The 236,728-nt window shown below is 38.8% G+C and overlaps 6 protein-coding genes across 15 annotated transcripts in view; 4 read left to right on the top strand and 2 right to left on the bottom strand.

Moving 5' to 3' along the window:
* Positions 1-9,710: 9,710 nt before the first annotated feature.
* Positions 9,711-28,281, top strand: slc5a2 (solute carrier family 5 member 2). 3 transcript variants are annotated; one of them, XM_028464214.1, is made up of 15 exons: positions 9,711-9,900; positions 10,006-10,077; positions 12,724-12,828; positions 12,895-12,954; positions 13,025-13,129; positions 13,203-13,308; positions 13,920-14,000; positions 19,834-20,063; positions 20,585-20,720; positions 23,123-23,230; positions 23,328-23,478; positions 25,000-25,168; positions 25,247-25,462; positions 27,695-27,815; positions 27,888-28,281. In XM_028464214.1, the coding sequence occupies exons 1-15, from the start codon at positions 9,802-9,804 to the stop codon at positions 28,097-28,099; spliced, it is 1,971 nt and encodes a 656-aa protein (XP_028320015.1). In that variant the 5' UTR covers positions 9,711-9,801; the 3' UTR covers positions 28,100-28,281. The 3 variants fall into 3 exon arrangements, with proteins under 3 accessions (XP_028320015.1, XP_028320014.1, XP_028320013.1); XM_028464213.1 differs by having other exon boundaries at positions 27,695-28,281; XM_028464212.1 differs by having other exon boundaries at positions 12,724-12,954; positions 27,686-27,815.
* A 2,017-nt stretch (positions 28,282-30,298) lies between these two features.
* Positions 30,299-46,991, bottom strand: fbxo46 (F-box protein 46). The gene is given in 4 exon segments (XM_028464805.1): positions 30,299-32,842; positions 32,844-33,911; positions 33,995-34,605; positions 46,578-46,991. Coding segments are annotated over 3 exon segments (2,301 nt in total). The 5' UTR covers positions 34,472-34,605; positions 46,578-46,991; the 3' UTR covers positions 30,299-32,086.
* Positions 46,992-49,976: 2,985 nt separating this feature from the next.
* coq8b (coenzyme Q8B) lies at positions 49,977-74,307 on the top strand. Its single transcript, XM_028464190.1, has 16 exons — positions 49,977-50,106; positions 50,722-50,903; positions 52,754-52,880; positions 55,020-55,207; positions 55,544-55,610; positions 57,090-57,164; positions 57,438-57,557; positions 57,644-57,729; positions 61,713-61,853; positions 61,941-62,022; positions 63,536-63,629; positions 64,289-64,430; positions 71,527-71,634; positions 71,716-71,781; positions 71,966-72,052; positions 72,971-74,307. Coding segments are annotated over exons 1-16 (1,872 nt in total). The 5' UTR covers positions 49,977-50,105; the 3' UTR covers positions 73,277-74,307.
* Positions 74,308-77,279: 2,972 nt separating this feature from the next.
* numbl (NUMB like endocytic adaptor protein) lies at positions 77,280-183,005 on the top strand. 4 transcript variants are annotated; one of them, XM_028464187.1, is made up of 10 exons: positions 77,280-77,700; positions 119,144-119,193; positions 151,165-151,315; positions 159,284-159,358; positions 162,334-162,408; positions 167,458-167,598; positions 171,181-171,388; positions 172,908-173,177; positions 179,093-179,272; positions 179,868-183,005. In XM_028464187.1, exons 3-10 carry the CDS (start codon positions 151,190-151,192, stop codon positions 180,980-180,982), a joined length of 2,190 nt encoding a protein of 729 aa, XP_028319988.1. In that variant the 5' UTR covers positions 77,280-77,700; positions 119,144-119,193; positions 151,165-151,189; the 3' UTR covers positions 180,983-183,005. The 4 variants fall into 4 exon arrangements, with proteins under 4 accessions (XP_028319988.1, XP_028319989.1, XP_028319987.1 ...); XM_028464188.1 differs by lacking the exons at positions 77,280-77,700; positions 119,144-119,193 and adding an exon at positions 126,083-126,195; XM_028464186.1 differs by lacking the exons at positions 77,280-77,700; positions 119,144-119,193 and adding an exon at positions 128,712-128,856.
* Positions 183,006-190,190: 7,185 nt separating this feature from the next.
* LOC114474623 (zinc finger FYVE domain-containing protein 1) lies at positions 190,191-205,734 on the bottom strand. 3 transcript variants are annotated; one of them, XM_028465041.1, is made up of 12 exons: positions 205,503-205,734; positions 202,999-203,280; positions 202,067-202,289; positions 201,047-201,264; positions 200,819-200,925; positions 199,282-199,390; positions 198,576-198,673; positions 198,364-198,481; positions 193,925-194,095; positions 193,656-193,848; positions 191,396-191,500; positions 190,191-191,239 (listed from the first exon to the last, which is right to left on the bottom strand). In XM_028465041.1, exons 1-12 carry the CDS (start codon positions 205,617-205,619, stop codon positions 191,007-191,009), a joined length of 1,974 nt encoding a protein of 657 aa, XP_028320842.1. In that variant the 5' UTR covers positions 205,620-205,734; the 3' UTR covers positions 190,191-191,006. The 3 variants fall into 3 exon arrangements, with proteins under 3 accessions (XP_028320842.1, XP_028320844.1, XP_028320843.1); XM_028465042.1 differs by lacking the exons at positions 190,191-191,239; positions 191,396-191,500; positions 193,656-193,848; positions 193,925-194,095 and adding exons at positions 194,374-195,232; positions 195,517-195,964; XM_028465043.1 differs by lacking the exons at positions 190,191-191,239; positions 191,396-191,500; positions 193,656-193,848; positions 193,925-194,095 and adding an exon at positions 194,367-195,964.
* Positions 205,735-212,622: 6,888 nt separating this feature from the next.
* Positions 212,623-236,728, top strand: part of dpf1 (double PHD fingers 1) — an 82,475-nt gene continuing 58,369 nt past the window's right edge. For 2 of the 3 annotated variants that reach the window (XR_003675382.1, XR_003675381.1), the window contains exons 1-3: positions 212,623-212,804; positions 232,805-232,834; positions 233,713-233,873. Coding sequence is in view for 1 of the 3 variants with exons in the window: in XM_028465064.1 (XP_028320865.1) it covers positions 212,692-212,804; positions 232,805-232,834; positions 233,713-233,873 (304 nt within the window). In the remaining 2 variants the exon portion in view is untranslated. The remainder of the gene's footprint in view (positions 212,805-232,804; positions 232,835-233,712; positions 233,874-236,728) is intronic. The other variant, XM_028465064.1, reaches the window with a different exon arrangement.

The raw sequence follows: 236,728 nt of genomic DNA, 5'->3' as shown, positions 1-236,728 counted from the left end.
CTGTTGTTTTTGTTCCTTTTCTCCTTTCTGGCTTTAAATGTAAACTGTACAAACATTAATTTGTAACAAGCATGATGGTTAATCTGGCTATTCCTGACATTTGTGTATTTGCTCAGGTCTTTACACCACTTTCCATTCACAGCCAGGACGTGACGGGCAACGTTTACTATTTTAACTTCTCCTCGGGCCAGTATACCTATGGTCACCCATGTGACAAGTTCTACCACTGCCTGGTGGAACAGGAGCGTGAGCATAACCATCTCAAGAAGAAGAAGAAGAAGAAGAAGAAGAAGAAGAAGAAGAAGAAGAAGAAGAAGAAGAAGAAGAAGAAGAAGAAGAAGAAGAAGAAGAAGAAAAAGAAGAAAAAGAAGAAAAAGAAGAAGAAGACACTTTAAACCCTGGAAGTGAGTGAAATTGGTGGTAACTTTTCTGTTATGGTCCAATAAAGCACTGGAGATTACATTCCTAAGACATTTATTACATTATATCTAGTTATATTTGAACTGATAATACATTTAAATTTGCCTTAAATCTTGCTGTCGTAGGCACTGACATCTCCACTGGGGGGCTTGCTGCCCCTGAGAGGACTGGATAGTCAGTCCCCTGCACTCCGGGGATCTCTTGGAAACTCTGGGGGACGAGAACCTTTCAAAGCTTCCCTTCGGGTAAGATCCTGTCCATGTGCAAGGACTACACCATGCATAAACTCTGGATTTTACAATCTTTTCAGCACACTACAAAGTTGATGAATGGTGTATTTCAGGATGTTCCAGGCAGTGGGTCAACATGTGTACTTAGTAGCAGACAGGAGGAACTGGTATGTCTGACATTACCGAGGTTAGATGATGACCAAGACAATGAAGATGAAATGAGCTCAGCATCTTTGTGCTTTTGAAATATGCCTTGTTTCATTCTGTACCAATAGCTCAGCTTTGTTTATCTTTTCAGCCAAATCCTCAGAGGTCAGAGAAACTTCTGCAGAATATTCACTTTGATCTGGGTAGCCTCGGAGAAGGTCTTCAATATGAGGTTGAACCCTAATATTCATTATTTTTTATGCATTTTTGGTTAATTCTAGTACATTTAGTTTAGAAATATTGTCTAATTGTTCATTGAAACCTCAAAAAAAAGTCCTCATTGTGTAAATGTGACCACCCAAATGTTACCACCATGCTCAGAGGAAAGAACACACACTGCTCTTCAAAGCAGGGGTTCTCAACCTTGGGGTCAGGACCCCATTCGGTGTCGTGAGACACTGGAAAGGGGTCACCAGATGCCTTCAAGAAACTAAAAATATGTTTGTTTGTTTTTTTTTACAATTTTAGCCCATTTTTGCATGACATTTTCATTACTTATAAACCCTTTTCACCACTTTTTCCAACCTCATTTCACATATGTTGACCAACTATTGTCACTTTTAAACTTTTTTCACTATATTTCATGCTTATTTTTGCCAATTGAACCACGTTTAAGATTTGTCATGCCCATTATTTGCCAGTGTCAACTAATTGTTCCTACTTAATATTTTGCTGACTTTATGGATGGGCCCCAAAAACGCTCTCCCCTTTCTTTCTCCTGATAGATGGCCCTGTCTCCACATGGCTGTTCTTGAATGTTCATGTGTGTTCAAGGTAACTTCCTTTTCTTATGTACCAACACATTAGTGATGAAATTATTGCTGATTTACCTCAATTTCTTGAATGAATGACTTTGCACTTTACATCAGTAGTTTTCAACCTTTTCAACCCGCAGATGTAAATTAGCGTTAATATCTGTTGAACAATACACCATAGAATTACTTTGGATGGTTTGAGGCACTCAACAACATGCCTGCGATGAAGGCCACTCCACATCGTGCTGTGTCTAGACCCAGCCGAGGTCCGGCGGACCCTAAGGAGGATGAATCCAGGAAAAGCTGCTGGTTCCGACCAGATACCAGGCTGTGTGCTCAAGGAGTGTGTAGAACAACTGACAGATGTCCTTACAGACATTTTCAACATCAAGCTGTTGTGCCATCCTGATACAAAGTCTCAGCAATCATCCCGGGTTCTAAAAAACCCACAAAAACAACTTTGAATGACTATTGCCCTGTAGCACTCACACCCATAATCATGAAGTGCCTTGAAAGGCTGTTCACAGGTCACTGTGCTCACTGTGAGGACTAAATCCCTTCTTTCTGCTGAGGTAGAGGTAGCACCCCTCCCTGCTTTTCATTCATTAATCACCCCAAACCTGGTCCTGCTTTGTAGCTCATATTATCAAACTCCACTGCCTTAGGGGCTGTCCTGTGAATGTATCCTTCTATGCTATGAATAACAGCAAAATAGGCCCAGGAAACTTTATTCAAGCTCCTGAGGATTGGACTGGAAATCTCTGAACCTTCTGTGTTTGAAAAACAAAAAAGAAACGGGCTCTGCCATAACATCTCCCATTAACACTGAACACCTGATTTCCCTATTGTCTGCATGCACACTGGTTTTGGTGGTATTTGCATGCATTGAATTGTATTTTTCAATTCAAGAATTAAACAGGAGAAAGTGATAGATTATGGCTGTTACCCTGTGAAACGATAAGGAACTCTAAGGCTTCATCACATCCTAATACAAGGTTTCTATAGTTAAATCATGGACAGATTGAGACCAGGACGTCCAGGTTTATATTTGAATCCATTGGTGTTGGATCTAAATATGACCACCATAGCTACATTGGTTTGTTAATGTACCTGTGTCAGTCATTTTGTTCATTCACCTTTCTTTTTTTTTTTTAACAGATTAAAGCTGGGGTATGTAGAATCGTGAGACGCTCCATGCCTCAACCCGCCACCAAACTCGCATGTTTGCCACACTTTTAGCCTCTGAAAAGTGACTTTCTGAGCAATCTACAAACAGGCTAATTTGCAGCCTACTTATACATATTCATGAGTAGGCGTGTCTATAGACGGGACACTGACTTCCCAGCATGTCTCGCTCTGTTACGAGGGGGATCAGGAATCACCAAAGCAAATTCATTTTTGCTATCCACTCACAGTTGTGATTGTTTTCTGCCAAAAAACTGCACATTACAGTAAAACACTTTGCTATTTAAGCTGCTATTGAGTATGAGTCCATCTCCCTCCCCTCCCCGCACGATGACGTAGGGCCAGAGAACGACCCGCCCTCCTCCCACCCACTACGTTGGATTAGTAAGTTGACATGATAGCAACAACACGTATCAACAGCGGCAGTAGTAGAAACAACAAGAGCCTTCGATGTGCAGCGGTGATAGACTGTGGAAGCACTGCCCGAAGGACACTGAAATGCTCACCTTCATGGGCGTGTCTGTTTATATGTCAATCACTTCCTGGAGGCGCGGTTTCTCCAGCTCAGTGACACATCAAATTTGTCATTAAGGTGGGAATGCGTCATCAAATTGGAGCAAGGTGTTTGGGTTCGCCCTGCAGTAAGAAAATAGCAGATTACCTTCTAACTAACGATTTAAGGAATCAATGGGAAAAAAAACACTTTTATGATGTTTAAAGCACAGAAAAGTCGATTTAGCGTAACATGGGCCTTTTAAAACAGCTCATGGGATTGCTCTGTTGGTATAAAGATCTCTGATTGGCTGAAGTTCAGCGTCACGCTCCTGTATTTATAAAGGCTGGGATACACTGTGCGATTTCTTCAATTGTTGCATTCAGCTCCAGCTCAAACTGTGCGACTCAGACGCAGAGCCCGAATGTGCGCAGCTCACGATTCATGTTCTCACACTGTACGGACCGACACTCTGACACGATCGGACTGCTCACACTGTACGTTCATACACGATACGTCGGGGTATTGTTTCCGGAAATGCAACGTAAAAATTAGAAGAAGAAGAAGAAGAAGAAGAAGAAGAAGAAGAAGAAGAAGAAGAAGAAGAAAAAGAAGAAGAACACTGAAGCGTCGCCATTAAAACAGACGAAGAAGAAAAACCCGGAAGTGGAGAGACACTCACAAATCTCTGCAAAAACAGCTTTAAAAAAGAAAAGACGATGTGATGGACCAGGAGCTGGCTGGACAGACGTGGGCACGACAGTCCGTCAATTTTACAGCAGTCCTACGGTGTTTGTGCATGCCCTGTGTGAGCGTTTACGATCCATGGCACTGCTTCAATTGTGCGATACCCTCACGAGGAGCGACTGGATTTCAAACATGTTTGAAATCCTTACGACCCTACGATTGCTGATTGGGGGCTGGTCGTGAGGTGTTAATCGCTTCTCATGACCCCATGTATACTACACGATGCACGACACACGATCTAGCAGAGACTCACACGCTTCCAAAAAATAGTCACACGAGTCGAAAATCGGCTCAAAATGGACCAAAAATCGCACAGTGTATGTCTGCCTTCAAGCTCATATACAGAAGGAGAAGAGATTCATTGTCCTCTCAGAACACTTTGGATTAGAATATGCAATACATTATAAGAAGAGATTTTTGACCAAATAAAACCAAAAAAAAACAACATACATACCCCAGCTTTAATTATGACTTCAAAAAAGGCCTCATTCGTCACTGCAGCTGCTTTCCTTCCTGTTTCTTTGGACCTTTTGTTGTTGTTTACCTTCTTATCTATATTCAAAAGTGACGAGTTGCCCCTTCTATCTCTCTTGTTATTACAGGCAACTTCCATCGTGTTGTCATTGTCCCTGTCTCAGCAGCTTCCTTGTTTGGCTGGATTCACCACCGCTGTTAACTCTTTATGGTCTGGTTTAGCCTTGACAGACTTTTATTTTTATTCTCATGTTCTCCCTGGAAGTGAACATTTTTCCTATTTATGATTGTATTTTGGAACAAACTTACAGAGCTACATTATGAAAACGATTGCTCTTCACCTGAAACAATGTTCCAAAATGTTATTTTCTATAATAATCAAACAGCCTTAAATGTATTCACTTCAGTGTCACAGTGTGTGAAAAACTGACTGAAATCCTAATGCTGATGCTCACATTCCCTCAGTTTAAATACACATTTAACACATTTAAATTGGTCGGGAAGTTTGTTTTAAAGTCAGACAACACACAAAGAAAAAACAGTCAGGTACTTCCATTATTTAAAATCAGTGAGTAACACTATGTTTAGTGTTATCCACTCATTTGAATTCCTTTGCCCTGCTTCAAGCTTGAGACGACATTCATGTTTCCAAATGTGCTCGACTCTGTTGAATGAATAAAGGACCATTTGTTTACAGACACTTTTAATATATAAAAAAAAAATCAGCAGGTCAAAGGTCAACACAAGAACACAGGGCAGTGAGGAGAATTCATATAATTACTACATTTCACAAGTGCTCAGATACTCAAATCCAGTGAAAATAACACTAATAACAAATGTAATATATAAGAGATGTTCTAGTCAAAATGAGTTGCTGAAATCCTTTCAAATCCATGACATTCTGACTCAAGTTTGGTATTTTATAGTTGCACAGCATTGTATTGCAATGGTAGTTTGTGACTGGTCACATCTGTATTTAGCTAACACACACAGATGACCTGTTCCGTACAGCAACATTTCTCAAATGAGCCCCCATATGAGAGAGAGAAAAATTGGAAAAATTAAAAATATGGGTTTGTAATGTTTATTTTTTAGTTAAAAAGGATATTAATAATAATGAAAATGATCTTAATTAGAACATGAGCTGGTCAGTCTTGGTCCCACACCAGGCGGGAGATGACCCAGAAGTTATAAAAACTATAGAAATAATTCTATTCAAGGGGCACTAAATACTGTTTCATTCCACATATTCACACAATAAGATTATTTAAAATGTGTGTTACCACTCATTCATTCCATCATTATGTTCTACAGATGTTTTCTTTATAGAATTCTGAGCAAAATGTTGTAGTCGGAGTCGGACAAAGGCGGTACTACTTGGATTCAGAAATAAGAGAAAGGGGTACTTGAGCCCAAAAAGTTTGAGAACCACTGCCTTAAAGAAATAATCCACACACCATTGATTAAATGTGAAACAACCTTCAGTTGAAAAAGAACCTTTCATCAGCTCGTATTTAGTAACATTTATAATGCAGATGTACAAGTCTGTTGTGGTTGATCTTGCAGTGCACATTGGTGTATTTCTGGCCACTAGAGAACAGTTTTTCAGTACAGCTTCCAGTAACTCGATCACCTCCATTAAATCTACCACCATGGTCCCAGACATCCACTCTCATGTATTTACTGTTGACATTGTTGAAAACAAGCCTTTGCCTCCACAGTGACCGACGGTTTGATCGAGGAGCCCTTGTTTTTAGAGTTTGATCACCAATATGGACCTGTTGGAAGAACAAAAGCAAAATGATTCAGAATATCAGTTTTCCAAACACACAAACGTAATTTACTCTAGGTTCAGCATACTTATCAATTAATAAAGCATCAGTGATTCATTTTTTTTTGATAAAGTATTGAAAGATAATGGCAAAACATACCTTCACAGATGGATTTGAACGCAAATGTTCTTTTCCTGGCATGCCATAGCCGTTCACTACATGGACCTCAACAGTTTTGCGGATGCAGGACGCGGCTTCAGAGCCCTGGAGTAGCACAAGTGCCAGAAAACTGGAAAACACAGCAAGTTTCATCTTTGTTCTTTTTCCCCAGCAAAGTGAGAGATAGAGCAAGACAGACTCATTTATACCAGCCACAGAGGTCAGGGGAGGAGTTTGGTAATGCTTCATACCCAACACGAGGGTTTGTTTTTGTTTGTGGGGCTTCATATGTAAGACTGAAGTCATTTTAGTTTAAAATAACCAAACATCAGACGCGTCTGGCCTTTTTTTTTTAGTATTTGTGGCCCTTTAAGGGGTCAAATCGTTCAAGTAGCTGCTAATGTCGATAGAAGGCCTGGTTGTTAAATGATTACAGATTACACCGGTCTGCATAGTTACGTACTGTATTTGCTCCTTAAAACAACTTCTTCATCAATTTGGAAAGAAATTGTTAACGTTAAACATATACCTACAGAAAGAGCGACAGATGCATGAACTGGGATTGTAAACCTTTCAGGTAAATATGACACATATATAGGTTTATGTGTTGAATGATACACACTATATTTTCCCAAATTCCTGCATTGTTTTCTTACTTTATTTACTAGGTTTTTTTTTTATTTTGAAGAAAATTAATTAACTGTGGTTAATTAAAAAAAAAAAAAAAACTACTGCATGTAATGTTTCAGGATGAAACAGTGGATCTTGAAATAAAGTGAGAAAAGCTTCAAGATGTTTGATGCTATTTTTGGTTCCTGTTAATAGTTTGTTAACAATTCCTGTTCTCCAGGTTCCTCTCAGGGATTCTTGAACAGTGACGTGCCGTGAGCACGAGGGATGGGTAGGCAGGGCGTTCCAAATCGAGACCACCAATGTCAACACCATTGACAATTTCATATGTTTTAATAGTGTTAATTCAATTCAATTCAACTTTATTCGTATAGCACAATTTACAACAAAGTAATCTCAATGCGCTTATCAAAATATAAAAATCATAATAAAGAAAAACCCAACAAGATCCACATGAACAAGTAGTTAGCCATCTAACAAAATAAAAATTCTGAAACACCATTAAAGAAACATAAACAATTATTTAATATAGCCTCCATACTCTCCCAACAAGATATATCTCATGACACAGCAGCGCATCCGTTGTTTGTGTTGGAAACACAGAAACATGGAGAAAATGACAACAACAACAACTCAAAACAGCCTCAGTGAGGAGCATTCACAAAGCCAATCCTTCCTTTTGTATCATTCACTGTAGAAAATAGAAACAATTTTCTGACCTTACCTTTGCTGAAGGTCTGGTAGCTCAGGTGTTGGTCTCCCATCTTTTAAAAGCTGTCATTTTTCCTCAAAAAAAGTTTCTTTATCGTCTCTAGTGCTGTCATCCTGCCTGTAGTGTTATCCCGCCCACGAGCTAGAGAATGTAGCAGCAGCGGTCACGTGATATCAATTCACTAATGCACTGTGAACTTAGGCATCGCATTTAGCACAGCGCGGTTACCTGCCTTTTTTACATAAAAATGGTTGTCAACTTGGGGAACTGACTGCGCATGCGCAAACACATAAAACACTATGGGAACAGTGGCAGAACAGCAATGTGCTTTTGGGAGAGGGTGTGGCCTCCTCCTGGCTTACAGCGGTTAGGAAATAGCGATGTTTAGCGATTTGTGTTATGAAAAGCACAAAATGCTGACAGTTTCAAACTTATAGGTACTGTAGGCTATCGGAAATTGAAAAATAAATAATTTATAATGATATTATAATTAAAACAAATAATCGAAATATCAATTCACCCTTTGGTAGGCACTGCCTACCTTGCCTACCCTGACTGAATGTCACTGCTCTTGAACTATTTCAGCTCCAGGTTTTAATACAGAAAGATACATTTTGTGCATTCTATTTGTCACATATTTTAACAAGTTATTTTAACTTGCAGGGCACAGGCCCAATCTTCAAGGCCAAGTGACTCACAGAAACACTAGAATTGTTTCGTTGTAGTTCTACAAAAGTAAACCAGTCGCATCTGTCAGCAGGACACACCCTTGGTTTGGTCACCAGTCCATCAAGGCTAATGTAGAGTGATCACAGGCACAAACGGATACATTCATCATTACTGTTAATTTATAGATAATTGACTTTCGGTGATTTGCTACTCAATGCATTACGGGTACCTGTAGTGAATTTTAACTGCAAGCTCTATCAAAAGATGTATGTATGTAATAAGTATGTATTACTAGAGATTTGACGTTGACGTTGCTTTGGATAAAAAGTGTCTGCTAAATGAAATTGTAGAATTATAGGTTTTGACCTAAATACGCCTATGCTCACATGATCAAAAGTCCAAACACCTGATAGACAAGGACAAAAAACAAGTGTGTTCTAGTAACCTATAGAAAAAAAGCCCAGAAAAAGATTCTCTATTTTTGTTAATTTATTTAATATGAATATTTTTTTAAACTTATCTCAAAAAACTAGAATGAACAAGAGCACAAAGAGAACACCAAATGTCATTGTTGCCAGTAAGTGACCACCATGATCATAGTACAATGATCAATCACCCCATTAATAACAATACAGTAGGATCTGGGAGAAACATGGTGGGGTTATTGAGGAACCAACAGGCAAACTGATCAAGAATCAGTATATTCATCTGAATTTTCTCCAAAATTAACTGTAATCTTCCATTACATAATGTTTTTCAAATTTTGTCAAAATATATGAAGTAGTTTTGACGTAATCCTGCAGCAGACAAACAAACAAAGATATGAACCCACGCTCTTTTACTGCAGACTTTTGAAAATGGCCGATCGGATCCGTACGTCTCCATGGAGACACTGTTCCAAAAGGAAAACGGTTTTCGGAAGTATCAATAGTATCAAGTGTTTTTTCATAAGAGAATCCAGGTGCTAATGAGGCCTGTTTGAATGTAATTTAATTACTATTATAGTATTATATACTAATGAGATGGTGTAATATAGATAAATACCACCTCTGAGCTGAAAACAAATGAAATGATTTGGATCTAATAATTTGAGGGCTTACATGACTCAAAGATTGTTGTTGTTGTTTTTTGTTGCATGATGTTAATAATTAGTAACAAACTGCTGAATGTGTCCATTGTTGAGGTTGAGCAAAGTTCACAGCAAAAAAAAAAAAGACCTGCCCCGCTCAGCGATTTAATCACATGTGCACAAATTGAGGTGTTTGGCTGATGAAACCTTCACCATTAGAGCAACAGGTAAACTTAGTGCAGGTCAGACCGCGGTGCTGTGGAAAAACATTTTAGAGCAATGGGGAGTCTCCCATCAGACAAGGTGACCATCAAAAACCCAGCAGACATCATCGTCATCATTGGATACTTCATCATTGTGATGAGTGTGGGCGTTTGGGTAAGTTCACTGTACATTAAAACTGTAAATCCAGTCAGGACAACACGTTTGTGCAGTGTCTGTTTGAAAAATCATGGGGTGACCAAACACCCGACTGTGTTTCAGTCCATGTTTCGAAGCAATCGTGGGACAGTTGGGGGGTATTTTCTGGCAGGACGGACAATGACGTGGTGGCCGGTAAGTTGGACCAACACCTACAGCCAAAATGTCAACAAACATTCAAATAACTAGAAAGTACTACATAGTAAATATTCTAAACCTTTTCTGCCACCATAAAGGTAGAAAAATGATTTGTGCACTGATTTAAAAACATATGTTTGAAAACTCTAATCATAATCCAAAAGGTTTGGGATTGTTGAGGCCTGAGCTTCATTAGATAAATAAAGTTCTTGATATTTTTGATACTGATACTTAAAAGCTTTGATGAATGTCTTATGACTCATAGTTGCACACACTAAAACAGTATTTTTCAAATGGTGGGTACATGTACCCCAAAGGGCATCTCTGCCTAACGTGGAACTGATTGCGGTGGCGGTTTTTGCGTCTTGATGTAGGATGAATGGCAGAAATGACCACCTAAAAGTAAAGAGGACGATTTTTCCAAAGTTTAGAAAAGAAACGCCCTCTGCACATGTGCAACACTCTAACTGTTCAAGAGGGAACGTCTACGTGTGCGAGAGTGTGCACAAGCCCATTTTTCCTCATGCACAGCTCTTTCTACAAGTTGGAGTCGGCATCGCTCATACAGGCTTACCTTCCAAAAGAAGATTTGCACTTTTCCCACTATGTCATTTTCAAAGGACCCGATGCGCACCAGGCACGAGCACGTACGACAGCCTAACGTAAACATATCATCAGAATGATTGACAATTAGGAGGACCAATAGTTAAGATGATCCACCTGGAATTTGAAGCCAATAAAACATCATCCACAATACCTTTAAAGGTAAATATACACATGTTGAGAGGTAACAATGACAGAACCAAAGGCAACAGAAAGAACGGATAATGGAGTTATTGTCTTCCTGGTAAATAAATGTCCTTCCATATTAATAGGACAGAAGCTTGTAGCTCCTAGTTAGCGTTAGCCTATTTAGTTATTAGTTTGGGAACTTAGTTATTAGTTTGTCTGGACATTAGCCCATCGCTCGTGAACATCAGTAGAGACCTCTGTTGGAGCTCCCCAGTCTGTCCGCCAACAGTGGGTTCATTGCGTTCAGGTGATGCAGTAATAAGAGACCATTTCTCTTAACAAACAAATCTGGAAAAGAAGGCAAAAATTAGGGCTGCCAACTATTGTCGTTTGGTAGAGTAATTGGTCGATGCCGTCGTGGTCAATACCAGCAATGGTATGAGTTTCAATACCGTTAAAAACAAAAAAGCAATGCACTTATATAGGTGATAAGGATATCAGTATAATGTATTTAATGCCTAAACATGATTCTATATCCAGCAACATCTGTGTGAGAGTGTGTTGCACTTCAGCAGTCAGTGCGCTGTCCTCAGAGCAGATCAGAGAGGGAACAAATGAAGACAGACTTAAAACAAGCAGCCACTGTTAAATCAATCCTTTTTCTGCACAGCTTACAGATAATTCCTATAAAAAGCAGATTGTACATAGTGCAGTGCCTTTATTAGGTTTTGAACAGCCTAAAAACAAGAAGGAAAAAAGTTAATTGTGGAATATTTTTGTCCATATCTACTGTAAATGCTAACATGTTAACAGATGATTCACAATAGTTTTCTGTACATATAATCCTCTCAGTTTCAGTCTTTTGGTCCTCTGTGTTGACCTTTGTTTTCTGTGTTGACCTGTTTCCTGTGTTGACCTTTGTTTTCTGTGATGACCTTTGTTTTCTGTGTTGACCTTTGTTTCCTGTGTTGACCTTTGTTTTCTGTGATGACCTTTGTTTCCTGTGTTGACCTTTGTTTTCTGTGTTGACCTTTGTTTTCTGTGTTGACCTTTGTTTTCTGTGATGACCTTTGTTTTCTGTGTTGACCTTTGTTTTCTGTGTTGACCTTTGTTTTCTGTGATGACCTTTGTTTCCTGTGTTGACCTTTGTTTTCTGTGTTGACCTTTGTTTTCTGTGTTGACCTTTGTTTCCTGTGTTGACCTTTGTTTTCTGTGTTGACCTTTGTTTTCTGTGTTGACCTTTGTTTTCTGTGTTGACCTTTGTTTTCTGTGTTGACCTTTGTTTTCTGTGTTGACCTTTGTTTTCTGTGTTGACCTTTGTTTCCTGTGTTGACCTTTGTTTTCTGTGTTGACCTTTGTTTCCTGTGTTGACCTTTGTTTTCTGTGTTGACCTTTGTTTTCTGTGTTGACCTTTGTTTCCTGTGTTGACCTTTGTTTTCTGTGTTGACCTTTGTTTCCTGTGATGACCTTTGTTTCCTGTGTTGACATTTGTTTCCTGTGTTGACCTTTGTTTCCTGTGTTGACCTTTGTTTCCTGTGATGACCTTTGTTTCCTGTGTTGACCTTTGTTTTCTGTGATGACCTTTGTTTTCTGTGTTGACCTTTGTTTTCTGTGTTGACCTTTGTTTCCTGTGATGACCTTTGTTTTCTGTGATGACCTTTGTTTTCTGTGATGACCTTTGTTTCCTGTGTTGACCTTTGTTTTCTGTGTTGACCTTTGTTTCCTGTGTTGACCTTTGTTTTCTGTGTTGACCTTTGTTTTCTGTGTTGACCTTTGTTTTCTGTGATGACCTTTGTTTTCTGTGTTGACCTTTGTTTTCTGTGTTGACCTTTGTTTTCTGTGTTGACCTTTGTTTTCTGTGTTGACCTTTGTTTTCTGTGTTGACCTTTGTTTTCTGTGTTGACCTTGCAGGTGGGTGCTTCTCTGTTTGCCAGCAACATTGGCAGCGGACACTTTGTAGGTTTGGCTGGTACAGGAGCAGCTAGTGGTATTGCTGTTGGAGGCTTTGAGTGGAATGTATGTCATTTGTATATTGTTCAAATGTTTTGGTTCGTCCTACTAATGTTGTTTATATTCTGTCAGGCTTTGTTTGTGGTGCTGCTGCTGGGATGGCTGTTTGTTCCCGTCTACCTCACAGCTGGGGTAAGAATCTGTGCTCAGCTTGTGCAAAGTATAAATGACCACATGACAATGTGATCCATGTGTTGTTCAGGTGATCACGATGCCACAGTATTTAAAGAAGAGGTTTGGAGGGACCAGGATCAGCCTGTACCTCACTGTTATCTCACTGCTTCTGTACATTTTCACCAAGATCTCAGTGAGTCTCTGTTTCCTGCACATCTGCTTGTTTAGGAACATGAATGTGAGTCTCTGTACACTCTGTGTATCAGGTGGACATGTTTTCAGGAGCAGTGTTTATCCAGCAGGCCTTGGGGTTGAACATCTATGTGGCTGTCATCAGTCTGCTAATGATTACAGCTCTGTACACCGTTACAGGTTTGTATATGCAGAGAGTGTGTTTGCGTCTGTGGTGTCGTATGGAAATAGTTGGAGTTACTGTATATGTCAGCTGATCTATAATACAGTACATTATACTGATACTTTGTAACCTATAGCAGAGAAACAACATCCTCAAACAATGAAAATAACATTTGCTGCAGGGTTAAAGAAAGAGCACTAATAAAAATAAATGAATAAGAGTACTGGTAATTTTAATAAAGAAACCCCAGAGCCTCACAAAATAGCAAGTTTAATCATAATTTTTAGCATTTAATGTTTACATTCAAACTGCCTTTGCCTCCAGTTCTCAGAAGTCAATAGAAGGATTTTTATTATTGAAAAAAAAACACATTAACAGTCAAAGGATTCTCATTTTAAATCCTAAGTTGTTTTTAAATCAAAATATGTCAGTTTTAAATAAAACGTTTGCTATCTGCTCTCTCGCCCTTTATATCTATCTATCTACAGTATGTATCTATTTCTGTTTCAAGTGTCGGTAAAACTATTTGATAATTGAAAGATGGACCTCTGCAGTGCATTCTGGTTAATGTATACACGTGACATTCTGTATGAGCTTATACTGTATATTTGAACATGTTTATTTCTAGGTGGCCTGGCTGCTTTGATGTACACTGATACAGTTCAGACCTTTGTTATCATTGTGGGAGCCTTTGCCCTCACAGGCTTCTGTAAGTACCAGTCTTACTATGCTATATTGATATTCTTATACAACATTGTCTTTCCCAGTCATCCCGGTCGGTGCTTGTCTCACCACAAAGAGGGAAACTGGGATTAATAATCCTGTAACTATAGTGTTGCTGACACTGCAGAAATGCATGAAGCTTTCCACTTTCTGCTGACATAACAAAGTCGTTTGTTTTCGGCAACATTGATTAACCATAGAAATGTATAGCTTATTATAATGTAACCCTACAGCACAAGATCAGCATAGTCCTACAGTATAGAGAACAAGCACATGCAGGACCTAGTTTTGATGCTTCATGTGTACAGTACATAGGAGTGTAGCTCACAACAGTGTTGGGGTCAAATACATTTTTCAATTATAAATGACCTTTCGCAAAACCCCGCCCACAAACAGTCATTGTGAAATCATACGTCCGAGCATCTGTTACTATGCAAGCAAGGTACGCCATGCTCAGAGCAGACACAATGGTGAAACGCTGTGATCATGGCTTGTGCAAGTCGGATACCAGGTATCATTAGAGTTTGGCTGGGGGAGTTGTGTTCTTTCTGTTCCCAAAGCCGAAAGCACAACTAGAGCAATGTCTACAATGAACTAAGAAAACATCTCTGGGATGTGTGTTTCAGTACGCGTGCACGTGTAGTAAGGGAGATGTGTGGGTTTTTAACATTATCTCATCTTGTCTGATTTGAATTTGATAAACTAAGGTGTTCAAAGATATAACAGTGCCTTGACATAACTGTATATTCACGTACCAAGTGGAAAGGGGGCGTGACGACAACAACGGTGACGACTGGAGTATACAGTTATTAGCAACATCATGTTACCATGACTGGTCCGGTATGTTTTCGCTTTTATAGTTGTAAAGTCCGCTTTGTTGTTTATTTTAATATGTTGAATATATCCAACATACTTAAACCCCCTTTGCCTGGATCTGGAGGATATCGTGCAGGTACTGGTCCAAAAAGAGTCACTAACACACACTGGTAGACTTCTCCCAGCCATTATACACGAGACCAACTCAGGTACATGACGGACATCCCAAAATTAAATAAGGGAAGCGGGGCTTTTGCGAAAGGTCATCTACGTTTTCAATTATCCATGTTTAATTACAATTCAATTATGATTACGATAACCGGCATTATTATTTTTCCCCAGAAAGTCCATAACAATTACATTCTCAATTACTAAAGTTAAATTACAAATTTTAGTTTTATCCATATAGCATTGTGGTGATTGTATGTGGGTTTTTTCATGAGTACAATGCAGTGAGGTGCCGTGACCACTAGGGTTGGGTAGGCAGGGCGTTGCAAATCGAGACCAGCAATGTCGACACCAATGACAATTCCATATGTTTCTGCTGGCAAGTGTTAATATAACAAAATCAACGTCGCAAAACACCATTAAAGAAACATGAACAATTATTTAATATAGCCTCCATATTCTCCCAACAAGATGCATCTCATGACACGGCAGCGCATCCGTTGTTTGTGTTGGAAACACTGAAACATGGAGAAAATGACAACAACAACAATTCAGAACAGCCTCAGCGAGGAGCATCCACAAACTCAATACTTCCTTTTGTACCATTCACTGTGAAAGTATGAAACATTTTCTGACTTTACCTTTGCTGAAGGTCTGGTAGCTCAGGTGTTGGTCTCCATCTTTTAAAAGCTGTTGTTTTTCCTCAAAAGATAGTTTTTTTATCGTCTCTAGCGCTGTCATCCTGACTGTAGTGTTATCCCGCCCACTAGCTAGAGAACGTAGCAGCAGCGGTCACATGATATCAATTTACTAATGCACTCTGAACATACGTATAGCATTTAGCATAGCGTCCAAAGGCAGCGTAGAGAGCTGCCTTTTATATAAATGTTTTTCATCTTGGGGAACTGACTGCACATGCACAAACACATAAAAACACGCTATGGAAACAGAGGCAGAGCAGCAACGTGCGTTTGGGAGGGGGTGTGGCCTCCTCCTGCCGTACAGTGGAGTGAGACTGTGCAGCGTCTCTGCCGTACCAGGATATAGTGCTGTTTAGTTATTTGGGCTATGAGAAGCTCAAAATAGTACTGACACTTTCAAATATACAGGTACTGTAGGCTATCTGAAATTGAAAAATGAATAATAATTATATTATAATTAAAACAAATAATCAAAATATAAATTCACCCTTGGGTAGGCACTGCATACCTTGCCTACCCTGACTGCACATCACTGGTACAATGTCATTTCAGCATCTTTACATTTATATTTTAGTGCATTTATTATAGTAACTGTAAATGTAAAAGCCCAACCAGGGAGAAAAGGCAGAATTTAGCAATAACTATAAACTCTTTGCACAAAACATCAGTTACATTCACAGTATTGTTACAATGTCAAATTGTGTCGGCCCTATTCAAAAAAATAACCTATTATATCCTAACCCTAACCCACTAAACCCTAACTCTTCTAACCCTTCCCACATGTATGAGTGTGAAAATTCACTGACAGGCAATGATAAAACTTGAAACACATTTTAATATTTGTTAACTACTTATGTGTAAGCCATAGACCTGTTTTGCATGTAATTAAATTGTAGGTGACAGTTTTTAGTGAATTTCCATGGTAACTACAATTACAAAGTCAATGATCTTAACTCAATTACAACTCAATAATGACTACAGATTTTTTTAAATCACAATTATGATTATAATTATGCCATAATTGTAATTAATTATCAATTACATGAGTACAATTATAATTGACCTCAACCCTGGCCCACAGTCATACTTCTGCTAAACGTTATGAAGGTGACTGCACTTGTTTGCCATTTTCCTTGAAGGCTTTTTACCTCTTATCAGTCTGAGTGGAAGTAACAGATAGATAGAGGGAGTGTTTGTTCAGACCGTGAGGAGGTGGAACCCTGTGTGTTTCTGAGCTGTGGGAGCTCACTCTCTCACTGCGAAGGATAAGTCGGTACATAGGATGTACAATGACTGATATTTCAGTTCCCCTTCTTCCTCAAGGTGCAAAGTTAAAGACAATATTTATGCTGCTCAGTGCTGAAGCTGCAAGATTCAAGGTCATACAAAGACACACATACAGTAAGCTCAACAAGAGCTGCTGAGTACATCTCAAATCTGCAAGCTGATGGTTTCATAAACATGTGAATGTGGTGCAGCGTTCCATAAAATCATCTGTTTTTATAGTCATTGAGTCAGTGATACTCTTGGAGGAGATAGATAGATAGATAGATAGATAGATAGATAGATAGATAGATAGATAGATAGATAGATAGATAGACAGATAGATAGATAGATAGATAGATAGATAGATAGATAGATAGATAGATAGATAGATAGATAGATAGATAGATAGATAGATACATAGTATAGGGCTGGGTTGGGCGGTATGACCAAAAATGTATATCACTGTATTTTTCAAAATTCTCATTTTAAATATATTTATTGAAGGTATTAACACAGGCTATGATCCATTCAAGACATATTTCTGTTTTTTGTTTTTGTTTTACACATAGAAAAAACAAAAACAAAAAAAATGCAAATAAAAAACAAACAACAGAAATACTTTTGTCCTTGTTGCAAAATAATAAACTAAACAGTAAAAATAAATGCCCACCCCTCCCGTACCCCACCCACACCCTCTCATAGACTGCACATAACAGCTATCTCTAAAAGATATCAAGGGTTGGCAGATTTGTTCAAATTCAATCATATTGCCATTTATGGCATGCCTTATTTTCTCTGAATGAAGTGTGTCAATGAGTTATGTGACCCACATTTTTAAAGAAGGGGTGTCTTTTCCTTTCCACAGTTGAAGAATACATTTCTTTGCAGTAATTAGTGCACATGATATGAGGCTGCGTGCTGCATGACCAAGAGTTTCTTTCTTTTTAAATATTCCAAAAACTATGAGCAGTGGGTTTGGAGTTATTTTCACCTTCGGTATGTTGGATAAATAATCAAAAACGTTAATCTAAAAACCTTGAAGATTAGGACAAAGTGCGTAACTATGCAGCATTGTACCTCGTTCTACCGTACATTTCTCACACATAGGTGAACTATCAGAATACATTTGAATGATTTTCTCTTTTTCCCATTCTTCTTTAATTTGAGCAGTAGATGTAGTGGTCGACTCCAGCATTGAAGTTTTAAACAAGTGAAATCCTCTGTTGTGGTTCTAGGCATTCACTCAAACACTGATCCAATAGATTTGTCAAAATTCTAACGGTTTCATGGTATATGACAGTATTTTTTATTTTTTTTCATGCATAATCAGGTGTTCACAGCATTTTCTACTGGTTGAGAGATGAATTAATGCAGTAGATTGACTTAGGATGGTCTATTTTACTGTCATGATTAGTGAATATTGTAGAATAAATCCACACGAGTAGTAATACAAGTTTGCAACAGCAGCCCAATGGCTCTTTGCTGCACTAGCTTAGCTTTAGCATTAGCTTGATTTCTATCTTTAAATGCTGCATATTCAGTGGTGTGGTGGTTTCTTATGGTGAATAACGTAGCCTTTTGTTTGCAGCTCCACCAGGACTTATTTCCGCATTATAGGAATTACAAATTTTGATCCTTTGCTCTCTTTTTTTGTGTATTACTGCCAAACTGCCGACATGCTAAGCTAACCGCGCCTCCGTGTCTGAGTGTTGTTCTGCTGTAGCAGAGGCATGTGCACACAGGCACATGCACACATGCAGCTTCAGAGCTTTTAATTGTGTCTTTTTTATCCATTTACACATATGATTTACACCATAGCTAACACCAGAGCGCTACTGTTTACCTTCCTATTTAGAAGTGCAACGTTGAAAAGGGTCTGGTGTCATGTACTGAGTTCACATCGTACTGAGATTGTATATGCGCATGCGTGCACATGCACATTTTTGTTTTCAAAGTAAACGGACACGTGTTTTATTTGTTTATTGGATTATGTTAGGGTTATAATCTCAGTACGGAGGTAAACTCAGACCATGACACCGGTCTGGAAATCAAATACACCGGCACGGTGGTGTATTAAAAATGCATATCATAACAAAAATATATACCGATATTTGGTATGAACGGGTATACCGCCCAGCTCTAATACCGTAGCTAGATAGATAGATGGCTGTCCACAGCCACCAACCTTATAGCGAAGCTTCACGCTTGTCACTATACTGGCTTGATTACACAACATAATAAGCACAATATGTTCTACAACTTCACATCTGACCCTCACTGTAAAATAATCTAGTCTTCCCCACCCTTTCTATTTCCTACCTTGAGTCTCTCCTCCCCCTCCCCCTCTCCACCTACGTGTAACACTGCTCTCCCTTTTTATATCCTCCCTATAATAAAAGATTTCTTACCCTTCCTTAGGGAGGGCTGGTGATGGTCACAATTAAGCAATAAAATAAATCAATTTATTTTATTGCAATAACAAAACATGCATTGCTGTCTCATAATGATTGCACTTCTTGTAGTGTTGACCTTTGACAGCATGTGCAGACAAGAAAAAAAAAAAGACAGATAGATAGATAGATAGATAGATAGATAGATAGATAGATAGATAGATAGATAGATAGATAGATAGATAGATAGATAGATAGATAGATAGATAGATATTTGTCATAAGCAGCTCCTGAAAAGATAACAGTCTGATTTTCAGAAAACAACATTTCTTTAAAACCTTGGTGACTCAGAATGAAATATCTAATTTACAAAGCCTTTGGAGCCAAACTGATGCCAAACTATTGTACGCCATAATAACATAATGTCTTTTTTTGTTCATTCATCAAACTATGAACACATTCTTCTCCTTGTTTCTAGCATTTGCTGAAGTTGGAGGTTACAACGCTCTGCTGCATAAATATTTCTCAGCCATACCGAGTAATTTCACCTCCCTGGATCCTTGGCGTTACAACATCTCCACAGCCTGTTACGTGCCCAGACAGGATGCATTCAACCTGCTGAGGGACGCCAGCAGCGGGGACCTGCCCTGGCCTGGGATACTGTTTGGGACTTCAATAGCTGGAATCTGGTACTGGTGCACAGACCAGGTAAATAACCCTCACCATAAAGCCCTAATTCAAATAATCCTTGGGTTTACAACAGCAAGCAGAAAGGAGTCACACAGCTATCTATTCTCTAGAAAAATGTGAAAAAACAGGTGTTAGCACCACCTACTTTTGCTCCTAGACACAGCCACACTTTTGTCAGTATGCCAAAGGGCAGCTGTAGCTACACTGTGGTTTACCACCACCTGTTTGACTGTTGTGAATGAATTATGGTTTGTAACATGCTTTGAGTCTCATTGAAAAAAAACCCCACAATAAATTCAAGCCACTATTATTATTACTCCTGCAGTAAATACAACTGGCCTTGATCCAGTTCTTGGTTCCTGCTTACGCAAACAAAGAAGAAGTGAGCTGCGAGACATCCAAGCAATACTTATGATTTTATAGCCAAAACAACCAGTAAATCATCCAAAACGTTCAATGAAATATGCTATTTTTAAAATACTGTAATATTATTTAACAATCCAGTGTGTGTGTGTGTGTGTGTGTGTGTGTATGTCCAGGTGATTGTCCAGCGGTGCCTTGCAGCTCGCAGCATTAACCATGTGAAAGGCGGCTGCATCCTCTGTGGCTATTTGAAGCTACTGCCAATGTTCCTCATGGTGTTCCCAGGAATGATCAGCAGGGTGTTATACCCAGGTCTGAGGCTGCTATCATTAGTAACCATAACCACAAATATTATCAAACATTAAAAGAAAAAACATTATTAGAGCAAAGTGCAAAGCTCAGGATTATCATTCCATTGAGCAGCCTTTAGCATGAATGACTGTGTTAACCCTAGAACACTATCGCTAAAATTAGTAACACCATCACTATCGCCGGGTGATTTTTACCCAATACATTATACCCCCAAAAAAGTTTATTAATAATAATAATAATAATAATAATAATTTAAAAATATTAACCAAACTTACAGAAAAATTAGGAATGTATGAAAGCTTATTGCATTCACAGAAGAAAAAACTTCTGAATTGATGAGATAAAAATAAGTAAAAAACAAATTTAAAAAAATTGGCCTTGTTTTTCTGTTTTATAGGAAAATATTTCAGTTTTTCTGAATTGATTAGATAAGTTTTTATAGCAATGTAAGAACAAAAAATAGATAGAAAAAAATAATAAACCTGAAGACTTGGTCTTTGGTTTACTGGGGCATTTGAGGCTTTCCTGGTGAAGGCATCGTCTCCTGGACACACAAACCGCTGCAGGAGACTCAAACAAAAAATTGATCACCTCACTAAAATATTTTCATCACCATGTTAATTTCCTTGGAAATCACCGCTTTGTGATAGTTATTGACAACTACTGGACTAAATATAGACAGCATGGACATTTCAGGACAACTTTTACTTACTTTATTTTTCAGATGCAGTCAGTACCGACAGGGGCGGATTCACTAAGATCTGAAATAAAGGGGGATAATGTAGTTGCTTCACTAAATCCTTTAGTGACACAGTTTCTTCACCTGTTGTGTGGAATTCACTAAGATTGCAGCAATGATTAGTGCACGAGCAGAACTGGTGCAGACCGCCCCTATTTAAATGAGCGTTTTGCTCGTTTAATGTGGAGATGTCAATGCGCACAAGCACACTGACATTTGAGGAAGTTCAATTCGAGGCAGATGGACTTCTCTATCTACTGCACAAACCTTTAATAATGTAGAAAACTAAATAAACAAACAATAAGCAAAATAGGCAGATTTGGACCGAAACCGTCGTATTGATCGACCATTGATCTGAGTTAATGCAGCAAGTCTGTCAATTATGGAATCAGAACAGTATCATAATGAATGAACTCCTGCAGGGTTTTTCACAAATGCACATGCTTTGTTTCACAGTTGTATTTCAAATTCACAAATGCACACGATCTGTTTCGCAAATATATATTTTATGCAAACTTGTAATATGAACTCTGAAATGCACACGCTCTACTTCACAAATATTATTTTGAGGCACACTTGTAATATAAATCCACGGATAATGCAAATTGCTGAATGTGCATTTACAAAATGCTTCTGTGCTGTGAAACATCTGTGTATTTGTGAGAGAAATGTGTGCGGTGAATTTTGAGACTGCCTTGAAGTCACGGGTCAATGAACGCCACCATTGGCTGATAAAAGTGATTGAAAAATTCATCAGCCAATCAGGTGTGTTTGCTTTCAGCCACTCATATGACCATACATTTTCTCCACACTCTTGTTTGAACACATGCGCACACATATCAGTAGCTCTGATACTTTGACTTTGATGGTCAAAATGTGGAGAGAAAGACACAGACTCACACACACTCACACACACAACTGGAGCCCTTTTTTTTTCATCTCTACTGTGTATTCTGTCAACCCGCATGTATGTTTGCACCTGCTTTTCAGTCGTAGTATTTTCTGGTACTAAAACAAACACAGCAAACAGTTCCAGATTTGATGAATTGCATTGCTTCCCCTGCATTCATTTATTTGCATTTCCTCCTCACATAACTGCTCCCCCTGGGAAATCCACCTACTATGCATATTCATCAAAGGGACACGCACTAAATGGATTGAGGGCGCATTGTGACTTGCATTATCAGCGTACTCCTGATTCCCTAAAATTTGTACGGCTTATTAGCGCGTGGTGTGATGTTTGCATGCGTTTTAATACCCCTAAACCTTTAGTGAATCTGCCCCAGTGTGGTAATAATAGGCCACTATCACTATTGCTGGGTGAAAATCACACAAACGTGTGCCTGTAGGAAAAAGTGGGCTTTGGAGTCGGGGAACATCCACACCTTCTAAAACATCAGAGAAGATGCTGAAGCAATCCTGGGACCCAAGACACTCTGACAAACACAACTTAATGAAAATAATGTAAATACATTTGCTCAGGTAAAAATCACCTGCCGATAGTGGTAGAGGGTTAAATCAAAGCAAAGCCTGCCTTTCCGTGCAGTGTGTTGGGGCATTGTTGGGATTGACAATTCAAAATCTATTTTTTTTATTTTAAACTACTTTCTTTAAAGTATTGACTTTGGTGTGTTTGAGTGTCTGTGTGTACATCTATCTGTAGATGAGGTTGGCTGTGTGGTTCCTGAAGAGTGTAAGAGAGTGTGTGGGACTGAGGTGGGATGTTCCAACATTGCTTATCCTAAACTGGTGGTGTCTGTCATGCCAACAGGTGAGAACACATGACAGTATTAGAGAATGGATGAGACAGGCTTTGGCTGTCTGTCTGTCTGACGTTCTCTCTCCTGTCTGTGTCTGTGTCTGTGAAGGTTTGCGAGGTCTGATGCTGGCAGTGATGCTGGCTGCACTCATGTCCTCTTTGGCCTCCGTCTTCAACAGCAGCAGCACTCTGTTCACCATGGACATCTGGACAAGGATCAGACCACAGGCCGGAGAACGAGAACTCATCATTGTAGGACGGTAAACCTGAGCACACGTTAGAAAAGTGAACTCTATTCTATTTATTGTGCAATATATTGCCATTTTACAAAACATTTTTTTCTAATGTGTTTATAATAATGAGATCCGTTTAACTGATCCCATTATTAAAACTATTTTCAAAAGTGATATCATTTTTTTTTAATTTATTTCATAGTATGTTCCAATTTTACATGATTTTTAAATGTCCCTTTATTAATCAGAACCTTATAACTGTCTTATCTGATAGCTATAAATTATTTCTAATTTCATTATTCACCCTGTAACTGGCCATCTTTGTTGGAGACCATGCCTGTGACCAATCACAGATACCACAGCTCACGTTTTAACCACAGTGAAATAATAAAGTCACTTTACAGAATTAAGGCATTATTTTTTCACTCCACACTTAGTGGTGGTAAGCTACTATTGTAGCCACAGCTGCCCTAGGGCAGACTGATGGAAGTAAGGCTGCCATGGTGTGCCACCACCAACACTCACTCACACTAGGCAATGTGGGTGAACTGCCTTCCCCAAGGACACAATGACAGATACCACTGGGGTGACTGTCCCCCACTGTGGCACCTGGAATTCTCAGTGGTCTCCCATCCAACTACTATCCAGGTCCAGACCTGCTTAGCTTCTGAGATTTAACGAGATCGGACAATGACAGGCTGGTATGGCCACAAATGAACCATCTGCCTTCCCTCGTCCTCTCCCTCACAAGCATGAAAACAGAAGGGCCTGCAGGAATTTACAACTTAACTGTGTGCCTTCCCCCTGTTTGTGTCAAGAACCAGTACCATTTCATGTAATGCTCTTTGTTGTTAGTATTTTGTAGTTCAGTGTGCTCAGAGTGACACTGTGTGTTTTTGTTGTGAGTTCATTTGCTAGTGTTGTGGTTGAATGAGCTTCTTTTGAGACGTGCATGAAGTGTTTTGTTGGTGAGAAACACTTTTGGGGATGAGAGTAACTGTTGAGCTGTGATGCCTGATGGATATGCAGGCTGTGTTTAGAGTTTGGAACATATGACTTCAGTTTGGACCAATGCTTGAACTGTAATAACTAGTGATCCAAGACACTATAAACTCAATCTTGGATGGCAGCTCAAGACAAATTAATGTAATATTAATAATAATTAATATTATAATTCTTATCACTCCTTGTGCCCCTACACCTTGATGAGGGTGTTTAGTGTTAAAAATGTTGAAACACCCCCTGATTCTAAGGAACGCTACTGGTGATGCGTCCCAAAATTACATCCTTCCATATCTGAGACACAGCTCCCACGCCACTCTTAAATGTAAACTTCATGTGACTAGTGACTACTATCTTTTGGCACAAAGAACGATTTGACATCATGTCCCGTGTTTAGTAATTCTCAATTTTATTATTATTTGCAGTTTTTAATTATTTTTAAATGTACATTTGTGTTCAAAGAAGAAATAATCAGCCATTGAATAATATTTGCACCTATCTATCTACCTACCTATCTATCTATCTATCTATCTATCTCCTCCTTAGAGTCTGGGTTTTGTTCATCGTAGTGGTCAGTATCTGCTGGATCCCCATAGTCCAGGCAGCTCAGAGCGGTCAGCTGTTTGATTACATCCAGTCAGTGTCTAGTTATCTGGCTCCTCCTATAGCTGCAGTCTTCCTGTTGGCTGTCTTTGTGAAGAGAGTCAATGAAAAGGTGAGTAAAGGCCTGCTTTTATGTCCTCTGAGATTAGATAGCATCACATCCATACACACTGTCCTCTGATCCGCTCAGGGTGCTTTCTGGGGTCTGATAGGAGGTCTGATGATGGGCCTCTGCAGGATGTTACCCGAGTTCTGGTTTGGCACCGGCAGCTGTGTTTTCCCCTCCAGCTGCCCATTCTTAGTTTGTGGTGTCCATTACCTCCACTTTGCTATCCTACTCTTCTTCTGCACATCTGTGCTGGTTCTGCTGGTCAGTTACTGCACTGAACCCATCCGGGATCAGCATGTAAGTCTTTAACCGTAACTCAAGAAAACCTCAGGGGCCTGTACTACAAAACTAGATATGTTTATCCTAGATTTATCTCTGTTAGTGGGCTTCACCTAACCAAACATTCTCTGTCAGATGGCCCCTGTCCTAAGAAGCGGGATATCGATATGTTCACTGAAGCTAGTTGATTTCAGATGCACACGCCTGTTACAGGGGTGTAGACTGCAGCGTCAGACCAATCACAATTATGGGGACTGTAAAGAAATTCACGTCACAAATGAGGAATAATTCTTTAAAAATATGAAGAATTAAAATCTATAATTCAGACCAAAAACTCTGTTGCTGCAGAAAAAGCAGGAAGAAAGGAACACAGGCAGGAAGCTGCCGACTCTGTTAGGGCTGGGATACACTGTGCGATTTTTTTCAATAGTTGTACTCAGCTCTAGCTCAAACTGTGTGCAGCTCACGATGCATGTTCTCATACTGTACGGACCGACAATCTGACTGCACTCACTGTACGTTCATACACCACACGTCGGGGTCTTGTTTCAGGAAATGCAACGTACAAATTAGAAGAAGAAGAAGAAGAACTCTGAAGCGTCGCCATTAAAACAGACGAAGAAGAAGAACCCGGAAGTGGAGAGACACTCACAAATCTCTGCAAAAAGAGCTTTAAAAAAAAAAGACGGCGATGCGATGGACCAGGAGCTGGCTGGACAGACGTGGGCAGTGCAGTACGTTTTACAGCGGTCCTACGGTGTTCGCGCATGTGCAGTGTGAGCGTTTACGGTAGGCCGGTCCGTGGCACTGCTTCAACTGTGAGATACCCTCACGAGGAGCTCATGAAGAGAGACTGGATTTCAAACATGTTTGATTTCCTTACGACCATACGATTGCTGATCGGGAGCTGGTCGTCAGGTGTTCATCGCTTCTCGTGACCCCACGTATACTACATGATGCACGACAGACGATCTAGCAGAGACTCACACGATCCCAAAAAATAGACGCACGAGTCGAAAATCGGCTCTAAATGGGCCAAAAATCGCAAAGTGTATGTAAGCCTTTTCACACTCTGGAACTGAGCATGTGTGACCTGGGGGGGTCATAGGTCGAGAGGGATATAAACGTAAACAAGCTTGATAAACCTGTTGATATTCCCAAACTAACAGCGTTTATAATGTTTAGTGTTTCAATAGTGTTCATATTATTAATATTACACATATTCGGACTCTGGGAGGTGTCCAAAGTTTTTCGCTGATGCCGATTTTGGCCTGTCTGATCACTTTTAAAAACCGATGACAGCAGCAGTATTAAAGCGACAGACGACCTCTGCTTTCACACTCCTCTTCCATTGATGGGACTCTGAACAACAAGCCCCGACTTCCATGGTCCCCAGCGGACTCTACCCGGGAACGGAGAACATATTCGGACTCAGGAAGATGATGGCTTTCTGCTGATCTCAGCACTTTTGTTAAACCGATGTGAGAAACAGTATCAAAGCGACAGACCTCCTCTGCTTCCACACTCCTTCTACAAGCTTTTAACTTTTCTATTGTTGTGTATTTTCTGTATTTACTTTATTGTTGTTGGTTTCTTTTTTCGATTTGTGTAGTTGTTTTTAACAACTGTAAAGTGTTTTAGAGTTTCTTTGAAAAGCGCTTATCAATAAAAGTTATCATCATTTTAATGATGGACAAGCGAGATTTCCGAGTTCTCACTTTGAAAAGGTACATTTACGAGGTACACCATTCACTAACCAGGTCCATGATTATTTTTATTAAGCTATTATTTTAATTCAATTTACAAATTTGAAGGAAGTGCACAAGATGGGCAGGTTGATAAGTGAACTGGAGTAACGCTTTCAGCTGAAACAGTTTAAAAAGTCAGGAAAAACCAGAATTTCCAGCTCGTGTGCAACATTAGCTTTAGCAGCTAACTCTGTCTTTCTGCCTCGGAGACCGATACTACGTTTATTCAAAAAATGGGCAGCTCGTTTTCCAAGAGAACTGATTGGTCAGGAGGCGGGTCTGTTGTACTCAACCAGATCTTTTCTACTTCAGAACCTGGTCCGGACCAGGTTAGGTGTTCAGTTTAAGTTACCATGGTGATTTAGCCCGGTAAGAAGTTAGCCAGCGTCGTAGAACAGGACACACCAAATTAATCCTGGAAGTTAGCGCGATAAAAGGAAGTTCAGCTTTGTAGTACAGGCCCCCCAGATGATGATTTAATCATCTAATGAAGTCTTTTCAGCTCCATCGTCTGGTATTCAGTCTGCGTCACTCTAAGGAGGAGAGGATAGATTTGGACTTAGAACTAGAAGAGGATGAGAGAGCAAGGAGAACCGCTCAGGAGAGTAACACCAGTGATGGAAGTAAGAGAACACAACTTATGATCTACTGGCATGGCAAACACAACAGACAAACACACAATCTGTGCTTTACAGCTGCAGAGGAGGAAGACAAGTCTGCCATTTGTCTTCTGATTGGTCGTCTCTGTGGAGACAGAGGTGAATCAAAGCCTAGTCAACAGGAAGCACCTGAAGCTTCAGAGAAGATGCCTCACATCTGTGAGGAGCCTGTGTGGAAGCACACGGTGAATGCTAACGCTCTCGTCATGATGGCTGTTGCAGTCTTCATGTGGGGATACTTTGCCTGATCAAAGTGTCAGACTAGGACATGAGTCTGCAACCTTTACTTGAGAGGAGCCATTTTGCCTAATCTCACCTGGAGCGGGAAAAAAAACCTTCTCAATGAAGACAATATTGTATACAATTTTATACAGCTAAAATTATATAGAATAATGTTTTGTAAACAGATATTTTTGAGTTAATGTATTTGAAGGGGTACAACAATAACTTTCTTGCAACCTATCAAGCATGCATATTAAGCGAGCATGTTGGCAGTTGAATAAATCTTTCCCTACACAAATAAAATCTCTATTTTCTTCTAAAATAGTCTTCTTGTTAGTTTAGTTACGTACTTACCAGAGGTTTAAAATGGTGCAAGCAAAGTTTATGGTCTGTAGAGATCGCAGTAGGTGAAGTAGGAAACACAATGTGATTTATTTATAGGTTAACAGATTTTTTTTTGATTTTTTTTTTTATCATATTATTTTAAGTTCATGTGATTGCAGGTTGCAATCCCCTTGGCAACGATCACACAGCTCAGTTTTTAGTTGTTTTGCCCCATTAGTTTTCCAGGCACACATAAAAACACTGCTACCATCCACTGGCAATTCTTTGCTACTGCACTGCAAATGTGATGATTTACTTTATCGACTTTATAAGAATGAAGTGGAAAAATGTCAGCTAATAATCTTGCCAAAGGTTAAAGTTTTTACAGTGTTCAATAAAATCAGGTGTTGTGCCAAGTCCAAAAAAACTTTATTACATCACAATGCCATTACTGTATAGAGTTACACACTGATCCAATTACACCAGTCTTAGAAGGTGTGGAGAGATAAAATCATTTGATGTTGACTCAGGAAGTAGATTTCAGATTTACTGTAAAGGTTTGCAGAGATCAATGGGAGGTTGAAACCTTTCATTTCTTCACAATAATTATGGTTTTCTGTTGCACCTTCAGCTAAAGTGCAGCAGCTGGGACTTTTTTGTTTGACATGGCAATTATCACCATTGCAACTTCCTTAAAATGTGTAGTTTCTTAGGCATGATGAACGTGCGGTACAACTGGGAATTTGTTTCAATGAGTTTGATATGGTCCTCTCATAAGTAAAATTAAATAAAACCAAAATAATGTGTTCTATTTTTTACAGACTAAGCAAAGGTCAAATAATCCACTTTTCTAAAGGCCGGATTAAAAATTAGGATGTAGACCCCAGAATTAATTAAACTCTGGGAAGACACTTTACACTTCTTAGCCAAAACACTGAAAAAAACTGAAACGTAAGGAAGGCATGGATGAAGTAGTCCTTGCTAATGTAGCTCTAGACCAGAGGTTTCAAATGTATGGTGGTCATGGTAATAATTGCTGCAGTGCAGGCATATTGTGCCACCACAGGGAGAATCTCCTTTCTTCGTCATGAATAGTTTGTGCTTAAAGCAATAATCATTTGCATAACATATTGGAAAACCAGAGAATAAAGCTTTTACACAACAGTGATGTGCATATGTATTTGTTCTAATTTATACAGTATATCCCAGCAGATGGTCTATGATAAGGTGCTGTAGTTGTTGACATCAAGACAGAAACGGCTTGAAATCAAGTGGAGCCTTCTTCAATAATTCTTGTTTGGCCAGTACATCCACTATACAATCAGACAAATTAGAATACAATGCAGACAAACTAGATGTTTTAAACCAACCGTCAACTAGTTTAGCTTTGTTGAAACACATTCAATTATAAAGTAAAGGAGATAAGCAACAATGCCTCAATACTGTAAAATAGTTAACAGTCGTAGAGGAGAACATCACACACCCTGGGCCATCTGTGGACAAACTGTATATTCTGACAGTTTTCTATCAGACTCAGCATTAACTTTAGTGGTTTGAGATGCAGCCAACAATCCATTGGATTGGATGGTATAGGCTACCTACCCATAGCTCTTCAAATGCTGACAGCTTTGGTCATGCAGCAGAGGAGACATGACTGCTTCATCCATGAAGAAAAAAGCCTAGAATTCAACCTTGATTACATTTGAGATGTACTAATTGCTTCCTTAGGATTCATTTGTTGATTAAATTGATTAACGCACGGATCACTAACAATCTTCATTACATTTGTCTCAGGAGGTAATATAATAGTACATTTAGGAACTATTCTAAGTCGTCTCCTTTGCTGGTAATCATCCACACTATTTGTAAGACACCAAAAAGACCAGACAGAGATTCAGATGTCCAGTTTTTAATTATCATTTCTGTTTTATTTAAGCAGATATTTCCCATTAGCATTATACAGATCAAAAACCTACAGAGATCTCCCATAACTACCCAACCATCTTTTTGTCTCCATGCAGAATTTCAGCCTCATTCATCACATCAGTTCTTCAGTGTGCAGTCTGTCAGCTTGCAGAGGGAATTTAATTTTTTTTTTTTGTAAAAAGAACGCGGTGTCAGAACCATCACCAGGCACAGCTCATCTTATCCTCCCATGCCCAAGTGTTTTGGGATCATCTAGTTAAGCAGGATGAAATCTGTAGAACATCTGATATCTTACCGCTTACAGGGTTCAGTGCAACTCCCAATACTCTTGATCATCTGTGTGGTATCTGACACCTCAGTCTCCGCGGGGGGGGGGTGGGGGGGGGGGGGGGGGGGGGGGGGGGGGGGGGGGGGGGGGGGGGGGGGGGGGGGGGGGGGGTGGGGGGGGCGGGGGGATTAAGGCTAGAAGCTGGTGTATAGTTTTCTGCAGAACTATGGCAGTACCTTTCTTTCACCTGCTTTGAAGCATGAACTGATGGCTTTGGTTGGATTAAAAATCAGCTGAACTGAAAGATGGTGAATGTAAAGGAAAATAACGAAGCCTCAGGGTTTAAAAAGCAAATGGAGGATTTTAAAAAGAATACATAATAATGTGAAGAGTTTGCCAGACTAATACAAGGAGAACACAGTCCTCAAATAAAAGTAAATACATCATTAAACATTCGTGGACACACTCACCCCAATAAAACAAACAGCAAAAAATGTGAATGGCAAACAAGCAGGTCAATCAAACCATACAAAGTGACATCAGGCTTTTCCAAAGTGACATCAAGTTTCTCTTTTGAATCCATTCAATCCCCCTAATCTCCCATCTGTTTCTGTAAACCAGAAAGTATTCAGCTGCTCCGTTTGTTTTATGGCTGTAAGCAAGGTTAGGGTCCACTCTGAAACATTATCAAGACTTCTGCCTCTGTTCCGAGACAAACTAGTATACAGAGACTGTGTGAAGTGAACCAAAGCTATGGCCATGAGGAATTTACATGAGTGACACAGGCAATGACTTCAGCAGCATTATCAGGGGACTGGAGGACATAGAACAATACAGCACATTCAGAGAAAATAGACGTATGGTGCAGGACAGGAGAAATCAAGTTTGCTTTATACAATCACATTTCTAGAGTAATGCAGCAACATTCCACCACTGACAGGATTTTACATCAGCTCATTCCTTGAAGCACCATTGTACAGCTAACATGGAGGTGTGTGTGACACAAACAGAGCAAGTATCTGGAAGAGTAAGCAGGCTCTAGGGTATTACATTTCTATGTGTCACTTAATGAATGCTAATCTCAATCAAACACACTGCAAACGTTTCACATGGATTACTGAACAACTGAATACAGAGTTACAGAGACACCAGAATGATTATGAGGCAGAAGAAGGGGCATAATGACAGCAGCAGGAGAGGACCCCAACCCTGGTGTGCAAACCTTTACAAGCAGCCACTCTGGAGCGAAGACATGGAGAGAGGATATTCTGACGGGCTTGAAAAAACAAGGCAAGGAGAGAGACACACCTCTCTTCCTATTTACCTCCCACCCTCCCTCTGCTCAGAGCGAGGATGAGGAAGGAGTGCTTGAACAAATGGAAAACAAAAGTGTCCTGGAGTGCTTATACCTCCCGTACCTCCTCTCTGCCCAGAGGTGACAGGGTCAAAGGAGGAGGAGCATAGAATGAGATGATAGTGTGGGATTCATTCCTTTCTACCTGGCCTCCGCCCTCCTATCCTCTCTCTTGGTGCGGATTGGCTGGGAACCATCAGCAGGCTGTTGCACCCAGTTGTTGTCATGGAGTCCAACACGGCAGCCTGGCGTGTCCTTGTCTGTACGCCGGCAACACATCCAGTAAGAGCGTCCGTAAGGCAGGTCATGGTGGTAAGGTTTGGGGTGCCAGCGGCACAGAGACACGTCCCCACGCTCGTACTGTCGCTTGCACTGCTTACAGGGGTCGTCCCTGTAGAGAGGATCCTGGTTCCAGCGTGAATCTACTGCCCGCACACTGTACGTTTCAATTAGGGACTTGAAGTTGTGACAGGTGCACTTGAGAGCTGCAAGGGATCGCGTAGGCAAGTAGCTAAATATGTTGACCATGATATGGTCTGGGAGCAGGAGCATGTACTGTCGGGGTTCAAGGAGCCGCTGGATTTGAAAACGAATTTCCAAGAAGTCATGAGACACGTGGCGGTAGAGACGACAAAATGAAGGATCAGAGCAATCATCCCCAACGTTTGGAGAGTCGGGCCGAGTCGCGCGCTCCCCTGAAGATACTGCCACCCCGGTCGTAGGACTGTTGTTGTTGGCACAGTCCAGAGAGCATATTCCTGACCCACTAGCAGTGCCAGTTACCTTTGGATCTTCCTCTGGGCCGCGGGGGGGCTGAAGGAAAAAAAGCTGTCCAGGAGGGGGATCATCAGATAAGGGGTCGGTGGAGCTTCCTACATTCCCACCATTCCCCCCCCCCACTGGGCAACGCAAAACACACAGTCTCTTCCTGCACATTCTCTGTACTGTCCTTTCCATAAAACACACATTGATCCACAGCCCCAGTAACCACCACCTCCACATGGAAACCAGTCACTCGCTCCCTCCCAACACCTACAGGTTTTGTCTCCACAGGAGAGAAATCCTGCGATGGGTCCGGGCTGCCGCATGTCTGCCTATCTGTGTGGTGCAAGTCTCCATCTGCTTTGGGGGTAGCTGTGGTGGCAGCAAGCAACAAACTACTGGGGTCTCTGGATGAGGGACTAACGAGCTGATAGAGGTCACAGGTGATTTTCTCTTTGGCCCGGGCAGCTGCCTGACTGCCCCCACCTCCACAACTCATAAACATACACCGGGATCTACCAGCTGGCTCCAGTGGGGACCGTGGGTCCAGATTTGACACTCTGAAAGCTATTCTAACCTCACCATGACTGTGGCTGGGAGTTGAAGGAGGGTTAATGGTGTCAGACTCGCCTGCTCTTGTTCGCTCCTTTTCTCTGTCTTGGCTTGAGGAGTCAATTCCAGAACGAGAACTCAGATGGAGCCGATTCTCTAAGTTCTGGGACTCAAAGTGTGCAATTGCCTGAGCTACCTTACAGGACTCATGCTGCTCCTCCAACTCCTGGTCCATATGTATGGGGGATACCTCTGGGGCCTCCTTTGGAGGCTGATTATTTGAACTTTCTGGCATAAACACAATTGAAGTAGGATCTGACACTGTACTTCGCAATACAGTGTGCTGGTGAGGGGTAAGGCTTTGACTCTGAGTGGTCGTGGGGGGCTGGTGGTGGTGGGTTCCCTGAACAGCCACAATCCCTTGAAGGGCCATTGCAGTCCTTTGCTCGACCAAGGCAACCATCTCTGCTACAGAGAGCAGGTCTGTTTCATTCACCTCTCCTAAGTGCGTCTCCTCAACGCTTGCAGGTGCATGAAGGGAGTCATGGCTTAGGTGGGACTCTGAGGCTTGAGAACGTGTAGGTGGTTCATAAGAGGAGCATCGTCTTCGTCTTTTGGCTTTACTGCAATCAGTTGCCCAATTACCTTTTACCTAGAGAAGGAAAATGTTCATGTTTAATTCATCATTCCAATGGAAATATCGTTAAAACCATGATGACTATTTATGTTGCTTACCTTCATGGCGCTTGGTCTTGGCTGACCTGCTCCGCTGAACTGATGAGCAACAAAAAAGGCAATTTTCTCCTTGGTGTTACCTGGCTTGATGACATACCAGGTGTCCAACAGCACACGACCATCTTCAACCTGGGACCCAGACGATGGCGGTGAGAGCGGAGCTGATGGTGGTTGAGGGGCCTGGCTCGGTGTAGGGGAACTTGAGTTGAGATCAGGTTCAGGTGGAGTGTTCTCCAATTCCACATCAGCCACCTCTCCATTCTCTTCTTGAACACCAACTATCATCCCATTTTTACTTCCCTCTGCTGCTCTTCTAGCACATGGAGATGGTTGGGCCTTACAAAGAGAAGGCGCCACTGCCCCGCCGCTGCCTCCACTATTGGAACTTAAGCCTGGGGTCCTGGCTTTGTTCTGGGAGTAGGTGCCAAAAGGCCGTGGGCACCACAGCCGGATGTGAGAGAATGTGTCTCGGTCCATCAGGATGTGGACCACTGAGATGTATCAGCATTTATGCTGGCCAGCAAACAGCAAGGGCCCTCATTGTTGGCTCCCTGTCCTGGTGCCAACCTGAGAGACACTATGCGCAAACTCAGTGGCAATGTTGATACAACCTGTCAAGAGACAGGAAAGAAGAAAATGATAAATATGAAAGGAGAAACAAATCAGAGATCAATTGATTATCAGTAACACTGTTCATTAGTGGCTTATTTATACAAATAATCAATGCTCAGTTAAAACTAGGAATGGACCGATATGGGTTTTTTAGGGCAGATGCCGATACCGTTTTTTTCCCCATCAGCCTAAGCCGATGACCGATACTGACTGCCGATTGTCTTGAGCCGATATTTGGAGCCGATACTAATTTTGCTCCCTCAATTTACATCACAAAAATTACACAAGGACAATAACAAATGGTACAAGTCTCAATTAAAAAAAGGAACATTTACTGAAATTAACGAAGGTGAGGTATAAATAACAAAAACAGGGGATGTAGAAGAAGAACAAGTAAAAAAAATAGTGAGACATCTCATGAAAATAGCTTTGACAAATAAGTTGGCCTGACTGAAGATATATTTTATTAACAGGATTATTGAGTATAAATATATCATTATAGTATTAAACACAAAAAAAAACCATGAATAATAGTCCACTCCAACACAACCCCAGAAGCAAAATTAACAGAGGAAAATAACGTGTTGTCGGATGCAATTGCTTAATGCGCATCCGACATCAGGTTAACAAACTGTTCAAGTTTCTGTTGCATCAACATGAACTGGAATAAATATTCAAACAAGTAATAAACTGCTTCTCATAGTCAGCAACGCTGAGTGAGAAGCAGAGAGAGAAGAAAAGAAGCACACACGCCAAACCTCTGGCCAGCAGCGCATTACCTACAGCTGCCACACAACACGTGGACCCACGAAACAACAAATGCTGAGTTAAACAGTTAAAAAATGCTTTGAGAGTTTAAAATCTGTTTGGGATTGAAGAGCTTGCTCCACACTCTGCTAGTGGGGGGAGGGGCTCTGCACTTTGTCTACAGCACACGGAGCAGCCTGTAGCAGCCGCTCTGTTTATAAAGTGGATCGGCGAACGCATCAGCGTGCATCGGCCGATGCCGATACACGTAAAACACGCAAAAATCGGGTGATTACATTGGCCGGCCGATGAATCGGTTGATCACTAGTTAAAACCGTGTTAAACGTGTTGCTTTGCGATATTCAGACAGTTATGGAATTGTGCACCAGCCGAACAGTACAGTACCACCTTTAGACTACTACTGAAATGCATCAACAGGCTGGCCTCATACTTTGGTCTAATTTAATCAGCACTTACATTTTCTGTACTGTACCAAGATCATGTCTCCCACTTTGAAGGCTCTAAATCAAATTAGTAGGATTCATTTCAGGTTTAGGGTCTGCAGCTAGCCTGAATATGGGATGAATGATGAAACACAAATATGCCAAATGGACTCTCCTTCCTCTGAACATTATGCATTTTTAAGAGGGTTTACTTCATCTGGAGGCACCACAGCACCAGCCTCGAGGTAAAGACAGACAGAAAGAGAATCAGAAGGGTGTCATATTGAGAATGCTTGCTTGTCCCCCCCCATACTCACTACTTGCCAAAGCTTCTCAGAATGGCTTCAGCAGCCAGGCAAGCTCTCAAGACTAAACACCAACATACTTATACAGTGAGTAGCAAGTAGTGAGAAAGCATTGTGTTCCACTAATTGAACCCTAAAGAGAAGTTTAAATGACCAATTGACTGATTTTATATATTTGGAAAGTCTGAGAAAAACCAACTTTTTTTAAGGGAAGAAAAATAAATCAGGAAATGATGAGGTAGTTAATCTCATCATGTCACAGACACTTTAGTTGAGGAGCCATCAATATGTTCCACATCATATATTCAGGGTCACAGGGCTTACTCTGGGTGGAGGACAGAACACTGATCCTATGATGATGGTAATACACAGACAACTACACCTACACTCTCATTTACAGTCAAGCGACTGTGGCCAATAAAGTGACAGCCCAACATAAGTTTAATGACAATGGCAAATTTTCCATATTCGGTGGAAATTGGTACATCTAAAACTGTTCACAATTTTAATTCTATTCTAGACGAAAACCTTAAGAAAACTGTTCATGTCAGATTGACAAAACTGCATTAAGACTATAATATGCATCCATGTGAGGAGAGATTTATTTCTCTCGTGCTGTCATTGCAAGGGCTCAAATATTAATTATCCAACAAGATACCAGATTCCCAATATTACGTTGATTTTCCAATAGTCTATTAAATTTGTATCTATTACAATCAATGCAAATTGTAAAATATAATTGAGTATTTTTAGATACACAGTTTATGAACAAAAACTGAGTTGACACAGGTGCAATTTGTAGACTAGGAATTTAGTAAACATTTGTTCATTTTTGTAAACAGAGTGGGCACTTTTTTGACATGATGACTCCTGTTTAGCACCCATGTTAAAATCATTCGCCTATTGTTTATCCGACAAACTGCATGAGAAATCCATATATTCAGACAATAGGAGCAGCAGGGAAATGTGTTTAAGTAAAACTGTCCACACTGTAGTAAACCAACGAAACTGCTTCTATAATCACAATCACAGTGATACAGCTTGGACGAGAGTAAAAATAATTACACTAACGTCGGTAAATGGAGGAGGAAAATCTAATGTTTAAGGTAGTGAGCTTGTAGGTCACCATGGTGAGCTGAGGGTCATCAGTTCAAATTCAATCTGGGCCATCACTGTGGGATGACTTGAGCAAGTCACTCAACCCTAACCTTGGATAAAAGAGTAGCAAATGAAAATGTAATACTGACACACCGCACCTTGCAGTCTATCTTTGACACTAAATTATGTTATTACACAAACTGTTAAACAAATAGTTGGCCAATACAAAGCCATCATCTCAAAAAACAATATAAGAAAGTAATACGTTATGTGTCTAAAAAACATTTAATTTAAATGAAATTAGAATTTAAATGACAATAAAAAATTTAAAAATGTATGTCAAAAATAAAAATGTAATTTAAAACAATGCGTAAGACAATTAAGTTGTAGTGACATGGACTATTTTTTAATTAATCAGAATCATATGTCATAAGTATATCAAATGTAGGAGAACAGCATTAATTCCCCTCAGGGATCAATGGTTTACTCAATCTAAGCAGGTTTATTGATTAAGTTTTGATCAACTTAACTTAAATTAACCTAATTTAAATGATCCTGATGACATAATTCCAGACTGTAATGATTAGACAAAAACAAATGGACACAAGGATGCATCTGTTATTTCACCACTAAGGGCCATAATAGTTTACAGTATCAGAAATTATCAAGTTATGATTAACCTATGATATTTCAGCCTTCCAATCCCTGGCATCAATGATCTTGTCTACAACAAATGACAACTTTTCCCAAGGATCTTCTATAGCACTGATGAGATGTGGTTCAAACACTCTGAGCAGGTGAAGGTGCTCACATTATCAGGGAGTGACCAAGCACTTCACGAGAAAAGGGCAGAGCCTCACAGACACAGTAAAGTTAAGCAGGAACTGGTCTGCTTTGTATTTTGGAGGGAGTGATGAGTTGCGTAGTTCTTTGGCAGTTTAGATTGTGTTCAGGGTAGACGCTTCAACATGTTGAAACGGCCAGAACAGGAGGGGGGTGGGCAGTGTGTCGAATGAGCGGTCCCCAGAAAAATTTCCTCATAACAAACGTCCTTTGCCTCACAATGACGCAATTTCATCCCCATTCTTTCAATTTCCACGTTCAAACAGTGGATTCCATTTTCATTGGTCGATTCCGTCCGCCATTCCTTTAATGTGGAAATATAGGGCCCCATGTATCTACCAGCACATGTGAAGGAGTTCACTAATATTGCTGCATATAGTCCTATACAATGACCCATCCATTGTTAGGGCAATGCTTCATTGGGGTTGTAGTTCTTAGTGTATTTTCACCTAGAGTTGTCACAATACCAAAATGAGTAACAACGATACTATACCAGACAAAGAATCAAGGATCCGGGTAATATCGCGATACTGAAGCCTTTTTTTTTTTTTTTTTTTTTTTTTTTTTTTTAAATCATTATTATTTTTATGATCTGCAATGTATTTGTCCAAGTTAGAAATACTTATTAATTACTTAGTGGTGTTTGGTGCATGATAAGAGTACATGAACAAAAGCATATAAGCAATAAAAAATTAATAAATGAAGTTAGGAAATCACATGGTAGAAATGACAAAAATAACCAGTTTCCTTTGCACATCAATTTGTTTAACTAATATAAATAATCACCTTACGATAACAAATTTACTGTCTTAAAAAAAACAAAAACTATTTGACGATAATGCTTCTTCTCCAACATAATAAACCACAGAGGATAAAATACAATAAACAGGAACTGATTTATTGAGGAATCTATATTAGTATGCATTTTCTGGGTGACGTCACTGGTGTTTTATGAGATTGGATATAATCCCTCCTTTGTATGTATATAATTTGTAAATATTGTTTGTACATTGTAAATATCTCTGTAAATAAAAAAAATTAAAAAAAAAAAGAACGCTCTGAGTCCGTGCGGGAAAAAAACAAAAAAGTGTTTCCTCCTTTGGCTCCTATAGCTGGTGACAGCGCCTGCACAGTGGATCGCCTATTGTTTTACCGTCTCTGCCTCGTTTAAAGCCAAAATACTTCCAAATTGGACTTTTGAAGTTTGGTTTTTAAGCAAAATTAGTGATGCCACTGACGACGACGCCGCAGCAGACTCGCCATGTGTTGTCTCGTATTTGTGACTGTAAGCCGTGCACGCATCCAGGCGCTTGTTTGTTTAGAAGCGAGTTTCTATCAAAGCAGAGCTGTCTTCAGTTCCTTCATGCCGGTGTAGAAACACACAAACAGCCAATCAGCTACAGACAGGCGGACCCAGCATGCGGTCACAGCCTATCATATCTCCGGACATCACCAGTAACAGGCAAACAGCCAATCATTCAGCAGCTGTGGAGTTCGGTTGCCATGTTGGTATGGTATGTTTTCAAGTGAATAGAGTGCAGTGAACTTAGACTGTGCAGTGAGAAGCCGGGAGGAGAGTAGAGGCAGCTGCTATGTAGCGGAAACTGGCACTGGTAGTATCTTAATCCACGGCAGTACCGTCGTGTAAAATTTATAGTATAGTAGGACCTGTTACAATTTGGCACCGTGTGGTATCGTGCAACTATACTTTCACCCTCAATTCAACAACTAAAGAACTAAATTTCCTGGTAAATCAGGACTCGAGACTGCGACAAAAATGGTCGCATATGCAAGTATTTTTCAGTGTGTGCGAGTGAAAATTAACCAACAAAAACCCTATTCTGGAAGAAAATAGAGATTTTAATTGTGTGGTAACAGATTAATTTAATCACCAATGTGACGGTTAAATATGCATGTTGTATGTGTGGCAAGAAATTAGCAAGTAGCATGTGTTGACCACATAATCATGCCTTGTCTAATTCGAGTTACTTTTTGTAGCCTTTCAAATACATTAACTAAAAAAATCTTTATATAACATTGCGTTCATGTAAACTGAGATGTGTAAGAATTTGAAGATGCAAGATACTGTTTTATTTCTTGATGTCAGTTTATTCTATTTTAAACTATTTTTAAGTTTCCATTTACATGATCAATATAAATCACATCAAATTAAATCAAACATTATTCTATATAATTTTAACTGTATAGAATTTAATGCACTGTATTGTCTTCATTGAAAAGGTATTTTTTTGGCTCCAGGAGGACTTTAATCCAGGTGAGGTGAGGTTAAATGGCTCCTTGTAGAGTAAAGATTGCAGACTCTTAACCAGGGGAAGAGGGTTAGGAGACCCCACTATAAGAGCTGGGCCCTCTGAATTTAATTCCATGGGGTGAAGAAATGCAGATACTAAGTTGGTTATGCTACTGTTAAGTTAATTCAAGTACAGCCTTTCTGCAAAATAAAAAAACAGAATACTTGTAATTATTATTATATAAAATAAATGACCTGTTATTTCAGCCACTGCTTGTTGCAGAAAAAGTTAGTGTTGACACTAAAACATTTAGCAAATATATCTCGAGTCATTGTCAATCTTTACTTCATACACAACTAAGATACGCCAGTTATGTCAATTATTCATTAGCATGCGTGGATATGCTGTACACTCTCCCCACCCCCGCTCAAAAAAAAGGAAAAAAGGTGCGACCAGATTCTGTGCTGATGCGACCAACTGAGAAAGTTTGTCGCAAGAGTGCCACCACTGGAAAAGTTAGTGTAGAGCCCTGTAAATGATCCCGTCTTCACTAAATTTTACCTGAGAATGGCATCAGCTAACAACAATATTGACTGAGATTCATTACAAAAAGCGACACATTGCCTGCAGAGATGCACACCTCGCTTCAAGTCAGCCTGTCCGCAAAAGAACGATCACCTCAGTAAAGTGAATGAGGATAAACATTGTACACACCGTTTCCCTTCATCAAAATTTACCAATTACTTCTTTACAAGAATAGTAAAAAAAAAAAAAGTCTGTGCATTATATCACAATCATGCATACTGTGCTAAAATGAAAGGCATCTCTAAAAAAGAGTGGGTTTGGCTCATTGAAGATGGGAAACCAGTGAAAAATACACTAATGCTCATGCTGTCAGCGTGGTTAGAAATATCTCACTGTAAATACCATTTGCACTGATGTCAACTGAAACAAGAAGTTTGAAAGAGGGGCTTCATCCTTTATCTAAGGCTCACATTTATGTTCTGTAAATGTTTAATAATTAGTGCATATTTCAGTCGATAATGCTTTGCTTCATTTACATTATCAAAAAATTCAGAAAAAATGTAAATCTTTGTCTTAAACTCTGCAAGTTTCGTGGTGATAAATTAGTTCAAATGTTTACTCAGTTCACTGGAGTTGTCTCACCAACACCAGTTCATTTACAGTGTTTCTGTTGGATCACACTGGATTACTGTTAAATACTGTATACAGTATAACTTAATCAAATTAATTTCACAAATAAACTTGTTAATTAACCACCTGGGAGTGCTCCTTGTTTTTTTTTTTTTTTTTTTTTTTTTTTAAAACTTGCTAGCAGCTAAAAAGTAAGCGTACAGCCCGGCACAGTCACATACTCTGCTCTGTATTTGCATACAACGCTTTGCCATTCCAATGAGATTCAAGTCAAAATCTGCAGATACGACATAGCTGCTTGTCTCAGGCGGTGGAACCAGTGCACAATAATAAAAGGCAAACAACACAGAGAAAGAACTTATTAAAGCTTTTTTAAAGGGAGTGGATACATTCCTCAAACAACCCCTGATTTACAAGTGTGATCTATTTAATTAAATGAGCTGCCATCTATATACTATATCTACACCACAATACATGCAAGGAATTTCTACAGCATAGAATGCCTTAACAGAACAAAAACTCTGGCTAAATCATCCTGTTAAGCTAAAGTTACAATCATATTCACACAGGCATAAAAGCAAACCAAAACAAAGCTTTTTACCATTAAACCCAGATTATAACATGTAATTAAATCACAGTTTGTAAAACACTTGCTTCAAATAAGTCATCAGCTACACAAACAACTTTTTGAATTTCTACAACTAAATGCATGCGTTTGGCTTTAAGCTCCCAGCAACCACTTAATCCTTCCAATCCTGTTCACACACTGCGCCAGTGACACCCTGAAAGAAGAGAAGCTAGAAATGCAACATTTATGGAAGCCTTCTGACCAACATTAAATGGTGAATGTCGTGTGTATGCTGATAACTTCCAGTGACTGACACTTTTCACAACTGTGGTTAAGTCTTATCACTCTACAGGAGTAGATGCATCAATGTTACACAGAGGCACTGTTACTGTGGGCACCACAATAAATTAGTCTTTATTAAACTGATAAAAAAAATAGCCAGAAATGACTTATCTATACAGAATGTAGACCTTTGATAAACACTTCATTTAAAACACATTTTTTTAATCCCGTGTGTGCTTAATACACTCCACATGATCAAAGTTCAGCTCAATACTACTGGCTAAGCATAAAGACCATTAAAAACCTATGATAAGATGAGGGTGGGGCTGGTTGGGGAACTTAGGGTTTGACTGAGGGTCTCATGGGGCGTATGCACATGACACCCACGTAGTAAATAAATAGCACGGCCTTGCTTGAGTGCCAAGTCTAATCAAATGCAGTCAAAAGACACATTTTCTAAATATAATTATCGCAATATACAGTAAGGATGTCCCAATCCGATATTGATATCGGTCCGATATCAGCCAGAAAACAAATATCGGATTTTATCGGTCTGCATCTAAAATCACCGATATTGGTGCTCTGATAATATACACACATATATATATATATATATTTGGATAGAACTTATATCCATAGATGACTGTGGTTCACACTCCAACAAAATAGGTGGCGGCAATGCCTTCACACTCTTGCTCAGAGCCCACATGATAACAACAACGGGTGTGCGGTGCTACTGGGAGAAGGAGAAGGGATGTCGGCCGTGTGGGAATATTTTACCATTAACTCAAACAAAGACGTTGCAGCTGAGTGCAACACTTGTCATGCACAAGTTTCCCGTGGTGGCACAGAACCCACAAAGTTTAATACGACCATGAGATTTTCGCAAGACCACCAGGCAAAAAAACAACAAACCTCTGGCTCCTTCACTCAACCATCACTGGCGGAAGCATTTGCAATGTGAGACAAACTCCCACGGTATGGCAATAAGGCACTGGCTATAACAGAAAAGATAGCCCAGTTTATTATTGTGCTCGATAACCAGCCTCTGTCGGTGGTGAGTAATGTTGGGTTTAAACGCTTAATTGAGCACCTCGACCCTCGCTACATTATTCCTAGCCGCCACTACCTTGTCGACAAAACGATACGCCAGATGCTTAAATAAGTTAAAAAGTGTATTGCTGCACATGTGGAGAAAGCTAAAGTTGTTAGCTTTACCACCGACATCGGGAGCTCAGACCATCGACCACTGTCCTTATTGAGCCTGACTATGCACTGGGTAGACGCTGACTTTACATCGTAGAGAGCGGTGTTACATGCATGTGAGATCAGAGGTTCACACACTGCTGATGCAATCACGAACGCCATGGAGGAGATGCTGCGTGACTGGAAGATTGACAAAAAATAAGGTAGTTTTAAGAGACAATGCTGCTAATGGAGAAAAGCGAAAAGATCAGCAGGTGTGCCAAGCTGAGGATGTTTGTCTTCAGCTTGTAGTGCATACTGGGGTCTGTCACAGCGAGCTGTAAGGTGACACACTAGCCAACGGGAGAAATATAGTGGGCCACTTTAAGCATTCCCCCAAGGCTTATTGGATGTATTTAGGTTATTTTTTTCAGGGTCTTATAATTATTTTTTATTTATTTATTAAATTGTAGAATACTGCAGATATTTTTTGTTTAAGGTTAACATTGATGAATAATAAATGTGTCAGTTTTTCTCATACCTACTGTTGCTGACTAATATTCTCTGTTTGAGTAACATCACTTGATTAAGCCTTTGCTAACATTTCATACTGCAAAATAAGTAATAATTGTTTATTTTATACAGAATTAAAAATAAATAAAATAAAATTATGTATGATTCATGCTAATATCGGATCAATATCGGTATCGGCCGATGCAGGCTGCAATATGGAAATGAAAAAGTTGTATCGGGACATCCCTATATACACAAAAATAAATGTATATATCCATTGATTTCTTTTTTTTTAAAAAAAAAACTGAAAAACAACAACTTCATTTGTCTTTGCAGCCTAGCACCTAATCGTCTTAGACCGGTACCGGTTCGGTGGCCGCTGATTTAGACCACAGAGCAGTCTTGTTGTGCTACACAGTGACACAGAGCAGGTATAGCAAGGACTTAACAAAATCATACGTCTGTTCAAAGCATCGAGAGGAATGTATTATCTAACTCGGGGATTGGTAGCTTGTAAAAGTCTGGCTAAAGATACAGTCAAGTAAAGTTGTTTACCAGATGCATTTTTATGTTGTTTAATCATGCGTTTGTCATAGGGTACCTGTAAGTCACTAGCTAATAGAAAAAAAAGGATTCCTTTGATCTGGTTAAACTTGTTTTTTAAGGTTAATACACGCACAGTTCAAAAGCACTTTTTTGAATTAACTGTATTATTTTAATGTATTATTTGGTAGCAACACTTGTATATACTGAGATTAATAAAACCACTTCCTCTATTTTTATTTTTTAAACTTCTTTTCAAACCTCTTCAATCAATCAATAAATGTCCAAGGTACAAAAAGACATCAACAGATGCTCATCCTTTCTGTGATACCTATCATTATTGATCCACTCATCATTTGGAGAAAAATTTTTAATCAATGTGTCCTAAAAATGTAATGTGGATAAACTACACAGACATGGAAAACTGGCGGCCTGGGGAACACATGCAGCCATGAATCTAATTGCATGGCCCCTAAAATGAACACACAAAATTACTCCAAAAACACAATACTAAAGAAAATTTTGCATCAAGGAAAACAAAAATATACAAAATGCAAACCAAAAAACACACAAGAGATTACTACAATGCCTCACCACAAAACCATATCAAAAACACTCAAAATGAGAGTAGACAGTGACAAAAGATATACACAAAACAGAAACATGCAGAACATTAACAAACATACACATATGAAATAAATATATATATACATGACAATAAAAACACAAAAAGCTTTGATCTTTTCTCTTATCTATAATGTTAACATAACATGGCCCTCGGATCAGATGCTCACAATTTTGTGGCAGATGGTGTGATAAAGGTGTCCAATCTCTGAACTAGAGAGTCGTTGTTTTCTTTACGCTGTAAACCTAAAAACGATTCACTTTTCCTTTGGTCTCTAAAACTACCCTCTACCTTTATCTCTACTTTATACTGGACTGTGAGGGCCAGATGTTGAAATAAAATGGAAATTATGGTATTTTCAGAAAACATCTCAACAAGGTCTCCCTCAGCAAGTGTCTGTAAAGCCATAAAGCGAGCTTTGCTTCAAACTGTCAACATCCTAACAGAGCTGCATGCATAACTACCAGATAAACAGGGACATGAGAGCTATATGTCTGACTAAACACCACAGAAAAAGTGTCAGACTGTCCTGCAGGGCTGTGTGTGTGTGTTCTATGTCAAACAGCAAGCAACTGTTTGTTTAAACATAATCACAAGCTGCGGACTCTGATACTAGCATTGATTTAAAAATCATTATATAACCGCAATATTACCTTAAGGAAGGTGTGCAAAAATCTATATTGAGCAACACCACTAATCAAACTATGTTGAATTGTTCCAAAGTTACAACACATACAGGTGTTAAAATATCCCAAAACAATGGGACTTTGGTATGTCTCAGAAACAAAAGCAGTATCATGTTTACATATCCAAGATCCGTCAATCACTTTGTGGTTGTTTGTTCTTACATTAGATGCATTAAAGACACAATGGTTTCGGACATTAGGTGAGAATACTGCGATACTTTGGCCTGCAGGTCACGTCGTTTACTAGTTTAGTTACCCTTTCCCGATGACAACTCCTCACATCTAGCTTTAGTGCTTAATGACAACCAACGTGCTTCGATGGCAACCAACAAGTGGGGTCCCATAATAAACTAAATCAACAACAACAAAACACAGCGTTTATTTTGATCAAAACGACTCTTCTCAAACCCAGCTTGCCTGCCTGCTATCCGAGTAGCATTTAGCATTTACTACATCGCAGAAACAGAAAAAGTGCACTACGGTTTAAGTACATCTGACCTATTGTGTTTAGTGTTAAAATACATTGACTCGGTAGTTAAGTCCTCTGGCGAAATGTGTTTAATGTGATTTAAACGCATTGGTAAGTTAAATTGCGGAGTAATATCATGGATTAAAGCGAAACATCACGAGCTAACGAGCATGCTAACAGGCTAGCACAACTTACCTGCGAAATAACATTATAACAGTGGCTAAAAAAAACAGCTTGAATTTCCACAGCTTTCTTACCTTGGTGCCCACAGACAGTCGTCTCCACCGACAGTCAGCCGACTTTAACACTGTGTGTGACGAGAACAGACCGAGTCAGAGTGCTCCAGTGCAGGTGACACCAGTTAACTATGTGTGTCCACGTAGCTACAGTTAGCCTCGCTGGCTAACGTCGACATTAAGCCAGCGGCGACGCAGCTATGAGCCTTGGCTGCAGCTGACTGCTTATCGAGCCTTTGTGTGCCTGTCAGTTTGTCTCCACACAGTCTGCGCGACTAAACGCCTTGTTAGGACTCTTTGCACTCCCTCTCCCACTATCTTTTTAGACGTGACACAAGCTTTTACGGTATGTTCTCGGGGATACCAAAATAATCAGTGTCAAAACGTGAGCAAGAGGAGGAAGGCCATCTTGTTGACAAGCAGCTGCATAAGGCCCGCAGCCAATAGCGACGCAGAGTCGGTGCTGTGCCCATATAAGGCGTCTGCGCTGACCACGCCCTCTGTTGCTGTGGACCCACACGCGCAAACTCAAATTTAAAAGCGCTGTAAAAAACCCAACATCCAAAGGTCAATGTGTCAGAAACAGGTGGGGCGATCCATAAAACAATAACTTATCAGTCTAAATCACATTTACAGCCAGGAAATAGCGTTAACTTTAATGTGCGAAAAAGACACAATTATTATATAACATAAATAAAACAACACAGAAACACGGTGAAGATGGCAATTAAATATGCATGGCAATAACAGCTGGTAATGTAACAGAAAAAACATCAGGAATTAGTGCATCACAATGGGTCCAACAAACAGGAAAACACACTGCATACAACTAGATAACATTGAAATACATCAGAATCAGAATCAGAATGTTTTTAATGGCCATGTACAGTTTTAAGGACAGTACATGGAATTTGTCTTGGTAGTTGGTGCACAAAAAACAAACAACAAATATTAAAAAATAAAAAAACAAAGAACAACCCAGCAACAATAATAATAATAATAATAATAATGATAAATATAAAGGATGAGGGATAAATAAAGATAGATAGAGAATAAAGGATAAATAGGATAAATATATATATATATATATATATATATATATATATATATATATATAATTTATATATATCTATATATATCTATATATATATATATATATACACAGTGCAGCAGATAATGTCATCATGGAGGTGGTGATCGGGTGGGGGGTTCAGTGGGTGACTGGGGGTGTGTTCATGTGGATGGTGGCAGAGGGAAAGAAGCTGTTTTTGAGTCTGGAGGTTCTGGTCCTGATGGACCGAAACCTTCTTCCAGAAGGGAGAGATTGAAACAGTTTATTGACCGGGTGGGAGGGGTCGGCCACAATTTTCCTGCACGCCTCAGAATCCTGGAGGCGTACAGGTCCTGGAGGGAGGGGCAGATTGCAGCCGATGACCTTCTCTGCAGAGTGGATGATACGATGCAGTCTGGCCTTGTCCTTGGTAGTAGCTGCAGCGTACCAGATGGTGATGGAGTAACAGAGGATGGACTGGATGATGGAGCTGTAGAAGTTCACCATCATCTTTGTTGGCAGACTGAACTTCTTCAGCTGCCGCAGGAAGTACATCCTCTGCTGAGCTTTTTTGATAAGGGAGCTGATGTTCAGCTCCCACTTGAGGTCCTGAGTGATGATGGTCCCAGGTAGCAGAAGTACTCCACAGAGCTCACTGTCTCCCAGGGTGAGGGGGGTGAGGGGGGCTGGGTTCTTCCTGAAGTCTGCTATCATCTCCACTGTCTTTAAAGCGTTGAGCTCCAGGTTGTTCTGGCTGCACCAAGACGCCATCGGTCTGTCTCCCACCTGTAGTCAGACTCGTCTCCATCAGAGATGAGACCGATGATGGTCGTGTCGTCTGCAAACTTCAGGAGTTTGACCGACTGGTGGGAGGAGGTGCAGCTGTTGGTGTACAGAGAGAAGAGCAGAGGAGAAAGAACACAGCCTGAGGAGATCCAGTGCTGATAGTCCGGGGAGCAGAGATGGTTTTTCCCAGCTTCACGTGCCTGCTTCCTGTCAGACAGGAAGTCTGTGATCCACTTGCAGGTGGAGTCTGGCACGTTCAGCTGGGAAAGCTTGTCCTGAGGAGAGCTGGGATTATAGTGTTGAAAGCAGAGCTGAAGTCCACAAACAGGATCCTGGCGTAGGAGCCTGGGGAGTCCAGGTGCTGGAGGATGAAGTGGAGAGCCAGGTTTACAGCATCGTCTACAGACCCTTGGATCTATAGGCAAACTGCAGGGGGTCCAGGTGGGGGGTCGGTGATGTCCTTGATGTGGGAGAGCATGAGGCGTTCAAAGGACTTCATGACCACAGATGTCAGAGCGCCGGGTCTGTAGTCATTACACACAACCGAATTTGGTTTTCTAAGGGAATGAGAACGACACACAGGAGGGCTTCCAAAAATGTTGGTTATGCTATCTACAAATACAATTAATTTGTTGTTATTTAATCTGTAATTACAGCATGATGCATCGCAAGGACCCACTAACTTAAGTTGGGCTGTTTATGGCCCTGAACTAATATGTTCAAGATTGACCTACAGAATCATAACAAAATTCGCATTTTGGACAAAATCTGAGTTAAAGCCAGTAAGTGCGTGAGGAATTCACCGTATTATATAAAATATAATACGGTGAATTCTCACGACAGCAGCTTATCTCACTGATCTCGAACCACATTGGCAAACAGCCAGTGCACGAACGGAAGTAGCCGACCGCCATCTTTGTATACCAAACAACTCACCAGCTGACTATGGGTTTTCTTTTTCGTTTAATTTGGCTCTATTTTTTTCTTATTTATTTATTTATTTATAATTTTAATTTTAATTTTTTAATTTAATTTTAATTTTAATTTTAATTTAATTTAATTTAATTTTATTTTTATTATTTTATTTTAATTATTTTATTTTTGTACTATTTTAAGGTTAAAATTTGGCATATTTACCTGATTCAATAAAAAATACAGTGATTTAAGACTATATATATCTAACACTAATAAAAGACAACACCAAATTTTTATGTAATGTACATTTCCCCTGTTTATTACTATTCAAAATGAAATATTCAGTCCTTATTCCTTTTACATAATATACTCTTCATCAATTGTTTACTAACAAATTTTCTTCCCTGATTTTATGCGACATATATCGGCATGATGCAGTCCTATCTACTCGTTATACGGGATGTTTTGGTATATCAATATGGCGGCTGATGGCTTCACTTTTTTAACCAGTGCGCTCTCCAGTGGTCAAATAGAGATCAGCGTTGCTGTTCTATAACTACACGTGCCTTGCATATCGCTCCTGCTGATTGGACAGCGCCTCCTTTGAGCTGCGCGTTTACAACGCTACTACAGGTCAATTCCTCAAGCCCTGCCTACTGCTTACTGTGATTGGTTCGTTTGCAGGTCAATCAAATGAGTGCTTCCGGTAGTTGGATCGTTGTAAAACAAATCCAGGTGTGTGTGCTGTGGTGGAGGAAAGTCACGGACCAAACCCCTTGTAACGAGTCTGTAGAGGGAGTAAGTAACCTATTATTATCATAGACAAGAACTGATATGTATCAGTATCTATATACGGGTTGTTCTAACTATTCCTTCTTCAACAGTTACAACACAGTACATGGCAAACTGCCTCTGCGTTAGCGTCCACATCTGTGTAGAGTAAAATTCACAGTGACAATAGTTTATTTCAGTAGCGTCAGTATTATAATAAATATATGCATCGTTGGATAATGTACCATACGTGAATATCGCAAACTGCATGTGTTTAAACGTGGGACTGGAGGTAGATTCAAGGTTAAACCATTGATGAGTGGGCGGAACCTTCCAACAGTGGAAAGACCACCATGTTTTTGTTGTTTTTACAGTTATCTGTAACTGTGTAACTGAGTATTTAGAAATGTCTAAAGCTAAAACTTTTTTTTATTTTGGATTGCAAATGCATTTATTGTTGTATTATAAATACATTAGTTTAAAGAAGTGTTTTGTGTGCGTGTGTGTGTGCGTGCGTGCGTGCGTGCGTGAGTGTGTGTGTGTGTGTGTGTTTTGTTATTGTTAGTTTCAATGATATTTTTATCTATATGCTGCTTATCCTCCTATTGACTGTATAACTTCATCCTTCCTCTCTTTGTGAAGTGATGCTGGCAGAGGTGCTGCAGGTGTTACGTGGGGCAGGTAAGGTGGGCTCTGCTCTGGTCTCTACCCAGGGAGAGCAGCTCCGTCTGATGGTCTGTAACTCCTCCCTGGGAGCGGGGGTCAAAGTCACTCAGGATGTGGTGGAAGGAGTGCTGAGTACCTTTGCTGTCCGCAGCAATGAGGTGAGTAACCTGGTGTCACGGTCTTAGTTTGCCTCCGTACTGAGATTATTAGCCTAACTCTAACATAATCCAATAAACAAATAAAACACTTGTCCGTTCACTTTGTAAACAAAAATGAATTAATGTTTTTTGTTTAGCAAAAATTCATTTTCCGATTGTGCGCATATACAATCTCAGTACATGACACCGGGGTTTCCACTAGATACGTCTCCGCTGCGCCACGGCTCCAATCTGATATTGTTCCGCTCTCTGCCGTCCTGTGTAATGTAGAATAAACCGACCGGGAAAGTTTCCTACGGTAGACCATGGGCACGCGCACCTGGCGAACTGTGCTTGCTCATCCGTCATTTTGAAAAAAGTAAGAATCTTTCCTTTAATGTTTAGGGTTAGGATTAGAATTAGGGCTTATCATAGTAGGAAAAATTAAGGCAGCAAAATATTGTACGTATACATGTGAATAATTACTAGGCTATTAGTGCGCATGCGCCTGTAGGAGGCTTTCACGCGTAGGATTTTTTTTCACTACGCCGGCAATCCCCACCGGTTGCGTTTTGAGTGTCCAAAGGTGAAGTCCGGTTGATGTCACGAAACCGATGAGTTCTCGTGATATTTACATAATCGCGCAAGAACGCCGTTTTAGCTACAGCCAACAGAGAAGAGATAATATGATGAAATGTGATCTGAAGTATTTTATTTTGAAAAGTAAATGGATGTTTTAATGTTTAGTATGTGCTTAATTTCCTGTTTCACTGTATTTGCTCTGTGTTGAGACACATAAAATATCCTGTTTATTTTTAAAATAAAATACTCTGTGTTTTCATTTGGATCGTATTTCCATCCATTTACCAACTCACTTAATCCTTCTCAGGGTTATGGGGGTCTGCTGGTGCCTATCTCCAGCTTTCTTCAGGCGCTAGGCGAGGGTACACCCTGGACAGAGCGGCAGTCGATCGTATTTTACATATAAATATTGACCTTATCCATGGATGAATCACAAAAATCTCTACAAAAGTGGAAGATCTACAGGGCAGGACCACGTCAATTTCTTTCTACTCCTCTCCGAGGACACAATGAACTGTTACTATGGCTTTGTGGTTCTTTTTGTTTTGACTACAACTTGCTATATCGTGCGATTACGTGTGAATTAGCTGCTGCTGCAAAAGTCCGGTGTAACTTTGGTTTCTGTGCACACTGGTGAATTGTAGAAGGAATTCAGGAGATTTATTCTCGTGCACATTTTAGGATTAATTTCACCCCTCCACAAAAAGTAGGAAAATAGCGATGTCGACTGAAAAAGGCAATAACCGGGGATGAGGTTTGGAGCAGACCAATCGCAGCCTTTGTGGTCCACATTGCCACGACTCGTAGTCAGCATTGGAGGCACGTATTAGGTTACGGCGTAGGGGTCTGCGTCGATGCAGCAGCATGATTAAAGCTTAGGGAATGTTAAAGTTGAAGGTGCATCGGTTGAATATGGTTTATTTTCTCTTTGGTAAAAGGCCGACACGTCATTGTCTAATTTTTATCATCCACTGTCGGCTGGTCCATACGGTTCAGAGGACTTGGTTTACTAAATTTACATTTAACGCTGAGCCCTACAACTTGTCCAATAATGTAACTTGACCAAATGAAAATGTAGATGAGAACGATTAACAATGTAATAGAAATGGACATGTCCATTAGGATTGGTTTTGATTTTAGTGTTAGATTTGAACAAAAGAAAAATAGCAGCTGTTATTGTTGATGAAACATGGACAGCAGCAAAAAGACTAAAAAGCAAAAATTTAAAGCAAATTCTTTATTCAGAGTAGTAATCACTGTAATAACTCTATGTGCTCTTGTGTGTGTAGAACTCTTCAAAGGAAGACGTGTTTCCGGATGCAGAGGGATGGGAGACTGTGGACCCAAACGAAGCAGCCAAGTGGGCCGTTGGGTCTGAAGTCTCCTCTGAGGGCTCTTCAGGAAACGAACCTATAGGTATGCACTTAATGCGCCTGTGTACTGTAGAGCCTTTTTTGGCTGACTTAACTCGCATTGTCCTGAAAGTTGTTGAGACTAAGGATTAAATGTAGACTGACAAGACTCTAACAGAGCAGGACTGGTAAATAAAAATGAAAAGAGAAAAAAAAAACTTGGGTAAGGGTTCCCGCGGGTCCTTGAAATAAAAATGAGCATAATTAAGGTCTTAAATTGTCTTAAATATAGTGTAAATGCTGTAGGTATTACATTTTCAGACGGTGTGCTTATTGCTGTGAGAAAGTACAGTGGCCCACCGTAAAACAGCTAATAGTGTGTATTTGTTTATTTTAGTACAGTATCTTGAATGAAACATTCCACCATTAATAGTTGCTTTACGGTACGTCGGCTACAGACGCTACAGCCTGTGTGTCACCATTGTCACAGTGAGCGGTAAAACATGAAGAAGTGCAAATTCAATGCTTAGTGTATGGAGGAGGATATGTTCAGAATGTGGTTGGCGCCGGCTGAAAACAGCAGTGAGGCAACTTGCAAAAACACTTCTTATTTTTTTTAGGAACAATGGGGTTCAAAGCCGCCGAGTCGCACATGAGAGGGGATAAGCATCAGCGGTATGTGGCGTTCTCTCGACGCAGAAGTACAGTTGGCCAACCTTTGCGTCACGTTGACGGCGTAGGTCCTGACTCCGAAGCATATACCAGGCTTTATGTGTCGGTGGGTTAGCTTAGCTTAGTTAGCTTTCGTTGAGTTTCCAGTTTATAGTCGTTGCTGCGGGTACATCTCTGTCAACGTGTTTGTGGGAACTTTGGGTGGATCTGACTGAAGAACTTGGACTGGTTCACTTTGTTGGATGGTTTTCTGGTCTTAACCAAGTAGCGGCCCATGATGTTTCGCTGTGCAGCCGCTTCAGGTAATAAGCCGTGACGAGCACTGCCGTCTGTGCGTGTGTGTGTGGCGGTGGCAGTGGCGCTCCTGTGAACAGCGCTCCGCTTCAGAGAATAATAAGTTATTAACGTGGGGGTAATTTTATCTCAGTGGAACAAGGTTTTTAGGGGCATTCTTGAATAAATTGAGGAATAAATGGCCCGTGGCCCTCGCTAATTTCCGACATGGGCATTTATCGTTTCTATAATGGGATGACATATTCTTACCGGTGAGAATGTTTTTGGCGATATATCGTAAACGATAACATATGGCACATTCTTTTTGTACAGTATTAGTAATAAATGGAAAGCATTAAGTTTAGGTTTTGAATGTCGGAGGCAATGAATTAAAAAACCCAAAGGAATTTTTACTTTTTGGTCTTAAGTGATATTTGTCAAGTTCTTAAAAAACCTTAAATTTTACTTTCAAAATGGTGCAAGAACCCTGAGTAGACACTTTTTACTCAGGTTTATTTGGGCGTAGTGGGTAATTGAATTGTTTTTCACTTCGAATTACATTGAGAAGCTTAAAAATGTCACTGCCCTTCACTTTATGTATTATTATTACCTCTGCCAAGTACGGTTTGTTTGTTTGTCAGCAAGATAACTTGAAAAGTCATGAACGGATTTGAATAAAATTTCCAGGAAATGACAAAGAACAGGTGATTACATTTTGGTGGTGTTCTGGATTAACAAAAATGAGAAAATACCACTCGAGAAAATCACAATATGGGTGGATGTGCCTGCTCCTTTAAGCGCGGTGGCTTATGGGTAATGTAGTAGTGGTAGGAAAGTGCGTGCTGTGTTCTTTAAATCACAATATGGGTGGAAATTAGGTACTTGGCGGAGGTCTGCACTCTCCGAGTGCTCTGGTTATTATGATATTATTATTATTATTTGGGGTACATTGACAGAAAGAATTGTTTAGGAGACTTAAAAAACTTTGTCATTTGGATGGTAATTCAATTTTAAAAATAGGAAATTCATGTAAAGAAGATAATTGTGTGAAGTATTCTTTAAGAATTCAATGAAACAACCGCATCTCAAATTCCTTTTCAATTTCAAAGTGTTGGCTATGTGTTTAAGTTTGTCAGTAGTCATGTTGTTGGAGCTCAGTCTCAAGTAGGATGAAGCTTTAGAAGAACAAGGCTTTGTAAAGTTCTAGCCCTGACGTTGTGTGTAATTGAACCTCAACCGACATCTTTATCTGTTTCAGGAACATCAGCAGGAGCGGCGAGCTGGCCTGGACAGGGCGCTCGCTTCCTACACACCGGGCCTGCCTGGAACAGGACGTACCTCCAGAACAGGTGTGTCCACAACACGGTGGTAGCCAGACTCACACCAGAGGACATGAAGAAAGCCAGGGAGGCGAAGCAGGGAGGGGTCAAGCCAGTCAAACAGAAGGTTAGTCAGGAGGAGCTCTATTTGACATTTTCTTTGATCGTATGGATTGTTTTTCCTATTCCTTCTTGTTTTTTTTATAGAAGGTTAATGTTAGTGTGAACCTGCGGTGAAGCAATAAGTACTGGGCCTCCTTTTGAACATTTAAGTGTGTTTTTGTCCTTGCTAATCCAGTAGTTCTCCTCTGGAAGCTGTCACACTGTCTGTGTGAACATAACATTCTCACAAATAATGTAAACATGTCAATCAGACACTAAAAGTACTGGAATTGGACCTTTTAATGAAAACAAAGTAGTTAAAACATCCTTATCTCGTAACTTTGTTGTTGGCTTCCCTCAGCTGAGTGACCGTGCCCAAGAAAGGAAAGTTCCTGCAACAAGAATCAGCAGGCTGGTTAATTTTGGAGGTGAGAGCAATGGTTTGAAACACTTCTTCTTTATTTAAATGTCTTTATTGGCAAACGCCATTGAGCATGCATGCAAGGATCCTTCCTGTGCACAGAGGCTGTAGTAGAACGCAAGACATGGTAACTCAATGTCAGTTAAAACTTGAATTGAATTGAAATGTAAAGAGAAAAATGAAGTTATAATATTAAATTAGATTATACAGTGGTATTGTATAGACATAATGTGCTGTCATTTTGATTCCTACCCATGTGTGTTTTACACTACTTATGAATAAAAATATAAATTAATCTACTGTCAAGATACTATTTTAAATTTAATGTACTAATCGTTATACATAGTAGTAATACTACTAATACTACATTTATATATCTGATTGTGTGTGTCACAATCTCCTCTGATCAATTATTCTGTTGTCCAACTTGTCATACAATGACAATTAAACAACCTTTACCTGTTAATGTGGATTAATAGATGTGTTATATGGGGGTGTGCATTGCCATGAATCTGACGACACAATATGATTCACGATTTGCATGACACAATACGATATGTCCCGATATAACCAGATACTAAACAATACGACATTGTGATATATCGCAATATCAATAATTATACATTTCATCTTATGAGTACAAGATGGTATGAAATACAATTTATTTGAATTTTTTTTAACTTTTGAGAACAAGTAAATAGTAACTAACTTTAATTCAAATACAAATACCAAAAAACAAGTGGTTTGTTTATCAAAGTGTCAAATTACAATAAAAAAAAACAAGCAAAAGCTTTTGCTTGTACGACAGATACGTTTCTTAAATTCTTAAAAAAAAACCAAAGTAACTACATACATCTATCAAAGTGCCCAGATTTTTTATGAATATAAAGTGCAACCAACTAAACTGCAATGAGGAGTGAGGTAGTTTAACAAGGTCTGATGTGGTTCATTGACACCTAGCTATCTGGTGTTTACATGCTATGCTTATGTTGGCACAGTTAAGTTTTTTTAAATTTTAAACACAATTTTAAAAATTAATTAGGATATATTTTGGATCGATACAATTATTTACCGGTGCAAATATTGCGATATATCGACAAATGGTTTTATTTTCTTACACCCATAGTGTTATACTAATATCACTGTGTTCTGCAGAGCTCACTTGGGCTGCCCCGATTATAAAGGACACACGCACACACACAGGTTGTTATAATAACGGAGGAAGCAAAATTCCAGGAAAAAAGACTTCAAACATGACATGCAGCTCTAAATGAAATGTTCAGTGTTGACTGAAGCCTTGGTTGAATAGAACAGAATGAGTCTAAATATAATACTGAACTGAAAACACTGAGGAATCCTTTTTTTTTTTTTTTAGTTACCAGGCCCTCAAACATGGTTTAACTCCCCAACTGCATTTGTACCAGTTACTATCCCTGTGCCTCATAGGTAAACTTGTTTATGTTTATCTTCTTTATGTTTATGTCAGGATTGGCAGTGGGACTGGGCGTGGGGGCCATAGCAGAAGCAGCAAAACAGTCACTGGGAGGCAAACAAAAAGGAGGTAAGGATCCTCCCTTCAGCTCTTCCTATGCACACATGTGTAGAAAGTTTTTGCTTCAGTGCTTGTTTAGTTCCAGCTTTGACTTGTAAGTTTCTGGTGTGTGAACACCTGCTAAGCCTGTGACAAGCCTTTAATCTAAGAATGTTATCAGAGGCTTTAAAGTGAGTCCCAGAGCAGTGACACTGGCCTATTGTGTTCTGTATTCTGTATGTTTGACTTTTGCTGTAGTAATAAATAACCTCAACTCACTGCCTTGTTTGCTGTGTATTGTAGAAATGAGTGCTTTCCTGGACTCTCCGTTCCTGTCTGAAGCCAACGCAGAGAGAATTGTCAGTACACTTTGTAAAGTTCGAGGAGCTGCACTGAAAATAGGCCAAATGCTCAGCATTCAAGGTACAACAGAATGCATGTAAAGATGATATTAATATCAGAGCACATGCTTCACGTTTCTCACAATGCTGACTTGTTTTTTACCTCAGACAATGCCTTCATCAATCCACAGCTGCAGAAGATCTTTGAGAGGGTTCGTCAGAGTGCAGACTTCATGCCTGCCTGGCAGATGACAGTGAGCACAGACTTTCCTGTAAAAACCAATTAGAACAAAAGTATCTTAGAAGAACTACGCAATGATGCCAGCGTGCAACAAAGGCTCTTAAGAGTTATACAAATACATTATTCACTGTCTTCTTTTGATAATAAGCATTCTAAGTGAACAACACCTCCACTCATCCACAACACTGGCTATTGTAGTAATTCTTTCTTAGATAAAAATCACAAAGTGCAGTACAGAACAGAGGAGAAATTAAAACAACAGGAGCAACAACATAAAAGGAAAGTAAAACAAAGGTGAATTTACAACAACAGCATCATAAAAGGATAATAAAAGTAAAAAAGAGTTCACACATTCAAGCTCCAGGAGAGACTGGTGAAGGTCATTCCAGAGTTTGGGGGCCACAACCTGGAACGCCAGGTCTCCCGGGTTTTAAAAATGAGTTTTAAGGATCTTTAGAAGATCCTGGCCTGAAGACCGAGGATGCGCCCTGAAGTGTAGGGACACAGTAAGTCCGTGATATATTGAGGAGCCTGACCATGCACGCCGGAAGGTCAGGACAAGAATTTTAAAACTCAGTACAAAATTTAACCGGGAGCCATTGAATGAAATGGGGGTAAATTGGGCTGTTCTGAGTGCACCTCTCAAATGTTTAGCAGCAGCATTTTGAACAATTTGTGTCTGTTCAGAGTCAACTTGTTGAAACAGGTGAAAACAGAGTTACAATAATCAGTGTGGGTTTGTGGTGATGTAAAGAGGATTTATTTTTGATGGGTAGATTTGTGGTTGCATCTTATCAAAGAGCTTCCATTCACTGGATGATGGGGACTCTTTCATAGCTTTTAGTGAGTACTAGTAAGGATTGCGGTTAATTTAACTTACTTTAGGTTTTTCTCCCTTAAAGCTTTAATTCGCTAAACGCATTAATTTGCAGCACTGGTTGTGTACTGATTGCTTGTAAGCTTTACATAGTCGGGATATTTTGGCTGATCACTGATCAGTAGAGCTGGTATCACGGCCAGTTTCCTGAATTGATTCGATTTCGATTATTAGGGTTTTGAATAGATTAATCACGGTTCGATTCAGTATTGATTTATTTTTTAAATTTGACTTGGATATCATACATATTGTCAGAGAAAAAGCTGTTACTATGAATCATCTACAATGTGAAATATTAGAAACATCAATATTTAATTAGACAAATCACTACAATGCTATCCCAAATATAATTTATTTTCTGTTTGGTCCATAAACAATAAAAAATAAAAAGATGTATCCAGTTTTACACAAACATTACTGGTTATAGCTAATTATTAAAGTAATAACTATTACTTCAATTTATGTAAACAAACATCTAAGAGAACACTGTTTCCAGAACACTGAGGTCATTAAGTGCAAAGTTGTACAGTTTGGGACATAATGTAGGGTTCTCACCAGGAATGTTTCACAGCGTAGGGTGATCGCGGGAATTTTATAACTGAGGGTCAAATTTAGTGAAGTAAAGCTAAAGTTGTTTTTTTTTTTAATCTTTTATCTTTGTTCCAGCCTTACTTTAAAGCTAAAAGTTATTTGTTGAATTGGTGAAGGGTCATGATTAGGGATGGGCGATATTGACAAAAAAATTATCTGGTATTTATCACGATAACGATAAAAATCAAGATTAATAAAAACTATAAATAAAAAATAATAATTACAAAATTCACAACTTAGGGTAAACAGGTTCTTTACAAACAAATAAATGTGAATACATCAACATTGGACACATTTAAAAAGGCTACAATAGATGCTGAGTCAGAGTTCATGAGATGATATTTTATGGTATATATTTGTGCATGTGGGTCACTCTATTAGTGTTATTGTATGTAATTTGTTTATTTCCTTACTTAAAATGAAATTATTTCTAAACAAAAAAAAGCACCATGAAAAATACTCCATTAGTGTTTTTACTGTGCTGAATCTTGTTTCATTTATCTGATAATGAGTTACACTAAAGTTATGGTTAATAAATAACTGATTTCCTACTAATTAAGCCAGATCAAGCTGATGATTTAATCATTCAGTATATTTTGGTGTAATAATCTCAATAGTTACATTAGTTTAATGGGACCAGCTTTGTCTGTGAACGCGTAAAATATAATTGAAAATATTGCGTTCACAATTGAGACGGATTAATAGTGACATTAATATTTATACTAACATTTATTTCACACAAAGTGTGACATGTTAGTTTTTATCCTTCCATACAAGTGTTCTTTTTACTTGGTCTGTTCCTTATATGGAGTGGTTAGCGTTAGCTCTGTGTGTCGGTGGGTTAGCTTTGCATTGTTAGCTTTAGTTGAGTTTCCAGTTCATAATCGTTGCTACAGGTTCATCTCTGTCCCCGTGTTTGTGGAACTTTGAGTAAATCTGAGGGAGGAATTTGAATCAGTTCACTTTGTTGGATGGTTGTCTGGTTTTAACCAAGTAGTGGTCCATGATGTATCGCAGCACAGCAGCTTCAGGTAGCTGAGACGAGCACCTCACACACAGACGGCGGTGTGTGAAGGGGGCGGTGGCGGTGAACGTCAGAGCTTCCGTAAACAACGTTCCGCTCTAGAGAATATTAAATTGACAACAAACAGGGGCAGTTTTAGCCCGTGGAACATGTTTTTTAGGGGCATTCTTGGCTAAATTGAGGGACAAATGGCCCGTGGCCCTAATTTCCGACATGGGAATTTATCGTTTATATCGTAGGATGAAAAATTCTTACCGGTGAGAATGTTTTTGACGATAAATCATAAATGATAAAATATGGTACATTCCTAGTCATGATGAACGTAATTGGAGTTTATTTTATTTATTTTATTAAGTCATGCTTGGTATAGGTCCTGCACTAATAAATACTCACAGACACTGTATAGACAAGAAATAACATTTTATTCAAAAGACTGATTCCAAGAAGCAATTTTCAAATTTAAATGAGGTATTAGTTATGTGGGACCTGCAGTAATATTGGAACAACACACACGCAGAGGACGCGCACACATCCACACACATCAGGAGCCGCTCAAAGTCTTCGTTTTCTACCACTGAGTACGGACATACATTTTTGCAAATAAAAGCTGCGATAGCCTTTGTTATTTTATGGCACGCGCAGCCTCGGGATGTAGTTGTAGTGATTCCGTCAGTTTCTTCTGTTTAAACCCAGGCACCGTGTTGGAGATGGACTTTAGCATGTCAGAGTGGTACCTCATTAAGTGCTTTTTGAGATTTGTGGTATTTCTACAGTTCCTTACTTCCAAATAGGTTGACTTTTATCAAGTTTTGACTTCAGCTGGGGCGACTTACCCAGTGGAGCACCTTCTGTGTCCGCCATTGTTTGCACTGAAAGCATTCAGCGTTGCGTTGCTATCGTGAGAATACTAGGGTTTATGTAAAAAATTTAAATAGAATTAAATATCGATTTCAGCACCTTTGGAACGATATTAATGAAATGAATGTTAATGAAATCGATCCAAAATCAATATTTTTACGTGGAATTAAGACATTACAACCGATCACGTCAATCCGATCGGTGTAAAGTCTAATTGTTTCCCATTTTTGCTGTAGGATTTTATAACTCCAGTTTTCGTTAGGGTCTTCGTGGTCCTGCGCACTAGTCTCCCATTTTAGTTAGTGTAAATGGACTGCCATATTCTAATGAGTAAAAAAAAACCTATAGGATTGTTTACTTGTGTAAATCCCAAACCTTTATGCTGCATATCCAGGGCTGCTCCTCTGAAAGGGTACAAGTTACAGTAGGTGCTGTTGTTGGGACAGCAAGAAAAACATCTGCATCATCTGTTTACCATAAGGCGTTCTGTTTGTTTAGAGAGGTGTTTAGAATTTTATTTCATAAAATCATTCAAAAGAGGAAATTGATCATTCAGTAATTGGGAAAAAGAAGGGTAAAACGTTTTAAACTGCAAATATTGTCTTCAATAAGTACTGTACTTTTTTGTGTGTTCCCCACTTTGTAGAAAGTCCTTGAGGAGGATCTTGGCCCAGGCTGGCGAGATAAACTCTCTGTCTTTGAGGACAAACCGTTTGCTGCAGCCTCCATTGGCCAAGTGCATCACGCTGTGCGAAAAGATGGCAGAGAAGTCGCCATGAAAATCCAGGTGGGAAGACAACACACACACTCACCCACACTGTTCAGCATCACTTTGTCTGTGTTTGACCGGCATGTATGTCTTTGTTCACCTCAGTACCCTGGAGTGGCCGAGAGCATCCGCAGTGACATCAACAACCTGATGTTGGTCCTTAAGATGAGTGTTGCTCTGCCTGATGGTAACAGCTTTAATATTTGGTTTAGTTTTTCCCCTAGCCATACACAAACACATACTTAAGGGTGGAATTTTCTGTATTTACTCTTTCCAAAATAAACAACTGATTCAACATTTCAAAAAAATGTTCAATCTCGTTCCTCCAAGATTATAACATTTGCAAACTAATATGAAATAAAACAGAACTAGTCACTGAAAATTGTAGGTTACATCATCACCGTCTTCTTTAAGTTGTGGATGGAGATAAACATTGTTTTTTCATAAGCAGTGGCTCATCCCACCATCTATAAATCTGTGCTCAGAGCTATATGCATGTTACGGATGTGATTAGAGGGAGATATATCGTCAAAAACATAATAAAGTTAAAGTTAGGGATAGGGCTAAAATGAAAGGGTTAGCGGGGTAGCTAAAAACAAATATGAGCTAAAATACAAATGAACTTTAAGTCACGTGGTGCACCTATCACATGACCTAAATTGGCCAATGAGGGCCGCTGCGTATCCATAGAGTAGCAGTCTACGGATACGTTTAACGTATCTATAGCCACGGCCTAAAAGCTAACATGTCACATGTCGTGTGAAATACATTTTGGCATAAAACTATCATCACTATTCATCCGGCCTGACTTGTGAAACGCAATATTTTTTATTATATTTCACATGTTCACAGACAAAGCTGGTCCCATTAGACAGTAATGTAACTATTGTGATTATTACACCAGAAGATCCCATTAGTAATACTCTCAGTATATTAATGATTAAATCATTAAGCTTGATCTGGTTTAATTAAAGGAAATCGGTGAGATATTTACCAAACATAACTTGATGTAACTCATCAGATACAAAATAAACTAGATTCAGCAGCAGTGGTTTATATTAAACATTAAAAACACTATTGGAGTTATTTTTCCTTTTCATGTGCTTTTTATTTATTTTTTTAGAAAATAATTTCATTATAAAAGAGGAAATAGATAAATTATATATAATAAAATAACTAATGGAGTAACCCATATGCACAAACATGTTCCATAAAATATCAGCTATTGTAGCTTTGTTTTCAATGTGTAAATGCTATTATTGAAGCAGATTCTAGTGTTGATGTATTCAATTTCTTTTGTGTTTGTAAGGAACCTGTTTACACTTTAAGTTGGGAATTGTTTTATTTATTTATTGTATTTATTTGTCGTAATCTGACCCAAGCCAAATTTAAAAGATTGTAGTATTATAGAGCAAATAATCGTACAATTTGTCATCCGATAGTCAATTAATTGTTTCAGTGATCGATGACTAGTCGACTATTAAAATAGTCGTTAGTTGCAGCCCTAGACACTAATGTCCCAGTTACACTAGGGGAGGAATAGTTTTGTAAAACCATACCTGACAAGATTGTTGGATCCACACCCAAACCTAACCAGCAGCCTTCTTATCAGTTATGGATGATTATGATGAGTATGTTTCGATTCTCTTGCTATTTCCTCGCTCAGCAGTTTTTTAGGTTTTAAATGTGTTTGTCCACAGGTCTGTTTGCAGACAGCAGCTTAGAAGTTCTTCAGCGGGAGCTGGCATGGGAGTGCGACTACAAAAGGGAAGCTGAGTGTGCCAAGAAGTTCAGGTGGGTTTATTAAAGGATGATTGCAAATGACTTCTTCAGAGTGATCAAATAAATAGGTAGTAATAATAAGTAATAGGTACTTCTATTTCACACTTAATATTTTCCAATACAGAACTAGTTGGTTGTGGGTGCAGTTTGTTGGCTTCTCGTGCTAATATTAACTTTGAGGACATTTTTATTCTGAATAGCTTTGCGTCCTGTATAATCAGAAATCTGAATTGTTTTCTGACATCATAGATTACATTTGATGTATTTAATTTAGTGTTGTAAAAGAAACAAAATACATATTACACTGAAGCGTGTGTCACTTTATACAGTAGTTTCTTTTATGTAGCTTTTTTCCCCTTTTGATTTTTGTCAATTATCAGCATGAGGGTTTTAGCCAGAATATACATTTAAAACTATGTTTTTGTAATGCAAAGTAAGGGCATTACTTTTCTTATTTTATGTCTTTGCGATGCCTTTAAAAGACACTTAGCAGATAATTGACTACTCAAAAACCAATATAACATATATAAGGTTAATAATTGATGATACAGGGAATATAGTTCATTCTTCCTGCAGCTGCACAAAGGAGTGAAATTAGCTTTTTGTAAAAAAAAAAAAAGAAGAATGTGCCTAACTTTATATTTTTGTCTGGATCATTCTTGTTTGATTAGGTCATTGTTGGAAGAAGATGATTATTTTCACGTCCCAGAGGTTATTGACGAGCTGTCAGGGCGTAGAGTGTTGGCCATGGAAATGATACAGGGCGTCCCTCTGGACCGCTGTGTGGATCTGGATCAGGAGACCAGGAATCAGGTACTCTGTGTTCACACCTTTAATTGGTTTGGAACAAATGATCAATGTCTGAGCCTTGTGTAGTTTGATAATACCCCCCGGCATCGCATCGCGCCCCCCACTATATGAGTACGGCTGTACTAACCCCATGGAATCAAGATTTCATCTGTCAATCACACAACATAATGCGCACAATCAATCTAGCGTGTTTGATGATGTGGGCCGATCAACTGTTGCCTGCTAAATATTGGGATGATAAAATAAAAACACATTAATATAGCATAGCATGCTATTTATCAAACCTGGAACTGATGGCCTGCCCTAATTGTTTGTGTTTATTGAGCACGTTTGAGAGGCGGGTCTGAACTTTAACTTCACAGCATTACACAAAGATGGCTGAAGGGGAAACAAAAGGCAACGCAAACGACGGATGTTTAATGCTATAGTTGAACGTTTTAAGCTTACAAACCAGGCATCTGGCTATTTAAGGAATGCAAAAGAAAAACAAGAGTCTGTGTTTTAAGACATTTTTCTGTGTATCACTTCTTTCTGAAAACAAAAAGTATCGTGTAATGCAGTAAATTGTAACGCACACTGCACGTGTGTTGCCAAAAAAAAAAAATCTTTAGCCAAATATTCATACAGTAGTCTATGCTGTATTTGGTACCATGGCATTTTAAGTCCATTCAAATAACAGCACTTTCATTCATAATAACTTCAAAGCCTACATAAATGAGTACTTTTGAACAGTTAACGTGTTCAAAATTCTCATTTAAGTAATGCAGTTCACCGATTTGTGCAGCAATCTTAGTAAATCCCATGCAGTTGGTAAGAAAATTAGGAAAGATAATAAGTATAATAAGTAAGGAAAAACCAGACATGGCCACAGCTTGATGATGTTAAACTGCTGCAGTAGAATCCTGTAGGATTTGTTCTAGAACCGAGGTGTCTAAAGTCCTTTGGATCTGTTGGCTTCATTCAGCCTGGTTTGATCTCAGGATCAGAAAAAAACATTAGAATTGTTTTAAAGGAAATAAAATAATAAAATAAATAAAACAACAGTATTTCGCCCTAATAAGTCACTAATGACTCCTAAATTGTATAGAATTTTCTATAGTATAATGTCACAGAAACTGATTTAATGATTGGGTGTTAGACTTCTTGATCAGTTTCATTTTTAAAATCAGATGTCTTCTCATTTTAAATGTAAAATCTCTGTTCTAAAATTGTGTTAAACTTAAATAGGGATGTCCCGATACAATTTTTTCACTTCCGATCTGATACCGATATTGCAGCCTTGCGTATCGGCTGATACCGATATTGATTCGATACGATATCAGCACGAATTATAAATACTTTAATTACTTATTTTGTAGTGTGGAATGTTAGAAAAGGCTTGATCAAGTGATGTTCCTCAAACAGAGAACAATAGTCAGTAACAATAAGTTACTTTATTGAAGTGTGAACCACAGTCACCTATGGATAGAAGTGCTGGAGTGGAACATTTTATCGGAGTGCTTATATCGGTGATTTTAGATGCAGTCCGATAAAATCTGATATTTGTTTTCTGGCTGATATCGGACCGATATCAATGTCGGATCAGGACACCTCTAATCTTAAATGAAGGTTAATATACCAGGAAAAAAAAAAGGTAGGTTTCAAAAAGGATTTAAAAAAAAAAGAGAGGGCCTGGATCCAGGCCTTATACCACAGGCCAACGGCAAGAATAAAAATAAATGGTGACTTAACAGATAGATTTGAACTTTCCAGAGGTACAAGGCAGGGTTGCGGCCTTAGCCCCGCTCTCTTTGCACTGTTTATTGAACCATTGGCCCAGCATATATGGCAAAGTACTGACATTAAAGGAGTCACAATTTCCAAGGAGGAGCATCGAATAGGACTTTTTGCCGATGATATAATATTATACCTCCAGAACCCTAATTCTACTTTCCCCCAATTAATGAAAATCCTAAAACACTTTGGAGGAAAATCTGGGTATAAACTAAATATATCAAAGACTCAAGTTCTCTGTCTTAACTATCACCCCTTAGACTCAATCAGACAGAAATACAAATTGAAATGGGACTCAGACAAGGTAAAATATCTGGGTGTTTACTTGACAAGAGAAATAAGTTCACTGTATGAAGTAAATTATTCAAAGATTAATGACATAATCCAAAAAGATTTGGCAAAATGGTCTGCCCTAGTTATGGAGCTCAGTTCTAGAATAGAGGTCATAAAAATGAAGGTATTACCTCGATTACTTTATCTGTTCATGTCTCTACCAATACAAATACCAGACTCACAATTCGTCAAATGGAACAAATTAGTTAGTAGATTCATTTGGAAAGGCGCCAAACCCAGAGTAAGATTAAAAACATGACAGCTGGACAAAAAAAGAGGGGGGCTTACTCTTCCTAATTTTAAAGAATATTTTCGAGCTGCCCAGTTGAGAAACATTGTTCAATGGTGTTCACCAGAATATGATTCCAAATGGAAACGTATTGAGCTGAACTATTCAATATGTCACCCGCAAACCAGATTGGGGGATAAAACTAGTAAACCGTGTGATCAAGGTAATCTAATTATTGAAACAATTCCACAAGTCTGGTGGAAAATAGTGAGTGAACGTAAAATTAAAGGTGACTGTAAATTATTGGTGTGGCCAGCATTTAGTCCAAAATTTAGAAGTGGCCAATTGAATAGTACATTTATATAGTGGACTAACAGAGGAATTACAGCCATGTGTACACTAACAGATGGAAAAGTATTTAAACCCTTCGAAAAACTACAGAGGGAATTTGATCTTGATAAAACAGACTTGTTTAGATATTTCCAATTGAGACATTTTTTTAATACAGAAATTATAAATCAGATCTCACAGGAGGAAAGTGATATAATAGATATCATGGTTGGAGCATATAGATGTTTACCCTCTAAAATTGTTTCTAAACTGTATAAATGCCTGCAAAATGCCCCCCAGAATAATTTGTGGTATGTTAGACAAAAATGGGAAAAGGAATTAAAAATTGAATTGTCAGAGGAGGATTGGCATTCTGCATGTCTATTACAGCACACTTCAACCAGTTCGAGACAATGGAGAGAATTTGGATGGAAAAACTTGATGAGATTCTTCCTCACTCCACACATTAAAAGTAAACAATTGAAAATTCCTCAACAGTGCTGGAGACTTTGTGGCAGTTGGAGTGCCAATCATTCCCATGTATTTTGGAATTGTGTAAAAATTCAACCTTTTTGGCAAAAAATTGTACTCGAAATGGAAAAGGTTTTTGCATATAAAATACCGGCGGAATCACATATCATGTATCTCGGCATGTTGTCGGAGAGTGCTGTCCAAAAGGAGGACTTATATTTGTTTAAAATAATGCTGATGGCTAGCAAGAAAGCTATAACAAGAACCTGGTTAAAAAGTGACCCTCCGACACTTAATCCATGGAGAGACATTGTGGAGGAAATTTATGTGATGGAAAAAATTACCTTTCATCTGAGATTGAAAGTTAGTCAATTTAAAAAATGTTGGCTCAAGTGGACTCAGTTTTATTTTGTAGTACCCCACAGACTGTATTTATTTATTTACTTATTTATTTATTTATTTTTTGTCTTTGTTTTGATCTATGTTGAACTTCGAAAAATCATAAAATAAAAAAAAAATAAATAAAAAAAAAAGAGAGTGTAACATCAAAGCTGAACTCTTAATTTAACTGGGTTAAACAGGCTGAGTTTTTCTTTAGGAGTTTGTTCAGGTCTACTAACTCCTGTCTTCACTGATTTCAGGCATTAGGCGTGGTACACCCTTGAAAGGTTACCAGTCTATCACAGAGTTTCATCGTTGCACAGCGACTATTTAAACTTTGTATTTGACCTGTTGAACGAAAGTGGAACACTGGGATCAAACCCAGTCTTGCTCATGCAGTGACACTTACTATTGTGCCTTCAAGTGACCCCCAATGGAGGTCGGCTTCTAGTTGAGAGCATGATTTAAATATTTAAAACCGCTGCTGCTGGGTTCACTTTTGACAAATGACGTGCCATCGGCTTACACTAGCATCCTGTTCCCTGGTTATCAATTATTCAGTCGGGAGCTCCCCCATAATCCCAGGTGTAGTGGAAATAGAAATAGAGTAAGTGGTGAACTGACTTGTTGAATAAGTGCAAAAGTAAAGCTGTAGTGAGGCCTCAGCTGCTCATGAAATCAGGGTTCTCACCAGGAATATTTCACAGCATAGGGGGATCGTGTGGCGCGGGAGTGACTGCCATCGGCGCAGAAAATTTTGATTTGTATAACTCTGAGGGCCAAATTTAGTGAAGTAAAGCTAAAGTTGTTTTTTTTTATCCCCCACCACAAATGTGGAAGGAATATAGGTTTGAGCTCCATTTGTGCGTCTGTCCATCTGAGTTAAAGGGGAAAGCTTTTCTCAGAAACTGTTTAAGATACAATAACCAAATTCGGTGTGTGGCTTCAGGGTATCATTATCTTAATTGAGTTTGGAAAAAGTAATTGCGCACTTTTCATTTTCAGAGTTATTGCCCTTGTGCCGTTTTATTTACTCTGTTTGTGGTATCTTCAAAGGGGACAGCTTTTCTTAGAAACTCTTTTAAGACAGTAGTTTTATATACTGATGTGATGATATTTTCTTATGTATACATCTAACTTCTTAGATTTAGGACATTTAGGAAAAGGTTGTGAGTTATAATGAGAACCAATCTGGCGGGGGATGTTGATGACTATTGTTATTGTTTTTTATCTTTGTTCCAGCCTTACTTTAAAGGGATCATATGCTAAATCCACTTTTTTAGCCCTTAAATGCATTTTGTTATATATTTAGAGTGCTTAGAAGTACAGAAAAAATCAAATTAGTCTCTTCAGGTGCTCCGTAGATATCTTTATATTCTGTTTTGCTCATATTTTTCAATCTGTTTCGATTTTTCTATTCTCTATTACGTTTTTTGAACAATTACATCACAGTATTTGCAGCGGAACTGCCAAATTAGTACATCAACTCCAGGTCCAACACTTCGTGCAATCCGCCATTTTTATTTCTCGCTTTTATTTTGTAGTCCAAGCTCAAGGATGCCGACGTTACGAGAGGAGAAATCAAAATGTTCGGTTGTTGGATGTAGTAACCCACACGCTTCATTACACCGTCTCCCAGCATCAGAACCTTTTCAAAGTGCCTGGTTGAGTTTTATTTTTTATAGAAATGTACCCACATCTGTGGGTAAGGTCATTTTTGTGTGTGTGAAGCACTTCAAGGATGACTGCTTCAGCAACCTCCACCAGTATAAAGAAGGATTTGCCGAAAGACTTTGTCTGATTGAGGGTTGAATTCCTTCTATCTTTAAAGACGATGAACAGAGCACTTCGGTAAGCTGTAAATAACGCTAAAAAGTGTGATGATAAGACGTCCCTGTCATTGTTTTGTTAGCATTAGCAGTTGCACCGTCTTCAGATTTCATATGTTAGCGCTGTGTGCTCGTTTTAGATCCTTGATGATATGGCCTACGTGATTTAATTTAAGTCTTAACGATTTCATTTTGCCGTTTTTGTCTTTGAAAAGACTGTATTAAATGCATTTCGTGACGTTAGCTTGGCGCTAGCGTTAGCTCGGTGCTTGTGTTAGCTCACTTGTTAGGGTTCTGCAGGTCCGACTCTGGCTGGAACATGTAAAGCTGGATGGACAAGTCTTCTGTTGTTGACATTTTGTAAATAACCTCTGAATAAAAAGTTTATGCGCCACTACATAGCCGTATCTCTTCTATCAAACTACAAAAATGGCCGAGCAGGGTGGAGTTGAACCGAGTGTCACCTGAAGAGGGGGCGGGGTATGAAGTGTCTAATTTGCATTTAACGAGACCGCACCAAAACAAGTTGCTCTCAGAAGCACATCAGAAAAGGGGCCTGTGGAGCTATAATAATGAGGAATTCAGACCCAAGCATTGCAGTTCCGCTTTATATAGACCACAACTGTATGATTTATATGTAAAAAGGAAGGATTTAAAACCATGATATGTCCCCTTTAAAGCCAAAAGTTATTTGTTGAATTGGTGAATGTGACGAATGTAATTAGTTACTCATGCTTGGTATAGGTCCTCCATAACAAATACTGACAGACACTGTACAGGCAAGAAATAACATTTTATTCAAAAGACACTCCCCCAAGTCCCCCCCCCCCCCACACGCACATTATGAAGCACTCTGTTTATATATCATGATTATATTAGTGATTATGGGTTACAAAGTGGAGGATGCACTCAGTAGAGCTTTAATTGGGCAGTAAAAAGACTTTACCCTGTCCCAGAACGCAGAGCGAACCTGTGAGACCCAAATGAAGCCGATGTTTCTTTAAGCCTGAACAACCTGTATTCACATCCGTACGTGCGCATGTAGAATGATCCGTTGCGAGTTATAAACGTGATTGGCAGCTTCATGTGTCGCTACACGCTACGTCTGGTTGAAGCACACCATTTATATTGGACGGTTATTACGGTTACCAAGTGGAGGATGCACACAGGCAGCATCGGGGGCAGCTAAGTGGAGGCAGGGGTCCTCAGGGAAAGACGGGAGAATCTGAGCAAATTGCCTGTTTTAAATAGAAGGTTTAACAACGATTTAAACAACCCATGCATACCTGGAAGTCCCTTTTATGTCGAGGTGTGCAACAATGATTATGACGGTACCGATTTAAAAAAAAAAAAAAGGAAAAAACAACAGAAAATCCCCCCCTACGCTGCTGAAAATGCACCGTAGGGGGCGTCATCACTCCATAGGGGATCAAAATGACAACGTTGGGGGCCCCTACGCTTAACAACACTGGTGAGAACCCTGGAAAACGTTATAATTTTTACATTTTTGACAGTAGAAGGCTGACATTTAAAATAAAGTTAAAGATAATTTAGTAGAAGATTAGGGTCTGTGAGCATATGAGTTAAATTAAATTCCACTCTGACACTCGAGCCATTCATACGTTTTTAAAAGAGATTCTGACTCTGTGGCTAAACTATAGAATTCCTAATGGTAGCCAATGCTAGTATCATGTCTAATAAGTGACCAAATGATAATAAACCACCTCTCTCCCTCCCTCCCTCCCTCCACCAGATCTGTTTCAACATCCTCCAGCTGTGTCTCAGGGAGCTGTTTGAGTTCCGCTTCATGCAAACCGACCCAAACTGGGCAAACTTCTTTTACAACTCTGAGACCAAGAAGGTGATTTAAGCTTTTTAAAGTCACGTCAGTTGAATCCAATGTGTGCACTATGATTTTAATACTTTGTTTTTGTCTCCTGAGGTTGTTCTTTTGGACTTTGGAGCATGCCGAGGTTACCCAGAATCCTTTACAGATGATTACATTCAGGTAAACGCCCACCAGCAGAGCTGACATCATGATTTATGCAACAGTATTTCTTTGAATAATTAAATGTGGAAGTCTGGCTAAATTTTGCAACAGTTACGCTCTCACACAAACAAGTGATGGCTGACGTAGGAGTGCTTTATAAATGTAATCCTTCTTGTGTGTGTATGTGTTTGTTTTTTTTCAGGTGGTTTACGCTGCTTCGGTCGGGGATCGAGCCACTGTTTTGTCCAAATCCAAGGAGCTAAAATTTCTGACAGGCTTTGAGACCAAGGTGAGATATTGTAGCCACAGCTGATGTTCTCATTCATTTTTAATACCATATATTTCTGTCCACGTCTTTTGAGTCACGTCCATGATGCTGCTTCCCAGCATCTGATGATACCTCTGTGTGAGGGCATATCACTTTACATGCTTTAGGTTCACTTTTCACTCATTAATTAAACAAAGGGGAATATTTTCCATTTGGTGGTTTATTATTTTATGCCTTACTTGGCCTAATGACCTAATGTTTTAGCAGAATGCAGTATCCCACCTTACACCCAATATGAGCTGGAGATAGGTAGGACCGTAGGCCTATACTAGATGACCCCAGGTACCTGGAGTGCAGCAATAAGCATGTATAGAAAACTCATGAGTTAATCAACACGCTTTTTTTTTTGCAAAAGAACAACATCCCTTTAAAAACTAAAATAATATAAAAACAGAAAAACTCTAAAATGTGCAGTTGATTTGGATGATACATTATATTGATTTTGATTAGAAATGAGTGTGATATCTTTTTTTTTCTATAATAAATAATAAAATCTCTGAATGAATTATGTTGTTGAGTACTTAAACTTATTGTATTGTTATCACCATTCCCTAATATAGACTTGGTCCTCACTCAGTTGATTTAGACCTAATGTGATGTGGCTCCTGTACATTAAACCACAATCAGTCACTGTGTGAAACACTCAGGTTTTTTTCTTGCTCATTATCTTTGCAAATGAAAATACTGTATCATAGGCTTTAGCTTGAAAAGCTAAGCAGTTATAGGGAGGGTTGCTATTCATTTGAAGTCTGCTTAGCAAAGTATATGTTCAGAAAAATACTCAGAAGAAACCTAGTTTCTAATCTTAATCTTAATAGAAAGGTTGAACCGTTGCTGTTAGCGTTCATGTTTATCAAAGACTCTTTAACCCTCCAACAGGCCTTTCAGGAGGCTCATGTGGAAGCGGTCATGATCCTTGGAGAAGCTTTTGCATCGAGCGAGCCTTTTAATTTCGGCACTCAGAGCACCACCCAGCGTATTCAGAGCCTCATCCCCGTCATGCTGCGCCACCGCCTCACCCCTCCACCAGAGGAGACCTACTCCCTCCACCGCAAGATGGCCGGCTCCTTCCTTATTTGTTCCAAACTGAACGCCAGCATAACCTGCAAAGACATGTTTTTAGATGTGTACAATGCCTACAACCACAGGAAGGAAGCAGCACAGGCAGCACAGGCTAGTGTGTGAACCAAGCTCTGAATAGGCCTTGGAGCTGACCTCTGATTACAGACAGGAAGTGTTAGGGCGTGTGTCCACACATGACGACATGACATCAGACTGCATCATGTCAGTTGTTGTGGCACTGCTAATTGAGGACCATGTGGTTTTTACTCTACTTCTCTCCGTGCAGTTCTACAATCTTTTGTCACCAATACTTTGGAAGGGGTTTGTGATGTTCTACCTCACAGTGTGGCTTATTGTGGCATAACTGACAGAATCTATAGTGGTCGGTAAACTACTATTAGAGTGGTTGTGGTGGGATGACTCTGTCACACATGCTAAAGATGCTAACAAGGTGCTACAAATGGTTACCTACAGTTGAACAGGTTTTAGGTCATGTACAGGATAAACACGACTGTGCAGATGATGATTATTTTTCTTGCCATTGTGTTTTCAAGCATATACGATTGTGTATTTGTTTATCTTAACCGGATCATTCTGATAGAATTACTGTTCAGAATAAAAAATTACCAATGTAAATGTCTTTAATCTTATTTTATTTTCTGACCCAAAATATGATAATTCGCAGCAAACACAGACCAATGCTAACAGCCTTTTAGCACATTTTACCTCAGCTGTTAAACTACTCGCTGCTTGTTAAAATGTTTCTTTTCAATTTAAAAAAAAAAAATTCTTAAAAGCCTTCATAATTGAGTGTTAGCCTGTGGCTAATGCTAAGCAACCTCCACAAGACTGGAGAATAACTAGCTTGCAGGAAAAGGAAGAAAGAACATGTATAACAGTACATTTCTGGAGCTAACCTCATGTTTATACAGTTTATAACATGTATTCATGTGTTTGATGCCAAATTCAAAAGTTTGATGCATATTCCATACACACTGCAATAATTTTAAGCCATTTACCATTTTTTTCTTGAAATGAATGTTCTGCCCAATGTGGCGGTGAAAGCTAAAAGTGCAAAGCTTTTGAATGAAATCTCCTTGGGCCACTTTTTATTGTAAACGCATGTTATGTAATAAAAGGCCATTCCTCTTCAAGGCTTTACTTGTTTTCACTGGAACAATGTTTAGGTCTACTGTATCTTATAAGGCAGTATGCTGAGATGATTTTTTTTTCCAATAAATAAAATTATCAAGATTTATGAATATATCGTAATGATTTTTAATGATGGGTATCATTAGACACTTTTATCCATATTATAGTATAATCTTTATATTGGGATTGAGCATGGTCTGGACCTTTAATAGACTGTCTCACTCTTTTTCCTCAATACTTTGTATTGACTGTGATGTCTAATAATAATAGGATTTTACTCAAATAATGTAGAGACGTTGCTAATGGTAGCATTGATCAGTGCTATTACAGGAACAGTCTCAAGGCAGAGCTATCTTTAACCCAGGCTGTTTTTGTTTTCAGGCCACCCACTCCATACTGGCTTCTAAAGTGACATAACTGGATCCTGGAAGGATTTCCAGTTGTAGCTACTCATGTTTCTTTATTTAGATCGGCATGTTTCTTTACACTGCTTTTATTTTATTTTTGTTTTCCTTTACATAATGGCTGAAATAAACCACAAGAAACATTGTTAGTTTGGTGCCATGTGGAGTTATTTTCCAGGAAAAAGCAGCTATTTCTATCTTTTATGTTCTTTTTCCTGGATTGGAGTCAGTGGAGTCATCCCAGTCTATGTTGGACAGTTTGGGAGGAAAAGAGAGAGAGAGAGAGACATGGCTGAGATGGTTTGCTGATTTTTGTCAGACAGATGATAACTATAATAATAATAATAATAATACATTTTATTTGTAATGCACTTTACGTCTGATACCAAATCTCAAAGTGCTATGTAGGGAAAAGGATGTAAGGGGTGTAGTAGAACCTGCAGGCCATGATGAAGTTAATGCAGTGAGGAAGGACAAAGGAGATTAGAGGAAAACACATGAAGAAGAGAAGCAATGGTAAAAGCCTGGAGATTACTGTGTGGCTTACTCATATTGGGCTAATAATTGTCTGTAAACTTTAGGTCTTTTAGCAGAATGAGAGAATGCATTATTCCACCCATAATGAGCTGGAGATAAGTGGGACCCTTTTTGCAAATGAACAATACCAATGTAAAAACTACAGAAAAATAACATCAAAAAGCAAAACTGAAGTGTGCTGTAGAATTGTTGCTTGTTAAGCCAGTTAGGAAACCATTCTGAAAGCTGATTTTAGATGATACACTATTTTTAAACACAGTCCTGGTCCTACTTAAAGACCAGTTGTCCATTCTAAGTTTCCCAGTAATAAAATTGAATGACTGGGAACCTTGACAAAAGTGTCTATTTGTACGGTTGCCATACGGAAACCCCCGGTGCTATTGATGCGGTTACCGAAGTACAAGTACGTAGCGTCTTAGGGTCAGGTTTAGGATACGGTTTAGTCTTAGTTCTTATTGATTTTAAACAGTTGAATGTTTTATCATGTAAAGCACATTGAGTTGCCTTGTGTATGAAATGCGCTATACAAATAAATTTGCCTTGCCTTAGTCACGCGACCTAAACTGGCCAATGACTGACCTATCACGTGACCTAAAATGGCCACTGCCTATCTTCATCAGTGTGGTGTTTGTTCTCCTACTACAGGGGTGTCAAACTCATTTTAGTTCAGGGGCCAAACACAGACCAGTTTGATCCACAGATTATAAATGGGGGGAGAATAGATCAATTTCAACATGAATGTGCCTTAGTTTGTACTATAAATGGTATAAATTACATATAAAGTATATGAGGCGGGCAATATCCAAGCATTAAGTGACCTTAAACTTAAATCACGTGCATTTCCTTTATATTATGAACAATTGTTATTTAATTTAGTCAAATTATTTGAGGAAATTTGCAGGATTTTGAAAAATTGAAATTTAAAAATGATGACTGCCATCATGTGATATACAGTAAGCATGGGCTGATATATCTACAACTGAATTATCTCATGCAGGCTGAATTAGATGCTCTAAAGCACATGTGTCAAACTTAAAGCCCAGGGGCCAAATCTGGCCCTTTAGAGCAGTGGTTCCCAACTGGAGGTATGTGTACCCTTAAGGGTATTTGATTCTCAGGGTGTACACAGAAACATTTGTCAATTTAATTTCATATTATAGGACACATTTTTACATACACAGACATTTTTCTCATCCAACAAGTGAAAGTGAAGTGAAATTCCTAAAATGGCCAAAACTTGCAAAAATCTATCAATAAAAGGCTTAAATCCAAGTTTAATGTTGGACCAGACACAGGGAAGGGCTTAGACGAGCTTGGTAACACAAATAAACAATACATAACATGAACTACAGGGTCCTTGCAATATAATACAAAGGATAAGGGGTACTTGGGACAAAAAAGGTTGGGAAACACTGCTTTAGAGCATCCAGTTTGGCCCACATGAGTAAGTAAAAAAATCAGTTATTGTGTAATTTACCAAATAATCCAGTTGTATAAATCTCAAATTCACCAATTTAATAAAATTATACAATATTTTGAGGAGCTTACAGTTTTCCTTTGTATATATCACATGAATGCAGTCATTTTTAGTTGCAAATTGTGGAAAGAAGTCCTAATTGGTCCACAAATGTTACCATTTCTCACAAACAATTCTACAAAATTCCTCTAAATTACACCTAAATTGGTTACAAAATCAATACATTTTAAAGTGAAAATCCTGCAGGGACTAATATTAAAAATGAGGGCACAATTGATATTAAAATTGCTCTTTTTCCCGCCTTGAAAACCTGCGGCCCACTTGAGCTCAAACTGGTCCATATTTGGCCCCTGAACTACATCACTGCTCTAAAGGGCCAGATTTGGCCCCCGGGCCTTAAGTTTGACACACTTGTCCTACAATAGACTGTTGTGTAAACTATAGTAAGTGCAGGTGTATGGCCACATGGCGGCGTCATAGAGCACACTCTTCAGTTCCCCCGTTTTTCCTCCTTTCTCTGAAAGCATCAATGGGAAGAGTGGATTTGCATGTCGGCTGCCTGTGCCAATGGGCGCACTGGGAAGGCTGGGCGAGCGGGTGGAGTCGGGTTATGAGCCCAGTAAGTGCACAGACAACAACCAAAGCATCTGAGGTTGTTACCAACACACCCATTAGCTCCATTATCCTCCCACCGTGGACCCGGACCCGGACCCGCTGCTCTACCCTCCACTGTCCGGGTTTGATCATCGCATGTGCGCTAAAGACGAGAGTCGCGTTCATGTGTGCGCGCGCGTGTGTATGTGTGTGTGTGCGTGCGTGCGCCGATCAGAGTGACTCGGAGGGTGTGCACGTCGCATTAATCGGGTTGGATTGAGGGGATTTTCTTTGGATAGATTAGCCGTTAGTGGTTGATTTCTTCCTGGATTTACACCGAGCAGAGCAGAGCAGAGGGAGCCGACCGTCCGACACCGCTTTGGGTGAGTTTCCTGGATGTATGTGTCCACCTACCGGGCATCCCTACACTGGGGCTTTTATCATGGCTGAATCCATCATCCTCTATCTGGATGTGTAAGGGCTGTGATCAGACTCAAGGTCTAGTTTGTGGGCCTCCCTCCATGAATGAAATGTATATTAAAGGAGAAGCTCCTTGACACATGACTGTATCCTCACAGCATCACTGATGCTGCACAGAAAGTCATGCAATAGGCAGTAGATCCACATTCAAACTTTGGGTTTCTTTTCAGAAACATCTGATCTATTTGGGCACAATTGTCCACAAACCTTCATTTACAGACTCATTTTGATGTTGATTGCACTTTTTTAATGTGTCAAACTCATGGCCCGGGGGCCAAATCCTGCCCTTTACAGCATCAAATTTGATCCAATCAAGAAAGTAAAAATGCCAGAAAAAAATATTAAACATTTTGTTAATTGCCAACTAGCTCAACCCCATCCAAATACAAAAAATTAATTCATATCCACAATATTTGCAAAGCTCAGATTTCCATTTCTTATATCACATGGCAGTCATTTTATTCTGAAATTGTTGAAAGAACTCTAATTTGTCCAAAATCTGCACCAGCTCAGATCATTTTATACTGCATTTTATTTGAACTAGATTTGTAATTGAAAAGGTTTAAGTGTAGAGTACAGTTGTTTGATATTGTGTGTGATGTGGTCATTTTAAAAAAGATTTATGTTTTTTCTTTTTTTTCTTTTTTTTTTTTTAATTAAAAATCCAATTCTAATCAGTAATTTTTTCCTTTTTATTTAGGTAAATGACTGCCATCATGTGATATAAGCATGGGAAATTTGTATCCATATGTATTTGGATGGGCTGAGATATCTACAACTGAATTATTTTGGAATTTCTTCTTCTTATATCACATGGCGGCAGTCATTTTAATCTGAAATTGTTGAAAGAACTCTAATTTTTTCCAAAATCCGGCAAATTTTTCCATGAAATTTCCCCGAAAACCGAAAGAGAAGTTCCTACAGGGACTGATATACTCACACGTGGAAGTGCAAACTAGGGCACATTAATGTTATTGCCACCTTTGCCTCACACATGCTGTATGTGTTTATGGTACAGTGGCATCACTTTTATATCTCTTTAAATTACGGCTTCTCCTCTGATTGGGCAGACAGCATTAAGGAGAATGAGTCTGCTAAAGTTAATGGCAATAAAAGTGCTGGAAGATTGGAGACAAAATGGATTGTAGCGCGCACACACACAAACACACGCACACACACGCACACACACACACTGACTTGGCACATGCCTTTGTATACCGGGCCCTGTAAATGTATGCAGCTCCATTGTCTGTGGAGCTCCATCTGTTCTGTGACATGGCATTCCTCAGACCGCCAGTCATCCTGTTAGGGGGTGGTCTGCTCTGACCCACAATCTCAGAGCGAGCTTTCATCCACATGGGCTGTAACAAGAGTTGATGAGAAGGGCTGAGGGTTCTCAGATTGACTGCATGAGAGAACTAAGTGTTGGCCTTTATGATGGGATGGATAGAGAATGCTCAGTTTTAGAGATTCAGCAAGGTCAGTTAAAATTATGCTGAATGGGTGCAATTTCTCTGTGGGAAATGGAATTCTACCTTAATTACATGGAAGAATATTCCATTTTACAATGGCCTAGCAGCAACCTACAAATGGACCCTACCTGGCACTATTATGTTGCGTTCACACCAAACAGCATCAGGTTTATATAGACAATATATGGTGGACGCGCTTCTAGGGAGCGTCAGAGGTCCCGCTGCGTGCCTCGCACCTCCTGTGTGGCGCATTTTGAAGCTGTAGGATTTCAAGCTTTTGACGTGCATTCGGCGCCTCCAACGCTGCTGATGCTGGAGTTGGGATTGTTGAAATTTTGGGGCATATTGCGACGTGTCCCCAACCGTGACGTATTCAGAATGATAAAGGAGAAAAGAAACACTAACCGGAGGCAGAGACAGATGGACTGGCACTCTTCTGCTGGCATAGAGCGCCTGTAGTTGGTGTCCTGGTAGGAGATGTGAGCACCAATGCAGGTTGTTAAACTGGGCACGGGAGAGATGGAAGTAGCGCTGAAAGCGACTCTCGTCCGAGCGCAGCTCTGGTGAATCCAGACATGGCGCCGAGGTGCAAATAAAGCCAAGCCACTCTCTGGATAATGTAGAGCTGATGAATGAGAGTCGGAGGCGGAGTGTTCAGCAAGAAGCTCCAAACTTTACTCTCCATTCACCCACACCTCTCTATAGCCCTCTGACATCACTGTGCACACACTGAATCACACCAAAATACATCCTACCAGAAACACCGCCTTCTTAACACAATGTCCCCACCACTTCACAATCACTGGGTGAATTATGATTGTAACTGATCGCCACAATATCAGCCATTGTATGAACACCACCGGCAACAGAGAAGCCCCTCCCCTCAAAGCGCTCCTTTCCCAACTTGTTTGGACGCGCATCTCGAGCATCTTCGACGCTGGTGACAAACGTACTGATTCATCGAGCACAAGCGTCCAACTACGGGCGTGAGGCACGATTTTGACGCCCGTAACGCGTTTGGTGTGAACGCAGCATTAGGGTGCTTGGGCGGAAAGCAGCTGATAATGTTTTCACCTTGATTTGGCTCAGTTTGTGTTCACATCACACTTTTTAAACCATTCCCAACAGCCTATGATGCAGTCACTGCCTTCTCCATCTATTCTTTCACAACATACGACAATGGAGCAGCAACAAATTACAATACTTTTTGTGGGTTTAATGTTTTATTTCACCCACAATCCAGCCCACCCACGTTGCTGTGCGCTCTGTCATCTGAGATACTTCCTGTGTTTGGTTCCGCTGAAGACAATGGCAGAGTTCAAAAGGTCGCACTAATGTACTATACACTACAAACTCAATGACTATATATGCTGTCTACTATGTACTATATGTATGATGATTAGGATGATAACCATTCCCATTGAAGTATACTGCCAAGTTTCCCAAGATGCATTTCAAACCTACAATGTTCTGAAAGCATTTTAAGCGAGAAAGTGACCAAGTAGAATATCAACATGTGGTCATTTGTTCCATAAAACTTGCGTACACACATTTAATTCCGTCATTTTGGAGATTCTGATATTGTCCGCCATTTACTACTGACAAAATATCTAGTTAGCCCTTTTTACAAAAACTTTAAAAATTAATCAAAAACAAGAAGATATGCTTTTGTTTTGAAAAGGGGATGTTTGATTTTTAGCTTGAAGCCAGTCCGAGGACTATTTCATTATTCCCTGAAGGTATGCTCATTGCTAGTGTGTCCACTGTGCATACTTTAAAACGTCCTAATATAGTTTAGATCTGGGTATTTCTTGTGTACTCAGTGTTTTACTATCTAGTGAATGCACTACATACTCAATTTGACGTCAACCTTAGCATTAGTTGTACGTTAGTATGACATTTCGAACACAGCCGTCGTTTGTGTGGTCACAGCGACCCAGATGAGGCAGCCTATCCTTGCAAACCAATCTTACAGCGTCTCGACCGCTCTAGGATTATTCGGTGTGAACGCAGCTTTAGTAAGCTGGGATAGGCAGTGTGTGACCCTGATCTGATAGGTGCATGTTAGACTTAGAGTTGGATTAAAACATTCATGAGGTGCACGGGACAAATAATCTGAACGCTTTTTAAAATAAAGGTTGTAGAAAAAATGTGCTAGAGTTGTTTTACAATGTTGCCTCAAATTACGGAAAACCTGTCGTGTTTTTAGACTCCTGCATTCACATGTTCTCAAATATGTCAATGTGTTCTAACGTGGTTTTCCATTTGTGTTGTAACCTTTAGCCTTTAGATGAACTGTGACCCTATTAATACCTTGTATGACAGAGCAAAGAGATAAATTCCAGAAAATAGTTTTTACTTGGCCACTTTTGGCTTATGCACCCTGTTATTAGTGTTTTATGGCTGAATGTCACAGACCAGGACTTATGCCACTGTAATAACTATGTAGATATTGAAGGCAGCAACAAGGTTGTTTCACCTCTGGCTGAGGGCACATAGCACAATTAATAACTCCAATAAAAGATGATGCGTTTGTACACCTCTTTATTGCTAACAGATAGATAAAGAACAGGCTTTGTTTTCTGAGGATCTTTAACACATTGTTCGTTAAGTCTATCCCAATAGTCCTTTATAACGTGTTTTGACAAAAGCATCATAATGTTCTGCTCACATTACAGCGTGACTATTCATGGGCCAGGTTTTTAATCCTACAACATGAGATGGGCTGAATGTTTCCCCAAGACTATTTATGCAACTAAAAATTGACCAAAAATGTGTTTGATGGAAACAAAACCCAATGATTTTCCTTTAGCTGTGATTAAAAACATCACTATATTTTTTTTTTACCATCTTTTTATGTTTATGTCAACATTTCTTTTGAATAAATCGTTGATGTTCAAGACGTTTTGCTTTCAGCTGAGGACTGCCATTGGAATAGGATGGTACTCCAGCAACAGCAACACTCAACTGTAACTACATTTTAGTCATTGAAATAGATGGAAACATAAAGAGAGATTTCACACAGTTAATTATGGATCACTGTTAATTTTGTCGACTAAGAGTTTTCTCCATAGTTTTCATCAACTAATTAATTTTTTAAGTGACAATAACTAGATTAAAAAAATCACATGTTGACCAAAACTATATCAAAATATATTTATGTTTTTGTGTCGACCAATAACAACTGTGTATCAGTGTTTTTAACCCTGGGGTCTTACCCCATGTGGGGTCACCTGGAATGTCGACTACCGTAATAAATAAAAACGAAAAAATCACCGATTAAAATTAGATTTTTAATAATATTTTTAAAAAGCAATCTTTTTTTAAATTACCACATCATACACCATATCAAACAACTGTACTATACACTTAAACCTTTTCAATGATAAATCTAGTTCAAATAAAATGCAGTATAAAAATATCTGAGCTGGTGCATCTTGTCCCTTTGTGGATTGTAACACAAAATTAGCAAAACTAATTCTAGAAAAAAAAATCTCTGGGGTCGCCAGAAATTTGTGATATCACAATAAGATCACGACTCAAAAAAGTTGGGGAACCCCTGCCATAACCCCTCAGGGTCAGTATTTAACCCCTCGGAATCAGTATAACGTAAGTATGGGTTTTTTTTGCCATTTAATCATTAACTGTTAAACCTATGAAAACCCAATAGATGCATGTATTCTGAACATTTTGATACTTTAACTGTTTAAATCTGACTAAATTTGTGGGAAGAGTTAGCGAACAAGTGCACAGCCTCACAGCAAGAAGGTCCTGGGTTCAATCCCTGGGGTGTGTGGAGTTTGCATGTTCTCCCAGTGCTTTTCTCCAAGTCCTCTGGCTTTCTTCCACAATCCAAAGACATGACTATTGGGTTGATTGGAGTCTCTAAATTGGGCGTAGGAGTAGGTGTGAGTGGTTGACTGGGGCCCTGTTCAGGGTGTAGCCCCGCCTAGCGCCCATTGAGAGCTTAAGATAGGCCCCAGCAGACCCCTGTGACTTTGAAAAAAAAAGCAAGCAAATAAAGTTGTATTCCTTAATGATAATAACTAGATTAATTGCATTTTCTGTAGAAAAGGCAAGCGAGGATGCGTGTGCTGAAATTTACTGCTGAACGCTGCATGAAGGAATGCAAAAGAAATGTAGAAAAATGTTCAAACAAGTTTTAAAAAGCATTGAAATGGGCTAAAACGTGTTGTGATGCAATAGGTCTCATCTTTAATGACATCTTTAATGAGACCTACTGTTTCCTTGTTTAGGTGATGTCATTCTTCACACCGGCCCTCATTTATTACGTGATCGTACGCTACAATCAGATCTCACGTCTGGTGTGACTTTAATGTGTGGATTTGTGGTTCAGAACAACCTAATCTGACTGGGATGTAAATAATTGTCTTGATCAAATAGCAGGGATTTACGCTTTTAGGCTGTTGGTGAGTAACAATTCTTTTAATCCATTGTTTGCAGTTATTGATCATTTAATTCAAACCTCAGCCTGAGTTCAATCCAATATGGACACACTCTTCACTGCCTTCGTTATTCTCTTCCGCAGAGCGTTTAAAATGAGCTCCTTAAATTCCAGTTTTCACACTACTGAAAAGTACATCTTTGTTTTTCTTCACCTCAGCTGTGAGGATGATGATTTTCATCTCAGAAACGTTTATTTCCTTGCAAATGTTTGTTTAACATCAGTGGGCGGGGCCTCTGAATATTTGAGAGCGTAACATGGTAATGACGATCAAATTCAGCCGCTGCATTTATCAACACCTGCCCATTGGTACGCTGGGATTGGTCAGATATGAATGTTTCATGAGTCCCATGTTGGTTCTGTCATACGACACAATGTGCACTTAGATTTGCACCCGTTTTCATGCAAGGTTGATAAATGAGGGCCACTGGACTGTACCCTTATCCACTGGCCCCGCCCCTTAACCACACATACTCAAACCCCACTGTTCATATTTTAATCAACTATACCACGGTAAAAGATTTACTCAACTGAAGTCTTAATGTCATTTAGTTGACTAAATGTAGACTATAACTAATATAGTCCTGATGACTAAATTGTAACTAAAACTAAGTCACATTTTAGTCACAAGACAATAGCTAAAAATAGATCTAAATATACTGTAAAAATGAACAGTTATGGATGTAATTAAATACACTGATATAAGACTCGGGAACCTTCGAGTGCAGAGAACTAAGCATAAATTGGAAGTGATGTTGCTAATCACAGCAGCAACTCAGTCATCACAACCTGAACATAATTACTTCCACCTCGACACACACACACACACACACGCACACACACACACACACACACACACACACACACACACACACATTTCCCCCTTAGACCATTTTCCCTCTTCCACCGGACTGATTGCTGCATTAGGGGTTGGCTCTCTTTGTTATCCCCCCTTCAACACACACACACACACACACACACACACACACACACACACACACACACACACACACACACACACACACACACACACACACACACACACACACACACACAAACGCATGCACGCACACACACGCACACATGTGCAAAGGGGGAGGGTTATCCCAGCTGAGGCCACAATACAGTGGAGATCAAAGGTCATCCAGCTGGCCAATCAGGGATCTGTCTGGGTTTACTGGTGGTGGAGGGGGGTCGTTGAACCCCTTTGTGCTGGTCAGGGTGGGTCTGCTAAACAAGCAGCTCAGCTTCCAGCCCTAGCCCACTGTACCAGGCTTCCTCAGGGCCAGAGCAGCCTGCAGGTCTGTAGTTTGAGTCCTGTGGTGCTTTAAGATGAAAATGTTAATTCTTAAACCCTCATTGAGACAATTTTGGGTGACCTGCCCAAATGTTCTCTTTTCATATTGTGTCTTACTCCTACGCAGTCGAGAGCGTACGTTTTTACCTAACAAAAGACAAATGGTTGTTCAGGAAGAACCATAGACTGTAAAAAGAATGGACTGGACAAGCTCCACGGTCGAGTGAAGCTTTTATTTTTAGAGCTCCCCCTGCTGACTGACTGCAGTATAGGTCATAAGCCCCGCCTCCTCAATGATAACAGATGGGATGTGGGTCAAACTGTAAAGTCAATATTCGTCACATAATTTTTTCCAAACCTAAACTCTGCTGTGATCATTAGTTATTATCACCCTACATTGTGTTAAAATGCAAATTATTCTGTGAAGTTTGTTTTAAATAAGTTATTTGAGGTTGAAAAACGGGATTTTACGTCATATATGACGATGATTGACAGCCGCGGATCTTGTGTAGCTCTCTTTGTGAATAGCAGTTACGCTGTGAAGGAAAGCTGAGATGCCATTTAATTAGATATTTGAGTTGAAATATATTGAGGTTTTGTTCTAACCTCTCTGATATGAACAAGACATTTGTAGAATTCCCAGCATGAAAGATACTTATGTTCTTGGGGTAGCTGGGCAGCGTACGTCATCAGGGCAGTATGCTAAATGGGCGGGGCATGTTACCAGGGCTCCTCCCGCTGGACCCTACTGCTCAGACTCTGGCTCCAAATGATGTCAAATTTGCAAGATGGAAGCTCCCCTAAGCGCCGTATTTTGGCTTCTAAAACGTTGAGTGGGAACAGCTACAGTGCACGCCCACTGGGAAGAACATGCTAATTCCATACAGATAGCCTATGTCAGCAGCCATGCATGGTGCCTTCAATGACCCATTTTTAGAAAATGAAAATATTTTGGTTTTGTATTAAGTACAGAATACTCATGGTGCTTGGTACCCAAACTGAAGGGCGAAGGTAAATGGCCAATGGCGCAAAATGAAGCCCACAGGAAAAGGTAAAAAAAAAAAACAACCTTAAAGGGGAAGTGAAACGCTTTGACAAATGGATATATTTTTTATTTAATGGTAATAAATCATTATTGTTTTATTGTTAGTTTTTAGTGTGTGCATGCAATGCGAGCCTTGCCTTTTGAAACTTTCAATTTTTAGCCTGCAATTTGCCATTTTGTGGGTAACAACGAAGGTTTGCATTGCTCCAAAATCGAGTCTTTCAAAAGGCCCACATCGCTGTAATTAACAAAAAACACAAAACATGAAGGATTATTACCAGTTAATCACCCTAAAAACATGATTACACACTATTTTGGATAAAATGTGTTTTTTTAATATTCAGTTATCAATTTTTTTTTACATCCGCTCATAGAATATCCATGTCAAATTACAGCCCTATTCAACGAGCATTAACGGAGGAGTGGTCATTTGAAAAACGGGGCCCCCGAACTCCATTTAAAAAAAGGGCTCCGAGCATCTCATCATAATCATTTATAGAGTATTCATACCAAACTGCATTCCGATCTAATGAGAACTAACGGAGGATATACAACCCGGGGGCCCCATTTGAAAAATGGGGCCCCCGGGTGCCCCCTGGCACCCCCGTGACACGTACGTATACAGTATATTGGTATGTACCAATGATTCGGTATCACCGTCATAATATTTGATTCGCTAATAAATGAGAAATCGACTTTTGATTTTTTTTTTTTGGGGGGGGCCAATCGAAAATCGGACTACAGAGGAGTAGCGATTTTAACTAGTGTACACAACAAGAACAAGAAGAACAGAGTGAGTGGTGTTTTGAGTCCGGTAGCCCGGCCTAATAATAAAGTATTTGTGTACTAGGAGTTAAATAGAGATCCATTTTGTCTCCATAGGTTGATTTTCCAGCAAAGGATAATATTCAATTTAATTATTTCTTTACCTATATTTGATTTAATATTGTGGTATCTTGTCACACATATCGTCCCACCCCTAGTGCTTATAATTAAATGTTTCAAATGCTCTCTTGAGACTTTACAGAAGAACAGTTTTTTTTTTTTTTTTTTATCTCTGGCAGCATTTGAAATTAACCGAGCACTACAACAAATTTGTAAGGTGACATTTGTGTAAATGTTTTAGTATGTTGAGGTATGACTCAATGTCCCATTTTGTAGAAAATCACCAGTTACATCTCCAACTCAAATGAGGTACCAGTATATTTAACCAACTAATAGCAACAGGAATGTTTGTGTTTAAATGATTTATGTAGAGCTGTTGATACAGTGCTCTTGTGAACATTACTTTAGTCAAATATAATTGTATGAGTGAGGGATATTTAGGGACATTGTTTACACACTAGCAAGTCATGTAACTAACTCTGCGACACACCCGTCCCAGACACATTGCTCAATAATACAGGTTACGTGGATGGGGGGCCCGACAGAAGAGGAGGGGTGAAGGAGATAAAGCCAGATAGAATAGTCAAAGCTCACTCACTCGTAAATCGTATCTGTAATAAATGGTGTTAAATCCTTGACTTCATCTTCATTATAAGTGTATGATTATAAATGTGTGTCTTCTTCTAGCATTAAAGAACCGGGCAGGTTATCAGCTCCGGACGGCTGTGTAGCTCCTCCAGTGATCAGATCGGAGTGCATGTCGGTTCTGGTCGGCAGTGTAGATCCTCTAGGGACCGGACCAGAGCACATGTAAAGAATATAACCCAACAATGAGTGTTTGCTATAATGAGTTAAACCAAGGATTCATCTCAATATATCAAAATATAAAATTCATAATAAGAAAGAGAAAACCCAACAAGATCCACATGACCAAGCATTTAGCAACAGTGGGAAGAAAGAACTTCCTTTTAACAGGAAGAAATCTCCGTTAGAACCAGGTTCAGAGGTGGCAGTTATCTGCTTCGACTGGTTGGGGTTTGTGGACAGGGGGAGCAGAACAGGATAGAGAGATAGAACATCAGAGTGTCCTAGACTAGTTGAGCTGTGAACCACAGATCAGGAACTGCCATCATCAGCTTCACGACACCTGAAATAGAGAAGACAGAGAAGGGCGAGGAGAAGTCACTGACTGCAGAAAAACAAGATACACTATTATTATATGCCAAATGAAAGCCCCAAATTGTTTACAGATGCTGGTCTCTGATGGTTGGATTTTAAAAATAAAATTACATCAATGAGAGTGAAATACAAGTGGGGGGGAAATGACGTATAGGCAAAGTAAAGAAATAGGATTAAATTGATCATGTCAGTCTGCACAGAACATTCTAAGATTTATGTCCACCTCATCCTCTCCCTCACATTTTCTGCCTTAGACTTGCACACACACACTTCTACACACTCCACTGTCTGATGCCTAAGTGCCTTCACTATGTGCTGAGTGGAGTTATCTGATTTCTGCAGTCTAGTTAAATGCAACCACTCCTTCCCTCATCATGGTCCATTACAGGGAGCAGTAATGGCACAAACTCTCTCTGAGACTAAAGCCTACATGTCTGTGCATATGTAGTATGTTTTTATTATTACCTTTAATGTGTTTCAAGAGTGAGTTATGACAAGACGAATGGATTGTAATTGTGTGAACGCAGCAAATTGTGCTTTTGGTGTGTGTTTGGCCATGCATGTGTGCAGAGCGATGGTGCGTGTGTGTGTGCATTTTTCTGGTGATCAGCAGTTTATTCCTTTAGATGTGTTTCATCTACTATGGATTGCAAGAAAGTGGAAATAAGGCTTTTTCTAACATTGTGAACTTTTATTGAAGCATCCATAACAATCATTTTCACACTGGAACACTTTGTCCTTTGAATTATGTTTCTGATGACTAATCTGCCGACTTTTGTCTGCTCAGCTACTTATGCTCGGATAGAATAATAATAATTTCTACAGGAAGGGCGAGGCTACACATCACCCACTCAGGATCAGAAAAGTGTTTTCACAATGTTTTCTTAAACTACTGACTGAATTAAAACAAAATGCTTTTGACCTCTCCATTGTGGCATGAATGTATCTAGTTACAATGCAAACTACATTATGTGTTAATAGTGTCAACAGAGGAAACTTGATGCTGGGAGTAGCATGGCTCATTGCCTGAATAACCAAATAATTAATTATCTTTCTTTTGTTCTATTTTCTATACCTGCTTGGTCTAGGCTAGGGTTGCAGAGGATGACAGCAGATAACTTACCAGTACATCACTGTTCAAACACTCATAGCTATAAATAAAATTAAACCATGCTAAAATGAACCGTAGTGGTCCTTATGTCCTTTATCGGTGATGTGCCGTTGCCCTGTTCAGGGCGTACCCCCACCTAGCGCACTTTCAGGGCTATAGATATATCAGCAGACCCCCACGAACCTGAACAGGAACAAGCTAGTTAGAAGAAGAACATATGTTCTTTCCAAGGGGGTGCAGTGTTCTCTGGTAGAATATATAGTTAGTGAAAGTGTATGGCTAGTATATATATCCCTAAAACTATATATGCTGCAAAAATTACCTAAAGACCTTACAAATTACATTGAGAATTATGTTGTGTACAGTCTCAAGCCCATGTACTGTATGTGTACATGATAGAGCAGTAGGTTATAAAAGTGTGCCAATACATTGATTATTAGATTAATTGCGATTCGACACATGACGATTTAATATCATTTCATAAATGTTAAAAAAATTCATTGTTTTTCATAATAACTAAATGAAAGGGTAAGAGCCGCTGCCCGCGGAACGAAAGTGAAGGTTGTGGATGTCGCTCCGACAGATGAAGGAACGGATCAGGTGAAGACTGCGATGGCGGCAGCTAACTCTTTGGCTAGTTACTAAGCGTGAGATTCACAAGAGATGTTTCCTCCTTGGGTGCATTTCCTCCGCGGCGGTGCACAGCCTGGAAAAACCCCGGCTGCGAAGGCGCCACCCGCTCCAAACTCTCCGCTTCCCGGAAACGTTCACATGGTTACCTCGCTGTGTCCTCTCCGCTCCTACGGTGAGGACGCGTCTCCCGGTACAGACTATCCTCAGTGCATGTTGGGGACCAGCCCACGACAATTGGCACTAGGGGTTGGTGGGGATGTCGCCACCCACCCGACTCGTCTTCAATCACGGACCGCTGTGTAACTGAGCACACTGAATTGGAAATTCCACAAGTGTTGTGAGAGCTGATATTGAAGGTTTGATGTTTTTAAACCTGCTTTGATTGTGCGAAGCAAAATGTTTCATTTCTTGTGGGATTTTATGCGCATTTAGGTTTTGTCTTTGTCTTTTAAATCTTTATTTATTTTTAATGAATACGCCTCTGTGTTAGATCAGAAGGAATTAGCTGAACAAGCTTATATTTTAGTTATTTTTCTCTTTAGTAATATGATTACTATTGGATTTGGTGATTTGATATAATTAAAGATAATAGTGATACATTTGTTTGATTACTTTAATGAATGGATACCGACACATACACCTTGTTTAACAGTATGAAATAGCCACAAAGTGAGGAAAAGAAAAAAAGCTGCATAAAAAATCGTGATGATTGTTAATATCATGATAATCTTTGTTTAATCTAATCGTAACTCCCTGAATCGTAATCGAATCAAATCGTGAGGTCTCTTAGATGCCACACTCCTAGTAGGTTAGTCTCTTTTGGGATGTGAATTAGAATGCACGGCGTGTCCACTCTTGGCATTGGGTATGGGAGGGGGCAAGTCAGGAGCATTCTACCCTTCTCTTTGGGACTATGTCCTTATGCTTCATTACATGGCCTTCATTGCTTATTTGAACAATTGGCTGCCAGGTGCAAAGTAATTTGGATGTGTATCAAGGCTGAGAAGTCTGTGTTAATGGTCTGAGCTTCGCATGCCCTTGCCTTTGGTGGTATCTCAGTACCTCAGGGTCTCTCTATGAGTGAGGGGAAGAAGGATTGTGAGATTGGCAGAAGGCTGGAGCCAGCAGTTGCAATAAAGTAGATGCTGGACTGTTTTGGTCCAGACACTCTTGTGTCAGACAGTAAAGATTTTTGTCTACTAATTGATCCATGTGTCTACCACAAGGTCATGAACATAGACTTGTGTTATAGAATATGATATCTTGCTTATAAGCAGTCAAAATTAGCATCCATTGCAGGGTGGTAGGCCAGATGAGGGAATCAGCCTCCCAGGAGGACCTCCAAGTACAGCTTTAAAGGGGACATATCATGCTAAATCCACTTTTTTAGCCCTTAAATGCATTTTGTTGTATATTTAGAGTGTTTAGAAGTACAGAAAAGTTAAAATTAGTCTCTTCATGTGCTCCGCTGATATCTTTTTATTCTGTTTTGGTCATATTTTTCAATGTGTTTCGATTTTTCTATTCTCTATTACGTTTTTTGAACAATTACATCACAGTATTTGCAGCGGAACTGCCAAATTAGGACATCAACTCCAGGCCCAACACTTCGAGCAATCCAACATTTTTATTTCTCGCTTTTATTTTGTAGTCCAAGCTCAATGATGCCGAAGTTACGAGAGGATAAGTCAAAATGTTCAGTTGTTTGATGTAGTAACCCACACGCTTCATTACAACGTCTCCCAGCATCAGAACCTTTTCAAAGTGCCTGGTTGAGTTTTATTTTTTATAGAAATGTACCCACATCTGTGGGTAAGGTCATTTTTGTGTGCGCGAAGCACTTCAAGGATGACTGCTTCTGCAACCTCCACCAGTATAAAGAAGGATTTGCCGAAAGAGTTTGTGTGATTGAGGGTTCAATTCCTTCTATCTTTGGAGATGACGAACAGAGCACTTCGGGAAGCTGTAAATAACGCTAAAAAGTGTGATGATAAGACGTCCCTGTCATTGTTTTGTTAGCATTAGCAGTTGCACCGTCTTCATATGTTAGCGCTGTGTGCTCGTTTTAGATCCTTGATGATATGGCCTACGTGATTTAATTTAAGTCTAAAGTTTTCATTAGTCATTTCATTTTGCCGTTTTTGTCTCCGAAAAGACTATTAAAATGCATTTTGTGACGTTAGCTTGGCGCTAGCGTTAGCTCGGCGCTTGTGTTAGCTCACTTGTTAACATCCATATGAAGACGTTGTTCTGCAGGTTCATCATCATTTTCATCTCGCGCCACCGGGTCAGACACTGGCTCGAACATGTAAAGCTGGATGGACAAGTCTTCTGTTGTTGACATTTTGTAAATAATGTGTGAATAAAAAGTTTCTGTGCCGCTACATAATCGCATCTCTTCTATCAAACTACAAAAATGGCCGAACAGGGTGGAGTTGAACCGAGTGTCACCTGGAGAGGGGGCGGGGTATGAAGTGTCTCATTTGCATTTAAAGAGACTGCACCAAAACGAGTTGCTGTCAGAAGCACATCAGAAAAGGGATAGAAAAGGGGTCTGTGGAGCTATAATAATGAGGAATTCAGACCCAAGCATTGCAGTGCCGCTTTATATAGACCACAACTGTATGATTTATATGTAGAAAGGAAGGATTTAAAACCATGATATGTCCCCTTTAAGGCCAGGTGGGCCAGAAATAGTCACAGCATGAATGACCAGTTCTTAGGGGTTTGAAGATGGATGGATCAATAGTTAAACTGTAAATGACTATATTTAGACAAATTCTGACAGTGTTAGAAGCCAAACTTGCTGTTCAGTTCAAATCAAAAGATCACATGAACAAACTGTAGCAGTGCTACTGTCAAAAAATATTTGATGGCTTTGATTATAGACATCATTGGTAGTAGAAGCTATAGTACTTGCAACACTTTATTAGAAAATGTATTATGTACAGCAAAAAGCCTAATAATTTAATCTTTACGTGAGCATCATTACAACGCTTAAACTCATCTTTAGATAATAAAAAATTGTTGAGACTGAGAGTAAGGCTACATAACCATTACATAATCATTCCCTCTCAGAACGTATTCCTGTATATATACAAACATGCTTTTAACGTTCAGAGGATTAAAAGAATATGATTGCATAACCATGGTTCACCATCTGACAAATACTAAGCTTTCATGGTCTACGTCTTTGTTGATACTACGTATGTTGGTTACAGCAGTTAGGGCCCACCTACAATGACCCCATCCCTCTACCTCTTCATGCGTGTGCATCTGAACTTTGGTTTCATAACCTAGATTACAATAATAAAGCTCCACTTTTCCACTGCACTGTTTTTGAGCCATCCAGATGGAGAAATCTTGAGTTAGAGGAACACAGAGGGATCTATTGACAGTGTGGAAGAGTGATGAGTCTGAGAGAGAGTGAGTAGTGGAAAGTCAGGGACGTAGCAGTGGGTGAGGATGGGTCAGCTGGAGTAACAGCCCAAACTACCAGAGCAGCATTGTCATACAGAACCAAAGAACAAGTCTAATGAGTATAGAGAGTAATACAGGGCAAATAATACCACTCCAATTCAGAGAATAAATAACCGTTGGCTGGTCTAATGTTTCTCTATTTTTGTTACATTAAGATTACAACACAGCTAAATGAAGACATGGATTAACCACCCCTCCTTTCTTTCCTCTCTACTAGGGCTGAACGATTAATTTCATTTGCGATTTTATTGCGATATCATTAAACGTGATTTTCTAATCGCAAAAGCTGCAATTTTTTCTTTTTTATTTTTTTCTTCTTGTGTCTTGTACTGTCCTGTTAAGTTCAGAGTGTTTAAGAAGTGCAGACCACCAAGAGGTCCTTAAAAAAATAATCGCATATTAAATCGCATTTGCAATATTGAGGAAAAAATAGCAATTAGATTATTATACAAAATCGTTCAGCCCTACTCTCTATTAGTATACAGTATATGAACATTTAGGAGAATGTCTTGCTATTTATTTCCCAATTAATACTTAATTAATTTGGCACAAAGAGCTAAGGCAGTTATTTCCTAAATCTTTTTAAACCAGTAATCTAGAGCAGGGGTTCTCAACTGGTCTCCCTTGGGACCCACATTTTGCCACGGTCAATAAATCGCGACCCACTTTCTTTTTTTTTTTTGGAGAATTCAACCAACTAAATTTAGTTTTTCAAAAATAGCTATTGAAAACACACACATATAATCTTTTATAAAACTCAAATCTATGTATTGTCCTGTGCAACATGCCTGTCAAAAGAAAAGTTTCTTTCAAAATAAAAGACAAGTCCAACATGAGATATAGTAAGTAAGCTATTGATTTATTTTTGACCAGCTGTCGGCGACCCACCTACCACAGGTCCGCGACCCACTTTTGGGTCCCGACCCACCAGTTGAGAACCGCTGATCTAGAGAATGACCTACTAAAGTGGCATAGTATCTCACAATTAACAAAGTATTTATCCTTGTGTGGTTCCTCAGAAAAAGCAAAAACCTACCAACTTGATAAATCAACAGATTTGTGTTTACTGTGAGATACAAGGGAATCTCCTGAGGTTGTTTATCACACCTTATACAGCTCCCTTTTGTGCCACAAATGGACGATCATTCTCACCAGCTGGGACTTTATATTGTTGCCTAACCAATACTACACACACGTCCACTCGTGTATCTATTGTGATACCCTCTTGGTCCACATCGTGCTGCATCGGCAGTATTGGGAATAAGGACCTTAGACAACCAGATCTTCCTGTGGAAACTCAAGCAGTCCCACTGCCTTATGAGATTGTCTCCAGTGTCTCCTGGGCTTACCTCGGGGTTTTGTTCCTGTGTGTGTGCCTGATAAATCCAAAGGAAAGCAAATAAAGACAACCTAACAAGATTCCAGCGCAACTAGCTCTTTTGGACATTAGGACATAGGTTGCAGTGGCTCTACTCTATGTTTCTCTTCGTGATGAAAGTGAAATCAAGAAAAATGTATTTGATTTGGCAGTCCAAAGTAAAAATACTCACTTAAAGGGGCAGTATTATGAAAAAAATCACTTTCTAATGGTTTTGCTACAGTGATATACATTCTTTTAGCCTCATTCAGAGGGCCAACGTAGAAAATGATCTGTTCCCTCCCTCCCTTGTTATTCCACATTTTGTAAAAAGTCAGCTTCAAATGGGCGAGTTGGATTTTTCTGGCGTTATGACGTCATAACACGGAAACTCCTCCTCCTGACAATCCTAGCTCATCCTACCTTACATAGGAATGTGAGTTCCTCCCTCTCAAACTAACTCACAGGTAAAACAAAAATAGCGAAGGCAGGTTGATATTACAGTTAATATTAATGTTAATATATTTATGTTCAGTATATAGATAATGATAAACCGAAGAGCGCTCACAATCAGTTTCACTATTAGTAGTCAATATACCACCTCGTATCGCCTTTATGGGATCATCTGTCGTGTTTGTGACCCAATGCAACACAGCGGTCGGACAAAACAATGGACTATCATCTTAAATGGATTATTTCTGTGGTCAGAAGAGGTAAGAAGGACAAGAAAGCGACGTAGCAGCTCATGTGAGTGTTTGAAACAGCTGATAGTTGAGAGTTTACTTCCCTGCGGTGCAGAGCGAGCGGTCGCAATCAGTTCCATTTTTAGTAGCTGTTTTACTGCCTTGTATTACTTTTATGGGAGGATCTGATGTGTTTGTGACCCTGAAGCAGCGTGTGTGTTTACACCCACTCATGCATATGCACAAAGGCATACCTGTCAAGTTTTGGATTTGAAAATAAGGGAAATTTTCTTGCGCCCACTACGAGCCGTCCCACCTGCCCAACCAAGCTCTAGTGTCCCTTACATTTTAAGATAGGTGTATAAGAAATCACCACTTATCAACCACTTACTAAATACAGTTATGTGATTAGAATCTGGTAGGTCGACCTTTATTAACATTAAAATGCTGTGAACATTCCTACTAGGGCTGGCGATATGGACCAAAACTCATATCTCAATATATTTTCTCAAAATGATGATATATCATATAAATCTAGATAATTTTATCAAATAAAGTCTGACCAGAAAAACAATTCTGAGTTAAATTTGCTGATGCAAAATTCTACACAGGGACATTTATTAACAAACAGCTGCACAATATGAGCACTCATTAATCATATAACTGAGCTTTACATGTTGTTCTGAGAAGTAAAAACAGCCACTGCTAAAACTAGTATTTTGATACATATTAAGCTATAATTTATATATATATACATAATAAGCTATAATATATATATATGAAATATTATAGTTTTCTATATCGCCAAAATAGAAAACTCGATACGTCTTGAATCTCGATATATCGCCCAGCTCTAATTCCTAAATTATAAAACAGTCTAAATAAAAACATAAATGTGTATATGAAGCACATGTGTTTATTTAATATACTCACAGTTTATATACAAGTCAACACGTTGCATATTTACTGTTAATTTCACGTTGCTTGTCTTTAAGTTAGACATTAACATTTTATTTTCATTATATATTTTCTTATAATTTCTCATGCTCACTCATGTGGTTCTCTGGTATTCACTAATGACTTATTAGACATATTTATTACAGATTTTACATCCTTTAACACTTTTTTAAAGCAGTGTATATTTGTGGCGCTTGTGATTGGCTGATTTTTCATAGTGACGTACGTCGTTCCTACCGCTGTGGGAGACGTTAAAATCTCAGTTATTAATCTAACAGAACGTGGAACTGTGTCACATCCTGATGCTCTTCAGGAAGATAAACTCTCTGTTCCATTTTACAATGTATTTACACCAGGTCTTAGTTTTTTTTCGCCAGAACGTTTTCATCCATCATCTCTGTTCTGAGTTGTTTCCAGGTTTTTTGCCGCTGTCGGCACTAATCTCGCGATAACTGCCACTCAGGCCATTTCAGGTGGAAGTTCTCGCCAGGCTAGTGACGCCGTTCAGTTTAGTAAGGCATCTTTTCATTATTATTACATTAAAATACGGGATATTTACGGGAAAATACTAATACGGGAAGATGGCGGGAAAGAGGGGTAAAATACGGGAGTTTCCCGGCCAAAACGGAATGCTTGACAGTTATGGGTGAAGGGTCTCCTATATACTGTATTGCAGGTGTAAATTTGTGGTTCACTGCCTCGTACACTGGTTGTAAGACGTAGTGCAACCCAATGAGTCTTTGTGTTTATCTGCTTACCCATACTATGACTCAAGGTTGTTCCGGTGGGGAGCTCTGGCAGCATTGTAGCTAATTAGAAGCTTCTGACTCAACATGACTGTACTCTCTTCATCTCTCTCCTTCTGCCTCTATCACGTTCTTGTTTTTTATGTCTGTTTTTCCGTCTTCAACTTATTTCCCCTTTCCCCGTTTCTTCTATCTTCATTTCCTCATTTTTTTCCCCTTCACCATCTCCCTTCTTTCATTACTGTTTTAATAATCTAGAGTTGGTCTCACATAGGTTTTCATACCTCGCTGTAACCTGTCACTGCTCCATTTTCCAAATTTTCTTACCCTCTTTCTAATGAATCTCATCTGTCTGTATTTGCGGTACCTGGTGACCAGCTGCACTGCAGATGTGGTCCACTTTTCCAGCTGCTGGCATTTTGTGTTTTTGTTAGCAAAAATAGAGTCCTAAAACTTGGATGCTTTGAAATATGAAGGATATTCAATTTTTCGCAGCATAAAAACAACCCTAGAAGACTCGCAGAGACACCGCAGCGAGACAGATGTGTAAAGTTTAGCTGCTCAGTGTTGGTTTTAATAAATAACTGCGATTTAAATGTTGTGCTAATCAACGAGGTAACATCAGATGAAGCTAACGCTAACCACAACACACTCATAGGAGCTAAAAGGATTCCGTGAAGAAGCAGGACACTGCTTTTAAAATGCCGATGACAAACGTCTTACATCAAACACTTTAGATCAGAAGTTCAAACAATGGCTCCAAAGTGTTACAACAACTTTTATACGCTGTAATAAAAGACAGAAAATGTACTAGTGTCCATGAACTGACAAAAAACGCTACTCTTTAAATAATCAAGACCAATTTAGATATCTACAGCTAAGGGATTTCTTCAACGGAGAAATAAATCATCAAATAAAAATGCCCTAAGGCAGCTGTGGCTACAATAGTAGCTTACCAACATTAAGTGTGGAGTGAAAGAATAATGCCGTCTGTAAAGTGCTTTGAGTGTCTATGATAAAGCGCTATATAAAATCCAATGCATTATTATTATTAATAGGAGTTTTTAATTTAAATCAGTACCAAATATTATCTACATTTTATAAAAACCAAACATCTCTGAGGATCATTGGTTCAACATATGAACTAGGGGATTGTTGAAGACGACAATAATCTATGTCCTTACGTATTTTAAAAAAAAATGCTCTTCATATACTTTTTGTGACACCAAAAATTATTAGTAAATACCTGTTTGTAGGACAGCTACGTTGGAGAAAATATGGAGATATTATGTTCTATATATACATGTACATGATGTACCTCTGACATGTAAAGTGATGTACCTTGTTTTGATGACTGGAGATGTTGTTATATGAGAAGACAGGTGTTGTGAGCAGCTCGTAAAAATAGGTGGTGTATGATTGATCCACCAAAAAAGGCAGAGTGGTTGGAAATTGTTAAGGAAATACATGTTATGGAACATTCAACCCACCCCGTGATTATTCAGGAGCACCAAATCCAAGATAAATTTAACAGATAGGCAATGTTTGAATTGCAACAAGATAAGGACTGAATTTGTGCTAAAGGCCACAGTAACATAATTGTGTTAGAGTCAATCAATCTCAAACCCATGCTTATGATTGTCTTCTACAAATAAGAAAACAATAAAAACATAGTGTAAAAAAAAATAATCTGGAAAGTCAACAGATAATTTATTTAAACCTGCTTTCCATATGACAACAACTCTGTGCCAGAACAGATGGATCAGGGAGCAGGCCAACATGGAAGAAGATAAGGAGTGATTGAAGGAGCTGCTGAGTTTAGAAAAAGATGAAAAGGAGGTTGATGATGGAGACAGGAGAGGCAAAATATGGGGCATGAAGTTTGTTCATTGTGTTTGCATTTACAGTAAATAGTGTCTTTATGACTTACAACATACAGATTCAGTTTTCTCATATTTTCTGCACAGTCCTCTTCGCTTGACTTTTCTCTTCTTAATTGTTCACATACACCTTTCATGTCCTTCTGTCCTATTTGGTAAGGGGAAGTAGCAATCTTTTCTTGCTTGGTCTCTGGCTAACATTTTCTGGCATTGTCTAATAACACTAAAGAAAGATGGGTAGCCTTTTCTCCCTGTTAACCCAGAGATACTAGTAAGGATTCATGGTCTGTCAGTGTGTAAGCCAGCCACCCAGAACGCCTGTAAATTACCCAACCACTCAACCCTTGGCCTCCCTGATCTGTACAGTCAGTCGGGCATCCTGTTTCAGAAGGATGAATGGAATGGAAGACGACATGGTTAGACAAACGGCAAACCTTTTGCTAAATGTTTTTCATTTATCATCAAATGGTTCCGTAAGTTTCTGCATCCACCAAAAAATCTGACAAAATCAGATAAATGCCTTAGAGAGTTGTCAAAATGATGGACGGATCCCTAGCTGGGTTTAAGTATAATTGCGCTTTGAAGGTGTTTCCATTGAACGTTGTTTTGGGGTGGAGCCTCGCAACCCCCTGTGAAATCTCTTCCTGTGAGACTTCGCTGCAGAAAGACGGACGTTCAGAATCTCCTTACAAGACTCCGTATTCATTTTTTGTTTCACGTCTAATGTGGCAGTAATAATTTTTAAGTATAATGCTAAGAAATGTCCCCATCTTCTCTTCTGTTTACACGTACCGTGCTATGTTTTCTCGGAGAGCAATGGTCATGTGACCATGTCACGTTTTGTGACGTGTATTTGCGGAAAAAGTGCTCCCGTAGCACTTTTATGACACATTTCAATATCAAAACACCTGAAATACCTCCTCATGAAAGCGTAAAAACTTTTGAGTGATATTTGAGTGGTTTTTTTTCGAATTCAGGTGTTTCCATTAACCAGTTTTCCATCTAAACACAAACCACCCCAACCATGTACAAACACACACAAACACACAGGTTAAAATAAAGACAGTGACGTATGGTACATAGCTGTGCAGCTATGTCCAGGGTGCCCAACCTTTCCTAATCCCAATTTCTTCAGAGCTAATCAGAATAAGCCAACCCAGTCTCACTCCCAACTCGTCACATATCGATGTTCCGTAAGGACCCTTTGACGTCATGTTGTTTAGACGGTGTTTGAAGCAGTCAGGACCGGAGGGGCGGACGGTGCACCTAATAAGCGGTCCCTAGAAACATTTCCTCATAAAAAAAACGTCCTTTTCCTTACGGTGACGGCGTTTCAACCCGATTCTGTTCATTTCCGCATTCAATGGTAGATTATGTTTTCATTGGTCGATTCTGTGATTCCATCCACGATTCCGTTAACGTGGATTTTGTAGGGACCTAGTGTAGTTGTTGTTAGCGCACTCAACTTAAGGGGTAACTGAGACTCGCTGCAGCGCATACAAGCTTGTGTCCCGTAACCATCTCTGATTGGCCAGCAGCCCAGGAAGGCGGTTTAATATTCAGTTTTATCCTACTTACCCCATCCTGGCTGTATGGCTCTTAGAGTATCCAACCTCTTTTAATCAAAGAATGTATAAAATGTAGAGAAATACCTTGGTGAGGAAAGAGTGATGGTGCTCTATCAAAAACCATCATGTAAGCTAAATGCCTTTGGTTTTATCTTTACAGGCAATGAAAAGACAAAACCACACTATGGATTTTTTAATTTACAGTTTTGATGTTCAAAGTGAGTGTTTTTCTCAAGATATCCTTCACTTTGTGCTCATAGCTATGTCTGAGTACTCCGAAGAGTCTCAGTGTCATTTCACTTAACTAGGGAAACACACTAAAAAAAAATGAAGCAAACAGAAGCAATCAAAATCCAGGCTTAGTTGTCTCTTTTAGAAAAAGGTTCCACTGTCTACACAAAAAGCATTTTCTCACTACATCCTGATCCAAATCTCTTTGGGTTAGGAATTTAGAAGTATCAAGCAACATGGATTTTTTTTCTGACTAATTCAAAGCTAACATTTTTTGACATCACAACACAGAGCAATCTCACTGGTATTGTTTGCACAGATTTGACAGCACCCTAAACTGATGAAATCTGAAGGGGAAAGCTGAACTGCTTTCTCTCTGACTCTCCCTTCATTGGTTGTATCTTAATGGATGAGGCTCCAGACACCTCAGGCCTCAACAAGCCCTAACAAGAAGATCAATTGAAAGTATAGCCTGTTCTCCTATAGGCTGTGTGCGCTCTCACTCAGGATCACAAGGGAATAATGTGGAGATGCGAAGGCGACACACTGACTAGTGAGGTTTGAGGTAACTCACACAGAGCTGCCCTGCCTTCATCTCTCACCTGATAGTCCTATTTTTTACTTTTGATAAAGTCAAGAGAGGTGTTACCCCCTCTTATGTAACAGGATAGTATACAGGGTTCTCACCAGGAATTTTTCACATCATAGGGGCGTGGCGTGCGAGCGAGTGGCGCCAGCGCGGAACATTTTGAAATGTATATCTCTTTGAGGGCAAAAATTTGTGAAGTAAAGCTAAAATAGTTTTTTAATCTTTGTTATCGCCTTACTTTAAGGGGTGTGCCATCTAAGGGACCTCACGATTCGATTTCGATTCAGGGTGCAACGATTCCATTAATCAACGATTATTACAATATTAATGATCATTACAACCTGTAAACACCTGGGAGTCCCTTTTATTTCAGTGTGCAACAATTATTACGACAGTACCGATTAAAAAAGGAAAAAAACAACAGAAAATCCCTCCTACGTTGCTGAAAACTGAACGTAGGGGGCCCATTTCTCCGTAGGTGAGCAAAATTACAACGTCGGGGGCCCCTACGCTCAACAGCGCTAGCGAGAACCCTGGTATAGACCTCAAGGAAAAGAGCCATTGTATGAGGCTGCGAGTGAAATAGAAAAGCCTGCCTGAGATTCTGGACAGCTCTGTGACTCAGTTACGCAGTGAATGGTCCAGTTAACCAGATGGCTGCTTGATATATGTGTGTGCATGTGTGTGTGTGTGTGTGTGTTTACTGTGCTACACACAGGGATTGTGTTACTGCGCTTGCCTCACATTCCTGAGAGACAGAAAAAAAACGACTCAACCCCTTTAACCGTCCCTTCCCCCTTCTTTGCTGTAAGGCAGCTTTGAAGTGTTTCCCTTATTTTTCCCTCCCTCCTACTCCAACATTGTCCATACAATCCTTTTCCTCACATGGACAATGTTTACATCCTGACAGCCCACTTCTATAGTTCATAGCTCAGACACAGGCTGTCTGAGAGACATCGTCCTTAGGTAGGATCTCCCCTGAAGGTGTTCTCAATTAATCCACAGTTAAACAATGATTGTGGTTATGTATATATCTTCATTACTATGTGCATCCACGTACCCTTTGAAATAGATTATTTGTACCCTTTGGTATTGGAGAAGGATGACTGCCTCTGCTAACCCCTAAAAGGAAAATGTCAAAAAAGCAAGATTGACCCTTGCTCCTATTCTAAACAGGCAAACAGCTGTCTGAGGGTTTTATTTTGGGACATTTGGGGCCCTTTTATGCCTGCTGAATACAAGCCCAGTGCAGGTGCAATGAGGCTGCTGACTATCTTGTGTGCAGTCAAAATGACTAACTATCCACATGCCTGTGTATGTTAAGGCACATTTCTTTGTTTAGTGCTAGTTTCATAATGGCATCTTATGAGCTTTAGGGCACTTCCGAGGGTTCACTTCAGTGTCCTTAAAACACTGTGATTGTATGTGTGAATCTGGGATTGGCTGTATCTGGTACTTACTGTTCTCTGATGCACCCTTTCCCTTTCTAATATCCACATTCCTAACTCTACAAGAGTAGGAAGAGGATCAAGCTTCTCTATAAACACAACTCTTCCTGAAAGTCTTCTGACTTCAAATGGGAACGTTACACAAACAGATTCAGTACACGTACAAGAATGTCACAATCACACAGAGTAAATACAGCTGAACTCAGTTTATACCCGACACTGTCTGCATTAGTGCTGCTGCCACTAGTCAACATCACCAAATTTTAATCGTCGATGATGCCGCGATCATTGACCAAAATGGCGTAATTTGGTCAAAAATCCATAATCGTCTTTGAGCATATTGTAATCCAAAGTGTTCTGTTTTTACACAGCAAAACAAGCAGAAAACGGAAGACAGATGGGGAGAAGCAACAGTCTTTTAAACAAGGTATATGTGTCGGTATCAATTCGTTAAAGTAACCAAACAAATGTATCTCTTTTATCTTTATTTATATCAAATTACCAGAAATAAATATATATAAGAATAACTAAAATATTAGCTAATTCAATCTGATCGAAAGCTTATTCAGTAAAAATAAAGACTTTAACCTAAATGAGCAGCATAAATCGCACAAGGCACTAAACATTTTGCCATCCACAATCAAATCAGCTTTAAAAACATATAAAACGTATAATATCAGCTCTCATAATATTTGTGGAATTTGGGCTTTTAAATAAAAGGTGGATGGATAAAAGAACACAATTATTTATTAATGCCAGGGAATGTAAGTGCTGAGACAAATGTGCAGCTACTCATCATCGTTGCTGAAAAGAAGCCGGTCAACATGCTTCCATTCACTGTGCTCTGCTGTGGCGTTACACAGCGGTCCGTGTTTCTAGACATGTCAGGTTGGTGGCCAACATTACCACCGATCCCTTACACCAACTGTTGTGGTCTGGTCCTCGTGTTGAGGCACACTGAGGACAGTATGTTCTAGGGATGAGGGGGCTCCGTCCTCACCGGAGAGCGGAGAGGGCTCAGCAAGGTAACCATGTCCACGGCCACGGTAAGCGGCGAGTTGGGCGGTGCCTTCGCCGCCGGGCCCTTCCAGGCCACGGTGTGTTTGAGTCTTCCCGCACAGCTGAGTCTGGACTGTCCACACTTCTCGGAGCTTAAATACGTGGGTTATTATGGTTACGTAACAGAGGATGCACACAGCTAAACGGCTGCAGGGGTCCTCAGGTAAAGACGGTAGTGTCCGACCCAATCGCCTGTATTAAATAGACGGTGCGGCTGATAAATGTGTTTCTGGGTTATTCAGATTAAAAAGAGAGCTAAAACAAACCGTGCACACCTGGGAGTCCCTATTGTGTCAAACTGTGCAACAATTATTACGACCGTACCGATCAACAATAGGAACAAACAACAGAAAATCCCTCCGACTTTGCTGAAAATTGAACGTTGAGCGCCATCGCTCTGTAGGAGAGAAAAAGTACAACGTCGGGGGCCCCTACGCTCAACAGTGCTGGCAAGAACCCTGGGTCCCTCAGACTCAGTATGTGGGGTTGACTGCGCGTGATCTGCTTTCTGTCCGTGCGCAGTCTGCACCACATACCAAGTCAGAAGGAGAGATATAACAGACGGGATAAATCACTTGTAAACTAAAGGTGTGTTCACACCAAACGTGACTGAAGCGACTCTGACGACTAGATTACATTCAAAATCAATGTAAATGATGCAAAGTCAAGTGAACTCCTTTAAGTGACGCGACTTGAGCGACCACTCCCCTGGCCATCAGTATCCAAAGAGCTGAGCCTGCAGTGTAGCCCTACTGCTACACAGAAACGGCTGCTCTGGGAGGGCTGTACACTCCCTCAACTTGCCGGGGCAAAACAAAAACGGCATAATCCTTGAATAAGCCTACATTCTTCTGAGTGAACTCATCATCTTTAGTAACTCAGTAAGTTGAGCATTTAAACTGTAAGTACAAGTACAAGTACAAGCGGCGCTGTCTATAAGTGCTGTAAACGTATGACCAGAGCAAAAGTGATCAGCCCTCTCAGTGCTCAGTGCAGCAAATGATAAGTGCTTTCATGTCTCTAAAACATCGGAAAACTTTTCAATAACACAAGATAAAGTCTCTACATTTGTCACTAGTTTCTATTAAGAAAAAGTCTGTAAGAGCTCCACAGGTCCAGATCACCAGGGTACCGGTAAGGGACACTAGGTTTTGAAACAGGGAGGGGAGGGGGAGCGTGGTTGTTTCTATATTCTATTCTTTCTCATGATTCTACATACTGCAGCTTTAACTGTAGATCAGTTTTTCACAGACCAGTGTATGCGCTGCTCGTGCCCTGCCTTCGCCACTCAGTCAAACATTTCAGTGGCAGATGAGTTGGAAACACGCACAACATTAAGAGGGACAAGTCCTACAATAAGCGTCAAAAGTATGGTCGTACTTTTTGTTACTGTTCACCACTGCTGCTAAGATAACATAGGGCAAGTGCAAGGCTTTAGTCTATTGTTGTGGAGCTTTGAATAAGCATTTCTGAAATAATTTCAATGACAATTTCCAACTTATTAGAGTAACTTTTTTGTGTAATTGGTTAGTAGGCATCTCAGTTTGGTTCAGTTATATAAAGTCAGATTGCAGCTTGTTCCCTGATTTCTTAATTCTTTATTTCTACACTGCCTCAGATTTCCTCCTTAATTGCAGTCTTTGTGAGAGACGTCTCTTTAAAGGAACGTTTCCTTTTTTAGAGAAGGGTTGTTAAAAGGATGCTGTTGTTTTGCCAACAATGTCTCGCCGTTAAGAGCAATCAGAAGCACAACTGTCTTCGTCCCCGTGACAGATGGTTTTGTGTCTGCATTCGTGTGCAGATGAATTTTTTTAGATGGGGGTGGGGATGCTAAGCTAGCTGGGTAAGAAGAGGAGGTGGAGAGTTTTGAGGAAAGGTCAGCGGAGGCACAGCTGGTGAGACCTTCTTTTCAACCAGCTGCTGCCACAAAAGAGCCTGTCAGCAGTGCGCCCGCCTGCCCGGCTGGACGTATACGTAACTGCCCCTGGTTTTGTTCACCCCTCTCCCCTCCTGTCACCTGCTACAGACTCAGCCCAGCTGTTCCAAACTCTCCTCTCTGTTCTCTTTCTACATTGAGCATCGACCTTTTTCACAGAAAAAAGAATGCTTACAAACAATCATGCATATTTTTAAATGCACAACTAGAGAATGTCCTGATGCACCGACGGAAATCCAGTCAGTTGCACCTACAGTGTCCCTAAGGTGATGATTTTATGGCTACGCCTGCTAAAGCCTGAGGCTGGAGTTAGTCTGGCAGCTGTGTACAGGCCTCCAGGATGAGATTGTTAATGTTCAGTCAACGGCATCAATGTGTACTAGTAATTTGTTTTATTTCCATTAGGGATGTCCCGATACAACTTTTTCATTTCCGATATGATACCGATATTGCAGCCTTGCGTATCACCCGATACCGATATTGATCTCATATCAGCATGAATCATAATTTTTTTAAAAACGGTAATTATGACATAATAATTACTTATTTTCTAGTGTGGAATGTTAGAAAAGGCTTGATCAAGTGATGTTACTGAAACAGAGAACAATAATCAGCAACAGTAGGTATGACAAAAACTGACCCATTTATTATTATTCAAATGGTTACATACATTTTAACCTTCAACATAATATCTACAGGATTCTACAATTGAATAAACTAAATATTCATTTTCGGGCTAATATCGGACCAATATCCAATATCGGATCGGGACACCCATAATTACCATTGTGTGATTGTCAAGTTACCTAATCTACTTTAACCTTTTACCATCATCTACCTCTAAAAATGGCAAAAAAAAAAAATAAAACCTATTTTCTTTTTTAAGCTGGTCTTGAAAATCCTAAAAAGTGTCAAATACAGATCTGGTTTTTACTGAATTGGAAGCAGGGCCACCAGACTTATTTAAACAGGATCTTGAAGATTAGTGAAATTATCTGCATTAGATTTGCAGCTGCAACGAGCTTTTTCACCCTTGACTTTAGCGATCCATTAGAACTTAATAGTTTCGTCAGTTTTATTTTAGACCCAACCCAGGAAATACCTTAAAATGTTTCTTTTTTTTTTGTATATGAAAAAAAAAAAATGTTAGAAATGGGATTTGAACCCATGTCAGCAGAAAGAAACTTCCTTAAGTCTAGCGCCTAAGACCACTGACAGAACTGCGCATGCGCACAGGAAGTGCCGGAACGATAGTCAGATTTGTCTGAGGTCCGGGTCCAGAACTATAGACACTTTAAACACAAAATGTGAACGCTAATTGGCTAAAATCTCCAAAATATTGATGCCCACATATTGAGGTACAGTATATCACATGTGTTTAAAGGCTAAGATGTTATAACTTCTAAGACTTTACCTAAAATTATTAGTAACAACCTTTTTATTATTCAGCTTTAAGCCTATCCTATCATCTGAAGTGCATGCATGTAGTGGGTTGTATATCACTTTAAGGTAAAGTTGAAGCCACATTATTTTAGCTTTAGAGGTCAAAGGGGGAGATAAATGGCACATGTTGCTGTCAGGGGAATTATGACAGAGGCTAGAAACATATGAAGGGGGGCAGAGGGGATTTTACACAACAGGGTAATGTTCTAACTGAATGTCTATGCTATTTTATGCTGCTTCATAGAACACACATCATCAATGAAAACAGGACGCAGATGTAGATATTAAACCCGAAATCTTTTCCTTTTTTGTCTCTTTCACATTATTATTGGTGACCAAAATCTGCCCAAAGTTGATGCAACATAAACAACTAAATGGAATTTTCACGACCACTTAATTTAATTTATATGGATTTATGAGGTAACATTTATAATAATGATCAAAAACAAAATGAATATGATGGATTAAAGTCCTTGAAACTTTTAGGATTCAGATGTTTTTCTGGCTCATATTAAAGCAGTCAAAATACTTTATTTGCTTAAGTGCATTTCATAATAATAGTATTACTTAAAGTGAAAGATGAGCATAACATTATTTTGAAAACTATATCTGGATAAATGATGCAGTGACGGCACTGTGTTCCTATACTTTGATGGGATTATTATAAGATTGTTCAAAAGATAGAACTCTTAAGATAATAATAATAATAATAATAATAATAATAATAATAATAATAATAATAATAATAATAATAATAATAACAACAGTTGTTGTTAGTATTATACATTTTTCTGTGACGTTATTCCAATATTGAACAATGTATTTCTTCTTTTTTGATGTTTTTACATTCCATTCTTTATCTTGTACTTTTCCATAGAATCTTTCTTTAAGTTTTTCCATCAACCAAATGCACACTACTGTATGATACAATATGAGAAAACAATTATAGTTGTTTATTTTGGTATATTTTCTCACTACTACGAGTTTGTGTTCATTATTCAATTACCCTCTCAAGTTCAAATCCGGACCAGAGCCCACCCAGGGCGCTCCTCCCTATGGGTGCCTGGTTGTCACACCCTAACTCTCCCTCCCTCATCCGTCCCAGTGCTATTGTTCCCTCAATGACAAGACCCACGTGTTCCCTATTCACTGTCCTAGTAAGGGGGGTGGGCGGGCTCTTTGTCTGGCTGCCATTGTCTCAGACGCACGCTTCCATTTGACGGACACACGTGCTGTCAAAAGAGAAAAGGGAATGGAGGGAGATGGGGAGGGGCCACCGCTGGCCATTATTCCAGTTGGTGGTGGCAGTGAAAAGGCGAGACGCCCTGGCCATCTGTGGTTCGTGTCTGTTCTCTGTAGTGACTGGGGTGGGGGTAGAAGTGCAAACACATTGCACACACTTCTCAGTTTCTAAAAGAATTCCTCTCCTTTGTCTCGCCACACTTTCTGAGGGGCATGGTGCCTATTAGGGTGGCTTCCCCTGGCTTTGGATGGGCCTTTGTTTGGTTCTGAAGCAGAGTTTGGACACACAAAGAGACCGTGTACATCAGTCACCACTGCTGGTAAAGTGAGCCTCACTGGAATGCTGCAGTGCTCTTTCTTCTCTTCAGTACAGTATTCACTGCCTCCACATCAATAACTTCTACTGCAGAATGAATGATTTCCTGAAAAAGACCTAAAAGTTCCAGTTTCTCTATGGCTCCATTCAGGCCATTTTACCCAGTTTCCTATACGCAGCTCCCTAAATATTGATATTTTTACAACCCTGGTCCTGTTATATATTTGGTAGAATTAAGGCTTCCACATTTAGTCTTGCATGCATTAATAATGTTCATTTCCCAGAGGCTTCATAGAGCCCCATAAAATAATTTATTTTTTCCCAAATTCGTTTTTTTCACTTTAATTTTTTAAATTTAAAGTTTTTTAAGAAATATTTATCATTTTTTTTTAAAGAAAATATTAGTTTTTAACTCCTGTGAGGAAAAAATAAATGCCAATAAATAAAAAAATAAACAAAAATGTGTTTCAAAAATAAAGGTAGATATAAGTTGTAGTGACATGGATTATTCTGACTGCTCCTTTTTAATTATTTATTTGTCATATAAAGATGTATGAGAACAGTGTGTCCTCTCACGGATCAATTGTTTACTGAATCTGAGCAGGTTTAATGACTAAGTTTTGATTAACTTTAAATGAACCTAATTTAAATTATCCTATCTTCTGTAGCTCTGATGAGATGCTGTTCGAATGCAACATTATAATAATGTTGCTAAAACGGACTTTTAATTTTTAAAACCGGAAGTTCCCACTGAAACTGTTGTACTTGAGGTAGCTTGCTGACTGTGAATGTGTACCTACGAGACACGGACAAAAGGCTGGAATAAAAAGAACTAAAAGACAACACGCACTGAGTTATTCTTAGTGAGCCAGGCACAACAGTTTGAACACTGAGCAGGGGAAGATGATTAAAGCTGATCACGTTCTCACGGCTGCGCTACACGAAAAACGGGCAGAGCTTTACAGGCACAGCAAAGTTAAACGGGAACTGATGGCTCTGTATTTAGGAGTCAGCTATTTCGTTAACGTGGAATTTATAGGGCCCTAGCTTCACCAAGGACTGAGAATTGACAAATAAAACATCTTATTATGATCTTATTTCTATCAACACAACATTTGGATTAGGGCGGTAAGGGCTTCTTATTTAAATTAAATCAGAAGGGGTGTCCAAACTTTTGACTGGTCGTCTAATGTATACTAACATTCACATGTAGTTGAACTTATAAAGACACATGTATGTATTCGGACACCAAACATTTATTTTATGAGCTTTTCTTCATGTTGCCAACAAAACTGTATTTTAGTGCTTATTCAAAGAAAATAGGGCAAAGTGTACAGATATGTTATGAAAACAACACGTTTGCAGGTAACACTGGACTTTGTACTGTTTTATCTCCATTTGAAACGTTTGGACTGGAGTTCTAATCTTCTTCTTTCTTGGTTATTGGTGTGTTGCAACCAACTTGAATATGTTCATATCGCCACCGACTGTACATGTTTTATTCATTACTTTCAACGTCCCATTAAATTACACATACTCTGTGTGCTTATATATGCTTAATCTTTGGAGTTGTAATCTTTCATACCACTATAGTATATATAACTGCTCTGTGGATAGAGTTGTTTGTTCTGTGAACAAATGAAGCACCCATTGGAAGTCTGTTCATAGAGTTATGGTTATCTGCACTGATTGAAAAGATCCTACTTTAAATACAAAACTTATAAAGTCATTGTGAATAGTAGTAACTCATGCCATTGCATTCAGAGAAAGCTGGTAGTTTGAATGAAGGAATTCAACCACCAACTTTCAGCCTGATGATTGCCATTGAAGAATCCATGGAAACTAATGGTGTAACATTTCATAGAAATGTAGTTTGCAAATTATGGACTAAACATGTGACCAAACATGGTCCAGTCTTGCAATCAGGTGTGTCAGTGTCTGTTTCTATTCTTAAAATAGTAGACTTAACATGAAGTGTTCAAAATAGCACAATACCAACATATACTTGTAGTGGCAATAGATGTCAACTGCCCAATCCTTTCGGGGGCCTGATAGTTTTGGATCCATTCAATGCATGGGCGTAGACTACTACATCACTTCCTTCACTCACAATCTCTACGACAGAACTCCTGGGACTTGATATTTGAATGTAAACCGACCAAAAGACGTTTTTTAAGTATTTTAATAGTACACATGTAAATATGTGACTGTTTTGTGGTGTTTTTACTTGTTAATAAAAATAAAAAAATGGATAAAAACACAATACACAACAAAAATTGGAATTCAATCAAAACATATATTCCTAATTCTTTTTAATTAGCAGGGTTTCAACTTTTTAATAGTGCACGAACTGCTGTAAATTAGGCTAACCGGTTGTAGACGCTTTTCGCACATGCGTTGGAAGGATCTGAAACTATCAGAAAGGATTGGGCACTGACAGTAGACAAGAATTCTGAAAATACTTGAATCTTCGTGGTTGTTTATTCCTTCTCCCATCCTTCCTTCCTTCCTTCCTTTTCTTTCATTTCCTGCATGCTTACTGTGACAACTTTAAAATGTACTGGTGTGCTACTTTGTTGAATTTGTTTTACCACACAGTTACAAACACACCGTAGAGTGAGCATTATCAAACGTACACCTCCATCTTTGACTAAAGTGTATTGACCCTTCAGGAGCCGATGTGAGTAGCAGCATACAGGGGCCCAAACACAATGCCTGGCTTTCTAAACCTATTTCCTCCTCCTGTTTGTCTGCACTGCCCTGCTCAGGCTTTTAGTGCAGGTCGATAGGACATGACCACCACGTGAAGGTCATTCCGACTTACCTCCCCACACAAGACTTACAGTACCTCCACACACACACACAGATCAGGCCACACCTCTTTTTTAATTCCGCCCACGTTTTTGCTCTTTACTGTAAATGAAAATATTTTGTCCAAATTCATGTGGCACCAGATGTTGAACTTGGAAGGATTTGGTTTGTTGAAAAAAAAAAAGAAGAATGCATGGCTTCTTCCTTGTGGCTCATAAAAAGCTGCAAGTTGCGATATGTCAAGGACACAAATGGATGATGTTGGAGTAGCAATTAGACTGACAGTCACATAGATATGGCAGATAATAAATGCATGTAGGGGTGAAAAGCTTTTTACCATTTAAAATAATGCATTAGCATCTTAGGTCTAACCTGCCTGATACAGTATAGTGAAACTGGTTATGTTTGCGATGTTCCTGCTTTGGGTTGTACATTGCAGAGAAATCAAAGAACTGTTTGACTGAGGTGAAAGTAATGAAATTGAGTTTCTTATATGGGTAATTTTTTTTAGTATATTTCTAAATCAGTAATTTTACTTGCATTTAAGTACATTTTAAAAGATGTAAAGCATTGCATTACATTTCTACACCTACCCGTTACTGAGTATATTGTTATATTTTGTGATTATTTTTTTATTTCGGTTGCATGGTTTTTATATTTTGTTCTTAGTCGTACCATTTTTGATCAAAGCCCAGTCACTTTCTGTGCTTCAGGTTGTGGTTTCTACTTATTATATTATCTACATCTCACATCTGACATGGCACTGTTTTAGAGTTCATAAATTTAGCTTTACTTAGAGTCTGACGGGTTTTTTTATTTTTTATTTTTAATTGAATTCATTGGTGTTATTTTATTTAAAAAAAATTGTACATTTTGATGAACCTTTTATTTTATACAGATGCATTTGTGGAACATAAATAAATAACTTCTGAAGTTTTTACATGAGATGTTTACTGTACGCAAGGGAACCGTGGCAAGATTTATTAGCAAAAATAAACATGGGGGGTGAAAATAACTAGAAACTTTTACGTTGAGTACTATTTCATTGAGCTACTTTTCACTTGTACTTGAGTATTTTATGCATGACTTACTTGCACTTTTACTTGAGTACAATTTCAATCAAGTAACGTATTTCTACTTGAGTAGGAGATGTCAGTACTCTTTACACCTCTGCAGTGGTCTACAACCTCTACAAGGAGACATTTAACCTCATCTCACCTGGATTAAAGTCCTCCAGAATTAATCAATCAGACTTTCAACAAACAGAATATGACTCAACAAGAATAACAACTCAATAAGGAAAACAGAGCATCATCTTAGCACAGCTGTGGTCTGGACCATTGTCTGAACCAACGGGGCTCAGCGTCAGCCCCGAAATGTGTACGTTTTTATTAGTTACAAGTGTACAATACTCAAGTGATTTAAACATTACAAAGAATTGGTTCTTACAAGGTGTGATTGTTAATTTATTTACATTATAGCCTTTATATAGAATTCTGTTGTTAATTTGAAATGTACTAGGAATTACTCAGTGTGCGTCTGACTGTCTCCTGGATTTGTTTTTATTGATGACTGTGTTTTACTGAGAAAAAGTCAAAAACAGAACAAAGCAGAACTTAGGAAACACGATTTGTGTTCATATAAATGTGTACCAATCTCTAAATTAGTCATTAGCTTTCGATCAGTTCAAACAATAACAGGATTAATTGAACAACTGGAAAAATCACATGATTACAAAAAGATATTTTAAAGGGATCCTCCAGTTTTTACAAATGTGGCCTAAAACCTTTGAAATGTCCTTATTGAAAGATCTATGCCTAACAAAATGCATTATTTTGCACCATATTCATTTTATTAACTACTTCACCGTTTTAGAGTCTGTGCGCCGCCATGTTGAAATGACGCCATCGACGACGCGATTCGCCCCTTTTAGTCCACTGACTTATGTAGCAGTGAAGCATTGAGCAGCTTTTTCACTCAAAATGATGACTTATACTGCTTTGGGTTGCTCTAAAAATCAGTAAAAGTAAAAAAAGTCGATGTAAACCTCTTTAGTTTACCAAAATTTGATAAACAAAACCCATGACCCGAAAAAATCTGCGACTGCAGGAGGGCGACGGTTCCAACTCTGCTGTTTTTCACAATATTTATACGTAATACCTGCAGATTTTATTTTATTTTATTCACATACATCAATACACAGAGACAAAATCATTGCTCAGAGTCCATAATAGTCTGTTTATCCTTTTAGAGCTGCATTAAAAGCTTTAAAGGTCTACATTGACTTCAAAGATCTGGCCTTGTATGTTTTGGTTTTACAAGGCCAAACATTTATTATGTATGATCTCATTAATTTACAGTCAGTGTTATATATTTGACCATAAAGTAAAGTGAATTTGATTGAAACCCAAATAGTTTCCTTGTTGAGAGGATGTTGGTGTATACAAGTTAAAGAAGAAACCTGGAAATATAAGGGAAGCTGCTTTGTAACCATGGCTGTGATCCACTGACTGTCCACTAGGAGCGCTGTTACACAGGCAATAGAGATCCTGAGCCATTTCAACTGATGCTAGAAGCCAGTTCTAAAAATGAGCCAAATAATGCTGTATTGGTTTTCTAAAGAATATTTACAGCATTTGTGTTTATATTATTATTTCATATACAGTAGTAGATAATATTTGAACCTTTAAAACCTTTGTTGTTGACCCATTTTATCACCTGAAAAAGTACTTCTAACCTCAAACCTCATCATTTTATTTGTTAATGTATTTTGATATATACTGTATGTTTATGAGACAATTTATTCAATAAAATAAATCTAGAAATCTATCATGCTTTTTTTAGAGAGAGAGAGAGAGAGAGAGAGAGGAAAATTAACAAGTGAAAGCATTAAAATAATGGGGTTTTATAAAGTTTTATTTTAAGATAAAAATGATAATTGAAGATTACCAGCAACTCAAAAACACGCAAAATATACTGAATAATAATTAAAAAAAATAACAGATAAACAGCGAAATACACACAATGACACCAAAAACATACACACTAAGAGATAATAATTTAAATAATATCAACGCACAAAAAACACAACAAATAACACAAAAAATAAGAGAAAAATATTCTGAATAATAAGAACACAAAACACATAAAATGATGATAGAAATTATTTTAATCAGAAAATGAACTAAAAACACAAAGGTCAGTCTTGGTTCCACACCATGAAGGAGATGAGAGCAAATGATAAAAACTATAGAAATAAATCTGTTCAGGAGACACTACATGTTTCATTCCACTTATTTACAAAATTAGATTATTTAAAATGTGTGTTATCACTCATTCATTCCATCATTATGTGCTAAAGGTATTTTTTCACAGAATTCTGAGCCAAATGTTTTACTCAGACAAAGGGGGTACTTGTGTTCCTAAAGTAAGAGAAAGGGGTACTGAGTCTAAAAAGTTTGAGAACCACTGAGCTATTTTAAGAACATGAGAAAAACAAAAACATGAAGCCTTCTTTAGTATGCAACAAAGTAATAATCTCTAGGGTTGTCCCGATACAACTTTTTCACTTCCGATACGATACCGATATTTATTGATTATTATGTAGCGTGGAATGTTCGAAAAGGCTTGATCAAGTGATGTTACTCAAACAGAGAACAATAGTCAGTAACAATAAGTTACTTTATTGGAGTGTGAACCAGTCACCTATGGATAGAAGTGCTGGAGCGGAAAATGTTATCGGAGCTCTTATATCAGTGATTTTAGATGCAGTCCAATGAAATCCGATATTCGTTTTCTTGCTGATATCGGACCGATATCCGATATCAATATCGGATCGTGACACCTCCAATAATCTCCGTATCATTTTTCCTCCTTCCAATCAAACCACAGGTTATGTCAGGGACACACTTGTCTGACGTCATACTATTTAAAGAATAAGGTGTGTGTTTCCAGTTTGTAGGAAGCAATCCACTAAATACACCTAGATTAGTAGATATAATAAATTATATTAAATAATAAAAACTGTGACAGCGTTACTATTTATGTTGACTCCTTTTCCCTTAGGCCTTTGTTTGGCTGTGACCTATTAGAAAGCGCTCGTTCAATCACCAACAATGTTGTCACTGTCCCTCGGGTTTAACCCTTATCTGATTCCAGCACAATGAAAGAAATAAGCACGTTTGTGGATTCATTTCCCCTCTTCCCACTTCCTCTTTCCTTTGTTTAATGGGGGAGTTCCTCTCCCCTCTCCCAAATATCTTTCACCTCCAACCTCTGCCATCCCCTCTTCATTTCCCTCTTGTCTCCACTCGATCTCCCGGCACACATACAAAAAGACATGCTGTATCGTTGGTTGCCATGGGATCCGGTTGCCATGCAACATTATGGTTTTTCCTGAGTTACTCTTATGTCTGTGTGTGTGCGCTGGAGTGTGAAGGAGTTTGGGTGGGAATACGATGGAGAGGTGGTGCTGCCTCACGCATACAATATATATGTTAGGGATCTATGATCTTATACAGCAGTGTGTGTGAGCTGTTAACTGTGTGTGTGTGTGTGTGTGTGTCAGGCCCACTCACACAGAATCTTTCCTCTGTCTGTCAATGAGTCTTTGTCTGTAACTACAGGCCCTGCGTTGGTCTGCAGAGAAAGATAAGTCGGGCTATTAGAGACGTCTGATGATGGAGGGTCACTGACAGAAGGGTGGATGAGAGGAAGGAAAAAGACAGGAGCAGAACATTGACACAGGATGGACATCGATTGGAATTGTGGATTTTGGCTGTCACGCCTTTCTGTCACACGGCTTTTTAGTTTGGCAGTTTTACAGATTCTCAGCAGGTCTAATCGATTCCTTGACCAGCAGATCAGCTAATGAAGAATCTGGATTCCTTATCGGCAGATGATTGGGTAGCTTTGCTAATGAGATAACAGTATGATAAGATGGATCAAACAAAAACACTATAATGAAGCATGGAGGGTAAACTCATTACGGATCAGCCGTCTGTGCCACACAGAGTAGAGCTTATTGAGTGTTCCAGCTGACGTAGTGCTCCTGTACCTTGTTCATTTCATCAGAGATAGTTGCATTGTATTAGCATTAGCATTCACCAGCTTTAGATGAAACACATCTTCAGGTTCTACCTTATCTCTGCCTAAAGAAGGACAAATGCAAAAGTCACTGATTACAAGTACTCACGTTAATGTAATTGAGTTGCTTTTATGGGTGCTTGTACTTTTTGAATATATTTCTAAATCGTTTTACTTGTAGTTAAAGGGCCACTGTGGACCCATATGAGTTATTTTAAATGATTCCTCAGGTCATTATACAGTACTTGACTGTATTAATGCTCTGAGTGGGGCTTCCCTCTAGAAATACCGCCTATGTAAGTTCTCCAGGTCATGTGACCTGGAGAATGTCTGGAGAACGTATCACTTTATGGCAGTCACATGACCACAGGCTCAGATGTACCCATGGAGCTAAGCTAAGGCTTTTGCTACTATTTTTCCGCCTGATCGACTCCTGGTCATGGCCAAGGCAAGCAAAACGTTTACAACTGCTTATGAGGAGACCCGACGTGTTTAAGTGGCGGTCATGATAAAGAACGTCCGAGTTCTCTTTAAGCTCAGGAAAAAAGGATCAGTGGATCCTTTATAACCTCATTTAGCCTAGGAAACACTGATGCATCCTTTATTAAAGGAGACGAGATAATGATGACCCACAATTCCTTGCGGTGACAACATTTAAAGGGACATGCACACTCGAGCGCTCATGGAAACTCAAGAAATGGAGTCTGAGATCATGCAATGCAATAACATGCTTTGACAAACTTTAAATAAATAATCTAAAACCAATGTCTTATTATGTGTAACCCATATTATCAGATTATAACTGACGTAAAACAGACACTGTGGTTCAGAAAAAAGGGATCAGTTTAGTCACATTATGTTTTATTCAACATCATTCCTATTTGTGAGCAACCATTCTCAATGTGATGTTCTTTTAGTTTCACTTTTGTTTCTCGTATTTTGGTACCTTTTCCTTTGATTTACTTTCAAACTTTGTGATTTTTTAGATTATATCAGGGGAAAGTCAATTTTTGGAAATTTGTAGTTTTTTCACCACGGCTGACGTCACTAAGCTTGACGGCTGTCATATTGTTAAGTCACCTAGTGGAAGTGCGTCTGATTGTCAAAACAAACGTGATCGCCTTTTCCTAATTCCTTTCCCAACACCTTTTCTTAAACCTGTGATGTCTTCCACAGTGTTATGGAAAAGTGGATAGGAAAGGAGACAGGAGGGACTATTCGGACGCAGCCTCAGCTCAATAGTGAGGGAGGCTTAATTGGGAACGGGCCACACCTGAGTGCAAAACATGAGGCAATTTTTTTTATTTTTTTATTTAAACATGAGGCAATTAGTCACTCTCAACACTGACATCACTGGGAGGTGGAGTCACAAGCAGGAAGACCTGGGAAGCACAAAGACAAGAGTTAACACATGAAACTAATACTAACAGAACTAAAAGAGCTAAACGTAAATGAAACTAAACAGACACCAAACAGTGTTAACAAGGTCCAACAAATTTAATATATTTTCATTAGCCAACCATTTATCATATGCCTAAAGGGAAATCAATGTGATACAGCAAAAAGTACAAAGAATACATTCTTTGATCATGCATTTATTACAAGTGAAGATGAATGTAATGTATTTAGTTAGGGCTGGGCAATATGGACCAAAACTCATATCTCAATGATTTTTCTCAAAATGATGATATACAATATAAATCTTAACACTTTTAACTCAGTATAGTCTTAATAGAATGACAACTCTGGGTTCAATTTGCTGATGAAAAATGCCACACAGGCACATTTATTAACAAACTGCTGCATTTTACTTTTGGCTTTTTTCCTTTAAGGGACAGCACGTGTGAGTGAGTTCTGTAGTGTGGCTTGCTTAGGGGTTGGTCTTGGTTAGAACTCACTCAGAAATCCAATCTAACTGTGTTTTTCATGCTGTTCTGAGAAGTAGCAAAAGCAGCGACTTCTAAAACAAGTATTTTGATACAAAACAAGCTTTAAAATAAAAATATATGAATATAGGCGATATTGTAATTTTCTATATCACCAAAAATAGAAAACTCGATATATCTTGAATCGCGATTTATTGCCATCACCTACATTTAGATATTCATTCAGTTGTGTTTTCTTAGCATTTTAGTTCAGTTGTCATGAAAAGTGATAAGTGACTATGATTTCATTTACACCTTGTAGCAAGAACTCAACTAAATGATGGTATCAGTGCTGTACATAAGGACGTGTGATTGTTTTTGCATTAGCTTTGTGAGCCATCGATTACGTTATGTGTAAAATAATGTGTTTTGCTAGCTTCCTGTGCTAGCTTCAACTGCTAAATTTAAATAAAATGTATTATTATTATTATAGATTTCTTACACACACAATATTTCCATAGGTCATATTTCTAAAATATTTTTCCTCTCACCTTCTTCACCAGATTTAACATCATCCTAGTGCAGAAAGACCTGTTGGCACACTGAGCCCAGGGTGAGTGCATTACACACACTATTCTTTATTGCCCTTTGCTAGCCTTAAAATACAGTGTGATTTAGAAAGCGGGAAGGTGAAGTTGAGCTGTTGAATTTCATTAAACTAGATGTGCTAACGAAGGTGCTACATTAGTTAGCGTCTTTGCTCCATTGTCCCATTGTAGCAGAAGTACGTAGCTGTTGTGCCTAAATGACTAATCTATAGTGCATTTTTGGCTGTTTGTGGCATTGTCCTTGCACCACATATTGAACAATTACACTGCGTAGTAGAGTAGCTTTATTGATCCTACAGTGGGAAAATGTACTGTCATTACAGCTCACATCAGATTAAGTGCAATTTAAAAAAAACAAAAAAAAAGACAACAGAAGGCAATACAGAAAACCCAAAATACACCTAGAAAATAGTGCAAAGAAGATAGAATAATCAATACAATAATAGAGGCTATTAAGGGGTGTGTATTGCCTGGCATCTGAGAACATTAGAACATTATGTATTAAATATATTGTATTGGCATATTTTACACTCAAAACATTGGCTTTAACATGCCATGTGCCAACAACTTAAAATAAAAAAAATAACATACAATCTACGTGTGGCTTTTAAACCAACTTTGACTTTAGTGCAACTTAACTGAGGTATATGCCTAGAACAACAAATAAATACAGAAAGTTAGTACTTTCTTGATAGTTTTTTTGAGAAAACAAGCTGGTCAACATGCCCAGGTTTCAGTGCACTTCTTTGTGCAGTTACAATGTCTCCTACAGTGGAAAAGACTTTCCTGGTAAAATAAAGGTTAATATATATATACACAGTAGGGATGTAGCGATTCACTCAACTCCCGATACGATCCGATTCACGATACTGTGTTCACGATACGATTCTCTCACGATTTATTTTACAAAATGGGACTGTAGACAAATGTTTTTTTTTTGGGAAAAAAAAACTAGAAAGTACGGTACTGTTTTCCTTTTATTTTTCATTGTCAAAAGAATTCCTTGATAAACAATTCAAAACAATGCAATTTAACTAAAAATAAATCTTGAATTAAATAAATAAAGGAATAATACAAATGAAAATGAAACCTATTAATTTAAATTCTGGTTCTATAATAAACAATGCAAAACTGCATAATAGTTATTTTTCCTTTTAAAAGTGCAACTGAAAATGTATTTTGTGCCTTAACAATTGGACTTTAAAAAAAAAAAAAAACCGTGATTGCAATGATTTACGTTATATTTGTTTCGACCAGCAGAGGGCCCTGGTAATACAGTGGTCGGTTGGCATGCAGATATCTTGCAGTGAAGAAGAGATGCTATGCTAGCAGACAGAGCTAATAGAAAAACGTGACTTTTACAGATATTCAAGTAATATTACAGATATTCTTTCGGTGCTAAAGGGGTAATGAATCATTTATTAACATATTTAAGAGTAGAAGGCGGCCAGAAAGAAACTATTAGCAGACTACGCCCGCCGCCTACACTTGTGGATAAAAACTCTGCTGGTTAAAAAAAGTACTGCGATTCAATTTTCAGAAAATCGATCTCAACCGTGATACCTATGAATCGATTTTTAACTGCCTTACGATTAATCGTTACATCCCTAATACACAGTATATATTTTTTTTAAGTAATCGATTTAAAAAAAGGGTATAGAGGCTATATATAAATAAAAAATATAAAGAGAAAAACATTTTATAAAACATTAACATTATATATCAGCTAAATTACTTTAAATAAGTAAGCTATGTTTGAAACATGCCAATTTGTATCTAGATATTGTGAAGATGTGTTAGATGTCTGAACTTATGTAAACTTACAGTTTGTAAAGAGTAGGGGTGCCCAGATCTGATATTGATTTTGGATATCGGTTCGATATCAGCCAGAAAACGAATATCGGATTTTATCTGACTGCATCTAAAATCTCAGATATAAGCGCTCCGGTAAGTTTTTGTTGTTTTTGACCCCGACCTCAGTTGTTCCCACCATATACTGACAGTAAAAAATAACTGAAGTGAACTTGAATTGTTGACTATTGTTCTCTGTTTGAGTATCATCACTTTCTAACATTCCACACTACAAAATAAGTCATAAAAGTATGTATGACTCGTGCTGATATTGTATCAGATCGATATCGGTATTGACTGATAAGCAAGGATGCAATATTGGTATCGTATTGGAAGTGAAAAATTTGTATCGCGACATCTCTCGTAAAAAGTGTGTATAATAGGGTGAACTCTTTATGGAATAGCAGGGGGGTATTACCTGATAGGCCAACATGGACAGACCAGGAACTGTCACTCAATTAAATGTAAGATGTGTTATTTGGAAAAATTGTATTGTAAAGATCTGCTACAGGTATAATGCCTGAAAGGTGCAGTCCGCAACTCTCAGATCCCTCTCTCCCCCTCCCTCCCCGCTGCTCTATTGCCCTGCCTCCAAACTTTCCAAAGTCCCTCCCTCAGAAGAGCTAACAAGCTAACGTTAGCCAGACAGCAACATCACAGTAATATAACATGCTCGCTAATTCCATGTTCTACTCCTCCAGACCATACTCTGTAAAAAAGACGGCGCTACAGACCTTGAAAGGGGCGGGGCCTCTGAGCAAAAGCTGTCAGACAGCCCATCAAACACAATCCTGGCTCTGATTGGTTCTTTTTGCTCGGTCGCGGTGCATTCTGGTAATCTGCCAAAAGCAGCAGGAGCAGCAGGGGGGACTCAATTAACCTGTTTTTTTCACACAAACTACTAGTTTGATGTAAAGCTGTCCTTACATAGTGACTTCTTTAGCAAATATGACAAAAAGTCACTTTTATAAGAGTTGCAGACTGCACCTTTAAACTTTTGTAAGCACACTAATGAAATACCCCTCCGTACCAGTTGGTGGCAGTAGGTTTCACAATAAGGCTGTTTGATGTAAATTGTTTGATCCATAAAGTATTGCTATATCTTGACGCATAGGATTCACCCATACTGTTTACCCAATACCCACAGTAATAATATTTTCTGTTTGCAGATGTACATTACTCTCATTAGATACCAATCGCTTGAGATTCATGTGTGTAGGCTTAAAACATGTGGTATGTTGAAGGGAATTGTGGTTACAAAAGTGGTTGGATTTCATTTTCCTTTGGAAATATTCCCTAGAAGCTTGGGAAGCGGAAATAGAGAGAAATGTATTTATTGCCTAGAATAATATGTTTACTTTTGCTTGTCTATACTCCTGGGAACTCATTTCTCCGATAAAAACAGTAGATGAAGACCCACCTCCAGTCAATATTAAAAGGTCAATATTAAAAATGTTTTTGTACTGCTAAAAGTTATTTAAGTGTGTTGCGAAACGTTTATTTTCATTTTGTTTTGAGATTACAGCTCAAAACACACCATCACCACACATAAGGTATTTATAATAAAAATATACTAAATGAGTAAAATAAAACAAAAACTAAACAATATTTATACGAAAAGTATGCAAAATGACAATAGAAATGCACAAAAATATACAAAAAGGCTCCAAAAACACACAAATGACTCCAAAAAACATTTATTACAGAAAAATACACCAAACAACAACAAAAATATGAAAATTAGTCAAAATACACAAAACTAAGTATTTATACAAAAAATACACAAAATGACAACAGAAATGCACAAAACTGCACCCAAGAATATACGAAAATACACAAAATGACTGCCATCACAATGGCAACAAAAAATGATAATTATTCAAAAAATACACATAATGACTCCAAAAAACAACAGAAAAATACAGCAAACAAAAAAAATATAATAATGAGTAAAAAAAGCAAACACATTTATCATGCACATGTCACACACACTATTTTACTTTGCACCCGCAAATATACCCCTTTATAACACTATGAGTATATACACCTCTTTGTACATTCAACCTTCAAAAACATACTCATTTGGCCATAATTGTCAACTCTACTTAAGCTCCCACATAAATACATACTTTTGACGGGCACTTTACTAGTTATAAATTAAATAAATTGTCACCCATGAAAATATTTTTGGCAAATGAAAATGATAGATATGAGCAGCTAAATTCAACACAGATTGTCATGATGCAGCCATAAGAATCCAGGATGAATCGATATACCATTATGGTGGTGGGTGGCTTTACTTCTTGTGACCAATGCATGATACACATTGGGGGATTGCTTATTTGCCGCTTCAAGATCAAGTAATTATTTTCTTACCTTCACGGTAAAGCAATTTCTGCACATGTATGCAGCTGGTTGTATTACTACTGTAGCTCTGATGGAGTCGTTAAAGCGCACACACACACACACGCACACACACACACTCACACGCACACACCCTCCCATAGGAGTTATGACAGCGTACAGCTCTAGGAAGATGTTATCTGCCGCGCTTTCCTGTGATTAGTCTGAAACACCCTCCGCTTTGTCTTGCGTGCTCTCTCTTTATTTTTAGTTGTTTTGTTCTCACCCTCCTCCTCTCTGTATGTGTTTCTCACTCTGAGTGTGTCAAAGAAAAAAAAATGAAGGAGTGGGAGGGCAAACAAAAGAGTGATACATTAAAGATACATGGTCAACATAATACCAAAGCAAGTCAAAGAAGAACACTATAGCCCCCCATTCTCTACTGGTCAGGGTCACATGTAGACAGTCCTTTGCATGGTTATCGTCAGCATTGTAAAGCTGGTGTTGGGAGTTTGAGCCATGCATTACTCTTTAAATAAAACAGTTCAAGGTAAACGTTAACTTTTCATTGAACAATAACAAAAGTATAATCTTGATCCAGTGCATCTGAGCTCCACAACGAAAGAGGCAGAAGGTGATTTAAATGTATTGTAAATTGTCTCCATTTGCAAGAATATTCTGATTAGTTAGGTTATCCATCCATTTTCTATACCCACTTATTCCTGCATTCAGGTTCGCAGCTATCTGCTGGTTCCTATCCCCAGTTTACGTTGGGTGTAAAAGTGGTCTACTCTATGGACAGGAACACAGTCTGTCACAGGGTCACATTTAGACCAACAACCATTCACACATTTACTCCAGATAATTCACTTACAGGCAGTTTTAACCTCCTAATTATATGTTTGTGGATTGTGGGAGGAAATAGAGAAAACAGGGAGAACATGCAAACTCTAGGTGCTGGGAAGGTTTCCTGTACAGGAATCATCTTCTTCAAAGTGAGGCAGAAGCACCGACATAGTGTAATTTTCACAGAGAAACTCAGTTTTGGTGATGTCTTATTATTGAACAATACTGACATCTTGACAAAACTAGAAAATTTACTTTACATATATTATATTAGGGCCGGGACAACGCGTCGCAAAATGTGAGCGCCGATGCGTCGTCTGACCGAAATAAAGATGGCGGCGTCGGAGAATAACTAACGCAAGTGGCTCCTCCGAGTTTCAAAAGCGCATGGCAGTGAAGGCGTGCACTTGTTTGTCGAAGGTAGCGGTTCCCTGTAACCCTCGTCCTTTATCCCGACGGCAGCGCGTCGATGCAACAAGGAGGAAACAGCCGTGACAGCAGCAGCAGATGCACACACACACGCATAAAAAAACACATTCTCCTTCCAACCAGTGCATTACATCAAATGGCTCTCACCATTAAAATATGAACAAAAAAAGTGTTGCTCTTTTCCTGAGTCATGGTGAGAAGTTGCTCTACACCAGTGGTTACCAAACTTTAATATAGAGCACAATGATGGAATGAATGAGTGATAACACACATTTTAAAGAATCGGATTTTGTAAATAAGTGGAATAAAACAGTATTTAGTGGCTCCTGAATAGATTTATTGCTATAGTTTTTATCATTTTGTGTCCTCATTTTAATGAATGCTGTCTCTGACTCTGAATGCATTATTTTGTTCTTTTATATTCTTACTGAACTTTATTTTGGAATTTTGAACAATACATATATATTGCAATGTTAAGGAATTCACATGTTTATTTTTTTATTTTAGATATGTAAATCAACATGTATAAATTACTTTTAGTCAATTAATGGGTAGATAATCGATAATCAAATTAAGTCGAATCAAATTGAACTGGAAAAATGAATTGTTAGATTAATCTATGCATGGAAAAAATAATCGTTGATTAATCTTTTAAAAAATAATCGTTTATCCTGGCCCTATATATTCTTTGTTTATAATAATGTAATCTCAATATAACCAAGCCAGTATTACACGTTTGTGCTATCAAATCTTTTAATAATGAGGAGAAAATCCATTAGACAGATGTCAACCAAGGACGGGGCTTAATATTAATTTAAACTAACCTAAAATGATCCTAATAAACACCCCGAGTCATCATGCTGGGTTCAGTAAATGGCGCTTCCTTGGTGCAGCCCTCTGTCGAGGATCTGTTTAAAGAGCATGTTCTTTGTATTATTGCTTTTGTGACCTTTTGGCTCGCCACAAGCTTGTGTTGAACTAAAACTGCTACAATGTAATCATATTTGGCACTTTGTCCGGTCTTAAAGCCAAGGTCTGTTTGCGTTTCTGTTTGCCACAATAATTCTAGTCTTAGATTCATGATCCGTATCATATTCTGTGTGAGTAGAGTACACACAAAGGCAATAACATGACTGGATTAGATTTGATTGTTTAGGGTGTTGTACACACATTTCAATTGGCTGCACTGTGTTTGCACAGGATTAGTTGTAGTTTGTTTGAACAGAATAAATGCTATAAGACATTCTCCCAATGCAGCATTTGGGATAATTAGCATTGATAAAAGGCTTGTCATCATGTAAAGTGAGAACTGGCAATAAGCAGAAAGAATGGTCATGTTGAGTGTTGAAACAGTCACGTGAGCAACGCCAGGGCACAACAAGGACGTTTTGATCTCTCTCCTCTCTCTCTCCTCTCTCCTGTCTCGTCCATGGCTGAGCTCTAGCTCTGGGTGTTGGACGGTTAACAGCTTAGGGGATGAACTGGCATCATGGCAGGCTGGGAATGTGATGACACTGATGCACAGCGTTACACAAAAGGTACTACATCCCATGTCTGGCCCAATCGTCTGAGGGCTAATCTGGCTAAGAAACAAATATTCCAACTGCATTCTTTTTTGGACGTTTGATTAAGCATATTTCCATCCATGATTTGAGGTTGGAAGTTATATTGTATCATTCAAGCAAATTGTTCAGATAAAATGTACTTGGCTATCTTCCACTGTACCTACTAAAAAACACTACAATGTTAATTGACCTGTTATTCAATTCATATCTAAATATTAAAAAGGAAATGTATTATTAGACAGAGCTTAGTCCTATAGCTCTCATTATCTGACACTAAGGGTGTATCATCACAATATTTCACCGAGCAATTATCGTATTGTTCCAAAAAATGTCAAAATCAATTTTTGCAAACATTTTTATTTTTTATTTTAATGAAAAACCATTTAGTTGCGCTAACTTATGCATAGCACATAAACGCCCAGTCACTAGGTGTCACTGAACCACATCACACCTTGTTAAACTACCTCACTGCATTTTAGCTCAGAAGTTGATTGCACTTTATTTTCATAAAACACACTGGGCACTTTTACAGATGTATGTGGTTTCTTTAAGAACCCCCCATAACCCTGAAATAGAACAAAGCGGGTCTGAAAATGGATGGATGGATGGATGGATGGATGAAATTAAGAACTTTACAGAATCAGAATCTGTTGATAAACATAGCGCTTGTTTTTTGATATTGGTTCTTGAATTACAGTTATGTAAAAAATAATAAATTGTATTTCACACCATTTTGTACTTGTAAAGGTGAAATTTGTAATTATTGATATCGTGATGTATATCGTGTTGTTTAGTATCGAGATATATTGTATCGTGACACGCAAATCGTGAATCGTATCGTCAGATTCATGGCAATGCACATCCCTATTTGACACATACAGCCATGTTTCTGTACTAAGGCTGAACGATTAATTGCATTTGTGATATTATTGCAATATCATAAAACGCAATTTTTTTAATTGCGAAGGCTGCAGTTTTTATTTTATTTTTTTTATTTTTTTCCTTGTCTGCACATGCTGTCAAAGGTCAACACTACAAGAAGTGCAATCATTTTGAGACAGCAATGCATGTTTTGTTATTGCAATAAAATAAATTGATTTATTTTATTGCTTAATTGTGACCATCACCAGCCCTACCTAAGGAAGGGTAAGAAATCTTTTATTATAGGAGGATATAAAAAGGGAGAGCAGTGTTACACCTAGGTGGAGGGGGAGGGGGAGCAGGGAGGAAAGACTCAATGTAGGAAATAGAAAGGGTGGGGAAGAATAGATTATTTTACAGTGAGGGTGAGATGTGAAGTTGTAGAACATATTGTGCTTATTATGCAGTTTTTATTTTTTCCTTGTCCTGTCTTGTACTGTCCAGTTAAGGTCAGATAGTGTTTAAGAAGTGCAGTCCACATGTTTACATGTTTCATGAAACTTGAAGTTAGTTATCTAGATACGTTGAAGAGTTGAAGCCACAGATTTGTTTGCTTTATTGTTGTAATCTGTGCTTTAAAATGTATATTTTATATTTATTTAAAGTTTAAATAAATCTGAAATTGTTTGTTATGAAACAGATTGATTTATTGCTTGTGTTCATTCAAAAATATACATTAAATTGCAAAATTGTTCAGTCCTACTCTGCACCTCCTTTTTTTCGCCCTAAACACAGATTCAAAGTCCTCTCAATATGTAAAAGCACACTCTCTGTGACTTGACCTTTTACTCCTCCCTGATGTTAAAGCACTTCTCCTTCTGCCTGGAGCCACTGGTTGTTGGGTACAAATCCTATCTGGGGCACCTGTGAACATTCTGTGTGGAGTTTGCATGTTCTCCATTTCTTTAATGGTGTGAGAGGGGGCGTTATTCAAGTAGGGATGATCCATTCTTGTATCAGTGATCCAGATCCTGTGCACATGTGTAACGCGGTCTTCAGCATGCAGTGCTGGTCCAGCCCAAACATTCTTCCAGTCCCGCCTCTCGTGCTCATTTTTAACACACCTATTTCCTACTCCATACTACAGCAACACTTCCCTGAGCGCCGGCTCCACTGCTCTCTATCTATCCCAGTGCACTCTTGACCAGTTCGCCCACAGCAGATGGGAGAGCAGGAGGAAACTGTGTCACCACTCGTTCTATCACCCCTCCCATTGCCCTCTCTGTATCTCTATCTTCCCACTGCCTTCTGCTCTAAGTCCTAGGATTTGGGTGCATCAAACATCGATTTGTCTTTAATTTTAGCACAGCTGTGAACACATCTGTGCGTGTGTGTGTGGGTGTGTGTGCGCGTGTGTGTATTCAGTTATGCGTATACCAGATGTTTAGCCGTGCTCGGTGGTAGCAGTTTGATTGAGTTAAGATTCATCACAATGGGTGTGTCTGAGAATAGGTCAGGACTCCTTTTTAGAAGTTAATCTCTACAGAGGAGGTGTGGTTCTCTCTCTCTCTCTCTCTCTGTGTATGTGTGTGTGTCCCTCGCTCTGAGCAGACTATTATCACATGCTCTCTCTCGCTCCTCTCTTCTTGCTGCTCCCGTTTGTGCTGCTGCTGGTAGCTTGAGCCTCTCATCCTTTGCATCTTCTCTCTCCTGCTGTCGTCCCTGGGGGGAGATGACTTCTTGGGGCGAGATGGGGGAGGCCATTGAACTCAGGTGAGTCACCAACAAGAGTGTTGACGTCTACAGAGTCCCTTCTGGTGGACTATCTCTCCAGCCTGTGTGTGAGTGTGCTGCTGGTGTATCTGGGTGTAGTTTCTAAATAGGTCAGGTTTTGCTGCAGCTCTCGGCACATCGGGCCAATTTCCTCCGACTCACTCACCTTGTATCAAGTCCATCACGTTGACCCCGTTACAGCAATGCAAAGTTTGTTTAAAGGGGGCAGTGCTGTTGTGTTGGTAGTATTCTATTCTCAGTGGTCTCAGTCAGTGCCAAAGCTGTAATAGGTCTACCATAGTCCAGCCTGTATCCACACAGCTCATAGCAGCTAATAGCCTTAGCAGATGCATTAGCCCTCATGCCCATATGGAAGAGATTAAACCTTCTAAAATGTGACAAACCACAAGTTTTTTTGTTTGTTTTTTGGGGGCGAGTGCAGCATTCCAGTCTGCATGTGTAAAGAATAAAAACACAGACATGACAAAACTTCTGTGTTCACCTGTGACATCAAGCTTTTTCATGTGTTTACGTTTCCCTTTCATTTTCATTCAGTGCTCCCATGTGCGTAATAGGAAGAGAGTAGCTGGGTTTCCATTGCAGGTTTTCGCAAATTAAAAGCGATATTTCTAAATGTCGACAAAGTATAATTGCGCTTTGAACGTGTTTCCATTGAAAGCTGTTTTCGGCTGCAGCCTCGTGAATCCCATGAAATCTCATCTCGCAAGACTTGGCTGCAGAAATATGAACGCTCCAAACCTCTTTATAACACCCAATATCCATTTGTTGTTTGCTGTCTAATGTGGCTGTAATATTTTTTAAATATAATGCTAATAATTGTCCCGATCTCCTCTTCTGTCTACACGCACTGCGTCATGTTTTTTTGTAGAGAAGTGGTCATGTGATCAGGTCCCTCACGTAATGTGACGTGTATTTGAGGAAAAAGTGTTTCCATAGCGCTTTTGTGACACATTTTAATAATGGAACGTCTGAAAAACCTGCTCATGAAAGAAAGTGTACAAACTTTCTAGTGATATTTGAGTGTTTTTTTTTTTATATATTCGGGTGTTTCCATTACCAGTTTTTACTGCGCTATTCAGATTTTGCGCATTTCGAAGGGTAATGGAAATCCAGCTAGTGATGTATTTTAGCAAGGATATGTGGAGTGACCGAATAGAACAAACAATCAGAACAAGTTCAGAATACAGTGAAGGTGAATAAATTAGTTTCATTTGAGCATAGAGCATTAGAGAAAGGCGATGAGCAAAGGTAGATTTGTTATAGACATTTTTAAGGTGGTAATAGACTCGGTTTTGTATCTTGACAAAACATTCGAAAGATGTATCTTAAGGCTGCAGAAACATCTCAACAGTTCTCAAGCGTTGTTTTTGGTTTTCTTTCTTGTCTTTTCTTTTACATAGAACACACTGAGCCACATCACTTCATTTTAGAAATTCTGCTGTAAATTTAGCACAGTTCTAGTTCAAAAGCTCATTTTAAGACACCAGTTTCTCTGCAGCTTCCTTTGGTAACACAACGTTTCTCCCACTGGGAACTGTTCTTTGGGTGTTTCATCATTTCTCTGATTTGCAACTTTACTCATCAGGGATGAAAATGTGCCAGCAAAACGCTGCTGTCACATCAGACGTGCACTAGAGTTTGGTCTGATAGAGAGGGAATACAAAGTGGGAACACAGGAGGACATTATAATACGCATCGACTCCACCGCTCCACTTCACGCCTGGCTGCACTGTGTTTAGATTAGCTTCCGTCACACACACACACACACACACACACACACACACACACACACACACACACACACACACACACACACACACACACACACACACACACACACACACACGCACACACAAAAACAGTTACAGACGCATGCTGGCCTGCAAAAGAAAAAAACAACAACAACAATGACACAGATGCAAATGTGAAACACATGTATGAGTGTGTTCACAGTAAGTTGCGCACATGAAGTTGGCCCGGTCTCTTTGCCTGCAGTTTCAAGGGCAAAGGGGGATTTGGATATCGTCGTGTTAATCTGCTACACGTTAGTGTCTTGGAAATCCCTCAGACACTCACACACACACACACACAGAACCAGACACACACACACACGCACACAGACAGTAGCGTACACTTGCAGGTTTACGCTGTTTGAAACAAATATACTGTACTGTATTCATTCATGTTCAATCAATAATAAAACAAACACAAATGGAGAACATTCACATTTGCACGGACAACCTTCTTCTGGCTTAACTTGAGTGGGTGGGAATTAAATCAGTTGTAGGATGGTCAGTGACACAGCACGGCGATAAGCCTGGGAGAAGAGGATCATGCGTAGGTTCCTAGTGACAGTGAAAACACAATCCGTATCTGAGTCCTCCAGGCTTCACACTCCCTCTGTGAATGCTGATGTAGTTATAAGTTTCCAGATTAAAGCCTTAATGTGGAAGCAGCGAGATGTGATAGCAGGATGACTCCTCAGATTCCTCAGCATCCACCATCCCCTCCCTATGCTGCTGTTTAATCACAGCTGTAAACGATGCTCTATGCTCTGTCCACTGGAGAGGTATTATATTTTCTTTCTAGAGATTACCTTATCTGTACTTTATTAGATTTCAGATTTAATAGATGAGAAAAGATTGGAAATGTGAATTGGTTCTACTTTCTTTACCGTGTCCATTACAGTTGTGGGAGAACAATTTGTGCATGTCATAACGAAGTGGCTTCACAGATTTCTCTAGTTTTGCAGCATTAACAAGTCATGTTTATAGATGTATTAGGGATGCACCGAAATGAAACTTCTTGGCCGAAACAAAAATGAAAAAAACCAAGTATAAATTCATATTAATGCTTCAACGAATAAATCCATTGAAAATATGAAAATCTTTATTCAGCACTGCCATTCCAACAATGCACAATATAAAATTAAAAAATTTAATGTTTAACATGTCCCGACTCATACATTAAATAATATTGTACAGGCCTATATATATATGTATATATATGTGTATACATATATATCAGTAACGTGTCGTGACCACTAGGGTTGGGTAGGCACGTTGCAAATCGAGACCACCAATGTCAACACCAATGACAATTTCATATGTTTCTGCTGGCAAGTGTTAAACAAAATCAACATTGTAAAAAAAACATTAAAGAAACAATAACAATTATTTAATATAGCCTCCATATTCTCCCAACAAGATATATCTCATGACACTGCAGCGCATCCGTTGTTTGTGTTGGAAATGCAGAAACACAGAGAAAATGACAACAACAACAACTCAGAACAGCCTCAGTGAGGAGCATCCACAAAGCCAATCCTTCCTTTTGTACCATTCACTGTGAAATGTACCAACAATTTTCTGACCTTACCTTTGCTGAAGGTTTGGTAGCTCAGGTGTTGGTCTCCCATCTTTTATAAGCTATCGTTTTTCTTCAAAAGCGCTGTCATCGTGCCTGTAGTGTTATCCCGCCCACTAGCTAGAGCAGCTTTTATGTAAATGGTTTTCATCTTAGGGACTGACTGTGCACACGCAAACACATAAAAACACGCTATGGGAACAGAGGCAGAGCAGCAATATGCGTTTGGGAGGGGGTGTGGCCTCATCCTGGCTTACAGCGGAGTGAGACTGTGCAGCGTCTCTGCTGTACCAATAAATAGTGATGTTTAGTCATTTGGGCTATGACACTTTCAGATTTATAGGTACTGTAGGCTATCGGAAATTGAAAAAATATAATTATAATTATATTATAATTAAAACAAATAATCAAAATATCAATTCACCCTTGAGTAGGCACTGCCTACCTTGCCTACCCTGACTGCACGTCACTGGATATATATTTAGTGCAAAGATGCGCACGCTCTTTGACCTAAATGCACTTTGTGCTTTAATGAGAAAACTATTACATTTCACTCTCTTTAACTCTCGTATCTTCCAGTTGACCCCACACGACCAAAACAACAAAAAAAAAAACAATGATAAAATATTCCCATACTTTTTGCTTAATGTATTGATTTCAGGGCTGTGAATATTTTTGCATTTTATTCATTTTTTCCCTGCCACGTTAATTGGTTAACTGTAGCATAATAATACAAATTTTGATTGATCGAGCATAACTGCAGTCAAAAAACCCACACAAAAACAGAACAGCAGGGGCATGGATTATCATTTAATATTAGGTTAAAGTTAAAAAAAAAATCAAAATAGCAAGAATTGAGTTATTACACAGTATTTTTTCATTTCTCCTTTCCATCTACAGACTGTCACTATGCAGAAATCTGTGTGTGCAGCACTTGTAGGCTGTGAATAATAACTGGACATTTGGTACAATATCGTAATCATTAAAAGCAATTAAAATAGTAATTAAAAAAGAGAGAGAATTGCTCTTTCCTCCAGTAATATGAACTGACAGCTGATTGCACAAGAGCAACAGATTTCAACAAATTTGAATATTCAAGATTCTAATGTATTCAGCTGTTCTCTCGTGTTGACATTAGAGTTTTCTATTCTTTGTGCACTTTATTCTAATCAGTTCTCACTCATTGTTCTCACACATTTTCAGTGTTTTGCTTTTTTTTGTGGGGATAAAAACTAATTATGTATTATCAAGTATTCCTAGTTTACAAACTCCCACGTTGCCAATTTTGTTGTTGGTTACAGGAAAAAAAAAAATGTTGTAAGAAGGATGGATGGAGAGAAGATGGGCATTTCCTCTTGCCCTTAAACCACATGTGTTAAACTCAAGGCCCGAGGGCAAAAACCGGCCCTTTAAAACATCCAAATTGGCCCGCAGATGAAAGTAAAAATAGCATTTTTACTCTTAAAATGTGAAAGACACCTATTTTTTGCCAAATCCTCCTCAATCTTCAAATTATTTGACAAAATTTCCCCAAATTAAAGAAATATAATCACTGCCTGTCACCTTTTACTTGGATATCAGAACGTTTTTGTCTCTCATACCCCCTTTCTTTTATTCCTGAATCCAAGTACCCCCTTTGTCTGAATACAACATTTTGCTCAGAATTCTATGACAAAACGACTATAGAACATAATGAGTAAATAAGTGGAATGAAACAGTATTTAGTGCCTCCTGAATAGATTTATTTTTATGGTGTTGATCATTTCCAGTCATCTCCCGCCCGGTGGGGGATCAAAACCTAGGCTGCGTTCACACCCTACGCATTTCGGGTGTCAAAATCGCGCCTAACGCCCATAGTTGGACATTTGTGCTCATTGAATCAGACGCTTGTCACCGAGGGTCAAAGAAGCTTGGTGATTAGTAGGGATGTAACGATTAATCGTAAGGCAGTTAAAAATCGATCCATAGGTATAACGATTCACATCGATGCTGTGAAAATTGAATCGCAGTGCTTTTTTTAACCAGCAGAGGGCGCTACCCAGAAGTGTTGGCGGCGAGTGAAATCTGCTAATACTTTCTTTCTGGGAATCTTCTACTCTTAAACATATTCATAAATGATTCCTTACCCCTTTAGCACCGAAAGAATATCTGTAATATTACGTGAATATCTGTAAAAGTCACGTGTTTCTATTAGCTCTGTCTGCTAGCATAGCATCTCTTCTTCACTCTAAAATATCTGTATGCCAACCGACCACTGGGTTACCAGCGCCCTCTGCTGGTTCAAACAAATATCTGACCTAAATACAGTAAAATGACTGGGTTTTTTTTAAGTCCAATTGTTAAGGCACAAAATACATTTTCAGTTGCACTTTTAAAAAGAAAAATAACTATTATGCAGTTTTATATTGTTTACTATAGAACCAGAATATAAATAATAAGCTTCTTCTTCATTTGTATTATTTCTTTATTTATTTCATTTAAGATTTATTTTTGTTAAATTGCATTGTTTTGAATAGTTTATCAAGGGATTCTTTTGACAATGAAAAATAGTATAGTATTTTCCCAAAAAAAATAAAGGAATATTTTTCAGTCATTTATATACAGTCCCATTTTGTAAAATAAATCGTGAGAGAATCGTATCGTGAACCCAGTATTGTGAATCGAATCCTATCGTATCGGGAGTTGAGCGAATCGTAACATCCCTAGTGATAAGCGTCCAAACAACTTGGGAAGAGAGCACCTTGAGCGCATTTTGGGGAGGGGCTTCTCTGTTGCCGGTGAAAAGTTTAATTACTCAAAACCACACTAATCCTCCTCCAAGCAAAGTCTTTTCTATTGCTGTCTCGATAGTAATAGTCCGCTGGGTTATACAGCTCTGAGCGAGCACAGCATAGTTCTGCTGGATTTCTGTTGTCATCCGGGTCCTACAGTCCTGTCACGAAATCGCTACGTTATTACGTCACTGTTGGAGAAAGCTCCTGATTGGTTTAGAAGCGCCGCGATTCCAGCCAAAAGTTCAACAATCCCAACTCTAGCGTCGACCGCGTTGGAGGCACGGGATGCACATCAAATGCTTGAAATCTCCAAACGCTCCCAAAGCTTCAAACGCACAGGAGGCGCGGGAGGCGCTGCGTGATCCCTCGACGCTCCTAGAAGCGCGTCCACCATATATTGTATATATATGGTGTGAACGTGCTATTACTCTTGTATTTACACAATTTGAGATAATCTCCAACATCATTATTAGGATGATCATTTTTAACTAAAGATAAACACTATAAAACCCCATATTTGTAATTCTTTTTTTTTGGTTAATTTTCCCACACTGTTTTATATAATACATAAGTTTATATAATGTATACATGGAAATGCAAAGTAGCACTAATGTTGAAATTATTAATTTCCCACCTCTGTCGCCCACTTCAGATCAAATGTATCCGTATTTGGCCCCTGGACTAAATCGAGTTTGACACCCCTGCCTTAAACTGTCACTCTAAAACATATATTCAGTGTTTTCTACATTTTGGAGGTTGTAATAAGGATCTAATAATTGAGAATTCAAGTGAGAAAAAAAATCATCTTAAGGAACGGCATCCTCTGAGCCTACATGTTCATTTAGTTTTCTTTTTTGAAATAATATGTTAAGGTTTCATTTATTCAGACACATTTTTTTTTTCTTCAGGAAATTGACTTTGAAATTGACTTTGATCTCCTGACATATTTCAACTGCCAACTGTCAGTCTTCCTCAGAGGCATTTTCTGAGCCTTTGCTGTCATCATTCCCAGATTGTGTCCTCAGTCGCAGTGGGATCCTTCGATCTAATTATACACCATGACCCCCAGCATGCACACCTCACCGCACACTAATGCACAGGCTGACTATAATTATATTAGGTAGATTTCTGTAATCTTTCAACCCAGAAACTCCCTTAATGATCACGTTGCATTACAGGGTCAAAGGAAGGGCACAACATATTTGTGGTTTCACGTTAGAAACAAACCATGAAATGCAGGATCGTGGGAATCGCTTGGAAATCAGATTGTAATCCCAGAAGAAAATCTAATTTAAAAATATTCTCATAAATAATCGACTAACCACAGCATTTACACAGCTGGAGAAGAAAATATATATATTTTTCCGCATTTAGAAAAAGAACTGTAATATCTTAGACAGTTATTTTTAAATTGGTGATTTTTATATACCGTATACCTTTTCTACATAAATGATTTTCCAACTTTGTGTCATTACAATAATCCATTGATATACAGTATATTGTTCAAAGCATCAATATATATTTGAAATGTTCAATTTTCCTTAAAAATAACTCACTTTAAACGATTTTTTAAAGAAAAATTTGAGTTTTCAATTTTTTTTCTATGCACTTTGAAATGACTGCAGACATCAGATCTATTGTCAAAAGTTAAAATGCGTAGAACAATCCCAAAATAAAAAGTAAATGAGGTTCTGTCATTCAACAATGTCAAGCTTTAACCAGGTTTAAGCAAAAGTGCAACAGCAACTTCACAGTCGCTTCAATTTTCTCATTAAGAAATCATATAACTACATATTTCACAACATATAACATTACAAAAAACAAAACAAAAAAAAAAAAACTCTTTCCTTAGCATCTCATCATAGTGTGAATAAAACATTAAACATGCCTGTGGCACACATGTATCCCACTCAAAGGGTAAACAAATGTAAATATATATATTTATATATTTTTTTTTTCTCACCACAGTTTTTTTGGACTTTTTCACGTTCCGTCCATGTGGATTACCGTAGCACGATGTGAGCCAGCCCCCTCTTTGTTTATATATATATATATATATATATATATATAGTTTTTTTTTTTTTTTTTTTTTTTTTATTTGAATTTGCAAAATAAAAATAGTTTTTATCTACAAATTCGATAAATCGATTAAATCAATTTGTCCCTGTAGTGTGAGCTATATTACCCTTCCATTATTTAGACATGCTCGTCCTAATGAGGGTTTCCTTTACTCCAGAAGGTCAGCTGTGCTTTAAAAGCCACATGTGTTGAGGAGAACATGTTTACTGCATATTATGAGCTGCATGGGTGGAAATCAACAATTTTATTCCCACTTTAATAACTCAATTTCAGTAATATATATATATATATAGATTAAACGTTAAAAAGGAAACCTTTTTAATAATATAAACATACTGTATATATTAACTGCTTTGCTAAAAAACACAGTATGATTTCTTTCCCATGACCCAGTGTTTTTGATTTAGTATTGGTCGTAGTCTTTTGACTCAAATGCTACTTTTTTATTTTACTCATAATTTAGTCATAAGGACGATTTCAGAGTTTTAATCAACTAAATGACATTAAGATTCTACTCGACTAAACATGTTACAGATATTGTCAATAAAGCAGATAGGGATGTTCCGATACAACTTTTTCACTTCCGATGCGATACCGATATTGCAGCCTTGGGTATTGGACGATACCGATATCGACCCGATGCAATATCAGCACAAATCATACCTACTTTTATTACTTATTTTGTAGTGTGGAATGTTAGAAAAGGCTCAAACAGAGAACAATAGTCAGTAACAGTAGGTATGAGAAAAACTGACCCATTTATTATTAACCAATTGATTGCATAAATGTTTACCTTCAACATAATATCTACAGCAGTGGTTCCCAAACTGGGGTACGTGTACCCCTAGGGGTACTTGAACACCTCTCAGGAGGTACACACAAACATTTGTCTGTTTATTTTTTAACACTATTATAGATTTTTTTTTTTACATGTATACAGACTTTTTCCTCATCCATCAACAATAATTTGAAATTCAAATTCTAAAACGAGCAAAACATCAGAAATAAATGAATAAAAAAAGGCCTAAATTCAAGGTTAATGTTTGACGAAACGCATGAAAGAGTTTAGACGAGCCTGCAGACACAAATAAATAATGTACGACATGAGTGAAGGCCAGGAGTGCTTGAGATAAGAAATAAAGGCTAAGGGGCACATGGGGATATAAAGTTTGGGAAGCACTGGTCTACAGTATTCTCTGACTGAATAAAATAAATAAAAATCAAACTATAAGACCCTGAAAAATAACCTAAATAAATCCAATAAAAACAAATGATACTTTTAAAGTGCAAACAATTAAAGTTCACTGCAGTTATTTTTTACTGTCAGTATATGGTGGAAACAACTGTGGGCGGGGACAGAAACAACAAAAATCTATCAGAGCGCTTTATCGGAGATTTTAGATGCAGTCCAATAAAGTCCAATATTAGTTTTGTGGCTGATATTGGGCCGATATCCGATATCAATATCGGATCGAGACACCTCTAAAAGCAGAGTAGTTTATGTATTTTTTAAGGCTTCCATTTATCAACCTGATATTGGATGGCATTAAGGCTTGTCCTGCCTTCCACGAAACAAAAGTAGTTTTGATTGGATACCTCCACAAAATAAATCCTGATTGGTTTTCGTCCCATGTGATAATTACAGTTTAGTTCATATTAGTCGACAAAAATATTACCAAAAAAATTATATAGTTTTTGTTCACATATTTTTTTTCTAATCATAGTGTGGTTATATATTTTTTTTTAATTAAAAAGAAATTTAATAGCCAAAAACTGGTAAAACTTTGCAAAAGTCCCTCAAAAATTACTATGTTTGGATTATCATTATATTATTATATATTATATAATTTTTAACTTAAGCAGATGTTTATCACCTCTAGTTAGAGAAATTCAGTTTATAACCCTCTACAAAGCCATTCTGGCAGTAATATGTTTTGAAACAGTTTGTAGTTTTAGAGGAGGAGTGTGGGATTATGTCTCGAGATGAAACCAATGGAAATATGTTTTCCTGTCATTCCCAGTATGCACTTTCACCCACGTTTGCTCTGCTCACAGAGATGCTCTGCCTTTGTGTAAACGCTGCACCTCAGGGCGTTTATGTTGTACATAGGCTCAGACAGGGCGGCATGAGAACAGTCCTTACAGTCATACTGTAGTTCAAGTCCAATGCTTCACTGGGAAATTTAACCTCCATAAATAACGGCGCTGATTTCCGGTCATAATATTGACCTGGAAAGTTTCAGCTCAGTAGATGACCTCATTTATAAACAATGCTCTCTAAGATGGGAAGACACTCACAGGTTTTAAGGGAAGGACCATTAAAAAAAGCTGAGGTTACAAAATGCCTGGGTTACGGTTACAGTTACTTTAGGTTTATATTGAAATTTGTGAAACCATTGCACATCGTGCTATTGGATAGATTTAAAGAATACGTATAAATAAGTATAAGTACATTTATGCACTCTAAAACTAAGAAAATAATCAACATTTAATACTGTTTTGATGCGGTGCACTATGTTTAATCTGATTGGTCGGCTATGATGCCATGCATTTGATTGTTGTCTGGCCAATGTCCATTTTAAAACAAAAAAAAAGATAATTTACTAGTAATCACTTTACTTCTTTTAAAATGTATTTAATTACAAGTAAAATGAATGATTTAGAAATATACTCAAAATAGTACAAGTACCCATAAAAGCAACTCAATTACAGTAATGTGAGTAATCCATTACTTTGACCTCTGGTTCTTTGTTTGTTTATTGTGTCAATAACTTAGTCAATTTATGAATTGTTCTTATAGTATTGTAATCAGATTTGTGTAGCTATATTTTTAAAGCTATAGTTTCACATTTTCCCCAAAACTACAATTGTTTCTTTTCTAAGAAGGAACGCTGACCCCACATGAGAGCAGCGTTGTCTCTGTGCCTTAAACACACTCTTCTATAAACTTCCTCAATAAAAAAGGCCAATCTGTCCTGGGTCAGATTAAACACTGGTGTTCTGCTTTGCAACTGCTAAGCAATGCTCTCCTTGTTTTTTTATCACACAGATAAACGCAGACCACCTGTTCTCTTTGTGTGTGTGTGACTAGCAGGGAAAGGGAGACACTAGTTTTAGGTTTTAGCCGCCCCAATGTGGGTCAACTGAAGTCTGCAGAATCTGGGTGTGCTGGTGTGTACGGGTGTTTAGACGTTTATTATCCCCTGCCACAAAGTGTGGAAGGGAGATATTGGTTTGAGCTCCGTCCATCCGTCCGAGTTAAAGGAGAAAGCTTTTCTCAGAAACTGTTCAAGATAGGATATTGTGTGTGGCTTCAGGATATCAATGCCTTGATGGAGTTTGAAAATGAGAAGCGCGCAAATATATTTTCTGGAGTTATTGCCCTTGTTCTATTTTTTGTACTCTGAAATATCTTTGAAGGGGACAGCTTTACTCGGAAATCGTTTAAGATAGGAAACCAAATTTGGTGTGTGGCTTCAGGGTATCAATACATTGATGGAGTTTGAAAATGAGAAACGCGCAATAATTTTTTTCGGGGTTTTTGCTTTTCTTCCGTTTTTTGGACTCTGTTCAATGCATCTTCAAAGGGGACAGCTTTACTCAGAAACCGTTTAAGATAAAATAAAAAATTTTGGTGTGTGGCTTCAGGGTATCAATAACTTGATAGAGTTCGAAAATGAGAAGCGTGCAATTTTTCTCTCCGGAGTTATTGCCCTTTTGTTTTGTTTTTTGGACTCTGTTTAAGGTATCTTCAAAGGGGACATCTTTTCTTAGAAACTGTTTAAGATAGTTAGTAATTTTATATTCTGATGTGATAATATTTTCTTATGTATACATCTAACTTCTTAGATTTCGGACATTTAGGAAAAGGTTGTGAGTTATAGTGAGAACCAATCTGGCGGGGGATGTTGATGACTATGTCTTATTGTGTAGCTTTTTTGCTCTCTGACACATTACAAAATATTTGAATTAAATTGTATTTATTTTTTTTAATTTTCACATGATTTATATGTATGTTTGTAATTATTTTTCATAGGATTAACCATGAGATTTGATGTAAGAACATACTGTACCTACATAAAAAGTGTGGACATTTTCCAACAAAAGTAAACCGAAGAAAAATGGTATGCTTTAGCTCCGGCTGTGGGCGTTGACAGCACTCTCTATATGTTTGACTTTACATTCATGATGTTGTGAACATTATCTGTCAAGTGAATTAAAGGGACTAAAACAGAAAAGTACCTCTTTATGACAAAGTACTGATACATTTAAACGGTACTTGTCGTTTTACTAAATTATATGATTCAGTACCAATATGAACGAATACCAAATGATTAGGTGAACTGAGTGTGTGTGTGAGTGTGTCCGCTTGTAGTTGTTGCTCACTTTGATATCTGCTTCATTTTGTCCCACAATAATTCTTTATGCGTACGTTAAAATAACATGTCAGTAAAAGTGTTCACACATTCCCAGAGCACCGTCAGTGAAATCTGAAATGCACTCCTCAGTGGAATCTGTGCTCTCAACACGTAGAATATGTGTACATTGGCTTCACATGGTCTCATGTATTTGTTCCCCTCATGGAGCTGAACTTTCCTGCTTTTTATTAGAGCTCTATTGCCGCGATTATTATTCCCTGCCACAAAGTGGAACGGGGACATAGGTTTGAGCTCCGTCCATCCAAGTTAAAGGGGACATCTTTCCTCAGAAACTGTTTAAGATAGGATGACCAAATTCGTTGTGTGGCTTCAGGTTATCAATACCTTAATGGAGTTCGAAAATAAGAAGCGCACATTCTTTTTTTTCTCCCCAAGGGGCCCCAAAAGAAGAAAAAAAACAAAAGTCGATTTCTCATTTATTTGCCAGTCAAATATTACGACGGTTGGTGGTACCGAATCATTGACACATACCAATATGTAAATCAATCAATCAATCAATCAATCAATCAATCTTTATTTGTATAGCGCCAAATCATAACCAATGGTATCTCAAGACACTTTACAGTAGAGCAGTCTTAAGGATGGACTCTTCATTTTATGGATACACACATATGCATATATACGTATATACACATAATATGTATCCCACACCCAACATGAATTCATCATGGCGGCAAGGAAAACCTTCTGTTAAGCAGCAGGAACCTTGTGTGGATCCCATTCCTATGATGAACAGCTACAAATGAGGCCCATTACTTCGTATGTGTCACGGGGGCGCCAGGGGTCCCCTGGGTGCCCCATTTTTCAAATGACTACTCCTCTGTTAGTTCTCCTTAGATAGGAATGCAGTTTGGTATGAATACTCTATGAATGAATATGATGAAACGCTCTGAGCCATTTTTAAAAAAAAAAGGGCCCAGGGGCCCACCCCCACTTTCCGGTAATTTCCAAATTTATAAGAACATAGTCGTGTGATATATCGTTTTTAAAGATAATTCAACATAGATTACTATTTTACGTCCCACAATTTCATCTGTTTTACTCTGTGGAATTCTCAGGAACGTGGTACGTGCTATTCAACGCAGGCCACGGGCCCGGGGGTAGTTCATCAGAACTTGTTTTTACTCTGTTCGTGGTATCTTCAAAGGGGACAGCGTTTCTTAGAAACCGTTTAAGATAGTTAGTAATTTTATATTCTGATGTGATAATATTTTCTTATGTAAACATCGAAGTTCTTATATTTAGGACATTTAGGAAAAGGTTGTGAATTATAATGACAACCAATCAGGCGTGGGACGTTGATGGCTATGTCTTCTTGTTTTCCTTGTGTTCAACTCTCAGGTCTCTTAAAAGGTGCTTTTTCTTCTCACTTCTCGTGAGCCAAGCAAAGAATTTAAGTCGTTTAGGTCAGTGATTCCCAACCAGGGGTACATGTACCCCCACAGGTACACGAGGACATTGCTGGGGGTACTCAGAAACACATCAATTCATTTCAAGATAGTAGGAAGTGTTCCTAGCTCATTTTTAGGCAATTTTTGGACAAATTCACCACAAACAAACAGTACAATTGCACAATAAGATACTGTCTTTTCTTGAACGGTAATAAAACTGGATTAATTTATGCTGTAGAGCAGTAGTTCTCAAACTTTTTTGGCTCAAGTACCTCTTTTCTCTTATTTCTGAATTCACCCCCTTTGTCCAACTACATTAACATCACCTATAGAGCATAATGAGTGTTAACATATTTTAAAGAATCTAACTTTGTGAATAAGTCGAATGAAACAGTATTTAGTAGCTCCTGAATAGATTTATTTCTATAGTTTCTGTCATTTCTGTTCATCTGCCACCTGGTGTGGGACCAAGACTGAGCCTAGTATTATTAGACTATTATTAGTATTATTAAACAGCATAAAACCCCATATTTTTTAATGCTTTCATTTGTACATGTACCCCCATTTGAGAAACACTACTGTGGAGGACATTTAATCACATTTCTGACAATAGGAGACAATAATTAGTTGACTACGTTTTACAAAGGAGACGGTGTTTACTTACTATTAAAGTCATCACATGAAAGTTGCACCGATATTTTATGTTGTTTAAATTATTTTAAATTATTTTGAGTTTGTGGATTAAGCCTCAGGGAACCAATGACAAGTGAATGAGTTAAAGACTGATAGACAAACGAGACCACATGAAATTATGGAGGGGTACACATGATTTGACAAAATACAAAGGGGGTACATGGTAGGGCTGGATGATATGGACCAACACACATATTTCATTATTATTTTTCAAAATGGCAATATACGATATACATCTCAGTAGTTTTTAATTTAAATTTTACCATGAAGACAATTCTGGGTTAAATTTGCTGATGCAAAACTCCACACAGGCACATTTATTGACAAACAGCTGCGCAATATGTGCCACTTTTGGCTTTTTCTCCTCTGTGAGTTCTGTAGTGTGGCTGGTTTAGGGGAAGGTCTGGGTTAGGACGCACTCAGCAATCCATCTAACTGTGCTTTTCATGCAGTTCTGAGAAATAGCAAAAGCAGCGACTCCTGAAACCAGTATTTTAATAAACAATAAGATATAGAATAAAAATATACTGTTATAGCCGATATTGTCATTTTGTATTTAGTCAAAATAAAAAAAACTTGATATATCTTGAATCTCGATATATTGCCCAGCCCTAGTACATGGGACAAAAAAGTTGGGAACCACTGATTTAAGTGATGCCATAATTACTGGTTATGTAAAACATGAATGAAAATAACTGAAAGTGGGCAGGTGAGAAATCCTTGATTCAATTTCAGCAAATGTGTTCCCTCTTGTTGACTTTCATATAACTAGTACAGTGCCCGTTGGAAGTATGTATTCATACAGTAGGGGCTTAAGTAGAGTTGTCAATTATGGTCAAATGAGTATGTGTTTGAAGGTTGGATGTACAAAGAGGTGTACACACTTTGTACTCTGTAGTGTTATAAAGGGGTATATTTGCAGGCTCAAAGTAAAATAGCATGTGTGATTTCCCTGGTTTAATTCTATGAGACATTCGCCTGATAAATGTTTGTTTTTTTTTTTACTCATTTTTATATATTTTTTTGTTTTGTGCATTTTTCTGTAATGTTTGCTTTTTCGAGTCATTATGTGTATTGTCTTTTTGTGCATTTTTTTGTATAATTATTGTTTTTTGTTGCCATTGTAGTGTGATTGTAGAGTCCTTTTGTCTTTTTTTGTAGTTTTGTTGTTATTTAGTGTATTATTTGTTATATATGTTTTTTTGAGTCATTTTGTGTGTTTTTGGAGCCTTTTTGTATATTTTTGTGCATTGATGTTGTCGTTTTGTGTACTTTTTGTGTAAATATTGTTTTGTTTTGTTTATTTAGTATATTTTTATTATAAATGTGTGTGTGAGACTCGCTAACTGTCCTCCTGGTTGCCGTGTGGGACTCTCTACATCTCCTTTGTGGATTCTTTCTGACACACATGCACGCACATCAGTCGTGCGCATGCACATACCCCATCATAGGTTGTTGAGAGAAAAAAAATGTACCTCTAAACGGCTTTGTGTGCATTCAGCATGTACTGTACATCCAAGGTGCTCATTTGGTTATATAGCACATGGTGAAAATATAAGCATTTATAATGCCCTATCCGCGGAGAAACATTTTTCGCCATTCGCTTTCAACACAACTTCGGGCGGCCAATGCCGGGTCCCGTCATAACTTCCGGGTCCCGTCCATCCGTACGGTCTAGACAGCGAACCATCAAACAAACATGAAAATAAACATTTTGAAATCACCAAATAAGTCCAAAATGACGCATGCACACACTCGGGCTATGTGCAAGCTGTTCAAAAAGTTTCAGGTCAAAAAAACACTGTGTCGGGGAGAAATTTGCTCCACAAACACACGCAGACTTTTCTTGCATTATAGATAGATGCCATATGTAATGTGATTCTGTATACTGACTAGGGATGCAACGGTACAGTTTTCCCACAGTTAAGTATGCATCACGGTTTTTGGGCCACGGTATAACGGTACGGTTACGGCAATCGCAATATAGAGGGAAAAAAAATTAGATTATATTCCAAAATCGTTCAGCGCTAATACATATATATATATATATATATATATGTATATATATACACACATAACACAAATTCAAACATGCATATACGCAGACACACATATAAACAAACACACACATAAACATAAACATACATATAGACATGCACACTAGTGATGCGCGGGTCAGTGGGCTAACCCGCGGGTAGCCCGATGGTCCCGTGGGTGTGTGTGTGTGTGTGTGCGTGCGTGAGCTCATACTAACCCTTGATATTTGTTTTTTCTGAGCTGCAGTGAAAACTTCACTAGATCTTCTTCTCTCACTGCGAAGAGTCTAAAGAACATTGTGTTCTGATACACACACACAAACACACACTTCACTCCTTTCCTCATAGCGGCACAGTCATGGCTGCTATAATGCAGAGTTGTGTGTGTGATGTGAGCATCTGGTCTGGAGGATGTGTGAGGGAGGAGTGTGTCGCCTTCAGCCAAAACCTCTGAGCTGCTGTTGCACAAAGAGCGTCTGGGACAGGGTAGGGTGTGTGTGCGGGAGTGTCTAAGTGTGTGACAGGGTGCCAGTGATATTATTCACATCTGGCGAGCTCAGAGCACAGCTGCATACATACACAGAGCTAGCATGCGCAGATATCTATTTCCGCTCTATGCCAAAATGTCTGTGAATGTTTAGCTTCAAGCCTGTTGCAGTTGCTGTATTTGTTGCACATAGTTGTTGGGTGTTAAAGTGGAGATGTGGTGAATGAAAGGAGCACCAACAGTGATGAGGAAAGGTCATCCCAGGCCAACACCCTCGAATGTCTCCAACACACCGTCATATGACTTGTATACAACCTCCTACTTCCCGCAATCTCTTCAGCAACAATGTATTCCAGATGGTCGCTCGCTCTATTGCTGGAAATGGAACAGCTATGTGCTACTTGGCACAAGGCCTCCTGTTTGTGTAGTCTACACTGAAGTGCTTATGAGTTTTAGTGTGGGTCTATGATGAGAGCTGGACTTTATTTGTGACTTGATTTATAGGTTTATTTTGATACTTGGCCTCCTCGCCTGCCTGTCAGCCTGAGTCTGTCTGCTTCACGTCCTTCTACTCAAACGTATGCAGATGGTGTTTGTTGTGTCGTGAGGTCACAGCTAGGAGGGCACTGTTTGTGTTTTGTTTCCACAGCAATGTTTCTTTTCTTTAAACGAATGAAGGTTGACGAGGGTTAGTTTTGCCCTCGTGCTTTACAGAAAGACTCAAACCCAGCCCTAGTTCCCTTCAGGAATCAAAACAACCCTAACCAGTTCCAAACCACCTCAAACATCTCATCCTTTTCCATCTGATTTTACACACACACACACACACACACACAAACACACATATGCGCACCAGTCCAATGAATGCGTACCCTGCGCCTGCACGTCTGATCTACATTTTCCATTGACTTAGAATGGATACATGGGCACAATGCACAAGTCACATCCGCATGTGTGCTTGCAGACGTCTTAATGCGTTAACATACACATTAAAGAGTATGCACACATACACTATACTTGGATGTGCACCTAACAAACATAAAAATATCAGTCACATGTAGACGCAGGTGTGGCGTAAGTGAAGCTATAGCGATGAGGTGCGCTTCACTATCGATCACCGTCTACGTGACATTTTTTAAATTAGGCGTGCAGGCGTGTACACGTGTGCAGGTATGTAAGTGTGTGTTGAGTGTACAGTATAACAAACCACCATTTAGTCCGGTTACAGTCTGTGTCACGACACTTGTCCATAGAGTGGTAGTGACTGTAGTGTTACACTCTGAGTCAGATCGTTGCTGTGATTGGACAGGATACAACACTCAACACTCACACACACTTACTGACGTGCACACGTGTACACGCTTGCACGCGTAAGCGCCTAATCTTTTTTTTTGACTGTTTACATGTCATGTAGATGGTGATTGATAGTGAAAGGTAGGGATGGGAACCTCTGGGTACCTCACGATACGATACGATACGCGATACAAAGTTTGCGATACCGATTATCTCGCGATGAGGCGATACTGCGATTAACGATATATTGGTCAGAAATCAATCTACGATAATCTATGACATAAGAAAAAAAAAAAGATTAGGTGAAAAAATACAATTTTTATTTTATATCTCTGAAAGACAATAAATTGAAAAAGTGTCCAATGAACAGTGTAAATAAGTGTAAATAAGTGTCAACATACCAATGTAAATGAATAAGTATCTCCAATAGTGCTTTCTGTAAACAAAAATTGGGATCTTTCTTACCAGTGACACCAGTATAGTGCACTATTCCAGTAAACAATATATTGGTTCCTTTAACAAACAGTGACAAAATTTCTGTGAAGACCTACCTGCACATTTTAGTGAAAAAGCAGAAGAAAAAAAACAAAAACAAAATTATTATTAATATTTTATTTTTTTTAAATCGATACTTAGCACAAGCATATTGATAATCGATCGTGCGTAAAAATATCGCGATATATCGATCTATTGAGATATCGTCACATTCATACATACTTAAATTAGGTAACTTTGGTGCGCTATAATTTAGAATGGATTCACCCCCCATACACACACACACACACACACACACACACACACACACTGTGTGGACTTCGCAAAGATTGACATTTAAAAAAACTTGATGACCATGACTTTGTTATTTGATATCTAATTTTGTAGATTATAGTAATAAAGAATTAAGAAGTTGAAGAAATTGTCTAATGATCTTATATTCAATTCATTCAAACTCCTTTTAGATCCACCACGTAGTAACGTACATGTACAGCGTTTTGAAAGCCTTTTCGTGAACTCTGGATGTTTTATTGCTTTTAATGGGCATAGTTTGTTCAAATTATATTAACTGTATTTGGTTTATACTCTGAAAACAGTGAGAAAGTGACCAAGTAGAATATGAGCATGTGTTCATTTGACCAATAAAACACATTTCATGCCAACATTTTCGGAGATTTTTGGAGACCCTCCTGAGACCCTGTAGTGTATACATTAGGGCTGAATGACTTTAAAAAATAATCTAAATGCAATTAGCTTTTCAAGGGCCTCTTGTCATGTATTTTTCAATGAACACAAGCAATAAATAAATCTGTTTCATAATAAACAATTTCAGATTTATTTAAACTTTAAATAGATATAAAATATAAATTTTTAAAGCACAGATCACAACAATAAAGTAAACAAATCTATGGCTTTACCTCTTCAACATCTAACTAACTTCACGTTTCATGAAACATGTAAACATGTGGACTGCACTTCTTAAACACTCTCTGAACTTAACAGGACAAGCAACAAAAAAATGAAAAAAACTGCAGCTTTTGCGATTAGAAAATTGCGTTTTATGATATCGCGATAATATCGCAAATGCAATTAATCGTTCAACCTTAGTATACACCTGGGTATTTCTCACGCACTCAATCTTTTCATACTATCTAATGTGAAGGCACTATAGTTGCGATATCGAACATAGCCAAAGTTTTTGGCACTTAGGTTCCGTATCTGTCTACTCGGCTGATGCAACCATTGATGATAAGCAGTTATTTAATGTAGCATGATACAAGGCTAACTCTGACCTCAGCTCTTTAGTTACTTTCCCTGAACTCTTGAATCACACTGAGCCTCTCCTCTCTATCAGATGCCTGTCTCATTCGCTCACTCTTCCTCCTCCTCCTCCTTGTTTTAACTGTAAGAGGGCAGATACAGTGCACACTGCTCCATTCCCCTGTGGACTATTATGCTCCAGCCTGCTTTTACGGCTCTGCACATGTGCCTGTTCACACCTGCTGTAAAAACACACACTTCCTGCCAGGTGCCAGTCACTTTGGCGCTCTGCCCGGAAACAATTGGCACGAGCCTCGACATGTGTGCACGCAGCGTGTGCGTTTGTTCATGGCTATGCACGCCTAGCATGCCCGGATTAAGTGTGGCCACTTGAGCTGTTTGATACTCCACGTTACACACATTTGACAGTGTGTGAGAAGTAATCGCAGAGGTTTCCGGCTCATGCTACTTTGGCATCGTTAGCAGGGATGATGCAGTGATTATGAGAAGTGATGCATATGTGTGCATATAAACTGTAGTGTGTGTTCGGCAGAGCAGAGAGAACTCTTCTAACCATTCAGTGCGTACACATACAGTACACCTCTGCCTCACTGATGGACAATTTATGTCCCTGCTATGGAACCAGAGTCAGTTTTACACCATGTTCAGCCCGAATGCTGAGTTTTGGATCATCCAAATGGTAAGAAATGACCATAAGACATAGTCAGGACAGTGTTGTATTGTATCGACTACCATAATTTGTTTTACTACAGAGAGTCTGATTAAGATTAGTTGTTACTAAGATTCAATTTAGCGATATATCACAATATTTCTCTGGGCAATTATCGTATCGATGCAAAAAAGTACCAAAACGATTTTTGTAATTTGTTGCTTCAGTGCAGAGGCTTCCCTCACGTCCATCAATGCAGGGTTATTTTAGAGCTTCACCAATGCATGTATAATTTGGAGGCATATTGGTAAAATAATGTGTGTATTTACAGTTTGAGAGGCTTGCATTGACTGGCGCACTTTATAGTAAACATATTCTTCTTCTTCTTCTTCTTCTTCTTCTTCTTCTTCTTCTTCTTCTTCTTCTTCTTCTTCTTCTTCTGTTTTAGGGAGGTTGGCACAGCATCCAGCAAAAATATGTAGCGACACTGTAAACAGGAAGTGTACTGCAGCTAGTAAAGTAACGGACAAACGCAGCATATAGTCATGGTAACAGAGTATATTGCTTTATAAAATATTGTGTTAGAATACAAGTTACTGTCAAAAGTAACGTTGGGGGGTAACGCATTTCAAATAACGTGTTACCGCCCAACAGTGGTCATCATGCTGTGAAGTCAGCATCCCTAAGGTGTTTGTGAGAGATAATCAGTGCACAAACAGCAGTTTTTTTATATTTGTCTGACAAATGAAGTGATTTGTGTTCATTTCCACTCTGCCTCTGACTTGAAGCATCAATCAAGCTTCATGACAGACATTCACGGCACTAATGCAGTAAAAGCTGTGTTAAAGATAACTACCGTATAAATAAAATCATCATGTATGTTTCTTAATTTCAGCATTTTCATTTTGTCTACTCGTTGAAATAATATGATAAGGTTAACTTTTTTCATGAAATTTATTTTGAAAAGTACTTTTACTTCAACTGTCAGTTTTCCTCAAAGGCATCTACTGACTGCTTAGATGTATCCTTTTGAGTTCTTTCTGGGCGTGGCCATCTCAGTTCTCTCGGGCTGGCCTGTATGTTTCTTCTTATTGTTTTCAATGGGCACATCTAGAAATGACAGTTCAGCACTGTTGACCTCATCCATTCCATAGTGGAACATTTAAATAAGTTAAAAAAGTAAAGGGATCAGTTTTAGATTTCCACCTTGATATCAGGATGGTGGCGCTCTAAAGAGAGTAGCAGTGATGGATTTCTACAGTACACTGAACTATGCTTTTGTCTCTGATCCTCTGTGTCTGCAGTACCAGGGAGCACGTGACCCCGGAGATGAACAAGCTTCGTCAGAGTCTGAGGAGGAAGAAGCCCACCTATGTACCCGAGGCCAGCAGACCCCACCAATGGCAGGCGGACGAGGAGGCTGTGCGCAAGGGCAAATGCAACTTTGCAGTTCGGGTGAGGATTTATCATGAGGGGTTTCTAGCAAACCCATTCTAATGCATTCAGTCAATCAATGATTCAACCAATCAATCAAACATTGCTCTAACTTGTGAGGAGAAGAAGAGTGAATGTGGTGGTGAATAAATACACAATCATAAAACAAGATGTTGATGATAATAATTTCATTAGACAACTATTGTTTGACTACTATTACACCTAGAACTTGATTATTAATCTCAACTTTTGACAATATTTTCAAAAGTGTGATGGAACGGTTTGGAAGTGACAATAACAGAAAGATGACACGTTAAATTAGCGCTTTTATCAATGCTATCTTTTAAAAATAATTCAAGCAAATGAAAAATAAAACCGCTACCAGTCAACGTATAGAGAGACATTTATAGATGAGATGTGTGTTGAAGCATTAGAATATTCTGTGTCTTATGTGTGATTTTTTTTTTTGTCTGTTCAGTCAGTCTGAGCAACAAATCATTACGGCTAATGCAAATTATGAAAGGAATACAAGAAACAAGATTAAGGACAATCCGTGTGCTCTTCGTTCTTTGGTTATTTCATTTCAAAACCAAATACAAAAATAGAAAAAACAGATTTTTTTTTTGTTTTATTAATTTAAAAGCAAAAACAGGAAAACGGAAAAACCAAACAAGCAGCATTCTTTTTGGTTTTAAAATTAAATCTGGTTCTGTTTGTGTGATATTTGGATTTTTATGGGGAAACTAGGACGAGAGCTTCACGTATTAATCTCACCACACAGATGGACTTTTACTCTGCTGCGTTTGATATCATATAGTCCACCTCACACCAATGGCATAGGTGTAATGTGTGTGTTGATGATGTTTCCTTAAAGAGTTATTGATGCTGAAAGTCCGAATCTGTGAATTTGAGCCAACTTTACCGAACAATGTTACGGCCCATATAGAATCCAGATAGTCTGGTGACTGGGTGGACTTTTGCTCCCAGTCTGGACATAAAAAGAAGCAAAGCATAAGTCACATTACTGGTGATTCCAAATGTTTAAACAAATCAAAACCAAAAAATTGATTTTTTGCATAAAACATGCACATATGTGGAACCAGAGGTGGTGTAATGAATCTACTGGTGCTCCTCATTTCTTGTGATCAACTTCCGTGTGTGTTGACGGCTGCTATTAGCGGTATTATAACGTGCAAAATAAACATTTTAGAGCCCTCAAAAAAGCTGGAATTTTTTTTGCAAAAGTGTCAAATGGTAGAAGTTCTAACATCTATTGTTCCTCACACCAGCCTCACAGTCGATAGTCAGTCACCAGTTTATGTGGATACTATTTGGATCGTAACACCGTGAAACAAACCATTTAACGTGAGCAGCTTTTTACGAGCTAAAACATCCACAGCCTGGATGAAAACAGGAGCAGGACCAGAAAACTGCTGAAATTAATCCTAAACAATCCTATTGTGTGACTAGATCTGGTCCAGGACCTGTGGAGGGAAACAAGGTGCAACAGACTTCAATTCTTGCTCTAATTCCCCATAAATATCAAAATATCACACAAACAGAACAAGTAAAAAAATAGCAAAATAACTATTTTGTTATTATGATTTGGTTTTAAAGCGGAATAACCAAAGAACAAAGGGTACACAGATTAAGGACCAGTGTAATGGATTGAAATAGATTGCAAATTCTAGTTATGGAAATATTATGATGATAGACATTCAATGCATTGAAAATAAATGAGGAAACTTAAGTCTTCTCTTCTATAAGAGTTTATAACCAAGAAGTTGATCCATTAGGATTTACTGTGTGTACACATACACTGTTTACCAGGATGTTGGATAATAGACAACTTAAAAAAAACTAAAAAAAAAAAAAGAATGAAATTACAGCCACACGTGAAAGTAAAAAAAATTCAAATGTAAGAATAAAAGAGTACGCTTTAATTTTTAATTTGAAATTTGCTGACCTGCTGCTTCTCACAGATCTTCTTCCATAGTGCACTGTAATAGGTAGAATACCCCACCATGGATATTAGTTCTGACTTTATGTGTAATTTAGGGCCTGCAACAATCACACCTGTGGGATCTGCAGAGTTAATCAGATGAATAGATGGGCTTTGAACCTAAACCAGTAAAACGATGGTTCAGATTGTTTCTAAAGTGGACTAAACTGGACTAAATGTATTACAGCGAAGACAACTTTGAACTGGTGACATGTTTTATTCAAAAGTAGAATAAAGTAAAGGTGTCTAAGAAGGTCGTTGAGATCAAAAAGCAAGTGTATGTAGTTTAGTTTATCACAAAACCTCATGGGCAACTGGAGGCCCAGGGTCTACAAAATAACTCAAAGAACACACAAAATGACAGAAAAATACACAAAGCAACAGCAAAAATACACAAAATGACATCAACAATCATACAATATTACAGAAAAATAAACAAAAACAAAATAAAAAATACCCCCAAAACACACAAAACGACTACAAACGTACACAAAAATAAAAGAAAAGGTTGCAAAATGACAATGAAAAACTTAGACATAGTTTTAACACAGAAAACAACAACAAAAATACATCGTATGACTCCAAAAAACACTTAAAATGAAATTAATAACATGAAAAAGATTCAGTCTTTTCTCTCCGGAGCCGATAAAAAATACCTTCTCAATGAAGACAATACAGTGTATTCAATTTTATACAGTTAAATTGATATGGAATAATGTTTGATTTAATTTGATTTGATTTATATTGATCATGTAAATGGCAACTTAAAAACAGTTTAAAATAAAATACATTAACATCAAGAAATAACAACAAAACAATATCTTGCATCTTTAAATTCTGTTATATACAGTGGTGTGAAAAAGTGTTTGCCCCCTTCCTGATTTCTTACTTTTTTGCATGTTTTCCACACTTAAATGTTTCAGATCATCAAACAAATTTAAACACAACGTAAACACAAAATGCAGTTTTTAAATGAAGGGTTTTATTAATGAGGAAGAAAAAAATCTAAGGCTACATGGCCCTGTGTGAAAAAGTGTTTCCCCCCTAATCCTAATAACTGGCTGGGTCACCCTTAGCAGCAACTACTGCAATCAAGCATTTGCAATAACTTGCGATGAGTCTTTTAAAACGCTGTGGAGGAATTTTGACCCACTTATCTTTGCAAAATTGTTGTAATTCAGCCACATTGAAGGGTGTTAGAGCATGAACTGCCTTTTTAAGGCCATGCCACAGCATCTCATTGAGGATTGAGGTCAGGACTTTGATTAGGGCACTCCTAAGTCTTCATTTTTTTTTTTTAGCCATTCAGAGGTGGACTAGCTGGTGTGTTTTGGATCATTGTCCTGCTGTAGAACCCAAGTTCGCTTAAACTTGAGGTCACGAACAGATGGTTGGACATTTTCCTTCAGGATTTTTTGGTAGACAGCAGAATTCATGCTTCCATTTATCACAGCAAGTCTTCCAATTCCTGAAGTAGCAAAACAGCCCCAGACCATCACACTGCCACCACCGGATTTTACTGTTGGTATTGGTGGCGGCTGGTGAAAAATATTCTAGGGGGGGCTGTGCTGTTTCAGTAACCATCCCGATACAACTGAACAGAAACAGCAGTATATCAGTGCTCTGTGAAATAATAAATATTTAATGCCAATATTAATGACGAGGCATTTTTGCACAAAAAATAAACAAGATATTGCACAACCACAATTTTGGCAATAAATCACTTAAGTTTCTACATGTTTTTACCTTTTTATATACAGCTGAGCACATGAAACAGTGCATTAGTGATAAATTGGTCAACTTTATACAAAGAAAAATCTGGTCAAGTACTGTACTCTTCTCTTGACTGCAGTGATTGGCTCAACATTGTGCAACAAATTATTAAGTTAAGATTAAGTTAAGGGTACCATCATTTTTGTCCACGTCTGTGTGTATGTGTGTGTGTGTCTTATTTGTACTGGAATTTTTCCCTTCTGTCCTTCTGTGTGACAAAGCGCTCAATGCAAACACAGGAAGCAATAGAACGTATTTACATGACTGCATCCAGCTAGCCAAGCGTTCCTGCTGTACCCATTATGAGAGAAGCCTTGTGTATAAATTTAACCTTTCTCGCTGGCTTATTGGCTTATTTTGATGCTGGGCTGATCTGGGCCTGGCTGTTTCATCCTTAGTTTTTCCACCAATCTTCTCCTCTCAAAGGGATTTTGAAGAAGAGATCGTATAGTTTCACTGCTCGTGTCAACCATCATTAATGTCATCATTGTTGTCACATCATCAAACTTCTTCTTCTTGTTATTATTATTTTTTGAACTTCCGGCACACTTGGCTTGCCGCTTGGGCAATATCTCCATCGCCCAAGCGGCATCAGATTCCATGACGCTGATTGGATATTCTTGTTGCTATGTCGACTCTCTTGTTGGTGATTGGCTTCACTGCCGCACTAGTTGGGCGATTGTTCTATCGCCCAAGCGAGTCAGCAGACATAAGCAGGAAGCTGCAGGAAAGCTGCAGGCTGCACCCAGGCAACCTCTTTTAGCCAGCCCCCACTGGTTGGTATGATGTTCTTTTTCTGAAATGCAGTGTTACTTTTACACCAGATGTAATGGGACACAGACCTTCTCTCTCGTCAGCCCACAGAATATTTTCCCAAAAGTCTTGGGGATCATCAAGATGTTTTCAAACAAAAATGAGACAGCTCTTAATGTTCTTTTTGCTTAGCAGTGGTTTTGGTCTTGGAACTCTTTCTTATGGTGGAGTATTGAACACTGCCATTAACTGAGGCAAGTGATGCCTGCAGTTCTTTAGATGTTGTTGTGGGGTCTTTCGTCACCTCTTGGATGAGTCGTCGCTGCGTTCTTGGGGTAATTTTGGTCAGCCGGCCACTTCTGGGAAAGTTCAACACTGTACCATGTTTTCACCATTTGTGGATAATGGCTCTCATTGTGGTTTGCGGGAATCCCAAAGCTTTAGAAATGACTTTATAACCTTTTCCAGACTGATAGATTCCAATTAGTTTTTTCTCATTTGTTCCTGAATATCTTTGGATCTCGGCATGATGTCTATAGCTTTTGAAGATCTTTTGGTCTACTTCACTTTGTCAGATAGGGTCTATTTAAGTCATTTCTAGATTGAGGGGGAAAACACTTTTTCACACCACTGTCATTTTTTTAGTTAATGTATTTGAAAGGCTGCAAAAAGTAACTTGAATTTGATAACGCATGATCATGTCGGTCAACACAAGCAAATTGCTAATTTCAGAATTCCTTTATTAATCCCAGGGGGAAATTGCTTATGTTACAGCCACAGCAAAAAAAAAAATCACAAATAAAAGAATAAAACGTTTAACAAAGACGAAAGAAAGAATAACGTTAAATAAGTGTATAATTAAGTAAGACTGTTATAAAAATAGGGATCAGATACACACACATTACAGTACTAGAAAATAAAGTACGATAGATAATACTAATAATAACAATATTACAAATATACAAATTATTTACAAATATGATACAGATATTTACAAAAATAATACAAATATACAAATTATTTACAAATATGATACAGATATTTACAAAAATAATAAAAATATACAAATATGATTTAGATATTTACAACAATCAAGCTATGAGGTTACAGTGATGAATTATACAGTTTGATTGCCACATATCAAGCATACATATTTAACCGGCACATTGACGGTTAAATTAATCTGTCCCCACACAATTAAAATCTCTATTTTCTTCCAGAATAGTCTTTTTTGTTGGTTTAATTATTTATTTTTTTTATTTATTTATTCAGTTTATTTCCGACATGGTTACATTCACTTTTTTTTTTTTTTTTTTTTTTTTTTTTTTTTGTACATGCCGAAAAAGGAGACGAGAGAAGCAGTTTGCTTATCCGGGTCCCGTCCCCTGTTTTACCATCGCAAATTTACATGGGTTTACATGTCTCTCTGGTCAAACATTCTTGATTTCTTCTGAACGTCCATCTGTAGTCAGTGTTGTCCTCTCTATCTTTGTTTGTGTTGGCCTTGTTCCCTGCCAGACGTTGTTAGCATTCCTCCAGTTCAAGAATAGTTCCTCTTTCGAAGGTGTTTGGAAGGTTTTTCCCTTTTCATCCACAATGTCACCTTGTTTTGTCTCTACATCAAGGGTAATCCAGCTGTTGTTAGTTCCATTGGCTGTTCAGGCTGTTCAGCTGTAGCCAGCTGTAGCCAAGGTCGTGTTATCGGAGCAAACGAAAACACGTCTGCTGTCTCCAAAGACCAGAGAATTGTGAATTGTATCTTACCAGGGATTTAAAACTTAAGATTAGCCACAGGTGCAGGAAAGTGGAAATGGTCTGTAGATGTGGCCGATTGCGCAACAAGATTTATTTTTAGGTTAACAAATTGTTATATCATGTTTTTATTTGTCATTAATCATTAATAACCTCTGTAAAAAAAAAAAAAAAAAAGAAAGTTTTTAAAGCTATTGGGAGCCAATGCAAAAGACTCAAAGAGCCACATGAGGCTCCAGAGCCGCAGGTTGCAGACCCCATTTTTGTGTCCCCCGTTGTGACGAAGGTTGCCCATCTTTTCTCTGAAGGATAAAGCAAACTTATTATTATGTGTAAACTTTTCAAGCATAGTTGCAATCGTACCAGGAATGGCTTTAGACACAACAAACGTGTATTAAGGGATTGGGCAATTGGATCCATCTGGTTCTTGTCAACAGCATCTGAGCCAATTAGGATTTATCGCTTCAACATTTGATATTAATAGGATCTATTGGTAATCAAAGCGCTGACTCATCTCCAAGCCATAACTCTGCAGTGTAATAGTAGCATAAAACGGGCTGTTATTAATGGCTCACTTCACTGATGAGCAGCTCCAGTGTGAGTGCGTACGATTCACCAGTCCCTGAGCTCACATGTGATTTGCTGCAGAGGTTTAGAGGCAGATAGAGAGCACAGAGAGAGGAATGACAGGGGGGGAAGTTATAGATTACAAAAACCTGGGGAAATAACAGGGTGAGGGATGAGGGCGCACAGAGGGACACAGAGACGTCAGGAGATGTTGGAGCAGATAGGAACAAATAAATGGGAAATGTAAGGAGAACGGACACAAACAGATAAAAAAAAAAAACCAGCTCCACTCAATCTACAGATCTGCTATGTTTAGTTTAACCTCGTTGTGTCACCGTGGGTCTACGTCAGGGGTCACCAACACGGGGGCCCCAGGTAGCCTTCATTGACCATGTGAGGTACCCTCAGTCACCAATGGGCTCCATCTAAAATCTGATTTACTTTCTAGGATTCAAAGATAAATACAGATGACAGATGTAATTATTACTCTGTAGAATTAAATACTGCTGATCAGGTTTTTGTATTAAATCTTCTTTAAATGTTTATTTTCCTGAAACATTGGGACGAATGTTGCAGTAATTTAAAATCTATATTTTTTTCTAATTCTTTAATTTGAAGATTTTTTCCCCTAAATAGTTATTTAATTTTGTTTTCTTTAATTACATTTTTGATTAAAGAAAGACTCAATCAATATCTAATTCATTAAAATTTGCATTATTTGTACTTTTATCATTCTATTAAATATTTGATGACAAATGCAGTTCCACTGATTGTACACGAGCTCTGGTTCTTTCCTCCTCCTGCCTTTGCTCCAGGTTGGAGCCGAGCATTGGGAGCGTTAATCGTCTTCCTGTGGGCTCTTAATGCACCACATAGTGGAGCACTGGAGAGGCAGTAGAAGAGGATGTGAGGCTATGGATGACTGCACGTTTTCATGTCCTTATTATCGGCAAGAGAATCCCTTTATCCTCTGTATGGGTCCTCATTGGCCACATTTAACAGCCCTCTTTAAAACAATGATAGGACTCCCACTCACTCACTTTTCTTCTCTTGTTTGCTTTAAACTGCTTTGTGAGATTGTGTGAAACGTAAAATGATAAATAACAGTAAATAGAGTAAATAACCTGTGCTGTTCTCTGCAGTACCTGGGGCTGGTGGAGGTGGAGGAGTCACGAGGGATGCACGTGTGCGAGGACGCAGTGAAGAAGCTAAAAGTTGTACGTATATATCCCTCACATTCCATTCTGGTGCTATAAAGCAGTAGGTGCATTTCAATACCCAGGCAGTTCCATGTGGTCACCCGAAGGAATCACAACGTTCCTGGGAGCTCATTAAAGACACTGGAGCGCTCAGTAGTTATCTCTTGTTGTCTGTTATCTACAGTAGGCCTCATCTGTCTGCCTGATGTGACTGAACACAACAGAGCAGGAAGGAAGTCACATCTGCACCGATACTAAAAAACAACACGGAAAAACGTTTGAGCATGAATTTAATAACAGTGTTATCAACCACCGTAAAGCTACTAGCGCTTACATTGGAGTAGATGCACTTGGCTTCCTAGTGTGTGAGTACACTTTACTCATGAATTAAAAATTGTCAGTAGTTGTACAAGTTAAAAGTTACTACTAGTGAGCCTAGTATGTAATAAAGAGCGGGGAATGGAAATAGGAACATTTTAAGTTCACTTAAATTATGTATGATGGCATACATAATGATGGCGTATTAGGGCCACATTAAAAGATTAAAGTCATTATGTTTCGAGAATAAACTTGAATAAACTTTTTTAAGTCTTAAAATGTCATGAAATAATTTAACTGTTTTGGAAATATAGCCTATTTTATTTTAATGTTCAAAATCCAACCTACGCTTTTACTATGGAACATTAAACAATAACCCTAACACATCACATTGCTTTTGATAAATGTGTCTGCAAATGGAAATTGTGATCTTATAATGTTATAATTAATTGTTATTGTAGCACTTAGTTGTTGTTTACTGTTACATTCAATAGCTGATGCATCTTTACTTTAAAAAATATTGCAAAATGGATGTCAAAGGCAATCGCACCATTGTACGATGCTATATAATAGATTAGTGATGGTACATTAGTACACTGGAAAGGCCCACTCATTTTTGCGCTCTAATGGTCTTGAATAGATCTTAGCGGTTCAAAACTAAGTGATGGAAATCTGGTTAAATATTTTGGAAAAGTTTTGAAAAATCATTGTGAAAAAAGTGTGGGAACCCTGCTAATCTTATGAGAATAAAGTTGTATCTTAATAAAATTGTAATATTATGAGATTGTAGTTATAATATTTCAATATTAAATTTGTAATTTTCGAGATTAAAGTAATTATATTTCGGGAATAAAGTCGTAATTTTATGAGAATAAAATTGAAATAAAAAAAACATGATGTTGTCTGTGTAGCGTTATGGAGAATGTGGACCATTTAGTGAGATTATACTTCTCTTTAGGTTTCACACATAGCGAAAGGACTTTAAAGTCACTTTGCAGACGTTTGCGTTTGTTCTGACGAAAAAACCAGACTGGAGATTTGGAGCAAATGGCTTCTTTAGTGGAGGAGAAACTGGCAGGAAATGGTCGACTTCAAGGCTATCAGTGTTAGTTACGTTCATTTCAACTGGGAATTCTGAGCGCTAGTTTTTAAAAACATGGCTTTTTTCTCGTAAAATTATAACTCTATTCTCAAAATATTGCAAAATTATTCTTGAAATATTACAACTTTAATCTTGTAGTGTTAATTTCTTTTTGTTTTAATGTGGCACTAATACGCCGTCGTAACTATGTTACTATTTTTAGACTAGTAAAAACTCAAAGCTTTACGAGTACTTCTCAAAAAACAAAATTATATACTAGTAGACATTTGGTTCACTATAGTAATGTCTACTTGTGCACCAAAAACCTTTACTAGTACCACTAACAATCTCAAAATCTCACCAGTAGTACTGGTACTGTTTTTAGTCTACTAGTTGTACTAGTAAAACCAAACCATTGACTAGTAGTACTATTAGATCAAATGCAAATGAAGAAGGAGGGACTATATCCAAATCCAGCTCCCTGATTGGGTGTAATATTTTGGAAAGTCTGAATTAGCTTTTTTCCGCACCTTTATTAGCATATAATGCTAACTTGTAGTGCTAGTGACACTTTTGCTTCACTAGTAAATTGATATTGAGTAGAGCTTAACTATTGTTGATATCAAATTTATATTTAAACGACTTTCCGTAGAACAATCAAACATGCACACAAGCATAAAGACATCATTCGTTTAGAGCTAAGGAAGGTAGAGTTGGTGTGAATGGAGTTACACTGGTCTATAAAGCAGGAGAGAGATTGACCTGGTCCCACCATCACCAACTATGTTACACGTGTATGCACACACGGCTGCACACACACAATAATCCAAGATGTCATTTGTTTCGACCATTTGATTTTCTGTTGATTCAGCACCACTTCACTCAGGTCTTTCCAGTAAAACACATTTCCTCTCCCATCCAGGAGAACTCATCACATCTCGTTACTTCTTCAGCTCTTTTCTCTCTCTCTGCTGTTCCTCTAACTGAATACTTTTCTCCCTGTTCACAGTTTCCTTTTAATTTCCTCTCTCTTTGTTTTCTCAGGAGGTCATCCACCCTTTTCCTTTCCATACTGTTTATTGAGATTAATGCAGAAATCCAGGCTTTTGATTGCTTATGTTTGTTCAAAGTCCGTTTCTTGCAGCGTTCTGAATTTTCTATTTGCCTTTTTCTCACACACTCTTTCACAACTGCACTTGCTTTTGTGGCCTGTGTATTTTTAGTGCAGCCTGTATATGCTGGGTGTGTTTTTATTAGAACAGCTTGGTGCCCTCCTCTGGAAGAATATTTCCTTGTGCCAACTCTGTCCACCTCTGAGCCCTCCATCCTCTCCTCTAAGGATGTAATGGGAATGGGAATGATATAAGCATGAGTAGGAATGACATTGGTTTGCTTGTTTAGGAGCTCTGCTGTGTCCAAGTGCAGAATGCTTCAATGTGATGTATTTGCTATAAGGTGACATTACTTTAAATTTCCAGCCATAAGACGAGGCCTCTCTCCTATGAAAAGAATAAAACCATAGTTTGACTGTTTGTTTTATTTTTAGAAATTAAAATGTGGTGGCCCTAACCACATTTCCTCTTTGACTTTCCAGAGCGGGAAAAAGACGGTGAAAGCAGTGTTGTGGGTTTCAGCTGATGGACTCAGGGTAGTGGATGACAAAACCAAGGTAAGATAAAGACTATAAATAAATGCTTGTTGTTTCTTTTTATACCACATGACCAGTAGTAGTTAGTTACTTTCATGATCACCAAGCTTTGGATATATTCAGCGTTATTTATTAATTGGTCACATACGGAGTCTTATTCCCAATTACAATTAAATTCAGATCATTTTTTTTTACCCCCCGAAAGTCAATTAAAGGAGCATAGGGCAGGATTTGTGAAAAAAATAAAGATACATTTTAAGTATTTTAATGCTAATAGTTGATCAAGCGCTCACAACACATACATTTCTACCTTTTGCCTTGAACAGATTGTGTGATATATTTTGTACTGCTGTTCTGGGTACAAATTTCCCACGCAGTTCTGTCAAATGATGCTGAGGGTGATGTCAAATGACGCTGGTTCTCGACGACTTGAAGAGGCAGATCGAGCCCCATTTTCTCATCCGAGTCTGACCCAACAGTGAAAACCTCATTTTTTTTCTCAAAGAAAGACATAATTACATTTGTTTTCGTGGTAAGCACCGATTTTATTAACAAACAACTGTTAATGTCAACATCAGATCAGCGCCCGGGTAACAAGCACAAGTGAAACACAAACAGGGGCGCAGTGCACGCAAAAGACCTATCGGACCTATTTACATAATCCAAGTATCACAGATAAGGAGAATCCATGTTATTGTGCATAAAAAGTAATGTTTCAATGGTGTATTCCTTTATAATTGTCCTCCTCTGCTCCACCCTCCTTGCACTGTGAATCCTGCTCTCACTGTTACAGTTAAAGCTGCATTCTTCAGGGGTACAGCAGCTGTGGCTGCTGCAGCAGTAAAAGAAGATGCGCACAAACGACCACCAGTTTTAAATATCTGTCCGAATATGACCCTTCTGGTGCCGTCGGGTCCTGTCAGGCTTCGGTCGGGTATCCATCCTCTAGTTACAGTATCTAATCAACTGATCTCTGGTGCTAAACAGTTGATGCGCGCCCCCGCGGCGTCTTGGCTGATGGCTGCAGTTACCCTAACGACCGTGGTGTCACTATGGAGTCTGATTTTTAGATCTTGCACTATGCTCCTTTAAGTTCTCAATTTCTGAAGTTCAATTACATCACAAATACTTGTTTTTCCTTTTGTGTTAGCTTTCTGTTAGCATAGATTATAATAACTGGTTGGTTTTTATCCATGTCCTAAATAAGTTTTAAAATACACTATAAACAATTATCTATCATCTAATTTGTTTCTCATTCAGTCATTCATTTAGCAACATTTAACTTATTTAACTACATGTGTGTAAGTCATGATAATGGTTTCCCAGTTCTGCATTTAAGTAAATTAAATGCCAATTTTAACTACAAAGCCAATTTTCCGAACTCATTTTATTTGACCCCAACCCTGCCTGCGAATGCTCTAAAATGTGAAAATCAAATAAGAAGTAAATGTATGAGCAGATTGTGGACAGAAAGCAACATGGTTAAAATCATGATGATACGTTACGAGCACATCTGTGGCTAAAGAGCATTTATCGAGAAAAAAGGGAAAAAAACAATACACATTTATATTTGCTGTAGAGAAAGAGTTTTCATCTCTTTCACACTTCTCCCATATCGTCCCAGTTTGAGGATACTGGGAGCAGAGCTTGTTGGGTGTGGAGTTTTGAGGGTGTTTTGAACGACTTCTTGTTGCTCCATTGAGGGTGCTAGAGTGATAGGGAAGGTCAAGTAGTTACACACTCACACACACACACACACACACACACACACACACACACACACACACACACACACACACACACACACACACACACACACACACACACACACACACACACACACACACAGATACAAGTAAAGGAAGAGTGTGTGGCGCCGTGGAGGCCTCCCACTGTGAGAGTGGATAACTGTGGCTCCATTCAGTGCCACTGGGATAAGGAGCAGCAGATAATAGAGTAGTATAAGAAACTCAACAGAACGGCTGCTTTCAAGCTTTTCTTCCTTTCTTTGTGAAGGCCAAACACATGACCTCACCCCCTCCACTTTCCCAGCACTGCTCCCCCACCTGCCTTTCACTTTAAGCTCCCTTCCTCCCTTTTGAGTCATATGTCACCTTCAAGGCCAAATTATTTGCCCCTAATGGCTCATAAAGCGTCATTATTCCCCACAAAGTTTAAAGAACCACAAGTGTTGGGCTTTGAAGCATCGCTTCCATCAATGTGGGAAACAGTTTCACTTTTATTGTGAAGAGGCTGCATGGAAAGGAGTGGCTAGTTTTAAAGGAGCATAGGGCAGGATTTGAGGAAAAACAAATTCATTTTAAGTTTTCTTAATGCTAATGTGTGATGAAGCGCTCTAGACCGATGAGAATGAGTCCACACACATTTCTACCTATTGCCTTGAAAAGATTGTGTGATACATTTTGTACTGCTGTATGTAAGAGACCCATCAGATTTATTTACATAATCCATGTATCAAAGATAAAGATAATCCATGTTATTGTGCAGAAAAAGGAATGTTCCAACAGTGTATTTCTTTAAAATTGTCCTCTGCTCCATTCTCCTTGGCAAGTTGCCCCGCGGATCACTGCTCTCACTGTTATACAGTTTAAGCTGCACTTTGCAGCAGCTGCAGCAGGAAAGGAAGAACGCTGCGTGCAAACGACACTATGTGACCGAACCCGACCACCAGTTCTAAATATCTGACCGAACCTGACCCTTCCGGGTTAGTGGACAGAAGGACCAACAGAACAGGATAGAGAGATAGAACATCAGAGTGTCCCAGACTAGTTGAGCCATGAACCACAGATCAGGAACTGCCATCATCAGCTTCACGACACCTGAAACAGAGAATTGAGAGAAGGACGAGGAGAAGGCACTGACTGCAGAAAAACATGATAGATTATTATAGAGTCAAATCTCTTCCCGTTTATTGGTAAAACAGCAACTCCAAGGTCTGTAAATGCAACCGTTCACAGAGGAGCCCATATCCGCTCTCGCGGTTATGTTATGATTCAGTCCTGTTTATGTGGACTGTAAATCATAACCAGCTACATCAGAATTTGAATCTCTAATGAAAAAATGCACTTCCTAAATCATTGAAACTTTACATACACCATTATAAACGCCTCTTGAATGACATCTGATTCATTGTTGAGGTTTAAACTTTAGTTGTGGGTCATGTTTGTAATGGTCAGACACCAAAGTGGTGCCAGTTTCCTTCACCTCCTTCAGCTCATATCTTCATCATCAGATAATCCATGAATCAGCCCACTCTCCACCACCCACACTATTTTCTATTCACTCTTGTTCCCACACTCTGCTCTGCATGGCCTTCAAAACGTCTCCTCAATAAAAAGGAATTACATCAAAAGTCCTTTTGAGTTCAGCAGCGATCGACTCATAATGATGGTCTGAGTCACACTCTGCTCTGCTGTAACCTTCCTGTCAGTGGTATGACGACATGTTCTAAGTCACACCCTGACGCCATCCCTCATGCTTTAGAAAAGGAAAGGGGAAAAGTGCAAATATTCACTTACACCCTAGCTGCAAATAAACAATACATATGAGCAAACCTATGCTTCAGTTTTAACATTACACGCGTGTTGGCTATGATTTGCTTGCTATCAATCTTTCTGTTGGACTGTATGATGTCACATACACAATATAAACAATGTTAATATTTTGGTAACCAAAGGTGTAAATAGTGCTGCCACTTGATTGAAAATGTAAGTCATACATAAAATACTCAAGTACAAGTGAAAAGTAGCTCAATTAAATAGTACTCAAAGTAAAAGTTGCTAGTTAATTTTACCCCCACGTTTATTTTTGGTAATTAAACTTGCCACGGTTTCCTTGCATACAGTAAACATGTCATGTATAAACTTAAAAAGGAAGAGAGGAAATCTTAATCATAATTTAATTTTCACAAACGCATCTGTATGAAATAAAATGTTTGTCAAAATGTGCAATTATTTTAAAAATAATGGATGACTGAATAAATAAATAAATAAATGTAAATAAATGAATAGATGTAAATGAATGAATGAATGAATAAATAAATAAATAGATTAATTAATTAATGTGAATGAATGAATGTAAATGAATGAATGAATTACTAAATAAATTAACATGAATGAATGAATGAATTTTGAATGAATGAATGAATGAATGAATGAATGAATTTGAATGAATGTGGAAGGGGGATTTTCAAACTTCCAGAATTCATGAAAGATAATGAAATCTCGATGTATTTGCAGCAAATACAAGTAGACATTTGATTTCATTGTTGTTTATAAGAACAGGCTTTCAGACAACTTTGTTATTTTCTGTGGACAGATTCTGTACCACGCACTGTTATCTTTCCATCAAGTGTTATGGCTTTATTGTAACACATAGTGACTTGTAGTGGAATTGATGGGCTCAGCTCAGCCTCTCTGCTCAGTCCCAGTATCCCCATTCCATCTCTAACTGGCCCACGCCAAAGGCTTTGTAAATTGTTACTCCTCCGTGATCACTCTCTTCACATCCCTCTTTCCTTTCTTGTCCTCCCTCTTTCTTTCCCCTGAGACTCCCTTCTTTGTGTTGTCGGCCACGCTGAATGGGGGAAGGAAGTGTGTGGATGAGTGTGCAAACCCTCTTTCTCTCTCCCCTCGCCTCTCATTTCCTTTGCTTTTGTGTTTCTGGTGCATCATAGGCGTGAGCACAGGCCTCTAATGTACACAGAGAAAGACTGGGACCCTCCTTGGTTACTTCTCTGTGACTACAGACATGTGGAAACATTGCAGAGTTTATCAGAGGGTTGTCTGTTGTCACCTTCTTTTCTATCACAGTGGATGTGTAAACACATTGTAGCTTAAACATCCATGAGGTTAAGTGAGGCTGACAGCTGCATGTCTAGTGTTGAATTACTCTTTCCATAATATATAGTGATTATTTTTCATTTGGCATCTATTAAACCGCAGTGAGAGAGAGACAAAACCACGTTTGATGTGTTTCGATTTACAACCTGCTGACTGGACATTTCAAATCTGTCAAATCTGATTGACTTCTTCCTCTCTTCCCTTTCAGGACCTCATCGTGGATCAGACTATAGAGAAGGTTTCATTCTGCGCCCCTGATCGTAACTATGACAAGGCTTTCTCATACATCTGCAGAGACGGGACGACCAGACGATGGATGTGTCACTGCTTCATGGCTCTCAAAGACTCGGTAAAGCACAGTTTTTCTCCCAGTAATAGAGATGATCCATGTTAGCTTTTTGCCCATATCCGATACTGTCCAACATTTGATCTCCAATATCAACCGATATACACATTGACTCAGGACCAGCCCTAGCCTTTTTGGTGCCCTAGGCAAAATTACTTAAAGCCCCCTGGGAAATCCACGGCTGTGTAAAAAATCACAACAGTTAATAATACGTATGAAAATAAACATTCATGTAAAAACAAATGAAATACAATAAATCTGGAACATCAAAGCTGTGTAATAAGAGTGATATTCAAATTAAAAAATAAAGGTTTTCAAGTAATAAATACTTATTTGGAACATAAAAACTGTGTAGTAAGAAGAATATTTAAAGTAAAAAACAGTTTTCACGTTATAAATACTTTTCTGGAACATCAAAACAGTATAATGCAATTTAAAGAAAAAATGTTTCCAAGTAATAAATGCTTAACTGGAACATCTCAACAACAGGGGCCGGCTTTAGGTCATTTGGTGCATATGGACAGAAGATTAACAGGTATAGTTACAGATTTTTTATATTAATATTCAATTAAGAGAAAACGTGCAGTGATTTTAAAGGTTATGTTTCACATTTATTATACCTTTTTAAATCAATATAAAATAAATGAATAAATAAAATTGGGGGGCGCCATTAGGCGGCCGCCTGTGTTGCCTGTCGGCAAGACCGGCCCTGCATAGACTCCTCAAATCAAAGCACCTATTGATGGGGGAAAAGTGTTTCTTCTAATAAAGTTTTTGATATTCTTCCTTAGGGTTAGGGTTAGAAGTTTGGTTTTTAGAAGAAAAAAACATTAATATTTATCAAGAATAGATTGCCCTACATGTCTTGTCAACGCAAAAGCTCAAATTCAGCAACAAAAATACATAAATAAATAAAATAAAATGTTTAAACTTTAAATGATACTGATATTCTATGCAATTTATGGTAAATATTTATATATATTATCATCTTCACCCAATGCCCTTCACTGTTTAGTCAATCTCTGACCATTAAAATAAAACTGCAAACTTTGGGTTAAAACACATACCCCAGGCATTATGATGTGATCACTGTGTTAACATAGCTGAGGTTAAGAAAATTATGAAATATGAATACTTACATACATTTTAAGGGTTCAGCTTGAGTAAAAATCCAAAGCACTTTGGTAGAAAGTAGGAGTTTTTAATATGCCAGTCACCAGACCTTAGCGGCCTAAAGTGTAGATGCACATGTATTTTACTGAATTCAATAACTTCAGTTGCAGTATTAAAAGTTTAAAACATAAACAGACCTAATCATATCCCACCACAGTGTCTCACGTGATGCATTCCTACATACTCTACACACACGTACAGATTTTTCAATAAATATTTTAGAGAAAAAACCACCCATGATAAACTCAACGTTGCACTGCATACTAAAAGGTGGTGTTGTTCTCAAGACCACGATATCCATAAAAAAACAATTTTACAAATCATGACATAGTTGAACAGTTTAAGAGTATTCTCTATTTTATTTTTTTAACTACATTTGACAGACAAATACAAGATGTCTGCAGTTTTTTCAAAGCACACCATGAAAAATCACAAACCCTGACATATTTTTTCAATTAAATTCTTACAAAAAAAAATCCTTGTAAGGCATTTGATATGTCCAGAATTATTTAATATATCTGGAAATAAGATGTTTATTTGTCAAGTGAATGAGGTGCTTTCAGGTGTCTGATTCAGGCACTGGGTAAAGTGTTGCATGAAAGGCCTCAGTGAGCTAACGCTAATGTTTGAAGTCAAATTACAACATGAATTAATCAGGAACAGTTCAGTCCTTCATCACATTATTGAAGTTGAAGAACAGCAGATCAGAGATCAGTGTTGGTCTTGACAGAAAATCCTGAGTCTGGCCAGGGCGAGACCGAGACGAGACCGAGTAAAAATACCTTCAAATCTGAGACAAGACCAATAAGACCTCCAAGATGTGGTCTCCAAACCAGTCTTCAGTGCTACAACACCAGTAAAAGATACTCAGGAATCAAGTGTGTCCCCTTTCTTTCTTTAGCCTGATTCTGCTTGTGGCTGCTTTGATTGAAAAAAATAATATGTTGTAACACTGTCTCTGGGTTTGGGAGGGCAATTGCATCATAAATTGATAGTTTAAAATCATAAATAGAGTAATCAATTTAGAGTAAATGACACGTGTCCGTCATAAACAACCATGAATGATAGTGAAGGAGTTTTAATAACATTGTCACGTAGGCACATGTACATACATTAAATCATTTCTGTGCATATAAGACCTCCCTGAGGAGCACCTAGGGTTAGGGTTAAGGCCGTACAGTATTTATGGGTAAACAGCAGATGATTCAATCTGACAACAGTTGTGGCAGCCACTGAAACCTCTGACGTGGAATGGATGTACCATAATGTGTTGTTTTTGTTTGTTTCTCACCTGTTGCTGGATTAGTTCATATCAACCCTCAGATGTTGGTTAATCTGACCATGAGATGAGATTTAAATAAAGCTAAACATTTGATTTCATCATCTTAGATAGGAAGTTGGATTATTAATGTGGACTGAGCATAGCACAGCAGAGACGTGGGGGATTAGAAAAGGGATTAGACAGAAGCAGAGTTAGCTGTTGAACTCTTTATTTGCATGCGACATCATCAACTCATCTTTGGTGGAAACTATACAAAGGCAGTGTAGAAATGTGTTTGTTGGACAATATGTAGTTCAGGGTTTTTCAACCTTGGGGTTGTGACCCCATGTGGGGTTGCCTGGAAATAGAATGGGGTCGCCTGAAATGTTTAGTAATAATACAATTTTAAAAAAAAAAATACTCAATAAAATTATATTTCCATTTTTTATTTTCATTTTTTTAATTGCAGCAGTGTCCTTAAAGCAGGGCTTTTCAACTTTGGGGATGCCTGAAAATAAAATGAAAGTGCGGTTGCCTGAAATGTCTAGTAATAATAAAATTAAAAAGTATGTTTAAAAAAAAAAAATAAATAAAAAATATGTGTATATATATATATATATATACATATTATGCACAATTCAAATAATACGTTATCAAAGAAATAGATATAGAGTGCAGGAAGAGAAAGAAAGCTCAAAGAGCTTAAATGTTATTATTTTTCAAATTAAAACACCCCACACAATCTCAATAAATTTCTATACTTTCACTTTTTCAAATATGAATGTAGCTAAAATAAAATGCTGTATAAAAACATCTGTTTTCTTTGTGCACTAATACTGGCTACTCTGTATTTGTAACACAGTGCAACAAACATGAGAAAAAAGTCTCCGTGGGTCGCCAGAAAAAATGGGTTCAAGACGAGAAATAGGTTGAGAACCAGTGATGTAGTTGGTTCCAGCTGAGAGCATCAGAACACATAGTGTTGAATGTTAAAATAAAGGTTTGAAATGATAAAATGCTGCACTTTGCTCTCAGGTACAATGTCACATGTTCTATTCCACCGTTTTCTTCTTACAAAGATAAATCAAAAAGCAGCAAAGCACAAAAGCTCCCGTTTTCAATGTGTTTTTGATCTGTTTTGTTGGTTCTAGGGGGAAAGACTGAGCCATGCAGTCGGCTGTGCCTTTGCTGCATGTTTAGAGAGAAAACAGCGGCGGGAGAAGGAGTGCGGCGTCACGGCTTCCTTTGACCCCAGTCGCACCTCATTTGTGCGTGAGGGTTCTTTCCGTGGCAATTCTTCCTGCAGCCAGCAGGGCAGCGGCAGCGAGCGAGAGGACAAGCTGCAGGATAAGAAGAAAGGTCAGACGACAACTCTGAAATGTTGAAATAGTGACCCAAAGGCATACGCGGAGTCCAAAAAAAATAAACAAATCTTATGAAATAGTTTTCTGCTACTTTGATTCTAACATATTACTGTTAGTTCCATGTCACAGATGTTAGTTCTACCTCAGGTGTGTAGTATACCTGAAGGTTTTCAGTGAAATGGTCCCAAACATAGACATTATAATACGTAGACGCCGCATCGACTGCTGCTGCCCACCAGAGCGGTGCTTCAACAGGGCGGCCATCTTGGACCGGTGTCTATCACTCCTACAGTGTATTACATCTATAGAGGAATGATGTGTTTACACTATTAAAGCTGTCATAAATCGCTCAATTCTCATGCAGTTTTCACGGAGTTTGTTTGTAATAAACATCAGACATGATAGATAGATACAGTAGATAGATAGATAGATAGATAGATAGATAGATAGATAGATAGATAGATAAACAAATAGAAGAAAATGAACCTAGAAAACATTTAGAAGTGCTTAGGTTTTTATTGACAACGTTGTTTAAGGCTATACATTGCATTTGACAATTATTATTGTATAATTGTACTACTACTGTATTAATGTTATTGCTATTCTTATAATTATATTCTCATATTATTTAATGTTATTGCTATTATTATATTCTTATATTACATTATTATTATTATTATTATTATTATTATTATTATTATTATTATTATTATTATTATTATTATTATTATTATTATTACCATTACTATCAGTATTACTATTATATCATCATTATTAATTATTGTAGCCAAAGAACTGAAATATTCAAGGATGTGGGTGTGGAGATTAAGTGTTGAGTGGTAAAAGCAGCACTTTAAATACATCCAAGCACCTTGTATCATAGCTACATGTGTGACGTTTTAAAAAAAATGTAACAGTTTGGAAATCGGTTCAAAATTCAACAAATAATTCTACTTAGAGATTGAGAAATACCTCTTTCTGTCATAATGTCCATGGACCGCTGCCCCCACCATAACAGGTCCAAGATGGCGCGGTGCTGTTGACCTGTCCCTCCCCAGTCGATGCGCCATCTACGTATATAATGTATATGGTCCCAAACTTTTGAGACTTTAGGGTGTGCAATTCTTCTTCTTCTTTACAATGTGAATGGTGAAGTGACACTGCTCCCAGCAGTTCATGTAGGGTACTGCAGCAAAAGTGAAGCAGAAAGCAGCCGCCGTCCTGATTTTATCATTCATTTACAACATTAAATGACACGTTGATGCAAATATTTGGAGTCAATGTTATCAATTATGTTACTAATCATTTTTGCATTATTGTATATGTTACACACATTGTGGTTGGTGTGAATCTCAAGACAGTCTATATTATATTATTTAATTCTATTTTTTCATTTGCCCCCCTCCGGCAAGAATCTCAAACTCCGCCTATGCCCAAAGGTTATATTAAGTGAAGAACCAGAGTAAACACTGGTTCCCAGCAAAAGTGAAGAATAGGTTTTCTTCCCTGTCCAGACCAGTCATCGGTGATGCCAGCCCTCCCTCCCGGCACCGCCTCCCCTCCTGAAGGTGCAGCTTCTCCCATGGAGCGTCCAGAGCCAGGCGGGCCTCACGCCATTCCACGCCGCCACGCGCCCATCGAGCAGCTTGTGCGTCAAGGCTCATTCCGAGGGTTTCCAGCCCTGAGCCAGAAGAACTCTCCCTTCAAGAGACAGCTGTCGCTCCGTCTGAACGACCTGCCATCAACACTGCAACGCAAGACCGACTTTGAGGCCACAAACCCAGGTGAGATGAGAAGTGTACGACATTATACGCAGTCTTGATGTATTTGTAAATAATCAAAATATAAAAACAACTGTGCTTAGAAAGTTCATGGTTATGTTCGAAATGTCACACTCCGTTCTATGCACTACAAACTCTGAGAAGTGTGGCGACATGAGTACCCACTTCATAAAGAAGGAGGGCGAGGACATGCAGGTGCTCACGTAGCTTCAGAGCCACAGCTTGCTGGGGTCGGGGAAACTAAATGGAGCTGAGTCGTGTTACCTTTGGCCACATCTCCCCCACACAGACAAGAGACTGGATGACTGACATGAGGGTCCACTATAGAACAAACGTGCACAGGTGCTGGGATTGATGTCACCCAGCCTGTAGGGAGTGGGAGATGAGGAAAACAAACACGTACGCGCACAGCGGTACATCGAGGTCGGAAAAGTTTTGGAGTTCATTTTCATTTATTGTGTGATTAATTGATTTATTGATTATCATCCCATTCCTAGGTTGGATAAAAGAAAAAAAAGAAATCCATACAATCTATGACACACTAGATTGTTATGTTTGTTTTTATTTTTGTTTTGTTTTAGGGTTTGTTGTTTGCAAACTGTTTTTTTGTTGTCGTCTTTTTTTCCTTCCCAAAATTTTCGTGTAGTTTTTGTGAATTCTGCGTATCATTCCACCCTGATAAATGACTAATGCAGACAAAACTCAAAACTTTAAAGTCCTTAATTACCTTAACCTAGTTCATTTTAAACCTGGAGAAAACATGAAAAAGATGCTCAGAAAGGTTTCTTAACATGTGGAATTAAGATCAGAACCTCGTTTTTTTTTTCTACTTTTTTGATGATTTTTCTTACTGATAATATTAGGGATGTGATGTTATTTTATTAGGAGAATGCTGACCATTTACCGGTAAATCAATTTGAACACTATGCTAAATAACTGCACATTTATTTCATCATATTTGTCATTGGACCACTGTAAGGAACCACTGACATCTGTTTGCAGAAGTCTGAGTAACCTTATAAAAGACTTGGATTTAGAGTTTAGATTCTTGATCCGAGCCCTATTCGAGTTCTGGCTCGGGCCTCATTTTTAACTTTTTTTTTTTAAATCACTATTACATTAATATTATTTTTTAATAAACATAAAAACACTTATATACTTATTTTTGTGGTATCATTTCTAAAGTGAGTTCTGCTAGTAGAGGGACGGGATATTGACGGCGTTGTGTTGCGTTTTGTTGTTCATCGTTCACATTCACTGAATATTATTTGCTGATTTTGCTCATTTGCTGCTGGAGCGCAGGGAACAAATATGATTGCGTGCTTCAGTCAGGTCTGCGCTCCACGCACGGGACCCTGGTCTGGTCTGCATACTGTAACGGACTGGGTTCTATGTTCTGGTTATGTTCCACTTGTGTGTATTCAGTGGTTAACTGATGCTGAGATTTCCCATGGCAGTGAAGGCATCATGGTTCCATGCAGCTTTCTCTGCCAATGTGTGTCTTTGTTTACATTTGCTCTGACTGTTGATTGGCTGGGAGGCTGGGGAAAGGGCGGGCGTAAGCAGGGAAAAGAGTGATCAATTCTGTTCCCACGGTAGTGTGAGTGTATGACGGTGCGAGGCACCTCGCAGCAATATGTTCAATAAAATAATAATTTACGTCGGGTTTGCTTCAGGCTCGGGCCTACAATTTAAGTTAATGGGTCGAGTCGGGCTTTATGCCTGCAGGCCCGGATCGGGTTGGGCTGGATTTTTTCTTCCCGATCTAAACTCTACTTGGATTCATGTTTCAAACCCTAATTATATTGACACCACACCACAACAAACATATTTATTCAGTACAAATGAAACACTACATGTGCATCATAACCCCTACCGTCAGTTTTTGTGGCTGCTTTTAGTGTAATATCTTCCTCTCCTTTGTATTGACTTGGTTTGCGCGGCATGCATGGCCAATTAGTGAGTGATTTGATAAAGTCCTGTTATTGTAGCCGTTAATGAAAGGGTGGAGGACCTTTGTTTGTGAAAAGCTGCCTCTGTGCTGCATGAATGATTACTGACAGTCTGTATAGTAAAGCACACAGCAGCATCCACTCGGCCTGGGTTCATCAGGATCACAATACTCAATGATGATATTGATTATAGTCATTATAGAAAATGAGTCGCTCCTCTGACTGGAATACTCAAAGGTCACTTTCATTCATTGCTGCTCTCGTGCACTTCTTCACATATTTTACCCACTTAGGATGCTCAGTGGGTATGTAAATGGAGTAAAATGGAGTTGATTTTATATAGCGCTTCATCACCACACTGAAGCAGTCTCAAAGCGCTTTACATATCAGCTCATTCACCCATTCACTCTCACATTCACACACCAGTGGGACAGGACTGCCATGCAAGGCGCTAGTCAACCACTGGGAGCAACTTAGGGTTCAGTGTCTTGCCCAAGGACACTTCGACACATAGTCAGGTACTGGGATCGAACCCCCAACCTCTCGATCAGAAGACGACCCACTACCACCTGATCCACGGTCACCCTGTAGTGGAAATGACTGTGATCAGTGTGAAGCGAACACACTGGAACGTGTACGATTCATCCTTTGGCTCTCTGAACAATGTGTGCATTGATTTGTGCGGTCAATCAGCTGTCCTAGTTTGGAGCTGCCACTGCACTGTGGAAAGAAACATACGTACTATCATTTCAGGGATCATTTCTATAATTCTTGACTTGAGAAATGTGTTTCTAGTGTCTGGTGAGGAGTGGTGGCCTAGTGGTTTAAGAAGCGGGTCAAAGGCTCAAATCCCACCCGGCCTATCACTGTAGGATGTTGAGCAAGTCCCTTAACCCTAATACCACTGTTCATGGGTAAAATGTAGGCAAGAGTTTCACTACGATGATGAATGAAGTTTACATTATTATTAATATTAAAGGACTGATGTTGATCTGCATGTCCACCAGTGCTGTGCAATACAGAGAAAGATTTATATCACAATATAGGTAGATTTATATCCTGATAACACACATACACACACACACACACACACACACATAATATAGTGTTTCTTCCTTAAAATTACATGAAACGAATAGAACTTAAAAATAAATAAATACATAAAATGAATTGAATGAAAAGTTGCTATTCATTATATGTTTTACTATTTATAAAAATGGTTTCTATAAATAAATTGGTAACATGACCTTTCCCTATTTCTCAATACCTTTATGATTTTGCGACTTTTTTCTGCGATTGTTACGACCTAAAACACCTGATTTTTCTGCAGCTTTTTCCAAATATTGTTTCAAGAGTTGTTTTTTTTTAATAATGCTTTATTATTTTCTATAACTTTGCAAAGATCATAGGTCACAGGTCAATTTCCAAAACAAAAAAAAACCCTCATTGCTTTTCAATTATTTTATATCATTACAGAAAAGAGCAGATTTACAACAATTTACCAAGGTATGGATAATTTTGCAGTGTAACGGTTCAGTGCAGATAATATTACACATTATCAGGGTTTGCGTAATCTTCACAATTAAGTAATATTTGTGACTTTTGCTACATATACTGTTGTCACTTTGATTCGATACACTACCAGCAATACCATACATTAGTGATACATTGAAACCCCTGGCGATACGATGCGATATGATTCGCCCCGTTCACGATTTGATATTGATTTGATGGCGATTCAATACTACACAATGCAATATGATTTGATTCAACATGATGCAAATACATTATAGTAAAACATTTATACAGTAAATACAGTAAGTAGCTGCAAGTCAGTATGGTCCTAGAGGCAGAGGATTTATTGTATTCTTTATAAGCAGCAAATTTAACAAAAAAAGTGCACATTTTGCTTCTAATCTCTACTAGTATCTCTCTATGCATCACTTTATGTCATTTCTTTTTAGCCTCTTAAAAAGCACAACAACAAAACAGGCCTTTTCACAAGTAGGGTTGGGATTTGGAACCAGATTCAACATAAGCAATAGGAATCAGTTTGAGACCTGTTTATCTCATAACTTAAACAGTGACACAGCATCACTCTCAATGTGTGACTTAAAGTGACACTTTCAATAGTACAATGTCCATATTCCTGTCTGACACACAGATACTAATATGAACTGTTCAGCAGGTATTAGGCTAATACAGTAGTGATCAATGGTTAGCGGCTCAACTAGTCCTTGACATTTGGATCACCTATCCTTCTATTCTATTATGTTTGTCCCTCTGTTCACTAACCCTAACAAGTGGAAGCGGATGGCTGCCACCTCTGAACCTGGTTCCGCTGGAGATTTTTTCTTATAAAAAAAAAGAGGGTTTTTTTCTTCCCACTGTCACTAAATGCTTGTTCATGTGGATCTTGTTGGGTTCTTTCTTTCTTACTATGGACTTTATATTTTGTTAAGCACACTGTGATTACTTTGTTGTAATTTGCACTATATAAATTAAGTTGAGTTGAGTAGTGAGGAGCAGAAAGCATTAACATTTCTAATATGAATAATACTAATAATAATAACCTTTCACTGTTAGGTATTTCACAACTCTTAGTGCAAAGGAAGATGCAGACTATACTTTTGATCGAACCTTTTCTACATAATCGTAATGTGCCTGCGTTCTCACTGTATCAAGATGGTCGAGTGGTCAAAGGCATATAACTTTGTTGCGATACAAATGTGCTTCATGGTGTCAGGTACTGACTTTACCTCTGTACTGAGATTTTAACCTAATTCTAAGCCAATCCAATAAACAAATAAAACATTATTATTGTTTTTTTTAGCAAAAATTAATTTTCCGGTAGTGCGTAAACAATCTCAGTACGATGCAAACTTAGTACATGACACCGGCTTCAGTTCGTGTTAAAAACAAAACGCGCAGCAGTGATGGTGCATTCAACGTGCCTCAAAAACACAGGATAGAATGAACTACAACAGGAAAAAACCACCCCACGACCCTGAAAACAGTATGGATGGATGGATGGATGGATAAAAAAATCAATGCAACCATGGATTTTACCGATGCAGGCACACAGTGACCGATGCATCTCGATTTCACCTGTAAATTGTACCGATGCACACTGAATGAATCGATACACTTGCATTGCGCACATTGTGTCTAGATTACGATTTGTATCAATTAATCGCCACATGCTTGGTTGCCACGTGTTCTGATTTGTAAATTTCTGTGTGGAAATGCCACCAGGGGGCGCAAAAACCATCAATAATGGCCACTGCTATCGTTTTAAACCGTACCTGTAGTGAATTTCACTTGCAAGCTCCATCAAAGAACATATATGATAGTAGAGGTTTCAACCACATACATTGAATTAGCGATGTGAACGATAGAAGGTATGGGTGTCCCGATCCGATATTGATATCGGATATCGGTCCGATTACAGCCTGAAAACGAATATCAGATTTTATCTGACTGTATCTAAAATCTCTAATATAAAAGCTCCGATAAGTTTTTGTTCTTTTTGTCCCCGCCCTCAGTTGTTCCCACCATATGCTGACAGTAAAAAATAACTGAAGTGAACTTGAATTGTTGACTATTGTTCTCTGTTTGAGTAACATCACATGATCAAGCCTTTTCTAACATTCCACACTACAAAATAAGTAATAAGAGTATGTATGATTCGTGCTGATATTGTATCATATCGATATCGGTATCGGCCAATACTCAAGGCTGCAATATCAGTATCATATCAGAAGTGAAAAAGTTGTATCGGGACCTCCCTAATAGAGGGTTATATTGTACGGTAGATTTTTTTATATATTGTTATATCTCACGGCATTAATGTCCACTGTCTTCTCAGTGGATGTGTTATCTTATTATGTTAACTCACCTTGTTTTCTTCAACTTCCTATTGGCTTCACATCTGATGTCTCTGCATGATTTTTTCCTAAATACCAGATATGGACATGGGCTTGGAAGGAGAGGGAGACAGCAGCATCAACGCTCTGTGTAGTCAGATCAACACTTCCTTCACCAAGCCATCAGAGGAACTTTACATCAATCCCTCCATGTCTGCTAACGGACCACCACCCTGCGTTTTACCCCCTGTTCTGCCTCCCCCGCCTGCACCTGCACAAGGTACAAAAAACATCACATAATTCAATAATTGAAAACTTGTCAATGACGGAAACCGCCTTAATTTTGACACTATGGTTTTTTTTATTTTTATTTGCCTAATTCCATAGTCCAGTGTATTGGAAATGCATCGAAAAAGAAAAGGAGATATGTATCATACTGTAACTCAGTAACCTTGTGACCAAATTTGCCCTATTCACTCGCGTTGCAACCACATATTTTTCATATACTGTGATCATGACATATCATAATGCTTTTTCAATTAATACCTAATAGATCAAAGCCCCTACCTTCAAAATAAAGGGAAAATATGTTTTAGGTGTAATGACCCCCTACTAACCAGAGACCATTGCATAAAGTTTTAGGATTTCTTATCTTGCAAAATATACAAGGTGTACAATTGTATATTTTTCTTCCTTTAAAACTGTTCCTATGCCAAAAATAATAATGCATCAATAATCAATTCTGCTATCAATTAATGACACAGTCAAGACTATAATATTTCACTTTGGCCATCGTTTTTGGAAATACTGCATATTTAGTGTTTTTCCTGCTGAAGGAGTGCACATGGGTTAAATTGCTGCCTTTTCTTTTCTAGTTACTTCCTCTTGGGTGCAACCAGAAGCTCCTCTACAGTCCCCGCCTGCCTCGGGGACCATGCAGATGCACAGCGGCCACAGACGTACGCCGTCAGAGGCTGAGCGATGGCTGGAGGAGGTTTCTAAAGCAGTCAAGGTCCAGCAAACTACCCCCCCAGGTCCAATCATCCCCGCCATCCCGGGACCCCCGTCATTATCCACTAACCAAATGTGTAGCCATCCAACCACCACCTCAGTCCATACAGGTACCTTGTCCAAGCCTCTGATCTCAGCCCCCGCCGCTCTGTCCAGTCAAACATTGATGCCCCTCCCTCCCATGTCCATATCATCTGTTCCTCTAATACCAGGCCCCCCAGTGTCAGGGCCCCCCATGTCTCTTCCGTCCATGTCAATCCCCACCATGTCAGGTCCAAGTATGACCGGGGCACCCATGATGCAGCCCTCCCTGCCCGGACCCCCAGGCTCCCTTCCAAGCTCCATGCAGCCTTTCCCTTTGGTATTCGATGCCACTCCGGCCCCCGTGGGAATGTTTCCCAGCCAGCCTGTTGTTCAACCAGCCTTCGTGCCCATGCAGACCTACATGCCTGGTCTGGCCAGCAGCATGACCTACCCTAATGCTAGCGTGCCTGTGGTAGGGATCACACCGTCGCAAATGGTGGCCAACGTCTTCTGCACTGCCACTGGTTCCTCCAGTGCAGGCGGTGCTATGGGTGCAGCGGGTGGGGGTCCAAAGGTCGGGATGGTCGGAACAGTCACGCAGCACCACTCCTATCCAGGAGCTGCAGGAGGGTTCCCCACCCCTCCGTTCTCCTCGACCCCTCCCTTATCAACAGTTGTTAACGGACTTCCACCACACAGCAGCACATCCATGGCTCTGCAGAATGGGACTTCCACCACTGGGGGTATAGGTGGCAGTGGCAGCAGCTGGCCACCAGAGGGCAGTCAGTTAACAGCTCCAGTAGTCAGTGGTTCCCAAGAGGATGATCGTTTTGAGGCCAAGTGGGCAGCACTGGAGACCAAACCAGCAACGCAGCAGTCTGGGAACAAGGCTCCAGAATCAGGAGCAAACCCGTTCTCCAACAATCTACTGAAGACGTTTAAGATTGAGCTGTGAGATGAACCCCCCCCCTCAGGCTGTAGTCTGTAACTGTGGTCTTCACATCTTTGCATTGAATGAGAAGCAGGTCTTGAACATTAGCCTAGCAACATGCTAAATAAAACATTGATTTATTGCTTTCTTTTTGCTCCAGTGTACGTCACTGGGCCTAAAATGGAAGATCAGGTCTCATGCTTTTCTTGACTCCGCCTGCTTCCTGCATCTTTTTCCAGCTTTTACATTTTCACTGTGGCTTTACTTTACCGACTGCCAGCTCCTGGATGTACAGCAGCATGTGTCCCCGTGACGGACCAACCACAGAGGAAAGAGAAACACACTTCAGTGATTCAGTTCTTTATAACAGCCTCCTCATAAATACATTCCAGTCTCATGAAACATTTTTGCTTGGCTTTGGTGGAGGCACATATGGTTACATCACCAGACACTGAGAATCTATCGATGAACTGAACCAGACTGATTGATTTCAGAGAAGCAGAGTGATCGTTTAGTTAGGACTAGCTACACATGAGAGACTCCACCTAACCTTCCCCCAAGAAATCAACTGACCAATAGTTATGATTTATGGCCAAATAATTATATTTATTGTATTTTATTTTTTATTCTAACAAAGCAGTGTTTTGGGAGCATGACGTCTTTTTCTCTGTATTTATTTTTTTGTTAAATTGTAGAAAAATAGGTTACCGACAGTCATAGAACGAGAGCTTTGTGTCAAAATGAATCACGTGACAAAAAAACCAAATAGTCAGGGCTCACAGTGCAGTGTGTGACATATGAAACAAATGAGTGTATTCCGTGGCATGCCTCTTCTACCTGTTTGTCCTCTCATATACATGAGTTACTCCACTGCTGCTGGGGCCACATGTGTCTTTTCTAATGCCTGCTTTGAATTCACCTCAGTAACTCACACACTCTGGACATTACTGCACAACGTCATCACACACACTTTACTACAGTAACTCAGTGAGAGCATTTATAAGGTAACACTGTGCAACAGGCTGAAAATGTAGGTTTGGGATTTTGGATTAAATGTCCACTCGACAAATCATTTTCACATTTTAAACAGGGTATAGTCCTTCACGTGCAGTTTAACTTCTGTAAATCTAATTCTACCTGAGAGTTGCAGTTTGCATTGAACATGAGCAGATAAAGGCTTCACTTTACCCATTATCTACCACAGAACAAACAAAATATATCTTTTTACGTCTATTATATGACTTGTTTTTTATGTTTTCTTTAGAAGACTTGAAAGCTAGCACAACTAAGGGCACATTTTCAGTCAAAGAACATTTGCAGGGCTTTTCTAAAGATATATAATTAATTATTAATGACAACATCTCAATGATGATGAGAAAGTTCCAGATATATTGACATCAGGACAGTTTTCATTTCTTTAAATGCTCTTTTTTGATGTTTTATATTGTTGAAAGTTTCTCCACACAATGGCCGCTTAGCGGCGCTAGCGCATGAATTGGTAGCTAATGCGGTCACTGTGAAAACTACTACAAAGAATTTGTTGATTAATTGTGTTGAATTTATTTTCCTTAAACTCAACCTGTCAATCTTCAATGAAAAATATAAAGCATTTGTGATGTTTCGATTCGACTAATTTAAGGCATGATTTTAACCTTAGCTTTCCATTAGCTTTAGCCGTCACAACTCAGATGGCATAAACTGGTGGTTGACAAAAAAAAAAATCTTGCTAAAAGTTGTTATATGTGTGTTTGTAATTAGTTTTAAATATTTTCTGCAACAAATTCAGTCAAAAGTCTTATAGTTTTATGCTCACCTCAGAGTTAGCTTCCCTTGGCTTACTGCCATTTAATTTTCAACAAACACATGAAAGTAAAATGTTGTTTCTCTGTTAATTTTTAAATACTACAACAAAGTATTTACACATTATGTTTTTAGATACTGATGCTGCATTCATTTGCCCTTAAAGGTGCAGTCCGCGACTTTCAGATCCCTCTCTCCCCCTCCCTCCCCGCTGCTCTATTGCCCTGCCTCCAAACTTTCCAAAGTCCCTCCCTCAGAGAAGCTAACAAGCTAACGTTAGTCCGACGGCAACACCGCAGTAATATAACATGCACTGTTGAAAGCATATTACTGCAGAGCTTCTCTCTCTTTATGTGCACACACCTCAGCAACAACAGCAACAACACAGTGTCACTTACAGCAGCCCACACGGAGGCTGCTGTGCGCACATAAACACATGCACCACAGAGTTCTAGTGTAACAATATCAAATCAAACATAATGTAAATCAAGCAGCAGTAATTACCTTTCAAGCAGAAAAGTCACCAATTCCATCTTCTACTCCTCCAGACCATACACTGTAAAAAAGATGGCGCTCTAGCTCCTGGAAAAGGGGCGGGGCCTGTGAGCAACAGCTGTCAGACGGCCCATGAAACACAATCCTGGCTCTGATTGGTTCTTTTTGCTCGGTCACAGTGCATTCTGGCAATCTGCCAAAGGCTGCAGGAGCAGCAGGGGGCGGGACTCAATGAGTCTGTTTTTTTCACACAAACTACTAGTTTGATGTAAAGCTGTCCTTACATAGTGACTTCTTTAGCAAATTTGACAAAAAGTCACTTTTATGAGAGTTACAGACTGCACCTTTAAATACATGTCAGTCTTTAGCATTAATAAAGGTCCTAATGATGCGCTTTAAATGTATCCAATGTTTTATTCTCTCCAGGATTCAGTTTATTTCTTATGCTTCTGTCACATTCATAAAACTTGCGCTTGCAACCGAGAGAGAAAATCCATTGATGCCATCACTGATAATGATTTATTAAAATATGGTTATTTTATTGTTACAAAATGCACCATTCCTTATTCTCCTCATTCTAACAGTGGTATGTGAAGGGCTGCTCTTCATGCTATAAACCTGACCACAGATGGACCACTAATGTCTCTACTGATTAGATTTCCTGCTTATTAACGTCCTACACCTTAAGAAGCTTATTTGGTCTCGTCACCTCTCTGAATCTGAACCAATGATCACAGACCAACATGTTCTACTCTTGATACCGATCCAAACTGCCCACTGCTTTCCTTTCCTTACAAAAACAGATTTAATAATGGTTTATTTTATTATGAATATAATTTAGCCCAGACTCTTGTTTGCACGCGCTCCAAAATTTAAATGTAGTTGACTTGGGTTCAAGCAAACTAAATGACCTCATGAACTTGATTGTAAAACCTTAGTTTAGTGATCGCAACAAAGCAAACAAGTGGAGTTTATTTTTAATCTTTATTTACAGAATTTTTGTATTTAAGCCAACATATTTGTATTGTAATTACATTGTACAAAAGATAAATAAAGTAATATAATAATACATCTGGTGTGGATTCTGGGCTCTTTTTTGATGTTTTCGTCTGTGTTTTGATGTAAATATCCTCCGTTTCTTTCACATGACCCCAGAATGAACCACTATCCAAACCTTTTTCGGGTCGTGACCCCCATTTTGATTTCACAAATATCCGGCGACCCCAGAGACATTTTCTTTTCTATAATCATGTTAATGAAGTGTGAGTATTAGTGACAAATGCGCCACCTCAGATATTTTTATACTGCATTTTATTTGAACTAGATTGATATTATAAAGTTTAAGTATAGAATACAGTTATTTGATATTGACTGTGTGTATATATATTCACACACACACACACACATACTGTATATGTTTTTAAAGAAATATTATTTCGTGCATTTATCCTTATTTGCTGTTATAATACTGATTTCTTTAATGTGCATTGCTTTATTAATTATATATAATGCATCCTATGTCAGTTCTTTACCATTTTTTACATTTTGTTTTGTATTTCTATTTTATTTCTATTTTAAAATAATGTTTAGTGTTTTTATATTTCAAATCTTATCATTATTTATTATTTTGTGGGTACATTCTTTTGTGTAACTTTTTTTGATTGGGTTCTTGTTTTCAAAAAAAATGTACGAAATGGTCAAAGACAAAGATAATCACGTACCTGTGCTAAGATATGTAAATTGGCAGTGGAATTTACTGTGATTCAATGGAGAGCCACTAAAATATGGCCTTGGGTGCAAATTCACTGTGTGATGCTGAGGTTCTCATTTCCTGAGTCTGAGTTTTCATTCTGTTGAGAAGGATTATTTCCTCCATTGCTGCTCATCACACTGACACACGTTACAGATCAGCTCCAGTGAATCCATCATGGCTTTTTGACAGGTGACAACAGTTGACAGCTAGTAACGTTACAGTGGTGACATGTCTGTTGTCTACCTTTCCTTTGTTTCTCTCCTCTGGGACTGAACTCTCTTCTCTTACATGTGCTGCTGTGTAATCGTCCTGTTCTCCAGTCAGCGCCGCTGATGCTGATGCTGATGCCAGCTTGGGTCACTAATGGAACCAGACAAGGCCTGTTTTCTTCTTAAGGGGCTATGAGAACTTGTTCACGCACGCACTGAGCGTTGGAGCTGTAGTAACCATCAGCAGGCCATTGTCCTCTAAACTGAGGGTAGATTCTAATGGTGTCTATAGAATGTATGAAAACAGGAGCTCTCACACAGTCAGACTTATTCATATTATTGTGTGTCATCTGTAAGTTTATAAATTACACTCACTGAAATGAGATTTTTAGGGTCGATACCAATATTGGGGTTTTTAAGAGCTGATATCCAATAGGGGTGAGCATTGCCATGAAACTGACGATACAATGCAATCCACATGTTACGATATGATATATCCCAATACTAAACAATAGGATATACATAATAACCATCTGTCCATCCATTTTCAAACCCGCTTGTTCCTGTGTTTCAGGGACGCGGGCGTCTGCCGCTGCCTTTCTCTGGCTCACACTGGGCGCTAGGCTTGAGTACACCATAAATATGGTGCCAGTCCATCGATGGGCAACGCATATACTGACAACCACTCACATTCACTCCTACGGGCAATTTAGAGACACCAATCAACTTAATAGTCATGTTTATTGATTGTGGGAGGAAGCCGGAGGACACCCACACAGAACGGGTAGAACATGAAAACTCCACACAGAGAGTGTCCACCCTAGGGTTTGAACCCAGGACCTTGTTGCTGTGAGGCAGGCGTGCTAACCACTAAGCCACTTATTTCATTTGTTTGAAAACTTTTGAGAACAAGTAAATGATAACAAACTGTAATTGAAGTACAGATTTAAAAAAACAAGTTGTATGTTTTATCAACATTACATATTTGAGACGGCCGATTAATCTGCCAGGCTATTGACTGATCCGGCTCTCATCACACTGTTTGTTTTTTTTTTGTTTGCTTTTAGTGACTGCATTGTGTTCATGATCTTTATCGTTTGCTTTGTAAATATTTTTACTCTAATCCAATTTAACTTTAGACGTATTACTTCTACCAAGTATTACAGTATTCACTCTAAAAGAAGAGTCAACACCTAAGTTTTTCTTATATATTCACATCCAATCAGGTAGTAGTGTAATTTTGTAACTAAAGTTACATTTGAATTAACTAGAGTCTACCAACATACCTGATGAATATAGAAAGACCTTGGCTACATAAGGAAGAGATGGTGAAGCTTGGTTACCATGGCGACACAGAAAAAGATTATTTTACAACATCAACAAAAATGGCAGGAATATAAAATACCTGCCACCTACACTTTGTAATGCAGTGTTAGTGTGTTACAGTATGTGTGACTCAATGCAGGTAAGATATGCTGTGTGTTGTGTGGGTTCACATCCAGTTAGCGTTATGTGTTTGTCCACTGATGGGATGCATTGTGTGTGTGTGTGTGTGTGTTTTTTGGGTGATAGCAGTGATAGCACTTACACTCAGTAAAGCTGTGTGTTTAATGGGCTATGGTTGGGTAGGATAATGTCATGCAACATGCACACACACACGTTTATCCTTCTTATCAATGCTTCATTGGACTAATTGGAAGAAACACACACACACACACACACCCATCAGAGCATCCAGTCCGGCCCACAGAAAGATTGTGTTCAAAATAAAAAATACAGCAAAAATAAGACTTTTAGTAAATTACCATTAAAGTTGTGGATAAATATGATTGTAGTTCTACATTATTTACAGTAATATTAAATTGCATTGATGATTATTATTTAAATTATCCCACAGAATTCTGGCAAAATTACATTGCAAATTTTGAGAAAATGTGTTGCAAAGTGGTGGAATTTTATTCAACTGCTTTTTCCATCACAAAAACATAGATTTTTATGGTCCGGCCCAGTTGAGGTCAAAGTGGCCCTTGAACTAAAATTAGTTTGACACCCCAACTAAGGCATATATATAGAAAACAAACTAAACTAAATTATGTTATGTTATTATTTGAAAAACAATAAATTAAAAATATATATATGATCTTATTTTGGTTTAATTTGGTCAAAAATCCATAATCACCTTTGAGCATATTGTTAATCAAAGTGTTCTGATAGGAAACGGGACCTCTGCTCCTTCTCTTGGCCTTATATAAGAAGTTTAAAAATCCAGGAGCGTGACAGCCATTCAGCCAATCACTGATGTTTTTACATCTAGAGTGCTGTATGAGCTGTTTTGAGGTGTTACTATTGGCTGCCCGACTAAAGTCGATGCACACTCACACACGTTCGATTCTACATACTACAATTTTAACAAGACGATCAGTATTAAAAACCACGCTAATGTGTCCAGCATTTGCTGGCATATTCTTCCTTTGCTTTTGTACATTTTCTTTAGTTTCTTCAAATCCAAAAACCAAATATGATCATTTTATTTGATTCTCTAAATCGGCAGTGAGAGTGAATATGTGCATGTTAATGTGTTCTGCCTGTGACGGACCGGTGTTATGTCCATGGTGTATCATGGTAAAGTAAGTGTAATATAATCTAATTGTGAAAGGCTCACTCAATGGGTCCAGGCTGCCCATGTATTAACACATTAAAAAGCACCAGTCGATAATGTCAATGTGACCTCACAGTCCTTGAAGCTGGAAGGAAGTTATTACATTTATTAATAGTGTTTGTTATTGATTGGCAGCAGCTGATCACTGCTCCAGCAGTGAACCAACACCCTGCACGATGCTGAGCAGCTTAACCATAGGTGGATGGATGTGAGCACAGACTTTGGCCCCCGGGATTCAAGACCAATGTACAATTGTAGAAATTATAAGATTCCTTTAGTGAATCCCATTAGTAATGCAAATAATAGGAGCCTGTTTTGAAAATGTACATGTTTACCTGAAAAGTTCTCCACCTCATGAACCTCATGAACTCAAAGATCTAAAACATTTTCTATAAACACAAAAAACGTCCACAAATGTGTCTAAATCTGTGTTAATGAGAACTTCTCCTTTGCAGAGATAATCCATCCCACCTCACAGATGTGGCATATCTGCTGATTAGACACCATGATTATTGCACAGGTGTGCCTTCGGCTGGCCACAATAAAAGGCCACTCTAAAAACGTTCTGTTTAATCAGACAGCACAATGCCACAGATGTCACAAGTTCTGAGGGAGCGTGTAATTGGCATGCTGACTACAGGAATGTCTACCAGAGCTGTTGCCCATGAAGTGATTGTTAACATCGCTACCATAAACCGTCTCCAAAGGCGTTTCAGAGAATTTGGCAGTACATTCAACCGGCCTCACAACCGCAGAACACGTGTAACCACACCAGCCCAGGACCTCCACATCCAGCATGTCCATCTCCATGATCGTCAGAAACCGTCTCAGGGAAGCTCATCTGCATGCTCGTCGTCCTCACTGGGGTCTCCACCTGACTGCAGTTTGTCGTTGTAACTGACTTTAGTGGGCAAAAGGCGTCTGGCATGTTGGAGAGATGTTCTCTTCAAGGAGGAATCCTGGTTTTCACTGTTCAGTGCAGGTGTCAGACAGCGAGCGTGGTGTCGTGTGGGTGAGTGGTTTGTTGATGTTAACGTTGTGGATGGGGTGGCCCATGGTGTCAGTGGGGTTATGATATATGCAGCCGTATGTTATGGACAACGAACACAGGTGCATTTTATTGATGGCGTTTTCAATGCACAGAGATACCGTGACGAGATCCTGAGGCTCATTGTTGTGCCATTCATCTGTGACCATCACCTCATGTTGCAGCATGATAATGCACGGCCCCATGTTGCAAGGATCTGTACACACATCATACATCCCAGTTCTTGAATGGCCAGCATACTCATCGGACATGTCACCCATTGAGCATGTTTGGGATGCTGTGGATCGACAGCGTGTTCCAGTTCCTGCCAACATCCAGCAACATCGCACAGCCATTGAAGAGGAGTGGACCATCATTCCAACAACCTGATTGAGATGTGTTGCACTGTGTGAGACAAATGATGGTCACCCCAGATACTGACTGGTTTTCTGAACATGGAGATGCTGATTTCATTTTCCAGCAGCACCTGCCCACACTGCCAAAGCTACCAAAAGCTGGTTCAACGACCATGGTGTTACTGTGCTTGATGGCCAGCAAACTACGCCTGACCTGAACCCCATAGAGAATCTATGGGCTATTGTCAAGATGAATCATTATCTGAAAGCCATAGTCAACATTTCAAGAAATAAAGGCTCGACACATTCCATATGATATAAGATCATGAGCTTATATCATATGGGTTTGACTTTCTGAAATATTGAATATTTTTATGATATTCTAACTTTTTTTTAGATGTACCTGTATATCATATTATCTAAAGTCTGATATTGAATGTAACGTACATGTATCATCCAAACTTGGATAAACAACAACAAATGACACATAAAAAGCACTTTTCTAAACATTTAAAACACTTTATTTCATTTTTAGTACTTAATGTTTCCCACGGTGGTGCAGCTAGTTTACTCACGTTCATCTGGCGCCCCCTAGTGTTAGTACTGTACCATACATTGCACAGCCTCATTCGATTTCTTTTATTGGACACATTTCCTTATGCAGTTCTTAACCAACACAAACATATACCAATGAAAAACAGTATTAAAAATCGATTATAAAAACTACCACTTGTTAAGTGATTAAGTAATATCTCTACTAGGCATTTTTTTTGGGTGTATACATGTTTTATATATTTCTGTGATGTGAGGTTCAAATCAATTCAAAATTTCTTTAAAAACCCCGGAAAACGTATTTAAAGTGTTGTTTTGTCCTTACCTCTTTTTATGGACACATCCTGCACTCACAGTTGAATTATAGAGCAATTGACATAATCAACTTTAATCCACTTTTATTCATCGTTATTGGATATGACAAACATTTTGACCACCAGAGTTTTGATCCAAGATGTGCTTTATTACACCAACAGTTTTAAATGAGTTTGAGCATTCTGACTCATATGCAGTGGTTCACTTTATATATTAACATCATTAAAGTAAACCTATGGTGCTTCCTACACAGGTATAATCTTGCAGTGGAATGTCTAAAGTCCTAAACTTCATCATCCCACGTCTGTGATGAGGACCACTGCATACATGTTGAACACAGACGCTGGGATAGACGTAGCTTTGTTTATTAGGCACAAATAATCTCAAATGTCTTTGAAAGGGAGAACGGCTCCACACACACACACAGCTGTAGCTCCGCCTCCTTCCGCCCTGAGTTACCATGAAGTGTTGGAAATCCACAAACTGTGGTGGAGAGAATCAGGCGATGATCAGCGAAGAGGATAAATGTTCAAAACATGATTTAAAAAGGACTGAATTGTCTTCAACAGAAATGTTTAAAAGTCCTTCACGTTCGTCCCTTTTATTTGAGGTTGTTTGAGTGGGTGGGGCAATAAAAACTATTAAAGGTGTAAAAACTAAACATGACTGTGCAGTGATAAGAGGAAGGCAAGTGTCTAAAAGCAGAGGAAAACACACCCAGCGTACGATAAATGAGTGGCTCTGATTGGTTAAAGGAAGCTGCAGTGTGGGCAAGTCTGATCCCAGGTCAGCACCGAAAGGCCTGATTATGTTTGCATGTTATTCCAGTCAGGATGGAGCAGCCGTCCCACTTATCAGAGGAAGTGTTTCCAATGGCGATGCTCACAGGCTGTCAGTGCGGGCGTAGCAGCTGTCACACACCCTGACCGGGTGGTCCCAGCCCCGGGAGGGAACGGCCTTCATGTGTGTAGAGCACTGCCCGCACACGCCCTGACCACACGCCCTGCAGTGGTGCTTGGACATGGTGGCAGTGAAGGCCTTGGAGCACTGGTGGCACTGAGTGATGCTGTGGTCTGGTACCCAGTAGTCCGGACGGGCCACATCCTTTACAAAACCTGAGAGGCACATCAGTACGATTAATGCAGATCAATGACTTTAATCAGTCTGTCTATGAAGATATAACAGGATGTAGCTAAGGGGGAAGGTTGGCTGCTCTACCATTGAATATAAAGACTTTATAAAACAGGTGTGGAATGTAGCGTCAGACTCACACAGAGGATAGTCCACTGCTGACGTGACCATGTCCAGGGTAGACTGGGCCACCTCCGTTACCCTGCGGGCAATCAGACCACGAGGCTCCACGTTGCTCGCTATAACTGAGACAATCAAACACCCAGGTTACACACTAGCAAACGCACACACTAAGCATGTAGAGATTAATCGATACAAATCAATATCTAGATAACAATGGCTTAGATAGCGCTTTTTTTCAAGGAGACTCAAAACCTTTATTCTTTCACACCAGTTGTACCAGTGGTGGTAAGCTACAATGTAGCCACAAACTGACAGAAGAGTGGCTGCCATTTAGTGCCTACGGCCCCTCTGACCACTACTATCCTAATTCACAATTCATACATACCCATTCATACAAGGCAATGTGGGTAAAGTGCCTTGCTCAAGGACAATGACTTGGATAGCACAGGATTCGAACCCCCAACCCCTCGGTTATTGGACGACACACTCTACCAATGAGCCACAGATACAATTGACGGGTGAAATTGTGACGCATCGGTAAAGCCCTTGGTTGCATCGATTGTTTCATGTTGTATTTTATTCTATCCTGTGTTTCCGAGGCACATTGAATGCGCCATCACTGCTGCGTGTTTTGTTTTGAACACGGACTGAAGCCGGGAGGCACAATTCTAACTCAACAAACATGGAGGTCCGAGAGAGCAGCAGCTATATATGACATTTATAACGCACCTAAAAACTTCAATTCAGGCTTAGAAAGATGGTAAACTTGAAAATACGCAGGGGGTAGTTTGCATCTTTCTTTGCACAGGCAGTTGTAATAGACCTAATAGTGAAAGGTTATTATTATTATTAGTATTATTCATATTAGAAATGTTCATTTCTTTCTGCCCCTCACTACTGTATTAGCCTAATACCTGCTGAACAGTTCATATTAGTATCTGTGTGTCAGACAGAAATATGGACATTGTACTATTGAAAGTGTCACTTTAAGTCACACATTGAGAGTGATGCTGTCACTGTTCAAGTTGTGATAGTGAGATAAACAGGTCTCAAATGTGAGGAAACCGATTCCTATTGCGTATGTTGAATCTGGTTCCAAATCCCAACCCTACTTGTGAAAAGGCCTGTTTTGTTGTTGTGCTTTTTAAGAGGTTAAAAAAAAATTGCATAAAGTGATGCAAAGTACAAGATTTTAAGCAAAATGTGCACTTTTTGTTAAATTTGCTGCTTATAAGGAATACAATAAATCCACTGCCTCTAGTACCAATGAATTGCAGTTTCTTATTTTCTATCTAAATGTTTGGTATAATTTCTTTGCATCATGTTGAATCGCCTCGTATTGCCAGGGGATTCAATGTATCACTAATGTATCGTATCGGTGGTAATGTATCAAGGTGTGTATCGAATCGTTGTCAGTGATGGTGATTCACATGCTTAGCACAGACACCATTATACAGTATCTATTCACAGTACTATGACTTTGGATACTTGCTGTGTTCTACTCATGTGATACATTTTTTTTAAATCATATTTCCCTTTGCTATTGATTGAACCATTATCTTTGTCCTCTTCTCTTTTTTATCTATATTTATTGTTTGCACCAACGAACCAAAACAAAGTCCTCCCATTGTGTAAACAGACCTGGTTTCAGGCTCATCAGCAAATACATGTCAACAACACTGTGTTTAGGAGGCATTTGTAAATATTTAAGATGGACTTTTTCCAACAGAGAATGGGACAGAATGGCAGTATGACAGCCTTTAAACTTTAGAAACTGATTATCTACTGGGATTTTAACACGCAACCCTCTCTGGAGTTTACAGGAAATAGTGGGGGGCAGATTTCTGACTAAACCAGAGAAGAACAATCAGACTGGTCTCAGGTCACTAGGGTTCTATCTAAATGAGAGGAACATATATATTGAATAAAGCTCAGTTTTTAACTGCAAATTCATATTTAGCTAAACGAGGATTTGTTCCATATATGCAGAGTATAAAGAGGCCAATAAGATAGATTTCTGTGCCCCTTGTTGATCTAATCTTACACGTTTATCTGTTTACATTCCATATCCATGTCTTGTGAGCATTTTGGAACATGCGTCCAGACAAGAGATCTCCATCTCAGGTATTTCATCAGACTGTAACTGTGCATTTCTCTATCTCTTTCTCTATTGCTGCAAGAAATTGATGTAAAACCTTAAAGACAAAACAGTTTTTGTTTCCAACAATTGGGGGAGTTTAGGCCATGTTTCAGGCACACAGGCTGCATTAGTCGTACCCATTGTGCTGGTGTCTGCTGCCCCCCCCTGTCGGTAGCAGGTCTGACAGACCCGCACTGGGCTGCTGCCCCATCCCCTCTCAGGCACTGGCATCCTGTGGCTGGAGCAGGGATGGCAGAAGCCCTCTCCACATGACCGACAGTGATGCTTCCTGTCGCTCTCCTCAAACAGTTTCTGACATCCATGGCAGGCCTGAAGCAGCAGGGAATGAAGAACACGTTCATGTGATGTTTGTGTTGTGTTTTCAGCTTCAGCTCTACACACTCACAGTGATCTCTGTGTTGGCCCTCCAGTAGGGAGGGGCCACCTGGTCAGTGAGCCAGGCTGTTACAGCCTTGGTGGGGCCAGTGCTGTACTCTGAGACAGACTGGATCATGTAGTTCATCCCATCCAGGACCCTCTGAGCTGCGTTTTGATGGTTTGACAGGAAGTTGTCTGACTAATAAGAAAAAAAATGACATTTATACAATAAGTAAATACATGATAATATTGGTTACTTAAAAAGATATTGTAATTTCTGCTTGTATGGTAGGAAACTCTATCATCTGGTTGGGAAGGGTTCTTCTATATATATATATATATATATATATATATATACCGTATGTGTTTAAATTATTACATTCTTATTATCATTAAATTATTTTCAAAATTAAAACACGACACAATCTTAAACAACTGTATACTTACACTTTCTCAAATATAAATCTAGTTAAAATACAGCTGGTGCAAAATGTAACTATTCCTGACGACTCGTGATCAAAAAATAATTGTAGGGTGAAAAAATGTCTGGGGTCGCCAGAAAATTGTGATATTAAAATGGGGTCACAATCAAAAAGGGTCTTCATGCAGATGTTCAATGAATCATCTGTTATTCTTTACTATAGTGGAAAATAAAATGATATTTATAGTTCTGAGTATGAAGATATAAATAAAAACTATTGCTGGTCGGGTTCCACCTGTGCAACATCTGACTGAATGGAAATGATGATCATCAGACTAAAAAACAAAACCCTGAATAAAAAAAAAAACCAAAAAGCTCTTCCACAGTACTCAGTGCTTTAAAGTTGGTCCAAGCATAATCTCTTAATATCACAACGACTGACCAAGACCATATGACCAGTATGTAAGGCTGCTTTCACACTAGAACTAAACATTTGGCTTCAATCTAACCAGACTTTGATGAGTCGGACTGCTTTATACTATTATAATAATAATACATCCAAATTTTATAGTGCTTTTTTGGACAGTCGAAGACGGTTTACATGTGGAATAAAACAAAAAAGGGGATTTATAGAAAAGCCAGTTTGAACGGGTGGGTTTTTAGTAATGGTTTGAAGTTAGGTAGTGAGTCAAGTGAGTTCCAAAGGGTGGGGGCAGTGACGGCGAAGGCTCGGTCCCCCTAGGTCCGGCGGTTAGTGCGGGTGACGATAACGTCGGCTGAGCGGAGGTGGCAGGTGAGTTGGTGTTGTTGCAGGTGCTCGGTGAGGTAGGGCGGGGCCAGGTTACAGAGGGACTTGTAGGTAAGGAGGAGGAGCTTGTATTAAATGCAGCATTGGGGAGCCAGTGGAGCTGTTGCAGGATGGGGTGATGTGTTCTCTGGACCGGGTGTGAGTGAGGAGGCGGGCATGCAGAGTTCTGGATGTAATGCAGTTTTTGGAGATGAGTGGAGGAAAAGCTGTAGAGAAGGCTATTACAGTAGTAAAGTCTGGAAATGATGAATGCATGGATGAGGATTTCAGCTGTTGACTGGGTAAGGGAGGGGCAGAGGACGGCAATGTTGCGGAGGTGGAAGGATGTTTTAGTGATGTGGTACATGTGTGTTCGGTATGTGAAGGGAGTCCATTATGATGCCGAGGTTGCGTACAGAGGGGGAGGAGGTGACACTGTGACCGCTGATGAGGAGGGTAAAGTTCTGGACAGAGGGGAAAAGAGATTTGGGGTCGGTGATGAGGAGTTCTGTTTTATTGTTGTTGAGTTGGAGAAAGTTATTGTCTATCCAAGTTTTGATATCGAAGATGCAGTTAGTGATGGTGGATAACTGGGGTGATGGATTTGGTGGAGATGTAGAGTTGGGTATCGTTGGCATAGCAGTGGAGTCCATGGTGATGATCTGACCGAGGGGAAGCATGTAGATGGTGAAGAGGAGGGGGCCGAGCACCAAACCTTGGGGGACACCGTGGGTGACGGGGGGAGGGTGGGAGTTGCAATTGTTGATAGAGACAAAGTGTTGATGGTCGGAGAGGTTGGAGGTGAACCAGGCGAGTGCTGCGCCGGAGATGCCAATTGATTGTAGACAGTGTACTAGAGTCTGCGGCGAAGAGGAGATTGATTGTGACTTTGAGAAATGCTGTTTCATTTTCCATGAAATTAGTACTTTCATACACTGCAACTTCTTTTCGCCTCTCGCAGGCGCAGTTTTCCGCTGATATGGCCTGATCCGAGCTTTTTTGGAAGCACTGTCAACGCTGGAGCCACTTTCACATTGTTCTCCATAGACACAGTACACTCCCATAGGTTTAATACACAGAGGCGGTGCCCTTTCTGTGCGTGGGCGTGATTCTAGCGCCTCTAACTGACACGCCCCCAGTGTTTAACTCACTCAGTGCCCCCAACGAGATATCTCGTCATTTCAAATCAGAACGCTCAGCACCATTGACGAGAAACTCGTCATTTGCGTTTTTTCACGGGGATTACTAGAAAACACCCTGGCGGAGGTCCCTCATCAATATCCAAGCTGTGGGGTGTTGTAGTGACCAACGGTGCCCTGACGATTGCAGTGGTGCACCTTTAGACGAGAGATTAGCCACTGATGCTACCATTAGCTGGGCAGGAGAAGGAGGAACGAGTGAAAATATGGCACTACAAAGACATATTGTGACGTATCCAGCTCACAGCTCCACATACTAACACAGAACATGTGTGGACCTGAGTGGATTATTGATAATGTTGTGATCGTGAGATAAAACCATCAACTAACCGGGCTAAACGGGTCATTGCTGCGTGTCGGGAGGAAGAGGAAGTTACGTCTGTGTACAGACTGACGGGAGGGAACGTTGGAGGAACGCCAAAATACAGTAAGAAATCCATTCAACTCTGACATAGACAGCAAAATAATAATAATTTTGCCATCAAAAGCCCGGTCTCAGTGTTTTTTTAAGTTTTATATAAGGAAACAATGTTCAGATGTTAGAGTTGTCACTAAAGCAAAAACAAAAAATAGCTTTAAAGTCACTGACAGAATTTTTTTTTACAAAAAAGCTGTTTTCTCAGCTTTTTGCTCTGAAACTGAAGATTTGTGTAAAACTTGCTCTATTCAATGGCTTATTACAGAGAACAGAACGGAACAAGCCAGAAACAAATGGGTTTTTTTCATGACAGTAGAGGCTTCAATCTTTCAGAATCTGGTGTCATATTTCAGATAGTCATAGTAGAAAATATTCTGTGGGTCTTTAAAATCAGTCAAAATGCTCAAAAACGGCTGGCACTGAGGGGGGTAGAAAATTTGAAAGTGGCTGGCACTGAATGAGTTGTTTTTTATTTATTTTTTTTTTATTTTTTAGACCTAATTTTATATACTTAGCAATTTTTTTCATCTTTCAAATTTGGCTCAGTGGTCAATGACACGTTAATATTAAAATCTGGGCTGGGGCTCATTGGCCCCCACTCTTTCTGCTGGCATCTGCGGCTCCTGGGTTTGCAGTAGCGGTTTTTGCACATACACTGGTCTACGATGCACTGGCATGCCTTGGGATGTGGGAAAAAACTCGTACTGGGCTTAATCTTAGACACGTTGATCCCAAATACCTGCTTTAGGTATTACCACTCACTTCCTCCATCTGTCCACAGCCACCACCATTATAGCTAAGCTTCACACTTGTCACTAGACTGGCTTGATTACACAACATGTTCTACTACAACTTGACATCTCACTCTCACTTTAAAACAATCAATTCTTCCCAACCCTTTCTATTTCCTGCCTTGAATCTCTCCTCCCTGCTCCCTTCCCCCTCCCCCACCACCCCCTCACCTAGGTGTAACACTGCTCTCCCTTTTTATATCCTCCCTATAATAAAATGCTTCTTACCCTTCTTTAGGGAGGGCTGGTGATGGTCACAATTAAGCAATAAAATAAATTAATTTATTTCATTGCAATGACAAAACATGCATTGCTGTCTCATAATGATTGCACTTCTTGTAGTGTTGACCTCTGACAGCATGTGCAGACAAGTGAAAAAAAAAAAAAAAAGAATAAACAAACAAAAGAAAAGCAATATTCAAAGTTAAATACAGTCAGTTATAGGGTAGTGGCAACACGGGCAAGTAAGAAACCAGGTAAAACTGATATGATGTGAACACTGTTGTTTTGATTTTAGCCATTTTTGAGTCCTTTGTTAAAAGCATGGTCCCTAAACTCTAATTTTAGATGCGTAGTTAGAGTTCCACAGTTTTGCACCTTTTACGAAGAGAGCAGACTGACCAAAAGAAGTCCTGCATCTTGTCGGGTATTAGTGGTTGAGTTATGCCTCAATAGAATGGATCCTCCACTCTGCATCTTTACACACCTGGTCAGCACGTGTTTATGGAAATCTGATTAGGCAACAGCAGCTATGGCAGTGTGTGTGTGTGTGTGTGTGTGTGTGTGATTCAACCAAGTGGGGAAAACAAAGGTCTTGTATGAAAACAAAATATGAAGGCTTTGTTACTCACACCCTCCCAGACATGTTTGATCTCGGATCGTACGACGCTGCTCTCAGGGTCCTGGTTTCCCATCCAGTACTGTCTGCTGCGGTAGATCACACCACAGCTTGCACACTCCAACACATACCTGATATGGAGCAGACACAGACAAACTGAGGAATATCACAACAGATGGTGGACATAACACTTGAATTAGTGTGTGTGTGTGCATTCAGACCTACCCTGACCAGGCGTACTTGGCCAGTCCCAACCATGGGTTTTCTGATGATGCTGATGTTTTAGGGACAACAATCACCTCTCTTCCTCCTTCATAGCACTTCTACATCAACCACACAAAGGAACAAAGAAATATTAGAGCGCATTAAAGGGCAACATGGGCAACTGACGGCATTGAAGGCAATTTAAACATTAAAAATACTCTAAAAACATACTAAAATACTCAAAATTACAGAAAGACACACACAAGGACAACAAAAACACATACCAAAAACACACAAGACTGCTAAAAAAAATAAACAAAACAAAAATCAAGAAACACACAACAAAAATGGCAAAACCACAAAAACTCTGTTCTGTCCTGTATTAATGCTCAGATGGTCATTGCTCTAAATGCTGAGGTCATTGCTCTAAATGCTAACATGAATAATGACAATGTGGCCCTAAGCTCTGATACAATCACACATTTGTGGCCCCTGTTGTGATAAAAGTCATCCATCCCTGATCTAGAATAACTACAGAGGATTAACCATGATGATGTTTCACAGTTTAAAGTGACTTACTGTACATTGTTGGAAAGCTTTTGTTCTGATGAAGTCCTCGTAAAATACTTTGATTTAAAATTTCTAGAAACATTGATTCCACCGCGTATGTTCAGCACGTGATGGAGTCTACTTCCTGAAATGAACTGCAGTAAAGCTTGTGTCTTACCTTACAGATGAGAACCTTGTTGCTGTACTGATGTGTGAACTGACACAGTCCATCTGCCATATGGGGAACCCTGTCTCTCAGGTGGTTCATTCCCTTTTTACAGCGAATACTGTGGATTCAGATTAAAATAACAGATGTCAGAGTCAGATACTAGGTTTGACTCTCTGAGGGAAAACAGCTCATACCAGAGCTTCACAAATATTCGTTGTGTTATCCAAACTGCATCACATTTAAAGAACATAATAAAGACTCAAGTCATTTACACAGAGTCTGATGGAACCTCAGAAAACAATAGAATTAAGAAGATGTTTCTACCTTAATGTGTAATTATTATGGTATCATCTAACTCTACCAATGGCACAGCATTGGATGTTTTGCTGACAGGACAAATAAAGAACCCGTAGAAAATTGAACTGAAATCTTGAGAGTGGAAGCTTTCGCTAGGGGAAGTGAACCCATGACCTCAAACTGTTCAGACCAGTGCAACACACAAGACACATTTTCTGTGAAGTAAGTTACCAGTAGGGAGGAGTTTTAATTCACCCTGACTTAACGACTAATTAATCATTCCTTGAAACCTCTGTTAAACTTTTAAAATGTGCTCAACTTCTTCATGGATACCAAGAGCTAAATATGGCTATGTTCAAACTGCAGGTCAATTCCCATTTTTTGCCCACATGTGACATGTATCTGATTTTTTCATGTCATGCTAAAATCCAATGCTTTATTTCCCTGTATCGATACAATCAATTGATTACCTTTTATAACAATTTTATAGTGATTAATGTCATTCGGAAGGCAAACAAGTCGAGCACAGATCGATGTAGTTGGCTTGTAGGAATATAAATCGATTCATTGATCGAATGGATGAATCGTTACACCCTATAAAAACACAACATAAAATCACAGCCTTAGGATAAGTTTAATACTCGGGATGTCCCGATACAACTATTTCACTTCCGATACGATGCCAACAATGCAGCCTTGAGTATTGGCCGATACCAATATCGATACAATATCAATCCGATACAATATCAGCATGAATACTTTTACTTATTTTGTAGTGTGTGGAATGTTAGAAAAGGCTTTAAACAAGTGATGTTACTTACAAAGAAAACAATAGTCAGCAACAGTAGGTATGAGACAAACTGACCCATTTATTACTAACCAATTGGTTACATAAATTTTAACCTTCAAAATAATATCTACAGTATTCTACAATTGAATAAATATAATACAATGTATTACAGAAATTTTAGATGCAGTCCGATAAAATACGATATTCATTTCCTAGCAATATCGGATCGGGACAGCCCTATTCTAAATACATGTGTGCAAAGATAAAGCCAGGTCATTAGCTGAGATGCTAGTGTACAGACTACTTTAAATCCTTAAACAGGGCTGCTATTGGAAAGGCCTGGCCTGAAACACTCCCAGTCCCAACTCGTCAATACTGATCACTGTAATTAACCTCTCTGCTCTATGACATAAGAAGTCTAACTAAAGTTTCACAGCACAGAGAATGTATGGGACTTACTTGCAGCTGAGGCAGACAGCGGAACAAGTAAAATACTCGTCTGGGAAGAATGAGTAGAGAGTCATCTTATCATCTGCCAGTTCTCCACAGAAACGATCGCTCAGAGCCTAAAGATGGACAAACAGGGACAGAGGGAATAAAAAATAAAATTAAATAACTCAAAATGCCTTTTAAAGTAAAGCTTGGATTTTGTTTGCTCTTTGTGTAAAGCTCTTCTCTCACACTTACTTCCAGAGCGCGAAACACAATCCCAGGCTGGCGAGGGGAGCGTGTGTGTGTGTTCTTCACTTGCTGCCCGACAGCTTCCAGCAGCTTGTTGTAGTCCGTGGGAGGTGTGATGGTCTGTGTGCCGACATACTGCACCGAGCTGAAAGCCTCTGTCCCTAAATTCAGGTCGTGAAAGCGCTTTTGAAGGAGTGTGTCTGCATGGCCAGCTGCTTTGGAGTCTGAAAGAGGAAGAAAAATGTAAATATTTGAGAATAGATTGTTAAGTTTAAAACAAATTCTAAACATAACGTGCCCACATTTGAAAAATCCTCAGCCTGACATTTGAAAAATCCTCAAAATATTAACTGTCACGAAAAATTATTTAAACTCTTTTAACTCAAATTAAATAAAGTGCAGTAAACAAAACATGATTTGTCATCTAAAAAGAGACAATCTGAGTTTTAAGAGCAGCATTTAACAGAATAGTTCTCCCTTTCGTTTCACTTATCATCATCATCATCAACTTTCATATTTTTCACGACAAAAAATTATTTATCCACAATGTGAGCTATTAGGGATAATCTGGTATCAGAAACGATGTCCACAGCTCATCGTGTCACTTTAAATGCGTTACCATATTAGACATGTTTCCGAGTACATACGGTGTTTGCACACTGCTTTTGTCTTGTCCACTTGTTTATTTCCGTCTTCATACTTTATACTGAACCCAAAGTGTTGCCAAACAGGGGACTTGGGGTCTGCAGGTGGGTTTTCAAGTTAAGCAGAATCACTTGCCATGTTGTGAATGAGGAGCTGCAAAAGGTGGAGGCGGAATCAACGCCACGTCCGCTTGTCCGTCACTTAATTACAGTATGTTCGCCAGGCAACTAATATATGTTTTAAATGGTCCGGCTGATTAAAAATAAAAATGAATAGTGTAAAACTGTATGTATGCTGAACCGGAGGTCGCGTACCGAAGGGTTCGGCACAAATACGCAGACCGTTACAGCCTCAGCGTTTCTATATTTTGTGTGTCCTTACCATGACCAAGCAACTGAGTGTGCGTTGTTTCCTGGAAAACGATGACAGCCGGTCCGAGACAGGAGAGGGGCACGTCCAGGCCACAGCGGCTAGAGAGAGCCCTCAGCTCTGGGGTGAAGTGCTTCAGGTAAGCCCCGGAGGCGCTGCTCAGGAAGTGGAACATGTCATTGTGGAGGCGCTCAGCCCGTGTGCGATACACCACTATGTCAGATACAGCCAAAACCTGGTGAAGAGATAAGAAGCTGTGTCTGTGATGAGACCTTATACTGGTGTAATAACCGTGTTATACATAAGCTGTTAAAAAATGGCAATAAAAGACTATATATAAAACATTTTAAAATAAATACAAAAACCATAAGGAAAACATGAATGATTAATCTAAGATTGTGATTTTTCTTGCATATATATCCTAATTATATAGTTATCTTCTGATAGTCTGAGATCAGTCAGTGTTAAATGTCTGTCTGCCTGTGAAGTCACTCCTGATCTATAAACACCTAATGTATGATGTTTTAATCCAGTTATTTTCAACCTTGGGGTTGTGACCCCATGTGGGGTCGCCAAAAATGTCTAGTAATTGATTAAAAAAAAAAAAAAAAAAATACTCATTGAAAAATTACAGAAAATCTTACACAACCATTCAATTTCACTTCCCCAAATATAAATATAACTCAAAGAAATGTAAGTTTTGTGTGTTAATCCTAGCTACTCTACATTTGTAACAACGTATAACAAACATGATCAAAAACTAGAAAATTCAGGAAAAAAATGTCTTTGGGTTCACGGGGTCATGATCCAAACAAAGGTTGAGAACCACTAATTTAATAAAATATCACCCCTGTACATCAAATTACAAAGTTGTTTTGTGGACTTTCCCACAAGGAGCCGTTAGTGTACATCAACTAAACCCAAATGGGAACCATAAGAAGTACCTTCAGCAATAGCCTCATTCTCTGGTTCTGATTGGCTGCAGCTCCAAGAAGGCCCTCCGTATCCAGGGCGACCAGACTGAGAGTGGGGTTGAATGCGGCCCACACTCCCACCGTACAGGAGCTGGGGGACTTTGACGTGTAGAACATGGTCTCTCCATTGAACAGGATGTGATTGAGAGTGTGGGACTTCCCATCACCGGTGTTTCCAAAAATAGAGAGGACTTTGACGCCCGCTACATCGGCACATCCCAGTCTGTCCAGGAACTCTGACTCATCACGTACCTGGTGGACATGAAGGACGACACAGTCAGCGGATTGGGCAGAGAATAGAACAGCTGTGTACATGAAGATGATTGACCATGACAACACTGGCAGGGTTTATGTTTGTTTGTTGTTTGGCTGAAGTACCCCTTTTCTCTAATTTCTGAATCTAAGTAGCCCCTTTGTCCGACTACAACATTTTGCTTAGAAAACTATTTAAAAACAACTATAGAGCATAACGATGGAAAGAACAAGTAATAGCACACATTTTAAAGAATCTCATAAGTGGAATAAAACAGTATTAAGTGCAGTGGTTCCCAACCTTTTTTGGATTGTTTTCATATCAAGAATTTCTGGAGACCCCAAAGATTTATATATATATTAATTGCATTTAAGTTTAACGAGATTTATATTTCACAAATTGAAAATAAAGGAATACAGTTGTTTAACATTGTGTGTTGTTTTTTTTTTTAAAGGATTTTTTTGGCTCTAGTGGCCTTTATATGACAGTTGCTTGACAGGAGGGGGGTGAGAGGGAGCAGGGAATGACACGCAGGAGGGGGTCCCAGGCCGGGAATTGAACCTGGACCCGCTGCAGGTGAGGAGCTACAGCCTCGGTACATGGGGCGGGCGCTCAACCTACTGAGCTACACACCGCCCCTCTGTGTTGTTTTAATAATAATAAAAAAAAGAATTAAAAAATTTGAAAATTTCATTCAAATTTTTCAGAAATTTCAGGCGACCCAATTTAAACCCCAGCAGCAACACTACATGGGGTCGCGACCTTCAGGTTGAATAACACTGATTTGAATGCTCCTGAATAGATTTATTTCTATAGTTTTTATCATTTCCAGTCATCTCAAACCTAGGGTGGGACCAAGACTGACAATGTTACTTTTCCACTCTCTCTCACTTAGTACCCCCAGTAGTGCCGAGGTGTATTACTTAATACACTTTTCAGGAAGTAGCAGATGTATGAATAAGGCAGATATAAAGTGCATGAACCAATTCATTCATGGATGGAGCAATTAAAAAAAAAAAAAAAAAAAAAAAAAAGCATTTTATAACCTTATTAGAATAAATTCCATATAAATAAAATTTACAAGTATTATTGACAGTTAGAACCACCATTATTTTGAAACTACCTGCCCTTTAATCACGATAAAGATAACCTATATTAGTCCCACAAAATGAAAGTGTGCAGTGTTTCAGCTGCAAAGAATCACAGTGTAATAAAACAATGGCAATAAGAAGAAAAAGCAGAATAAACGATATATACACGCACACCTGTACACAGTACAGAGTGAAAAGAGGGAAGACAGTGGTGCAAAAAGGACATTGCACAATAAAACACAATATATCCAGTTAAAAAATAAAATAAAATGGTAGACTTGATATATATATATACACAAACAGTGTCGGTCTTGGTCCCACCCTAGTTTAAATATGTTAAATGCTCGATAATATTCACCAGTAGGTGGTATTTAAGTGTGTCACTAACCAAAAGAAAAAATAAATAAATACATACATATGCATATATAGATTGTGACCTGACCTGGATAGTTATACAGCTTATCTATTGTACACTTTGTACAGATGTGACGTAATGGAGCCATGTTTCTGTCTCCCTGCAGGTGATCTGTGTACTTACTGTACTATGACTCACTGGGATCTCCCAATGATTCCTAATGGGAGCTTTAGCTGGGAGATAAACAGTCTAAGTGAACACATTTCTAATTTGACAAACTGGTATAACATTCATCAGTATGGACAGACAGACAGACAGACAGACAGATCATTTCTTTGTCAGTTTGAAAACATTAACTTTGTGCAATGCGTTAAAAAGAACTAAAAATTACAGATTTTCCATTATACAAATTACACAGTTATACAAGTGCTGAGTAATTGAGAGTAATATAAATAGGGTTAACAATTTGAAAAAGGTTAAAGTTGTTCCCTAAACAGTCCCATCGTCTATGAAACAGATGAGTAAACATTCAGAGTCATATCAAGTGACTGGATGAAGTCATTACATGTTTACTACTACAGTAACAAAGAGCTCATTGTCCCGAGTATTAATATTTCACTCCATTAAATGTTATAATTGGGGTAACTTGTTTGATTACTCAGCTGTAAAAGTCTACTCAAACCTTTACAATAGATAGTTAAATGGTTACAGGGCCCACGGAAATGTGTTGCCGTTCATTAGCCTGTAAGCTAGGCGTTAGCTGAGCTAACTTTACCTGCAGGTTTTCCTGTTCGTCCACCAACAAGAAGCTTCTGACACCGTCTCCACTGCCTCCTGCCTTCATGGAACTGATCGATAAACTCTCCATTTCTCTCATGAGGATGTCTGACATTGTTGTTCAGTCACTTAAAGCCTTTTGGAGAGGGCGGAAACGGCTAATACGAAAGTTCACCATGACTCTCGCATATCCGTCACAACAACAACGCGTGGACCGGAGACGTTGTGGGAGGGGCTTACAAGCACGTACAATGACGTCAGACGTAGCGCGTTTCACGGTACGTTACTGCCACCTCGTGGTCAAAGTGAGGTACAGGTCACAAAATGAATTTTACCTCAAAAAGTATTAAACGCTCCTGGAAATTCATGCTTTTGTATCATAAACACGTCAAATGGTTGATTTAAAACTATGTTATGACTGTTCATCAAGACATGAACGAACAGGTTAAGCGCTGAAGTTGTCTGGTATAGGTTTGATATAAAATACAAGTAATATAATTAATATTTAAAGAAAATAGACGACGGGAAACCAAACTTCTGGTTCATCTTTGCCTGACTTCACAAATGCACTTTTTAACATTATGGATTTTTTTTTTTTTTTTTCAAGACGATTAAAACTGGTTCTAAGTTAACACAAATGGTGAATCAACCTCATAATAATCTCTTTAAATTCGGAATTGAATTTTCAAAGCACTTTTTTTTTTGTAAAGGCAATCACACTTACTTTGACAAAAATAAGGAATGCCAAGAAATTCAGTCATCACAACAGCTCACTATTTCACATTATAAATAATTAATTTTAAAAAATAACCACATGTCTTGTTGGCCTTGTTCAGTGAGGTCACTCAGGTGTCCCTAATCTCACAGTCCAGGCTTTGGATGTTTACTGACATATTTAAATCAAAAATTATTTAGGAGAGCTTTACATCAAGCAAGACAGCTTAAGTAGTTATTTTTAGAAAACATCTGCGACTCTGTATTTATGTGTCTCCTGATGAACTGAAAATAGTCCATTATATGCTCCGGATTTAACGTGATAACAATATTCTGGGAATCAGGGTGTGCTTTTAACTACTGGCAGAGGTTTTTACAGGCCAGTGCTGCCATGTTAGGGCTGCTTGCTAATGTTCATTAAATATTTGTTAGCACAGATCTATAAATATCACATGTCACTGAATGGCTTCAGAGCGGCGCCATTGCTGCAAACATGACTGGAGAGAGAAATTCCAGCACAGGCTGAGCTTTTGTTAACTTTTTCTTTCTTCACATTTCCTTACCTGCACGTTTCCATCCCATCTCTCTAGAAAAGGAAATGAGATCATTGGTTTGTACTGTTCAAAAACTATCACACAAAGGTACATAAAATTACTTGGAACACGAAGAAGGAGAATTTACAAGCGATGTAGAGACAAGAACAGGAAGATTCAGAGGAATAGCTGTAATGAAAGGATGGTGTTGGACGAGGCTTGGAAAAGATTTCAGCCTTTCTCTGAGCTCAACCATAAGAGACAAACGTCTGAAAGAATCAATTATAGGCCCTTTCCAAAGCCATCACCCCTGATCGATGAATAATTGAAGCTGTTCCATGCAGGACTATCTTAGCACAGATACTATAGGATGATCCATGGGTCTATCAACATGCAGAGTGATATGAAGTTTGACAAGCCCTGCCTTCAAGAATTATCCACTGAATGATACATAAAATGTTTATATCGACTGTTTAATAAGTCAGGTCAGCTTCTCTTAAACCATTAAAGTTCCAACTATAAAACATGTTTGGATGTATTGTTGGGTATCAGCCTGTGGATCTTTAGAAAAGCAAGAAAATGCATGAATAAGTAAAGAAAGCGCTGCTGCAGGTCGTAAGATGGGAATGCTTGAACCTTAATAAAATGTATTTGCTGAACAGCTGCAGCGTCTCCTTAACCCTGGAGGACAAACTGTTTATATTTCACTTTAGATAAAACAACTAAAAGGTTATTAATTTATTGATTTATATATTTTTTTTAAACAAAATTTTGGGAATAATACCTATTTTCTGTAATATTCAATCCCCACCCCTTTTAAAAGGGGATTTAGTATTTATATTTTATGTACATGCATGAATTTACACATGGTGCAAATGTGAGATGATGACCCTGATCTCTCTGTGTAGATACATGCTAATTATTTTCACTACATTATGCCTAAGGAGTGAACTGAATAACCCATTGGCTTTACTGATTGAAAGGCAAATGTAAGGACGAGTGTTTAGGATTTACTCTAGACCATCTGTTGTGTCGGTTAACACAGATCCGTATGAAAAAAACTCCTCATCTAAATAGTTTCACTTGTGAATAGTATACTCTTCCCATATCCTCTGATTGGTTTACTGGACTTTATGTTTATAAACCTATATCTTAATTTCCTGTTTTGGGCCAAACACTAAGTCATTCTTTTCCCTTTAATTTGAAATCCTGATCACAAACACTCATCTTCATATATCTTTCTTCACTTCACATAAATCCTTCTTCTTCCTTTGTTCTAACCTGACATCTCCACCTGCTCCCTTTGTTCTATTTTACACACCATCTCTTCTCTGCTCAAGTCCAGACAATCCCAAACCTCTATGTTTTCATCCTTGACTGACGCACTTAGGGAGTTCCTTTGTGGTTTGGTGGTTTGGGCTGAAATAAGCAGAGACAGTGTCAGGATGTTTGGGTTATTGGTCAGATGCAGACTGGCCTGGACTCCATAGGTGCTCAGCTGGACTGTGATTTGCTATCAGACTGCTGCTGTTAGGTCTCTCCCTGACTTAGGTGTTCCTCATAGTTGATATGTGATTACAGAACCAACCCTGTGTCCACATCTGACCAGTAACTCTACAACTCATTCCATTCAAAACCGCCACAACAACAGTGGTAGTCGACACATGCCAGAGTCTGTGTGCAGTGTTTGTTATCAACGTGTTGTTTAGATGGTCTTCTTAGCTCACCCTGAGAGAGAGAGAGAGAGAGAGCGAGAGAGCAAGAGAGAGTAGTCCTGTAATAGAGGTCGACCGATATGAGATTTAAATAAAAATTCAGTCGATAACCGATATTTAAAGACAATTTTGGAAGCTGATATTTGAGGCCTATATAATTATTTTTAAAGCACATTTGATTATGAAAAACAATTGAAACACTCATATGCTATAAATGTAAATATTAGAAATTAAATTAAATACATCAATAGAACTCTTAATATTTATTGAACTTTAAATATACTCGTACACAACCAAGTAAAACAAAAAGTACAGGACGGGTAAGTAGCAGTAAAGCACAACAACAATATACAATGTGCAAGTGGGTTTAAACTAAATACCTGTTTTAGGTATAACCACTCACTCCTTCCCTCTGTTCACAGTCACCACCATTATACCTAAGCTTCACACTTGTCACCATATGCACAACTACAACATCACATCTCACTCTCACTTTAAAATAATCAACTCTTTCCATGTCCTACCTTGATTCTCTCCTCCCTGTTCCCTTCCCCCTCACCTAGGTGTAACACTGCCCTCTCTTTTTATATCCTACCTATAATAAAGTGTTTCTTACCCCTCCTTAGGGAGGGCTGGTGAGGGCTAAAAATAAAATAAAATAAATAATAATACATTTTTTTTGGCCGAGGGCCGATCTTGAAAAAAGTTGATATATCAGCTGACTGATATATTGGTCGACCTCTATTCTCTAATGTACTATACTACTCTGGTGTCCTCATGACTAACCAGATTCATGGTGATCACTTTTAAATGTAATCAACATCTTCATCTTTATCTAACTGCAGCTCAGCCTCCTGTATTTTAGCCACTGTCTCCAAACCATCATGGCAGCTCTAGCTACTGTTTTATAGAGCCGTCACCTTTCAACCTGAGTGTAGTTCCATCCTTCAGTCACATGTCAGTCTGACACTCACCTAGCCTGCCTGCTCTATCTTAGTCACATCATTCTGTGCACTGTTTGTGCCTTTGAATGAGGTTTAAAGTCATCAAACTCTCTATCTCTATCCAGATCCAGGGATTCTCTCTCACTTCAGTTCAGATTTATTTCTATACTCTTCATTGTACATTTACCTCTCTGTCTTTTCCATAAGCTTCATCCATTTACTCTTTCATTTACCAAACATGTCTGGGTTGGATCAACATTGAACCTTCCTGTGTTGAGTTTGCATGTTCGTACGCAACTTTTTCACTTTTTCACTCCTCAGGGATGGGTTAAATGCAGAGGAGGAATTCCATTAATGTAGTAACATTACATGGCCAATTAAAGGCGAAAGCCCCGATTTAATCTTAATCTTAAGATATACCGATATTGCTGCCTTGAGAATTGGTCGATATTGATATCAATCCAATATTTGCACGAATCATACATACTTTTATTATTTATTTTGTATTGGGTAGTTAGAAAAGGCTCGATCAAGGGAGAGTTATATTTTGTGTTATTGTTTTCATCGGTTAACTAGACTATGACTAATTAAAAAAAACAACAACACATGTTAACAAAAACTATCAAAATGTATTTATATTTTTTATCAATTAATAAAAACCTAAAAACTCTTGTGATCATGTGATCTTACGCATTGATCACATCAAATCTGTCCGTGTGTGTTTACAAACATTTATACCATTCAATATCAGGTTGATAAATGCTAAGTGAATCTTTGAAAAATGCATTAATTTTTATACTGTATAGTTGACTATATCTGTAACAAACGAAGTTGACTAAAAATCTTAACGTCATTTAATGAAGTAAAACTAGAGCAACTGAAATAGTCCTGATATTTTGACTAAAACTACATTGTATTTTTAAACAAAAGACTATGATGAAAACCAAATTAAAATGTGCTGTCAAAATTAACACTGATCAAGAGACATTACTTTAACAGAGAACAACAGTCAGCAGCAGTCTGCATGTGAAAAACACACCCATTTAATAATAAACAGTGGGTCGACAATTTAATAAAATGAATTGAAAAAAATAAAGAACCTTAATAAATCCATTAAAAACAAATTATGTATCAGAGACATTAGATGCATGGCGATGTATTCAGACACTTGTTTTTTTTTGTTTTTTTTACTGATATTGGTCCGATGTGAACATCAGATCGGTACACCTGTAATTTAGGATTATCTCCAAAACATTAAAGGGAGGGACTTGACCACTATTGGCCATATGCTGGTGCTCAGTCACATTGGAATTAAACCTCTTATCTGACCAGAAGTATTCATTTGGGTACAAAAAACCCTTATTGTGTTATCACCTGTTTTCCTCAGAATGACAATAAGCTTCAAATACAAAGCTGAGGAGCAGCATGTTGACCCAGGGCAGTAATGTCAATATAGGTGAGGTCTCCACCTTTATTAATATAATCATCATTGTGTTCATAGGTATATAGGTAGCTTATATTAAATAATTATAACTTGTATATGAGTAGTATATAATATTGTATTGTATGTATATTGTTCATGTACTGTATATAGATCTATGTATGTATATACTGTATGTATGCATAGGTGTCTATCTGTGTGTGTGTGTATATATATATATATATATATATATACGGGTGCATATATGTGTATGTATATATATATATACGGGTGCATATATGTGTATGTATATATATATATATATATATATATATATATATATATACGGGTGCATATATGTGTATGTATATATATATATACGGGTGCATATATGTGTATGTATATATATATATATATATATATGGGTGCATATATCTGTATGTATATATATATATGGGTGCATATATCTGTATGTATATATAAGTAGGTCATAGGTAAATTGCTTATACTGGTAGAATAGGTCAGACTTTTTCCTATTTTTTAAACGTGTAAATATTTCATTGAAATCTTAACTTGCTTGTGTGATTCCCTTTATTTTATATGTATTGTTTTTGTTTTAACATGTAAAAAAAAAAAAAAACAAACAAAAAAAAAATCTAATCAATTGATGGTCAGAGCCAGGGTTGTGGTCAATTATAATTGTATTCACGTAATTGATATTGAATGACCATTATGGCATAATTGTAATTGTAATTTTAAAAATCTGTTGTTGTAATTGTCATTATATTGTAATTGAGTTTAGATAATTGACTTTGTAATTGTAATTGAGTTTAGATAATTGACTTTGTAATTGTAATTGAGTTTAAATAATTGACTTTGTAATTGTAATTGAGTTTAGATAATTGACTTTGTAATTGTAATTGCCATGAAAATTTTATAAAAATTGTCAATATTAAGTTAATGCTAAACTGGGGAACCATGTTACAGTTCTATGTACAGTTCTACACATATGTAGTTAACAATTATTAAAACATGTTTCATATCAAGATCCCCCCCCAAAAAAATCAATATATAATATGATATAATATAATGTATAATATATATACTGACATAAAAAAGGCTTAGATGCCCACTTCAAAAATATTAAAACCTATATTTTTATTGATTACGAAGCCTAACAAGGTAACCAATAGATAGGAAAGAAATTAGATGATATATATTTGTTTTTTAGAGTATTTTGCAGTTGATTCAGGACCCATTATCATAAGAGATGCTAACAGAAAGCTAACACAAGAGGAATGTTAAGTAATTCAGCTCAGTAATTGTGATTAATTGTAATTCTATTCAATCGAACTTTATTTATATAGCACACATAACTTATTACTTACATGAATTGAACTTTGGTGTTTGAGAATATAATTGTAATTGACTTTTTGAGAATAGAAAATAATTGAAATTGAAAAAAAAAATACTGGTCACTGTAATCATAATTGAATTGTAATTGAACATGTAATTGACCCCAACCCTGGTCAGAGCATGTCAGACTGATCTAATCTGTGAAATCAGACCTTGACTTGCCTTCACCATAGACCAGAGAATCCACCATCCAACCTCGGTTTAACTGGAGGCTTTTTCCTCCTCATGTGTAGCCTCTAGGAATTGGAAATGGGGATCTGGTCGTACCCTAACAAGTCCGAGGCGGGACTGTAGTCCACTTTAATCAGCGCTGCCCTCTGGTACTTGTAGTTCCCCTGGTCTGCGTGGTTGGTGTTTACATGTGGAAAAGACTACACTTCCCCAAAGCTGTCACGGAGCGCTCCGGCTTCTGATTGGCTGCTCGCTGCAGCCGCAGCAGCAGAGAATGAATGAAATTGAAATAGCTGCTACATTACATGTACAATACCGGGCTCCGCAGTGTTGCATGCTATCATACTATACCAAAATGGCCACAGCGGTACAGAACCCTCTCAAATCGTAAGTACGGCACGTCCATGTTGTGTTTGAGCTTGTTTTGATCCCAGCATGGTGTCAGAGGCAGGAGGAGAGCCTCATATATATGCTGTGATTATTCTCGGCATGATGACCAACATCATACAGAAAGCAGAGCTCATGGCAATAGATAGGAAAGGAAAAGTTATCTGTAAATGTGCAGCAGGTTTGTTACTGTATGTGCGTGTGTGTGTGCGGGTTATTGTGCGCTCTGATTGTAATTCATCATCATCCTTTGCCAGCAGCAGCGTGTGTGTGTGTGTGTGTGTGTGTGTGTGTGTGTGTGTGTGTGTGTGTGTGTGTGTGTGTGTGTGCGCGCAGAGATGGAGGAATGCCGGAGGTAGATTTGGGTGACCCGGTGCGGTCCCTTGTGGGTATAGTCAGCCAAGATCACGGTGAAATACGCAGAAAGGCTGAGGGTGTATTAATTAAACAGCTTTGTAGCTCCTTTGTGCGCATTTTTTTTTTTTTGGAACCAGAGGGGTTAAACAGGTAGGCAGACGAGAGGGATGGATGCTCCCTGTCCGGGATGCAAGTCCGACACTCTCTTTTTCATAAATATATATATGTACACATAAAAAAAACAAAAAAAAAAAAAAACACAGCAGCTGTGTTATCTTTTCTAAATCACAGTCCTTGACTGGAGGATTTATTTCAACCCTAGTTTCCCATTCTTTCTTTCCTATTCTAGTCCAACTGCCAAAGAAAGCTATAGATGATGAGTGTCTGCTAGCAGGTACCGAGAGGAGGACAAGCCCTAAAAAACAAGTCTGCATTCCAACAATAGCGAGGAGCTACTGATGGAGATTCCGTGCACACACACGTACGCGCACACACACACGGTTTAGCAGTTTGAAACAAAGAAAAGTCACTAAAACCTGCTGCGGCGCGCACTGGAAGCTGTGCAGGATTTTAACCTGAGAGTCTCTTCTGTTTGTCTGAGATGCAGACGAACAGATTTCGTGCATTTCGTGCACGTGAAAGCCCGAGACTCACTGTTCGTGCGTGCATGCGTGACTGCTGTGAAGAACACTTTGAGAGAGGAGCGGACCAAAGGCTTTCCCGGTGGTCTGGAGTGGAGTGGTATTTTGGAGGCATTTGAAGTGATGGAAGAATGCATGAAAACGCCTCATAGAAAACATAGGTAGAAAGTGAGGTGATGCAAGACTTTATTCATATGATAAATGTTGCACCATGCTGTTCAGGTGCAGGTGGATGACGGTGTGACAGAGACTCTCTGAGCTTTCTCCTCCCCCCTCCTCCCCCTCGCCTCGCTGTTATATTCCATGCCTTGTTCACCCATGCAAAGCCAAAGTGTGGCCACACTGCTCCCAGAGGCCCATGGTGACACCATGTCACAGGATTAAATTGACTGATTTGCATTGGATTTATATATACAGGAAGATAGATGGGGCTTGAATACAAGCAGCAAGTGAATGAATGAAGGAACTGAGAGGGAGGAGAGGAGTTTTGAACCACTTTTAAAAATGCTTTAAACAATAAGCCTCTCTTATAAAGGAAACAAAAGGAGTCAAATGATAGTAATAAAAAATGAAGACAGGCAATTTTAGCTGGAGGTCTGTGCTGGTATTAACCCTGCGGGGATGCTGGATTGCAGCTTCCTTTCAGCAATTGACAAGAAGTTAAACACATTCAAACAAGCCCACAACAACCAGATGTGTAAAGGCCATTGTTACACAGTATGGTTTCCGCAGTGTAATGAGGCTTTTAAACGAGCCCTGGTTATTAGCATTGTCTGCAAACAAACCCAGTGTCAAAGGGTTAAAAATAAGATGCCATATCTGCCTATCTGATGTAAGCATAGAGTCAAAGAAGCTGCCAAATGTTGGCTCGACATCAACCATGTGCGTGTGTGTGCGTGTAAAACAGTGTCCTTATTTCACCCAAGTCATATTCAGTAGCTGCAATAAAATGCTTTGTGTGTAAATTCTGCAGGAAACAGTTGGGGAAGTTGTGGCTGAGAGTGACGGTTGAGTGGAAGGCGAATCAGGAGAGCAGCCACTCTGTTGGATTAGAGACTTGTTTAATCTCCCTTTCTATACCTCTCTTCTGCCTCACACTCTCTCTGTTCATCCTTCTCTATTTCCTCTCTGTCCTCCCATCACCCTGGCTACCCTGCCTTCCACTTTGCCTTCCTGCAGCCTCCATCACTTTCTCCATCCATCACCTGTTTGGGTTTGGCTGTAGTGTCTGTCCTTTGTTATGCCACTTTTATACCTCTGTCCTCATGCTTACCTTTCCTTTTGTCCCTTTTGTTTGTTTTATTCCCAACCAACAGGGCAGGGCCACCATTGTACTTTCATCATCTTTGCACTGTTTTATTTGGCCTTATATATATATAAATATATATATATATATATAAAACCTCTTCCTAATTTGATATTTATGTGCTTTTACCTTATCAAGATTTTATTGTTATTCTATTTTTTTTACGTGTCATACCATTCCAAGCTGCTACAATTTTGTTGTATGACTTTCTACAATGAGAATAAAAAGCTATCTATCTATCTATCTATCTATCTATCTATCTATCTATCTATCTATCTATCTATCTATCTATCTATCTATCTATCATCATCAGTATTTATAGTAAATATTATATTGTTATATTCTTTCTGCATATTGCCTGATCCAGTTGAGTAGTGTATACCTGATAGTTCTTATGAAGATATTAACCACATGTGTAATCTACTGGTGAAAAATGTTTACAATATACCAACTGACATGATGATGTGAAAAGATTTTTAGGGATTACTTTTGGCTTTTATTGACATTCATTCTCAAATGATTCAGCAAAACAGACAGTAAGGAAACGGCACAAACACTGAAGTCACAGGAGGCAGAATGGTTCCGTGCGGCAATGGAAGATGAATATATATCAGTCATATTGCTCCTTTGTGCTGGTTGGAATGGGAGATGTAGATAATTGTGTGTCGTGATATTGGCAGCAGTGGTGGCAGGGCCTATATAATGGTATTCCTGCACTGCCTGGCTGAGCCGAGTTAAATGGGTTCCATGTAATAACTGGCTCTGTGTGCAAATAGCCTCAACATCCATTTCTAGATCTTTCTCTCTCTTCCATTGCTCCTTTTCTTTCATTCACTTGCTCATTTGTGAAGCACTATACCCGCCGTCTGTATGTTGACCACGTGGATGGGAGGCTGTTGCACTTTTTGAGTTCTCTTCTTCTTCTTTATCCCAGAGGTCTGATGTTTTTATGGGTGTTTCTGTTTTCAAGTTATTTCTTTCATCATCCCCTCATTTAGAGTTTCTGTCTGTTTTATTTTGTGTGTTTTAAGAAGATGGGATAGAAAGAGGTAAAGAGAGCCACACAGAGAGACATAGATAAGTATTTTTAGCTCTATGACCTATTTCTCCAGTACTACCTAACTGAATGTCAGACAGCTGCTCTGCTTTGGGACCCTATATGAATTTCAGTGCAAAGAAATGTGGAATTTATGGATCTGCATGGTTTTAACTTAAAGTCCAAGATGTGGAGGGATCTGCTCAAATATATTCTCTCCTCACCTACTCTCCTTTTCTCTTCCAGCAAAATTTCCCTTCTCTTGTCAGTCCTCATTTGTATTATTCCCACTGCCTGAGCGTGACCACTGGATCCCTATCAGGGCTTGTTGAGGGAGGAGTCAAAATAATAATAAAATAAAAAAAATGGCTGCTTGTCTCAGCATCACTTTATAAAGAATGCAGACCGGGGTGGAGAGGTGGTTGTTGTGCGTTGACCACAAAAACCGCACACACCCAGACACACACACAGAAGCGCATGCACGACCTGATACAGAGGTAGGGAATCCATCGCCATAATAAGAGGCCAAGTGCAGTGGTGATAAATCTCACCTGAAGGAGCTGTTCAGAGGCAGATTGCCTTACTCTGATGTACTGCCCTCAATACTCACTGCAGCTATAACTATGGGCTCTATACACCCACTCACATGGCAGGGCCAGGAATGCATGCACACATAATACCAAAACTAAGCATACATAAATACGAATGCACAAATGATAATATGCTTGCATATGTAGGCTATGAGATGTTGACAGGGCAACCTGGGATCCACAGACATTTATAGTGACCCTTGACCACATAACCACACCCAGTGAACAGTGAGGGAAACACTCATGGGACCTGACTTGCAGCTCTTCATTAATATCACTTACAGCAGGTATCACAGAGCTGCTGACGAAGAGACACCGCTGTAGCAACGTGTCCATGTCTACCTTCTAAAACTCAGCCTTTCTGTCACATCCTTCGTCATGTTCAAATATGCAAACAGCTGGCGACAAAGACACACGCACGTGCACGAGCACACACACATGCACACGGGTAATGGCTGTGCTTTGACAGTGATTCGAGGGAACTGACGTTTTCCAGCTTGTAGTGTGGCAGACGTCCTGCACTGTCAGTGCTACTCACACATGCATGCACACGCACGCACGCACACACACTTTCAAACAGTGAGTAGAAACCTCTTTGTCTATTCTTTTCTGACTGACTTGCAGTCTGTCACAGAGTCACACAAAGACAAAGTGTGTACCTTTAACTCACACATTAAATCGCAAACTGGACTGGGTTGCATCAGTGTGTGTGCACATCCTTCAATTACATGCACGTATATGTGCAATTCTCAGTGAGCATTTGCATCAACAATTGTGGTATCAATCATCATCACATCGTCAATCTCGTTCTCTTTCGTTCTCTCTATAAACTGGAGAGGAAGAAAGAAGAAAAGAGACAAATCAATGTACTGAGAGTGAGAGTGAAATGAGAGAGAAGAGAGTGAGAGAAGAAATTGAATTGGGGGAGGGAGGGTGGAGGAGGAGGGGTGAATTGGTAAGGGTGATATTTTAATCTGTTGAGTTCAGCCATGGCAGGGCTGGAGTTTGGGGGAGGGGAGGAACAGAACAGAACAGTACTGGGCCGCGTGATATTAGTTCTCCACTGCACGCACACACATATATCTCTGTTGGATAATGAGTTTGTGTGTGTGTGTGTGCGCATGTTTGTGTGTGCATTCTGTGCAAATAACTGCACAGATGGACAATGGTGAATGAGACAGGTGTGTAGACCAGGTTTAAAGACTTGAAGATAGAGGCATAAGTGTTTTACAGGCCTACAACTAACCATACAAACACACGCATACATGACCTCAGCTCTCTTGAAGCCAGTTACATGTGCACTAATTCATTTCTTTTTGGTTTAATCATCTAAATTCAGGCAGCTGGAAGCCACAGTTCAAATGAAATCCTTTGTGTGCTTGGACGTTTGCTGTAATTATAGTCATTTGAGTTATTCTGTCACTGTACAGTTACACTGTATTTCTCTTTGGATTATTCAATGATGTGACTGTACCTCTAGGGGGAGCCCTCTGTTTCTCTTTGGTTGAAAAACTGACTAATTATTAATGTTAATTCCACTTCAGCCAGAAACTGTTATGGCCAAGCACTGGTGTGTGTGTGTGTGTGTGTGTGTCAGCAGAGTGTGGATGCCACACTGGACATAGAGTCATAGAGTAGCAGTAGAATGCTTCTGTTGGATGAGGGATCACTCAGAGGTATAGACAGTGCCTCATGCCTCGGCTGGGTTTGATGGGGTAGCTGTGCTTTTTTTTTTTTTTTTTTTTTCAAAGAAAAAAAGAAATATTGGTCCATGTCCATGGCTTGACAGCAGCATGGGTGTGTTTATTTTGTCAGTGTGTATGTGTACTCAGTGATACCAGTACTTCAGTGTATCCATGAAGGCCTTTACCTCCCTGCTGTTTGCTCAGTGAAGGCTGAGCCAGAAAGCTCAGTGTAGGATTCATACAAACACACACATTTTGAGTTGTTTTTGATGTGTGTGCTTGTGCGTGCACATACCCTTGCACTTGCAATTAAGACATCCAGGGGACATGCATCTGTAAAAAGCAGTTATCTTTAGGGGACTTGCAATGGCACGGGGACACTTCTATACGTCCCTTAATGTAAAAAAAAGAAAAGTCCTGGAGCATTCTCAGGTTTATTGTAAAACCTTCATAGGGAACTCAGGTCAGTGCTTATTTCCCAGCCTCTCCACTGCAAAGCAAGGGTTTAATCGTAACAGCTGCCTTCAATCAGTGGAGCTCTAAGTCCTCACACGCAATGCAGATACACATTACTTGAAAAACCCATAGCTTGGAGAGGTCCTGGTCCTATAAAGAAAGCTGCTACTGTAATGTTGGGTCGGGACTGTTACTGTTTTTCCACCCCAAAGAAAACTAGGTAAGCGAGTCTACGACAAGAGACATTACTATCTGCACTGCTTAAAAGATGGTCGTCAACTCCAGAGCTTAAACAAAAAGGAATCAGACACTAAAACTTTTAATTCTCCCAGAGGCTTGAATGAGTGTTAGTGTCCTTTGCTGTCGTGCAGGTCAATGTGTAGCAAAATCGTACCCTTTGAATGGCTATATGTAGAGAAAGACATTAGAGACTTCATCAACTGTAGTAATACCAGGGGCTTTTTACTAGGAGGGCCATGTGGAGACATAATCAATCAATCAATCAATCAATCTTTATTTGTATAGCGCCAAATCATAACCAATGGTATCTCAAGGCACTTTACAGTAGAGCAGTCTTAAGGACGGACTCTTCATTTTATGGATACAGACATATGCATATATACGTATATACACATACATATGTATCCCACACCCAACATGAATTCATCATGGCGGCAAGGAAAACCTTCTGTTAAGCAGCAGGAACCTTGTGTGGATCCCATTCCTATGATGAACAGCCATCCACGTTATGCTGTGTTGGGTGTGTGCAGAGGAGAGGGTGGAGACAGAGCCGCTGAGACTCCGTAACTCCACACTAAGGATCCCACGGACCTGCAAGACAAAAGCCAGAAGGAGTACAGGAGCAAACACACAAGGGAAGAAGCAGACATAGAGGGAGTGTTTGAGAGAGGAATGGGACCCTCTCCGGTCCCTCTCTAGCCTAAATGACCTCTCTCTTAAGAAGATGTGCCGTCTTAAACCCACCGAGTAGAGATCAAGGCTGGGTAAGAACAGGTTTTTCTCCCTGTGTTTCCACGTAAGCCTTGTCCCTAAAGACCTGTGGCTTATTGATGACATGACTGCTGATAAAGTAAATTTACAATTCTTTACAATTTCATTTAGCAGACACTTTTATCCAAAGCAGTTTACGTTGCTCAACATCCCGCAGTGATGAACCCAGGTTGGATTAGAACTAGTGATCCTCCGATTACAAGCCCGCTTCCTTCACCGTTATCTAGGGATGTAACGATTAATCGTAAGGCAGTTAAAAATCGATTTATAGGTATCACAGTTCACATCGATATTCTGAAAATTGAATCGCAGTACTTTTTGTAAAGAGCAACCGCTATCTATTTATCTCTCTCTTGTTTACCAGCGTAGGCTGCGGGCGGAATCTGCTACTACTTTCTTTCTGGCTGCCTTCTACTCTTAAACATGTTCATAAATGATTCCTTACCCCTTTAGCACCAAAAGAACATCTGTAATATTATGTGAATATCTATTTCTATTCGCTCTGTCTGCTACCATAGCATCTCTTCTGCACTGCTAGAATAACTACATGCCAACCGACCACTGGGTTACCAGCGCCCTCTGCTTGTCCAAACAAATATCTGATGTAAATACAATGCAATGACTGTTTTTTTTTTTTTTTTAAGTCCAATTGTTAAGGCACAAAAACATTTTTAGTTGCACTTTTAAAAAGAAAAAACGAACTATTATGCAGTTTTGCATTGTTTGCTATAGAACCAGAATTTAAATTAATAGGCTTCTTCTTCATTTGTATTAGATTTATTTTTAGTTAAATTGCATTGTTTTGAATAGTTTATCAAAGGATTCTTTTGACAATGAAAAATAAAAGGAAAATAGTACAGTGTTTTCTAGTTTGCCCCCCCCCCCCCGCCCCAAAAAAAAAAGGAATATTTTTCAGTCATTATTTGTCTACAGTTCCATTTTGTAAAATAAATCGTGAAAGAATCGTATCGTGAACCCAGTATCGTGAATCAAATCGTATCAGGAGTTGAGTAAATCGTTACATCCCTACCATTATCCCATCACCAATGATACTGTTGGCTACTCTGTGATAAAGTTTGGGCAGCAGTAGTTCAACAAAGGGGGGCTATCAGCCGAAAATGAGCAACTTGCCATTGACAAGATGAGGGCCTTGCCAGGAAGGTGCAAAGTGCACGGGTATGCACCTTCCTCCAAAGACTGAAGAATTTCATTAAACCAAAGAACCAACAGTTAAAGCAATAAGATCCGAGTTGTGGCTGGGACAGTGATACCTGCTTGTTCCTGACCAAATCACTGGCTAGCAAACTGGAATGTATTGATCAAAGTCAGCAAGCATCTCATTGTCAAGAGCCTGATCCTTGATGAGGGAGAACAGAAGAAAAAAGCTGCCGACTTTCAGCAGGTTCACATGGCAAAGTGGAACGAGCTGGTATCGGCTGAAGCTCTGGGGGCATTTCTAAAGTGGAACTTTCCCAGCCGCACTGCCCTTCAGCGAGGATGTCCAAAAGTTGCATCACTTTCGCAGTCAAATTAGTTACCAGTGCAGCAGTGAACTGGCTGAGACTACCTTACATGTAGACCTAGTGCTGCCTGGCAAAAGTAGTTTTGACAAATATTATGCTATTCAACTGACACAGAGAGGGCAAGGTCACAGATATGCCATCTCTGTATTTTTACCAAGGGACATATCTGATACAAACCAGAACATAGACTGGGCGCTCAGTGAGTTGAAAGGGAAACTCTCCAAACTCCTGAAACAAGATGTTTCAAAGGCCAAGTGAGCTGATACTCGTGATCTCATGGTCATATCTCTGGAGCTTTTGGTCAAGCAGAGACTCAGATGTGGGTTTGTGGAAAATAATTAGTTTATGTTTGCAAGGCCAGGGTTCAGACTGCATCAGAGAATTTTCCAACACCTGTGGAGCAAATTGTCTCTTGGCCATCAGAACAACAAGGCTCTGTAAGCAAGTGGCTACAATGGACAGAGTGTTTAACTTGACCAAAATGAAGATCGATCAGTTGGCACACTTTTGGGCCATGACTAGGGTTTTCATACAATTTACATATTATCAAATACAGCAGTACTGTATTAAACTGTATAATAATGGAAATTAACATTAGTGCCAGGTAATTTAATCTCCATTTTAAAACTTAAGATGAAAGTAATCGTTTTGGTAAGAAAGAGGAGAGACTCATTGCACGGTAGTAGTAGTAGTAGTTTATTGCTTCGGTCATTATAAACATTTAGAACACATGTCACATGTTTTCAGAGATCTTGTACATTACAATAAGAAAACATGTACTTTAAATATTTTAAGAGCTAAATTATACCTGACCAAAGGGGTTTAGGCTGAAGTCAAGACTTATACTGCTAACCCAATTTACAACTGTAACGCTATTACTAAAGATGACACATAATACAGTTACTGTAATACCAACGATGGTAACACATAAGCACAAAACTTAAACTTCAAGAATAACTTCTTTTCTAATGATCTTCATTCAAGTGTAATATACTTTTCCATGACTTTTAACTTATAGATTATTTTAAATGCATGAATAGTTTTGGAGCCCTCAAGTTGATTAGGTAAACCATTCCATAAATCAACTCCTTTGACTGATATACACCTCCTCATTGTATTAGTCCTCGCCATGTGTTTTTGTAGCATATCAGTTCGTATCTAGATTCTCTTGTTTGAAACATCTCTTGTAAACAGTGAGGAAGCATGAGGTTGTGTGCCTTGTACATCACAACTGCTGTGTAAACAAACATCATCATACAATTTTAAGATATTTAACCTAATAAAAAGTGTATTTGTTGGAGAAAGATATTCTGCATGGCCGATCACTCTAATTGCTTTCTTTAGTAATAGGAAAATAGGTTGTATATTAGTTTTATAGGTATTCCCTCATATTTCCACACAATACCTTGGGTATGTTAGGATGAGGGAATTGTACATAATATATAAAGCATTGTGATTCACAGAGGTTTTAATTTTACAAAATAAAACAATACATTTAGAATATTTATGTGCACTTTCCAATTTATAATATTGATTCTCAAAAACTTTATTACATACACCCTTTCAATTTCTATCTCTATGGTCAGAGTGCACATCACACCTGAGCCCACACCTGGTGCCACCTTCTCAGTAGAGGAGGTATGAGTTCACAACAGAGTATGCAAGAGTGCAGGCACATCAAAACGCACTGTGTCCACCCTCTGAGGGTTGGTTAAGCACGCAGCGTGTCTGCAGTCGGTTCCAACACCTGCTGTGTGTCAGGATGAATGAATCCTGTGTTGATGTCACCATGCTCCATGTTTGTTCGATTGCAGATTGATTGTAAGCATATTTCACGGTTCACGTAGATATATTTGCATACATGGATCTATTGTCTCACTGGGGTTATGGGGATCTATAAGTCTGATATATGCAGATTTTATTGTATGCAATGAATCTGGCTTCAATATAACACCCCAAGTCTCCAAATTGTTTGTGCGCCAGGGTCCAAATTGACATACCGGTGCAGACATTTCCATGCTACGTTTATTTTTATAAATCATGAAGTTTGCGTGATAAGTGTCATGTACATCTTTTTTGAGAACAGCTGTAAATGAGCCCCCTGCACAATACAACACTTTATATTAGTAAATGAATACAAACATCAAACACATAGACTGGAAGGACAAGGACTTTCTTCAGGTTGGCGATAGCTGTCGATGTACTTGGCACTGGGTAATGGAGTTTATCAAACAAGGTGCACAGTTCGGCACTGACAACACATATCATGTGCGGCACCGAAATGAGCCACCAAAATTCGGTCCAGTTACTACTGTTTACATTGAAACTGGTGCCATACTTGTATTGGGTTTTGGTACCCAACCCTAGTCATCACTTCCGAGTCTACCATGAGAACTATAGGCTCCCAGAGAAGATGCTGAAACTGGCTAAAACAATCAAAAGTCCTATAGGAGACTAGCAGAGTTCCATGGCAGGAACCTGGATGTGATCAGCACCCTTCCAAACGTATGACTGCATCAACCTTATGTGTTATCTTAATAACCGTTTCTCTCAACAGATGACATATTGCAGGTAGAACATGTAGCCGAGACGAGTGCAGTATCACCACATAGTGAACCCCATCAGATTAAGTGGAAGATCCTGCTTTCCATCCAGTGACAAACTATCTTAGTAGTGAAACTATCCCATCTTTAGATACTCATATCCAGGCTCTCTTTTTTCTTGGTGGGTGCGCCTCCTAGGGTCAGAAACCAAGGTAGATTTTCCTGTGGAAGGAAAACACCAGTCTGACCCTTTTTTTGATGCTCATAAATAGGCTGAAGCATGTTTTTTACCCTCTCTTTTATGCTTCTTTTATGGTTAAGCATCTACTGGAAAGAAACCCTGGGAGCAGGCCTAGTGGCAAGGTGTGGAAAGGCACCTGATGCACTCTGCATGCAGTTTCTGTAAGCCGAGAAAGACTTCCTCCACTACTGGAAGTGGAAAGCCATCTAATTCTATATAAACAACCATATCACAGCATCAAACACAGGACTTTGTAAATAAAGTACTGAAACTCTGTAAATGTCTGATTGCCTTTTTTAATCACTTCAGCTAATGATATTGATAAAGTCTCCATGCGACACATAAACACTAACCATATGGATGCGCATGTGTGAGCGCCTGTGTGAGGAAGGAATTTCTGTGTCAACCTAAATATTAGTACCCAGTTTACGTGTTAGTTTTAAGTTATTATCAATTTATAATCCACAACTAATGTGCCTGTGTTTGTGTGCATGCTTCTGTGTACAGATTTTCTTTGTCTTTTTGTGCCCTTGCACTTTCCAGACAAACCTGATTGTCATTTTTGTCATGTCTGCCGGGACATTTTTGGTAGTCAGCTCCAGATTGTGGGAGACTTGGCTCCCTGCCAGTCGTTTACTAAAGCTGTCGCTATTTCTCCCTGCACCTTTCTGTTTGCATTCATTAGTGTAAAACACAAATGTATTTAAAGCCAGAAAAACAAATTAATTTTATTAAAAAACATCAATAGAAACAATCTAATTGACATGCTGCTGGGAGCTTAAACCTGTGTGTGCTTGCGTGCGTGTGCTCATACGAATTCTTGCCTTGTATCTATACCTGTGTTGCAGTAGGCCCAGTGTCCACATGTCTTTGTGTTGCAGTGCTACATGGCTCGATGTCCAAATCAGTTACTTTCTGATAAACCTTCTGTTAAATTGCTCTCATAACACAACAATGGATAAGGAGGTTGTCTTATAAATCCGTGCGTCATTCGTTTTTCATTATGTAACAAAAATTTGAAAAAACGAAAAAAAATACACATTATTTCATATTTGTTTCCAAAACCAAAATGAAAAAATGGAACACACTTTGTTTTTCAAATTCAAGCTCATCATCACATAATTGCATAAATAGTTGTTCGCATGTTCGTAATCCACACAATGTTATCCAACCGTCGGCTTTATAGTTGCTAAACTTCCACTGAAAAAGTACCCTTGGAAATGTGCCAAAATCTATCAAAAAAGTTACACTTTCATGAGGAGGTATTTTAGACGTTTGGATATTGAAATGTGTCGCAAAAGCGTTATGGAAACACTTTTTCCACAAATAGATGTCACAGTATGTGACCTACCTGGTCACATGACCACTTCTCTTCGAGTAAACGTGACGTGGTACGTGTAGAAAGAAGAGGCGACCGGGACATTCCTTAGCGTATACAAAAAACTAATTGCTGCCACATTAGGCGTGAAAAAACAAAGGAATGTGGACTTTTATGAGGAGATTTGGAACGTCCGTCTTCCTGCAGCAAAGTCTCGCATGAGATTTCACGGGAGTTGCAAGGCTCCTCCCCTAAAGCAACTATACTTTATCGACATTATATATGACAATATATTTCCTTTAAGGTTTAAGGATACGTTTCCTGCATATCTAGGAAACACTTTAAGAAAAAGCTGATCAGCATTGACTTTTGTTGCTACCATTTCAGTAATATGACATATTCAAAGCATTATTTGGGTTTCACTCGCAAGATTCCATGCAATGTTATATTTTTGTTTTGCTCGGTGTTGCAAAAAATAAAAATAAAAAAAAATTAGAAGCTTAAAATCCAGTGTGAAGTCAGCAATATTGGTGCTTGTGGTGATGAAGTGGTTAACCTTGGTGACAGCCTCACTACAACATTAGCCTCTACTTAAGTCTTTCTGTATGAAAAAGCATATTAAAAAATATTCAAAAGACGTTGACGTAATTACTAATCTACATGATGAGTTACGCTTGCTATGGCAAACAATACAATGCTGTACTATTCTAAGAGTAGCCTACTCAAATGCTTGGGTCTGTCAGCCTTAAAATGTAGCCAGGTTAGCATTGTGAAACAACAAGTACATTTATGGAATACTGTATTTAGCTTAACTCTGATTCTCGTGTAGGCTACATTAGGTATTGATGCATTATTTATTTATTTTGTGCAATTCTTTACAAAACATTGCTGTAGCATTAACTGTATGTTAAATTATCTTTCAGTTTTTGTAGTCAGAAAGCTAACAACATCCAATTTAGTACAATCAGTACTTTAAAATATATATGTTTATTCATGCACACTATTTGAATTCACAAGGATGGGTTGAACATTATTTACATGCAAATATGAATCTTAGCCTTTGGTGATGGTATTAGCAATGACTCTCCTTCTTTACTGAGTTTTTCTTTTTACCACACTTTTTCTCTCACTCTAAGCACAATGGCCTCATTTTATCTCACACTTGTGTGACTTGTAGGTCACCACTTTATTTATGAAGTATATACAGTATATTCATATCTAATATATTTATTTTTATTCTTTAAACATTGCCTCCTTTTATTCATACTCTCTTTGTCCCCACATTGAGTGCCTTAGTTTGTCTTCTTGCACGAGTCTCCAATAGGCAAGTCATGCGTTCCTATCACAACATAATGAGATTGGAAGCAGCCCAAATTGAAAGTAGCCATTTTCTACAGCTGTCAACCTCTTATCAAGAAGAGACTGATTTATTCCAGTACCTCTGAAGGCAGCGGACGAGAGCAAGGCATGGGGATGCTCAGGGGGAGGAATGGAATTTAGTTTAAAGAGTGGGTCCTTTAAGTGATTTCTTCTTCTTCTTCTTTGAGATTTTCTCTTCAGGGGCACATATCCCTGCAGTCACAAAAACAAAAGTCACTCCTCTAGGATGGAATTGTGAAGCTGAATCAATTCATTCAATAATCACATTTTCTTTGAGGAAAGCAGAAAGCCTATCGGTTTGTAACATCACGTTATCTCTAAAGGCATAATGTTCCTCAGTGTTAACATTTTTAGTTAAAGCTTTACTGAACTGATGAAAAACAGCAACTTTTACCACACTGGTTACATATAATGATTTTGGTGGTGATGCTTAAGAAAATGCAAGAATTTTGATGCTTGATGCAAAATCACATCTAAAGGTGCCCCTCCTGGACCAGAGTTGGGCACCCGTGCACGAAGCTATCTCATTACCTAAAAATCTGAATTGTTGTTAATACAATTTTACATGAAATTTGATTATATATATATATATTTTTAAAAAGCAGGTATTTTTTATGTTTGTTCTGGGAGAGAAGAACTTACACTTGAGTTGAGTTTTTTGTAACGTCATTGTGTAACAGAAGTAGCTGTTGTTGCTATTTAGGCTAATCGGTTGTCTTTACATCAATTATTCAAGATTAAAACCGCAATATCATACTTCAGTATTATTTTGATAAACTGTCTTCTGAGCAGTCACAGCCCCATCAGAGTAGTTCTTAGCATGCTAAGAATGCTAAAGGCGTTAATATGGATTTCTTTGAGATTAGGGTGACCAGATGTCCCGACCTACCCCGGACAATTCCGCTTTTCAGAGTTATATCTCGTGTCCCAGTCGATTTCCCTCAAACCCTGTTTTTCACAAGCTCAGTCCCATTTGTTCCGTTTATTAAGAAATGGACGTCTTGGTCTGTTGCCACTGACAGAAAAGACCCTGAAAGCAGCAGCGCATTTCGCTTAAAAAAACGTGATCTCTGTGGACTGTGAGCTGTCAATCACAACAGTTGCCATAGTAGCACTTGCAATATAAACCAATTAAAAAGCTAAAAAGTCTTCTACACGCTTGCAACTCGATGCTGATTGGTCGATGGCATTGACAATATTACTCGTTTGCTTCCTCTCATGCGTTCTCCTTCAACATGCCAAAAAAACAAGTTTTTTTGATTAATTAAAACAATTTTATGTTAACTTAAAATGTTGCTTCTTTTGACTGATGGCCACTTCAAATTTGGTTAAACCGTTTCAATGATACATTTCATCCAAAAGGAAAAAATAAATAAAAATTATCTGACCTTTTTACAATACAAAGAAAATCATATGCAAATAGTTTCTTTTCAAAATCTGTCATCTTCTTTGGTTAAATAAAGCCTTATTCACACGGGATTAGTTTTACCTAGGGACCACATGTGATTTGTAATAATTGCGGAGAATGGCTGTGATGTTAATCCCATGTCAGTAATTTGTAAAGTAAAAATTTCCCCTCAAATTATCATCTATATTTTGCTGGACTCCGAGGTCCTGTGATAACATTAATCTAATGCGAATAGGCATCTCTGTGATTTGGTCAGAAATGGGCAGGATCTGATGCGTGTACCATTCGAGTTTTCTGGTCCTGCTCCTGTTCTCATTCAGTCTGTAGATGTTTTAGCTCGTAAAAAGCTGCTCACGTTTAGGTTTTGTTCTGCTGTTGTTTCGGTCCAAATAGTATCCAAATAAACTGGTGACTGACTATCTACTGTGAGGCTGGTGTGAGGAACAATATATGTTCGAACTTCTACCATTTGACACTTTCGCAAAAACAATAACAGCTTTTTTGAGGGCAATAAAATGTTTATTTTGCACATTATAAATTCCGCTAACAGCAGCCATCAACACACATGGAAGTTGATCATAAGAAACGAGGAGCACCAGTAGATTCATTACACCACCTCTGGTTCCCCATATGTGCATGTTTTTAAAACAGAAACACACTGCTTGTTTGGTTTTCCTGTTTCTGGTTTTAAATGAATAAAACAAAAATAAAAACAACAATCCGTTTTTTATATTTTCTTATTTTGGTTTTAAAACAAAATAACTAAAGAACGGATTGATCTGATGCGTGATTACGCATTGTTTTGTTTCCGGGACGCATGTTTATTTACTTTTGGCAAATTTTACGCAATATACGCAGCGCGTTGACATCATATCCGGGAGATGTCCATACATTTCAGCAAAACCTCAGGCTTCGGTTATCCCGTGCAAATGCGCCACATGAAAAGCAGACGTTAGGGGGTCATTTATTTATTACATGCGGTCCCAAGGTAAAACTAATCCCATGTGAATAGTGCTTTAGTGTCCTGGTTTTGAGTTTTAAAAATCTGGTCACCCTATGTGAGATGCTTCTGAAAACATGTTCTGATAGTTAAATACCAGATGAGATTATGACCATTTGGACTTTCACAATAACCTTCATGAGAATTATGTTCTGCACATGCATTGTTCAATAATGTATGAATGTGCTACATTCATCTCTTTGTAGTTCATACATTTGCAAACTTTCCTTCATGAAAGTGATGAGTTTGTCAGAAACATCAAAGATGATGCATTAGAGGCATGAAAAAGTTCAGCATTATCTACAGTAGTGAAGGAAAGAGTTGCATACTACACGTACTACATTGCACAAGGTCAATACTCATCTCCTTGGGACTGAATATCTCTACTGGCTTGTGACCTTTTTTCTACAGTGCCTGAGCAATGTCTGATAGTCTGTGTGGTTCTAACTAACCTGTTATTTCACTGGACAGGCTTCTGTTCTGCTGGGTTTCAGCATGCTATTCACATCACAATTACAGTATATCCTCTAAATGTCCAGCAATGGCATGAAAGGAACAGGGTAGGAAAACTTGCAATAGGTACTGTATCTATCCTTTCCTGCACCCATTTTGGTGCCTGTACTAAACTTGACCTTCATTTACCAAAATGGCCAATTCATCTTGATTTTTTCTTAAACAGCCTGGTCTTTGTCTGAGAAGAATCCACTCTTTTTTAATCTTCTTTTAATGTAAGTTTTTTTGTTGTTGCTTATTTTGTTTGTCCTGTTTAGAGTAAGATTTTTATTTTTTTCATTTGTAAATCAAAAAAAAAAAGAAAAATAATAATAATACTTCTTAGCTTCAGAATTAAGTCACACATAGTCAAAGTCATGTTTCTTTCTAAGAATTTTAAGTCACTTTTTTGATGTTCCTTTACATTTGAAGTAGTTCTTATTTCAGAGGTTGACACTCTCTGTACTTAGTTTAAAAACCTATTGACTAAAAAGCTAAATTTAAGTCTGTCTTTTTTTTTTTTTTTTATAAATAGCTTGCAGCCAGAGGAAATGTGCTCTGGAAGACTAGAACAAAAATGAATTCTTTAGTGACCTTTTGTAAAAACCAAGCAATTCTCTTGTCAAGAAGAAATGTCCAGGAGAAATTACACAGCTTATTTTTCCATATTGCAATCCATCCCCTGTTTTGATGAATTGATGGATAGATGGATGGATGGATGGATGATAGATGGAAGGATGGATAGATTGATAGAAGGATGGACAGATGGATGGAAGGATGAATGGATGGATGGCCTAAAACAACAGTGGCAGTAATATTTTTGACAAGAACAAAAAAAAGTTTGAACAATAAAAAAAACCTTTAATAGCTTAACCTAGTCCATGTTTTTCAATCTTTTCAAATGTCTGTGTCAGCATACAAATCTTAACTGCATGCATAATGTTGCTTTTCCTTAAAGCTGCAGTATGTAGAACACTCTCTCCACTCTGTTTTGAAACTGAAACTCCCATACCGGTATTTTTTGTGAACGCTCTTCGAGGCTTTTTTCTCCTTAGAGACATAGTGACAAATGTATGGACTTTATCTTGTGTTATTGCAGATTGTTCTGGTATTTTAGAGACTCACATGAATGTACGTATCACTGTAGTTACTGCCCTGAGCAATGGCTGCTGCCGTCAGCTCGTCCCCACCACAAGCACACACAAAGGGGGATGTGATCCCAGCCGCCTGCAGCTCTGAGCGAAACAATAACCATCACTCCACATCCAGACTGCAAAATTAATTGACCTTAAATAGGCTTCTCTGAGGTTTACACACAATTTATCCCATCTGTTATCACTCTCTGACACCAGTGTGTGTGTGGGGCGGACCCTGCGTAGTCATGGGGATCCATGAGGACACAAAGCAATCCGTTCCTCCTCAGTGTTTGTGACTTTAAACTGTTGCTTCTCCACCTCGGTCTGCATTTTTCCACTTGATTTGCCATGTAACTGTTGTGTCTAACGCCGTGATGGAGACTTCTGCTGAGACGTCCACCATTACACTTTTACTTCCGATGGTACCTGAACGCACCTGACTTCAGTCAAGCAGCCAATAGTATTTCCAAAAACAGCTCATGGAGCACACATGTTTGTAGAAAGATCTCTGATTGGCTGAAGTCCAGATTCTAAGAGCGTCACGCTAGTGGATTTATAAATGTCATTTACAGAGCCAGGAGAAGGAGAATAGATTCACTGTTCATTCAGAACACTTTGATGACAATATGCTCAAAGATGATATAGCTGTTTGACCAAATTATGCCAAAAAAAACCTTACGTATTGCAGCTTTAAGTTGTTTGATCTAATTTTAATCACCAAGCTTTGCAAAAATATTTCCAATATGGATTTTACATAAATATTTGAATGATGAAAGAAGAATTATTGACCGATATTTACATATTTAATTCATATAACTTCTATCTTTAAACAATATTCTTTTCAACAGCCCAGAAGAGTTTTGTTTAAGTGTCGTGTTCAGTGTTTCTTAACACTGCACTGAGCCTACTGATGGTAATCAATCATGTTTGGTATTCTCACATTTCTCATGTGCACTTCAGACACTTGATGTACATTGATTATCTGACAGTTAAATTTTTTCAATTTGCGATTTTTAAAGCCGTGTAACTTATTTGTGATGATGATTGGATTTTTACACACATGTAAAACTTTTATGGCGCACTTTGTACTTCCACAGGGAAGTTATCACACATTATTTGGCACCAGGGTGCCCATGTTGACAATTATAGCAAATAAAGTTTATATGCCCTAAATTGCTAATAACTAGCAGATTACAAAGAATGGTACGAGGACAGGTTTAATTGTAGGGGAAGAAAGAACCTTATTTGCACAGACATGGAGGAAGAAAAGCCATGTCTGGCTCTGGTGTATTGACTTTGCGAACATCCTGATGCAGTGTTTTAGTGAATCTATGATGACACATCGAACAGCTGAATTGTTACCTAATCTTACTTATACTGACTCACTAAATGAATCAATTGGTCAGTTAATCACACTTTTCAGTTCTTGCACCAAATGAAAATCTGCACTGCTTTGTTTTTGTGTCTTCAGTAACCCCATGTGTGAGTGTATGTAGTTTTGTGTTTCTGTGACACTCTTCTGTATAGAAGAGTGACCTTGATGTCTGCACCCAGCAGGAAGACACTAGAGACGAGTGATTAGCAGTAGGGAGACAAAAAGATGAGAGAGAGAGAGACTGAAAACAAAGATGGAAATGTAAAACAAGAAAGAGTAACACTGTGAGATGTCACAGATGGACAGTGAAATGTTATAAAAAATACATTATAGGCAATTTATATAGAACGTGCAATGGTGAGAAAGGCAGGGAATGTGCTGTAAAAGAACAGGAAGCCATATGAATGGACTGTGTTGGGTGGGGTGATGGAGTGACTCACTACGCATCCTTTTTTTTTCTTCCTCTCTCTCTCTCTCTCTTTTCTGCTTCTTCTCCCAACAGGCAATCTGGAGGTGCAGTCATCAAGAACAGGTACGGGGGTTTGAGAGATGAGGAGGGGCGGTGGGTGGTAGAGTGTTGGGATAAAGAGATGACTATTAAACTCAATAGTATTCAAACTGCACACTGGTACAACATTAAAAATGTAGTGCTTAATAGGACTGGGCAATATATCGTGATTCAAAATATATTGAGATTTCTATTTTGCCGATATAGAAAATGACAATATCAGCTATATCGAGGTATGTCTATATCTTTAAACTTTTTTCATTGATACAATCACACTACAAATCCCATCATACAAATATTTATTATTATTCACAGAGCACAGTCAAACAGTGTCCTTCTTTACAATCTTTACAATGTTTCCATTAAAATACTCGTTTTTGTAGGTATTGCTTTCATTACTTCTCGGAACAGCATGAAAAGCAGTTAGATTGATTTCTGAGTGAGTCCTAACCCAGACCGTCCCCTAATCAAGCCATACTACAGAACTCACTCACACGTGCTGTCCCTTATGGAAGAAAAAAAAACAAAAGTTGCACGTATTGTTAATAAATGCGCCTGTGTGGCATTTTTCTTCTGCACATTTAACCAAGAATTGTCTTTCTGGTAAGATTAATATCCTATATCGCCATTTTGAGAAAAAAATATCGATATATGAGTTCAGCCCTAGTGTTTACATTCTTGTAGTAGGAGAAAAGAAGTCTGTTTACATTAGTCTATGTGTTTCAGCTGAACATCAAGGCCTGACACTTCTCAAACATACATGTGTGCAAACACTCAGAGACACCTACCAACCAGTCCAGATTATCATGCAATAGTGATCTTGCCGATCTGGTTTTGTGTCTTTTTTCTTCTCCTCCTCCAATGATCTGCCCTTACCTTATTTGTGTCCTTCTCCCTCTCAGTCTTGGTGAGGAGTTTTACAAGGAGGCCATTGAACACTGTCGTAGCTACAATGCCCGTCTGTGCGCCGAGCGCTCCATGAGACTTCCCTTCCTGGACTCCCAGACTGGTGTGGCCCAAAGCAACTGTTACATCTGGATGGAGAAGAACCATCGTGGACCAGGTGTGTGTTTAAGAAGTTTTCATACAGTTATTATGACTCCCCTCCCACACAGCTATGATTTACTGAAAACATAAAAAAGGTTTGTCATTTTAAAAGACTCGTACTTGAATGAAACAAGTTATTTGTAGCCCCTGCTAGGTCAGTGATCTCCTCTAGACGCGAGCCAAACTACAAAGTTATAACAAAAGTAAAATTGTCATGGAGTGAGCCGTGACGCTCACACTATAGGTAGTGAGAACAGTCAGCTAATGCAGGGGTGTTTGTGTAATTTTTGTTTGTTATGGATTTTTAAAACATCGGATGTGAATGAATTAACATTAATTTATTATGGATGCTTGGATAATTCATGTTTTGTTGTTTTGTATGTTGTTTATGAGAATTTGTTTTGTTATTGAGCTAGTTGATTTTAGATTGGGTTTGGTTTGCTTGTGGGAGGGGTTACAGTATAGATGGAGGCCCAGCCTCAGTAGGAGGGAGGAACCCTGAGTGAGCAGAACTGATAAAGTTGATCGTAAAACAAACAGAGGTTAAAGTAGATATGTTCAGGATTTGTAAAATGTAGTCTGGCATCCCAATGCCCTTTTCTTTTATGTTTACTCAGTTTTTGGTTTACTGTTTTGGGGATTCACTGTAAATATATTGCACTAGCCAAAGAAGAAAAATAAATAGAAAAAGTTTAAACTGAATTCTGCTCTCAAGTCTGTCTGTCCCCTGATCTTTGTGTGTTTTTTTAACCAGCTAACAGCAGAGCATGCATTTAGGAAAGGCAGTGTTTTTCAACCTCGGGGTTGCCTGGAGTTTAAATGGAGTAGCCGGAAATGTCTAGCAATTGATGGAAAAATAATATTTACTGATTTTTACATGTATATTCTTTTTCAAATTAAAACGTACAATCTTAAACAACTTTATTTTATACTTTTACTTTGCCAAATACAAATCTAGTTAAAAAAATCTTGAGGAGACACAACTTGTCACTAATCCTGGCTACTCTGTATTTGTAATACAACCAACATGATCAAAAAAGAATTCTTGAAAAAATTGTTACCAAAATGGGGTCACGATCCAAAAAAAGTTTGGGAAGCTGATCGAAGGCATTCTCAAACACACTGTGATTCAGGAACAAAACTGACTGTGCAGTAGAGGTCTTTCTGCTGCGTCACATTCCTTGAAACAACTGTGACAACTGTGTTTACTATATTTTAAGTTTCAGTAAAAAGCTCACCTCCAAAGCAGCTAATGACTGAGACTATAGTTGAGACTTGTGTGTAAACAATCCTCAAAGTCCTGCCTCCACCTTCTGTGGTTGTTTTAGACGACTGTCTGTTAGGTTTCACCCTGAGTCTCAGCCGTGGCTCATGTCTGCAGGTAGTTGCAGAACAACGGCCACGTTTACATGGGAGCTTTAATTATTTTAATTTTAAATCCACTTTAAACTGATCTTATAAACACCTAATTCCTAATGCAAATGTAATTCCTAATGAAACTTAAATCCGAATGAAATCATTCCTTAATCTTGTAAAGACTTAATTTCGCGTTAAGTTAATTCCGGTCGTTCTGCGCATGCGTGATTTGCCGCAATGGCGTGCAGGTGATGACATAATCCAGGATGGCCGCCCGGACTCCAGCAAAGCCTATTTATTTATTAAGAGTCTTAAAAGACATGGATATAATGAAAAGAGTGGATGGACAGAAGAATGAACATGAGGACATTCAGACAGACACACTGACTTATTACACACACGCAAACGTTACAAGCTTCATCTGGGAATGAAGCACCAGAGCCTCACTAATGATGTTCACTCAACATCCTGTATAGTGGAGGTAGATCAGCTGTTGCATTAACTACTGGCCTTTGATTGGCCAAAGTATGGACTTCTGTCTTCCTTCTCTGCTACTCTATCCCCTTTTCCTGCTCAGCTGGAAGTAAAACCATATCTACTACAATCAAAACAAAAATAAAAACAGTTTTCATGTAGTCTTCTGTGTTGTAGCCGATAAGAAAAGGTTTGTTGTTTGTTTTTTCCCGATAGACGTGATATGTCATATTCTCCCCTGTACAATCAGAACTCTTCCCAACCCCCAGACCTGAATAAAGCTGAATAAACCTGTTTTCCATGTTAACCTCAATTTGGAATTACTATTTCCATGTAAACACGAAGCAGAACACTTTCATTCCGAATAATTGAATTTGGAATAACTAATTCCGAATTAAAAAAACATCATTTAACCGTGGCAGATGTTCTCTTACCCTGCCAGTGATGATGACACTATCTTTAGCAGGTCGACACCAAAGCTGAAGGTTCATTACGAATGAACCAATGCCACTAGTTTTAACTGCTGTTTCTCCTGCCAACATGGCGGTGTAAACAAAACTAGTCACGTGACGTCTGGAGGTCTTTTACCCTTCTGACACACACTGGACTCTGCTCTTCAATGGCGTTCAATGTGCACACAGAGGGAGAGAGCACGACTGAACAATAACTACAACTACAACAACTACACTTCCCAGACATGTTAGGCCTCAACATCCCATAATGTCATCATTTAAGGTCGCACCAAGCCCACAACGGTATAAACTAACCTCCAATGAACTATGGTTGCCTTAAATAACCAAGAAAAGTCCAATTAAATGTTATTGCCTTTAATAAGATAATGCGTTTATGCTACTTTGACAGCTATATAAAAGACATAAGCACATTCAATACAGCACTTTTAAATCATGTGGGAAAAATGGTATGTCCAAACTGTGCCTTCCTCATCGACTGTAAAAATGGGAAGTTTACTCTATTGACTCATACTTTACACAGTTACAGCTGTAATTTAGATATAGATTTATACAACTTTATTCATCTCAA

Source organism: Gouania willdenowi, chromosome 13 (assembly GCF_900634775.1).
Source record: "Gouania willdenowi chromosome 13, fGouWil2.1, whole genome shotgun sequence".
Classification (NCBI taxonomy): Eukaryota; Metazoa; Chordata; class Actinopteri; order Blenniiformes; family Gobiesocidae; genus Gouania; species Gouania willdenowi.
The sequence above is the reverse complement of the archived record's forward strand: the minus strand, read 5'-3'. Positions and strand labels throughout refer to the sequence as shown.

Bases quoted from the DNA above. Each gene is read 5' to 3' on its own strand.
- slc5a2 (XM_028464212.1), top strand. From the start codon at position 9,802: ATGGGGAGTCTCCCATCAGACAAGGTGACCATCAAAAACCCAGCAGAC. The intron at 10,078-12,723 runs GTAAGTTGGACC...TTGACCTTGCAG, and splicing joins GGACAATGACGTGGTGGCCG to GTGGGTGCTTCTCTGTTTGC. The intron at 25,169-25,246 runs GTGAGTAAAGGC...TGATCCGCTCAG, and splicing joins TGAAGAGAGTCAATGAAAAG to GGTGCTTTCTGGGGTCTGAT.
- coq8b (XM_028464190.1), top strand. The intron at 64,431-71,526 runs GTACTCTGTGTT...TCCCTCCACCAG, and splicing joins ATCAGGAGACCAGGAATCAG to ATCTGTTTCAACATCCTCCA. The intron at 71,782-71,965 runs GTAAACGCCCAC...GTTTTTTTTCAG, and splicing joins TTACAGATGATTACATTCAG to GTGGTTTACGCTGCTTCGGT.
- numbl (XM_028464186.1), top strand. From the start codon at position 128,816: ATGACTTCTTGGGGCGAGATGGGGGAGGCCATTGAACTCAG. The intron at 128,857-151,164 runs GTGAGTCACCAA...CTGTGTCTGCAG, and splicing joins GGGGAGGCCATTGAACTCAG to TACCAGGGAGCACGTGACCC. The intron at 162,409-167,457 runs GTAAGATAAAGA...CTTCCCTTTCAG, and splicing joins TAGTGGATGACAAAACCAAG to GACCTCATCGTGGATCAGAC.
- LOC114474623 (XM_028465041.1), bottom strand. From the start codon at position 205,619: ATGTCAGACATCCTCATGAGAGAAATGGAGAGTTTATCGATCAGTTCC. The intron at 201,265-202,066 runs GTAAGGACACAC...TTCCTCTTTCAG, and splicing joins CACTCAGTTGCTTGGTCATG to ACTCCAAAGCAGCTGGCCAT. The intron at 199,391-200,818 runs GTAAGTCCCATA...CTGAATCCACAG, and splicing joins GCTGTCTGCCTCAGCTGCAA to TATTCGCTGTAAAAAGGGAA.